The sequence below is a fragment of the Anastrepha ludens genome, chromosome 6, assembly GCF_028408465.1.
Source record: "Anastrepha ludens isolate Willacy chromosome 6, idAnaLude1.1, whole genome shotgun sequence".
In the NCBI taxonomy this organism is placed as follows: domain Eukaryota; kingdom Metazoa; phylum Arthropoda; class Insecta; order Diptera; family Tephritidae; genus Anastrepha; species Anastrepha ludens.
In genome coordinates this window covers 1,015,438-1,259,074 of record NC_071502.1, presented here as the reverse complement: position 1 = coordinate 1,259,074, position 243,637 = coordinate 1,015,438, and the positions used below count along the sequence as shown (strand labels likewise).

At 35.5% G+C, this 243,637-nt stretch overlaps 15 protein-coding genes across 32 annotated transcripts; 11 read left to right on the top strand and 4 right to left on the bottom strand.

The window, feature by feature from the left end:
• The first annotated feature begins 10,084 nt into the window (after positions 1 to 10,084).
• Positions 10,085 to 118,119, top strand: LOC128868507 (longitudinals lacking protein, isoforms F/I/K/T). Of its 9 annotated transcripts, XM_054110680.1 has the most exons (8): positions 10,085 to 10,668; positions 26,616 to 27,045; positions 27,121 to 27,532; positions 28,058 to 28,612; positions 29,697 to 29,777; positions 72,589 to 72,894; positions 73,313 to 73,980; positions 74,032 to 75,363. In XM_054110680.1, exons 2-8 carry the CDS (start codon positions 26,872 to 26,874, stop codon positions 74,452 to 74,454), a joined length of 2,619 nt encoding a protein of 872 aa, XP_053966655.1. In that variant the 5' UTR covers positions 10,085 to 10,668; positions 26,616 to 26,871; the 3' UTR covers positions 74,455 to 75,363. The 9 variants fall into 9 exon arrangements, with proteins under 9 accessions (XP_053966655.1, XP_053966653.1, XP_053966654.1 ...); XM_054110678.1 differs by lacking the exons at positions 72,589 to 72,894; positions 73,313 to 73,980; positions 74,032 to 75,363 and adding exons at positions 82,325 to 82,519; positions 84,277 to 86,939; XM_054110679.1 differs by having other exon boundaries at positions 73,313 to 75,363.
• Positions 29,786 to 50,619, top strand: LOC128868508 (uncharacterized). The gene is made up of 2 exons (XM_054110682.1): positions 29,786 to 33,899; positions 49,311 to 50,619. Exons 1-2 carry the CDS (start codon positions 33,794 to 33,796, stop codon positions 50,336 to 50,338), a joined length of 1,134 nt encoding a protein of 377 aa, XP_053966657.1. The 5' UTR covers positions 29,786 to 33,793; the 3' UTR covers positions 50,339 to 50,619.
• LOC128868509 (protein glass-like) lies at positions 87,290 to 97,014 on the top strand. Its single transcript, XM_054110683.1, has 2 exons — positions 87,290 to 88,480; positions 88,898 to 97,014. Exon 2 carries the CDS (start codon positions 88,924 to 88,926, stop codon positions 89,914 to 89,916), a length of 993 nt encoding a protein of 330 aa, XP_053966658.1. The 5' UTR covers positions 87,290 to 88,480; positions 88,898 to 88,923; the 3' UTR covers positions 89,917 to 97,014.
• On the top strand, positions 97,678 to 101,578 carry LOC128868510 (uncharacterized). Its single transcript, XM_054110684.1, has 2 exons — positions 97,678 to 98,487; positions 98,793 to 101,578. Exons 1-2 carry the CDS (start codon positions 98,448 to 98,450, stop codon positions 99,449 to 99,451), a joined length of 699 nt encoding a protein of 232 aa, XP_053966659.1. The 5' UTR covers positions 97,678 to 98,447; the 3' UTR covers positions 99,452 to 101,578.
• Positions 118,120 to 121,918: 3,799 nt separating the features above from the next.
• On the bottom strand, positions 121,919 to 123,428 carry LOC128868506 (peflin). The gene is made up of 4 exons (XM_054110672.1): positions 123,284 to 123,428; positions 123,012 to 123,219; positions 122,456 to 122,599; positions 121,919 to 122,390 (listed from the first exon to the last, which is right to left on the bottom strand). Exons 1-4 carry the CDS (start codon positions 123,293 to 123,295, stop codon positions 122,164 to 122,166), a joined length of 591 nt encoding a protein of 196 aa, XP_053966647.1. The 5' UTR covers positions 123,296 to 123,428; the 3' UTR covers positions 121,919 to 122,163.
• A 2,208-nt stretch (positions 123,429 to 125,636) lies between these two features.
• LOC128868505 (translin) lies at positions 125,637 to 133,841 on the top strand. Its single transcript, XM_054110670.1, has 5 exons — positions 125,637 to 125,816; positions 131,177 to 131,264; positions 131,322 to 131,418; positions 132,895 to 133,010; positions 133,071 to 133,841. Exons 1-5 carry the CDS (start codon positions 125,742 to 125,744, stop codon positions 133,394 to 133,396), a joined length of 702 nt encoding a protein of 233 aa, XP_053966645.1. The 5' UTR covers positions 125,637 to 125,741; the 3' UTR covers positions 133,397 to 133,841.
• A 10,119-nt stretch (positions 133,842 to 143,960) lies between these two features.
• Positions 143,961 to 159,199, top strand: LOC128868503 (carnitine O-palmitoyltransferase 1, liver isoform). Of its 3 annotated transcripts, XM_054110667.1 has the most exons (10): positions 143,961 to 144,135; positions 151,031 to 151,210; positions 151,271 to 152,008; positions 152,087 to 152,625; positions 152,714 to 152,779; positions 153,651 to 153,710; positions 157,347 to 157,479; positions 157,845 to 158,093; positions 158,378 to 158,737; positions 158,799 to 159,199. In XM_054110667.1, the coding sequence occupies exons 2-10, from the start codon at positions 151,070 to 151,072 to the stop codon at positions 158,952 to 158,954; spliced, it is 2,442 nt and encodes an 813-aa protein (XP_053966642.1). In that variant the 5' UTR covers positions 143,961 to 144,135; positions 151,031 to 151,069; the 3' UTR covers positions 158,955 to 159,199. The 3 variants fall into 3 exon arrangements, with proteins under 3 accessions (XP_053966642.1, XP_053966644.1, XP_053966643.1); XM_054110669.1 differs by lacking the exon at positions 152,714 to 152,779; XM_054110668.1 differs by lacking the exon at positions 153,651 to 153,710.
• An 8,192-nt stretch (positions 159,200 to 167,391) lies between these two features.
• Positions 167,392 to 168,548, bottom strand: LOC128866206 (pre-mRNA-splicing factor 38). The gene is made up of 2 exons (XM_054106751.1): positions 168,143 to 168,548; positions 167,392 to 168,085 (listed from the first exon to the last, which is right to left on the bottom strand). The coding sequence occupies exons 1-2, from the start codon at positions 168,463 to 168,465 to the stop codon at positions 167,452 to 167,454; spliced, it is 957 nt and encodes a 318-aa protein (XP_053962726.1). The 5' UTR covers positions 168,466 to 168,548; the 3' UTR covers positions 167,392 to 167,451.
• Positions 168,549 to 169,713: 1,165 nt separating this feature from the next.
• On the top strand, positions 169,714 to 171,752 carry LOC128865920 (charged multivesicular body protein 4b). The gene is made up of 5 exons (XM_054106330.1): positions 169,714 to 170,028; positions 170,624 to 170,801; positions 170,877 to 170,974; positions 171,032 to 171,223; positions 171,295 to 171,752. Exons 1-5 carry the CDS (start codon positions 169,851 to 169,853, stop codon positions 171,336 to 171,338), a joined length of 690 nt encoding a protein of 229 aa, XP_053962305.1. The 5' UTR covers positions 169,714 to 169,850; the 3' UTR covers positions 171,339 to 171,752.
• Positions 171,753 to 175,778: 4,026 nt separating this feature from the next.
• LOC128867583 (exosome complex component RRP42) lies at positions 175,779 to 177,252 on the top strand. The gene is made up of 5 exons (XM_054108949.1): positions 175,779 to 175,941; positions 175,994 to 176,190; positions 176,242 to 176,407; positions 176,465 to 176,753; positions 176,977 to 177,252. The coding sequence occupies exons 1-5, from the start codon at positions 175,885 to 175,887 to the stop codon at positions 177,156 to 177,158; spliced, it is 891 nt and encodes a 296-aa protein (XP_053964924.1). The 5' UTR covers positions 175,779 to 175,884; the 3' UTR covers positions 177,159 to 177,252.
• LOC128867584 (ER membrane protein complex subunit 7 homolog) lies at positions 177,169 to 178,184 on the bottom strand. The gene is made up of 3 exons (XM_054108950.1): positions 177,618 to 178,184; positions 177,422 to 177,550; positions 177,169 to 177,365 (listed from the first exon to the last, which is right to left on the bottom strand). The coding sequence occupies exons 1-3, from the start codon at positions 178,056 to 178,058 to the stop codon at positions 177,249 to 177,251; spliced, it is 687 nt and encodes a 228-aa protein (XP_053964925.1). The 5' UTR covers positions 178,059 to 178,184; the 3' UTR covers positions 177,169 to 177,248.
• A 3,462-nt stretch (positions 178,185 to 181,646) lies between these two features.
• LOC128866845 (putative ferric-chelate reductase 1 homolog) lies at positions 181,647 to 193,427 on the top strand. 4 transcript variants are annotated; one of them, XM_054107854.1, is made up of 11 exons: positions 181,647 to 181,787; positions 187,465 to 187,810; positions 188,172 to 188,329; positions 188,520 to 188,845; positions 189,992 to 190,143; positions 190,214 to 190,370; positions 190,615 to 190,841; positions 192,136 to 192,379; positions 192,453 to 192,565; positions 192,667 to 192,804; positions 192,871 to 193,426. In XM_054107854.1, exons 2-11 carry the CDS (start codon positions 187,505 to 187,507, stop codon positions 192,997 to 192,999), a joined length of 1,950 nt encoding a protein of 649 aa, XP_053963829.1. In that variant the 5' UTR covers positions 181,647 to 181,787; positions 187,465 to 187,504; the 3' UTR covers positions 193,000 to 193,426. The 4 variants fall into 4 exon arrangements, with proteins under 4 accessions (XP_053963829.1, XP_053963833.1, XP_053963832.1 ...); XM_054107858.1 differs by having other exon boundaries at positions 181,649 to 181,787; positions 192,685 to 192,804; positions 192,871 to 193,422; XM_054107857.1 differs by lacking the exon at positions 181,647 to 181,787 and adding an exon at positions 181,798 to 181,893 and having other exon boundaries at positions 192,871 to 193,427.
• Positions 193,428 to 194,842: 1,415 nt separating this feature from the next.
• On the bottom strand, positions 194,843 to 200,296 carry LOC128867480 (FAS-associated factor 1). The gene is made up of 14 exons (XM_054108709.1): positions 200,009 to 200,296; positions 199,514 to 199,582; positions 199,273 to 199,459; positions 198,364 to 198,513; positions 197,443 to 197,632; positions 197,185 to 197,389; positions 196,959 to 197,056; positions 196,800 to 196,900; positions 196,545 to 196,690; positions 196,322 to 196,476; positions 196,097 to 196,245; positions 195,762 to 196,036; positions 195,557 to 195,676; positions 194,843 to 195,489 (listed from the first exon to the last, which is right to left on the bottom strand). The coding sequence occupies exons 1-14, from the start codon at positions 200,045 to 200,047 to the stop codon at positions 195,325 to 195,327; spliced, it is 2,049 nt and encodes a 682-aa protein (XP_053964684.1). The 5' UTR covers positions 200,048 to 200,296; the 3' UTR covers positions 194,843 to 195,324.
• A 7,855-nt stretch (positions 200,297 to 208,151) lies between these two features.
• On the top strand, positions 208,152 to 209,919 carry LOC128867509 (uncharacterized). The gene is made up of 5 exons (XM_054108774.1): positions 208,152 to 208,415; positions 208,509 to 208,766; positions 208,894 to 209,005; positions 209,066 to 209,232; positions 209,340 to 209,919. The coding sequence occupies exons 1-5, from the start codon at positions 208,208 to 208,210 to the stop codon at positions 209,549 to 209,551; spliced, it is 957 nt and encodes a 318-aa protein (XP_053964749.1). The 5' UTR covers positions 208,152 to 208,207; the 3' UTR covers positions 209,552 to 209,919.
• Positions 209,920 to 215,374: 5,455 nt separating this feature from the next.
• On the top strand, positions 215,375 to 242,079 carry LOC128866455 (uncharacterized). 5 transcript variants are annotated; one of them, XM_054107217.1, is made up of 20 exons: positions 215,375 to 215,560; positions 221,342 to 221,429; positions 221,487 to 221,551; positions 221,610 to 221,749; positions 222,497 to 222,613; positions 223,941 to 224,856; positions 224,915 to 225,024; positions 225,091 to 225,173; positions 225,348 to 225,466; positions 225,540 to 225,684; positions 230,100 to 230,289; positions 230,364 to 230,500; positions 230,558 to 230,635; positions 230,711 to 230,850; positions 236,302 to 236,377; positions 236,457 to 236,609; positions 236,680 to 238,298; positions 238,928 to 239,029; positions 241,387 to 241,490; positions 241,596 to 242,079. In XM_054107217.1, the coding sequence occupies exons 4-20, from the start codon at positions 221,638 to 221,640 to the stop codon at positions 241,748 to 241,750; spliced, it is 4,356 nt and encodes a 1,451-aa protein (XP_053963192.1). In that variant the 5' UTR covers positions 215,375 to 215,560; positions 221,342 to 221,429; positions 221,487 to 221,551; positions 221,610 to 221,637; the 3' UTR covers positions 241,751 to 242,079. The 5 variants fall into 5 exon arrangements, with proteins under 5 accessions (XP_053963192.1, XP_053963194.1, XP_053963195.1 ...); XM_054107219.1 differs by lacking the exon at positions 215,375 to 215,560 and adding an exon at positions 217,451 to 217,905; XM_054107220.1 differs by lacking the exon at positions 215,375 to 215,560 and adding an exon at positions 217,451 to 218,051 and having other exon boundaries at positions 221,487 to 221,519.
• The last annotated feature ends 1,558 nt before the right edge of the window (positions 242,080 to 243,637 follow it).

The following is a 243,637-nucleotide window of genomic DNA, read 5'->3' as shown; positions in this document are numbered from 1 at the left end:
GCCATCTCGCCTGAGAAAAATTAAAGTTGAACGCAAGAGACATTTTTAAGCAGGTGCAGACCGCCAGTATTCTCAATTTGTAGAAAATACCATCTCCTTAACACATTACCCACCGTGTGCACATTTTTGTGCCTTTTGTTGAACTTAACGAAACTCCCGTGTGCATACATTTGAGTGTACCGATAACCGTTAATTTTAATTTCGAATCAAATAAAACTAGATTCCTTTGTTTCAGCTAAAATTTTACAGGATTGGATTTTTTAGTTATTTAGCGGTTAGCACTTATTTCAGTACGTGTTTTCGCTTTGAGTATATTAAATCATAAATAAATCAATATATTTTGGTACTAAACAATCAAATGCAATTTTAGACAGGTCAATTCTCAAATTTCATGTTTGTTGTTGGCAATCCAGCTTCGGGCGTTACAAATTATGATTCCAAAGCAAAAATATTCGTTTTCCTTTTGCAAACCAGAAATTGTGTTATAAAACTGCTTTAGTAGCAGCATTCAAAGAGTTTCATACCAAAATATCACGTTTTTAGTGGTTTAGTAAGTTTGAAAATTTTTTTATGAAATATAAAAAAAAATTCGGAGATTTCAACCTACCTAACCCGTTCAGTTACGGCGGTTATAATAGAAGGCATAAAAATGGCGATACCCACAAAAGAACTGCATATATTTTTAACAAACGCGTATCGGGGAAAAACCCCCTTCTGGCGTCCAAGAATCATTCACGCAAAGCCCTATGAAACAAACGGGCAGGCCCTGAAATACGACCAAACAAGTTGTGGATAGACTTAAAACTGCTGCAAACTCAAATCTATCACTTCAGCTCCGAAAATTCGAGTCCGATTGGAGGTTGAAGGACATGAACCCCTTACATCACAAACTACGGAAGGTTGTATGAAGAAGTCAAGCATGGACGGGTGCAAGGTCACCTTAGCAAACTCAATATGAAAAAAAGAATAGAGTCTTAGCAAGATCATGTTTTGGAGCCACAAGATTTGTGGAACAAAATACTTTGAACGGATGAATATATGCTCCGGTTGAAATATTCCTTTGGGAGGGACTACGTGTAGAGAAAAAAAAAACACTTTTAAGGTTGCTGAATTTGGTATCATAGTTTGTGAATGCATTCGACCAAGTGGACCAGAGTAGTAATGCCAATATTTACTTAGAAGTCCTTAAAAAGGTTGCAATACCTGGAGGAAGAATGCTGATTGGTAGCAATTTTGTGCTATAACAGGATAGTGCTCCGACCAACACCGCAAAAAAGTAAGGAAATATTTAGGGAACAAAATGTAGACATTTCGAAATGACCACCGGAAAGGTCAGACCTATCCCCTATTGAAAACATTTGGACAATATTAAAACTGCGCATTGGAGATTAAGGGCGAAAAATAAGCAAAGTTTACAATAAAAGTAATTTTAAACTTTAAAATATCAGGTTCTGTGCAAAATAACTTCTGAAATGTAGCAGCCGATTAGATCTGTACTTGTGATTTTCCAGTAAAAATTGTTCAATAAAAAACCAGTAAAGAACAGGGACCAAAAATAACACTTATTCCGAATTTACAAATTGAAAGCGTTGCACGAACTCTTTGTTGGGTATTTGGTGGTTGTTGTAGCAGCATAAACATTCCCCATACTTACATATTACCGTCACGGTCCTTGGCCGGATATAAATCCGGGTCGTTTCGGTAACGTAGAACCGACTGTCGTGGAAACGTTGGGTATTTGGCCGCTATTTGTGGTGTGAATTTTGGTGTTTTTCCACAAAATGGGTTTTAATGATAAAATGTTTCATGGGAGAAATATAGCCGTTGAAAAATACTTAAGAACGGTGCGATGGCAACCACATATGGGCAGCCTTTATCGACTACGGTGCCGTAGCGGTACTTTTTTGCGCTTGAATATACAGACGCAGGGAAGAAGCCTTTGGTAACAGCATCTCAACGCCAACGACGAATAGAATTTGCTCGATATCACGCACACATCTTGGCGTTGTATTTTATTCAGCGATGAAACGAAAATAAATTGAGTTGGTCCAGTTAGTTGGAAGCACGTGCGTGGCCAAAATGTGTACCATTCGACCCCAAGTTCGTCTGACCAATCATTAAGCACGGAGCAGGCTCAATAATAGAGTGGGGCTGTTTTTCCTGGAACGGTGTCGGGCCAATTCATCGTATTGAAGGTAATATGAATGCGGTCAAGTACGTTCAGATACTTCAAAATGTAATGCTTCTTATATGGAAGAAAATTTAACGGTGATTTGAAAATTTCAACAAGACAATGATCCAAAGCACACTTCTCGTGCTGCAAAAAAGTTTTTCGAAGACTGTTCTGAATTGGGCTTTTTCGAGTGCCGACTTAAATGCAATAGAACGACTTTTGACGTTGGAACGACTTGTACTCAGTACGCAGAATATGACAAGTTTGGATCAGTTATTTGAAAAGGTCAAGGCAGCATGGGAATCCATTCCTGATGATGTAGATTATTAATAATGCCAATGTAAAGGCGCTGTGCAGCAGTAATAAAGCAAAACGGACGTACACGTTCCCACGACAGTCGGCTCTACGTAACCGGAACGACCCGGATTTATATCCGAGCAAGGACTGTCACTTCAGAAGCATTCGTCAAATATGCACGGGGAATGTTTATGATGCTGCAACAACAACCTAACGGATTTTCAACAAAATATTAATTTATACTCTTCCCTTTCGCCTGCGTTTTTTATGATTTGACAATTATTTTGCTGAAGTAAAAAATGTATGTGTTTCTTAGATAAAAATACATAGATTGAAAACATTTAAATTTATAAAATAAACCCAATATGCAAAGCATTTAAGTTATTTTATTGAAGAAGTCTCAAAGTATTTTTAAAGGCAGTTTGGTTTGCCATTACCTCCGAGGAGTGACCGCTATTATAAAAAACGTTAGTGTTTCGTGCCCGGAGTTTCGAACCCGGGAACTACCAAATGGCTGATACGCACTGATTGGCTTCCAAATCGAAGAACTATACTACATACAATTTTCGGAAGGTTCTTGACGTACTGAATACGAATATGAACAACCCCAGCAAGTCACGTTTTTGAGATATGATACTCGTCCTTAACAGAATCTCAAAGAAAAACTCTTACCTTTTTAAACCCATACTTTATGTTTTCATGCTTGAAAAATCTTTAGCTGTCTCTGAGGTATCTTCTGTTGAATTTACAGTGCTTACCACTTCACTGTCACTTGAAACGAACTTAATACTGTAGTCTGGTGCTTAGCTAAACATTTGTGTCGGCCTGGGTAGTAAATAGAACGATCCCGACCCTTAAGGCGAATATCGTTCAAGTCACTCGTCAAATATAGTTAGAAACTGTCGAAAAGATCTTGGTAAATTTGATAACTGAATGCATAAATATTGAGAATGCTTGTTTATTCTCGTATATATTACTCGTACTCGGAGAACCTTCTACCATTTTGTACTTTGGTAACAAAAATGCAAAACACATATGCATCAGTCACCGGTCCAGCAAAAATAAATATGTAGAAGAAATTTAAATTTTTGACTTTTAGAAGTTATTTTTCAAAAGCGTGTTTATGGGACTGCACTATAGTGCCCTTCGCTGAGAGTAATTTTTTTGCCTAAATAGCATTGGTTGCGAACCAGAAACTCATCGCAGTTACTAGCTGAGGATCGCTCTTTGTTTAGGTGTTGTTGTTCTCATCGATTTAAATATTGAATCACGGCAAATTAAAAAAAATAATAATAATAAATAGTGCTAGCTCGTATATACGTACACATATAAGAAAGTAAGTACATATGTATGTATATGCATAGGTATATATGTAAATTTTGAGAACTGAATCCCCTGAAAAGGCTTATCTGCGATCATCATGAAATTTGTTGCTCTATAGAATTCGACGAGTTGAAAAATAGCACACCGGCACGACCAGTTCGACAAGCTCAGCGCTCAAAATGATGTGGGTATAACTGGATTCTAGTAGACTTACAATTCCTAAAGCTTTTTTTAAACTTTCTAAATTTAAAAGATATATATATGTATGTATATGTTTTTACTTTTACGCCAAGCTTGAGCAGTCATCCCAAGAGAGCGGCATGCGCGTCACTTATATTATGTATTTTACAAACACATTCTCATGTGCACAAATATTTGCATATATGTATGATCACAGCACCGAACTTATTGGTAAAAGCGCTATCCCACATTGGCCCAAGTCGAGATGCCAATGCTAACCAGGCAATAAGTGTTGTTGGGAATTTCCAATTTTTCTCTTTCAGGTTTTCGTTATTGCCTCCGTTCGCAGCGTTTCGTTTTAACTCAACATGTACATACATACATCTCTATGTATGTATGCATATAAACAAACTCGCGAATCGTAGCAACGTAGCAATTTCCAATTCGTGGTTCAGTCAGGTTTAGCTCGACTGCTATGGCTTTAAACCTTAAATGATAATTTCATATTTTGATCTAATTCTATGTATACATACTGTATGTATAAAACATATGCATACTTTACGTCTATTGCCATTAAAAAGCTCCTCTTAAAAATCCAACCATTTGTCGAACAGCGCCAAGACGCCTACCTCCGCACCTACATACCTGCATGCATATCTGCTGAAGTTGTCTTAAGTGCATTAAAGGAAAATATCAAACAAACAAATTGCTGAAGAAGGTATTGAGAGGAGGCGCCCGGTTTGATTGTGCGTAGCCTAGTGTTTAATCTTATGTATGCATTGTATATATGTACGTCATCCATATACATATATATATTTATACATACATACATTTGTATTCATGAGTGACAATTATTTCCTAGACCCTTCCCTACCGAAAAAGTGGGTACTAAATCAGACGAATTTAATGAGAAAATCAGTTATGCTTAAGGATTTGAGCACTTGAGATTATACATATATTCTATATTCTGTACTCCACTCTACACTACATGCCCTACGTGTAGCTATGGGATTCTGTAATGCATACATTTCATATCTAAGTAATCGTGTTACATACATAACCGTAGCTTCAAAGCATACATCAAGGCGTATCAACCAAACTTACGTGCATCCCATTTGGGTACATAAATTTATCTACGTAAGTATACATATAACAATTGTATGTATTCATAATGCGGATCTTACCTTCAACTTATGTATTCAACCCCCAACGAGTTTCCAATCATCCACCCTTTCCTTCATCGTCGGTCATGAAGCAGAAACATACAATACATATTTAATATTTGGATATTCATGCATACAAACATACAAATGTATATGTGCTCGCCACCCTCATATCCAAAAGGTGCGTGATGTGATCTAAGCAGTAGAAAAGTTCGAGGTTTTAACAGACCCCTCATGCTCTAACCGAATAGTTCATCGTCATCATCATCAGTTATTTTTTGTTGGCAATATGTATTAATGCCACTGCAGGCGCTATTCGCTTTTCGCCCCTAATAGCCAAGGGTATTTTTCGAGCATGCTTGTATTCATTGGGGTTTATTCGTTTGCAGCTGTCATTGTCAAGCAAAACGTGTACAGGCAACATAACGCATGCGTTGGGTTACAAGTCTACAGCAAGGCGCTTTAGTGAGGGGATCTCGCCACAAACTCAAAACTCGATTGCGTTCCCCTTCCAATCGTTTTCCATTACTGTGCTATAACGTTCAATTTTAAAGCTAACACAGTCGGTGGTGGCTTTTGTTGAAATATGCATTCGGGCGAAACGACTGACGTTGTTCACAATACGAAAACACATACACTCGAAAATTTTCAACCCCCTCACTAAGCAGATCCGAATGCCTGCTCCCATTATTGCTTCTGCTCTGTGTTTGGCTATTGCATAAGGTAAACCAGACCGCTTCTCATTTGCCCTTTATTATCGTTTAATTTTTCCCTTTTTTTGTGGAAAATCAATAATAGGGGCGGATCACGGTCTTGGTTATTGCATATAAAAAAATTAGCAAATGTTGTCCTGGTTAGCTCCCTTAGAATAACTGTACCAAAATATTTGTGAAAATGTGATCTTAGTATTGCTTTAGCCGCATATACGAGTATGCATGTATGATAACTTATGTTCCCTTATGTAGATACATACATACATATGTGTATATGAACACTTGAACTGCTTTAGTAACTTTGCCTAAGTTTAGAAACTACCTATGCCATTTTTTTCAGTGGCTGCTATTGTTTTTGCATCTATACAGAGTTAGATCGGTGAGCTAATCAAATGTTGTCAATGGATGGTGTTCTGCGAGCCCTTTTCTTATGTATGACATGCATAAAATGCTAAAAACCTTTCTGTCGGGGTAAATAACTCATCTTGTGCACCACCAGGTCTACTTACTTATATGCATATATAATATGTATGTACATACATATATATAAATGATATAACAAACGCTGATGACTTCAACGTATCTGCAATTTTATTACATTAAGGGGCTTTCTCTCCACTTGATCTGCATACGTATGTTCATGTGTTGTTAATTTCATTTGACGTGTATACACGAGAACGTAGGTTCGAATCTCGGTGAAACACCAAAATGAAGAAAAAGTTTTTTCTAATAGCGGTCGCCCCTCGGCAGGCAATGGCAAATCTCCGAGTGTATTTCTGCCGTTCGGAGTCGGCTTGAAAGTGTAGGTCTCTTCGTTTGTGGAACAACATCAAGACGCACGCCACAAACAGGAGGAGGAGCTCGGCCAAACACCCAAAAAGGGTGTACGTGCCAATTATGTATGTATGGATGTATGCACGCACATGCATATGTATGTACAATATGTTTATAATGTTTCATTTGTATTTGCCTTAACATAATGTGAAATAAGGAGGGCTAAATGCAGATCTCGATTGCAGGGTTACTATTGTACATGTATGTACTAAATCAGCGGGTGTTTGATCCATTCGTCAGTTTTCATTCTAATACGAGGGGTGCCTTTTATATTTCGGGATTTGGCAACCCTGGTGTTCCAATCTGGCAACTGACAGCTGTATCGCAAAGTTTGGCGTGTTTTGGCTTTTACGTACTCAGAACGTTTTGAAATACCAGCGCTATTTGTGTTGTTTACAGTAACTTAAAAGATTCGCCTCGGTCCAAAAATGGAATTAAATCGTGAACATTTTCGTGCGATTATTTTTTACAACTTTCGACGTGGATTAACTCAGCAACATTGCATGGATGAACTTAATTCATTTTTTGGCGATGAAGCTACATCAAGGACCAGTGTTTATCGATGGTATGGTGAATTCAATCGTGGTCGTAGTTCACTCCAAGACGAATTTCGTGAAGGTCGTCCAAAATCAGTTGTTGTTCCGAAAACCATTGATGCTGTGCGCGAACTGATATTGCAAGATCGTCATGTGACCTATCGTGAGATTGAGACAATCTTAGGCATTAGTGGTACCAGCATACATACAATATTGCATAAACATTTGACTGTCAAAAAAATTTGTTCGCGTTGGATCCCACACAATTTGTCAATCGCTCAAAAAAGGCTCGTCTCGATTGGTCGAAGGAAATGCTCAAAAAATACGATCGCGGGGCTTCGAAACACGTCTATGACATCGTGACAGGTGATTAATCATGGATTTACGCGTATGAGCCCGAAAGTAAACAGCAGTCGACTGTATGGGTGTTGCAAGATGAGCCAAATCCAACAAAAGTTGTTCGCGCACGAAGCAGTTCCAAGCAAATGGTCGCCTGTTTTTTCGGAAAAACTGGACATGTCGCAACCGTACCACTAGAACAACGCAGAACAGTAAATTCTGAGTGATACACAACCATTTGCTTGCCAGTTGTCTTCCAAGAAATTAGGAAAACCAATCGCCAAAGACGGATCACGCTTCACCAGGACAATGCAAGCTCTCACACATCGGCTCAAACAACTGCATTTTTGAGCACTCAAAACATCGAATTAATGGGTCATCTGCCGTATAGTCCTGACTTGGCACCGAATGACTTCTTTTTATTCCCGTACGTAAAAAACAAACTGAGAGGTCAACGTTTTTCGACACCTGAAGAAGCGGTTGCGGCATTCAGAATGCATGTTTTGGAGGTACCTCATTCAGAGTGGCAAAAGTGCTTCGCCAATTGGTTCAAACGCATGCAAAAGTGTATAGATCTTCATGGAGAATATTTTGAAAAACAATAAAGTGATTTTCGATGATTAAAATTTGTTTTTGTTCTCTAATCCCGACATATAAAAGGCACCCCTCGTACACATATATTTTATTCGACTACAGTTCAATTATTACTTCTCATGTTATTATCGTAACCAGTCATCTTAAATGAGTGATAAATTGAATTTGTTGACGCACTTACATATATCAGTCATATGGACACATTTACATATCGCACCCTAAATACAAAAGGGTCACAACTCAAAATTTTCCACACTCGAGCTTGACTTGATTACAGTAGCACAGAAAACAAACTATGTGACATATCACGCTGAAATTTGCCATCCTACCAAAAAACAAAAAATTTATTTTTGCCATATGTCATCCGCGGACCGTTTTATTGATAACGTCTCTTTCATATTTGAGCAGAAGGAACATTTTGAGTTGTGACCCTTTTGTATTTAGGGTGCGATATGTTTTTTCCTGTAGACTCTTTCTAGAGGCTGAGCCACTTCCCAGGCGAGTCAGGAGACATCTCTTTGACTATACTGACGAGATCCAGGATCAAACACGACTACAACTACTGGGTCAGACAGTTTACAGACAGACATTAAACGACATTCATCCGAAGTCTCTTATCATCTTCCTAAACTCCCGAATGCCGTCACCGCAGTCCAATCACTACCCATCGCAGACGAAGAGCTTCAACTCGTGTAAACACAAATATCACGCCAACCGAAAGCTGTCTCCTTCGCTGCTTGGGACATTGCAACCGTTTAATATCATTCGGTGTTTAATGTTTCGGTTCGGTGTTTCGAAACCGAGCAGTACCGAATAGTAATCACGCACCAACTAATTATTGTTGTTATTATAGCAGCATAAGCATCGCCCAAGACTGTTGGGAAACTGGCTACTGGAGTGGCAGTCCTTGGCCGAATATAAATCCGTGTTGTACAGGTAACGCTGAACGGATGTATGTAGAAGCCGACAATTGTCAAAAATTTTAATAAATGCATTTCGTAAACATTTTCTTAATTAAACATACATATGTATGTATGTATATATAATACAAAAAACAGTTTGATTCACCAGTGGTGAAGCGCAAGCATAAGACTGTCTTTCAAAAAGTCAGGATGTGTTAGTTGTGCATACAAGCATATTCACTTGTCTAATCGACTTCCCACATACATAAGACCAATACGAATGTACATGCATACATACACATTCATATATTAAAGGCGTCTTTTTACTGAAGTTTTTAAACTATCGAAAATTCAAATAAAATTGAGGAAAACCTAAAGCAGCCGACGTTATTCACATGTGCATAATATACACGCATACATACATATAATTCATATACTTGAATATGAGTCGATCGAAAAGGGTAAATTTATCCTGCATTCTCGAGTGCTTTCAGAAAAAGCTATGACAACCTATACATACATACATATGTACATATGTAAAGTACGCGTATATGTATGTTTTTTCACCTTAATGCGGGTGCGAGATTTCTATTAAAATCTAAATGAGGTTTCGTACCGTTTAGATGACGATCAATATTTTTGATATGTATGTAAGTATGTAGATATATGTATGCTTACATGTACATACATTTATATACATCCATAGTTAAGGGGATAGTATGCACACACACTCGTATATAAGCAACATGATGTAAATAAGAAAAGAGAATAGGTTCGGTTGGAGTTCACTGCCGAGAGAATCTTAACAAAAGGCGAAATATGTGACGTTAGTGGGAAGGCGAGAATTGCGGTGGTTTGAAAATACATACATTCAACTGATGAAACGATGTTGTTGTTGCTGGTATATATCAACTTCGTGCTTTGATGCTTTCATGCTTTCATGCTTTCATGTAAAGCTGTTGGCTCTTGAAATGAGAGGTTTGATGTTTGGACGGTTCGATGGTTCGACAATATTACGCTCAGCAATGGGCATTAGTAACAATAGAAGCTCTCAGGTATACGTTTGGTCCAGCGGGTGGACGATAGTTGCTTTAATTTTTACAAAGCAACTAAGCAACACCAATATTGTTACTTGAGTACATTCACACACACACCATAAAATACAAAAAAAAAATTCACACACATCTGCATACAGACGAAAAAAGCAAATTGCACGTTCGTTAACAAATAAACATATTTATATATGTATACGTACGTATGTTTCAATACGCGTTCGCCCAAAATTTATTTGTGTGTAATATCGTACCCAAATCTACAGCTAAAGAAAAACTAAGGAAAATTAATAAATAATCTGACGAAATTCCTAACCACTTGTTCGGCAAAAAGTTTTTTAGAAAGTGTGAAATCGGGCAGACTTTTTTAATATGATTAAAAGGAAAAGTTAAATTAATGATAATATTAAAAATAACTGGAGATAATGTCGCACAGTGTGAAAGGCAAAAAATTACAAAACAATATGAGAAGAGTGAAATGTTTATCAAGTTTGTCAGCTTAAGGCCAACTATACAAGAACAACATTGCTTGGTCATTATCTTTGAAAATTAGTGAGAAAAAGTAAGTTTGACATTATTTTATATGTTTAATAAACAGTTATATACATATTTATAGTAGTCTCGTACATATTTACAAACATATGCATATAAACTATTTAACTCAATAGTGGTTTCTCTTGGTTCGAAACATACGCTATGTTACGTAATTGCAATCAAATAATTTTGCGACGGGTTTTTCAAGTAGTTATAGAAAAGTTTATATAAATACTGGAAAAATCAGAAGTTCGATCGTTGGACATCTTCGACGACGCCTATGCTTAAGAGCACATAGAGCCTATCTAAAAATATTGGGATTTTCAGCCGAACGGCTGAACAATAATAATAAAAGCTTGGACGTGGTTTCTTACTACGTGAAATATATGTAGCTTATCATCTTCATTAACAAAGTGCATACACATATATACTATATTCACATGACTAGTAAAATCGGTAAATATATTTTAATATAACTTGGATACCCATCCTGCTTGGTCAAAACACTACGCCAATATAAAATTGAACAAAATTTTAATTATTTCGTAATTTTTAACTTCGATCCTGACTCTTGGAAATTGGACAACATTTGCCCAATGACTACTACAAAAAACAGAATCAGTGAAATGTTTCATTAAAAATTTATACCTATGCATATACATACATTATTACTATTATATCCATATATCGAACAAATATAAGACATGTATCCATCTTCGTTTCAAAGATAACGGTCCTGTGAATTTAATTAAGGAACAATAAAATACTTCCCTTACAAAAAGTGTAAATGATTTGTCAAATTTAACTAAGCAGTGATTACACTAAAAACAATAAATTACATTGATTCGGCTAGCTGTCACAAACACATTTCTCATTTTTTGTATTATATTGGAGAGGCTTTCTTATAGTGAAATATATACATATAATTGGCGCCCGCACGTTGTTCCACAAATAGAAGGACCTACAGTTTTAAGTCGCTTCCGAACGACAGATGGTTTTTTTTGAGGAGTTTTTTTCATGGCAGAAATACACTCGGAGGTTTGGCATTGCCTGCCGAGGGGCGACCGCTATTAGAAAACCTTTCTACCATTTAATTTTCCATTCCCGGAAATTCAAACCTGAGCACGTCCGAATGATAGTCACGCACCAACGCATTCGGCTGTGGCAGCCGCTAGTTACGGTGCTATTATAAGAGCCCGACTAATTCGCATAACAGTTTTTTATTTTATTGGGTATTTTTATGGCTCACACCCGTGCATATTTATGAAAAAAATGCACAAATTACTGTCATTCTTAGGGGATTGAGACTCAGTTTACCTGTTTGCTTTTTTTGTGACGAATATTTAGCCGGTTTACTGTGTATGGAAAAGATATCAGTCGCAGGACGGACTTTTTATACATCGGGAGTAAAGTAACGTCAACAGGTGGAACCATTGAGGACATCTCACAACGTATGAACAAAGCTCGTGCAGCGTTTTCCCAATTGTACCACATATGGTTTTCAAATTCCGTATCAGTCAAAACTAATCTACGATGCGAATCCTGGTGGCTTACATCCGTGCTTATCCGAAGGCTCCAAAAATTCACGCCTACCTGCGCAAAATTTTGAAAATCTGGTGGCCTCGTGTTATTTCAAATCAGGAGTTCCTTAATTCGACAAACGAACTCCCAATCGAGCTCATCATCAAACGCAGACGATTTTGGATAGGCCACACTTTGCCCAAAGATACCTGCGAAGTATGCAGGTCTGCTCTGTGGTGGAATCCGCAGAGTTTTAGGAACCGTGAAAGACCAAAAACCTCCTGGCGACTCATGGTGGATTCGGACAACCTCGAATTCTTTCAAACAACTTGCTTACACTCGAAATGACTTTAATACTTTTGTTCTGGCCCTACGCTCCAACCGGACTTAAAGGAAGTTGTACATACATATGTATATATAATATATAATACAAATATATGTATATTCTGCTATCGGAAACTAATCAAACTACATAAAATAACTAATTGAGCTTTAAAAAATATCGATCGGATACTACACGGGGTCATTCTACTAGGGTCTTCTCTAGACATTGCCTCGTCATTGTCGAAGTAACGCTTGCCCATTTATAAAAGAAAGAATTTGAATATTAGTATGTATTATGACTACCATAACTAACAAGTTCAAAAAAATATGTAGTTAAAGTTTACTCGTATTAATGTTGTCTTCAATCAATAAACAAATTGTATCTAAATTTTATATTCATGTTTGAGTGCGAACAGCATATCAAATCCAGAAATTGAATTTTTCTAATTCGAAAAAGGTGTAGAGAATGCAGCATGCATCGATGTATGTGCATATGCATATTTACTTATATATGTATGTACGTATGTGTGGGCATATGTCATCAAGCTTCATGCATCCACATGTGCGTTTATAGGTGCATGTATGCATGCGGTAGCAACAATAACAGAAATAATTATTTTGTCGCCTATCACCTTTGCGCCCGCCCGCACACGCGCACTTTTTGTAAACTTTACATACATACAAACTACTTTCAAGAAGTATTAGTGAGAGCGCGGACAAGTGTACATATGGACAATTTGTTATATGTATGTAAATATGGATGTAAAATCTCGCTCATTCTTGTGACTGTGTGCGTATTGTATTTTTCGAAGATGGAATCGAATTTGAAGTCGAAGCTCGTGCTGGCGTAGCAAACTTTTACAGTTGAAGCAACGTCGTGCATGATTAAAAGCGTTAGGAGTCTTAGCTCCGCAACGGGCGTTGGAAAATTTTTAGTGTTTGGATTCCTAAGAGCTAAAAAGTAAATTAGCTTATAAAGTTTTGTGCTGCTTTTACATACTACATACATATATGCACATATTTACATATGAATACATGTGTTAATATTCACAATGGCTAATATTATTCACCATAGTTAATTTGTTTTTTTATGATATTAAGAGAATTGTGTGTGCTGGCATTAATAAGGCCTGTGGTAGTTTAAAGTAGAAATTCTTAAAAGCTTTACAATGTTCATTAGCAAATGTTTGAAGCAAAAGTTGAAGCTTATGACGCACACGTGTATGTATACACATGCAAACATACATATGTATATATATGTCTGAATAACCGTACGAATAGGGAATTCAAATTTTGCAATGATAAATTTACAGCATACATCTGTATGTATGTATATGTACAGAATGTACATACAAATGTGTATTAATATGAAATTCCAGTCAGAAATAAAGTATATGATCACTTAAAATTAAATTATTAGGTGTGCCAATTTGTACACATACATATGTAAGTGATGACCTATGGTGATTTTATGTATATGACTTTACGTGATAGTGTATGTGTATTTGAAGCGGGGAGCTCTACTTTTTCTCTAATTGGCATATTTACATATGTATATATGTATGCACATAAGTTTACATCGCCTATATGATGAGCCTCAATATGTGCAGTAGGCTAAATGAATGTGTATGTATGTGGGTGGAATGTAAATTTATGCATGTGTGTGAAATAATTAAAAATAAAATAAATGCATTATGCATAAATATTTACACATGCACACACATCCATGTTTTTGGGTATGTATAGCTGCATGTGTGGAAGTTAATGGTTTAGAAAGCAATAAAAACTGCCACTCTCTTAGCGAACATGGATAACGAAGGAAGCTCATCTCACGTTCATTTACTGAAGCAAACAATATTTTTGATGCATAAAAGAACGCATATGCATACAAATATCCATATGCATATACATACATATAAGTATGTTTATATACATATATATGTATATTCCTAAGCGTTTATATTGTACAAACAGCGATCTGATGAGAAATTTCACAAGGTTGTTTGTGCATTACTTTTGGCAAAATGTGGATGATACAGCAAATTCAGTTAACTTTAATATGGGTATAATGGTTTAAAACTTTTGTAATTGTGCACATATTGTGCTGTCCGAAACAATTTTCAAATACGTACATACATATGTATGTATGTATGTACATGCATACGTACAATGTTACATAAGTGCACCCTTTGACGGATGCACTTGTAAAGAGTGTGCTCATATGAGCACACATATGTACATACATGCATGTGTATAATAATTTTGCTCAACAAAAGCAAAGAGGAAACTTCATAAAGTCTCACTTCGGCAACGTGATCTTAAAATAGAAGTTAATAAGAGATATGAGCATAACAGGGAAATGAGCGAGAGACCTTCACTCTTTAAATTTGAGCAATGGCTGAGACAAACAATTAAACGGCAGCCATTTGTAAATTGTCGGCCACCGGTACGACGGCAGCCATTTTGATTTTTCCGCGTACATTTTCATCATTGCGAGCCCATAATATATGTGTGTACATACATACATACGTGGCGCTGTACATATACTTACATATGTATGTATGTATGTATGTAAGTAATGTATGCCGTCATTGTCAAGTATCGCACAAAGCAAAATACATACATATGCTCATACATACTTATGTTGACGGCTCTGTTTTTATTAGCACGCATACACATTTATACACACATCCATACATATTTGGAAACATACTTTTTCCAAGTCAAAACAACAAGTTCCATATACATAAAAGTTCATAAAAAGAAGAGTTGGCCAAACGTCAAACATAGCCACAATTATGATCCTCTCTTGAAGAAAATTCTATTGAATGAAGTAAGGAGAGCTTGTAAGTTCATTTTCGGTATGTTCGTTGTATATCACGATTGGAATGGTTGAGAATGAAACCAGTAAATGTCAAAACAACTAGTATACGAATTCAAGCTTTGGTTTGTAGGTATGTATGTACATATATATGTATGTACATACATATGATTGTTGTCTGAACATAAACTTGTCATATGCCATACTGCCTATGGGAAGATAGAAATGTTTATCGCGATTTCTGTTTTGTTTTCAATGTGTACGTGCTTACGTATATATGTACATATGAGTGAAATTGCATATGCACTTCCATGTATTTACATACATACATATTATATCCAGTGGTTGGGAGCTCTCTTGAAAGTTCGAAAAATTATCTTCATTCGCTTTCGCAATTCGCAGGCGTAAGTTTTCCGAAATGTTTGGAGTAAATTGCAAAAAACGTTCTTTTTGAATATCTTAGATATGTAGATAAACCACAAATGCAAAAAAACAATAGCTCAGTTTATTATCCGGAACTAAAGCATTATACATACATACACATAATATATATGTATGTACATACATACTGTGAGCGTCAAAATAAATTGTGCATTTTGTTATAATATGGATTTATTTAAGTCTTTCATAACAACACAATATATTTTAATTTCATGTTTTTTAAATTAGTATTTGATTCTCTAGTTAATACTAGAAAACAACAACAAAAGTTTTAAAACACAAACAAAATTTAGTGCATATTTTACGCATCAAAATAAAGTGTACAGATACATATGTATGTATATATATTTTACAAAAATTATATCGATTTAGTTTTTTATTGATTTCCCTTTTGCTTTGATAACGGAAGACAGTCTTCGGGGCATCGCCTCAACTAGTTTTTTTGTCACGTCAGATGAAATTTTATCCCACTCTTCCTTTGTAACGAGTTTATGTATGCGAGACGACCATGTGTCCTATTTGCGTGCAACGCTCGACGTATTGTGCTGGCACTTACGCTATTATCTGATACAGTTGAAACTTCTTGTGATATTTTGACCGTATTTTTAAAGTGATTTTTCTTAACATCACACACTATAGACCTTACTCCAGCCTCATTTAAAACTTTTGGACGGCCTGCACCTGGGCGATTTTCTACTTTGCCGAACTTTTTGTATTTGTCAACTATTTTTTTCACAGTAATATGGCTTCTGTTGACAATAGAGCCAATTTCACGAAAGGTTTTTCCTTCATTGCGAAGCTTTAGTACCAGTTCTCTAACATCAGTCGAAGTTTGTTTACTCATAATTGAAAAAAAATAAATAATAGAATTTAATGTATTGTAGACAAAAACTTTTCACTCTGCCGATCGCAACCAATTAAAATACAAGATGAAAAAAGTTTCAATGCCACGAAAAAGGAAGTAAACAACCAAAAATAACGGTATTTTTTACGGTACAACATCGCTAAAATTCTACTGATGGACGTTGTACACTTTATTTTAACGCGTAAAATATGCACTAAATTTAGTTTTTGTTTTAAAACTTTTGCTGTTTTAATTTTTTTTTTGTTCTTTTCTAGTATTAAGTAGAGAATCAAAGACTAATTTAAAGAACCTAAAATAAAATATATTGTGTTGTTAAAAAAAATTAAATAAATCCATATTATAACAAAATGCTTTGTACACTTTACATATTTTGACGCTCACAGTACATATGTATGTGTTTATAAATATGCATACACATTTTTTTTGCCGTTAAAGAAAAATTTTTAAATTACAATTATCTGGTTAAATACCAAATAAATAGGAATTAATAAATATGAGTTGAATTTGAGGTGGATGTTCTTGGCCAGAAACCTTTTGTCTGTCAATTTGTCCTTTTGTTAAGCTTCACATTTTTCCGGTGAAATAAAACAACTTTAACGAGGTCGAAGGCTAATTTATTTATCAAAAGCAGCGGTATTGCATTCGAAACAAAAGATATCACGCTAAACAGTTGGTTCACGCATGCTCACTTTTACTCACTATAGTACTTATGCATATGTATATGTATGTTTATGTTAACATACATATTTAAGCCTAGAAATCGAGTGTTCATTGCTTTGAAGTTTGTACCAAGCCAAATAAAATTAGCTTTTTTAAAGTGAAGTGCACAACAAATTTATGTATTTGCAAATCGCTTCAGCGATTTTGACCGAGTTCAACAAAGCACGCGAATTAAAAGTACTTTCTTCATTTGCCACTGCCAACAACGATTGGGGTATTAAGATCTTAATGTTTTTTCAATTTCAACTTCTGCTTTTCAGAAGTTGAAGTCTGGAAGTACGATTTCAATATCGTGGAGTCGCTGCGTGCATAGATGCAAAGCTCATCAACTGGAATGTATGAAAATATTTAGAGCGAAGGCTCTTTGTTCTCACACACCAAGTAGGTTCTCCTTTACATGATAGTTGTGGTATCATATCTGATGGAAGTGGTATCATATGACAAGCATGCCCTCAAAACATAGTTTTTGAAATATGCCATTTTATTGGACTCTTTGTTTGTACGTGGCTCGTACCAAGCTACATAAATGCACACTATCTTGGGGTGTTTCACTTCAGGAAACGTTTATATGGTAAACACCTTACTTCAACACATATGCCCGCGACTAATAGTTGAATTTCACTGCAGATCCTAATGAGCCTTCAAGCGAATACATCAGAGGTTTCTAACTTTAGTCTATTCCCAACGGGGGTTTGATTGCTACTCTGGATATACTTGACCGAAGTCAGAAACTGTAACCTGCTTGAACAGCCACACCCAAAAATGGTGTTGTTTAAGTAAGTTGCGCTAATTTCTTTCTCGTATGTATGTAAGTATGTATCAAGTTGAGCTGTTTGTTTTCATTTGCCGATCGTATCGGCAAAGGCTTGTGATAGGTAGATTGAAAGCATGCACGAAGTGTACGTCCATGCCTTACATCAGAATGAGTAACTCTCTGCGAATGTGATTCGAGCAGTAACGCTCCATACATATATTTTATAATATATTTATATTTATATTTTATTAGCTGCACAACACTACCGGCTTCCCCCACTCTCCCTAAGCCAATCAGGAATAATTCTTTGTCCTTTAAAAAACAGTTTTAAATAGGTTTAAAACGGATATTACTTTAACGCGTATAAATTTACACTTTTTATTGATTTTGGCGGTATCAATTTCCACATTTTGCGTGGTTGTGACAGAATAATTTTCCGTGATGTTGTTTTGTATACAAAATTTAAATATAGTTGTTGTTATAGCAGCATAAACATTATCCATATACGTACGGGGAATGCTGCTGGAGTGATAGTCCTTGGTTTGTTGTTGTTGGTGCTGTTATACCGACTGTAATGGGAACGATTTCAATATATTATACTTGTTGTTAGTGTTGTAACAGTTCGCCAGGTCTTGCCAGTGCGATGTACTCACCGATCGACAACGTCGTAACTCATCTAAGGTCACCCTTAGATACCGTTTCGACATATTGGCACAGACCGTGATTGAGCAAAGTTACTTGGGCCCCACGAGGCAGCTGAAACATTTCATCTGCAATGGGTGATGGATTTGATGTTATATACCGACAATTTCGAAGCTGGCGCATGCACAAATAATTTGGCTACAGCCGCCGTAATAGGTAAATTTGACAAAAATTTGTACTAAACAAAGTTTGGTCTTTCTGTGTTCTCCATGTACTTATGCAGGGTGTTAACAGATTACGTTAGATTTGTCAGGAGGCAATATTATCGACCAAAAGTAGCAAAAAAGTCTTAATAAACATGGCTCTGCAAACTACCGATTTTGAAAAAAATGCAAGTTATTAAGTTTATTTATTATGAACAAATAAAGCAAAAGCATAAAGCAAAGTTACAGAAGTTCAATATTCCTTTCATTTCCAAGCAGGCACGTCATCTTTGTATGAAGGATATTCGCAATATTTCTAAACACTGCAGCTCTTCAAAGCAATTAATAGGATTATCATAGACTTTTATTTTCATATATCTCCTAAAAAGTGATCTACTGCATTCAAATCAGGCAATCGTGGACGCTATAATACAAGTTTTCGCTCCTTCCTACCCATCTATGTGGAAAAGTTTTGCAGCATGCAGGAGCTTGTGGTCCAACGGATCAAACCATTGTACTTATATTCTCCACTAAGCTTCTTGTTAAGTTATGCTTAAGCTTTCTCCGGATTATAAAATTTTCTTAATTTTAGGATCGTAAATTGTTGCCAATGTTGACTTTTCCTTACCATTACTTTGGGCTTGAATAGCGACAATTGGCTGCATTCTAAATACATATAAAAAATAATAGCGCTGACAACCATTGACTTATTTGGGTATAACCTTGCTTGCCTAAAGGGATGTAAATTATCTAAGGTAATTTGTACTGTCCTTGCTGCATTTTTCCCCCATTAGCTAAACAAATGTCTTTGGAAAATCGGGATATTCTTCGAAATATTTGAAAAGATCTCTTGTAGAAAGCATTTCTGGTATACACACACGTGCAAATATATACATACAAACATATGGAAATAAATATGTATGCATAAGTGGTAGATAAATATTTTGCAGGTATGTGCGGTCAATTTACATATAAAAAATAATAGCGCTGACAACCATTGACTTATTTGGGTATAACCTTGCTTGCCTAAAGGGATGTAAATTATCTAAGGTAATTTGTACTGTCCTTGCTGCATTTTTCCCCCATTAGCTAAACAAATGTCTTTGGAAAATCGGGATATTCTTCGAAATATTTGAAAAGATCTCTTGTAGAAAGCATTTCTGGTATACACACACGTGCAAATATATACATACAAACATATGGAAATAAATATGTATGCATAAGTGGTAGATAAATATTTTGCAGGTATGTGCGGTCAATTTAAAGAAAATCTCCATGCACGTATGTATGAATGTGTATACTTATGCACACTGATGTGCATACACAGGTACTGGTAGCCTAATGTTAGACTAACACGATTATGGACACTATTTTGCGTTTAATCTCCAAAAATGTATTTTATGGTAACTTACTAAGATCTTTCAGGTCGCAGTACTAAATCCCGTCATGATAATAACCTAAAGCGCCCGGCAGTTCTGAAGTACATAATTTTATATACATATGTATATACATACATATTTACTGCTAGTTTTGAGTTAACTACACAAACAGTAAACCTCGGCGGAACACAAACGTCGCCCATTTACTGCAAGAATGCCATGATCCAAAAAAATGTATTGTTCTGCAAAAAATTCATAGCAATATCTAATTTATTATTAGTACCTCATTAGATGAAATTGAAAACTTTGAAGGCATTTGGCTTTTTTGGTTTTTTCATTCGATATATGTATGTATGTATGTGTATTAGCATACTTCTGTAGCTTTAAATTTGTTCTAGATCCTGAAGTATATGATCCATATGTATGTACATACATATAATAATTAGTCTTTTTTTTTTGTAAAGTTTGGCTTCTTATTTTTTATAATTTGAAACCACTTTACATATTCGTAAATCAGTTCAGAATAATAGATAATTTGCTATAAATTTGAATGTTGACAAAAAATATTTAAATCGCTACCTAACGTTGTTGTTGTTTTTGTAGCAGCATAAACATTCCTCGTGCATATACGAGGAATGCTGCTGAAGTGACAGTCCTTGGCCGGATATAATTCCGGGTCGTTCCGGTTGCGTAGAACCGACTGTCGTAGGAACGACGCTACCTAACGTCTTTGTGTTTAGTGCATACGTATCCATCTCTCTTTCTAATCAAAATGCTGAGTAAACTAACATCATAGAGTTTTCGCAACTCGGGTACATAAATTTAATTCTTCATCAAAACATTTAAAATGTTTAAGATGCACTCTTAAATAATGTTAAATTTATAAATAGGATCCATTTCGTCTGGATACCGATAATCAGTTCTTAGTTATTTTTCATCTTATGTCACCCTAGTGCATGTTAATGAAGACATACATACATATATGCATATGTACATAATTTTTTTTTTTTGTTTAATTAAAAGAAGTTTCATCCAAAATTAAATGTGCAGCAGCACACACCATTCAAACCATTCATCTTTAAGAAGTTGTTATTAAACTGAACTGTTGACCTGATCATACCGTGAATTGTCCATAGTTGCAATGTAAAGTAGAAAATTTGAAACTGAGAACTGCAACGTCCCCCTCGGCCGCCACAATTTTATCAGATATTGAAGAGTTACTTATGACTGAAGAAGTGAAAACGTACGAAAATGAACAAACAAAAAACAGCAAAAGAATTTGTTTAGTGTGAAATTTCACCTTGACAACGAGCATAAACTTTAAATTGTTTGATCGATATTATCGGAGATACACTACAGCCATCTACCGAGAAAAAATGGATTTTTTTCCTCCCCCTCCAACCTAATATGTATATACATACGTATATATATGTACATGTATATAAAGTCGCTCCAACTTCTTCAACTCGAAGAACTCTATGCGCTCGGTTAGTTTAGTTTCGACGGCGTTCATCTATCATCTATTTACAAAGTTGTAAATAGTATATGTGCATATGTATGTATCAATGTATGTATATCTATTTTTGTGTATTTAAAACCACCCTTACAAGTTTTTTCATTTTGCAAATTCTCGTGAAACTTCAGGGTGAATTCTCCCTTTAAAGATCCCCCAAGTGTGTATACACAAAATTTTGGGACTTTTATATTGATCGACGTTTCATATGAAAGTATAATACATATGCATGCACATATTAATGTAGTATGTGGACACTTAAACTGTAAATGACTGCAAGGGTGTTTGCATATGAATCCCTGAATGTATGGAGGTAGAAACAAAAACATGGGGAGAGATTTCGGAGGTCAGTATATTGAAAGGGGAAAATATAAGAAAGTATGGGGTAAACAAGAGAGAAACTAGCCTAGCAGTATGTATCTATACGAAGTACGCAAGTATAAACATACACAGATGTACATATGTCATGTGCTTATACATATTTCCATTTGTAGTATGACTGTAAACTGTTTAGTGGGTTGATATTTTAGTATATTTGGAGAATGAAGAGTGGGAAATGGCTAATTGAGAGAACAAACATATGTATATACAGGGTGTCCATGGAATCTTCCCTAATAAAGTGACACCCAGATCGCCCGATTTTACCCCTTTGAAATTTTTTCTATGAGGATACTTTAAAAGTAAATTCCGTGAAACAAATTCAGATTCCAAGAGGGAATAATAAAAAATAAAATAAAATCGGTACTTGTCTTCGAAAATAACAACTCAATTAGTGCAGACTTAACTTAAGAAATTGGCAACGAATACTCAACACGTCAATGTTTTCTTTTTGTATTTTCTATTACATGTGTTTAACAGTTCGCCTCTGATAATTCTGCACTAAATACATGATTTAAAAAAATAATTCCGACATACATATGTACATACATTTTTAAGAATTATAAAATCGAAGATATGGCAAGGCCGATTCTCTCACCACTCTCAATTCATGTAAGGTCAAGATCAAACTCTAAGTCTGAAATTTACAGGTTCTTAATTAAGTTGAGCTTTGAAAACCACTAACACAGTTTTTTAAATATTAAATTTTAATTTAAGTTACGTAAAGTCTGGACTATTTGAGCTTTAAGTCGCTCTTTTCTGCCATTTTTTTCTATTGGGTTCACATTATATTCTGTTTCGGATAAAGTGGCCAGAAAGAATGTGACAAATGGAGGAAAACATATCTGCTTTATCTGTGTGTTCGTCATGCCATTTTATCAGTCTTAAACAAAGTCTTAACTTAATTGTTGTTGCCGATATAATATAGATCATTAACATTTCATTCGAATCATTAAGACCCTTCTCGAACCAGCAATCAAACAATGTAAGGTGCTAATTATGAACTTATTTTTTATGCATGGGTTGCTAACTTATCGCTTCACACCGATTTCGTGCCCCCTTATATTAATTTTGACGTATTTCATATTACCTCATTTACTTTTCGGTTTATTTGGACCAAAGCGCACTTAATAGAACAGGTGGTACTACCTTTTTTTCAGGCTCTGAAATGTCACACTCTGTAAACAAAGATTGACACTATAGAGTAATTTATACAAATAAATAGAAAAAAATCAGATTAACAGCCCTACTGATACTACCAGTTCAATGTTACAATTGAATGAATTGTTGAAGTTGCAATTTTTTTGTGTCTAACTAATGTGTATGATCACATATTTTAATTAATTCTAAATTTTCTATTAGAATGGTAAAGGTTTTCTGCCAAGAATTGTCTTCCTAAATGATCAAATAATGAATGGTTGGAGGAAATATCTCCCTCCTACCGTCAGGAGAGTTATGGGTGTAGGCAACACTGATATTTTATAAATAATTAAAATCGAAACATGCGAAGAGAATACCTTGATTGTAAATTAGCCTAAGAATTGAAATATTTAAGAATTACGTGATTTCTGGTAACGCCAGGGGAAGTTCCCATTTTTTCTTCTTTCTCTGCGTGTTCACTTTTGTTTCGATTCCACCGCGTACTAAATAAATACATATATGTGTGTATGCTGCTTTTACATGAAATAAAGGCAAAGTTGTGCAGCAGTTGGCAACCGGAGGGCGAATATATATTTATATACATACATTAAATTTTACATGTAGATAAAGTAGTTAGTACATAATTGTATACCTGCATACATACATATGCAAGTGTAGAGAACGAAAATGCCCCTTACTTCATTTCCTCCCTCGTTTGCGATCGTGTTCCTATTACGTACCTGAGTATGTTTTTCATTTGGGGAGAGAATCTATGATTTCCCTTAACATGTTTCGCACGTAGAGCTGAGAAATTGAGGGGCGACGGCGAGGGCAAACTCGTTATTAATGGCGTCGGCTACTGCTGGCCTGTTTACCTCTCGTTTGTCGGCCGTCGCTCGTGATGCGCCAGTTGAGTTTAGACTGTTGGAGGTTTTGTTTGTGTCCGTTTAATTTTTCGCGGTTGTTTTGTGGAAAAAGAAAGTTGAAGTCTGGAAAATGTGAGTTTTTTGTATAACATTTATATGTTATAAATAAATGAATAAATGTGTGCTGTGTGAGTTTTTGATAAGGAAATATATGTGCTGATAAAAGCATTTATAGTAACGAAAAATAATAAATTCATATCTGTGTATAAGCATAAGTATGTACATATGTAACGAATATACATAATGTCGAAAAGTACAACGTGGAGTATAGAGATGGAAGGAAATGAAGTGAAATTATGCCAACTAATTGATACATTGGCCTATATGCACGTATACGTATACGTACGCAAGCACAACAGTTTTTCTGCTTCATTTGGGATATTGAAGGACGTGATTTTGTTATTTTTTGATTATTTACATACCTACAAAATACGCATTTACATATGCACAAATCCTTAAAAAACGTTTATAATTTTGCTAAAGTTCTAAATGCAAGATATTCATGTACTTATATAGACTTGAATAATACACGAAAAAAAGTTTAGAAAATTTCCTTGAGGAAAGTGCAGAACAGGCGTCACTGGCAAAAGTGAAGCGAAAAACTGCTTAATGATGAGAATAAAAGTTGCAACGGCAACACTGCTGGGGAGGAAAAGTAACGAGCGCAAACTGTACGCTAAGATTTTATACGTCGGGCGGGAAGCCGAAGAATAATTTTGCGCGGTGGTGACAGCAGACGAAGTCGAGTCATGTTGGTTGTTTAATCTATGCTGACTGTTGTTGTGTTGGTCGCATTTGAGTTGTTAACGGTGGTAGTAGTAATTTATCCTCACATTCATATTAACGGCGCTTCCATTTTGTTCGAATTTTTCACCTACTGTTCTAACATGTTATTGTAGTATACACACAAGCAGCTAACCATAAATTTGTCCTTTTGGAGATGGAATATTGTGAGAGTAGCTTCTATTTTTGACATTTTCGCATATTTTTTCTACTATTCGTAGAGAAAGTGCAGTTCAATAAAATCGCCCTGAAATTAAACCTGCTTGTTGATGTTCGACGAAAAAAAACACATGTGTGTGTGTGTGCGTATTTTTGTATCAAGAATTTAAAAGGTCTGTATTTGCAAACACTTGAGAATTAATGTATAGTATGCCGTAAGTGGGGGGACGTAATTTTATTTGGCCAAGCATAATCCATAGACATATGAGTGCATATGAATGTATCATTGTATTGAAAATATCCGGTGAAATGGGGCAAAATATTTAAACAAAAAATCATTTAAGAGCTTCACAGAAGATATTAAGCGCATTTTTTTGAATTCATACTGAGTTCAGTTCAGACTAGAAATATGCTTTGTCCCAGTTTCAACCGAAAAAACTAAACTCTAGAAATTTTAGATTTGAATTTTGTAAAAAAAGAATTAAATATTCCTACAGACACATAATTTTTTGTATTTAAGCTGAAAGATCGTATGTATGTAAGATATTGCTTCGGAAAACAACTGACATTCAAAACTTGGTGGAGATGTTAGGGAGGGTTTCCTGAACAACCGCTATAACTCGGAATATTGCGGAAATAATAGTTACAAAATCATTTGACTTGAAAATGCCTCATAAAATTCTCTATAGCTTAGCAATTATTCCATATTTTCTTTAAAACTTCACTTTAATTGATAAAATATGCAGTCACACACGTGCTTCACTCGTTTTTATATTTGTATTCAATATACATATTTCAATGAAAACTTAATTAAATGTGATTCCATTTATCAATTTCATCACTTTCCAAGTTTAAACGAGAATAACAATTTTTTGGTACTGACAATTGTGTTACCGGACGCCTTTAAATGAAAATAAAAATACGAACAAAAATGAAGTATTTCAATTCAGTCTTGATGGGGATATGGGTTAGCGTGCTGGCACATACACACATGCATATGACGTTTTAATTTAAGAGGGCTAATTTTTTTGTTTTGCATCTCGGCCGAAAGCGGCCTACGCGGCAAAGTTTTAGATAAAAATACTATGGATTTACAAACACCCAATAAACTTCAAAGGACCCGTGAACGACTTTCGTTCTTCTCAGGCGACTGACGGTACTAACTTTTCGCTAAATTACCCAACTCTAACCACAAATTCCTAAAATTTTCAGTTTTAGGATGGAGATCAGGATTTGTTTTTAACTTTGTGTGCATAAGCTTCGACTTTATATCGCCATACTAAGAATGCTTAATAAGATATCAATGCATATGTTTGTTTGTACAAAATTGAGCAGAATTTCTCTTGAGGCTTATTTTCCATTCGTGGAATGCACTAAAATATTTTATTTTGTTTTTCTCTTTCCAGATACATACCATTGCTATTTTAAGATTGTGGAAAACAGGAAATATAATATTAGGGACTAATTTATCTACTCCAATTAATTCTAAATATTCAGAACCAAGTAAACATTGGAAGGTGGAAGTTGACATCTGTGGGGCGATACTGCTCACCCGATATTATATTCTACCCGATACCCTGAATAGCCCGGCATAAATTAACATTGCTATAACATTGGCGTCATAATTTTCTCCACGTGGCACCATCGCTGTCAGTGGGAACCATGGAGGATGATCAGCAGTTTTGTCTCCGATGGAATAACCACCAGAGTACGCTGATTAGTGTGTTTGACACATTATTAGAGAACCAAACTCTCGTCGACTGTACATTAGCTGCGGAAGGGCAATTCCTAAAAGCTCATAAAGTGGTACTGTCTGCATGCAGTCCATTTTTTGCTGTAAGTAAACATTGTAAATTAGTTGGAACACAATAACAAATAACATTTACTACTTTGTTTTTTGTACATATTCAGGATTTGCTTCAACAGCAGTATGATAAACATCCGATATTCATATTGAAAGATGTGAAATACCAAGAATTGCGTGCCATGATGGACTACATGTACCGTGGAGAAGTGAATATTTCACAGGATCAATTGGCTGCATTGTTAAAAACGGCGGAGTCGCTGCAAATAAAAGGCCTGTCAGACAATCGCAGTGGTAGCACGCCGAAAACAGAACAACATCGTGGTTTAAATGTACATGGAAGTGGCAGTGGCGGTAAACTGAGCGTATATACACTCGAGCAGACGCAACCTAAACGTCCTCGCGTTGGGCCGTCTCCTATGGAGACTACAGATATATCAGGCTCTCGGGAGGGTTCTTCTAGTCCATCTAGACGTCGAAAGAAAGCTAGACGCAAGAGTGCCGAAAATGCTATGTCTGGTAAGTAATTGGGTTCTTCTATATTCTATATATCGGGTGTTTTTTTAGCTGCATGAGAACTCTTGATATCGACAGCTGAGAATGCCAAACTGTTTTGTCATTTCTGTTCAGTAAGGTTTAGTAAGCCTACGTTGTCGTTCTCTACTTTTTGGCCTTTGTCCTTGGACTATGTGGAAAGTTTAACATAAGAATCGCATTTTTGCTGATTGGGCTAATTTAGATTGATTATTCAGATTTATTTGGAAAAGTAGATAAAAGTTGGTTTGATCGATTGGACTATGGAACTCTTATCCGCGGCGGATATATGTCGGATATAATTTAAAAAAATAAATTTCATGAAATTAGCTACCAGATTATAATAAAAAGAAATAATTTCTGTTATGTATTATCTTATTAAGTTCTCAAGCTCTTAAGAAAACACCCGAAATTTAAGGCGTACATTTATACTATAGAATATATTATATTTTATCAGCAGTTGTATTATCATCGTTAATTTAATTGATATTTTTTTTTTTTGATTTACAGCAGACGTTCATGACAATTCCAACTCATCTCAAATTAACCAATCGTCACTTCAGCCACATCAACAACAACCACAAGCCAATGCAAGTCTAACTGGGGTTGGAGCCATAACGGCAGCCACGTCTTCACTTCCAGTCTCAGCATCCGCATTATCGACCGGTACAAGTGGTGTTTTAGCAGCAACTGGTTCAATAGTTAGCACACAAGGAACTACTCAGCAAATGACCACAAACATTACCAAAAAGACTGAAAGCGTTAAAGGAGCAAGCGATGCCATGCATACAGAAAATATACAGGCTGTGGGTGTGGTTGGTACCGGGGACGAACAAAACGTAGAGCATGTTAAGGGTGAAAAATCTAATCATAAACAAAAGCCGTCGACAGCCGGAGTTACTGGTAAAGAAACTGCCGATTTGGTAATCGAACCGAAAAGTGAATATGAAGAAGAAGGCAATGAGGAAACTGTTGAAGATCTGACTCTAGACGACGAGGAAATGGGTATAGAGGATTTAGATCATAATGCCGGTACAAGCCAAGCCGGCGAAGGATCTAGTCAAGGTAAGACAACGTTCGAGTGTTGCATTTTTCTAATAATAATTCTATTGTTTTATGAGACATATATGTATGTATATGTACATATCTCTGTATATAAGAGACGTTTCACGTCGACCGGCCCAGAGCTGTCCAAAATTTTGAGCAAAACATAAAATACCTCAGAATACTAGCAAACTAATACACTTTTTTTCACAATTACGAAGTGGCAGAATTAAAAGTGGCGCCAATTTTTGTAATGTAACGTTCAAGGCTTTGAAAGTATTCGATGCGGTACCAGCTGGTGGTAGTAGAGGGATAGGAAGGCCTCCTTTGCGTTGGAAAGATCAGGTGGAGAAGGGCTTGGCTTCACTTGGTGTGTCCAATTGGCGCCGGTTAGCACGAGAAAGAAACGACTGGCGCGCTTTGTTAAACTCGGCAAAAATCGCGTAAGCGGTTATAGCGCTAATTAAGAAGAGAACGTGTAAGGCACATTCATTAAAGGTTGTGGCACTAGACCAACAACAATATTTTGTACGTTTGATTGTCAAAGCAAAGTATTGGCAAAGTAGAAAACAAAGAACGAATTCGCCTTGTTTCCTTCTGGTCTGACAGCCACGTGGACACGGCGAAAGAAAAAAATATATCAGCTGATTTACCGATGCCGCTATTGGTAGATTCGCCTTGTTAACGTGGCAATGCTATTTTCAAAATACAAGATGGCGGATTCAACACTCGTGTAACAATTTCAAGCGAATTGAAGGAATTGTGTAAAATAAGTGCGCTATATTGGGTTCGCCATTTTGCATTTTGGAAATCGAACTGCCACTTCGCAATTGACAAATATTTTCTTCATTTATTTGTTCGATATACAGACTAAAATTCTTCACAGACTAATAAGAAAGTTTAGCTTAGTTACTAAGTAATAAAATTTGGGGCTAGAAAATGGAATCTAATGAATTAAAAAGAAAAAAAATATCAAAAACGCGTACTAGAATGACGCATTACAAGTTAATTTTAGTTGCTTAGAGTTTTGGCCGCTCGACTTGAAGCGTCCCATATGCTTTTTCACAAGCGTGCACTTTTATTTAATTATATGTCTTATTTAAAGGGTATGCACCGTGGCAACATGACAGATCTCAGGACGAGTTATTATTGGCGCCACAAGAGACACAGCAACGGGATCCACAAGGTGAGCTAGAGTAATATTCTATTCAAACCATATTAAAAAGCAAAGAAAGCTAAAAAGAGCACGACAGATAAATGCCAAAGATTGAATGCAATATTTTAAATATCATCAGTTAAAAAGTTTGTGAAATGACATATTTGAATAATAATTCACAGAAAACAGTAGAATATAGTGCGAAACAAAGAATTGGGCATATAGTGAAAACTTAAAAGCTCCTTTCAGAAAAGGGTTTTTTCTTTTGGTTTTATTTAGTTTTTTTTATTTTTATTTAAATACATATTGTATATGTGCAGACGTATATACATATATTTGATTTAATTTTGTAGTTATTTCTCTAGACTCATTGATTTTACTTTTTACTCGATTTATTCTGTCCATAAATAAATAATCGTAATTGATAATTATCTTGAATCACTTAAACAAAATTAGGAACGGTAAACTTACTTTATTAGTCGTGCTCAAAGAAGCTGCTATTGCTGTATGTATAACAGTAAACTCTAAAATAATGAGTAGACATAACAAAATATAAGAAACGTTGCGTTAGAAAAGAGAATTAAAAACAAGCAAATTAATTTTGATTATAATTTAATGGAGCAGCATGCAAGATGCGAAGAAAGGAAGAGGGTGTTGTTTGAAAAGCTGCACTGATTAAAAAATGTCTTGCAATACATATACATATTTATATTTTTATTTACATATATCTTTGTTTGGAAAAATTTGGCAAGAACAGCAAAAATGTGCATTGCAGCCCACTTCCACTTTCTCTTTCTTTCTTTATTAGTTAGTTTTGTTAAAATTTAATCATTTTGCAAGTTAAAAATATCTTACTTGTTGTTCTTTAACCCCACCACTGTAATTACTACCACATGTTACTACTATTTTAATATTCATTTGTACTTCTGATTTCATTTTGTTTGACAAATAGTATGATTTTTCTAATTTGTGTTTATTACTAATTTTGTTTATAACAATATTTCATTTTATTTGGTGTTTATGTAGAAATCGATTGTTTTTATGATTAAGAACTCTTTGTTAAGCTATTTTATTTACGGTATTAATTTCATATTTGTTTATACTCATCTACTAAATACGTACATTTGACGATGATCGAAAGAATTTAGACAATATTAGTTTTAATTTTTTTTTAGTTTACCTCAAATATTATTTCCCATTTTTCATTTACGAAATGTTAAAATCTACATATGCATATATATATGCTTAAATAATGAATAAGGATTTTCCATCCATGTAGCAGTTTGTTGTCCGTCTGCTAAATTTTTATTACAAGGGATATATGTTGTACAAAAAGAAACGCAATACATATACATTTTGTGCACACCTCCACCATCCTTTTAATCCGCTTCAATTCATCGCGCTTCTCATACATCATTTATAGTACTATTAACATGAAATTAGTAGTTGGCAACTAAGATAATGTTACATTTTTGTTTGAATGGAAGCACTCGAGTTTTGTTTTCAAGGACACATTTATAGGATGTAAAATTTATGACAGGAAATGTTTCCATACAATCCGAAATAAATTACTTTGTTTTAATTTATTATTTATTATGTGCTTATGATAGTGAAATGTTTGACATATTCGACATGGTGTACGATTTCCGTGTGTAAATTTGAATTTTGTTTCAACATTTTTTATTTTATGGCGATAATAGTAAACGGGAAAACGCATGCAATCTGTTCCTGAATATATGTATAATATTCCTGGCAAAAGCCTTTAAACAATTTCAAACTGTAGTTATTTTCGGTTTTAGTTGTATAGTTTTTTATTAAGTTATTTTTATTTTCGTTGGTTGACGGGTCTGAATTTTTTATTACTTAAGTAAGTGCCAGTTTTAGAAATATGGTAGTCAGATATAAGGGATGAGCTATCGGGGAGTGTTGCGATCGCACTACGTGCGAAGCAATGCTTCAAGTTTAATTATTCTTCGCGTTCATCGTTCTTTTGACCGCGCTCTCGAAAATGTGCGACTTTCCTTCCAAGAAAGTATTAATTTGTCTACCGGTGTTTCAAGTGTAAAAATTTTAAGTGATTAGTGAGTGTCAAGAAATCAACATGAATGGAAGCCGTGAAAGGAGTAGTTGACTTGGTTGCAGAGTGGATTGGCTGGAACATGTAGTTGCCATCACTAAAACAGGGATGGCAGCGAGGTACTGCGCGTTTCATGCCATTGGAATCAGTCGTAATTAGCAGTTTATGTAAGCTGTCGCTATGCAGGTGAGTATCCCTTGTGCAACGGTATCGGTTGGACGAGGTGTATATTTAAATGGAATATTAAATAATAATTTCATTTTCGCTATTGCATCACCTTCGCCAAAATTTTTTATAAACTTATTTTCAAATACCTTATCCTCCTTCCTTTTCCCTATTGACATATGTCATCTGAATGTTATACGGTTTCTTAAAAGCCTTATGAATATTTAAAGTAAATATATGTATAGATTTTGTCAAGATTATTGGCAACATTAAATCTGTAAGTTTGGTTAAACATTTCTCGAATTATTGCCAGTGGATATAAACATACATACATACGTACATCCGAAAATGATTATTCATTATTCATATAAAGGACGAACGGGAAAGCGTACTTTTCAGACATAAGGGGAAAACAAAAATTCAAATTTCATTTCTTATTTCACATAGATAATTTGAAAATAAATTTGTTAACAATTCCGTTGATTACAAATGAAAATGGCTCTTTCTGTAAAAATGTAGCAGCACAAATATATCCGTTAATAAATTTTGGGGAATGCTGCAGTGACTGCCCAAATCCGGTAACGTAGATGCGACTGACGGGGAGTAATATTTCATATAAACCTCATTAAAGAGGTACTGTTAGTCACTAACTTGAAACTTCCTACAACAGTCGGTTCTTCGCTGCCGGAATGTATGGATAATGTTTTAGGCTGTTGCAAAAAGAATAATAATCTTATTTTCGCGTTTTCGAGCTCGATTAAACATATATGTGCTTGTTGCATGTCGCTCATTTGTTGCAAGAATGTCAAATAATCGTAAAATACTAAATAAACCAAATTGTCGAGAAAAACGGCTAAAAAATTTTCGATTTACTATGCCTCACTAAGTAAAAGTAAAGACACTTTTTCATCTAATAAAATTCTGTTCATGGCCGTGAATTTTTACACAGCATAAAAGAAGAGTTGTGGTCTTTTCTACGTAAATTTAATTATCTAATAAATATATTTTTTGGGGCTATATTCCATTTTCCAGCAAATGAGCGATATTTGTTTTCATACAGACAAATCATAGTACAAATCTGGTGCCTTGGATAAATTTGACCTGTGTAGTTGAAAATCAAATGCATATCAAGAATACCATTTACTTGAATCTTTCGAAACTGTCGCTACATAATACGTGCCTAGTGCATGAGTGTGCACAGGATAAGGAAGTTTTAATATGCATGTATATATCGCAGTCTTCGACAAAACTGAAGGACACAGTGAAAAAATATACAATATATTCCAGACTAATTTTTTTATATATAATTGCCAATTAATTATGAAGCATCGGAATACATAAATTAAATCAAACTTTGTTCTAAAGAGAGTTTTTGTTATAATAGTAAATTTCCATTACGCTTATATCACACACCAGTACAAACACCACACGTCGGATTAAGGTTCTCTTGCTTGTTTTGAATTTGAGCCTTCATCATCTTGATATCGCACTGGCATGAAAACAAAGTTCAAATTCAACTCGTCTCTTATCGAGTAATTTTATCATAGCTGAAATGCTCATTAATCGTATTTTGCAAATTGTTTACTTAAAACTTTTATTCGTGCCAGCGACTAGCTTTTAGGGTGCTGTGAATTCTTCGTCCTTTTTAATTATTTAAAATTTATAAAGTTAAATTAAAAAATTCAATGGAAAATACTACTAAATTTAGACAAGTTAGAAAAAAGAGATGTTTGATATTACTGTTGTGCCTGAGTTCTGTGGAACACTGGGTCTAAATTAGATAAGTTTCAAAGGTTGTTCTTCGATGAAGTTAAAACAAATTGAAAGGAGCACAATTGTGAATATTCTAACTGGCAAAACTACTGGCTCGATGGTTGCGGCAAAAAATCGTTTACTGTTCAACGCAAAGTGTAAGTAGTTTTTATTTTAGTATCATTAGTTGTAGACAGATTATTTTTAAGCGATAACAAAAAATGTTTATGTAAAACTATAAGAGGAGGGGGAGGAACTCTATTCGACTTAGAGACCTTTGATTTTATATATTCCTCGTGATTTTACATACATACATATGTGGCGCATACATACATAAGTATTTGGAGAAATTGAATGCCGAAGTTAATACTGCATTGGGATAACTGGTTAGACCAGTGTATTCATAGTCAGAAATAACCTGCCGAAATTCAGATGAATTTGAATGGTCCGCCAGCTACCAGCGTCTTGTATGGTTTTGTCCAAATTGAATTTAATAATTTCTATGGCTTCATAGAGCCATCGCTTCGTACAATATTATTAGAGTACTGTTTTTTAATCGAACCTGTATTTGTTTTTAAATCTGTCTTTTTTTGTGTGTGTGTGTGGGTGTGTGTGTGTGAACATGTTGTGTTAGGCACGTTTAAATTTGGCCAAGTTCAAGGTCATGGTTGGTGAAAAAATGTTTTAAGCGCTGTGCGCTCACAACAACGTATCAGATGATTTAACTAAAACTTTGAGCTATTTCTAGTTCTCTCTCAATACTTAATTTCTATGTACGATGAGAATGCGAACACATACAAACACCACAAACACACGCACGCACACATTTAGTTATATAAACAATTTGCTTATTGGCATATCTATGAACATAACTTTCTAATCGAACTAAAAAGAAAGAGCTTTGCCTATGATCAATCTCCTGGCGCCCACGTTGCTGATTGGGTACTCTTTTCAAAGTTATCTATTTTCTTTTTTATGTGGATTGTTTACATAAATGAGAATAAAAAATATAATATTCGGGTATGTGTTGAGTCCTTGCTTGATATTACTGTAAGTTTTTTTAATTGTTTCTCTTTTCAAGAAAACGATACATTTTTGTTTATTACGGTGGAAGTGTGCAGCAATTCGCTATATGTATGAATGTATATGTAGATTTAATTCCAATTTGAGGTACAAGTTAGGCGCAACAGAGTGGCAGCGGTGGGGCGTAGGTTTACTAATTGAATTGTAATTTGAAATTGTGTTATATTTTTTGTTCTGGTTTCTTAGTTAATTTAAAGGTGACTGGGCTTCTTTGCCCGGCGATCTCTCTTTATGCGGAGATCTTTAGCTATTTTCTTTCAAAGTAAATAAATTTCCCTTCCCTTTTAATTTCGTTTCGGGGAAGGAGCAGGAATTGAAAATGAATATGACCAACATCTGCGCTCTTTCTCTTCTTTCTTCTGCAGAATTGCGAGCGTCAAAACTTAAACGCACGAAGTCAAGAAGAGCTAAAAGATCTGATAAAGGGGAAAGCGGTGGTTTCCGTCCGGATTTAGGGACCTCCATTAGAGCGCAGAGGTAAATTAAGTCCCTTTTTATTTAATGCACATATCTCCTCCGAATAATGCGCCTTTTTCTTTCACTTGTTTACCTACTATGTCCAAATCAGGAATGCATCTTCTGCTGGTACTTCTAGTTCCACGGCTACTTGCTCAAGTTTGTTGAAATCACCGTATACATGCGTAAATTGTGGCCGAGTTTATCAGAGGTTTTTCACATTGAAACGTCATTTGACAAGCGAATGCAACCAACCAAAAAAGTTTGTTTGTGTTATTTGCGGGCGAGGCTTTCATCACAATTTCAAGCTGACGGAGCACTACATGCGCCTACATAGATCCCTCCCACCGAGCTGATTAGTTTAAATTTTGTATTTCTATTTATGTATTTCTCTTATACATACATATGTGAGCTTGTTTGTTGGAGCATAAATACATATTATATATTTACGTACCATCAAATATCTCTGACTTCATAAATTTTATTTTAATGTGTTAAATTTAATAGCTTCATCAGATCATAAAGACAATTATCAACTATCAACTTCAATCATGTAGTTCTGAGGTTATACTTGTACTAACGAGTATAAAGGCCTAAACTCGATTTTTGGAAAGGGCGTAGTGAGGCTCATTTTGGCCTTGTATATTTTTTAAAAACCGATTAAGGAATAATAAATGTTTTTTGAGCAAGTTTGTCGTGGTAAAAACATCCTCTTTTGTCAAAAATGCATCGGGCATTGGCCAATAAAACACAAGCTAGTTATTATAAACTTAAATTTATTGTATCTCCTTCAAAGTACAATACCTTTGGTATGTACTATCTACGCCAACAGATAAAATCATCGAAACATTTTATACGCATTTTCCGGAGTCAACTTTAACTCTCGCCGCTGCTTTTCTTTTATGTTTTCCATCGACTGAGAACCATTGTCTCATCGAGGTGAGGTGGTAATTTGAGTTTTGGAAAAAAGTTAGTCGGAGTGAAAGTCAGGTGAAAACAGTCGTTTGCCGATGATGTGGCTGTTTTCGATGGAAATACTTTCTCAAACGCCGCACATCGACTGAATTTTCACAATTATTTTAAGCGGGGCTTTTAAATAATCGGTCGTGAGACTTTTTTTTCTTCTTAATTGGCGCGATAACTGCTTGTGCGATTTTTGACCGAATTTAACAAAGCGGGCCAGTCGTTCTTGTGCTAACCGGCGTCAGTTGGACACGACAGGTGAAGCCAAGTCCTTTTCCACCTGATCATTCCAACGCAGAGGCTACTACACGCTGGACGATATTATGACCCAGCCAAGCTAGCCGCTGTGTCTTTATTCGCTGAACTATGTCTGCGTCGTCGTAAAGCTCATACAGCTCCGTCGTTCCATGGCCTGCGATATTGGGCGTTGCCAACGTGCAAATGTTCAAAAATCTTCCGCAGAACCTTTCTCAAATACGTTAGGACGGGCATGATGTGAGCCTTGTAGAGTGTTAGTTTTGTTCGTCGCTTGTTGGCAAGAGAGATTCACTGTTGGATTTCCAGGCTGACATTGTTAATGCTGGTTAATAAATAAACGAAATCTTTTACAATCTCGAAATTATAACTGTCAACAGTGACGTGGGTGCCGATACGCGAGTGCGCCGACTGTTTGATGACAGGAGGTACTTCGTTTTGTCCTCGTTCACTACCAGACCCATTCGCTTTGCCTCTTTATCTAGTTTGGAGAAGGCAGTACTAACAACGCGGTTGTTAAGGCCAATGATGTCAATATCATCGGCACCCGCCAACAACTGTACGCTCTTATACAAAATTGTGCCTGAGCGGTAAGCTCGCCGAGCGGCTCGCACGATCTTCTCTAACATCAAGTTGAAGAAGCCACACGTCAATGCGTCACCCTGTCTGAAACGTCGTTTGGTACCAAAGGGCTTGGAGAAGTACTTCTTAATTGTGATGGCGCTGCTGGTATTGAGCAACGTCATCTTGCATAGCCGTACTCAATATTGCGACAGTGAAGGGCTGAAAGAAGCGTGACCTGGAAACTATTTGACCAATTCGATTCTAACAAGCTGCTTTGTATGGGGTTACAATAGCACATTTATTGTACGCAATATATTCAACAAAATGTGTAGTCTCCACCACCACTAGCTAAAATGGTTGCACATCCTGGAGTCATACTTTGTGTTAATTTCTGGGCAAGTTGGGGAGGTAATTGGGCTCAAAGCTGCAGAATTTGCCTTGATAGCTGTTTGACCGTCTATATTTGTTTTCCTTTGAGTTTTTGCTTAACTCTTGCCCAAACATTTGCAATAGGGTTGGCATCAGGCGACGGCGAAGGCCAATCCGATTATTTCCACTCTACACACCTTCGACTTCGATGCTTGGGATTGTTCTCTTCTGGTGAAATCCCAAGTTGGCTAGTTCTTCCAAGCATCTTCGCTGCTGACGGAAATTATGCTTTTTGGTAAATTTTATTCATCAAAACTGCGTTCAACAGTTCGATGAAGTTGCCGACGATAAGCAGTACACCAGGACCGGACCGACTTATAAAACAAAGCGAAAGACTCATCCGTTTGTTCAATTCCGTTCTGCATTTGCTTAGCCCATGCATTTATTTTTTAATGCAAGAAAATGAGAACAGCGGTTTTTTCAATGAGTTCCGGAATTTGAGGTCTTCTGTACGTAAACGTCCTCAAATCGTGTCTTATGATACATTGATGACACCACTTCTCCTTAAAACTGTTTCAGCTTCACGCAACTATAAGCTCGGCTTTGTGATCTTGTTTTCTTGCTTGGGAGAGATATTTTTTTTGGGCCTCGGCTTCTTTAACTATTTGTGTTGCAGATACACGTGACATTCTTAGACCTTAGGGCGTGTACATAGGAATTCTGCTTCAAATCGTTCTTCTCATACGCGGAACTCATTTTGAAAAAAAAAAAAAAAATGCACGCTTTCTAAATTTCTTACAAAATTAATAAATTGTGCAACGCATAATACAAAAAAGATTCGCTAAGTTACAGCATTTAAATTTTTTTATAACGAAACTCTTAAGCTCGAATTTTATTGGTCGCGCTCCCATTAAGGGAGTTGTACATACATACGCATCCATCTCACAGAAGTCTTTTTTTGTTTAACAATTGTCCTGCGAGGACGTACAAGTTTTAAAATTGAAAGAAGGAATACTTAAATCACGTTGAAAGCCTAGTCCAGCGCCCTCATCTTTTATAGGCGACCGAATTTGGTTAGCGGTGCGTGGTTCCAATGACGGCTAAGAGTCCGCATAATACTTTTAAAGTTTTGTTTGGTTTATGTTATGGTTAGTTTGGTAAAAAAATAGTTTTTTAATAAGTCAGTGATATTTCATTTGATTTCATTGCATTCAATTTTAACGGAAATTCCCTAAATACATGTTTGAAATGGCTTCTACGCAAATTATTCTTAGGTGAAAATATTTTTCTTTTAACAAGCTATGTAGCTATGATAGATTGGAGGTGCGAGAACTATTTGCTCTAATTTGTAGAGACTTGTTGATTATTTTCGTACTTTATCGTAATAGACTTTCAGTAGTCACTAAATAACACTTGGGGAAATAGTTGACTAAACGGCTATGTTTGCTGTCTCTTTGATATCAAAATCACATTGTGTATTGTTACACATTTACACATGTACATGAACTCTAACCTAAATGCTCCTGGTGAACTAAATCATTGCAAAAAAGTTGATATTTCCATTTCCTGTTGCCTGTCGCCCATCGGTCGCGTTCCCAGGTGGTGGATAGGGGAACGCTCGCAGATATGCAGGGTAGGTGGGAAATAAAATACACAGAGTCGCATTTGTCCTATACTTATGCCTTTTTTAGTTCTACTACCAAAGTTCTAAAAAAATATGCAATCGAAAAAATGAAATATGTAGCAGCGTAAACATTCTCCATATATGTATGTATGGGGAATGTTGCGGGTGTAACAGCCCTTGACCGGCTATAAGTCCGGGTCGTTCCGGTAATGTAGAACCGACTTTAATTTGCTTGTTGTTGTAGCAGCATAAACATTCCTCATATACATATATACGGGGAACGCTGCTGACGTGACAGTCTTTGACCGGATATAAATCCGGGCTTTCCGGTCATGTAGCACCGACTGTCATTGGAACGATATTTAACTTTAATTTAGAGATTGTGTGGCATTGCGTTTGACCAGTGGCATACTCTCGTCCTTACCCCACCAAGAAAAATTTACTTTTGGAAGATTTTTTAGATGAGAGTTAATGGAATACGTATGATTTTCGTCAAATAGAAAGCCATTTTAAATGTAAGTGTCCATACACTAAACAGATTGTGAGCATTAAAAATTAGTAGTTTGTTAGAATTAAACCACCTGCGCCTTTAGAAAACGATATGTACAAAGAAAGTGTGACTCAAATCATATAAAAAAAATATGGTCAGCAAATGAAACCCTTGAAAAAACCACAACAAAAACAATGTGTTTGCTTAAAGTAAAATATTTATTATTGTACATCAAAATTTATTTCGAGTTTTTATTGCACTAGTTTTTTAAAGTCTGTTAAAAATGGCCGTTTGAAATAATATGAAAAAGATATATATGGGATAGTTTTCTGAGAAATGAGAAGAGTCACCAGAACCTTTGGTTCAATTCATTATCTCACGTTAGATTTAAATAGTCTTCAAATACTAAATTTTGTGATTAACGTGATTTTAACGGTACATCAACTTCTGTTTTGTATGTGGTTTAGATTTGTAGATAACGAGCAGGCAGTAACAATAGTACGTATTACCAACTCTAAATATTTTTCTCCAATTATTAGTTAACCTTGGACATAGAGAACATTATAATATGTATATATTTTGTTTTGTACTCCGTTTTGAGTGGAGGAGTATAGCATGTTTTTTTGTACTTGTACTTTTCGCTGTTAAAAAATTAATTTCGATCTTTGGTTACGAAAAAACTGCTCTTTCTGGTTTTCCTTGCTATTATAGAAATGCAGACATATAGAAATGCAATAATTTAAACAATGGTCTTAAACATAACAAAACGCCCTGTATGATCCACAGATTTGCTTCATCCCGCGTTCGATGTTGCATGCAGCTTGAATAGTTTCCTTGATGTCACTGCTACCAAATCTAGGTAAAAACGTTTAAGAATCTACTACACACATATGAATAACTGTTGAAAACAATTTCAGTACCTTTATTGGTAGCGACGCTTTGCCGACTTGTCCCCACTGCGGAAAAGTCTACTCACACGTTTCCACCATGCAACGTCATTTGAAAAGTGGTTGTGCCTCTGGCAAAGTGAAGCAGTTTTTGTGTAGGATGTGTAGCAATAAATATGCCCGCAGTGACACTTTGTCGCGCCACATCCGCACTGTGCATGCCAAAGACTCGGAAAAGGGTCACCTTCGCGCCTAAGATGGACTGCAATTCGCGCCGATATACATCTATACATAATGTCAATCGATCGATTTGTACATACATACATACTTGTGTAAACTCTTACTACAGGGTGATTTAATTTGTATTGAATAAGTAATAAGATTCGATTATTGATTCCTTTAGTACTATTTTCAAGGTGAAATGTAATGAAACTTGTCAAAAAATACTATTGCATTTGGCAATGGGCCATGTCTGATCATAGTCTATCGTCATCACAACGATAATGGTCAGAAAAATCGCGAGCATAAAGCCACTGGCGCCCAAGTGCAATTTAATACATCTCCTGCATTGGTAATATGAGTGTTTTTTGTGTTTTTAATACCCTTTTTTGAATAGAGCGCATACCGGAGTACATTTTTTCGGAGTACGGTTTTTCTAATTTCTCGAACCTCTAAAAAACTCACTTGATCTTTGGTGTAGGGAAGTCTGCTCTTTCTGGGTTTCCATTCTATTCACACCTACTTATACATAACTATAGAATTAACTCTATTGTCTTAAACATAATCAAATATAGATTTGCTTCACTCTTCGCTCAAAGTTCCATGCAGTTTCAGTAGTTCCCTTGGTGCAACTGGTGACAAATTGAGGTAATGAACTATTACAAATATATTCATACGTTGCATACCTAACATAGAAAACAATTTCAGCCCTCTCACGGGTATCCGAACTTTGCCTGCTTGTCCTCACTGCGGAAAAGTTTACTCCCGCATGTCTACCATGAACCGACACTTGAAAAGCGCCTGTGGTGCAGGCCAACTGAAACGATTTTCCTGTAGGATATGTTCTAATAGATATGCGCGCAGGGATATCTTGTCCCGACATTTGCGTACTGTTCATGCCAGAAATAAGGATAATGACCAACTTTGGGCTTAATGTGAATTAATGAAGTATGCATCTGAAATGCTGAAGTGCCAAATAATCGTAAATGAATTGTGAAATACGGAAATTTTCATGTATTTGAATAAATAGTAGGCGGCATACAAATATCCATACTTACATATATCGCATTGGGTTAAAAATGGAACGCATTTATAATTAAACAATGAAGTATTTACTCGTACTTGCTGCATGCATTTGCAGTGAGGACCATTAAATTGAACTCTATAAGTTGGAACTGTTGTCTTTGGTAAAAAAGGATGATAATAAAATATTTTCGCTATGTTCAACTTTGTTTCTAACAGCGATTAATGAACTCGTAATGTATACTTGTTAAAAACAATAACAAGAAGTTTCTCCAATTCCAATTTACCAGTATACAGAGATTGATTTGAAAGGCGCTATGCGGAAGAGGATATCTTCTAAAATGCCATTTGTAAAATATAAAGAAAACTGCGAGAGAAGAAGAGAACTTATAACCAGAGAGTGAATTTCAATCAAATATTGTGTGAATACGACAATAGGTGTTCTGTTTTTCACTTCCACTCTTTCATTTCCACCTTTTTTCTAAAGGCCACTTCTTTTCGCCAAATGTTAGCAAGTGGCGAATAGATGAAGCAACTGGCATAAATAAACATATCTTGGCAGCACTGAAATATAGCCGCCTAAAATTACATTTGTTTGTAAAATAGTGAGTTACACCAGTCTAATGAGGTATCACCATACTCGCTAACAGCGAATTTTACTCGACAACTTTCTTGTTGTTTTCACATGCAAATTTTTCCTTAAGTGAGCCGAGGCGAGAAGTGACATCCCTAAAACTTGGATGGCGACGTCTCCCGAGAATTCGTTTACTTTTGAATTTTATTTCGTATTGCCTCTTAAGTTATTCAAACAACTATGGACATGTTCTCGAGGCTCTTAATAAAAGCGGTAGTGTTGCAGTATTTATAAACTGGTGTAACCCTGTTGAAAATACTAAGCTGATACTTCTCTGTCGTTCTGCAATTATTTTGCATAGATAGGTGAAAGTGGATATTGAAAATGATAAAGAAAAGAATGTAGGAATCGTGCAAACCAAATTTTTATGCTGCCTCTTCAAACGGCTACATGGATATTTGACTCTTGGTACGGCCAAAGTTGGTAGAATTTCACACCGAAAACGATAAATATATTAAAAACCCTGTAATACAGCGGTTGCGATTCCCACTCTAACTAGCTCTGTACGAGTAAATAAATGTAAAGTAAATGTATGCTCTCAGACTATTAAATGCCAGCTTTTGAAGCTCTAAAATTTCAAAAGGGCAGTGAAAGCGTGGAATGCGTAATCTGTTTTATTTGGCGTTCGGCTACTGCTTGGCGATTGGGTACTCACAAAACTTGCAAAGAAAGGGTGGGGGGGGGGGGGGGGGGAAATGAGTGGGCTGCATTCCCTTTCAAGGGAAAGTGGAAAAATTTTGCTAGACAAGTTTTTACCAGATGTTCCTCTTAGCTAATTGTAATATACACAAATAAGAAAATTTCCTATTAGAAGTAAATAAATATTTTTTCCATGTATCTATCTTTATAAAATATTACCAATATTCTAATGTTTTCTCTTTGAACACAAAATCTGGAAATCTGGCAACTTTTATGGACGGTCATGGGCATGGGCATGAAGTCAAAAGTTTAATAACTTCTTAATTTTGCTGCTGGATATTTAGTACAGGAAAAGTACACAAACATACAAATTTTTGAAATCAATTTCTAAATTTAAAATTCTAAAATATACAATACAGATCAACATCGTGAGAGTATTTTTTAGAAACAACAAAAAAATGTACAAGTGTACACGGCTCGTCCATTTTAAACACTTCCATGCTTGAAATTAATCCGGAACATATGACGTTCCCACGACAGTCGGTTCTACGTAACCGGAACAACCCAGATTTATAGCCGGCCAAGGACTGTCACTTCCGCAGCAATAACAACAACTACAAAAATTCTACCCTCCATTCTTCAAAACCTCTAGATTATTCGTCTACAGGAGTCTCAAAGCATTTTTTAAAAACCGTCATTCATTGCTTGTTCATTACATACGTATGTGCATATGTAACGGAATATATTTAATCCCAATATGTTTTCGCGTTTTCTTTTTAACATTCGTTTTTCTTTTCCTACTGATATCGGTGCTATGTTCCACAATACATCCGACTGGATGACGCTATCCATAGTTAACAGCTCATGCCGCAAGATCACAATAGGCTGCTAAAACATACTTTCCAACAAATTTAGCATTTTTTTATTTGACCACAAAAACAATTTAGAAACTATATTTTCAAGAACAATTGCGGCATATGTAAGTATTTAATAAAATAAGTAGGGCTAAATATTATAACATAATATAACAGTAAAACGGCTTCTCGCTGCGATAACAAAAATGATAGTAAATTCAACTGCTTGGCATTTTAAGGCAAGTAAAAATACAGCTTTATAAATTCATGACTGAAAATAAACATTTGTTCAAAAGGGACTTAACGATGCTAACTGCTGATTTGTTGGAATACTTTTTCGATTATCTGACTGTCCTAGTGAATTCTTTAAGTGTGACACTTCGTACACAATGCAATGTTTTGACGATGCCGGACTTTTTATGTATATATACAATATATAATTGGCGCGTACACCCTTTTTGGGTGTTTGGCCGAGCTCCTCCCCCTATTTGTGGTGTGCGTCTTGATGTTGTTCCACAAATGGAGGGACCTACATTTTCAAGCCGACTCCGAACGGCAGACATGTTTATGAGGAGCATTTTCATGGCAGAAATACACTCGGAGATTCGCCATTGCTTGCCGAGGGACGACCGCTATTAGAAAAATGTTTTTCTTAATCTTGGTGTTTCACCGAGATTCGAACCAACCAGCCGGACTTTTTAATTTGTTTAAAATGCAACATGCAGGCAAATTTTAAAAATTCTTGCTTGCAATAAAGTTGTTTGAAATAGTTTTTTAAGTTTTTTCATGTTAAGTGAATTTAGATACGCTTTGTGCGACTTTTTATGTGTGGATAGGTACCCAAGTAAAATCGGCCATTAACAAAAGCAGCAAAACCTGCATCGAAATTTAAATTATAAATAAATCAAGTTAAGACCAAATGAGTAAAATTTTTAATTATGGATCAGGAAAACACACTTTTTGAGACAGATATATGCCTACATACTTACACACATCGTGCAGTAATTGCTCCATTAATGTATAAACGTTCATAAAAGTCCAGTTAGTATGGACTTGTTCCGATGTTTTGCACGATTTTTAAAGCATCCCTTTCAAGTCGAACATTTATAGAAAACTTCTTATTCACCTTCCCCCATCTATGCAAAATAAGTGCCGAATATCGGAAAAGTATCAGCTTGGCATTTGGAACTGGGTTGTTGTTGTTGAAGCAGCATAAACATTCCCCAAACATATACGGGGAATGCTGCTGAAGTGACAATCCTTGCCGGATATGAATCCGGGCTGAGTTGCTAATGTCGCTTTTATTACGTATCTCGAACAAGCCTTATGTATATTAAAATTAAAATGAAAAAATGTGACATCCCAAATCAGTTGAGAGATAACAGTAAGCCCATTTTAGGTGCGTTGAGATTCAGGAAAGTCTTCGAGAGAGTAGTCCAGGATTTTCTTGTAGGGGACGCGTTTCGCAGTACATTTCACTACACTTCAAAACTTCGTTCTTACTACATATGTACAGACAGGACCATCGGTTTAACAAAAGTAGTTATTTAACACAGTACTTTATTAACCAAAACTAAAACGAAAAATAAAATAAAAATAAATAAATAACTATTAACCCTGGAGATTTGCAACCCAGAATGTGCATTGTGATTGTAAAATTGTATCTTCAGCCATTGCGATCTTTATTCGTACAGATCAGAAAAGCGCGCTGGCTTTCTAATACATATTGGCATGCCTAATATACTCACTAAAGCAAAATACAACATATATATTATTCTACATAAATATGTATATGTCAAAAGAATACACACACGCACGCAGCTACACGAGAAACATAAAAATTACATATTTCGTACAGTTTCGTTGCTCTAATTTAATTCAAAAGTTTAACTGTTTCGTATTTATTTTATGAGTTTTTCAATAACAGAAAAAAGCATTAAAATATAATCTTTTCCCACCGAAAATTTGAAGAAAAAAAATTCAATTAAAAACTAAACACCAAATTTCAGGATATTTCCCCTCCTTCGCACATTCAACTAATAGCACTATCATCGCCACCAACTCCAATTCAAATACTCGTCCATCCGGCGCTACATTTACGAGACCACCACTATCACCACCACAACAACAATCGTTAACAGCGAATATACTTATAGATAACAAAAATAGTAACGCATTTCAAAATAATCCTCAAGAAAGCCATGACATCACAATTGAAAGCACTGAATCGATATTCTCAGGCAGCATTGCTATAAGTTCACGTTACCAGATTCTCGATAATTCCGAAGAGAACTATGAGTGTCCACAATGCTATAGAACCTATAGGCGCCATGGCACCCTGCGTCGTCATCTGCGTCAAGAGTGTGGTAAGGGTAAAAGCATGGTGTGCTCGGTGTGTGGGCACAGGACAAAACGTGCCGATCATTTACGCCAACATGTGCGGAAAAAGCATCCTGAAATGGCGATGCGCTCTTTGTTTCGGCGGCCAACAAGTGCCGCTGGTAGTAGTAATCATGGCATCCGAACACATGGGTTTGGACATCGCCTACCGCCCCAACAACGCATGCAACAACTCTTGCAGCGATCATTATCACCGCCAATCTTGCCGTATTCTGAAATACACGGCCAGCAGTTGCAAGAGTCGTTAGTTGCAACAAAAGCGCTTCCATTCAATACGACTTCTACGTCAGATGCAGCCAGTTTTATGGGTGTTGATGTGGTCGATTTGGACGCGGAAGGTGATAATAATGGCGACGACAATAAGAAAAGTGATTCCGACAAGTTAGATTTAGAGCACGACAAAGTCAAACAACAGTCGCGTGCGGATTTATTAGGAGTTACAAACGTGCACAGGGGGAAAGTAGGTATGATAGGCAATAACACCTACCACCAACAGGTGCATCCCCAGGCATTATACCAGTTACGACAACAGTATCAGCAACAGCGGCAACAAAGGGTAGATGCGTTCCAGGTTGAAAATGCGGAATAAGCGCTTAAGTGTTATTTTTTTGGAGCAATAATACTTTGAAAAGATCGATAGTTTTGTAGTGTGGTAAAATTTGTGTGCAATATTTATGCAGATAATTTTGACATAACCTGACCAAAGAGTTTAACTTAGTGACCAAAACAAAACAAAAGCTAATCTATATCAATTCTAAAGGCTCAAAAGAAGTTTGTGCTTTATAATACTCAGGGTCTCTTCGGAAATGCATCAAGATTAGACCGATGATGCAGCTAATATAAACGTTGAAATTTTACTTTTATTTTGGTATATTTAAGACTGCGTTCTTTGTGCGACCTACTGGCAATAAAAGTGTTATTGAATTCAATAGTGACTGTATATGCGAAACAAGAAATTATAATTTTTTGTTGGATGTAAGGGCGGAAAAAAAATTTAAGAACATGCTTTGTTTTTAAAAATCCCTAATAACAACACTTTTGAGACTGTAAAATCATATCACGGTGATATATTCTCTTCTCATTTCCGAATGAACAGAACCGAACCGACCCGCCTTTCATGCAAGGTGTGACATAGCTTTAGCATAACTTTAAAACCAGTTTTACAACCATTGTTATCCTTTTTTCTTGTCTTATATGTTATTAGAAGGTTGGACCTGTTTATTTTTTCACTTCCCTACAACTTACGCCTTTTTTCTTCCGTCCAGTATCGAACTCTTTCTCTATATTTATTCTAACTGTGATGAGTCAGGAATTCGCTTAAAAACATTAAAATATAAATTTAGATTATTTGAAATTTGGGCTTTAAGGAATTGTTCTGCAAAAATCAAAACCAAGAAACCATTTTTCAAGCGTCAAAAGCGCGGAGTAAATTTCTTTGATTCAAGGGATGAGTGACGCTTGGTACAAAAACGACAGTTTAGAATATCGTAAGGTTATTATTCTGAATATTCTGCTTGCTTGCGTATTTTGATGCCTTTCCGAAGAGACCTTCATTACACATTCATACATTGATGCTCAAAAATTGACTGGGTATGTTAAGGAAAAAATACTTGTAAAGTTAGGAGTTGCAAAACTCAGTTTTAATGTTAATTTTTCTAAAACTTTATATTTCATGTTTAATTGCCTAGATAATAAATTTGTTGGTAAGTTATTCAGAACCACGAGACTGGACCAAATAATTAGAAATCCATCTGAATGCTTTTGAGTGGCATGGAACGTGCTTTTGATTTTATAATTAGTTCTAAGGCTTATAACTTTCATAAACACAAAAAACTTGGGTTTACGAGAAGTTTTGTATAAATTAAAAGTATGTCTGTACATGTTGTATCAGTATATGTATGTATATGCAAAAGAAACGAGTAAAATATAAAACAAAAACATTAACAATGAGAGAATTTGTTAAGTGAGTTTTTATCCGAATAAATGTAAATTTTGTGCATCTATATAAAATAGAGTTTTTAATTTGAAGATCGCGTATTGTATGAAGGCCAAGACACGTGTCTGATGTTTTTAAAATCCAAATTCTGCATTCTAGCAAACCACGTTTTACGTTATCAATTAGGTTTTTTTTTTTAAAGATATGAGCCGCTTTCGATTCACCACTTCTCTGCTCTCTGCAAGTGCTTCCAAGCATAAGTAGAAATATTTTTTTGTTTTCATTATATTTTGCTTTGAAAATGAAGGGGAATTACATAACATTTTGAGCGGGAATAAACAGTTTTGCGTGATTTCAGGCGGGACGCTTCGAAAAGCCAGCTCTTACGTAACAGTTTGTCAACATGAAAATAGGGCAGTGCTGCCAAATCATATTCAACGTTGGATTCAAAAGGAATTTTTTGCTTTATTCACTCACTATTTGCTAGGTAGTTGGTGAATCGAAGGCAGCTTACTTTTCCTGTAAATACTATGTAATGGCTTAAGTCTATATTGTATATCCGCGTTATAATTTCAAGTAAATTACAAGATCTACTTCAACAAATGTATGTATTTACTACATATGTGCATACGCCTATATATATGTATGTATGTATGTTCGTACATAACCAATTATTAATAAATGCGAAGTGTAAAACCAGTATACGATTGTTACAATTGGTGGTAAATAACACGTTTAACCGAAATGTTTCTACATATGCTGGGTATACATATATACACATAAATTACATTTTAAGTTTATGAATTGAAGGCTGCCTAGACCCCTTTGAATATATTCTAATCTCGTATCATTAATCTTGAATGTGCTATTAATTGGAGCCTAATATGGGTGTAGAGTGATCTTCAGCTGGGTTGCTGCGCTCATGTGGGTTCTACTGGAGCTCATTTTCACAACACATGTGACAGTACATTTCCAGTATATGCATATGTATGTATGTATGTACGTTACATGTACATTATTTGCTTTTCCATTATCGCAGTCTTTAAATATAGATATGTATGTGTGTATAATAAATAATATTGATGGAGTGAAAAAGAGGGGGGGAGGGGAAAATAGCCAGCAAGACATTAACACCTTAAAACCATTTCCAATGCGAAATCATCAATTTTTCAGATTTACGGACATTGTACAATATTGCTACAGCAGCGGCAGTCGTCGTCGCAGCAGCTTCTGCAACGAATGCGGTCAACATTCACAACAATAACAACAGCCAAACAGTGGTGGTTCATAACAAGCAGCGGCACAATATTGGTGTAGATCGAAATGATGGCAATCAAAATCATCACAGTCCAAGTGAAATTGTTGCCAATAATTCCCAGCACAATCTAAAGATGGCTGGTATAGGATTGGAGGCTGGTCCTTCTGCAGTTCTTTCTTCTTACACGGCTGCTGGTACATTGTCAGATACATCAACTCCTACGCAAACTCCAGTGCCTCCATCTATGCCACTGTCAACTGCCACGAATTTGTTGTGCGAGGTTCTTGAACCGGAAGTGTCCATTCGCACAATGTACAAATGTTGTAGAAGCCATTTTTTTCAGCAGTCTCAGCGCCAAGCGCAACACCAACATCAGCATTTACAAGTTATACCGCCGCATAATATGACAAATACGTCAACAACAACAGCACCATCACCATCACCACCAGCATCAATCGCCGATCATGTGTCGACTTGCATACCAGCCTCATCCACACCCGCAGCACATCATGGCAAGTGTAGTGGTTGTCAAATATCAACTGCTGCTTCAATCCAATTAGCAAATTTAATCGGTACCTCAATGCTCATGCCACAAACAGCAGTGACTGCCGCAACAGTGCAAGATGTCGCATCCAAAGTAAGCGGCACAACGATAAATGTTACAACAGACCACAGTGTTGGAAAAAAATTAGCCGCTACCAGTGTAGACAAGGTGATATGTAGAGGGGCAAACAATGTAGCCGAAAGTGCTAGCAGCGGTGGCATGGCCAATACACGCAACCCGAACAGCTCCTCGAACAAATCGTCGCCTCATTTAGCGTCTGCGACAAAGAAAGCTACCGTTCAGTTTCAGTGCGAGTTTTGTGCGTTTTCTTGTTCTTGGAAATATGATTTGAAGTTACATTTGCGGCAGAAGCACGGAATTCACAACAAGAAAATGTGAATGCGAACTGCGGCCGACAACTGTCAATGAATAATGTGCCAATTACAATCGCCGCATACATCTTATTCTTTCAATTTGGAAATATTGCCCCATCTACCATGTTTTTGCAATGTTTTCCTTTGATCTTCAAATTGTATTTTTGTAGTCTAGCACTAAGCGCGGTTAACTTCAATATTTATTATCGTGTATAGCATTAGCATAAGTTGTATATAAAAAGGAAACTATAGTTTGTATTGCAAAAACCTATGGAAATGACATAATAAAGAGCCTGTGTGATTGAATATATGTATAATTCATAGTATGTGTACAAACAATTTTTACAGATCAAACATATGTACACATTTAAAGGTGTCTGAAAATACCGATACAATGGCATAGACATACATACGGGTTAGTGGATTCAGATTGCCAAGTATTCTGAGCAACATGGTACAAGGCTCATCAAAATATATGTGTGTGCCGATATGGACTCGGGTTTTTGCCGAAAGAATTTAATAAAATAATATACAAAAGAATAATCGGTCGTTTTCTCAACAAAAAAAAAACGCTCTGATGAAATTTTGATGTACGAGTTTTTTTCTACGGTTTGATGCCGTATTGGTAATATTAGACTAGAAAGTATATTTACTATATATTTGCAGTAAATAACGTACTGTAGTTTGTTTGTTAATATTCGAAATACTAGTAGTTGAATCTAGAGCTGTCCTTGCAATTCGAAATATATATGTAAGCACTTGTAGGCGTACAGCAGTATTTTATTTCTAAATCTTAACGTATTGATTTTAAACAGTGCTTGATGCTGATTACCGATCAAGCACGTTTTCGTTGCGTACATAAGTAGTACTCGTACCGTTCCGTCGTATGGACTTTGGATGCAGTAATTTACCTTTTGTCGTAGACATCGGTGAGTTGTGAGTAAACTTTGTGCTTTTTTGCTTAATTTTGTCTAAAAAAGAAATTCAACAATTTAAAATGATATTCGATTAAATAAAGTAAAACAGTGTTTTATAACTGTAAGCGTTTGCCGAATGTGGTTAATTACTTTATATAAATTTTTATTTCCTTTTTGTTTTCATTTCATATAACATAAAAACTCATTACACATCAACTACGCATTTAACCCCCTGTTAAATCGCACACATCCTCCTCGAATTGATATCGTTATTTGCTATGAAATACGATTTGGACTAAACACAGGCCTCAAATACAAATTTAAAACGTCAAAGCAAATTGGCAGAGAAAATTTTGTTAAGAATTCGCATTCACGTTTTTTTTGTACAGTTTGTGGAAAAAGCTATTTGCGCAAGCGTCACTTGCAGCGTCACACGCGCGATGAATGTGTTGGCATCCCACCACGCTTTAACTGTGACCTCTGCCCTTCACGTTTCCGACGTAAGTACCACATGGTACGACATTTGACTTCGAAACACGGCATTCTTCCGGATATAGCTCAGCAGACGACAAGCAGTAGTGGAAACCGCACCAGTAATGAAAATAACTATTCCGGCTTCAATACCACCAATGATTGTATTGGTCCATTGCCTGAAAATTTGTCACTGAAAAAAAGTCACTATACGGTAGACAATGTATCACTTAATCGCCATGGAGAAGTTGGTGCCGCTTATGCTCTAAATGTGGGTAAAGCAATGACGATGGATGTTAAGCCAGCATTTGATATAGTTGGAGCTATCGCAACTGTCCCAGCATCAACGACTATAGGCAACAACATCGGCAACAGCAAAACGACAAATTCAATGAAACGCGAAATCGCTCACTCGTTGCCTGGTAGCGTTGATAATAATAAAACTTCCGAACAAATGGCGACGGACGAAGCTTTGAATACATTGGAAGAAGATTGGAAAATGAAACTAGGCATACAGCTTATATCAAATTCATTACTAAAAGAGCGTCTCTTAAATAGCATGCCATATACTTACAACAGTAATTAAGTATTTTCAAACATTCACGAGAAAACTATTATAATATCGTATTAACGATAAATATTTATTATAGTTTAATGACATATATATATACATATATATTCCCATAGTTCCTACGTGGAGCAGAGGGCATCATAACACATAATACTCATTTATTTATTATTCACTGAGTTATTGTACTTTTTACTTTATTTATTCTAATACCAATTTTGAAGTGCGAAAGTGCATAACATAGTCATATTAATTTCGACATCAAAGAATTTGATTTAATGCATGAAATTAGGAATATAAGAAAAGTTGTGTTCGATAACAAAATTAGACATCACTCCAAATGAAGAACGTAAGCGAAAACTCTCCAAAAGAGTGTGGGAAAAACAGAAAGTTAACGAGTACAAAATTGTCCATCACTTTCTGGGATTGTTTCAAAAAATGTTGCGTTCTAGTTTTTTGTAGCTAAATTTTCCATTTTTTAGTGAGATACGACAAAGTAAACTGCAATTTCAAACTGTGTCAAGGGCAGCAGTTCACTAAATACCAAATTCTACAGAAAATAAATTTAGTTTGTTTACAAGTTCAGTAATTTTATAATTTTGGCTGACCAAAAAGAACGTCTCTCTTGCATCGCACTCACTTTGCTGTCTCAATTTTTGAGTGATGATAATTTTTTGGGTGTGGACGAACGCATACTGGCAAAACTTAGGAATAAGTATTACTAATGTTTGTGCTATCGAACACGACTGATATGAAACTTTACCAAAAAGTATTATCATTTGTCAACTTTTAGTTCATCGTATTTTCATTTTACTCATTTACAGTAATTATGTATTTATTATTATCTTAAATGTAGTACGTGCATGTATGTACGTACGATTATAAAAAATGAAACAATTGGTTCGCGATTTTAGTATTTAAAATATATATATATATATATATTATAATTTTTTTTTTCATTTTATAAGGAAACAAAAAGCCAAATAAATGCTTTTTAGCCAATATTTATATTAACGTATTAACGGTTAACAAGATCTCCAAGGATCAACAGTACTGCGCCTGTGCAGTTGGTCCTACTTAGATTGTAAATTATTTATGACCAAAGGTATAAGGAGCGGGTTAATGCACATTACTTTCCGCGGGTCCGCCTACCTCACAGCCTATACTAAAAATAAATTTCATATTTGAACTACGTGAATGGCTAAAGAAAATCATCTAATCGGAAATGACATTGGATTTCTAGTCTGGAGCTTTTACACATATATTCATACGAGTATAAACGAAGTTCAGCGGTTCGTGCGTGCAGTTACCGTAGTTCGTTAATTAACTTTTAGAAATATTACACAGTTATTTTGTGCTGATAAATTTATTGTATATACAGGTACATATATTGTGGATTTGAGTAACTATTTTTGGTATGCCAAAACAATAAAATAGATGTATATGTGTATGTAAACCAAAAGATCACGAATTTTTCTACCTTGTTAGCTATGTAAGCAAATGAATTTGTGTTGTGACCATTCTAATAGTCTTTTTTAATTAATTTATTCGTATAAAAGATGTAAAAGAGAACTGCGCCAATATTTATTTGGTAAAATCATATACTCGTTATATGTACATATGTATGTATGTATGTATGTATGTGTATAATTGAAGTGTACTCAATGTTTCTAAAATTATCATAATAATAAAATAATTACAATGAAAATATAATTTAAATTTGATGATATGCTTTCAGTTTGATGATATTATAAAAATAAATATTTAAATGCAATATCTGTATTCTTCTTTCAGACATTTCAAATGGTTTGTTTTTCTCCGTTTGTTTTTACTATAATGGTTTTTGGTCCAGTGGTTTGGTTTCAGCTCTTGTTTTTATTTAAAAATGTGTGTATTTCGGTTTTGCCTACCTTAACTAATCAATTTTAAACTAAATCTCTTTTAGATCTGTACCATTCGCCTATAACATCTCCACACCTACTGCTACTACTACCAATACTACTCATACTACGATTTAGTATATTTCGATGCGAACGATGGGGTGGATGTAAATATACACACATGCACATATGTGTCATTAACACTCTACTTCAACTATCGCACGTGCAAGTTCCATTTTTGTTTTGGTAGGAAAACTCCAAACAGCTTTTCCCACTGCTAAACTCACCATACATTTTTCAAGTTTTCTACTGTGTTTCCATCAGTGCCTTGTGTCGCATTGCCTCTTGGTGTTTTGTGCTATCGTCATTTGTTTGGTTGTATATTTTAAACATAAAATGCATATTTTTAAAATACTTAAAACGGAAATTGTAATTTTTATTCAAATACAAATACAAACATGCAGCTTATATTGAAAGCAAAAAATGGCTGATCATTTACTTATTTTATGTTTTAATGTTTTTCTTTTTGGATTACGGAATTTATAATGCGAAGCACTTATGACCATATATAAATATATTAATATATTAAATGAATTTGCGGGTGGGGTTCGTTTTGAGTTTTTATACAAGTACTTGTTTTCAGTTTTGGGCTCGTCAATTTCGTTTTGCATTTTTATGATTTTCTTTTTACATGTGCAGTTTGATTGTATTAGATGTGTATGTAGATAGGTAACTGTATGCAAATACATATATACATAAAGTACTTATACCTATTATAATGTTTTGCTTCTTGTAAAGTGGAAAAGATTTGATAACTTTTATACATTTTTTTATTTTATAGAAACGTTTGGACGAAAATATGATTTTGAATTGTTTTGTAGAATTTAGATTCAATGCATTTCTGATAATATAGAAATCCTTTCATCGATGAAAGACAATCGTTTAGTTTTGAATATGCATATCTATGTGCATACTCTTATGTACGAGTATATGAAATCATACGGAAATTATCATGTTTTATTTTTGTAAAAGGAAATTTGTCAACCATTTATTTTTTTAACAATTTGTGTTTTTTTTTTTTTGTTTTTTCTAAGTAAGCATAGGTCCATTCTGTAGAGATTTTTTGATTTTGTATGCCATATGTATATGTAAGTTTCACTCTTGCTCATAAATCCATCATCGCTCATTTGTTGACTTTGAATTGATTTGAATTAATTGAAAAACAAAATGAGAATCTGTAGAAGGTATATAAAATTGTATCATATTGTCTTCTTCTTCTACTTCTTGTTTTAAAAACTCCACTCAATTCACCTCACTTTACACCACATCAATCACGTCACATCCGTCACTAATACATACACATCCACCGGGCTTTCATCGAATCATTGCTGCATCGCCGACTATTATTGTTTCGAATACAAATGTGTTGCACGGAATCGGTTTGAATATTCAGATTTTCTTTTGACCTGGTATCAGCACTCTTGCGACCAATGTGGTAAATCATATAAAACGCGGAAAAGTTTGAGTCGCCATCGGCGCTTCGAATGTCGATTTACAACAGAGCGGCCCATATTCCAATGCCCTTCGTGCAATTATGCGGCTAAACGTAGTGATAATCTCACCAAACACATTAAGACGCATTTCGCCAAGATGCAAAAGGAATTTCTGCCTTTGGCGGTGAAGATGCAAAACGCTATACAGAGCCAATTAGAGACGGCATAGACAATATTAACTCATATAATTGTTCGACGGCGCATGGATATCGGAACGGATTTGGATTATTGAAGTCAAAGCAATGAAAATGTGACGACGTCCAGGAAATATCTTATTTTATTAGCAACACCAGTTTATTCGGGCAATTTAAAAACACACAATTTTGGCACATTTAAATTGCGGCGAAACTAGATCGCAGTACTCGCCTTTTGAGGCCATTAGATGATAAGTCAGAATTAGGATAGAAAAGCAACTCTTTTGCCAGACGCTTCTGTATAACAAGGGATTTCTGATCAATAGTTACCATAGCATAATAAAATAAAATGCAATTACCTCAATGAACATTTTCCGTTGCAAGCACAAAAAGTCATACATACTAGTTCAAATACTTCTATTTGTATATATTAGAAAGAGGAGTATGCAAAAATACTCAACCGCTTGTCATGTGATTAGGAGTACAGTTTTTCAGTGTCTGGCATTTTAATGGAAGCTACTTTGTATCTAAACACTAAAATAGTTTTATGAGTATTTTTTATTAATTAACAAAAAAAGTGGTTTTCAATGCTACATATTTTTTTAATATAAGTATTTTCATTAATAACATTTCTAACGTTTTTATAAGTCCAATAACAGGAATCAGCTTTTATTAGATTTAGTTCAGAGGTGAAATGTATGTTTTTTAATGTAAAGCTAGAACTTAACATATGAATGGAGGAACGCTTCTTTGTATTATTAAGCTTTTTATAGGGGTAAGCTGGTCTCATATACATTCCTAGTTAGGTATAAAAACGAATTATTCATTCCACAGTTCAGTTCATAAAAATTAGGTAACGTATATTACTACAGTACGGTGTGTAACTCACAGGTGGGGAATTGTCAAAAAAACAAAAAAATGAGATTGTGAGCTTTAGAAGCATCTCAAATAAAGAGTTCAAGAGTTTTAAGCTGAGATCTTTTAGTTATTAATTAATGCGTATAGCTCGGACTAATCTAGTCATGTACTTCAAGTGTCGCGTTCTAACTTACATACTTACAATACTTTAGTAGGCTAGCATTCAAGACTTTATGAGATTATTTCATATTTTCAGGAGTTGCTCGCTATTTGAAACTGTATTTTCTGAATAGCCAACTAGCTGCTTATACATACATTTGAAGGTATATTCTCCGATTTAATATACACTGTTGTTCTTGCAGTTACTAAGTGTAAATATGCGAATGGGGGTGTATTTTTATTAAGCAAATATTTGGAAAAAACTATTCGTCACACAAATGTAGAACTCCCCAGACCAAACTTTCACGGTTTTTTGGCTTTCACCGCTTTATTCAGCTATAAAATTTGCCAACATTCGGCGAGAAGTTCTGTGGCATCATTTCAATGTATTCAAAATAAATCTGAAAATCATACTATATGTAATATACATACAGATACGTAAAGATCAAGTATTAAAAACCAAAGAAGTTATGCGCAAATGAGTAGAACATTTGTATTTAGCACGAAAGTATTCGAATAACGAATTCGTCGCTTAGTTCACAATATTTCTGTTGATTCGAAAGTATATAAATGCATATGGTATGTAATTGTTGGAAAACTGTACACGATTTCCGACAGTGTGCTGCTCGACAGGCAAGGGTAAACGCCCTATCGGCTGAACGGCTGTCAAAAAGCTTTTCATAAAGACCATCTGCGCTCGGAGGCTGTATGAATCTGTAGATGTTTTCCTTATAGAAGCACATAAAGCAAGACTACAAATTGGAGGAAAAGCTTGGGCAAACATCTAACAAAGGATGTGCCCGCTATTTATATAGGAAATAAAACTTGTCTGTTTTTAATTTATTTTTTTTTTTTTTTTTTCAATAAAACCAACTGGATCCTGTGCAATTGAAATCATCTGGTTCCAATGGAATATTACTACATCCTCTTTTTTACTTTCTATTTATAGTCACTATGACATGGTTAGTTCCATTGATACAGATATGAGCATAATGTGCTCTGGAAAATGGTTGAAGACTTTCAATTGTTGGCTAAAGAAAAGAAATAGAAGTCTTAAATATGTTATCTTGCTTGATTTGAGGTTTTCTGAAAAAAAATCTTTCGGCATAGAAGTTCACGCTTTCCAAAACACAACTGTAAATGAAAAAAATGTTTAAAGATTGTATCAACATAACAACGGAACGGAAGCGTGCCGATATTTGCGATATTTTATTGGACAAGTTACTTTACTTTACTACTACAAGTCAATTTACCCTTGGCGGCCGTCGTAGCCGAAGCGTTTGTGCGCTACTACCATTCGGAAGTGTTTAGGTTCAACTCTCCAAAATGATAGAAAAGGGGTTTTCTAATAGCGACGAAAAAGCTTCTCATAAAAAATATCTGCCACAAATAGGAAGTGGAGCTCGACCAAACGCCCACAGAGGGGGCAAGCGCCAATTATAATAAATACCTTTCCAATGATACCTCAGAAGAAAAATCGGTTGAGATTTGGCTAATTTGTTCAAATTTTTCTTAAGTCTATCTTCTACAAAAGTCAAAAATAGCATACCAAATCTCCGCTTATAAAATTTGTAAACATTCTTAAGCAGATCTGTATGTAAAATTATTCTTCTATCATCTGAGCTAATTTTTTGGGAAAAACTAAATTTATTTCTATAAAATGAGGTTTTTGGTAATATTTTCAAATCGGTCCAGTTCACGTTAAGCTCACGAAAGTCTTAAAATATGAAACACTTAGTACCGATTTATTCACTTGAGAGTGAAGTATCTCAATATATATAAATTTAGTAAAGGAATTTTTAAAGCGACTTTCTTTACCAATTTGCGAGTTCCTGGTATTGTTCCACAAATGTAGACCATTTCAGTTATATGCCACTTAAAAAGGCAGATAGTTTTTATCAGAAGGTTTTTCATGGCTTGAGTCGGTCGACCACCAGTAGAAATAACTATTAAATTTTCCGATAAGTTGGGGTAGGTTAATATAAATTCTTCAATTCCATTACAATAGAAGTTACAGCATAAATAAGAGTCAAATTTAATTAGTAATCTGATTAGGCTTGTTACTGTGTTAAATACTTAGTAATTGAGCGATTAGTTGTTAGATTATCTGGCACATAAGAAACCAGCCAAAATTAGTTCCTGTCGAAAAAAAAAACAAAGTGGACTGGCTTGTCCAAACACTTTGCCCATATCCTTCCGATAGTAACGTAGTAATAGGAATGCGATTATCTCAGGCGTATAAAATATCCTATAATTTTTGTCTACGCTTGTGCTAACAAATTATAAATATTTAAAAATAGGTAAAATTGATAACCTCGGATCCTTTATGAATTATCAAAAAATTCAAATATTATGACAAAAGTACAATGAAAGCAACAAAACAAACTATTATACAAACAGAAATACCTACAAACAACATACATACAGACATAGCATGTAGAACATAAGTTTTTTTCACTAACCTATTTTTAATGGAACGTGAAACGTATGCTAAGACCTAAGACCACACTAATACCAAAAATTAGTTACAACGCAGAATTAAGAATTAAAATATTACATATGTACATACAACAGAGATGTAAGTATGGAGATGTACAATAGGCTATAGTTGATTCCAACTAACGAGTAACGTACTTAGGTATTTACAAATGTTTTATCTTAAAAAAATCACGTGAAGCTAAAATGGCTACTATATCCGTATATGTAAGGCAAGGTACATACTACATACATATACCCTACACCATGTATATTATTTAATATTCGCCAAGCCTACATTCATGCATATATATGTACATATGTACATGCTAACATATAATTTAACAAATAATATCCGTATTTATACTTGCCAACTTATTTATATATACCCTATACATATACAAACTTATTCGGATGATAAATACTATTTTTATACGATAAACTATATTTTTATACTTGAATAAAAAAATGAATGTCCTAACAAAAAGTTGTACTTTTGCTTTTCGACCTGCTCAGTGTTCACACACACATACTCGTACTTAGTATACAAACGAAGAACCAAACTATTGTAGAATTATTCATTTTAATACAATTAACAAATCTTGAAAGCTTCTTTTTGAAGAGACTTTTGCAGGTTATGAAAATCGTTGTGAAAGGGAAATCAGAGGGTGAGAAAAAGAGAGGCAGAGAGAAAGAGAGAGAGAATAGTACAGTGAATGGGCAAGCAGGAAGCCAGAGGCAGTCAGGACTGAAAACATACATACATATATTGAATGCAAATCATCTGTTACGCATAATCGCAAATTCATCATCACAAAGAATTGTTCCTAACATGCATATGTATGTACATACATATATGTATGCGTATGCTATGAAAGAGAATCTCATCATTTGTCACAACCACCATTACTACCACTACCACCATCATCAGTACTACCAACAAGAACAACAATAACACCAGAATTCAATCCACCAACACAGCCATTTTCACAACGCCATCATCTAATGCTAGTTCGAACGGATATCCTTTCGCACTCAACACCGAAGCTAGACAGACACCAACCAGCCTGTATGTCACGTTTGCTCACACACACATCCAACTGTCTAGGCTGTTTAGACTCCTAAAAACGTAATTGTAAATATTTCATTATTTCTTAATCGATATACTTACATGTTTATATCCATACATACATACATTCACACACATGTAAACATAGAATCGAAAAACTATAATTTAATATGTTAATATATTAATGAAAATTACTCGTTCGTTTCGTTTGTTGGTGCATATTTTTTGTTTGACATTTCGTAACAATGCAATGCTTGAACTTGCTTTTTCGCTAATCAAAAAATCAAGAAACAAACTAACGTTTAAAAGAAGTCGGTAACTTGCTTAAGGATTGTTTCTTAAATACAAACAAGTAACATATATACGTTCGAATACAATGGAAAATAAATACAATATTCAAAGACTCCACTTGCCGTGCCATACATAATATTTATAGAATACTTACATACGTAGATATTACGTTTTTGCAACGCTTTAACACAATAAACCATTTTTCTTGTTATTTATAAAGGCTGCACGACCAGTTCGTCAACGGCATCTAGCCAAACACCGCCACCTCCCCAACAGGCTCTAATACGTGACTACTGGTATGAGTTAAAATTTTCGGACTTATTTAAATTTATTAATCCGGATGGACGTTATCAATGCCCAAGATTTAATTGTCTTAAGAGCTACAAGGATGCAAGTTCACTTCAAAGACATATCAGGTGAGCAGACGATTCAAATTTTTTGCTTGTCCAATTATAAATCCCACGAGTTGTGAAATATTCCTGCAGTTATAAAAAAATGTTCAATATTGATTCTACATAAGTAACAGTAAGTAGCACGCAAATCACAAACCCTTTGCTCAAAATGTTCGAAACGGCAATGAATATTTGTTTAGCTAGTGCGGTTTTCTCAGGCTTTAAACTCGTTTAAATTTGAACAGATCATTTAAATATATTACCTAGGAGGTCCTGGCGTTCCCATGCCAGTCGGTTCTACGTAACTGGAAGGACCCGGATTTATATCGGGCAAAGAACAATCACTTCAGCGAATCTGTTCACTTGGTCGAATCCATTGTATTAAATCAAATCGACTTACTTTTTTGGAATATATTACCTTATTTTAATTAAAATCGGCTTGGTATTCATGTTAGCAAATTGCTACTTTGTAGACAAATAAAGGACCAGAAAATTCTTACAGCCTTAGAAGACAAACGGAAGACGTTTATCAAAGGCATTGAAAGTACTCTCAATGCTGGAACCTCTAGATTTCTAATTGTTCTCATTGCTCCAGCCAAAGCGGGACAATCCTGAATGAAGTTACCGCCTCCGTCCTTAAATATTTTTCGAGTTGCTGCCTTACTGTTCTCTGCTCCATTACAAGTCCACTTTATTTATTTGTTTATTGAAATGAAATAAAATTATAAATATTTATGCTACAAGTGAAGTTTATGGCAGCAGCTACAAATCCCGCGGCTGGCAGTCCACGCTTAGCTATACCATATGTCAATGTTAGCGATGAGGCGATGGGGCCATCCACCTTTCGATTATTCGATTATTATCCCAACTGGCCTGTCTCTGGGCTATTCTGCATTGTGTGAACTGCTGCTTCGGCATAGTCGGGGAACCAGAGACGATGGCCCGTTAAGACTTCAAGATACTTCACATAAGATTTGGGTTATACAATAATTTCGGCCTTCTTGCTAATAAGCAGGGTTTCTGTCGCTTTAGTTGTCAGTATGTCTTGCAGCTGTTACTGATTTTCTTTGCCATTTTTCAAAGCCAACAAATTTAGTCTTACATTATTTGTCATAGTAAGGCTTCCTGCAAAGATCTCAGGTTCTTAAACTGTGGTCGATAGTTTCAATATCGCTGTTGTAAATGGATAGCCTTCTTCATAATTTGCTGAATTATGCAGACAAGACAATAGACAATACCTATTGGGAGAGGGAGGGCTTGAAGTTCTTGGAATAAGGATCAATTTATAAAATTCTCTGATCAAATGCCCCTTACGCAGATACATATGACGCAATGACGCTTTTCAACACATATTCCTTAGTTATTACCGGGGTGTTGGTAGCAAATTGGTTGGTTGGACCCCTAGGAGGCGAGGTTACAATTTGTGCTAGCAGACTTTCTATGTGTTGGCGCACACCTTAAGCTGATGAATGTGCGCTGGTATGCTAAATTATTAATAAGAAGTATAAAGGAATACATTTTCACTCAAATCATTAGACTAAGAATAAGATAGCATCAATCGCATACAAAATACAATATTAACTTTCCGAATATGCTTTCTTTCGATAAAATTCCGATGATTGTTTTTATGTTATGTTGTTCCAGATATGAATGTGGTGGACAGAAAAAATTTCGCTGCCTCATGTGCGGTAAAGCATTTTCACAAAGCTCCCACCTAAAGCGACACCTGGAATCCGGTGTTTGTGTCAAGTACTACTTATGAGATAATGTTTTCTTTAAAATCAAATAGAGCTAGTGCATCTATTACGACAACATGTGTAACACCAACAACAAAGTATAGTTGAAATGTGTATTCGAAATATGTAAGCCCAACACAACACACACACTTATGTATACAATGCGAAAGGTTTACCTACACACATTAGGTACTCGTAGGATTTTAGCCTCAACCTCATCATCAATGCAATTGATAAGGAAAAAAGTATGTGAATCGTAAGAATGCTTACATATTTGAAGTATGCAATACTAAAAGTAACAACAAACAAAAAAAACGTAGCAAACAATATGATTGTAGGGTAGATGGGGACACGATAGTACCCATGTTTTTAAACAATTTGATACAAAGGGGAATAAAAACAAAAACCAACAACAAAACGAATTTATTGGATGCCACATCATTTATTTAGATAAAATATTTGATGATATTAAAGTAATTTAGAACAAATATTCAAATTAAGTTGATTCTATATAATTATGTACACGTACATATGTATGCATGTATTTACTTATATAAAAAATACTTATTGTATTGCATGAAGAAGTGTTGAAACAAGTATCAGATTTATATACATACATATACAAATACATATGTGTGTACATATAAGTATAATTAGGTGAAATTGTATTTAATGCGCAAAAGAGGTGTTGTTGCATTAATACAATAATAGTAGAAATAATATTAAATTGGGAATGCAAGTACACATAATAATAATAAAAGAGAAACTTAGGGTTCAAACAACAAAAGTAACAAATTTAGTCAAACTAACCAAACAACACGTAACTTAAATAAGAGTATAAAAGCAAAATGCGCTAAAAACGAAATGAAACCCTTTTAGGTAAATGTTTTTATTGGAATTAAGAAAAGTCAAGCAAAAAAATGTTTAAATGAGAAGTGTAATGAGTTGAGAAACTTGCTGTGTTTATTTGTTGCCAAATATGTACATACCTACATATGCATATATATATGTATATGCATACGGATACATATATATATATATATGTATATATAAATATCTAAATATGCGATACATAAATGCATATGTATACATGTATACATGCGTTTATTGCAAATCTATTGTTATTTTATATATATACACACACACATATATATACAACTTTATATGAAACACAAATATCAGAAGAAAATCAGAATCTTTAAAGACGAACACGATTACATGCGAGTATATAGATAAGTTTTAGACGAGTTATGTATATAATACTATATACATACATATATTGATGGGTCGGCGAGTGAGCAAAACAAAACTATCAATTATTGTTACATAGATATGCATGTATGTAAATTGGTATTCCCGTTGCCACTTTTATCCCCGATTTTGAAACGATGGCCAATTACTCGAACACCAGAAGCTACGTATTAACGTGAATGATTTGAACTGTATGCAGTGAACAAATGTTTCCGAAAAATCGCAGGAACAGATACTCTTTTAAATAAATATTAACTACTCAAACAACGTCTTGAGACTTTGACTACTCCTGCCATCCTATATACTCCACAAACTTCTTATTGAAATATGGATGTAAAATTAACGAATTAACCAAAAAGATACCAAGAAGATTACATGTAATTACCAATCCTGAAAAAGTAAATATTCGCGCTTAATTGCGTAGAAAACAAATGTAAACGAGCCCCCGTCTCTTATCCGCATGACTCCAATCTGTTTTCTGTTACATACAAATATATATAAGTACATATATGCAAACTATACATATTACGGGACAAATTATCATCCACTTTTCATTTGCCAAAAAAGATTAAGAATACGAATGTTATAGTTTTCTAAAAAGTTTTCAAAAAACGGGCAGTGGGCCATGTTTTTTTCCTTTTAATCCCATTCAGGGATGTTCCACCCAGCTCACACACTAAACATTTGGCATTACAGCAACAAAGAAACTTACAAAGAACTCCCTTAAAATACCTGCACACCACACCCCCGTGTATTTTAAAAAAGCATGTTTGTGTAAATTTGTTACTTTCTATGATAATCTTGACATGTTTCTTGAATCTCATTCTTCATTTCGCAAAAGTAACTAAAACGAACACCACCACAACCGCCAAAGTGCTTAGATGTGGCATTTATGTACCATAGCCTTCATTCAACATCGGACTCAATAAAGGTATGATTGTGTATGCCAATGTGGACACATACTCGTGCATTAGCTACATTTTATTTATATTAGGTCCAGTAAGAACGCAAATATTTACTCACCTTATGTGAAAATATTGCCCTGCAATGCTGAATTCAAAATAGTTTTTGTTTGGCAAAAAATACCGGGACAATTCACCACCTTTTACACTTTCATTATTATGTTCTAGCTACTTTTCCATCTGTTACAAGTTTGTTAAACACATCAAACCAATTTGACACTCGGAACAGAATCGAAAAGTAAATGTTATTGTTCTTCCTCCCGTTAACTTTCGTTGAGTTTGTGCGTATTATATGCAGGCATAACCAAGCAGAAATATATTGGACTTACATTAATACACAAATAAATAAAACGAGTAATTAACGAATAAATAAACACTAATATGAAATAGGAAACTTAACTGCTGCTAGTGCCATTATAGCCAACCCATAGGATTAAAAATTAATTACCCATGAACTAATTTGTACATTAGAAGTTATTGATGTGTTTAAAACAATGTTTTTTCTATAATGTAATTTCCGAGCGCTAAACGGACTGAGATCCACAGAACGACTCTATATTTTAATATAACCTCAATTCTTATTAATTAAGTTCATCCCTTCCAATACATTTGGACTTTATTTTAGGACTCGAAAATGCTCAGCCATGCATATAAACATACTAAATATTATATATACATATATGCGTATGTATGTATTAATAACTCAGTATGTTCGTCTGGTTGCCAAGTTATGCGATGGGGATTTTGTTCCCATTATACTAGGAAACCTACGAGTAAGAATCATCTTGGCTATCCCACTGAGTCTTAAAGAATCGCGGAGAACAAGGAAATTGAGTGTTGTGGTGGCATGGATTAGGTTTACTAAACATATTCAAAATTGTAACTTTATAGAAGATTTATTTTAATATATAAATATTCATACGTACACACATACTTATAAAGGAGGCTTCATTCGGTACCTTGTTGATTGAACTTTTTTTAATATATTTTGTTAAACACCTGTAACCTGTAACTGAAAAAGAATTAGTTCTGAATTGTGTAAGGAATTTTCATTTTAGTAGGTGGGACACGCTGCATTCAGTTATTTGAATAGGTTGAAGTCGGGGAGTTTAATATAGAGCAATAGGAATATAGAAAAAGTGATGCCAAAATTAATTACAGTAAGATGGAAAGATAAAAAAACTTCTGCCATAAGAATCAATGGCTAAACTCTAGTTCCCCCGATTTGACGGAATGAAATATTTCCAGGGGCATACCACGTTCTGGATGGAATGAGGTATACATCTGAACCTGACAATGTTGTATGTGCCATAGTACCGTCATCGCCGTACTACCATTGATAATATAACATAAGTAGTCTACAATGATAATATAACATAAGAAGTCTACAAAATGTTAATAATTGTTCATTTTCTAATATTTAATACTCTTAAATAAAGAAAAAATTAAGTAATTTAAGTAATGCATAAATGTAATCAACAGGCACCAGCAACTAATTATGCTTGAGTTTATTTTCAAAGAAACATCCTGAAATTATGTAATGCATGTATGTGTGCGATGATTGCACCCATACATACATATCTATTGAATATATAGAGTGAATGTACCTTTAAGTGCCAAGAAAATAGCCTAATTTTATTTAAAAAAGTTTAATTTCGGCAGGTCCCATCACCTCTATTTTTATAGCAAAATTTACAGTTATTGTTGATGCAAAGCAATCTATATTCTATGCTAATCGAAAAGTCTACATTAATTTAATTTAATTTTTTCTAAAATTGTACCTTTGTGTGTACGGGTCTGTACATTAGTCCGAAAACAAGGAAACGTAACGTCTTGACGTTAAGGCGTGACTTATTCTAATATCTAGTCAATGTATTAGCAAAATACACTTTTAGTGTAAGAGAATCGACTATAGAGTAAAAACAAAAAAGATTATATAAATTGTTGAAATCGTTATACGGGAACCTGCTGCTATTCTCTTTTATCCATAAATACTTATAAGTATACCTAGAAAAATTACTACATATTTTAGCAATGACATAAAAAACAACAAAGAAACAAATACTGGTATACATGCATACTTGCGTATGGATAGCGGAGCTAATGAAAAAAGTTGTTAAAGTGTATGGTAGGGAATTTCATGCCTAATACATTTGAGGAAATGTGTTGAGTGTTGAATTTCACTGTTTAATAAAAGGGATAACACTGGTTAGATTTGAAAAAAATAAAAAAATAAAAATACAATGTGATCGAATAAAATCAAAGCTTGAATGACTATGAGTAGTGAAGCGACGGACAAGAGGCAGAATAAGTTAATGAGTAGAAAAAGTGCATAAAGGTGCATTATTATTTTTATTTTGATTATCTTTTGATTATCACGAAGAGATTAAACATACAAATTTTGCAGTGTAGAACTTTACGCTACTAGACATTAAAATTTACACAATATACCCACAGGTAACATAACATATGTATACTGCATACGGATTTAGTTATGTTTGTATGTATGTACAATACATATTGTACATTAATTTTGAAAGCTATTTGCACTTTTTTGACGCTATTTAGTTTATATCTTATTCAATTTTTTGTTGAAAATATTATATTATTGTATAAAACTATACTTATCTAGTTTAGGTTTATACGTATTGTATGTTATTTAATTTTATTTTTCTTTTTGCACCTTTTTTTATTTTTCTGTTACAAAGTGATTTTTTTTATTCTACATAGATATATTTGCCTCGTTAAGCTGTTTGTTTTAATACTGGGGGTGTGAAATTGAAACCGAATTGTTGTTGTTGTTATTTTTTAGCATAATGATGAGCGATTCGTCAACTAAGTTAGAAATCTTGTTGGAACAGTTGAAACTATATACAAATAAATGAACAAAATATACTCCAAAGAAAGCAACCAAATACATAGGTATACACATATTTAGTGCATACATATACATAGATATATGTACAAGATGTATATAAATTTATATGCTTATATATATGTATGCATATATTCACATTGTGTAAATTTATATATACATACATATATATAAATACATGTATACAAGTAAGCTAGGAAAAAAAGAAAAAAATATATATACACATATATATATATATACATACATACATATGTGTGCATATACATGCATATATATAAGAGAAAACTTGTTAATGAAGTTTGGCCATCGCAAGGCAGAAGAGAAATATATAAATAAATCTTGTTATACATATAAAGTTATTTGTGAGCTTGAAAAAGCGAACATTTTTGCCATATTACCACATTAGACCATATTAAAATAATTGAACATAATGTACTAAGAAAATGAAATGAAACGAACGTGTTTTTTTTGTAGGAAATATTAGAAACAATGTAAAATCTACAAGAGGATTTAAAATGAAAACACATACATACATCTATTAACAATGATGCATACATACATACATATACAATACAAGAGATAGGTATATTTATTATAGCAATAGTTGCCCGTCTGTTAAGCGGAATTTAAAATAGAACTTTAACTGTTATTTCGTTTAAGAAAAACGTGGCGTAGCCAAAAATAACCGCAAGAGCAACATGATATTTATATATACATACATACACTAAACGTTTATGATGATATTTGTTAGTACCTAAAAATATTAATACTGTAATAATACTGCGACTATATTTAACTACAAGGACCCCGTATTTATAGTTTTCTCCAGATCGAATTGTAATATTTTACATATACATATATAAAGAACAACTAAGATGTTACGCATAGGCTGAAAATTAAGTTACAATTCCATATTGAGATTCTAATGCCAATTAAAAAAAATTATTTGTTATTTGTTATTTTTGTTAAAAGTTGTAAGCAGTTGTTGTTTTTTGTTTGTTTTGTGAACAAGTTACTCTTTTATGTTTACAAATTTAAAAATTACGTTTGGAATTAATCCATTGCAATAGCCGAAAAATAAGAATAGAAAAATATACATAAATACATAAGCCGAAAACTATGAATATTAAAGCGTTTATATATAGCATAATTTGTTTAATGAGTGAAGATGCCGTTAATATTGAATAAAATATTTAAAATGGTAAGAACGTAATGAACGAAAACTCAAAAAGATGTGTTTTATTTCGAAACCGAAAGACAAAGATTGGATGCTGCCACACAACCAATTGTGTATGTCTCCAAACATATTACTTTAAATCACTAACCAATTACTACTGGCTAACATGACGATGTACGATACATACATATTTTAAACCACTTCAAATGTATTTCTTCTTTTAGATGAGCTGTTACAGAGAAGGGAGCGGAAGCTTGCGGTAGTGATTGTGGTCAATGTAGCTGATTTCTCGTCCGATGTCCACTATCTGGGTTCCATTACAGGTTCGCACTTCGAAACAGAACCTCTAAGAACCGTGTATATCTTTTGTGCGCAAACTGTGGAGAATATCAATATGATTGAATATAATAAAATTCCCACAAGACAGTACGAACCGGCCGCTGATGTCCCTTCGCACATTGCGAAGTGTCTTGAACCTGTTAGTGTCGTGGGAAGTGTTTGTGATATAGTAGATAAAAAGGGGAAACATAATAGGCAATCTTTATCATTGGCAACCTGAACCACGCTGGTTGCCAAACTGATTTAAAGCACAAACACTTATCTCCTTTGGCAACATCAGTTTCTGCGATGAATTTCGTTGCTATTGAACAAACTGATAAGCGCGAAGTTGTCTCCTATCAGCGTTTCGGACGTCAAAACTGCAATGATCCACTACAGAACAAATTTAAATGTCACTTGTGTGGCTTTGGATGTGGCATGAAAGAAACACTTCTTAAGCACTTCAGACGAGATCATCCGACTTAAAAACATTTCAGTAAAAGATTGTTTCTTAATAAAATGTTCAAATATATCAAATCAAATGTGTTTTTATTGATGGGTCCTAGCCCCAATCCAGAGTCAGGTCATTTATTGGATTGCAGGTGCAATATTTTGCCATTCCAATAATTGCTATCGTAAACAAACAGTAGACGGTACTACCTGCGACTGTTACTTTTATCATTTCCCTAAATCAGTTTGTCAACTTCAACTCCAATGCCCAATGGGTATTCCCTTCACGTTTTGTTCTGTTAACACATCTAAGCCCTGATCACCTAATAGAAATGGTAAGAATCTATTAAACAAAGGTTTTCTCATATTCTCATATACAGTGAAATTCCTTATAACCGGACACTCACCGTCGCAGTGTTTTTGTCCGGCTATGGGAGATGTCCGCTTATAAGGGATGAAGTCACAAAATATATACCACACATATAAATTGTATTGTACATAGTTTATTTAAGAAATTTTTGGAAGTAAAGAATATTTGCATACTTTAGTATTACATATAAATATCTACATATATGTATGTACATATAGCGATTAAGTACATTGTACAAGTCTTTACATTTCAATACTAGTTTCATTGAAAAATTAGGTAATGCTTGATTGCATTAATTTAAAATGTTCATTTTCAAAGTGACTCTCGATATTTTTAATGTGCTGAAAAGCTACATAGTCATTTTTTGCATATTGTTTCAAGCCCGCAACAAGTTTTAAAGCCTCATCATATGATGTTATAGGCTCACTTATTTCTTCTGAAAATTCATCTTCTGAATCACTTATGTCCATAGTATCATCTTGTTGGTCAAATTCAACTTCTATATTGTTGTCCTCAGTGAAAACATTTTGATCCATTTGGAGAAAACCTTTGAACGCAACCATTCGCATGCAACTGACTTAACAAACTGAATGGAAAACTACTCTCAATTTAAAACACAGGACTTGAATGAGTGCATACCTGTTAAAAGGGGAATCACCTATTTCATTTTTATAATGAACAACAAAGCTTGCTTGTGATATTTTTGAATTTTGTCCGTTTATGAGAAATTTTTTTATGAAAATGGTTTGAAATACTTTGTCCGCGTCCGCTTATTAGAGTGTCCGTTTATTAGGATGATATTTGTATGAAAAAATGAATGAAAAACCTGTGTGCCCAAAATTTGTCCGGTTATTGGAGCTGTCCGGTTATAAGGACTGTCCGTAATGGGGAATTTCACTGTATAATGCTTTTTGTCCGTTAACTTTATTTGGGTTCGCCGCGATCATTTTTTTTTTCAATACATTTTCGCCACATTTACATACATACATATACATATGCACATATCTATATATGTGTATACAAATATATTAATGAGTAAGAGCATCGACATATAACGTGGATTTACAATCTTTTTACAGTATGTATTACTCATCTAATCATGATATTTACCTACTTACATGAAATATAATTGGTTTGGTATAGTTTACTTTTCGAGATAAATAAAAGTGTTGTGTGGCAAAGTGATGCCTTGAAAAAAAAATAATGTGAATTTCATGAAAAAAGTATGCAACATAAATATAATTTTTTACAACGAATTTTATATATATATTTTTTTATTGATTACTTTTTATTGTTAGTGACACATTTTAAGACGATCAGAAGCACATTTACCGTTACTTACCTATTTGTATCTCATTTCTTTTTACAGATAATTATTGGGCAATTTCCATAAAATCCGTGACATCATTGAATAACATTGCTTGGAAAGAGAAACGTCACAGGCATTCAAATGAATCTACAGGCTATATTACGCCTATCAAAGCTCCAAATAGAGACGGTTGTACTGGAGAAACAGACGATTTAATCCATGATGCGGCGTCGTTTACACTTTCTACAATTTCTGATCCGCATATATGTCCACGGTGCGAAAAGATGTACGCATATAAAAAGAATTTGTCGCGTCATCTCAGGTTCGAATGCGGAAAGAAGCCATCGGAACGGTGCCCGCATTGCCCTTACGTAACTCGGTACAGGCACAGCCTGAATACGCACATGAAAACACAGCATCCGGAAGACGGTCATTCGTCAACAAACGCAGAGCATTGCGTAATCTAACCAAACGAACGTGAAATAATTACAATATATGTGGTCTGCCTTTTTCCTGAATAATTTATATGCACGCTCGCGTGCATCCGAATAAAAACATAGTGCCAAGAATGCACTTAATTATACGTATGTCCTGATCTTCCAACGACGTGATTGTTGTACATTATTTCTTATTTTCAGCTGACGAAAATGGAAAACTGTAATTTTTGATAGGAGAAATTATGTCGTGATATTATAGCGTTTGGAAATAAATAATTACAAAAATATCGAAATGTGTCATTTAATGCCATTGGCCTAAAACAGTTCAAAACCAAATGGACCAGCCGTATAAATTTGATGTTAGTTGTTTTTGTAAACATATCATTTACATACATACATAGACCTCTTAAGATTGGACATACTTATTTACTATTCATACGTTTGTTATCGCTAAGTGTATTAAAAATTGAAAACGATTTACTCATATACATACATACATACATAATTGTTTTGATTGCGAACGATTTGCTTGTTTTCGATTTTATTCTTCTAATGCTACAGTTATAGTTTTTATAAAAGATTATGTTAAAAAAATAACGACTTTTGTTGCATTGAATTGATAGTGAAACATGACAAATCGGAACAAACGGATATCACCCCGGAAGAGTTTGAACTCGATGATTGTCTGCTGGAAAGCAACGATATTGTCATTACTCAGAACAAGGATGGATTCGTGTTGCATGTGAAGAAGTTAGGCAATATTACGACCGCGAAGATTGCCCCAACAGATGAAGATCCAGCAGTCGCAACCAATGTTGCTGATCTTAACGCCCACGCCCACATAACCGATGTGCAACATATTACCGATGTCAAACCTACTCTGACCACTTTGACCACCAGTCAGATAAAGCTACCTTCCTCCGAATGTGGTGAGTTATTTAAAATGTACCAATAAACTCTATACAACTAAAACAGTTATTAATGCACAAAGTAATTAACTATAAAAATATATTTAATGTGGCAGCTGTATTAACCGAGTGTCTTCGCGCCTGGTATATTTTGTTTTTCGAAAAACCTCGGTCTGATCTCTACCCAAATTATAGAAAAGGACAATGAAAAAATTCTTGACGGCATTTCTGCTGTAGTTAAAAATTGTAGATGTACGCTACAAATTAGGGAAGAATTTCGACTTAAATTTTGAAAGTTGCACGCCACACTATTATTATTTCAATTAGGAAAATGTTCTTCATCACATTATATGTATATACAAATACTGTGTTTTTTCTACATTCAATTGGCGCTTATTTTAATCCATTTCTAATGTCATTCACCCCCACTTTCCTATAGAGCTAATCAATTTAAAGAAGATTATACCTGCGACAACAACGATTGCTTCTCATCAGCCTGCAGCGACGATTATTCAACCGCATCAATTTAGTCAGCAACCGCATCCATCGCAACATCATCAACAACATGGTCATGGGTTGGACCAACAGCAGCACCAACAACAGCATCAAATACAACAACTGCAATCACATCCTCAAGTACAAAGCATCGTAACGACACATCCCCCACACACCCAGACAATCAACTTGATGGGTCTGCGGAATGTACAAATAGCTGACCAAAAACCAGTTACATCCCGAATTAAGTATTCACGTGGAAAAATTATAACTCCACAGAGTACAACCGCCGCCAGTGTACAGATCGCGGAGACACATGAGGTGGAGCCGCAACACCATCAACAATTGACCGAAGGTACTAAATATGAGATAAGCGAAATCGATCTAAACAATCCATCAGCTTCTGCGGCCATCATCAGTGATTTGGTAAAATATGCCGAGATTGACGATATTGAATTGCCAGACGGTACAAAAATTGGCATAGGGTTTGCACCAACCGAAATTACGGAGCATATACAATCTACAGCCCCGCCTACTACCCAAGTTGGAAGTGTCGATGAAGACTCGCAGCAAGGTGTCCACCATCATCATCACCACGTCCAGCATTTGCAAGTAACTCAATTACATCAAATGCATCCGCAGACACATCATACTCAATTACAGTTACAGGAGCAGGATGATGCCACTACGAGCGTTGAAGCTACTATCCTTCCCGATGGCATTACGCTTCATGAACAACCGACCATCACAAAGAGTTACACTATACTAACTACACGGCCCATTAAACAAGAAGGATCGGCAAGCGTCGATGGCACCACAACAACCACATATGAACTATCCCTAAGCGATTCATCAATGCATCCTGACGATGGTGAGTCCAAGTATGTGTGCCGTCATTGCGGCAAGAAATACCGTTGGAAATCTACTTTGCGACGACACGAAAACGTCGAATGTGGCGGCAAAGAACCCTGCCACCCTTGCCCGCACTGCTCGTACAAAGCAAAGCAACGTGGAAATTTAGGAGTACATGTGCGAAAGCATCATCCCGATAAACCGGCGTTAGAAAGTAAGCGCGGTCGCAAATAAACAACGATTCCAATGTAAAGAACTTCGGGTTGCTGGAAAAAACGCTGCTAGTACAATTACCGTTTCGGAAAAACTTGGTTTACTTTTTTCTGTACATAATTCTATGAAATAATATCCTATAATGTATGCACATAAATACATATACTTATGTATGTACGTATGTATATGCATACCTGAAATCTGAAATGTGCTATCTGTGTATGTATTGTATTTGATCTTTAATTGGCGAAAATCTGATGATAATTCATTTAATTTTTTATTTATATTTGAATTGTTGAGCACAGTAAAGTTGCAGAATGTTATTATGATGATTTCAGTTTCACTTATTATTTAGAAATCGGTCCGATTTCGGTTTTACGGATTCGTTTAAAATCAATTCGAAACACGCTTTATGTATTGATTTGAAATCAATACGCTTACATATGTAAGCATTAAAAAATGAATGTTTTTGTGGCAATAGGACAGCTTTAATTTGGTGCGTCCAATTTAATATTAATTGTATTATAAGCATAATAACAAAACGAAAATGAATCTGCTCTAATTTGCATCCATCGATTTGTACGTCTTATTATTATTTTCGTTGTTTGGTTGACCTCACTTTTTAAACACCTAAAAGTATTCGTTAGGTGCAGATAATGCAAACTTTCTCCCCCGTTAGGTAACATTTGGTTGGTTTTTTTTTCTTTTTCTTGACTATAACAATTGTGAAACTTTCGTATACTTATCATTGTTAACATACGAGAATGAGTATGTATGTAATTTGGACAAACGTCACTTTGAAAATAATTAACGCGGACAACCAAGAGCACCGGATCCTTGAAGGATTGTGATGTTGTGTAATCATTAAACTTGTTCCACTTTTATTTAAATTTTTTACAAATTTTACATACATGTATTCTTATATACATAATATACAAAAATAAAGTACCACGAAATATTTAAATGCATTATAAGGAATAAGCAGTTGTAATTAATCTGAAGTATGAATTTTTATTTTCAATTAAAATAATAATATATGTACCGAAATCAAAAATTTGCATACACAGATTTGTATGTACACCATAGATAAATACATAGGTAGTTTCTTAATTAGTTCTTTCTTAGGATATAAGCTTGATTACGTATCATATTTACGTGTACATGTGTAAATTGTATGTGTACTTTTAAATATTGTATTAGTATTAGTTCAATACTGAAATAAAGTTTTATTAAGAGAAAATAAAGTTTAAAATGTGGGTGGCAACGTACGAGTATGATTTTTACGGGTTCTAAACTAAAGCGCTGAACTGGATATCGTTTTTGTGTGACTTTCTCCATCCCCACTCCCACTCCCACTTCTCATCCTACATTCTTTCCATATTCTTATACATCATCAATTATCTCCACTTTCAACAACGCCTACCCATTCGAAATTGGGAAATTATTTTTCTAATATATTTTTCTATATTTTCAGGTGAACCTCATGTCATTTGAAGCTTAAGACGGAGACAATGTGTTTAGTCCAACATTAACCGTATATGTAGAAGTAAATGGTTTCCCATGTAGTTTCGCGTGACTGATATAAAGAGTCAAGCTCTTTTTTTAAAACTCTCGTATTGTGCATTAATACTTGGTTTTTTACAGAACTAATATATTTCTCTTTTCTTAAGGTTTGTAAAGACGGAGTTTTGGAGTCGCTTCATCACTTAAAATGCTACACACTAATTTAAAGTCCTGCTGACATAAAAAATACTAAAAAGCTCTTTGTGGATCTGAGAAGGGACTGCATAGGATATCAGCTCTTCTTAAAATATTAATGGTTTTGTTGAAATCTGTAACTTTATATACAAATTGTAAATCACTTACCTAAAATCTGCATATAAAGTCTTAAGCATAAGGAAATAATCGAAGAGAAGGTGTGTTCTTCCAACCAAAGTACCAACTGCTCGTCTTGAGTACTCTGGGTGTATATATGTATGTGTGCGAGTATGTTTCAGTTAGAGTTAATGGCACACAGTGTTCAACTTCACTTTTAAAAAGCCAACCTTGTATTTTATGGGTATCACAGTTTTTAAGCGCACGCATACATGTGTATGTACATGCCCATGTAAATGTGTGTGTATGTAAGTACTAAGGTCCTTGCATGCATACGAATATATGTACAAATATACATGAATTCTCACGCCATGGACAAACGCTATAAGAAAATTGAGTTATTCTAGAATTTATATCAAACTGAGCGATAACATACAATAAATATAGATGTATATTTATTTGTTTTAATATTTCCTCTAGCTGTACGTTAAATTTTTGTCGCAATTATTAAATTTGTATTTTTAAATCTTGAAATAATCTTAATTTTATCTTAGCGCTTCCATTATTTCATACCAAATGCAAGCGTGGCTTGTAAACTTTTTACATATGTATGTATGTAGTTGAAACCAAACAGTAATTACGCTTTAACATTTCAATTTCACTAGAAATGCCTTTTAAACATTATGCGATTCTTTATCGTTTGTAGGGGATCCTTTCGAAATGAAAATATCTTAAATTAAATGTATGTATTTTAAAATATTTTCATACTGCTTTTGCATTTTGTATTTTACCATCTTCACCTTAATTCATCATAAGTTTGAATTCGATACACATATGTACATATGTGTATGTGTATTTGTTTGTATTTTTATCATTGGATGTGGTACTCATACTCATTCTCGTATTGCTTCATTGGCATTGGCATTTTTTAATTTATAGAAAAAATTATTTACAGTCTCTTTCCTCCTTCCTTTTTCTTATACGAATAGTCGCTTGACGTGTACATGCTTCACTTGGACTAGGTATTGCAGTTAGGTTATATTCTTTTTTTTTAAACACTACTTTGTGAACTTTTATTTGTGCCAGTCCAATCTTAACGTTATTTTTTCTTTCCTTTTTTCTTTTTTTTATTTTCTCCTTTTTTATTTTCATATGTTTTGACAACAAAAACACGTTAACTTTCACTACTTTGATCACCACTGCAAATGTAACACACTCACCATCAAACTACCAAACCACCAAAACAATTTTCAACTGTAAAACACTACAAATCAATTGGCGGAAATTAATATAATCTCGAAATATATTAAACAACAACAATATGCTCCACGCCATGTGCAGATTTAAGTATTACACGTATAGCTGGCCTAACATGGAACGAGTGGAACGCACGTTTGGCTATGCCGCTGGTGACACAATTGCGTGAAGGTGCAAACCCGCTAGTTTTCCCCACTGATCTTTCCATTAACACCATTGACAAAGGCAGTTGTTCTATTGGGACGACAACATTGGATTGCAAATCTCCGGCTCCGGACACGTCGAGTGAATTGAGCAGCATTGCAGGTGGTATTGCTACTAATGAAGCGAGTGCACTGCATGTGCCCTTGAATTGTAGTTCAGGGCCCGTTACAAGTTCGGGTGCTGTAGAGAAATCGTGCCCTGTGGGTGCTGCCCCAACTAGTGGGAAAATGAAAAAATTAACTGAAGAAGAAGCCGCCATATTGATGTTGAGAGCAACAGTGGAAAAGTCAACGGCAAACAACAGTGGCAACCTCAGTGATAACAGCTTCAGTGAGGATAATGTAAATGCCAGCAGCAGTGTGATCAGTACAAGTGGCGATTACCACTCAGCACTAAGTGGAGCAGCTGCATTTGCGGATGTTGGGAGCCCCGGCGGGCTTTGCAATATCAATATATTAAGCAATATCAGCGCACTAAACAGTCTAATCGGTGCTGGCGGGAATGGAATTGGTGGAACTGCGGCTAGTAGTCCTGTTAGTGGAATAAGTGGCGGTGGTAGTGGTCATCCGTGTCCAGAGTGTGGCCGTGTTTATAAACTTAAGTCATCCCTCCGGAACCACCAAAAGTGGGAATGCGGAAAGGAGCCGCAGTTCCAATGCCCATTCTGTGTCTATCGTGCCAAACAGAAAATGCATATCGGTCGCCACATGGAACGAATGCATAAAGAAAAGTTTATAAAACTAGAAGATTTAAAGAGCTTTACAGGAGGCAGTGCCGACGACAGTGGCAGTGCCCCTACTGCTGCTGCCTTGGCGTCCACAGCATCCAGTGAGCTGCGTCAGAACTTTTCTTAGCTTGGAGGAGGCAGTAGTTGTGTAGAAAAAGACAATGCAGAGCCATAAGAAACAACCAATCATAACAATACGCAGGGCTTTACGAATATACCGATTTGTACAACTCTAAATACCCAATTCGTATTTGAGTTGTATATATGTACATATGTACACACATACGTACGTTAAAGTAAACATGTAATCAGAGTGCCAAATTTTTTATTTATTTACTTTTTTATAGTTTTAATTAACGCCTTTTTATGATAATTTAACGATTGAGAGTCGTTAATTTAGTGAAAGCTGTGACCCTGAATTAGATTTCGAACTAAAAAAATTGAATCCTTTGGAATTTAAATTTGCCATTAAAAAATGATATCTTATGTATTATACATACATACATCCTTATTAACGGAAAAATCTTCCATAAAACTTTGCCTGTTAAAATATTCTTTTATTTTGCACGTTGTTGACAAAAACAATTTTTTTAAATGTATTATTATAAAGTGACAAATTAAGGCTCAACGTAAATGTTAAAGTTGAAATGGTCTACTTTTGAGGTTTTAAAAGAAATGTGTATTAGCATTTGGGGTTGTTGTTATTGCCGTCACATATACATATATGTAGATATGTATACGCGCACACACATCCATATGTAAATGCATAAAATCTACGAAAGTGTTTTTTTCCCAATGAGTTTTCAGAAAAATGCTCAGGTGTACTCAGGTGCTATAGTCACTGTGATAGTACAAATTGAATTGAATATCAGGTTTATTTACACGTTTCTTCACATGGGGAATCTAGCATTTTTGGTATTATTTTCATATCGAAATTTTTAAAGAATTAAAATTAAATTGTTTACAATCAAAGTTTAAAGTCAATACAGAAACCGATTAAAGCGGGACTAATGCTACAATAGATATAAGTGAGATATATATATGTATATATATAGCATTTGCATACATATATACAGAGTTGAAACATTCCCTAATACTTGTTTAAAAGACAACCTAACTTGTACATACCAACACATACCCAACATTTATAGGTAGTATCATTTGAGACGCATAGGCGCAGGAAATACATATATGTAATTAGATTTAATATATACATACATACACATATACAGCAACAAACTCAGTGAAAACAGCTTCATATTTAAAACTTGATTATTTAAAGAAAGAATTACGAGAAGAAAAAGAAAACTTTGCCACTCCAGTTTTCGCATAGAAAGTCAATTTGCTTGTGATATGGTCGATAACTTTCCATCGAAAAAAATGCTGTGTGTAAAAAATGAAGTGGGTAGACAAAAGACAATCGACCAGTGAGTACCAGATTGACTTGCTATAACTTAAGCTCCAATGCATTAAGTTTTATGTAGGGATATATACATACATACATGCATCCATACATACAAACGTATAGGTATAGTTTTAGTGTTAAAACATTTTACCTCAGTTATATCCAGAAGTATATAACCAAAAGGCTATATGCGAGAGTAAAATTATTATTATAATTTTTATTTTATTTTGTTTTTAATTGTGCTCAACTTTTTTTATCCAATTTTTTACTTATGTGTCTGTACAGCTTGAAGTTATTTAAGATGTCGTTCGAAATATTGAACACAATTTAAAAAACAAGAAACTAAGCTTGTTTGGTCTTTCGAAATGGATATGGATCGATTTCGCTTGCGATTTCTCGCTCTTCCAATGTTAAATAAAACTAAGTTATATGGGAAGAATATTCATTTTAAAAACATATTATAAAAGCAAGAATTATATAGGTTGGCCAATGTTATATAGTCATAATTTTTTAATTCAGTCATAAATAATAACAAATAAGCATTTAGGTATACATACATATATATTTGATTTGAACATTCCTGTTATAAATATATGTTAGACACATATGTATAGGTAATTGCAAAGCAAACAGAAAAGAAATTATTTTAGAAGTAATGTTAGAGGATAGAGATGATAAGTTAGAACAGAGATGACAACGAATATATAACTCAGGTACTTAGTTGAAGCGATTTTGAAATTAATTACTTTAAATAACTATTTGGTTTGATGTAGACAGTGTACGATTATTTATACATATGATATATACATACATACTTTGTGCCAGTGAGAGAAATTGTTTTATTGTAGATGCGATATTTCTAATACTGACCGTTGTCTACGTTCCCAATGTTTTTTTTTCGTGGTGTTGTATTGGGAAAGGTCACAGATTTAAGTCATTGCCATTTTGGCAATTTTGGTAGATAGTGATTTCAAGCAGAGCTTGACACTGCCATTAGGCTAATGGCAAAATTTGATGTTGATTGAACACAAAAATGTTACAAATATGGTCACAAAAAATACATTCCGCATTTTAATTTGTATATGCAAATATGTATCACTTGTACTCTTATATACAAACCTAATATAAAAGGGCGATATTTTTTACTTTAATAACTTCGAGTTTAATCAAAACGCAAAAAAAAAAAAAATATTAATATAATATAATATAAATTGTCGATAATTAATTTAACGATAAACGCAAAATTTAACAAATACCTCAGAAAATGACATACACCATATGCACATATGTATGTATGCATATGTAAATAACTCGGAAATATGAGGAAGTGTGTTTTTTACGTTTAAGTCGGCGTGCTAATTATATTGTATCAATCAAGGACAAAACTAGGTTTTTTATTCAGCGGGACAAAGGATCGCTCTAAACAAAATTGAGAAAAAAAGCAAAAAAGTAAATAATGAGTATATCCAACTCAAACAATTATATTATATATACAGACACGTTGATTTGCTACAAATGCTCGTGGAAATTTTTTAACAAAAATATTGTGGATATTTTATTGGAATTAAATAGTGATTGGCTCTTTAAGATAAATTGGTGTTGGGATAGTTGTGAATGAAGTAATGAAAGAATATAAGAAAAAATAACAAAAGAACTTTAATATGTTAAAAAAATTTAATTATTGTGGAAAAAATGAAAAACAAAAATTTTCCTTAAATTATGCTAATTATTTACTTCTTGTTTTTTTTTTATTATTTTATACATTATAGTTTTGCAAAGCAAATCTTCAAAAATAACATACAAAATAATACACTTAGCCAAAATGGAAAGGACGAAATGATTTTAGGCAGAATAATGAAACTATGAAAAATACTCATAATGTTATACAATTAAATAATTTGCAATGCAAATTGAAATTCAGTAAGACGAAAGAAATTTTTTATCGTTGCTCCATATTTTAAGTAAAATTGGCGGTTAGGTTTAAGACAAACGCCACTCAATTGAGAGTACTGAATTTTAATTTGTTTTAGTTTATCTTATAGAATAAAGTTTATTGTATAAATAAGTCCTTTAAACAAATAAATCAGAATGCAAATAAATATTGTATTTCGTAAAAACCAAGATTGAATGAGTTTAAGTATTTCTTTCACAACGATGAAATGTGGCACTTGTCCCTTTTTGTTTTGTTTTTAATTACGTCTTATCGTTTATGTCTGATTATTTAAGTTCATTTTGCAGAATTTTTAGCATAGACTTGTTGACATGTACGTATTTTGTTGTAGCTTATATTTTGAAAGTAAGTACATAAAAACATTTTATTATTTTATTTTGTTTTTCGATAACGTTTATTTGCTCAATTTGACTTAAGCTTGAGTTTATTTGAGAACTTGATTTAACGTACCATAAAAATACCAAAATTATTTGAATATTAAAAACTGCTTTATTCATTATTCTAATACAATTAGCTGTTGTTTTACTTGCAGACGGAGTGTTGAAGGTGGCTTCCAAATGTGCAACCATTTCATCATGCCCGCCTGGTACTTCTTTCACCGCTGCTCCTACTATCTACAACTCCGAAGCCCAGACTCAGTCACAATGCGAATCTCGTATCCGTGTCCGCGACTGGCTTATGCTCGCCGATCAGTCTGTACTCCAGAAAGCGATAGATCCCCATTCAGGTATTTATACTATGCTGAACTAATTTGCCTAAGTACTTGTTCATTTACGTTCGTTATCAGATACGCATCTTCAGGTGCGTTAGTAGTACATACTACGTCCGTATCGCACACCGACTTCAAATGAGACACTGCTCAAAATTTTTTCTTTGACAGAAAACTAAAACAGGAATTTCTAATAACTGTCGCGTTCTACATATACGTACATATACTATACGTATGTGTTGATTAGGTTAAGATGGCGGCGAAAAACTCAACGCCCAAGTTGTGCTAAGTGTCGTTTTGAGACCGAAGCCCTCGGATGAGTGTGCTAGAACCAATCAATGCAGTTGATACGATTGAAGAAATTGTAGAGGGCAAGATTGGACAAATCCTGCTCTAAAGCTTGGCCTCTACATAGGAGATGTTCGACTGTCGTACATTTTCAGCTCTGCAGCTGTTCTTTTAAGCCAATAAGTCAGAAATTTCGAGTGGTGTCACATTTGAGGTATAGGTGCGTTATATACGTATACATATTTACATACCATGGAGGAATAATAAAGGTGAAGTAATAAGTCTTTCTCTGTTTGTGTTTCGGCATTCGGCTGCCTTAGTTCTGTAATGTTGCTTTTATTCGCTTGACGTGGTGCGTTGCTTCTATGGAAGCATTTATATATATTTGGGGGACAATTTGGATTTTATCTTCAAAATATAATTTGCAATGTTAAATCTTCCATTTGAATTTTTATGAAAAAAATACGTGAAATCTGGGAAATGTAATTTACTTGTGGATATAAAATTAAAATTGACTAATTCGAGCCGTGCGATTTGCACAAAGACGTGAGCTGATGAAGGCGTAGGCTTGCCACATGATATTTTAATGGGTTTACTGCAAAGTAATTTCTGGAAGTACCAACTTACACAAAAAATTATTATGCCACAGCCATGAAGTAGGCCTTCCAATAAATGTAAAAAATTACATGATGCATATCCGCATAACGTCTTCAACACATTACTTTAATAGTGTGGTATTCTATACCTAAGTTTTAACAATTTATTTTTTATAACTCTTTTTAAAAGTAAAGTTTTTCAAACCCTTTTGTTATTGTTAGATTTTAAGATTAGTTAAAAACAAGGGTAATCCACACAATTGGTTGGCCCTTATCTTTTGAATTAAAAAAATAGCTTCATATGCGTCAAATTAATTAATTTATATTAGTTGACTATTATTCATAGTGAGGAATATCCCCAAAAGAAATTTTTACTCTTCTCTACAAAGAAATTCAAGTAGTTGCCCCATTAATTGTCAAAAAGAATAAATTTTTTTTCGATTTCTGTCCTTTATCCTTTTTAGAAAATCCAAAGGCACTCACTTTCAATAAGGCAGTATCAAATCTTTTATACTGCTCTTATTACTTCGCCTGTATAACTCCACCATGCATACACATACATACATTTATCGATTTCATGAAACTTTTGTTATTAGTTTTTATCTTTGATTTTTTATTCTCTTTACAGTTTTTATTTCGTTTGCTACAACGATCCTCATTATTTTCTTTTTTTCGATTTCTGATCAGATCTTTTTTATTGGTCGCAGTGATCGCTTATATGTGGTCCGTACCCCCTTAGCTATCCTATCGACACTTATTCATGTAACAAGACGACAAAATAATATTACATTCGTACTAACCAAACTTATCTCTCCCCTTCTTTTTCACGCGGCATTTCGAATTTGATTTCAAAACACAATAAATTACATTTTCACTCAAACTAACCGTCAGATAAATCACTAACCACAACTACTAATGCGGCCACTAACACCGTAACATCTGTTGGAATGAGATGTGAAGACACCAGTACGCAAAGCCCATTGGCAGTGTCTGCGGCGATAGTGCCATTAACAGCAACCACCACTGTTGTAGCATCATCAACATCGGCACTCACATCGGCATCTAAGCAACCGACCTTAATGCGAATAGGTAGCATTGGTCGCACCACCATCGCATGCGTTGCACCCGCTGTTAGAGGTGAGGATGGAGAGATGAACTTGCTAAATAATGGCAGTATGGGTGTGATATCAGCTGCTGCTTTGGCTGCTGCAGGCGTAGAATTAGAATCAGTGGATGAGAGTATGACCGAGGTGCTGGTGAAAATAGAGAACTCCTCCTCTTCGACTCAAGAAGAAGATGAAGACATCGAAGCAGAGGCGGATGCTGAGGGCGAAGAGGAAGGCGATGGTGATGATGACGGCGAAGGAGAGCAGCAAGACAGCTCTGATGGAAAAGAACCAGATTTCAACTATGATCTCAAATTGTCCAGCCCAATGTCTTGGGCTTTTGATACAGTGAAAATTGAAAATGAGGAAGAATTCGAAGACATACTCTCTGGCGGACATGATACAACCAACACCGAGGACGAGGACGATTTGCTAACTACTGCAGCTGCAACAACAAAACAAGCCGCAGTCGGCTCGCCCAATCAGGTCCCATCAACGTCTTCGGAGCCCTCTGAACAGCCTGTCACACAGAGTCGCTGCGGTAGCGTACTTCTTAAGTCTAGCCAAAGAGGTGCCACCAAGCGAAGGACATTGGCCGACAAAAGGGAGTCGATTGTGCCATCAAAACAGCAACAACAGCAGCTTTTGGAACAACAACAGCACTTGCAACATCTGCAATTGCGACCGACTCAACAGACTTTGCAATTCAAATTAGCTTCTATTCCCGCCACAATCACCTCATTTACAGCAACAACGACAACATCATCAGAAACCAAGCGTAGCAGCAATGGTGGTAACGACCAGACCTGTACTGATAACACAATCGGTAGCGGTGGGAGTGTCGAAGGAGGCGTCGCTAGTGGTGGAACTGAGTCAAATGCAAAACTCAACTCGAATTCAAGCAGTACCACCAAAAACTCTGATTTTAAATCGTCCGTTTCCGATGACAAACGATATCGCATCCTTGTACAGAATCAACGCATGAGAAAGGAATCGCTTGAGCACTCTGAAGATATGATTTATAATGCCGATATTGAAAAGCCATGGGTATGTCGCAACTGCAACCGTAACTATAAATGGAAAAATAGTCTTAAATGTCATTTGAAAAATGAATGCGGCCAGCCACCACGCTACTTCTGCAGCAAGCTCTGCGGATATGCCACAAATGTTCACAGCAATCTAAAACGTCACTTAAACACCAAATGTCGTGATCGCATGGACGAAGATCAAAAGACCAATACCAGCACTTACACTCTCGTGTTTCAACAAAACGAATAAGTGAAGGCGGGCGTTTGTGAAAAAAGGAGGAAAATGTATATTTACGAAGGCCTACAACCATAGCTGCTCATATGAATGCTCGCTTTTACTTCTGGGCTATTTGCGATTTGCGGCTAGAAGGGTTTCACCCATAGTCGCCAAAGTTTATAACTATTCTTGCGTATAAAACTTTTAACTACAAACGTATAGTGCATATATATTAACTTCTCTTAAATTCATTTTATTTATAGTTGTATATGTATGAGTACTTGTGTTTAAATTGAACATTTAAAACTTTAGAATATAGTTTTATATTCAGGTTGCCGCTAGTCAAAGTGAACGGGACATATAAAATATGATTTTATCAACGTTCATATGTAAAAACGTAAATATACCAAGATGTATGTATGTATAAGTGCGTTCATTGCAAATATGTACACGTTTAAATATTCATTTTAGTACGCAAATTTTCGTATGCATACATGTAAAAGTACTTTTTTTTTGTTTTTGTTTTTTGTTTAAACATAGCATGTATATTTTCGGTTATGAGAAAATGTTTCTTATAGTCCTGTGTGGTAAAAGTGAAGTGCAAAAGCAAAAGTCATTTATGAAACCTTTTCTAGTCAAATGATGATTCATAGTATTTTAGAAAATTTAATTACATATAGATATTTATTATAGCATACGGAGTTAGTATTGCAATTTATTGGTTGCTGCCATTTTAGTTTAATATTTATTTAATATAAAAAAAATAGTTTTCGAAAACTTACGTGCTAATTTTTTTAGTGTAAAAGAATTCATATTTATAAATATATTATTTTATTTTTATGTATGTCAATGCAAGTTCTTTGAAATATCGCTGACTTCACAGCACATATAAATTATATAATTAAGCTTCTTTAAATAAAACTATTAAAGTTGCAATATTGTAAAAAAAAAAAACACTTTGTAAATGCAATAACTCAATATTACAGAAGCACATACACACATACACACGCGAATACCTAAATAAACTGGCGGAAAAGTAATGTTATACTCAATTCATCGCCATTAAAGTCACTTACATAAATATTTATTTGTAATTTAACTTTAAATGGCTAAAAAAATGGAGCTAAAAATAATAATATTTGAATCTGTACGCCCGAGAATAAAATGACTAATAAAACACATTTGAACCAATTTAAGACGGAATGTAATAAAAGTTGAAATTTTATTGAATATCATCCTTTACAGCGAGTTCCCAAGCAGATGTCTCATGATTCATTACAATTGAACCAAAATATGTTTCCCATATTTACCATAGCACCCGAAGAAAACTCATTTCCAGTATCATTACAAAAATATTTTTTTATCTGCAATACTGCTATGAAATTTTCACTAACCAGTTTTCTCTTTTAGGTACATTTTGGCCTTGCACAATGGCATCGAGGTTCTTCAGTAACACAGCACATGCATACACATATGAAGATATATAAGTTCCTACGTATGAAAGAAAAACATATTCAACTCTATATTTTATAAATATTCTTCTAATATAGGAGGCTAGACTGATCCTGATCTTATCTTTATCACCATCCTCTTGGTTTGGAAATGGACAAGCAAAATGGACGGCACGATATTTTGTATAATATGATCTAATGTTGTTTTGTAGTCTATACGATACTATACTTTTATTTGGTAAAAATATTGATTTGTAAATTTCTTTTCAGTATACATACATATTTATGCATTTTTTGTTTGAGAAGCATTCCCATTTCTTTAAATAGATTTGCTTGTGAATTTTGCTCTCAACCAAAGGATCCTTTTATTTATGTTTTAAGTAGTATGTATTTAAAAACTTTCCGTTTACCACATATATGTATCTGTACATATATGTTTCTAATGTAAAATATAATAAATTGAAATTAATTAGTTTAAAAAACATACCCGAAAATCATAAACTACTTTTAAAGGCATGCGTGCGTATTCGTACTATATTTATATCAACCGCTATTACGTAATCAAATATATATTCCTATGTAGAATATTATAGTGTACTCGTATGCTTTCCGACGTATTTGAAAGGGCAGATTGCAGATCGCATAAGTTTAGGCCCTGGTCTAAGATAAAGACAGTATTTCCATTTCTGTGTTTAAGATGTGGATTTCTGTAAAGAAATATCAATGCAATTATGTCAAATACACTCACTGTATTCAACAAATACAAGGAGAAACTACTCTGTGTTACGTTCTCTGTTTTTATTGTTTATATGCTGCACATTGTCACTAACTCTTTATATTACGATCGCATTGCACACATGTATATGTATGTTTGTATGTATGCGCATTTAATAACTAAAACATAAAATTTTTACAAAGCCAACAAGTGTAGGCACAAATTTTCATAAACAACCTGAGCATTAATTTATTCTAGACAACGTCTCTATTTACGAGTACAATTTAAAATTGAGAACATTTGTGCTACATTCACATACATATACATTGTTTTATAAAGCGAGTAGTTTTCTGTAATCTCCAGCCCTAAACCTACACAGATCACATACCGCAAATACTCATATATGTACATCCGGACGCACTCATTCAAAAATCTTTCACCAACTGATTTGGATACAATTTAATAAAAGCAAGTGCCAAAATTCAAAAGAAGTCCATCATCATCTTGCCTAAGCGCGTATGCATATCATCAACACCTTGTCAACACCACCACCACCACCATATTCGCCAAATATATATGTATGTATGTATGTACTCATATTAGCAATTCGCCCATATGTTAATAGAAAATACCAAGCTCAAGCTCGTGTGGTAAAGCTTTTTTATCCGTCCGTCAGTCATTTATTATACAATACATTGCTCAAATACAGATTTTGTGTAATATTTTAATCATTTATCCCTTGACCTGACCATACATAACCCAAATATTAGTATAAAGCAGAAAAAAAGAAAAAAAAACGGATATTAGTAACTAATGTGACTGCAATTCTTTCGAGATTAGCTATTGTTAATGAAATAGACTTTTTTTGAAAACGAAAAAAAAATTAACAAAAAAACTAATTTTCTTATTTCTTTTTATTACTTCTCTTTTTGAATTGTGACATGACTACCCGTACCTTGATCACGTTCGATTTTAATCACTTCATCTACTACCAGATAAAGCTGTCGTGTCGAGTAGATTCATGGGCAGCGGCTCACATCTTCGTCGTAACTTGCGTGTGAAAACCAGTCCCCCGAGTAGTCCTGTTTGCACTCCAGTTATAAAGTACGAACCGGCGCCATCTGCCGATGACAACGAGAGCGACTTGGCTGGCGTGGCTAGTCTTGGAATGGGGTCACAGACAGGTACGATTTCAGTTGGTATTGCCAGCGACAACAGCGCTATTTTAGCAAGCGAAGGTGCAGATGATGACCAACCGTGTGATCTTCGCTTGAGTTCTTTTCGGATGAATCTTGTCTCAATGGCGCTGCAACAGGCGGCAGCAGCTGTAATTAGTGGAGGTTCTGTTACGAGCCCTGCGGGAATGCAACAGGCTGCGCTACAGTCGATAGCTGCCACGCCTTCAACTCACCTTTCGTCCTTGATTAACTTTCCTCATTCGCACACACCCACACATCCACAGTTACCAACGCAAACATCAGCGCAACCGCGCTCAATTACTCCAACTCGTCGTTACAGCACCAGCACAACTACAGGCGCCACTGCAGTTGGGGTTGGAACCGTAGTAGTGCCTTCAAATAGAGTCGCATCACCACTTAGTGGAAATATGAACACGGGGTCACTTGCGACTACATCTAGTTCTTCTGCTACCTCAGGACCATCTACCTCGGCGGCAGCGGCAGCAGCTGCAGCGGCGGCGAACTCTGCACTTATGCCAGGTGGCAGTGGTAGCGACGAAATTTTAGCAAGCAGTGGGGTTGGGGTGATTAGCAATAGTGGAAGTGCCATTGGCAGTAGTCATATTGCTTCCGTTACAACTGGATCAGGTGGTACTTTTGGCGGCGCTTATACGTGTGAACGCTGTGGCAATTCTTATGCTCGCCCGCATAGCTTAAATCGGCATATGCGTTTCGAATGTGGTGTTGAGCCGAAATTTGAGTGCCCGATTTGCCACAAGAAGTCCAAACACAAACACAATCTCGTATTGCATATGCGCACACACCAACATCGATGATACAATCAACCCCGATATTCGCAATGACCACCGATACTCCGCCAACAACTACATACTTGGAAAGATATGAAAAAAGAGCATCCAAATTTTAAACATCTGTATTGCAGGCCATATAGATACAGATGTCATCACCTCGTGAGGCACCATTGTTGTCGTAAGCTTCGCCATATTCAGACCAACGCTTTCCTATGCTGATCGCAGTTTCTTCGCGGATTGCGCAGAGCACATTCCAAAGCATTCGAATCTATTATTTACGAAGGCGCAGAACAGTGGTAAACAGTAATCAATAGTTGAGTGAAATAGGATGAGTTAAGATGAAGAAGGCACCAATGTGCGTAATGCGTGAAACAATGAAACATACTTATATATGCAGGTATGTAGGGGGCATATGAGTGGGAGTTCTCCAAGCAGCACATTAACTAATTAGCACGAATGTGATTTAATTCTTTGAAACAGAAAGAAGTCTTGTAATTTTCCAAATGATCTTGAGAACTTAGTCGTTTTTTTTACATTCATTTATTTTTACAATTTTACTATAGCTTAAAGTAATTTTATACGAACATATATACATACTTATGTAAATATGGTATTCTCTACAGCGACATGTACAGTATGTCTGTACTTTCTGAGAATATTGATCAATTAATATTGTAGTTTTTTAAAAAGTCAGCATAGATTCTTGTTGCGTTTATTTTAGCAGTTAGGGTCATCTTTGATGCTAACCAACTGAAGAAGAAGAAGGAAGAGGAGGCACATGAAGTGATATTTGAAGCACAAAGTGATATGGAAAGTGTATGGAGTATATCGATAGAGTTGCGATGGTATTAGGGGATTTCATTTAAATTAGCTTGGACCCGAGCGGAATTTATAAGTTGATTATATATTAAAAAACAAGAAAAAAATTAGAAAACATACAAAAGTAATAGTAATAATAATGATCTCAGTTATATAAAATTACAAAAGAAAACTAAGACGCATTTCAAAAATACGACGAAAACGACATTCACATTGTTGCATAAGTATTTATACAAAATTTTGTACTAATTTTTGAGAAATGTTATAAAACAAAAGAAAACACACAAAACGAGTAAATACATAAATATGATTATCATCAAACTTTTCGGCCAAGCCAATTAAAACAAAATTTGGTCATGCCGGCAAAACAGTGAAAATAAGTTTTGATGTAGTAAATTATGCAAATTCAATTCAGATGCAGTTTGCCAGTTTCCTTTTTTCTTTTTTGGATTTTTTTTTGCACTGTCAAGCTCGTAATAATAGAGTGAGGTTACCCAGAACACTGGGATGCATGTATGTGATCATAGTTTGGTTTTGTTTTTATATACTGCAGTGCCACATATTCGTATGAACGCATTCTACTGGTGTTGTTGCGCTTTTTGTCCATAAAATTCGCGCGACATGCACTCCCAGAGATTCTCCACCGGATTGAAATTGGGACTGCATGCAGGCCACTTCATGAGCGGTATGTGTGCTCTTCAAAACATTAAACCATTTCAACGATTCTTTGCCAGCGTGAATGGCAGCATTATCTTGTTGAAAAAGGCTGTATTCATCCAAAAATGAGATGAGAGCATCGTCCGACAATTCCGTGTATATTTTAGAATTCATTTTCTTCTTTTTTTGACACAAAGCAAATATTTGCTTTTCGTCCTAATGAAAATGCCGCCCTCACCATGAAGCTGCCACCACCAAAGTTTTCCCACTGCATGTGCTTTTGAGCGAAGCCTAAGCGCGCTTGTCTGTGAAGCGGTCGAATTGAAAAAAAAACTTTTCGTGGCTTCCTTTTTAATTTGGTTTATTTGGCGGCTAGTCAGTTTTATTGCCTTTCGTGGGCTTTCAACGCCATAATTTTTGCCTTTTTTTAAAGAGTGCCACACTGTCTCTGATCTTCCGATTATTCGTCCAAACTCTCGATTTAAAGACCCCTCTTATGGTACAGTTTGATTTGGACCCTTTCAGATTCATTCAGATATTTTCCCTTTGGTGTTTTGAGAAAAATCTTAAAAAACATATTAAAATAATTTTAGACTTGAATAGTTAAAAAAACTTACTAGTTATTTTTTATTCACTTCAATGTTTTCGGCTTCCTTATTCAGGGGAGCTTAAACGAATATGTTCTTATTTTTAGTATGATATTTAAAAAGCAACGATTTAAGTATTTGGATTTTGCAATCTAAATTTCCGTTAGTTAGACAAACAATTTGAGTCGCATTGAGAAAAGAGAGAGAAGGTAGTAAAACTAAAATTAAGAGTGTTTTTTTACGAATATGCGGTACTGTATGCCGGTTTTTGACAAGTGCGAAAATTCAAATTCATAATTTAAATGTTCAATTTTACTTCTTATATTGCTGCAGTGAAATACATACGTATGTACGTACATGCGTACAATTCCAAATAAAATTTCGTATCATAAAGTGATTCTAATTCAGAACAGTAGATGCACATACATATGTATGTACATATGACACGATAATCTATAAGTCGGAATTTCCTTTCTTTAAATTTTTTCTTTTTTTATGGTTTTGTAGAGTAGGTTTCAATAAAAATATGTATGTATGTATAGAGAAATATAATGTGCAATAAATACAATAGTTAATCGAGTTTATTTATATAATTAATATGGCACTTATTAGTCATATGTATGCAAAAGCTTGGAATTAGTACGAAAATGCACAGACAATGAGAAGTTAAAATAATGATCTGCGTTTGAAAAACGATTATATTAACAAATAAAAATAAACCTTATTAAATTTAGTTATACACTTATTAAAATACCTTTCTTAGATAAATAATATAACAATGATTAATAATGAATTCGAAAACATGATAAATCTTATGTGATACTTATTAATATAAAAAACACTCATAATAATTGAAGTGGTCCCGTCTGCCCAATGTGAGTTATTATACCATTAAGATTGGAGAGGCAAGTAAGTAACTTTTAAATGGTTAAACAAAATGTAATAAATATTGGAGTTCAACTGCTAACTGCTCCCACAGCAGTACAGCAGTAGCAGTACGAAAGACCTCATTTCGACCATTTTTAATTGAATTCGAAAATTAATGTCTCAATTTGAAAATGTAAAAAATGAATAAAACCAAAAACTAGTCATTGGTGATGAGCAATGAGCAATGAGTTAGTGTCGATTGAAAAAGAACAATTTGTGCTTATGCTTTTTGTGTTATAAATTATGTGTTTGTATAGTTTTTTTATTTGTAAGTCGATAGGTAGATGCATATATACTAGGTGCATTAGACACCTTTGCATTAAATATTTTGTTTTTTTTTATTTTAATAAATAACTTGGAACGCAAACATGCATACATTACAAGTGAAAAAGCACTATGCCATGCGTTGTTGCAAATGAAGTAAATTGCAAAAAATTAAAAACAAAGATAAATGAATAACCATACATACATACCCAAAGTGATCTGAAATGCTGTCATCATCGGGATGCACTCGTAACCTCTTCAGTCCCAAGCAATACCTGCAAGACTTTTACATAACCGAACTACTTGTCGTTAAATGCCTTAACATTCGCTATCAAACTTAGATATTCTACCTACATACATTCTGTCCAAGCAAGGGGTTAAACTAGCTTTTGGAAAGTTCCAATAGTAATGGCGTATTCCACTGACATTTAGATGTAAAAATGATGCATTACATCTATGCAGGACCCATCTAATTCCGAGTTACTCATTTCGCTGTTACTTGCAAATGTAACCAAACAGGCCAGGGGATTTTAGTTAATAGTCGTATATAGCTCAGATTCTCTAATTTGTGGTGTGCGTCTGGACTTTATGCAAAACACCCAGAGATCTACCTAGCCCGAAAAGCAAAGCTTTCATATGAGATGTTACTGTCATAAAAAGGCCATCGTATTTATTGTTGCCCATCACATAGCGACCACTATTATAAACAAAGTTTTATCATTGTGATATTTGCCTTTCGAGAGGGTAAAATGAATAAATTTCAAATTCGTTTAATATGTAGAAGTTAATGGGTGTTGTGGAAACAGTTCGGAATGAAAGCAAAGTGTAGCAATCGTCACGATATGATTATTAATTTATTGTAAAATTTCACAAATGAAAACATTTTTTGGCCTAACGTCTTGCGAGAATGAAATAGTCCGAATTACGGCACTGACTGAATCGAGAGAGGTCACCTGAAAATAAGTGGAACGATTTTACGAAATGTCTTTTATCTTGTGGGAATAAAAGTTCGACTATCCAAATTCTAGAATTTATGTAGATACTAAATACGAGTACTTTTGCAGAAGCAAATGTATAGTAGTTGAAAAGTCGAAGTAAAACTACATACATACATATGATTCATGTGCGAATGTATATGTGTTGCATAGATAAATACATTTGGTGAATTATGTAATCGGAAGATATGCGATTGAATTTGAATGTGATATACAAATGATAGTCTATGAATTAAATATATATTTATTGTAAAATTAATACGAATATATGTATGTATATGTATAGTCTTTCAATGTTAAACATATATTTTTTAAAATTTACTGATGATGATTTTATCACAATCAAATAAGTGTCCACTTGATTGATAATTCGGTATTTTTACATTTGACTGATGTACCTCTTGTCCCTCGTCCTTTAATTCCATTAGAATGGAATTTAGTATGTGTGTATGTATGTATGCGAGTACATAGTTACGTTTATTTTTATGTTTAAAAGTATATACAAGTACGTATATGCTTTACGACATACGTATATACAAACAGACATACGTAAGCGGGTACTCGTATAATTGATTGTGATACCAAACGTATGCATAAACAAACTTTCCAGCTTTCATTTGCCGATGGGACCAATAAAATTGTTTATTCGAAATTACCTGAAGAGGAAAAAAGTTCAAGAGTGGAAATTGTATAAAATAAGAAATGTTTTTATTTTGTCTTTTTACTAAATTTACTTAACACATAAAGAAAGATATCTGAAAAAGAATTTGGTCAGTATTTGAATTAAGATGTTTTTTTTTTTAGTTTATTTTATCTAACAATTAAAAATTTTTATGAGAACTATTGATAAAGGCGATTCAATGTGGCACCTTTTAAATTTGCTTAATGCGTTTTATTGATCAATCATAAATTTTTATTATAATAGTTTTGAAAATAACTAGTCAAATATATGAATGCATTGGTAGTAACAACTCATCTCATACTGTACATCCCACTTACCCCTAACTATTCCATATCATATAATCAAATCATTCTTGATAATTAGAAAAAAGTAGTTTTATTATTTTTATCAATTTTCACATTAATTTAAATCAAAATACTTTTACTTATAAGTTCTAATTCAATCATTGCTCTTTAAGGTTGTGGTTTCTTTTTTTTATTTAAGAGTTTTACTGTCTAATTATATTCAAATTATATTATATAAGCATTTGTCCGTTGCCGCATTTTTGTGTATTTTGACGTTTTGTTAAATACTGGATTTGTTGTTAATAATTTGTATTGCATTTCGTGCAATTCTTAAATCAGTTGAATATTATTCGATCATCACATAGCTTTGGAAGAGATGAGTTGCAGAGTAGTTCCATAAGCCTGCGGTCAAAAAATAAAAATTAAGTAATGCTAAGTTCAATATGTGCAATATCGCGAATATCTGTGTGATAAAAATAAACTACTGTATGTGTGTTAAAGTGTGATTTGTATTTTTTCGAAAACGTCAAAAATGTCATTTCATAACCTCTGTTGATTTGTAATATACATACAAACATAGGTAAAGATTTTCAACTTAAAACTGAACTTTCGAAAAGTCTTTTATTTATATATATAATGCATATAAATATAGCAACGTTGTTAAAGTTTTTCAAAGCAAAAAACCAATGGCACAAATTTAAAGTTTAACAAACCACTAAAATATTAGGATATTAAAAAAAAAACGCTTTTGTATTAAACACAAGCCAGCTAAAGTGATTTAATAAGAGTAGTTTTACTTACCAAACATTCGCCTACACCTAACACATACATGCTCATACACATATACACATGTATGTTTGTATATTGAATATTGTTTAAGCAAAAATAAAAATAGAAATGTAATTGGATTGGATGACAAAGTTTTCTATAAATGTCACTATTAAACTTTAAGGAAACACTCGTAAAAAGCAAAGATATCCGAAGAGTCAGGCAAAAAGATCAGTATGTGGTAGGAGAAAGCATTATATTTTATAAATAACACATTAATTGTACGTTGTTATGAATTCTGCAGTACATATGCACATATACATACATATGTTTGCATAGGGCGTTAAAATTTTTGTTTTGTAATAACATATTTAACCAAATGAGCTGTGAATTAAACATAGTGAAATAAGGAAACGAATTAAAATATTAGCTATAAAAAGTCGTATGTGATTACACATTTGTGATGGTATTGGAACTAGAAATTTTCGCGCGAATTGAAGTAATCAAGATACGTCTGTAAATCTGTTTTGGAAATATGAATTTAACATACACACACACACATCACGATTGCTCATGAGCATCTACTAGATTTGCGTAAAATGAGAAAAAAGCTTACATACCTACATGCATACATACATAGATACGTATGTATGTATGCACATGCCACTCGTAAAAATTGGCAATGGAGTTAAACAGTGTATTTTTATAAATAAATTTAAGGGATCTCGCAAATGCATAAAAATGTGTGTGTTTACTTCTTTATCGATAAATACAAGCCTTTAAAGCGCCTCACGGTTACACTAACAATTATGAAAAAATGAAAACCTTCGCGATATACTTCTAAATTCACATACATGCACACATAGGCAGATACGTGCACACACTTGTCTATTTTTTTGGATGCATTTGTGTGTTCACACAAGCAACATTTATTAAGTTAAGTTTTTAGACAGCGTATGAGTGGCGCATGAACGGAATAAAAAAGTAAATGTCCATTTGCAAAGTTGTAATGTCCCACCCTTAATAAAAAATGCCTTTCGAAAACTGTGAAATTGCTAATATGCAAAACTTTATATTAACAAGAAAAAAAAGAAAAAAAAAACAAACACGCATTCATACATATATTCCACATAAACGAATTGTTACTTGTCATCTGTATGTATGTACATAGATGTTATTAATTATATTAAATGAAACCGAACAGAAAAAAATCAAATAACAGTTAAATGTGCATGGTGCGATATAATATATTTTACATTTGTATGGAAATAAAAATCACAACACAGCAACAGAAAAGAAACCGTTCCAAAGTTTCTTATATTAACGATGAATTAAGTAGTTTATTGAAAAATTGAAAGTAGACAAATTATAGAGATATATTATATGGGAAATTTGCAGAAAGTAAAACAAAAAACTTCACTGTAATCCAAAACTATTGAAATAAAATATGTATATTAAAATTTATATTTTATTGTTAGTAGCCGCTGAAACGAAAGTAACTATCTAAAAAGTATGCATACTTAAAAAACGAATAAATATAGAGAAATACAAAATGTAGAACGAGTTTTATTTTCAAAAAATGTGCGTGCATGGATAAGAGAAATCAGGAGTTCATATGTGCTCATATATGTATATGATGATATTCGCGTGAGGACAACAAAACCGTAAGAACACATTTTGTAAAAACTAACGAATTTATTTTTCTTTTCCAGCTAATTTATATATTTTGATATGTATTCACCAAAATGTGAACTTTGTAGCATTTAATCTAATTGTGGTTTCTTTTCTTTTAGGTCTAATGGATACCATCTTACGAAAAGTGGTCTTTTATAATCCACTGACGTTCTGATGTCGCACCTAATGTCAAAGCCATAGATATATACATATTTATATAATAAGAGTGCATGGATTAGGGGGAGCTACTCCAGGCAAGAAGTTGTTGTTCTTATCTTTATTGTTGCCCGAAGAGCCTTTAGAGTACTAATGAAATACCTACTATTATTATGAATTGTTAATTTAAGCTAATAAATTATTGAATTAAAACAACAAATTAACAAAATATCCATTCAATAAAAACACCCGATTCAGGCAATATATATTATTATTTCAAGTACTGAAAAAATTTACTCTACACTATACATTTTTTTAAGGTATTATATAACAGAAATATTTGATATTTGCCTAACAGTATGTACTACGTATACCTGCTTTTTCTCTAATACATATGCATTTGTATGAATACTTGATTCGGTGCAATATACCGATAAAGCATACTGAAATAAAACGTCCTTAATCCAATTGTTTAGTTGCGCACATGTGATTATTTCCAGACACAATATGTTCTCATCCACAATTTAACCAAACATCATCAATTTCATCACTTGTCAAAGGGTTCACCATAAATGGAATATTTTGTACCTTTAGATGGGTTCATCAGAGCCTAATATATATATGTATGTATATATATATATATATGTAAATACAATAAACATGCATACGAGCAAATGTGTGTGTGTAGAAACTCATACGCTTCATACTCATCGTCAGCACACACGTACTTTGGTACATACATATGATAGCCGCTATCACAACAGTTTCGCATACATTTATGGGTAATTAGCTTGAATTTAATTATGTTTTGTTTTTGTTTTGGTTGATTATCTTAATTTATCATATTCGTCCTGCAAAACATACATACATTTACTTTCTTCTATACATCGAATCTTCAAAATTTATATTCCTCTTTTCTTCAATAGCAAATTATTATATAAAGATTGCTGTACTAAGAAATTAAGTTACGTTTATTTATTTATTTGTTTATTTCTTTCCAATACGTATGTACACTTTTTAATTTAAATTATTATTTTTTGTTTGTTTTGTCTTCATTTTCTTATATATTTGCATACGAAAACTGCAGACATATACCCAATACTTGGTAGCTTGTTGGGCGTTGATACGAATGTTACTGCGTCTGGCGCTGCGTTCCCGGGCACATCAGCTGCTGGTGGTCGTATCGCCTCCACTTCGGGCAGGAACGAACCGCCGAATGATTTGTATTCGTATCTGAATAATAATAGCAGCGGAGCAGCAGCTTTGCTTCAGCGCGAAAGCTTCATGCAGTGCAGGCACTGCAACCGTTATTATAAATCTCATCAAAAACTGCAAGAGCACGTACGCAAATATTGTCTCAAAGAGAAAAAGTACAAGTGCATATCATGCGAGTACCGATCGCGTCGGAAGGATCATGTTCTGCGTCATGCCAAACGCAAGCACTGCGAGCTGTACGAGGCATCACGCGACAACGAAGAAAGCCTTTATGAGATACGCAATGAGGACGAAGGGGACGAACAGTCTAGATATGACGATCATATGGTCGACTATGATGGTATATATAGTGGTGATGCTGACGGTGATGTCGAGGGTGATGATGTTAATGCCAACCCCGTTAATACATTGGTTGATGTTGGGCACTTTAATTTCGGCCTAAGGAGTAGGGATCTAACAATTACAGCTGTACCTATTCTACATGACAGTGAAGATGATGACGATGATAACTACGATGACGATGACGAATAAAATCGTCAGAATATAGGGGCAATATACTTAAATATTATGAAAGTGGAATTCAAGAGTTTTAAATGTGAATACTACGATATGAAAATGGAGGCATAACTGAACCACAAGAAACTTTTGTACGTGTATATGTATGTATGTATATACCTACATACGTAAGTAAATGGAAAACTCACGCGCATTCCAATTAAGAGAATACATACATACGCACAATTTCAAAATATATGTTCAAAAGTATGTACAGAAATAATTTATATAAAGGGTATTTCAAAAGTGTCTGTAAATGGTACTTATTTTTATGTCATCTTTGACATTTGTCAAGTAAACTGAGGTACAATTTTACACGATAGAACAACGCGTCAAAATTATTGATACGTACTATGAAAATGATCTATCTTTAAGAACGACATCTCGCAAAATTCGTGATTTTTTTGGTGGAAATAATAGTCCGAATGAGTGGACAATTCAATGATTGGCGACAAAATTTCAAGAAACTGGTTCGGTTGAGAATGAAAAACTGACTGGTAGACCAAAAACTGGACGTTCTGTGGAGAATGTTGCAGCCGTAGCGCAAAGTGTTGCTGAACAACCTTCAACATCGATATCTCGATACTCTAAACAATTAGGCATTTATAAATCGACCGTTTGGCAGATTTTACCGGTACAAGTGCTTATGATGGGCATTTAAATGATGCCATTTTTTACATATAATTGTTGAAAGCCGTATTTAGAATACAAGTAGGGAAACCTGAAAGAATCAAAAAATGTGCATGTTTTATTTTAAAACAACATCTAGGCGCGTCTTTTGAAATACCCTTTATTTTTGGGAAATAGAATTAGAAATGTACAATCTACGCTTGCGAATTTCAAGGCTTAAATTGTAAGAATATTTATATGTTTAGAAAAGGTTATGGATAATATTTTTTCTTGAGTAACTTAGCGAATGAGATGTATTACCGTTTCCCAATTTCGATTTGGTTTTTAGGAGTCAGGGATATGTTTTATTTTCCACGTAATATATGTTTCAAATCTAGGAAACACACACACGTTTATACATAGGTACATGCATAGGTTAGCGCTGTAGATTAACTTTGGTTGGTGGAACATATTTTACCAACTCATATATTACCTCAGGAATTCTAGAACTATAACTTGCTTTGTTAGCTGATATCAATCACGTAAATATCAAGTTCTGAAATTTACCAGATTTATCAAGTCTAAGCGTATTTTACAGGCGACCAAAAACGCACAATTCAACGCATTAATACGAACATCTGCCCACTTAATGCATCAGAATCGTATCTCAACAAATCTTGCCATTTTTTGCTAAATATTTGTTTAATATATACTTATACAATACATATATGTACATATAAGTACATAACAAAATATTATATAAAATTTTGTGATAAAACGATTGTACTAAAGTGCACTTAAGGGACGGGGGGTTCTTAAAATGTAGCGTGATTCAACAACAGAACCATCTTTTTTACACGAGTTCCTTCACGTTCCAAATTGTGGTACCCGCTTTAGATATACCATATACATACTTACATATATATATATTTGTTTATGTATGTATATATTTTTATTAAAATATATTGAAAACAAATTTTAGTGACTCGCTCGCTTTTATGCTCGGTAAATTAATGAAAAGTGAGTTAAAATCAAAAATAAAAAAAAGAAGCTTCAAATGTGCGCCCCTCAAACTGGCTGTCACACTTCTCATTATTATACTATACTGTTAAAGACGAATTTATAGGTAAATTATATTAACTCCCGCCTTATTTATAAAACAACCACGTCGATTTTCAACAAAGATTATTTTTTTCTTACTACAGAATATTGGAGCTTTAAAAAATATCGAACAGTTCTCTCTTTGAAAAGTCACTAAAGCATTTATGTAAACATGTATGTATGAATGTATGTATTAGTATATATTTTTTTAAGCAGGTATGGGAAAGTTAATAAAAAAAATATTTACATATATATGTATTTATCATTAAGCTTTTTATTCCAATGCAACCAGACCCATTCATTTGTACGGATATTTTTAAAACTTATATGTAATTGGAAACTGTTGAAATAAAGTTGGCAAATAATAAAACAAACCCAAAATGTCTTGAAATTGCGAAACCTAATAAAAAATATAAATATAATAAGATTTAATAAAAAATTTTAAAACTAATCTGAGCATTTTTTAAACACTTTCTTATGTTAAACCAACCATTATGAACTGCTGAAATTGAATAGATTGGAAATTAATATTAATTAAGTTTGTTGTTTTTTGTGGCATTTTTAGGAACATCTGATGGTTATTGGACAATATTGGAGACGGTTCCTTATTCGTTACAAAACACAGCTACAAATGTGGCAGGAACTATTTCTAGTGTCGCAAATACACAACTGACGGGCCACCCACATCAATCTATACAACAGCAAGATGACGGAAATTCCACCGAAACTAATTTGATAGCATCAGCCACAATGGTGGTGGAAATCCCATCTGAGTCAATGAGAAATGCCATTAAATACACCATTCCAGACACGAAACATCAACTCATCCGCGCAGCGGAAAGCTCTATTGGTACTGGTGGCTCTAAGCAAAGGATACACATTGTAAAGGACGTGAGATTGAATCACACTGTAACTGTCGCTCAACAACCCAATATAGCGCCATCCAATGGAGAACAGCCAAACCGACAACATTCGTCACAGACTAATTTGCAGCAACATTTTACGCTTAATGATTGTTTGAGTACTGGTGTGGTGGTTCAGCAGCATCAGCAACACCATCCACAAAGATCAGCAGCACAATCCGATCAGCAGCAAACAGAATTTATTAAAATCGAGTCAATTCCGGAGAAAATGATTTTACGGAATGTTATACAATATGATTCTGTAGCAGTTACTTCACCACCCGTGAGTGTAATACCATCGGACACATCACAGGTCATCAACACGATGATGGAGAACGACAAGCAGCAGAGACGCCTACATCTACAAACCCGACAACAGGAAGTGTTACACAATTCGCGGCAACTTGAATTGCTCGATAAAGCAGCCATTGAAGTAGTAAGTAACGCTTTCCAACAACAGGATCATGAGCGAGAGGAGGAACAAAAGTCACAAAACCATGAACAACAAGAAAAGCTCGTGCCGCTTATGCGATGCCCAACAAAAATCCTGACGTCCACTTCATCGGAAGCTGGTCTTCAACTGCAGTATGTCTGTCATTTGTGTGGCAAGTCATATAAAATAAAAGGTTCATTAAAACGTCACAAGCGTTATGAATGTGGAGTAGCGCCGACAGTGGCATGCATTTTTTGCCCACACAAATGCAAATATAAATCTGACCTGCGTAAACATGTCTCTCAGAAACATGCAGGGCAAAGTAGTGAGGAACTTTTTATAGACAATTGAGATTGAAAAAGTTTTCGGTCACATCGATCGTATACCTAAATACGTGTAAAAAATAATAATGTGATTTCACTTTTTTTTCAGTAGTATGCTGACATGAATAAACATATTTGTTCTTTCGGCGAAAAAGTTCAAGTGATTACACCCACAAATTGTTATGGTAAAAATACAATACAATCAAATTCGTTTTTATTGATGTTTGAACTTTTGGAACTATTATAAAATGTATAAAAATCATTAAGGCTACGCCGACTGCGAGACTACGATACCAAGATTCCATGGTTTGGCCTCTACGATGGGCTCCTTTTAAATACCAGTCTAATAGTTAAAACGAAAGGGAATAGTTGTCAATATATTAAGATTTTGCATTGGACTGAAAGAACAAGAACATACATACATTAAGGTGCCCCCAAAAATCGAGACTTTTTATAAAAGAAACAATTTTTTAAAAATGTTTTCCAAAATATCGACTGATAGAAGAACCATAAAAAAATATTTGTCATTCGGGGGCGGCTTAAAACTGTAGGACCCTCCATTTATAGAACAACAACAAGACGCGCACCACAAATAGGAAGAGGCCAATTATTTATTTTTTAGAAGAGTTTAAGCTTAAAATGTCTGAATAAAAATATTTAAATTTTTTTTAGCGGAATTAAAATATTGAGATTTTTGGTACTATTTTTGACTTTTTTTTTTGGTAATTGGTTGAAGGAACATCTAAGGGGGCGTCCATAAATTACGTGAGGTGTTTTTTTCAATTTTCTGAGCCTCCCTCCCCCCCTGGTGAGATGTCGTGAGATTTTATTCAACCCCCTCCCCCATCCCCAAATCTCACGTGAGATTTTTCAAAATGTGGGTTTCTTATGTAAACGCGTTGGATTGTTATTGTAAAAAGAAAAAAAATTTGCTTCGTGCTTTTATTTACGACTAGTTAAGACTAGTAATCAATATTGCTGAGAGTTATATGTGTAATAAAAATTTAACAATAGAAGACTTAAATCGTAACTACTGCGATTAAAAAAAGAATATCTACTCTAATTCAATCCATGGAGAATCATGCGCGGTTTCAAGAGAGACTATTGGGACCAACATGTCCATATGATTTTCAGTAAAAGCATGTGCTCCTTCAACTTCGTTCTAATCTAGCCACTCTAAGCCGTTGACGCTTGCGCACAGTAACTCATTAGCTCGTCTTGTGACAATCCGTGAGGGTCGCACTTTGCGGAACATACGCGCTTGCTTAGCTGGTGCAATGTGAGCTGCTCTCCTGTGCTCTGCAGCTCTTGTGATAGATGCGAAGTAAATACCGCATGTACTGCAGCATATTTTCTCTAAATCATCACGTATACTTGGGCAATAGAGATCAATAGGCGTGCTGATGAAGGCATTCAGCGGTTGAATCGGTACGCGTATTAGAAATGGAGCAAATGATTTTCCGTCATGTTCTTTAAAGTCCGGAATTGTCAAACGTCAACCTGAGTGATAGGGCGTTCGGCTCATAGTGGCGCGAAAACAACCGACGGGCTACACTGTACCGCAAATTCAGATTAAATTGAGCTATTTGGTATAAAACAAATACGGTGGTTTGACAGTAGTAATGTATAACGTCGAAGTATGAATGAAATTATTTTCTTTCGAACGAATTAGCGAATGATCTTAATCATACTACGATTACGCTTGAGAATAAATCTTAAGCATGTACAATTTTTTTGTTTCAGTCAGAAAAAAAATTGCGTGATATTTGCCGAGACCCCCCCTCTCTCCAACGTAAGATTAGATGAGATTTGACTCGACCCCCTCCCCCCCTTAAACATCTTACGTAATTCATGGACGCCCCCTAACCTCTAACATATCATTGGTAAGGTTTTTTCTCATGCCTTCCCTTTTTTGAAAGTTAATCCATTGAATGTCAAATTATCAGTTGATGTTTTGGAACAATTTTTTAAAAACTAATGTTATCTTTAGTTTTTTTTTTTTTCATCCAGGCAAAGGTCTAGATATGTTTCATCTGTGGCAATTCCGAACGTTCAACTATGTATTGAAAATTGCAATATGTAGATTGAACTAAAAAATACTGAATGCGCAAACTATATGTACATCTATATTGTACTATGTGTATGTATTCCCAGTAAAAAATGTCAAGACACTAATCACCTGTTGGTTAGTCTCAATGCGGTAATTTCGTGCTTAGACGATAAATGTAAATAATGTAATGTAACAAATTGATTACTGATAAAAATAAAAATTATAATAAGTGAATATAATAGAGATTATAAGTATATCGGTATATAGGTAGGTATACCATCTCAAAATATGCGAAAAGTAAGTGGAGTGTACTGATGTAATACTTTAAAATTCATGAAGCATATCACATGATAACCCTAAAGCGATACAACTCAATGCCAAAAATGTTCCAAAGAGGTATATTTATATTAAAAGTATTGTAGTAAATAAAAATAGCAAAACGCAAATAGTTCTCAAAATTTAGTATGAACTAAAAAGAATTATGTAGAGATGTGTTGCTTTAGCAGTTAACGTGCGGTGTGTGAATGACCATTAGCCCCAAAGCTTAAAGATAAATCCATTTAGATGTTGTCGCGCATATGTTCTCGGATAATAAAAATTAAATGATTTTATGTTATTAGGTAAGGATGATAGTTTAAGAAAAATATAATAAAATAAATATATAAATTAAAAGATATTTTCAATTGAAGAAGATTAATCGTGTTCTTGAATATAGTTAACCATTGTATGTATAGATAAAAAGAAATTCGTGATACAAAATCTAACATTTATCTCTCTTTCAGGTTCCAACACCAAGCGTGCTAACAACAAAGCGTCGTGTTGCAAACGAAAATCCTAAATAGGAAATGATGCCTGTACTTATCTGCATGATTATTTTTGACTTCACAAGAGATGCCTCAAATGAATATATTACTAAATGTGACTTATCTTATAAAGCATTTATAAATAAATTTTTCAAAAATTTAAACCTGCAGGACTTTTCAAAGTGAGTTAGTATGAGGTTACTCTCTCTAGCGGCCGAAATTTCCTCGATTTACCGATTAAGAAATAAGGAGGGGTTATTTGAAGGGCTAATGATGTAGTTCAGATAGGTAACATTTTTCTTTTATAGCATTTTTTAGGTAGCTCTCTAGTAAATAGTAGTTACTTGTTTCACATAACTGATGTATGCAGATAAAATCGACAGCAAGATCATAAAGTTAAAATCAACTCCACTCCACCATTCTATAGTAACTGTGTTCCCCAAATTTGTGTGGTTAGATTCCAGGTAATTTTTATGCTCTCTAACTACGTGTAGCTTGAAGTATAAAATTTAAGTCCGATTAATTTAGATTTAGCGGACCCGACATAAGGATGATAATGACAAACATATTTTGCTTAGCGAAATATCGATTTTAAAAATTTTATCTTACAAAGCAAACTATAATAAAATTAAAATAAAAAAAATTCGTATCAGACTTCAAAGTAAATTAATTAATTAAAGTAAAGGAAGACATTCGAAATCCCGAGTTGTTTTGCAAAGCAATTCAAAACTTAGCTGAACTCAGTTATAACCTCACCCTGGGTTCACTAAACCAGATTGAAATCAAATTTTATTTTACCGCTTTGAATAGTAAGAGAAAGAAAAATATCCAGAAACCAAAATGGAAAGCCGTCGCATAATTGGATATCTACCCTCAATGTATAATTTTTTCTGGGTTAAAAGCTTAGGGGCTCGCCATGTTAATTGTATTGAAACAAAAGCTCAAACTAAATTTGATTTTTAATCAACATTTTGCCATTACCTCAATATACACAGTAACTAAATATTTACATGCATATGTATAGCATACATTGAAAGTGGAATATTTCTTATATAAATATAACTTAATGCTAATACTTTCAAAAAAATTACGAAATGTATGCATCTATAAGCAAGATGTTTTGCACGTTCGTAAAATTATGTGAAATGTTGAAGAAGTAACTTCGGAAGATCTTTGTGGGAAAAATATATGTATATGTATAGATGTATGTATGTACATCTATATATATGTATATCTAATTAAAATATGTTTAAGAAAAACACCTTCATGTACATATAACAAAAGCCACATAAATCCAAGATTCAAATTTTGTGCAAAATTGTTAAGCAATCACAATTTTCCAATTAACACTTTATTGTACTAAAATTTAATAATCTATAAAACTGCATGCCAAAAATTCCTCTAGAAACTCTGATTCAAAAAATAGTTATTATTCAGAAAAACAAAAACAAAATAGTTAAAACTGGTTAAAGTAGTGCTATAGTTCTGTCGCGGGCTTTATAATTATGTAAGTATGTATGCCGTCACTTAACTCTACATAAAGTTGCACTCGTTCTTTTTTATCCTAAATAAATAGCGATTTATGGACGCTTTCCTATTGCCAACTCAGTTTTTCATTGAACTTTTTACATTTCACATACATTACATATTTATGTATATATTTATTATTATATTTGATAATTTTTCATTTTGTTGGTGTTTTGATTTGTTTATGTTTTGGACTAAAACATCATTTCTAATTTGGCTGTGTATTTTATGTTTTTCAGATGTCGTATCCTCAGACAATGCTGCAATTACATCGAGTAAATATAATTTACGTCGTCAGACACGACAGGATTCAGCCAATGTTTCGTGCAAGGGGAAAATGGTAGCGCCAGAGCTCCAAAGCCAACCATGCTCAAAACCCGACATCAGCTGCTCCATAGTTGGTTCTCAACAAAGCATTGGGAAAGCAGATTTGCTAGTGACCGATTTGAGTTCTTCTTCTGCGTCTCTATCCTGTGCCAGCGAGGAAAACCCGCCACAAATAATTGCAAATAATCCTACTGCTCTGATAGCGCTTCAGCAATTGGCCTCTATTTCTTCGGTTCAGTCCTTGGAGCGCATAATGCCAACACTTCGGAAAAACCTGCTGGTGAATACAGATAGTTTGTATGCAAATCGGTCGGGCAAGTTGCCAAGACAAAGCTCGAAGCGTTTGTCGCAATTCGAAACGAATCGATGCCCGCTCTGCTCGCGTGTTTACCGTTCTCAAGCTTTTCTTAACGAGCACATGCGCAAGGAGCACTCGGTTTTGATATAAGAATCTACTCTGCCAGAGTATGACAACAGCTTTAAAGAACCTCAAAAAAAAAAAAAAATTAAGATAAGAATTTGCATTTTGGTGTTCGAACGAGATTGATTTTGGATCGTTCTATTAATCGCTTCTAGCAAACATACCCACATATTTGAAGGAGGAAGCCCCGAAGTTGAACAGCTTAAGATAAACGTTGTTATGCATGCATACATCAATGTGTATGTAAATAAATACATAAATATGTACACACATATGTTACTATATATGTATATAATATATAAGTAGAAAAGAACAGAGTCCGGCATAAAAATAAAAATAAAGTTTTACTTAGCAATATTTAATTGCACTTTTATAACTTAACTAAATTTATTATAATTGTGACTCAAAATTGTTAAATTCCTAACGTTAGTAATAAAACCTGAAAATGTACATTTGATAAAAAAATTCATTGATGTCACTGCTATTATTTTGGTTTGCCTGGAAATATCATTGTTAGGCGCTACGCTTATAAAAAGTAAAAACTAAAAAGCAAAAGGATAATTTTCCTAAAGCTAGAAAACAAATTACCATTTTATGCAAGAAGAATTTTAGATTAATATTTAAAACAAAAGCATAAATAAATTATATTTTGAATAATTAAAGTCTTATTAATGTTGATATTATTGATTCGTTTGCATTATTGTAAAGTATTTTCATTAAATTTAGTTTGAAAAAAAAGATGCTATTTAGTAGTGTAAACATTTTCAATATAAAATCAGATTTGGATATACTTATTTTATTTTTATTTATTTATTACTTGATTCTCTCTATATTCTTGAATATTCCATTAGAGTAAAACTAGGTTACAAGATTTTATTTAAAGAGATATACATTACAATTTTTAGTTTGTCGATTTGAACCGAAAGTAAACAAAAAGGTTCAAAGTGGGGAATTTTCGGAAAAGTAGGCTCAAATGGTCTGGCCGTAGAAAAGGTGCAAAACTGCTATTAAAGAGAGTCCTCGTGGTCATCTGAGGTATGTTTTGAACAATCCAGATTAAAACTATTTATATTCATTATTATATTTTTAAACTTCTTACAGAGAAAAACATACCGACAAACTACAGTTTAACTGGTTCAGAAGTTTCGTATAAACGTGCATACATACATACTTGCAATGCATATACTAGAGAACGGCAAATTTTGAGGCCGGAACCGAATTTCAGCTAATTTCGGCCAAAGTGCCAGAGTGCCAAATTAAATGAGCGATGACATTAAAAATCCAGTATTTTTATAAGTAAAAACCAAACGAAAAAGGTTGTTGTTGTTGCAGCATAAACATTCCCCATACTTAATTACATACGGGGAATGCTGCTGGAGTGGCAATCCTTGGCCGAATATAAATCCGGGCCGTTTCGGTAACGTAGAACCGACTGTCGTGGAAACTAATGAAAAAGGTATTTATGTATGCTCATTAAAATAAAAAATGTTGTTTTTGCAAGTGTACATTTGGTAGTTATTTATTTTTATAGTTGAATAATTTTATATTGTAATGTAAAAACAAGAGCTTATCGGCATTTTTACCTTGCTAGCGGCGCCATTTATCGGTATAGAGCTGCCCCGCAACTCGCTTTTACTCACTACCTGCACTCCATGTAGAAGCAGGTACAGAAACATACATACCCCCATACATACGTATTTATATCAAAGCAAATTTTTTGCAACAGAAAATGTGGGCTTACGTACCTGATACCAAAAATATTCCAAAAACTAAAATTCTGTAACAAAACAAAATGTAAGAAATGTTCGGCAAAAGTTCGTTTTTTTACCAGAACCGACAAAAGTCGAAGTCGTATTTCGATTGTCCTCTAGTACTTATATACATACATATGTATGTATATATTTGCAGTAGCAGTACAGTTGAGAACTTACCATTGGCACTGCCATTTACATTACAATTAAGAAACCCAAAAGCATTTACAGAGAAAATCGAAAAATCGTGAACAATGCTTGTATCTTTGTATGTATGTATTTTGAATCTAGTCGGAATTCCAAAGATTGGCATCAGAGTGCCTTTTCCGCAAGCCACAATGTAAAGATTGGGGATGAAAACAGTTCACCATCTTTCCACCGCTCAGGACTCAGAATTCAAGTCCTAACAACTTCAAAAATCGGTTTGAATAATGAATTCTTCGCCAAAGGAAACTGAATATTACAAAGTCAAAGCAAAAGTGCCAGGCATATGTATACGAGCATACACTTGTGTACACCTAATTAAGTCACTTTAATTTATTTATTTAATTTACAAAATTCTCAATGTTTTTTATACCAAAATTCAATCAATATTTTCAACTTGTGAAGTGCTCAAAAATGGCATTGATGTTTGACAATTTTTTTTTTTATAAAATGTTGAACATTTTCTCCCATATAAATCTGACATTTGAGCGTCTTCTTCAATCCAATTTGTAAGCAACTTCAAAAATTTAAATTTGCCATGCAATAAACTGTGTTTTTATAAAAACGTAAAGAAAAAACTTTGGCACGAAAAATATACGAATTTTGTAAAAAGATAAAGCTACTTAATTATGTGAGCACAAGTGTATGTATGTATGTATGCATTATGAATAAGCAATTGAGATTTCAAATCCTTAACTTTTAGTTGCTCAGGTTATTTTCAAAGACTTGCAGAGTACATCTAAACTGCAGTCGACACACAAAGATACACATTTTCCAGAACAGATTAAATTGTTTTTGTGTCGAAATTCGTATAGCCATATACATATGTATATACGTGGGTGTGTGCTTGAAAACAACAAAAGTATACTCGGGGAAAAGCGATATTTACATGCACATCTGTACAGAAAGAGGCATTGGATTTTCATTCAAGGTTTTATGTATTGGTTTGCCTATGCAGCATGCAAGTATTTACATATGTATCGAGCGGAGACGAGTAAGCGCGTTGAATTTTTGAAATATTTCTGTATTGCACTGATCCTGTAGCTCAAACACTTGCACAATTTGGCTGTATGTATATGTACATTAGGAATAAGCAACTGAATTTTCTTTTCCTTAACTTTCAGCTGTTCAGGTAATTTTAAAAGACTTACAGAATGCATGGAAACTGCAGTCGAAACGCCAAGGTACAAATTCTTCAGAATAGAAGAAATTGTTGTTGTGTCTAAATTCGTATAGACATATACATCCATATGTATATACGTGGGTGTGTGTGTGTGTGTGGCATGTGCTTGACAACGACAACGCTATACTCGGAAAAAGCGATGTATATCTGTATACAAAAAAGGCATTGGATTTTCATTCAAAGTCTATGTATTAGTTTGCCTAAGCAGCATGCAAGTATTTATGTATCGAGCGCAGATGAGTAAGCGCATTGAATTTTTGTAATATTTCTGTATTGTACTGATCCTGTAGATCCTACACTTGCAACGTTTCGCCAAAGCGTTTTTTGGGCTGGCGTGTGTGTATATGCGTTATGGGATGTATGAGTATTAGTGAGTATGTACTTGTGTTTCATCGACAAAGCGGATGTTTAAACTTTCTCTCTTTCTCTCGTGTTGGCACCAAGGATAACTTCAGTAATGTATGGATGTATGTATTAGCGTAATGTACAGTGACAACAACAACATTGCAGCAGATGTTTGCATCAATGCAACAGTGCACAGATACTGTCTGGGTGTAAACTGCACACAGTTAGGTGTGTGTGTGTGTAAATACGTGCCTGGGTCTATTTTATGTGTATCCCTAGGCAGGATTGAGAATAGCTTCTATTTCACGCATTGCTATTTTGCTGACCTCTAACATGGTATGCACACACCGACATACATGTGCATAAATGCATTAGATGCCTGTGATTCGATGAAAATCGAAGTAACGCTTAGAAATTTAAGTTAGCTAAGCGCAGTGCTGAAACACGAGTTGAGCTGTTGCGACGTGTAGCTGTGTGTCTAAATCAATATAAAATATAATATTTATATATTAGATGTGGAAGATTATAAGAAAATAAAGCTTTAAAGCTTCCAAGTGCTTTGATTCCTTATGTGGCTCTTTAAAGTGTCGTTAGAAACATTTTTTTTATCTGTGGTGATTTTAGTTCATTGATTAAGCCCAGATGTGTTTATGTTATTACTAAAATTGTGCAACTAATAAAATTCAAAACATTCTACTTACTATTACAACAAGAACGCGATTAGTTAGTTGTTTTCTTTTGTAAATACAAATACAAGACGTTAAATACAACTTTTGGTATTACTATTAACAAATTTAATAAAGAATAAAGAAATGGTTTTTAAACAAAAACGCTGCACACTCGTCGTTAAACAGAGCTCCCGTGTTCCAGCACTGCCTAAGAAATATACATGCATAGATCCATACATCTACATTCACACATAAAATCGTGCTAATCTATTCCTTTTTTATTTCTCTGTTTTTAGGTCGAGATTTGTGTTTCCTGCCAACGAAAGTGACATCAATAAAAACCGGTTTTTTAAGCGAGACTAACCTATTTTCTCCTTTGTTTGTTCACAGAAAATTCAAGGATGAAATGTGCTCAAGCTCTACAAAAAGTAAATGATCAGATGTACCTGCCTATAATTGTAGATATACCTGTATGTGAGTAAGTGATTAAGCATCCGACAACAGCTAATTATTTTTGAAACATCTGATCATTCAAGTTGCACATATCTACTCTCTTATCATTTATACACTAAGTTATTAAATATATGTACATACACGCGTTAGTAAAGCCTCCACCAGCATTCGCAAACAGTCCAGTTGATATATCCATACATAGTACATACATACATGCATACATACACATATAAATATGCACATACATACTTACCAAGATCTCATCATACAAAGTTATTAATACATAATATTCCTCCGATTAAGCGTCCTGAAGGTTCTTTTTATCATACGCTGATTAAAATAGCCAATGTTATGAGAAAATTTTGGTGCGAGTACTTTCAAATTTTATGTAGACAGTCATACATATATGGGCTTTAACTTTGTTGGTCCTGCCGCAGTCCGATTCAGTGGAGGAAATTGACACAAGTATGCAGGTCTAAAAATAAATTGCATGTGTACTGGTGTAGATTTCTAAATTCGTTTCCGGAGGCTTTGCAAAGAATATCGAACTGTTGATACGAGGTTAGGCATTCTGGGCTAAGCTTAGTTGCGGCCATATACATACATACGCATATACACGTATGGATACGTATGGATACGTACATATGTGTATATGTTAATTTTTCTTAAAAACTCACTAGTTTATAACACAGCTCCAATGCAATTCAACAAGTTACATATACGCATACAAATATATTATACATAATTTTTGTAATAAGATAATTTTAAGAATGATTTAGTTTACTCGCAGCGCTTTTTCGATAAATTTAAAGCGTCAAGGCTTTCACTTATTTTTTAAATAGATTTTTTTTACTAAGTTCAATTAATTATTAAATTTTGGTACTGACTATTTTTATTTTTAGACTTGTATTTGCAACACATGTTTCCCATAATAACGGATTTATACATTAATGTGGCTGCTGTATCCGAATGTCAGGACATAAAATATAAGCACTATAGCAAAAGTTATTTCTGTAATAATAGCAATCGGGACAATATAACTGTGCCTTCATCTGTCCGGTAGCATAAATACACAACCAACATTCCAGTAGAAACTCGAACTAGACAACCGAATTTAAGCTCTAAAATATTATTATTTATAGCGGATTCCCCTGCAGTATTTTCTCTTAGATACTTTGTGTTAAGTTATTTGAATGCATTCACGTTCCCACTACAGTCGTTTCTACGTGACCGGAACAACCCGGATTTACAACCGGCTGCGGACTGTCACTTCAGCTGCATTTCCCGTATGTAAGTATGGGGGATGTTTATGCTGCTACAACAACAACAACTCTGATATACTTATATGTTTAGGAAAAGGGATCCATTGCCATCTGTTGGGAGCACTCCAAAAATTTCAGAGGGGCAAACCTTTTCTGGACCTCATACAGTTCGGAATGGAGTAATTTACTAATTTAAATACAACTGATGTCATTGTGTTGTAAACATATGCATACATACATATATACATATTTACATATTTATACATACTTGATCGGATTGCGCACAACAAATTAAAAATAATTTTTGTGCAAAAAACGAATTCGTATCATCTTATATTTGAAAAATATAAAATTGAAACATCACGTCATGGCTTTTTATTTTAGTTTTTTAATTATTGAAGTTTTACTTTTACTAAAAAATATGTAGTAGTTATAGTGTATTCAAAGCAAGTGCATGTGCCTCGAATATTTTCTTTGTTAAGTTTTTAAGTACTTGAAAGTATGTAAAACTCACTTTCTATCTCTTTAGTTAGTAACTTTTGTCCGTTGCGTCTTCTGTGCACTCAACCCTATTTTCCGTATTCATTTAACACACTGTTGATTTTCCATACAAATTAAGAGCTTTCCTCATACATATGCATATAATTACAAACAATTATTTAATAATATTGAAAAAAAAAAATTAATTTTACAGATTTGAGCCGAAAACTGTCCCAGTTGCACAAGGAAAACACCTCGCCACAGGGAGTTATAATACAAAAGACATGCCAGCGATCTATTCTCAATACACACGCCGTCAAGCGGCTGAACACTCGCAACGCTTCAACGCCAATAACAGCACCACCAGAATCTTCGTCTGTGTTGGCGTCAGTTCTGGTGCCACATCCGCGCACCGACCTAACCTCAAAGCGGAGTGTAAATCGCAAAAACATGTCCATGTCGGATGTTTCCGATATGCTTATTCAGTTACGTAAAGCTAATGTAGCAAATGCACCAAAGAATCAACAGGCAGTTGCCAGTAAGAATAGACAAACTTCTCCGTCTCCTGCTGAGAGTTATGAGTCAAGCATCGCGGCCATTGCTACCAAATGCGTCGCTACAGTTACTGAGTCAAAAAACTTGCGAAGTGATGAAATGGTGGCAATCCCAATAGAACAGGAAAGGCCGACTATTGCACCTAAGTCAATTGGCGAGGGTGCAACTGCCGCCGAAAATGCATCATTTCATCAACCCACTGAATATACAAGCGTAAATAAAAGTACTGACGCGGGCAAGAGTTTGATGGACAATATCAAAGCATTACCAACACTTAGGTCGATCCCTACACCTGTAGTGGTTGCACCAAACTCCTCACAAATTGACGTTAAACCACTTATACATCCCTCAACTGGTTTAGTAATTCCTACAAGGCCCAGCCCAGATATCAGTATAGGTTCTTCAGTAATTAAGGAGGTTGCTAAGATTGTCAATGCCCCTGTTCCGTCTTTAATATCATTGAGTACGGCTATTGACAATACAAAGCTTATTCCTGGCCAAAATAATATCGCTACTGCAGGTGTAATTTCATCCAATGTCGATGTCTTGCCGCACGCGGCAGCCATTGCCGCGGCCTTCTTACGCGATGGATACAATAATTTTCAACAACAACTACGCACACAAGAATTATTAAAGGTAAAGGAACATTCAGACAACGATAGCGTCAATGCAAGCGACATCAATACGGCAGCAAACACTTATTCGTCAAAACTACTGGAAAACTTTTTGCGGCAACGACGCTTTAAATCCGAAAGTGCACTAGATAATACCGCTGATGTGGATGCAACCGATGGTGATGACGAAGATAACGGTTTCGATGATATACATTTAGTTGAAAACTCAAAAGCCAATTACAATTGTTCCGCATCAAACATTTTTAATCCCAATGGCGCATCTTCCTCCTCGCCGAGAATGATTGCATCGAATACGGATTACATGTCCGACGACTCGCAAAAATTCTTATTTGCAGCACAAGCACAAGCTTTACGCAATTTAGAGTATTCACTTAGTGACGCAAGTCACAACTCTTTTGGGATGCTAGCCAATGATACCAATAGTCCAAGTAATGCCAATGAAGGCCCAGAGGCTATTTACGAGTGCCGCCATTGCAGTAAAAAATACCGCTGGAAGTCTACACTTCGTCGCCATGAGAATGTCGAGTGTGGCGGCAAGGAACCCTCACATCAATGCCCATATTGCCCTTATAAGTCGAAACAGCGTGGCAATTTGGGTGTACACGTTCGAAAGCATCATTCAGACATGCCGCAATTGGCTAGTAAACGACGCTCGAAATACTCAAATAAAATAGATTGTAGCAATAACAGTGCAAATGCTTCCGATGACTCTTCCAGTAAATTAGTAATTGATTGCTCCAAATAATTGACACAACTGGCTTATCAGTCTAGTTCGAAATTACTTACAAACGAGATTAAATACATACTTGCAAACGCGTTTTCGTAGCAATTTGTTTAAATTTTACTTCTGAATACGTATAATGCATTTTTAATCAAGTATATTTTTTTTCTATATAATTATAACCCTTTACATTTAAATCGACTGAACTGATATTATATACATACTTACACACATATATATTGTATTTATAATTACATTATCATATGCAATGAGAACCAATTCGACTCTAAATGAGGTTTATGTCTTTAGACGTTATCCTTTTTATGTTGCTGCGAACTTAGTGGAAGGGTTTTAGTTTGGCCGTAATTATATGCCGATAATAACTCTGTGCCTTTACTTTAAGTTTTCTTTACGTCCATATCAAAATAATATTCACATTGCCAACATAATAGATATTAAGAAAAATTACCGTTAAGAAAAGATCACAAAAAATTGAATTTGCATTTGAAAAGTCATAATGGGTATAGAATCCATCAAATGATTTATGAGATGATTACTGAATAGGCTGAAGCGTTATTCTCGGTTGAAAATAATATATGTAGTAGCATAATTAATTAATTTTAAGGACATAACGTCAAGATATTGTGTAAAGACTGGTTAATTTACTGTTGTAGTTTTTTATTACCAAGTGGGAAAAATTTAATTGAGTTGATTATTATCTTGTTTATGTTAAAGCCCACGGCACAGAGTAGTCACTGTGCTTTAAAAAACAATCACACAGAGAGTGAACACACAAATGGCTCACTGTAGCTGGAAAACCAAAACAAAGTTAAATTTACTTAAATAATTACAATTCAATATGAATAAAGAAAATACTTTTCCGGTCGACTCTATATTTGGATCTGGCTTCTGAATGCCAAATTTACGTTACTAATAGAGGAAATTATTATTTTTTTATCAAAGTTTACTTTTAGAAACCAGAGAAATTTTTTTGGTTTCAGACTGTACTTGTAAAATAGAACACACAAATTTATATATTTGTATTAAAGTGTAACCAAAATGTATTTCACAAAGTGTGATAGAATTTGACAGTGCTCTCATAAGAAATATACTATAATGTCAAATTAAAAAAAAAAATGTTAATCCCTATCAAGAGAGCCGCACTGATTTGTCAATTATATTTTGGATATAACAGGCAACAAACGAACACCATGCAGGTTTTATGCTACATACGAAGAGTGAAGTAAATTTATTTAAAATATTTAATATAGTAGTAACCAAAGCCGAACACTTCCAATGATCGGGAAAGCAATCTCAATCAAAAATAAAGATAAGAAAAACTGTGTATCATAAGTGTAATTTTTGAAATTTTTTCTAAAGAAAGGCTGAGTGAGAGCACGTATTAGACAATATTTGTATTTGATGTTTATTTTATATAAATTTGAAGATTGCCGATTTAGGCTTCAGCGACGATAAATTTAAGATTTAAATTCCAAATTATATGTATTAGAAATATATGTACATATGTGCTTATGCACTATGGACGTATGCAATACAATCATTTAATCATGAGTGATCTCTAAGAAAAATTTTGACTGAGTTTATTATTTGTAATCAACAAAGACTGAAAGAGCCTCTATACGGCACAAAAAATCGTACATTTAAATATGAATATAAACACATACACACAAACATATATTTTATTGTATCCACGAAAAGTTTAACATATACATTTATGTAAGCGCTATGTATTATGTGAGAAAAATCATCACATAAGTTTTTTAAAAAAAATATGATCAAAAATGTAACCAAATATGTAAAGGTCGTTTAGTTAATATACCGCAAATAAATATATGCATGCTTAAACCACAAACGCATTCTTATGTAGATACTTCAGAGTGTTTAAGTGTTCTTGAAAGACAGCATTAAGGTGGATGTGCTTGTTATAGCAGCGGAATATAAAAATAGTTATAGCAGTTAAGACAGTGCTAGAGTGTGACGAACCTGCTGCGGACAATTAGGCGCAAAAAAAAAATATAAAACATGCAATAAAGAGTTGTAAACAGGTATAAACTATGTTGTCAAAATGGAATTGGCAAATTTGAATGCACGAAAATTTCGTGGATTTAAATTAAATATAATGCGCGTTTATCTTTAATTGCGAGTTAATTTTTAATTGTTGTATTTTGTATTAATTAGCATATGAATTGTAATAAATTTTTCCTAACTTTTGAATACTATTGCAATCAAGACAAATTCACACTAGGTGATAGCAGTAGTCTATATCAGAATGTTAAAAAAACAACAAGGGTTTGTTCGAGGCGCGTAATGAAAGCGGCAGCATTGAAGCACTATAAACGTTAGCATCCCTGTTGCAAATTCTAAGCTAATACTTTGATGATATGCGGTACTTATTTTACGTATGTAGATACATAGCCGACACCGTATAAGTGTTTTGCTTATAGTTGAGTTTCTCGCTAAACTACACAAAAAACACAAAATAAGGCGTTATGTATATATCGTAAATTGAATATATTTTACAAATTTGAAAAATAACTATTTTGCCCACCTTTCGTGTTCCATTCCATTGCACTAGAGTCCGACCGATGCCGATTTATTAAAAAAACTACCTGAATGAATTCATTCATGAACAAATGTTTTTAATGATCAAAAGATAAACATTCTGTGCATAAAACATTATGTGTATACTTAAATATGTTCTCACAAATTGCATCACTTAAACATTGCATTACAATATTTTGTTCCATAGTATTTTTCATATTCAACATAAAATAAATGGTTCATTCGAAATTGCATCTCCTAGTTGTACTCGTAGCAATAAAAATATGTATCCTCTGCTGACTATTCGAGAATTAGTATATTTTTAATGCAATCATTAATAAACAGTAACTGTAAATTTCAAAATAGTGATGCTAAGTATTTTTGTAATGTAAACAAAAAATCGGTTGAGATCGTCGAACTCATAAATTATAGTAATATTGCGGCACTGTTACTGTTTTGATATATGTTACAATATTTTTGAAGTTATTTCGCGCCAAACGTGATTTAAAATATGAAAACTTGGACCAATGGATTCGTTTCATTTAAATTTAATTTTACGCTAAAACCAATAAATAAACGATATTAAACTTCAAAGTGGTATTTATTAAATAAAAACTTACTTTTCCTCTTCCATTTCAACTCCGCAGTGAAATCTTTTACAATGCGCCTAATTAGCTGGTGCAATCAGATTTTTATAACATTTTATTGATACAAAGCGTGACGTTGGCGTTGTTGCAGAAATTTTGTCACAAAACGTGAAGCTGTATCGTAAAAAATAACTGCCGCAATTCTTCCCGCTCGAGCGCATTCATCAGTTTGATTAATTTGGCTATACGACATGATGTCCAAAACTTAGCTATTCAGGAAAGTTTTTAAAAACTAGTATGTCTTTTTAGCTATCCAAAAAAGTATAATATTCGAAGAATAATGTACGAAAAAATTACAAGGAATCGGTCAAAAACGACTCGATAGATCGACCGCTATATTTTTGCCAAAGTTTTGCCACATCGCTAATTGCAAGAAACGAAAAATTCAGGTTTTCTACTGCTGTCACCTTTTATGATTGCAATCATAATCATTTTGTAATAGTAGGCCTCTTCTATTCGCAATTTCCCCTCTCGCTATCTCTATGCTCAATTAACTTAACGAAAAATTTGCATGCGAAAGCAACATCAAAGTTATCGAGCAACATTCGCCGCTAGCGAGTTTGGCTATAGCTCATTAGACTGGAATAATTTACATCTTACAAACACATGTAATTTAAGGCAGCTCTATTTCCGCCTTGCCAAGAATAGAGGTTTAGCATTTAGAGAAAGAAGAGGCTTAGCGTTTAAAATTTCCTTTATTCTCAAAAAAAAAAAAAATAATAATATAATAATAATAAAAAAACACCGAGAAGGCTTATTTGAAATCAGAGCTGGGTCATAATGATTTCTTTCGGAGTGAAATTACTCTCAATTAAAAACTAATTATAAGGAATGGTAATAAATAATCGATTCCATCAGTCCACAGCAAAGGGTTGATTATTTCTTGAATTCCTTGGAAGTAATTTCAAAAGTTTTTTTTTCGATTCCAATACAAGGAATTATGATTTGTTGATTTGAAATGATTTGGTACTTTGAAAGGAATTGAGAATGTAATTACATATGCAATTTAAAAATATATGTTTTGCTTCTATTCCATTTACGATTCCTCAAAGTAATTTAAAAAATAATCGAAAAAATTTATTAAATAATTTGTTTACTGATAAATTGAAATCTCTTTCTTCAGTGCAATCAAATGTCGAGCTGCCAGCGGAGACGAGGGCCTGGCTCAGCTAAAAATAGTCTAAACAAATTGAAGGAATATTCGTTGCTAGAAACATCATTTACAAAGACGAATACACCGTTTACCTCATCAGCGCCGATTGAGAGGTTCTTTTTATTTATTAGCATTTACGTCATGCTTTCTCCGACGACCACTTCAAAATGCTGACTTCAATGAAACCCAACGCACATTTCCCGAAGTTATATTGAAAAACCTGTTTTCTTTTTATTTGTAACTTATCATTTGTTACAAACAAATACTTCCTTGCAACTTGCATTTAATTTACTTTGCTGGAAATAAGGTACAAAAATTTCCCATTTCACATACGGAAATGAGTTTTCAGTTTCTCAATGCTTTCGAAATTACACGAGGTAATTCGTCTGAACACAATTTTCTGTCACAAATTCATCATCAATAAATTAATTTGTAACTGTCACAGTTTATACACATATATGTATTGGGAGTGCTTCTGGATTGACAGTACTTGACCGGATATAAATCCGATCGTTCTTGTAACCTAGAACCGACCGCCGTGGGAAGGAGCGTTGTATACTCATTAGCACTGCATCAAATCTTGCTCTACATAATATTTTTTTTAATTTGTCTACTTTTGCTCTCAAAAATAAAAAGAAGCATCAGAACGTAACGTCCGCAACGCCAGGATATTGCCATATCGCAATTTTCTTGATTATATCGGGTGTTTTTTTTAGCTGCGTGAGGACCATGATTCAAATATACTATAATTGAATCATGAATGAGGACTATCGTTATAGATCTGTTGACATTTCTGTTCAGTAAGGTTTGACAAGTCATCACGAATCGTTTAACGACAGAACAACGCCTCCAAAATGTGGAAATTTACTTTGAAAATAAAGAAAGTGTTTGCGAAGTTCATAGAGCACTGACGGCAACATTAAGGAGTTCCTGTTACGGTTAATGGCGTCCGCTATCGAGCCATGCTGACTGAAACAATCAGCTAAACATCAACGTAATTTGGTTCCAAAAGAACTTTTCACGCAGTGCCCGTCAACAATCGATTTATTGCAATATTCAAGCCACCATTGACGCCGTACGAGCAGATTTATTGGGAGTAGTCAGAAAATGGACGACCATTAGCTGGGAAATTATGATAATAACACTTATACTTAACGATCTTCACTAAGAGATAGTTAATATGGGCAAGGCTCACCAGATCTATATCACATGGGCCTACAATAACCATTTACATCGAACACAACACCATACCAAGGATTGGTTCAATTCCAGTACATCAGTATTATAAACTTTTAACAACAAAATTCATACATCCATACAAAGAGCAATTATTGCGTTACGGTAATGATTTATTTATTTAAAGTAAGTCAATCATCATTAACAATAAAAGATAACTGCTTTAAAAAAGTGATTTGCGGTTCATATAGTAGCAATTTTGTACATTAGCATATTCTATTTCTGTTTTATTAGAGAATCTAGGAATGACATAAATATTCTTCTGGATACGTGCATATATATGTATATTGAGATGAACTTGTTGCAATTTTTGTACAAGCTCAATTTTTTACGATCATTAGTATGAGCATCCAATGGCAATACTTAGAAAATCCTCAAATCCTATTGTAATAGTGCCATTTTGCTGCGAGTCCCGTTGCCGAAATGCCTCAGTAAAACGTTGAATTTGCACACAAAGAACGATAAATTGATCAACGGAAATTTCTTTATGCTCCCTGGGATCACTCTTTTTGACCAAAAAGTTTATAAATTCCGGCGTGAATCTGAAGCCCATTTGAGTAAACGCTTTTATGAAAAATAAGACAGCAATTGTTTAAATTGGGAATAACTTTCTCAAGTAAATTTCTTACCTTGCGCCAGCTCATTTTCGTCAATATGGCCGCTCCCATCTCGATCATAGGTTTTAAATACCATTAACCACTGATTTATATATTCATAAAGCTTTTCGAATTCATAGACATCAATAGTGCCACTAGCATCCTTGTCGAACATGCCTAATAAACAATAATTACAAAAATATGATTCAAAAGCAAGGAAAACCAATTGTAGAATACTATAAAATGTGATCAAGAGATCCAATTTCTGTTAAGGCCAAACTTGCCATTTTCCATTTCCAAATTTATATTAAAGACTGGTTTTTCTGTGCTAGTTTAACAGAGGAGAATTTTTTAAACTGACTTTAAGACTGCGAAATTGTGCGTTTAAACTTAATTTAACTGGAAAGCACTGAAAAACTGACCCTAAGAAAGCATTTCGTATGTTTAGGTACAATTTTTCAGCGTTAATTTAACTGCTTTTAGTTTAACTTATAAACTAAATTGAACCCTGTTTAAATAGAAAATACAGTTAAATGTGCACTGAAAAACTGACTCTTAATGCTTGAAAATACGCATGGCATCCACTTACTAATCATTAGTTTGCAAGCATTGTCCGAAAAGTTTTCTCCTCGCCCATTCACCAAAGCTGCCTTCAACTCAGTGGAACATATCTTGCCGGAACGATCGCGATCGACCATATTGAACCACTGTTGCGCCTGTGGAGAAACTTGAGCATTTTGTGGTGAAAAGGCACCCGGAGGGGCGGCATATGGATTGTAGCCCCCAGGATGTCCGCCCTATTCAGTAATATTTATTAGACACGCTGCTTCAATTATTTGGAATTTAACAATATATACTTACACCATATGACATATTGACCAATAAACAAATTATTCAAAAATTAAGAAGTAAATTAAGACAATTATTAATACTACTTTTCCAGCAATGTAATTTAATTGTTTATGCTAAGCAAATACCAGTACAGGGTTGCACGCCAGCGAAATAAATTTTTGTAATTAGTCACCCAAAGCGAATCTATACAAGGTGATATCACGGTATAAAGAATACAGAAGATAGCGCTTCCGGAAACCCCTACTTTATTTTTCGCGCTATTGACAACCGGGTGAAAGATGTCCAAACAAAATGGAGAGATGTTACTTATTTATAAATTCAGTGAATGGGTTAAGATTTGTTTCCTTTTCTCGTATATCTGCACCACTGACATTACAAAATGTGCAATCTTGCATTCTATCATTCTTGAGGATATATCGATTCTACAGAAGAATACAAGATTGCTCCTTCCCAACTCGCCGTGACGTCAATGCTGCGAATAAATAGAAATAGACGAAAAGTAAATTAAAGCAATGGGAACTACCAATGACAAGAAATTATGTTCAACCACACCACAGAACGTTGATTTCATTCAAGGATGTTATAATACAAGGTTGCGACCTTGCAGGAATACGCGATTTGGCGTATGCAAGGGTAACAGCAAATTTCGTGGAAAAGATGAGGTGCCAACCATTCATAAGAGGTATACAAGATCCAGACACGAAAGGGCAGCATACTCTACACCGAAGGAGAAGTTTGCTGAGACAGTGTACTTTGCACTAGCAGAGGAAACAGCAGTTCTCTTGAGCAAGCCAGAGCCGAAAGTCCATCGGGTTGAAATGGGAACGCTTACCTCGGTAGAAATCTTGAGGAGAGTAATTATCAATTTACACGACCCAGAAGCTCTGATTTAAAGTTTTACAACTGCCGACATAAGGCTCGCAGTTACAGCCAATCAAAGATGAGCTCAGGTTGGAGGAAACGAAATGCTAAGACTGACAATGACGCTCTCGAAATACAAAAACGGTTAAACTAAAACGAACTAGTTATAAGAGGTGAGAACTGGTTCCCACAACTGTTCCCCACAGCGATCATCCGAAAAACTTGGCAGAAATCCTTCAGCGCATTGCCACCGCGGGTTTACGATTTAATCCGGAAAAGTGCGCCTTGTTTAAAACAAAAGTCGTGTATCTTGGACATAAGGTTCCAACCGAAGGCGGTAAAGCAGACGATAAGAAATATAAAGGGGTAAGAGGGGTCAACAATTACGGTCAACGATTGTGGTTAGGAATAGACCATGCAGCATACGGAGGAAAAATATTGTCGGTGGATCGAAAGGCCCCAAAATTATGACTTCGATATCGAGTATCGAAAAATGTAACAACATGGAAATGCTGACGCACTATCTCAGCGATCTTGTGCCATAGATTGTAGGCATTGCCCCAAAGTATAGAGATTTGAAGGGATAGTTGATATCAGATTATTGCAGTTGCTACCCGATAATGAGTGGGAATATAAACGATACGAAGAAAGTATGCTAGTCTGGAAAAGATCATGGAAGTGAAAGACGCTCAGAGAGACCATCTAAAAATTGCGCGCAGTTTACGGTAGCAAAATATTCAAAAGAGAGAAGTGGAAAAGGACGCATTTTGAGGTGGTGTTATAATTCGGGCTTTCACAGTTGCCTTCGCAGCACTTAATTTTTATTAATATACTTAATTTAAAAATCCCAAATTATCAAGCCATTCACTGAATTTATAAAATAATTTACTTCTCTTCATTTTGTTTGTTCATCTGACGTAACACTAGAACATTTTTCGGAAGCCGTTACCTTCTGTATTCTGTATACCGTGATATCAAAGCGAATTGAATATCTAAGGTGGCACAATTAAAAAACAGTTACTTCATTTTTTGCGATTTTGAGAAGTCTGACGTCAGCTCCCTCCGCAATACAAAACAAACAAAAGTAGGAGAAATAACATGTTTGTGAAAATTCAGTGAATTGCTTGGTAGTGAGTTATGATATTTAAATTAATCAAATTAATGAAAACGATGTTCCGCGTGTTGAATTGTGAAGCATAAATTAATATAAATCCTCCAAATGCAGTTTGCTTGCGTTTTTATGCGGAAGATGCCGTGTCAAGAAAGTATGTGTGTGTGCATATAATTTCTTGTGTTTGGTTGTTTCCTTTCGCCTACTCTTCTTCTTCACAGACAAGTAATTCCTCTTCCTTTTGCTTGTTTATTCAAGGGCTCATACGACACGGGGAATTCGGAAGGCGCAATCGGTTATTTTATGATTCTTGTTCTTGCTGTGACATGAACCTCTCAAGAAAACGTTTCTAAATATGTAATGTGTAAACGCACAGTAACTCTAAGTATCGGAATCAATTGTACATCCATAACGAAAAGCCGCACAGAAGCGTAAATAAGAAAAGGGCTTGCGAGGGAAAGTAATTTCGTGTTTAAAGTTGTTATTGTTTAAAGCATGGCTAATTTTGTCGATCTAGAAATTTTTGCCAAATACCAGAAGTATATGGAAAATGAACAGGAAATTCGTGAGGTGATTAGTTATTTAAAGAAAACATTGACTATCCATTAAAGGTTTTGTACCAGCCATACCACAGGTTTCTCCGTTGAATTGTGTATTATTATTATTATTATTATTATTATTACATTTATACTTTACAAATTAATTTGTAAAATATATTTTGGAGGCTCGGTTACTGGACCATTTTGCCTCGCAAGCGTGTTCAAATTTCGTGCAGCAGATTGTGTTTTTTGAAGGCGTCGTTTAGTATCTTAATTGTAACTTCCTTGCTGCAGTCTAGAGTTGTTGTTAGATTGCTGCTGTAGCTCGAGATGGGGCAGTCCTTTAGAATGTGTTCTATGCTAAGGAGTGTATTACACCGCCTGCATTCTCGTGGGGTTACGCGGCTGTAGTAGCGTTCAGATATAAATTTCGTTACACCTACTCTTGTTCTGGCTATTGTGATGCATTTTTCGCGTGAGAGATCTTTGTGGTAATTTGGTCGTTCGCATTTGAGATTGTGGGCCCTTAAGAAACAGGTTGACGATTCCCACAAGCTATCTCTTAGTGTTCTGAGATAGAATTTATGGAAGTTTGTCATTACTGTGGTTAAGCAAGGAGTCTCCGCTACGAGTGGGATGTTAAACGTTTGTTTCGCAGATTTGTCCGCTAGCTCGTTGCCTGTTATTCCCATATGACCTGGTATCCATATTAGTTTAATTTCGTTCTGTGTATTTGTTCTTCCCATTACATATCGGTGCGCTTCACTGTTTCTATTTGTTAGCGATTTTAGCACACTCAAGCTGTCCGAGAATATGACGGTCCGTTTGTTGTTTTTGGCAGCGTGGTGGACGGCGAAACTAATTGCTGCTAGTTCGGCATTGAAAATACCAGCATTTGGTGGAAGAAGAGCTTGATGGATTGTTTGGAAGGTTCCGTCCTTCCGTTGTTCTACAACAGCATAAGATGGTGATTCTTCGAGTAAAGAGCCATCAGTATAATAAAAAATATCAGCTTTACAGTTTGCTTTATATGTTAAGAATATCTTTTTGTAAGCTTCTTGTGAGGTGTTATTTTTGTGGAAGGTGTTTAGTGAAATATCTATTGAAATGTTTTTGTTTGTCTTAAATGTGTCTGGTGGTTTAGGTGGTATTGGCGTATGCGTATCCAGTAGGTATTTAGATATAGCCGTAATGCTGCAGGTGCTTCTATAGCTCTGACTAACCGGGTTTCGGCTGGTTATGCGTTTCCAAAAGTCGTTATGTAGGGGATGCGACACGGTTGTGATAGATTTTGCCGCCAGCTTTGCGGATCGACTTCGGAGTAGCCATTGAAAGTCGTTGTAGCGCGCTTCGACTCTTACAGCTTCTGTTGGTGTTGCCATTAGTAATCCAGCTGCTGTTCTAAAACAGTGATTAAACGCTGTATTTATTTTGTTTTTATTATTTTCAGAGGTGTATCCGTAGAGGGTGATACAGTGTTGTGTTACTCCTTCAGTTAGTGACCGGCAAATGTCAAGTGCTGTTTCGATATGAGGACCCTTTTTCCTTGAACATATAACTTTGAGTAAGTTCTGTACTTTACTAAGTTTTGTTGTGATTGTTTTTATGTGCTCATTCCATAGAAGATTCCTTGTGAAGGTTATACCCAAGATTCTCATTTTGCTTTTCAATTCGACGCGTTTGTTTCTCAGTGTGATAGATGTTGCGTTACAGTTTCTCTTTCGGCAAAGGTGTAAAGCTTCAGTTTTGTCGGCTGGATTTACTGCTCCCGTTTTTTTCGACCATTCGTGTATTCTTTTGTCAATGGCGTTGAGGCTTTGTGATACGTTCTCTTGAGTACCTGAAGACAATGCGAAGATGTTATCTGCATAGATGCCAATGAAGTCAATTCCACTTATCCCTTTTAATGTTTTTGACAGTGTATTTGTGTAAGCATTAAAGAGAAATACTGAGAATGGGGAGCCTTGCGGAATTCCATTATCTAGTATGTAATTCTGAGATAGGTAACCATCTACTTTCACGGAGATTCTTCTGTGAGAGAGAAAGGATGATGCTAATTTCAAAACTACTTTGGGTATGCCCCAATCGTGTAGCTCCTTTATTACAACTGTTGATACTACCCTGTCGAATGCTTTTTCGAGGTCTTCAGACACGATTAAGCAGTGTTTTTGATGGTTTAGGTTGTTTTTTGTTTTTGTTTCTAATAGGTGACAAAGTGTGTGTGCTCCGTGGTTTGCCATGTATGCATGTTGAATTTTGAGTATTTTTTCATCACATGCTTCCCATAATCTTCTTGTCACTATTTTGTCAAAAATTTTCGACAGTACAGGGAGTAAGGAAATGGGTCGGTATCCTTCGGTTGAATTCTGGTTCTTACCCGTCTTCGGAATGGGCGCTAGTACTGCTTGCTTCCAGTCATGTGGATAAATACCTGTTTTAAGAATATTGCTGTAAAGTTGGCACAATCTTGTTTTGAGGACACTTGACGAATTTTTTATCATGGTATAAGTAATTTTGTCCTTGCCAGGCGATGTTCCTTTTGCGTTTTGGAGTGCAAAATGCAATTCTGAGAGTGTTACTGTGTCTATAATGAAGTTTAGGTTGTTTCCAGGGCATTCCAAGCTGTCAATGTTCATATTTAATTTTTCTTGTATGAGGCTTCTATCGAATTTGGCTTTTGCCCCTACTGAGCTCCATGCTCTTGCTAGGTGAGTCGCTTTTTGTTCTGGGTGTGAGATGACGGTGTTTTCTGTAAAGGTTGGTGGAAAACTGGATATGGTATTGGATTTAATCTTTCTTACTTTGCTCCATAATGTTTTAGCATCTATCGTTGGGCTTAAGGAATTTACGAAGCATTTCCACGTTTCTTGTTTTGCCTTTTTACAGGCTCTTCTAACCTGCGCACACAATCTTTTGAAGTTAAGAATCCTTGTTGGAGTTTCTCTGTCCCTAACTTTTTTCCAAGCTTTCTTTTTTTCGTGTATAAGGGTGTTAATTTCTGCGTTGAACCATACTGGGGAGTTTTTCTGTTTCGGACATCGGCTGGTTGGCATGGATTCATTTGCTGATTTTCTAATTATCTTTTTAAGTAAGGCAGCTTCTTGGTTGACATTATTTGATTTAAGAAATTGATTGTCAAAAAGTTCTGTTTTATTTCGGAAAAGTTCCCAGTTTGCTTTGTTTTCCTTGAATCTCCCTATAAATTTTTTCTCGATCTTGGTGCTTCCATTCTGTATAAAAATTGGGAAGTGGTCGCCTGCGATAGGTTGGGATGGACAGCTCCAGGACAAGCAACCTGCCAAATCACTTGAAGCCATAGATACATCTACTGAAGTAAGTGTGTTCCTTGTGTTCAGGAGTGTTGGTGCACCATTATTTAAAAATACTCCCACATATTTCCGCTTCTTGAGTTGTATTGAGATCCCCAAAGTGTATTTTGAGCGTTTAGGTCCCCTGCGACTATATGATGTCCTGAGTTTATTTGTGGTAAGTCTTGCAGCAGCTGTTGTGTTAAGTTTATGTCCGTTTCTTTGTAGATATTTGTAATATGTAAGCCTTTTAGTCCGTGTATTGTTATGGTTTGATGCAAAAGTTGGTTAGTGGATGTTTTATGATTTGAAGCGTTTATTGTATTTTTAACTAATATTGCTATTCCTGATTTTGCATACGTTAAATGTTTGTTGTGGTGAAATATTTGATAGTTTGGTAGGTGAAGTAATTGTTGGTTTTTGTTTATGATATGAGTTTCCTGTAATAATATGATATCTGGATTATGTGTGGAAGTTAGGTATTCCAGTCCAAATTTATTATTAATAAATCCCTGAATATTCCATTGTATTATTGGGAGGTTTAGGCCGAAATCCGTTTACGGAATTAAAATAATGAATCAGTTTTTTCTGTATATTTCGGCGGTGTCTTTTTGTGTGTATTAGGTGTGATGTCGTTTAGCTCAGGTAGTAGTAGTTCCCTACTTGGGGATGTTTCCATATTATTATCTTCTGCGGATATGTTATTGTGTCTGGTGATCGTGTTGTTTTTTTGTGTATTCTGTTTGGTTGGATTTTCTGTTTGTGTGTATCTGATAGTGTCTGCATTTGTTACCTTAGTTTCTTTGTTTACATCAATATTCTTTTGTGTGCTGTTAATTGTTTGTGAACTATTGTTTGGTAGGTTGTTTTGGTTAGTTTTTGTGTTTGTTGTTTCGTTTTGTTTTTCTGGGTTTTTTGTTATATTAGGTTTGGTGTTTATAACTATTTGTGCCATTGTTGGTTTTGTTGTTCGCTTTGTGAAAGGCTCGATTTGGTAGGCGGAAGGGTTACTGTTATATATCTTCCATGCTTCTCGCACGGTGCAGCGACGTTCGATTTTTATTTTGTTGACTGCTTTGTGTTTTAGGAAGCTGAGGCAGGCCGAATCATAGGATGAGTGTGTGGTGCTGTCACAGTTTATACAATATTTTCCGGTGCATTTTTCATGTGAAGGGGGCGTTGCGCACTCTTTGCAAAGTTCCATGTTCCGGCATCTATTTTTGGTGTGTCCAAGTCTCTGGCAGTTTCTACATCTCATTGGATTTGGGATATATTCTTGTACGCGAACTCTTTCCCATCCAAGCTTGATTGTGTCCGGCCTACGAACCAGATCGAAAGTAACTACTGCTGCTCCGGTTGGTATTAGTTTATCTCCATACTTCTTCATGATTTTCTTAACCTCAATCACTTTTTGGCTAGCTAGACCTTGAACTAATTCTTCTTCTAGGAGGTTGATGATATTCCTGGAGAAGATTCTTCCTTGTGAGGTATTAAGTCCTTTATGTGAAGCAATCTTTACCGGAATTATTCCTATAAAAGTTGCTTTCTGAAACTTTTGAGCTGCCTTTAAGTTTAGGGTTTTGATGAGCAGATCTCCGGATCTTAGTGCAGACACTTCGGTGTAGTCGACGCATATGTGTTTAAGCCCTTTGTCGATCTGGAATACATTGTATGACGAAAGAGGGCGAATTTCTTCACCAACTTTTGGTCCCACAGCGGTCGCTACGAGATATCGCGGAATGTGATCATCGTTCTGTTTGTGTTGAGGGAGAGGTACGAAATCGTCAGATCTCGTGCGTTTGCCAGGTTGGTCAATGTCCGGGTCAAGTAGCCGAAACCTGTTTGAAGAGGGGGGGTCAGCCCCATTCATTTTCACACTGCACTGGTTTTCAACTGTTTGTGCTACTATAAATTTTAACCGAAAAGAAAGAATGTGGTAGATTTGTAATTGAATAGCTAACACTAAGCACTAAAGGAAATCACTAGTTTTGTTTAATCACAACGGAAGAGCGAAAATAACACGTCTTTGCGCGGCGATTGCCTGAACTAGACTGAATTGTGTATTATATTTCTAATTTCACAGAATATCAAAATAAAAGTGCGAGAAATTGAGCAATTGGCAAAGGAATCAACAATTCAACTTCAAGTCATTCATTCTGACTTATCAAATAGTAAGGACATAAATATACATTAATTACATGATGGTTCTTATATTATTTCCTTTTCAGTTGACAATGCATGTAAGGAAGCCCGTAAACAGATATCTGCTTGTTCTAACATCTATAAGCAATTAGCTGAACTAGTTCCCATGGGACAGTATTATAGGTAATTCATTATTATTATAAGCTAGCTTCAATGATCGTGTACCGCGAATGAACCGAAAAGATGTATCAAGTTTGGTCAATTTACCCGCGGCAAGCTATCTACAAAGTTTTACTCGTACTGATCGGCGTGACTCCAGCACCATTCCCGTACCTGTATGCGACTATCTATCGTCAAAGTACGAGTTGTCCATATTTCGAGCGATGAAGAGGAATTTATGTTATTATATTTATTACCTTTTACAGATATAAAAGAAAACGAGGCATTGGTACATCGGTACATTAGGAATAACTCAAACAGCAGATTATTCATTGCCAGGAGGGAGTTACAATTTCAAACATTTTACAGGATCTCTAAAAATACTTTTATTTGAGGAAAGTTCATAAAATACATTTTTAATTGCAGTCAAAAACTTTTTAAACTTTTTAAATAGGATCATTCCAAGAAAAAAAACATTTCTTTTGAATAATGAAATACATGAAAATCCAAAATAAACCACAATCGTACCATGATATTTGACGACTCTGCTCTACGATAAGCATCATTCTGCATGCTTTCTGTGACGAGTATGAGTCTCGGGTACATTTTGTCGCATACGCTACGATGACGATACGAGCCGTGTGCGAATGGATTTGCTCCCTCCAAAAATGTTGTAAATGTACTCAACGACATTTTGGATAGTGTGGAAGGCTAAAATTATGCTTATCTGGAACTGACCCAGACATACTCATGACCACCCATTTGCATCCCCAATCCCAAGATGGCCTAAATCTATCGTTACGTCTTCCAAGATAGTTGGGACATAAGAACCAGTTTTTTGGAATGTATTTTTCAACCTTTGGATTGTCACCTCATTCGGGCGAATATTTCCACCAAAAAATTCACGAGTTTCGTTCTTAACGATCGACGATTTTCATAAAAAGATTCAACAATTTTAACGCGTTGTATCATGTAAAATTTTATCTCAGTTTACTTAACAAATGTCAATGATGGCATAAAAAAGGTACCGTCTAGGAATTATTCACTACTAACATCTAGCTTCGCTTTTGAAAGACCCTTTATTAAATATGTACATATATGTATGTAATTATTTGGAAGGGCTTAATTTTTCTCGTTCTTTTTCATATGAAATATGTAATATTTTCTCAGGGTGTATGGCAGCATTTTCATAATTTTGCCATATAATGAGGAGAAATAGTTTTTGTTTTTCAAGAAAAGAAAAAAGATGCTACATAAACAAAATCTAAAATTCCTAACAAACCGAATTCATGCGTGGTGGTAATAATAGAGCAGCTGCTTGCTTTTTCTTTTTGCGATTTGGTATTTTGAATGTCAGAGTGACCCGCTTCTTTGTTTTTGATTTGTTTACATTTTGGTTTACAAAAAACAAAATACTTGTAAATGTATAGATTCGCTTTGATTTCTAACTCTTGATTTTAATAGCTAATGATTTTATGTAAAATTCCTCAATACTTTCAGATACTCGGATCATTGGACATTTATAACACAACGTCTAGTTTTTCTGATTGCAATGGTTGTTTATTTAGAAGCTGGTTTTTTAGTAAATCGTGAAACTGTAGCGGAAATGTTGGGCTGTAAGTGTAAATTTCGATATTAGAAGTTTATAATTTCAGTAATCCAATTCTTTATCATAGTGAAAACTAATCAGGCGCATGGCTTTCACCTGGATATAGAGGATTATTTAATGGGAATTTTACAAATGGCATCTGAACTATCTCGTTTCGCAACCAACTCGGTAACTATGGGTGACTATGACCGGCCTCTTAACATTTCTCACTTCATGGCGAATTTAAATTCTGGCTTTCGTCTACTTAATTTAAAAAATGATGGTTTGCGAAAGAGATTTGATGCCTTGAAATACGATGTGAAAAAAATTGAAGAAGTGGTTTATGATATTACCATACGCGGACTGCGCAACAATGCAACACAAGATGGGGGAGAAGAGTCAAGCTCAAAGTAAGTGCGCAGCGGGGAAGTATCAAATAATTAAGAAAATTATGTTATGCTTCATGTCTTGTAAAAATTAAAATTTAGCAAGCAGTTCAGTATAGAATATGTAACTTAATGTAATAATGTTTTAGTCATTATATATAATTAACGAGTATCTCTATCTCATGTTCTCGGAAATATTGCAAAATTAAAATCGGAATCAAACGCTGATATGGTAAATTTGTGACGAAAAGATGATTTCAAATTCCACATATTAACCTTTTACAATACATTATTAATAATATTTGTGTTTACGACTAATTTAACTTAAATATGAATAATTTTAAACTCGGAAAATGAGAGGGTAATAATAATAATTCATATTTACGAAGCATTTAACAGAAAATGTAATTCCAAATCTTTAACAAACTGCAAACATTTTCATATGAGCTTTTAATAAAATGATTTATACAGAATTTATTAACGTATTTACATTATTATCAAGTGAAATTTTTTCCTTGACCGATAAGCTTGGTGTTAGAAAAGTACAATTTTATCACAACGGCTAAATGCTCCACACATATGTATGTACGTATGTTTAAAAAAGCCAGACAACAATGGCCAGTGCCGATGCGCGGATATGAGCACATGATAGGTCTCTGGTCAACGGTTTTTAAATCAAAGCATTGCGTATTTGGATTCATCAGGCGCTTAAAACTCAGTAAAAGAAAATATCACACCTTTGTTAGAAAAGCTAAATTAAAACAAAATCGAAAAAATGGGTTTAAAGTATTCTCTCTTTACTACCGCACCCTAAGTAAATAGTTATTTACGACTAGTAGCAAAGGCTATCGGCTTTTGTTTTAAGGCGAATTATAATTCACATTTAGAAGCTATTGAATAATGCACCACATTCAGCCCTATCATGAACTTCATCGTAGATTGTTTTCGTAGAAACTAAGAAATTTTAATCATACAATTCGAATAGCTCCGAACGGCATTCGAAATTCGTAGAGTAGCATTCACTGCGTACATTCGTAACGTCAAATCTTAGAGTTTTGTGCAATTTTTCTACGACGACATTAGACTAACGGACAAAAATTAGAACGTGTAATAAAAAGAGCATTTACCATTTATTTAAGTCCTATAACAACTAAACTGTAAATAAAAAGAATTTTTTTAAGTACATATACTTTTATGTGACTTCCACAGGTGTAAAGTTGTAACAACACGGCACCAACAAAGTGGCATATTGTTGGAGCTAATAAAGGAGAGATCAATCACGTGGCATTGATTCTGTAGTAGCCCTTCCCGTTGTAGTAGAGGAATTTTTCTTAAGGTGGGGAAATAATTTTTATGTGCGTCCCATCCACACTCAAAATGATGCCAGGAAATCTATATTTTTGATAGAATTCCATCTTGCTTTGCCGTTTTCCATTGACACTCATGTCGAGATTTACCCACGGAGGACACTCTCGTGTAGTCACGCCAATGTGTATTTTTTAAGTACATAGCTAAATGTCGAGTGCTCCATTGGTATGACGAAATCTTTGCTAACTCTGTACTGATAGACTCCCTCCGCAAGAAACCGTAAAGCAGAGGATAGTCTGAGGACTGGAGTCATGGGCTAAATATTTTTCGCTCAATTCTGAGACCACGACAGTCGGTTCTACGTTACCGAAACGACCCGGATTAATATCCGGCCAAGGGCTGTCACTCCAGCAGCATTCCCCGTATGTAGGTAGGGGGAATGTTAATGCTGCTACAACAACAACAACAACTCTGTTTGCTTCTCTCACTTTCCTCCTCCATTAACACGAATACATTCTAATTTGAAATTCAGATAACTTGACAAAAAACTTAAAGATTAATTGTTGCTTGAAGTGAGCAGTTGTCGAAATATCAGAATTTGCCATTTGAGTTTGGCAGCACGTTTTTCGTGTTCACATGGAACCACGATTACAATTTTTTCGTATTCATAGTAGACATTCGTATTCGAAGGTTTTCTACGACGGATTCTATGATAGGGCTGATTAGTTATGTTCATGTAAAAATTATCCACTAAATTAATTTGCTAGAATTTGTTCTCAAAGAGAGAAATATCAAAAAAGTGCATGAGCTCAAAACTAGTAACAATTTGCAAGTTTTATGAACAGCTGATTGAATTGTTGGCGGGAAAAATTACAAAAATGAAAAAAAAAATTCGGTTGAGCTACCTCGTATTGAATTGAAAAAAATTAAAGGAAATAATAGACAAAATAACGAGCTTAGCATCACATGATTTTATTTTGTCCACAATAATTTCTTCCATTTCATCATCGTTGTTAGATGAAGTACATTACATTAGCAATTGTATTGTTGTGGCAATCATAGCCTTCTTCATACTTTCCTTGCTTATTCTTCTTCTTGTTATGCATGTACATATGTATGTATGCCAAATTAGTTAATAATCAAGAAGTGAAAGCCTAAAACACAAAATATACTTCAATGATACACTGCACTTATTAGCCTTTTGCCCTGGACTAGATAGACAAAGACCTCAGCATTTTGACGGGCATGATGCATTATTACTACTAATTAACCCCTCCGATCCGAACATTTCCTAAATCTATAAATTTCCGAAGGATTCCGGTCTTCCACGACGTACTTATATGTACATATAAACCTGCAATACTTCACCAGCTGAAAGCCTCCGTTGCTAGTGCTGCGTTTCCTTTTTCTTTATTTAACAATTTTATTTTTATTTCAACTTTTAAAAATAAAATACCTTCAAACCTTTCGATTTGTATTTAAGAACCTGAGCAACAGAGATTGGCCGATTCCTATTTCATATGTGACTTCAAATAAACTTTATAAATTTTATCTAAAAAATATTTACTTGCATTTTATATTTTGATCACCATTTTTATTTTAATTTGGAAGTTTGGCTCAATTCGCAAATTTTAATTCGTTTTTATTTTTACTTTCCGATCAGCTATTTTCTCACTTGCAAATTCTTACAAGTACAAATTTATCCAGTAAATATTTGCAAGTTCTCCTCGAAATGAATGTCATTTTGCTCTCTCACTTTCCCCTACTTTGCAAGTTTTTTGGATACATGAACACTAAAACTGGATAATTTGTAACAATTGTCTGAATTCGTTCAACTCTATCCAAAGGAATGTAGAACAGAAAATAATGCATAACCAAACTATTAATTTAGGCCATTCACAGTCAATATTTTCAAATATAATAAATAAAAATAATAATTTGTGTAGTTTTAACTTTCATGTTCGGGAGTTTAGAAATAGTGGTATTAAAATTTTGCGCAAAACTGTATTCAATGGTTATACTTATTAAAATAGGGTGGAGAGCATGTGCACACATACATAAGTATACGTAAGAGAATGTGTCAATATGTATTTATGTATGTATGTATATGCTATGATTATGAATATTTATTCGATGCCTGGCTTCAGTATTTTTGCATACTGAGTTGTTTATTTACTTTTTGCCAACGCAAAAACAAACTTTTCAGAGTTCAAAGTCCTACTCTTGTATATGTGCGCGTACATACATTGTTGTATGGACGTTTATTTCTCCCGCAACAAGTGCGCGGCAGATCTAATCAGCTCATGCTCCCAAAATCCGATTCCAAATGGTCACCTCGTCAGACGTGTTTCAAAATATTGTGTTTTGCCTGTATGAAATCTTCTATACATATACTTATACATACAGACGCTCTTAGCCAAAATGATGCAGGCGCATTTTTAAATCCAGTAATGAGATCAACGGCAAATAAATACATATGTATGTATATAGGATAATTCATTTTGAATATTTACGATATACTGTATAGTGCAAAAAACAAAACCCAAGCTAAAAAGGCAACAGTTGTGAAAAACACTGCTTATGACTATTATAGTAATAAAAACTTTAATTTGTAGTAAATTAATGTTTAGTAGGGTATCCCCTTTTGTCAATAACAGCTAGGCGCCTCCATAAAACCGACTCTACCAACTTCTTGCGAACAGTTTCACCATCAACATCTCGACACTCATTTATTTATTCAAAATGCAAAATAAAAATGCCAAATTTGATTTAATGGGATGCCAATACTTTAAGTGGGGACATTGCCATGTTATGTTATAGTCAATTTGAAAATGCCAGTACTCAGTATGAAAAATAAGTCAGCACTTTGTGAACGAGCTCTTGATTGTTTGAAAGTATTTTTTAATGTATATGAGGAAAAGGAAAGAATGATGAATTCTTTTTGCAAAGAAGGGAAATGCATAGTTGCAGTCGCACAATGCAAATTATCAAAGATGCTGGCAAAGTGTCACAAAAAAATACTAGTTGGCTGTCAAACATGAAAAATAATAGTTGGCAATATATGACTTAAAACTTTTCATGAGATGAAGTGCGAAATTCTATCAATTTGTTGTCTCCATTGGCAATTCAATTGAAATTGACCATTGAAAGCAATCAAAAATTTAGGTTTAGATGCCTAATTATTTTGCACACGATTTTCGCGGACACAACGTTCAATAACAGGCCTCTTCTATTCGCCACTTCTTTGCTCGGCTCACTTCACGAAAAATTTTCATGCGAAAACAACAACAAACAGTTACTTTATTATTTGACAAGTCTGGCGTCAGCCCCCTTTCCAATACAAAACAAACAAACAAAAGGAGGAGAAAGTACTTATTTGTGGAAATTCAGTGAATGGCTTGATAGTGTTGTGATTTGTGAAATTTAATTAAACCAACTAGTGAACACGAAGTGCAGCGTGTGAAATTGTGAAAGCACAAATGAATATAAAGTCTCCAATTGCAGTTATTTTGCGATTATATGCGGAAGACGTTGTGGCAAGAAAGGGTACGTGTGCTTGTATGCTAATATTCCCACTCTTGAAGTCTGAATACCTGCCCACCAAGGAGAGCGTTATCATCCAATAACCCTCCTTTCCCTAATAGTGAAGACACATGAGCCTTTCTCGCTTTTTCACTAAGAGGAATTTCCAGCTTTTCCCCACCATATCCAAGATGACCCTCTTTACTACCTGGACGAAAGAGGTCAAACTACATCTAAAAGTGAAAGTTGATGACACACCAATACCGACTGTTAACAACCTCAAATTTTTGGGTGTCACCTTCGACAGTTTGCTCTCCTCAGCGTATACACCCGCAATTGCGCTAAGGTCCTCAAACCGCTAGCCGGTAGCACTTGAGGCAAAGACAATGAAATTTTTCAGGTGACATTTAAAGTGATTGACCGGTTGATTCTGAATTACGCAGCGCCCGTCTGGTCGCCTGGTACTAGTGATTCGAGGTGGGCAAAGCTCCATACCTGTCAAAATACTGCTGTCAGGACAGCCTTGGGATGCCTCTTGATGTCCCGCTGCAACACCTTACATTTGCTACAGCCTGAGCTACTTCCCAGGCGAGCCAGGGACATCTCTTAGACACCGACGAGACCCAGGACAAAACAATTGCAACTACTGGACCTGATAGTATATAGACAGACGCTAAACGACATTCAACGGGACATTCTCACCATCTTCCTAAACTCCCTACCCAACCACCTATTGCAGAAGAAGACAGCACGTTTCCTGGGCCTACCGTTAGATACGTTAGACTACAACAACACGTGTCTGGAAAAGCATTTAAAAGTTAGAGGCCTTGAGTGTTTCTTTAATATTACGTCTACCTTTTTTTCTGTACATATGTATGTAGATTAAAAAGTACCTGGTGCTTAGTTCTCTGTGTATGTTAAAGATACAGTATTTTCCTTCTGCGTAAAAAACGTTGAAACGTCTGAGTACGTTTTTTATGAATTTCCAGTCAGGAGAAGGCCTTCAAGCATGTTTGGCTATCTATGTATGTATAAATCTACTTTCAAAAGTAGCTTCTTCTTCTTCTTAATTGGCGCTATAACCGCTTACGCGATTTTGGCCAAGTGAAGCCAAGTCCTTCTCCACCTGATCTTTCCAACGCAGCGGAGGCCGCCCTCTTCCTCTGCTACCACCAGCTGGTACCGCATCGAATACTTTCAAAGCCGGAGCGTTTGTATCCATTCGGACGACATGACCCAGCCAACGTAGCCGCTGGATCTTTATTCGCTGCGCTATGTCTATGTCGTCGTAAAGCTCATACAGCTCATCGTTCCATCGTCTGCGATATTCGCCGTTGCCAACGTGCAAAGGTCTAAAAATCTTACGCAGAATCTTTCTCTCGAACACTCCAAGCGTCGCTTCATCGGATGTTGTCATCGTCCAAGCTTCTGCGCCATACGTTAGGACGGGCATGATGAGAGTCTTGTAGAGTGTTAGTTTTGTTCGTCGAGAGAGGACTTTACTGCTCAGTTGCCTACTTAGTCCAAAGTAGCACTTGTTGGCAAGAGAGATTCTACGTTGGATTTCAAGGCTGACATTGTTATCGGTGTTAATGCTGGTTCCTAAATAGACGAAGTCTTTTACAACCTCGAAATTATAACTGTCTACAGTGACGTGGGTGCCGATACGCGAGTGCGCCGACTGTTTGTTTGAAGACAGGAGGTACTTCGTTTTGTCCTCGTTCACCACCAGACCCATTCGCTTTGCCTCTTTATCCAGTTTGGAAAAGGCAGAACTAACAGCGCGGTTGTTAAGGCCGATGATGTCAATATCATCGGCATACGCCAGCAATTGCACGCTCTTATAAAAAAATGTGCCTGAGCGATTAAGTTCTGCGGCTCGTACGATGCTCTCCAACATCAAGTTAAAGAAGTCACACGACAGCGAGTCACCCTGTCTGAAACCTCGTTTGGTATCAAACGGCTCGGAGAGGTCCTTCCCAATTCTGACGGCGCTGCTGGTGTTGAGCAACGTCATCTTACATAGCCGTATTAGTTTTGCGGGGATACCAAATTCAGACATCGCGGCATACAGGTAACTCCTTTCCGTACTGTCGAATGCAGCTTTGAAGTCGACGAAAAGATGGTGTGTGTCGATTCTCCTTTCATGGGTCTTTTCCAAGATTTGGCGTATTGTGAATATTTGGTCGATGGTAGACTTTCCAGGTCTGAAGCCACACTGATAAGGTCCAATCAGTTGGTTGACGGTGGGCTTCAGCCTTTCACACAATACGCTCGCTAGAACCTTATAGGCGATATTTAGAAGACTAATCCCGCGGTAATTGGCACAAATTGCAGGATCGCCCTTCTTATGGATTGGGCAGAGCACACTTAAATTCCAATCGGCACGCATGCTTTCATCCGACCATATTTTGCATAGAAGCTGATGCATGCACCTTACCAGCTCCCTGCCGCCATGTTTGAATAGCTCAGCCGGCAGTCCGTCGGCGCCCGCGGCTTTATTGTTCTTTAGCCGCGTTATCGCTATTCTCACCTCGTCATGATCGGGTAGCGGAACGACAATTCCGTCGTCAACGATTGGGGTATCGGGATCTTCACTTTCTCGGTGACATGCGCAGCTGTCACTGTTTAATAGGTTCGAGAAGTGTTCCCTCCATAATTTAAGATTGCTCTGTACGTCAGTCACCAGTTCGCCGTTTTTGTTCTTACAGGAAAACGCCCCGGTCTTAAAACCTTCTGTAAGCCGCCGAACTTTCTGGTAGAATTTTCGGGCGTTGTTCCTATTGGCCAGCATCTCAAGCTCTTCGCACTCACGTATTTCGGCCTCTCGTTTCTTCTTTCGGATAATACGTCTCTCTTCCTTTTTCAGCTCTCTGTAGCGATCCCACATGGCTCGCGTTGCGCCCGATCGCAGCGTGGCTCTATAGGCGGCATCTTTTCTTTCGGCGGCAGCATGACATTCCTCGTCGTACCAATTGTTTTTTCGGGCTCGCCGGAATCCGATTTCTTCTTCGGCGGCGGTACGTACGGAACGAGAAATGTTGCTCCATTGCTCGCGCATGCCGGTTTGTTGGGCAGTGCTCTCCGAGAGCAGGAGTGAGAGTCGAGTGGCGAATCTTCTGGCTGTCTGTTGTGATTGCAGCTTTTCGATGTTGAACATTCTTTGCGTAGGTAGATGTACGTTTTTTGCTGCACAGAGGCGGGTGCGCAGTTTGGCTGCAACAAGGTAATGATCCGAGTCGATGTTGGGTCCTCGGATCGTACGTACATCTAATACACTAGAAGCGTGTCTTCCATCTATCACAACATGATCGATCTGGTTTCGTGTTTTTCGATCAGGAGACAGCCAGGTGGCTTGGTGAATCTTCTTATGCTGGAATCTGGTGCTGCAGACTACCATGTTTCGGGCCCCGGCGAAGTCGATCAGCCTCTGTCCGTTAACGGATGTTTCGTTGTGCAGGCTGAATTTTCCGACTGTGGGACCAAAAATTCCCTCCTTGCCCACCCTGGCGTTGAAGTCGCCAAGCACGATTTTTATGTCGTGGCGGGGGCAGCGCTCATAGGAACGTTCCAGGCGCTCATAGAAGGAATCTTTGGTCGCATCGTCCTTCTCTTCCGTCGGGGCGTGGGCGCAAATTAGCGATATGTTGAAAAAACGGGCTTTGATGCGGATTGTTGCGAGACGCTCGTCCACCGGAGTGAACGACAGTACTTGGCGACGAAGTCTCTCTCCCACAACAAATCCGACACCGAATTTGCGCTCCTTTACATGGCAGCTGTAGTAGACGTCGCAAGGTCCTATGGTTTTCTTTCCTTGCCCCGTCCATCGCATCTCTTGGATGGCAGTGATGTCAGCCTTTACTCTCACGAGGACATCAACCAGCCGGGCAGAGGCACCTTCCCCATTAAGGGACCGGACATTCCAGGTGCATGCCCTCAAATCATAATCCTTAGTTCGTTTGCAGGGGTCGTCATCAGTATAGGGAGGTCTCATCCGAGGCTTTTTAAAACTTTTCATTGGGGGCGATTTTTAAGTGGCGGGTCCCAAACCCAACGCACAACCAGCTATCCTGGAATGTTTCGCCTTCTCACGTTAGCTCACTCCCGAACGGATGTTCGGAAGCTACCCAGAGGATACGTGGGCTAATCCCGGCCGTTGTGAGCTGCTTGAACCATATGCAGAAGAATCGTCCTGGCCATTCCCAAGTGAATGGCGATCAGTAACTTTCCCCACTTGCGTGGACTTCTACACATGGAACCATCCTCAAAAGTAGCTAGTTTCGGGTAATTTTTTTATGAAAACTGTGTTATATCAAAGGCGAAATGCTATTTGCCAACACTGTTACACACCTCTTTTTGCGCTTGCATCTAAAATTGATTATATACATACCTACATACATACATTAATACTACGTAGTTGATGGTGGCCGCTAGAAGCCACTGTAAGATATTTACGCACGTATGTATGTATGTGTGTATGTATATACATCTCTATGTGCGTTATCTAAAATATGTATGTATAATATTTATGAACATACATATTTGCCTCCATAAAAGTGTGGTATACATACATATGTATGTATACGAGTATATGCATCGAAGGTATTGGCCCAATGTTAGCCCAGCCAACAAAATTGTACTATTTCTGAATTGAACAAGAACAGGCCTTTTTACCTGCCTGTCTTCAATGGAACATTATAGCGATTTATGGTCACATCTACATTGTAGTCACATACATATACATATGGATGTATGTACATGCACTCCCCACACACGTTCATACGTACATGCATATGTAGCCAAGCAAGAGTCTCTCTATAAATATTGATATAATTTTGAACAAAAAAATCGTGTTTTGTTTGTTTTGACTTTTCAGCCCATGTGTTAAACATACATACATACAGAGCTGGGTCGTAATAATGATGATTTGGAAATGAAATTAGTTTCAATTATAAATTACAATGTAAGTAAACAATTCATTCAGTCCACAGCAAAGGAATTGCTTAATTTTCCAATACCATAGAAGTAATTTCGAAAATAATTATTTTTTGGTATTTTCTAATTGGAATTAATTGTGTGATTAACGTAATTTTTTTCTTCAAATACTGATAGCCCGTTACTGAGGAATGTATTTGTGTTGCAACGTAATCTAATGTATTGTAATTTAATACATTTACCCAGCTCTTTATACATATCTACATATAACTGCACTTGTGCAATACAGCATCAAGGTCGTGGTAGATTTATAAACGTGGGCTGAAAAGTCCCGGGCTTAACAAAGGAAGAACGTGTTTTTGTTCAAAATTAGCTTTAGTCATTAACGTAATTTCCAACAAGAACAACGTGAAATTTTAACAGCTCTCATTTTAAGGTGAGTACCAACTGGAAAAGAGGTGAATGCAATAAAACTAGTACCATTTATGTGTTAGGCCCGAGACTTTTTAGCCTATGTGTTAATGTGTTCCTCTGTCTAATTTATCGTAGGTGAAGAGCCGACTCAAAGCTATTACAGTCTGCACCATCCGTTCTGTAGCTACTATATTTGAAGCCACTGTACCATTAGTAGTACACATCCATTCACTTTGAGCACATAGCCATTTTTGCTGCTGGGTGTATGTATATAGAGAGCAATGTAGCCGCTCGCACTAACACAATCGCATCGACACATACTTACATATATGTGAATGTGTGTATCTATGTGCACACATATACATACATATATATTCCACTAAGATCTAGAGACAATTTTCAGAGTTTTCACTAATGGGTAGTAAGACTTTAGCAGCCAAACGATCAAGTTTGATTTTAGAGTAGAGTCGAGTCGAGTCGAAAAAGAGAAACTCAAGTAAATTAAAGCTAATTAAAGCAAAGCCGTTGTTTTATTCAAAGCGTAAAAAATCAGAAAAAGACATATTATAAATAAGTAAATAAGAAATCGTAAGTGTAAAATATATAAAAACAAAATTAGTGTTCAGTTAAAGATGAGAAATAAGAAGCAAAACAAACAACGACCTTCTAAGAGTCAAGCAGTGAATGTGAATGAAGCAAAAGTTTTCAATTCCATACAATTCGAGTAAACATATGTATGCAGCATTTAAGTATACTTGACCGAGTTTTGAACCAACAACAAAGTGGTTGGATTCGTTTTCTGAGTCTAGCATGCAGCATATACATATGTACTTACATATTTACATGAATGTGTATATGTACATAATCATACGCATGTTGATATGTGCACATGTGTGAGTGTTTAAAGCATATCTAACTTAACGACAGGTTAACTTAATAATTCGAAAACTTATATGTAAACATCCATACACATATTGTTTTAATTTTAATGTAAACTAAATTGCGTAATATACATATGTATACATTTAAACGTACAAACGTTAATTTGTACATATGCGCAATAACATTATCAGACAAATATTTTGATCCGAGTACTTGTGCGATAGTTTATTTTGTTTATTAAAGGACCGGTTTATTACGTAGCTGTAGTTGTTTGGATTTGTTTATTATATCGTCAGGAGAGAACTAAAAATATGCGGCAATTGTCCCTCAAAGCCTGTGTGTGTGCCTCCAATATTCCAAACCAAATTGTCCACATCGCGATGCTGCACTTTGCCTACAAATATGTGCAGATTTATGTGCATATATGTATGTATGTATCTATGGATGTATGTATGGATATATGTATGTATGTACGTAAGCGTTTACACCTACACCACGCAGCAAAACGGCCTGGCTCAGGATATGTGAAGCGAATGATAGGTAGCACCTGATACCATTGCAAAATCCTACAGGTGTGAAAAAATCAGCTGATAATCAAGTTTGGTCAAAACCGAGATTACAGGATTATTCGAGCTACGCAATAATTACCGCATTACTGCACCTGCTGTTTGCTTGGCACTCTGGCTGATAGCCTGCTGCAATATTGCGGGGGTTTCTTGTTTTGCTTAGAACCAACAAACATAATAAATCCAGCTCGTTTGTTTAGCGAGTAATAATGCTTCGTATTTCATATTAATAGCACAATAGAACACTTCCACAAATTATAAAAATTTTATATAAATAAATATCTGCAAATAATAAAAAATGGAGTGATATAATGAAATAGAACAACGAGTTACTTCCATTTTTTAACAATTACATTTTTCGTCGAATTGTTTTTCTCAACTTATGTACACAGATCAACAAAACCCAGATGCACAACGGGTTACCATACATACCATACATTTGCCTGTCCAGAGTGTAACAGCTTGGGAGCCTTGTCGCGGGGTGGAATGAATTCGACATTATTGTGAGAAAAAAAACACTAGAAAGAGTGAGCTTAATACTAAGATTTTCATCTAGGGTTTGGCATTTTTCTTCTTATTTTTCAACGGATTTTCATCGTATACGAGTATGTAATACATACTTCCATAATTCTATGCAGATACTTGCGCATCTACATATGTTTGTTTTTCATTCAAACAATACATTGGCAATACCATCTGAAAATTGCAAACAGTTAAAGTATCAGCTATTTACTTTTACATAAACTATGTGCAGGTATTTGCCGTATTGTATTAGCCTAGGCGAGAAAGTATTAGGACAACAGCCAGTCATGGAACCACTCTTCATTTGAGAATAACATATTTCTTGCTGCTAGGTATGCAAGAAAACTCAAACGTGTATGTATATCCATGCATACATATGTAATCATGCATGCACATATACACAAAGTTAAATAAAGAAACAAATTCTCTAACAACGCCACCTCGCTAGCAATGATGAAAACAAAAAACATCATTTTGGACTTTGAACGTTTGCGGCCAGAGAATTAAGTCTGGTAACTGTAAAATAATATGTAGATGAGTATAAACATATGTAAGTGTATAGGTGTGTACATACTCATTCATGTGTCAGATTGTACATTTCAACATTTGTATTGATTTAACTAAAAAAATAATATACGAATAGTACGAGTACACCTACATATGCACACACACATACGTATGTATGTATGTAGATAAGTTAAAGTGTACATATGTATGTACGTTCATTCGCACTATAAAATGTACTGGAATAGAAGAGCACGCGGCTCACTTGGGCATACGAAGTATGTGCATACGTACTTAATATTTTTCTGAAATAATGTCTTTTATTTTAATAATACTCGTAAACGGTCATCGAACGTGTTATCAATCAGAAGTTAAAGCACCGACAACTTCAAACTATACAAAGTTGTCACAAATATTTTGATATGCATAACATCATATTTGTACGTACATACATACATATGAATGAATAACAAGTGCATACACAAGCCTACATACCTACATTTGTTTGTGTTTATGAAATTTATGAATTTCTTACCTCTCTGGTTCAACCATTTGCGTATTTAATCGTTGATGCTGTAGTGGACTTTATCTGCTTTCAATTGATCTAAATGATCATTTGCCGCAAAATAAAACCGACTTCGAAATCAAGCTACATACAGCTATGGACAATAATGAACCAGTAAAAAAGTTATATTTGCACAAATGTTTTATTTTCTTTTAATATTATCAATAATTGTAAGAAGTTCAAAAAACCGGATTTTACACATTTTGAATTGAACACTGAAATAGCGCACTTTCATCGATCTGCAAGAAAAACGGAATTTAGTTATTTCAAATTGGTAAAATTTGTTTATTAATTACCTACTTGATAAATATTTTGTTGGGTATAAATTATTTTTTCAACCTTCTTCACATTTGCGAGGTACACTTTGCTATAGTTCAGTGGCATTTAAAATTCTTTTTTGCCCAACCTTAACCTCAAACTCGTTCCACAGATTTTCAATGGGGTTAAAATTGGGGTTTTGTGCTGGCCAATCCAGAAGTTCAATTTTTTCTTTAGAAAGCCAATTTTTCACCACTTTTGCTGAATGCTTGGGGTCATTATCAGCCATGAATAATCAGTTTAGTGGCATGGGCTCGAAGATATAAGGCTCCATTTTTGAGAATATCAAGATAGGCAAATGTATCGATATTATTATTTATTCTCACTATTGGTCCAACTCCATTCAAAGAAAATTATTCCAAAACTTTCAAGTTATCTCTATCGTGCTTAACGGTCTGTCTTGTATGCCGGGAATTGAGCTGTTGGTTTTTTTTCATGCACAAATGTTTTCCCATCAGGACCAATCACATTAATTTTAGTTTCGTCCATAAAACGTATTCTCTTTTAGAATTGTACAGTTTTGTGTCTATGGGCAATGGCGAAAGACAAACGTTTTTTCGACCGTAACAGTTCACAATTTACTTTCATTAACGCGTCTTCCCACAAGTCTGCTTGATATACTATATTCAGGCTATATGCCCCATTAATTTTGAGCTTTATCCCTTTGGAGGCCTTAAAAGGGGGGTCACACTTATTTTTCTTAGCGATGGCCTTGTTCTGCTGCATTTTGATGACATTATTTCGGGAATTTTTGTTTGTTTTCATAAAGGGCAAGTGAGCAGAGCCCTTGGCACATATATACTATATATTATCCCGAAATAGTAAAAAACCAGATGCATGTGTACAGTGGCGTGCACAACTAGAGTGCATTGAAAAAAGTATCTAAATATAAATATAAAAAATTATCTTTACATAAAATTGATTTCGAACATACATGTGTACATACATACATATGTATGTTCTTTTCAACAGAATAAAAAGAATAAAAAAAGAAAATGATCTGTTCAATGAATGTTCAAGCCATTTCCCAAAGAATACTACCCATTCTTTATGTACGTACATACATAAATAAATTTCAAGCTATGTAAGTACACAGGAGGGAAGATGTGAGCAAAGAATCTGGCGGTATTGGAATATATGTAACTGCCCATGAACTCTATTCAAATAATCCACTAGCTTTATTCGGAAGTGATAGGGTTCTTCATTTGGGTCCATTTATTTCGGACACTTCGGACTAAAATGTAATAATTATTATCATGTTTTTTATTCGAATTTCACACCCTTTTACGGCATAGAGCTAAATTTTTTAAAAATTATTTTTGATAGTTAATTTAGTTGAATGAAAAAACAAAACTGAAACAAGCAATGGAAATGAGAGCGTGAGTCTAAATCGTTTGCAAACGTCAAAAATGCAAAACTGAAATGTTTCTCGAGTTAAATATTGGTTGGTATTTTTTTTTAATTGACTAACAGGTCAACTCGGAACTTGGATTTGACGTCGCCGTGGCCCAATGGGAATTCAGAGAGAGAACGTCGGTTCCAATCTCGGTGAAAGATCAAAAAATTAAGAAAAAGTTTTTTCTAATAGCGGTCGCCCCTCGGCAGGCAATGGCAAACCTCTGAGTGTATTTCTGCCATGCAAATATCTGCCGTTTGGAGTCGGCTTGAAACTGTAGGTCCCTCCATTTGTGGAACAACATCAAGATGTACACCACAAATAGGAGGAGGAGCTCTGCCAAACACCCAAAAAGGTGTACACGCCAATTATATATACATTTATAACTTTTTTGAGGTGCCGTGAAGGTTTAATGCTATGCGAACAAGTCATTAACGATTAAGTCTCTTAAGGTGAATATAGAGGATTTCTTGATATTGGCCCAGAAATCGTCCCAATATCTTAGAAAATCGGGTTAACGGGATATCTTATGAGAATGTTTACGGTTTCAAATAAACCCTTCCGCTAATTAATTATTTTTGCTATACTTCGCCCCAAGATCTTAGAAACATGTTAACCCAGTTAATGTTAATGTGATTACAGATTAGTCATGACAGCTCGGCCTCCCCTGATAGAAACTCGACCAGAGTTAACCAGCTTCATGACCATCATCATCAATTTCAGGGAATAAGGCACACCATGGCTTCATCTTGTCAGCTGTTGCAATTGTACTGTACTTTCTTTGCGAGCGTTGCATACCTTCAAATTCTTCGATGACATATCGCTCGAATCGTAGGGCTTCCTTGACAATGTATGAGCCATTGTACTTTGGCTGGAGTTTTCACGATTCGCCTGTACTTGGTGGTGGAGCTTCTATGAGGACCAAAGACCCTTCCTTATATGGCACTGGTTTCCTATGTCTAGCACCAATTTTGGCTTTCCATATAACTCTAGCTGTTTCGATGGTACGAAATGCTTCACTACGTCCGTGAACAGTACTGCTAATATTTTATTTCCACTCAGATCGCGAAGCGGAAAATCGTAAATCGGAAGAACCCAGTCAACCCCAAGAACCGTCGAACTTCTAACTGCCTCTATGGCCACAGTTTTCAAAAACCCAGGCTTAATGCCATTTACATCAACCCAGTGCCCTAAGAAACTAACCTCGTTCCTCAAAAACGAACACTTCGATAGCCTTAATGTTAGCCCCTCTTGTTGAATGATTTTCAGAAATTCTTCTAAATAAAATAAGTTTTCTTCTTCAGTATCAGTTGCTATAATCATTTCGTCCACATTGCTAATGACAGATTTCTTTAAAGGCTCAATTAATTCTGACATCCTTCTCTGGAAAGCACATGGAGCATTCCGTAAGCCAAATGGCATTCTATTATACTCAACATCCCCACCAGGCGTTACGAATGCAGTGAACGTTTTGGAATCTTCTTCTTCTTCAATCTGGTAATGTCCAGACATAAGATCTAACGTAATGAAAAATTTCTTTCTAGACAATGTTGCCAAAACCCCATCTACTGTAGGCATTAACCAGGTCTGCATTTCAGTAATTGCGTTCAGCCCTCGAAAATCTACACAGAGCCTCTCAACATCATCAAATCTAATACGCGCTGATGTTTTCCCGTGGCAAACAACCTCACCACCAGCGAGACCAGTTAACTTTTCACGGTACTCTATGACATATAAACCACACTTTTTTGCAATCGACCGCTTCACGAAAGATTTGCTGCTGCCCAAATCAATGAGCGCTTTACACTTCAACTCTGGTACACCTACGATTGTAATTTCTTTACACAATTCCACGCACTTATTTTTATCAGCAATTTTATTTACTAATGCCACACTTTCAACACATTCCTCACTTGCTATCTGATGTACGCGTTCTCCCTGTGTTACCTTAACTTTTCTTTTGGACTTCCCACAATTTCTAGCAATGCGCCCTCTTTCCCTGCAATTGTAGCAAATTGGCCCACTTTCACTTTTATAAGCATAAGTTTTATTCACGTCACCTAAAACATGCGATGACTTCTGAGTTGTGGTTCTTTGACTCGGCGTTGAAATATACGAGACACCTGTGCCTGTTTCTGGAGCATCCGTTCCCGCTGGACGATGCAATCTGCTGATCAATTCTGCTTTCGTGCCACTCGTCTTAAATTGCAGTTTTTGCAACACGTCCTTTAACTCTGCTACTGTTAAGTGGTTTAGGTCCACCCCACTTCTGAGTTCTGTCACCACTGACAGATTCAGAATAAAGAACTTTATTGAGATCACTCAAACGACTGTACATTTTAACTTAATACATATATTTTCCCGTGGCTCCTAGAATGAGCATAGGGCCTCGAAACTATTAGAAAACATTATTCAAGAACTTGCTTCCTGACGAATGACTAGCATGTTTTAAAAATATTTGGTTTCCCTCCAATAAAAGACATCAACAATCGGAAAGAACAGTATCAACTTTTCACTTATATGAGAATTTACATACATAAGTAAACTCTTTGGAGCATCCTGAATAAAAATGGACCCTAAGGGGAACTGAATATTTAAAAAACTTAATTCAAAATAGGGATTATATAAAAAGTATATTTAATACTTACATCTATTAATGAAAGTAGCTATAAATATGTTTGGGGTGCACGCAATTAAATACATTTTAACGGTTTGATATTCTTTTATCAGATCCAAGTTAATTTTTGTGCGACTTAAGTTGCCTCTAAAATGGCTGAAGCCCATTCTGCCGTGGCATTCTCCTTCGCCATCACCCATGAAGGATTCGATATTAATTATGACCAAGAGGTTTTAAACCTTGTCTGGAACTCCGGAGTGCGATCGTGGAAAAAGCGTTTGGCCCGTGCCCGGGTAAGTTTTCGAGTTAATTTTTACATATTTTTGTTATTGAAGACTTGGTTTTATTTTCAGAACGGTATTCGTAATGGTGTCTATCCGGCGCATATACAGAGTCTTTGGCTCATCACGGCCATTGCCATGGGGCTACATTTTTCTGGATTTGCAGTTCCATTCAATCTTGTTCATCATATTCTGGTGCATCTACCCGCTAATACAGTAAATTGGCAAGTGACCGCTTGTTTTTTTGCAGCACTGATTGTCTGGCTTTCTATATGTTTTACCATGCGTTATACGCTCAAATTACTGCTTATGTACAAAGGTTGGATGTATGAGTCCAGAGCGCCGGGCAGCAAGGTGACTTTAAAAACGAAAATATGGGCTGCAGTCGTTAAAATACTCTCCAGCTGGAACACGCCTGGTCTGTATAGCTTTCAGGGCTCTCTACCCAGGCTGCCTGTACCAGCGTTGCATGACACAATGCAGCGTTATTTACGTTCTGTACGTCCTTTGTTGGATGATGAAAATTACGTTCGTATGGAGCGTTTAGCGATTGAATTTGAGAATACAATCGGCAAAAAATTACAATGGTACTTAAAATTGAAAAGTTGGTGGGCTACCAACTACGTTTCGGATTGGTGGGAAGAATACGTTTATCTCCGCGGACGTAGTCCTTTGATGATCAACAGCAACTTTTATGGCACAGATGCTATTTTCATGAATTTGACTAGTAATCAAGCAGCTCGTGCGGCGAATGTTGTATACTTGTTGTTGGGGTTCCGGCGTCTCATCGAACGCCAAGAATTGCAGCCGGTATGAAATAAAAACATACCAATTAATATATTGAACTGTTATGTTACTTTAATAGTGTTTCGCATGTTTTATATGTAGATAATGGTGCAAGGTATGATACCGCTTTGTTCATGGCAATATGAGCGCACTTTTAATACTGTACGGGTGCCCGGTCTAGAAACTGATCGCATTGTTCATTATCGCGATTCAAATCATATCGTTGTGCTCCATAAAGGGCGTTACTTTAAGGTGATTATCTATTTCAAAGGACGTATACTAAGGCCATGTGAAATTCAAATTCAAATTGAAGAGATACTGAACTCTAAAGCCACACCATTGCCGGGCGAGGAACATTTGGCAGCATTAACATCCATGAATCGTTCGAAGTGGGCTGAGATACGTAACGCAAACTTCTCGCGGGGCGTAAACCGCGTTTCTCTCAACGTCATAGAATCGTCCGCTTTTGTATTGTCATTAGACGATGAGCCTTTTGAATTTGATTTGGCACAACCTGAATTGCTTGATAAATTTGGCAAGACATTATTGCATGGAAATGGATATAATAGATGGTTTGATAAGAGCTTTACTGTGTGCGTCGGTACAAATGGACGCGTGGGCTTTAATGCTGAGCATACTTGGTAAGTACCATTTACAAGTAAAATGAGTTGGTGTTCCCGCTGCAATATTGGTTTTTGCCGTTTTGTTGACCGTTTAATACTTTAAAAGGGCCGATGCTGCTGTTATGGCTCACTTATGGGAGAATCTTGTTATGGACGATGCGGCCACAAATGGGTAAACGAGATTCCATATTTTCATAATGCACAGGGAGGCGTTCTAGTTAACATACGTTATACATATGTACATTTGTACTTAAATCAGTTATAATTGAAGTATCTTAAATGGTGGAGGCCGCTTTTTCTTGTATTTTATACCGCTTCTTGCGAACAAAATGATTTATTTTTTATTTTTATTATTTTTATGAGGGGGTTTAGCACTGTGACGTGAAAGATCCCCTACATGGATTCAGAGTATTTCTCTGATCCCAACTTTCCCAATAAATTTTCGCATTTGTCCTATTTTCTATTTATATAAGCATACTTTTGACTTACGGAAATGTCACTTTTATTTATTTTTTATTAACATACAATACATACATATGTACACACAATATATTTATGGGCAATATTTTGACTATGGCATTTAAAGGTATTTTGTGCTTTGTTTCAGTTTTTTGCTTTGTTTTAAGGGTTTTTTCACCAATATTTATTCAAAAAACGCTCTTGGAAGCAGAATGTTCAAGAAAACGACTCTAATTGTTGTCGTACTTTGGAATCACACTCCAAACCTCTATTCTTAATGTACAATCCTCATTAGGACGAGAGATATGATTTCTAACGTCATCGTAATAATTTGCGTGAACAAATTTCTAATTCGATTACAAATACGATTTTTATTTAGGATTATTTAACGGCTTTTACTCTTTCGATGCCACAGCTTCTCGCTTAGCAGTGACTTTTACTGAAATGTACCGAGCACTTAATAAATTTTTGTCCATATTGATAGCTGTATATACATGTGTATGTATGTATTTGTAAAATTTTGTGTAGTTTGCACTACCTGTGTTTTTTAATGCAGTTTTAAGTAATCCTTTCAAAAATTTTAGGGCTGATGCACCGGTTATGGGTCATCTTTGGGAATATATGTTCGGTGATGATTTATATGGGTAATTCATACTTACACATGTATATACCTTATAATTAATATACATTTCATACCGATTTTTTATTGCGACGTCATCACTAGTCTTAAGACTGGCTTCATTTGTATGTTCACGTAGTCGTAGATAACCAAGACAGCAGCAAAACTAACATCTATACGCAATTTGGACGTTATATACTCGCACGTATTGTTACAAAAAAGCTAAAAACTTTGCCTTTATATAAAATGTATTCACTGATTACTAAGTAAACAGGAGTGCTAGTCAATTATGTAATGAGTATTCCCATATACTCTGATATTAAAATGGAATGACTATGATTTTAGTGGAAGAGGCAATATAAGAAAAGAGGTGATCGTATACAAAAAATGTAAACGAAATCTAAAATTACGACAGTCCATCAATTGGTTCTGTTAAATTCATTGACCGCGCTACGTGATACGCGCGGAAAACTCTTATAACCACCACAACCTCCTTCAGTATTCTCTCAACCGTCCTCTTGTCGGGCTGACGAATTGTTAGGTTTTACCGAGTGAGCATTTATAAGTCATTTTGAGAGCTTAATATTATACTCAAGACATGCTCGGGACCGTCCAGAGAACACTCGGAACCGAGACAAAAATATCGCGACCTCTATACAAAATTGATATTCGATTTGAAGGATGTGTAAAAGTTCACCGTACACCCCTGAATGTAAAGAAGGCCGTTAAATGTTTATTATTCTAATAAATTCACAATATTTCATAAAAATCTCAATTCTCGGGTATTTCGTTTCTCATAACTTCCGTATTTTTTATCCAATCTGTATCTTCGATAACGGTATGTATGATATTATCCTACGAATGCGGGCCTTACACTTGTATGCCGTCTTAGATTACTCAACTATAGATAAAATAGGCAAATAATAATTAGATCGACTGACTGGACTATCTAGGAGATGTTTGTATTCTAACATGTTGCTTAATATGTACGAGGGCGGTTCAATAAGTACTCGTGTGCTGCCATCTATCAAACGACGGCAAAACAAATTTCAAACTGATGAATAGATTAGTTTGGATTTGGCAACTATGCGATTAAGACGTGTTTCCTGATTTTCGCCAAGTTGGAAAAAGAGCAGTAACGTTTGGTAATTCGCTTTTTGTTTTTGGATGGAAAAAATGCGAGGAGATAAAAGCAAAGTTGGATGCTGCCTATGGGGACGTTTCGCCATCTATGACCACAGTTAGATATTGGTTCAAAGAATTTAAACGTGGGTCCGGCAAACGTGGTTACCGCGGAAATCATTCAAAAAGTCCACGATCTGATTCTCGCTTATCGACGAACGAAAGTGCGCGAAGTAACAGAAGCCATAGGTGTGTCGACCGGAACGGCAAATTTGGAAAAATGGTGTCTTTATTTCTAACACGGGTACTTATTGAACCCCCTTCGTAAATATATATCGAGCCTATTATGTTTCTATTTTATATGCTTTTATTATTATTTATGAATATGCTTATATATACTATATTAATATTATATATATATACATGTATATACGTATGTATTTACGTCCTTCCATTGTATACCTTTTAATATTTCATTTATATTCATTATTATAAAATCTTTACATATCTGTATGTGTATGTATGAATGCTAATTTTGCGTATGACTTTTAACGTTTTTTTTATGAGCTTTTCACAAATATAAGACCCATAAAACTGCTTCAGTGGTCGAAAAGCATTTCCGTATGACATGAGGGTCATGAAATAAGCCAACTTCATATTGGCCAATGACAATGACGACAGCGTTTCGTAAACATTGATGGGGAAATGTTTTTATTAATATTATACTATTCCATGACAAGAGTAGCGAAATATGATGATGTCAATAGCATTATAAATATATAACATAAATAATATGATATTAATACCTTCAAGTGGCCATTTACTGTTAAAACTCTTATTGAAAAATATGGTTGGTTGAAATTAAATGGAAAATCTTTGAGAAATTGGTTATACATATATTTCGATGAAACATCTTTTTGGCCTACATATACTCGTATCCTAAGATTACGCCTTAACTTGCAGTGGTACGCAAAATGTGTTCATACATACAACCAGATATAACCCACTCTTTTTTTACGTGGTAGATACGTTCCTTGAGAAACTGTGCAAAAAAATCATAATCACAAATTGCAAAACAAAAAAATTGAATTTGTGTAAATCTAAAATTCCATCGATAAATACATTGAGCATATAAAAGTTTAATTTGAGATTAGGAATAAAAATAAGTCACGCAACTATTCATGGCTACTTGATGGCAAGCATGGCTACGGGAATAAAAGAGCTATCATCACTAGATATGTAAAAGCCCTGTTTCCGATATGTCCAGCCCATCTATCGGGTTTGATTCAAATTATTAACGACTTCAGTTAATTTTTTCGTTTTTATAAAGTCTGATATTCGCGACGATCGTTTTGGTTTCTCAAGTTGCTTATACAGGGTACCCGATGGCAGAATTAGGCTTTAGATTTAAATTGTCGCCCTAACCGCTGAGCGTATGAGTGTGGGGGTTTTTTAGTCATGATGTGGCAGTGGACGGGGGAATAACGTACATTCGAAATCGAAGCGTATTTCAAAGCCCATGGATGATTTCGTGTGCAACTGCTCGTCGCAGATTTTGTTCGCGGTGCAATATTCCACTTTTACGTTTTGCCCAAGTTAAGATTTGATTCGTTCAAACAGCCTATGGTCGCGCCCAGCCGAACATCGAGAACAAATGAAAATATTGAACTCTTCGCTACAAGCTGTAGGCGGGCGGTTATATATATAAATATATAAATGAGCAAAATTTCCGTTATTTTAAACCTAAATGACAGAACCCTACTCACATGGTTTCAGTAAAATGGCACCACACACACGGCCAGAGGGACCATGGCGATACGGTCTGATTTATTCCCAAACAAACTGATAAGTCGTTTTGCTGACATATCCTGACGATCAAGGTCACCCGATCTTACACTTCTGGGCTTTTTTCTATGAGGGTACCGCAAAGTAAAGTCTATGAAACAAACCCAGCGACCTAAAACACTAAAAGAAAATATCGCAAACGAGATTAATGGCATCCCGACACCACTTCTTCAGCGAGTGACACGGACTACGGAGGCCAGATTCCAAGATTGTATCTGGCGTAATGGTCCAGATTTGGTGGAATACTTTTTAAAAAAATAAAATCCACACTTGTCTTCTTTGTAATAGTTATTAAAAAACCTCTTATCCTTAGAATTTTTTTTAATTTACCTTTTAATCCCTAATCCTGCTATGTTGAAATCTGACTGATCAGATGGCGACATGGTTAATTCTAAAATGTACTTATTGCATCGTTTTAAATAATGTACATAAGTATGTATGCATATATTACAAGAAAAACTTTTTCTTTATAAATAATTTTTTTAGAAATTATGTTTGTAGTTTAAAAAAAGGTTTTTTTTTGTTTTTTGAGATTCGTGCAAGAACGAAATTTTTTTATGAAAATATTTATTGGTGAACCGTGTTAAATCAAAACCGTGTAAAAAAAGAGTTTGGTATATTTAAGTATACAAATACATGGACATGGAACTCACACATAGGAATTTCAAAAATCACCCATTATATATTAATCTAGATATGACGAGGCCGGAAATGCAAAGGGCATTCCTGAATTTCAGCCACCATCTCCTACGCGATTAAATTGGGAACTAACTGCTTTGCAACCACAGATTGAAGAGGCGACATTGGATGCTACCAAGCTAATAAACGTAAGTCAGTCTATAAATATCTAGCAACATTTGCTTGACGGTTTTACATATCGCTACCTTAATACGAATATGTATAGAAAGGCCTGGATATTTTTACCAAATAGAGTTTTTAACGGATTTTTGTGTATAACCTCTAAAACCTTCACTGAAAAGATTATTGCATGACTATGAACCCTGTTCTGGTTAAATTTGCACTTCTTTTTCTTTAAAGTAAAAAAATATATATTAAGGAGATATGCTAAAAAAAATATGTTCAAAAATACAATATATTGTATTAACGTAACGATGTGTAGATACACAGGAATATGCATACAATACTCATATCTGGTTTACAAATACAATAAAGTTATGTAATATTTGCTTAGGACGTGGACTTACGCATTCTTGTTCACAACGAGTATGGAAAGGGTTTCATGAAGAAGTGTCGATTGTCACCCGACGCGTATATCCAAATGGCTCTCCAGCTGGCCTACTATCGTGACGCTGGTCGATTCTCGTTAACATACGAAGCATCTATGACTCGTTTATTCCGCGAAGGTCGAACAGAAACTGTGCGGCCATGCACGATTGAATCAGCGGCTTGGGTGAAAGCAATGGAGGATAAAAATTCAACAGTAAGCTTATTAATTTATGTACATACACTTTTTATATTATCGCAAACTAACCCACAGGGGGTCTCAACTCCACAAATATTTGTAGGGTTTATATTTTTGTAATGTTATATGTGATAATGATACTGTGAGCAAGTTTAGCTATTACTTAACTAGATAATGGCTAGATAATTTTAGTTGCACGATTTTTGATTATGTGATTTGTGATATATGGCTATAAAATATATGTAATATAAATTTTATAATTTATATAATTTAATTATAATTATTATAATTTCTTTTTTTAGAATGAGGAGAGGATAAAGTTATTGCAAAAGGCATGTAAGCGACATCAACTTGGCTATCAGGATGCTATGTGTGGAAAAGGTATCGATCGTCATCTATTTTGTCTTTACGTCGTTTCTAAATATTTGGAGGTGGACTCGCCATTCCTCAATGAGGTATTGAGCGAGCCGTGGCGCTTGTCAACAAGTCAAACACCTCACGGCCAAACCCCGAAAATGGATTTAAAGAAGCATCCAAACTGCATAAGTTCAGGCGGAGGTTTTGGGCCAGTTGCCGACGACGGCTATGGTGTATCATACATCATAGCAGGCGAAAACTTAATCTTCTTCCACATATCAGCTAAATTAAACTGCAAACAGACGGTAAGTAGCGACCTATACAATTTTTGAAATCAAACTGAAAAAATATCCGTATGCATTTTAGGATGTTCATCGATTTGCAGAAAATATTTGTAAGGCTTTATCCGATATTCGTGAAATATTCGAGAAACACTTTAAAAAGCAAATGTGCCAAGAAGAAAATAATACCAACAACGGTACTGCCTCAACAAAGCCACATAAGGCGAAAGTAGTAAAATAAATTTATATAATGAAATTAATATTAGAATTTGAAATATAATATAGTAATTGTTAAAATATGATAGATGATTTGTATCATAATATTTTTTTGTATAGCATAAGACGGAGCGATTGAGTCAAATTACTAATTTTCTCAAACCGTAAGCAATTTTAAGCTTATTTGTAAGCCTATTTTTAAGAAAGTGAATAAAAAATCCAATTATGCAGCCTAATTTATATCTGCTTCATGGTACATTGCATAACTAATCGAAAGTAATTTAGTTGAGGAGGTAAAAACTTGATGTTTCACAGGTACGTCATGTCTTATTTTGGGCGACCACCATCTTCTCCAGCTCCTCCTCCTGCTTGCGGTGTGCGTCTTGATGTTGTTCCACTGTTTACTTGGGTTACTTAATTATCAATACAAATGCCAATCTCCCTAATGTTTCTGACTTAAAAATTAAATCGCCTACCCTATATAGCCACTTAACTTAAAATGATTAAGTGAAAAGAGCAGTTGCCATAAATCTGACCAATTTATTCTTAAAGTATTTATATAAGTTTATAACATGCCAAAACGATTGTCAAAAATTGAGTTGGCTATAAAACCGAATACCCGGAAGTTTTCCAATCGAAGCAAAAAAAGTTTTACAGTCACATGCGAAACTCACAAGACTTTTAAGTAATCATCGATACACTTTTCTTATACAGAGTAGCAAAACAATCATTTGGGATGAGTGTACGATGTCACACAAACGAGCACTGGAAGCACTCGAACGTTGGAGGCTTTGCGAAATAATCAGGAGCTACTTGAAGGTACAATGATACTGCTGGCCGGTCATTTCCCCCAAACGCTGCCTGTCATTCCAACACCAACAGCCTCTAATGAAATGAAAGCTTGCTTGAAGTCGTCGAATTTGTGGGAGTTAATTCATTCAACATACTATAAGGAGTAAATATAAACTATTCGATATCTTTAAAGACTTTAAGTGTTATCACATGCAAATGAAAAGTAAATTTGCTTTCGTTTGTTATCCCGCCATCTAAATAAAAATAAAAAAAAACAATTGATTGTTGATTTCACTAACTTCATTTTGTTTCCACCTGTTTTTGCCAATTTAACGACATCGGAAAAGGAATTGACAACGAAAATGTTCCCCAATATTAGTGCATCCCCACAAATCTTACATTAGTTGATTTTTTTTTTTTTTTTTTTTTTTTTAATTTAAGAAGTGTTTGGCGTGAATTTACACCCACAAAAAGCCAGGGTGTTCAACGTTTAGTATTGAGATGAAATAAAAGACTTGAAGACTTCATTGTTTTTAAATATGGAAACAAGGTCCGTGAATGAATCAAAAAAGCTGTATTTTGTTCTGATGTGTTCAAGGGGTGGGCAGTTCAAGATTCTGTGAACGTAGGAGTTAATTTCACCACACATACAAAGATCAGTGGTATTGGTGTTGTTTTTGCAATAGCATCGGTTTTTCATTTATTCGAATACGAACATGTCCAGCTGACCAAATCACCCGAACACTATGAAAACCATTCATCTACCTTTAGTTTAAAAAGAGTGACACAACAGTTGTTGGAGCTTGCTTTCTTGAGCAGCAGACATGAATTCAGATTATCAGTAAAAATACATATCTTATTTTCTGCATCTTTCGCAATATCTAAGACCTTAAGCAAAGCCCACAACTCACCAAAAGTGGAGAAGGTCCTCCAGACGCATCAGTTGAAGATCAGAAGATCAACATCACCGCGTTTAAGTTTATCCATTTTTTCAGCAAAAATAGCTTTAATTTCTTGATTAGAAACTTTGCTTTTAGCTCTAGAGGAGTCATTTATCACCACCAAATTTTAAGTGAGTTTACATTGGTATTCACAAGCATATCTTTAAACGTTTTGAAAACAAAGCTATAACTGGATTTAACCTCCGCAGATTTTTCAATCATTTTGTAAATGCTAGGATTAGTTTGCTTTAATTTCAAAACTTCTTTAGCAGTAAGCCAAAGAGATCTTTCAGCAGGTGGTACCTCAGAGGCAACATGTCACCGCACACAGTGGACCTGGCATTGAAATCACCACAAATGCACAACTTTCTAAAACCGTTTAGAAACTGAAACAACCTTTTGACTTCTGTCGCAAAATCATTTAAGTGCAGACTTGGAGGGAAGTAGAACGCACCAACTACAATATTTGAGTTTAAATTAACCATTTTTGCAACAATTATATCAAGATTAGAAGAGAACGTAATGCTCTTGAATTGAATTTGTTTTTTCAGGGCTATGGCTACACACCCATAGCCATCTGATCTATTTTTTTATCAAAGTTAATAAATTTCCTACATTTATTTTCATTTCAGGCTTCACAGAAGACTGTTTGGCAATTGTACCACTCTTGACAAGTGAGCTGTATTTCTTTTGGGTCAAGGACTTCATTAGAGTCGATCATGTTGTCATTCTCAACCAGTACCGAGAATCCCGTATCTTCTTCCATCGAAGTGGTTCTTCTTTACGAGATAACGTTTTGACTGTTTTCAGTTTGTTTATCTCATTCTTGTTGTTGTTTTAACAGCATAGTTAGCCCTGTCAGTGTAAGTATATCATCGGTCGTCTTCGTCTAGCTCATCTAAGGGTAGGCCCAGGAAACATGCTGTTTCGACAGGTTGGGTCCAGAGGGAGAGGGGGGTTAGATGAGTCGGTTTGAAGGGGCATGTGAAGAGGTGGTTAGTGTCGTGCGGGGTACCTTCGCATGCCGGACATGTGTTTGGTATGTCGGGGTCAATTCTGGATAAGTAGGAGTTTAACCTGCTACAATATTCAAAACGTAATTGTGCCAATGTTACACGAGTCTCACGGGGAAGCTGGAGCTCTTCATCTGCGATAGGTGGTGGTTGGACTCCGATTACGGCATTCACAGGACGGGAGTTCATGAAGGTGGTAACGGTCTCCCGGTGAATGTCGTTTATTGACTGTCTAAATACTGTCCGGTCCAGTAGGTTTCGGTCAGTTTTGTCCTGGCGTTCGTCAGCGTAGTCAAGGAGGTGTCTCCTGACGTGCCTGGGAGGCGGCTCAGGCTCAAGCAGGTGTCTGCAGGGGTGAAACCTGCGGTAACACCCCAGCAGGAACTGCTTGCTGAGCAATTTGTTGTGCTCCGCAACTGGGAGCATTTGTGCCTCGTTGTGTAGATGTTGGATGGGTGACATCAGGAGGCACCCGGCCGCTGTCCGAATGGCGGTATTTTGACATGTCTGAAGCTTTGTCCACTGCGAATCACTAGTTCCAGGCGACCAGACAGGCGCAGCATAGTTTAGAACCGGCCGGCCAATTGCCTTAAATGTCGAAAGCAACAGTTCTTTGTCTTTGCCCCAAGTGCTGCCGGCCAGCGATTTGAGGACCTTGTTGCGATTTTGGACTTTAGTGGCAATTGCGGTTGTATGCGCAGAGAAGGAGAGCAAGCTGTCAAAGGCTACACCCAAAATTTTGGGGTTATTTACAGTCGGAATTGGTGTGTCGTCGACTTTTACCTTAAGGGACAGCTTGACCTCCTTTGTCCAGGTGGTGAAAAGGGTCGCCGTGGACTTGGTGGGGGAAAGTTGGAGATTCCTCACAGTGAAAAAGCGAGAAAGGTCGGTGAGGTAGTTGTTCACTTGGGAACACAGGCCATCGATGTCATTGCCCGACGCCATTATCGTGCAATCGTCAGCGTATGAGATCAGGGAAACTCCCGCTGGTGGTTGGGGGAGTTTCGAGATGTAGAAGTTAAAAAGCAAGGGTGAAAGGACACCACCCTGCGGTACGCCTTGCTTAATCTTCCTCTGCTTTGATATTTGATCTCGAAAAATCACTGACGAGTGCCGACCGCTCAGGTAGTTCGCGGACCACCTCTTCAGCCCTGGCGGGAGTGTCGACTGATAAATATCATCTATTAGCGTGGAATGGCTGACTGTATCGAAAGCCTTCTTTAGGTCCAACGCTACTAGGACAGTCCTCTCGCAGGGGCGGTTTTGGTTAAGCCCGCGATTTATCTGGGCGTTTATGGCGGTGAGTGCAGTGGTGGTGCTGTGCACTCGTCGGAATCCGTGCTGATGTGGGGCTGGGGCCAGGTGTGTCGCGTAGAGAGGGAGTAGGAGGGCTTCAAGTGTCTTCACTACTGGGGAAAGGAGAGTTATCGGCCGATAAGACTCCCCTTGGTTGGCGGGTTTCCCAGGTTTCAGTAGTGGGACCACTCTCCCTGCTTTCCACTTGTCAGGGATGATGAGAGTGGCCAGGGACAAATTGAAGACCCTTGTGAGGTATCCTACTCCCAGGGGTCCCAGATGCTTCAGCATCAGCGCGTTTATCCGTCAGGGCCAATGGCTTTCGATGATTTCGACTTGTTGATGGCCCCCTGAACCTCATCACCGGAGAAAGTAAGTGGCGCACTGTCGTTCGTCAGTTTGTGCAGCCTTCTGGTAACACGACGTTTGGTTCTGTCGCCCGAAGGATGCAGTATGAACAGCCGGCTAAAATAGCTGGCGCATCTCTTCGGGTCCGACGAAGTACAACCGTTGAAGGTGATAGCCACCTTGTCGTTGTGTTTCGTCGGGTTCGACAGGGACCTAACGGTGGACCAGAGCTTACTCACACCGGAGGTGAGGTTACAAGTCTTCAGGTGCTCAACCCATTTGGTCCGCTTATGTTGATTTACCAGTTGCCGGATCTCCAAATTGAGATCCCTTATGCGGGGATCCCCGGGATCGGCCTGGCGTAGGTGGTCACGCTCGTTCGCTAAACTGGCTGCTTCTGCTGGGAAATGAGGACGGATGTCCTTATAACTTCCAGCTGGGATGAAGCGAGCCGCAGCAGCTGTGAGCACCTTGCGGAATGCGCGTTCGCCCACGCGCACATCAGTGGGGATGGGAAGAGCGGCGAAGGTGTCCTCGGTGAATTCCGTGAAGCCGGCCCAATTAGCTTTTTTAAAGTTAAAATAGGACCGGTGATTCGCGGAAACGAAGTCGGCAGGTCTCTCAATCGAGACGATAATGGGCAAGTGGTCTGATGCAAGCGATAGCATAGGTCGCCACGTTATGCTATTTATCAGACCCGCGCTAGCTATTGTTAGGTCAGGCGAGCTGCTACAATTGCCCAATACCCTGGTGGGGGCGTCGTCGTTCACAGTGCTGAATGTCGAGTCGTCTATCTGCTCTGCCAATTGCTGTCCCCTACGATCATTTGGCAGGTTTGAATGCCAAAGATCGTGATGCGCATTAAAGTCACCTACAACCAATCGGTTTTCACCTCTGATGAGCGCACCTATATCAGGGTGATATCCTGCCGGGCAGCAGGTGACAGGGGGTATATACACGTTAAATATTTCGAGCTCGGAATCGCCTGACCGGACAGCTATGCCTTGACATTCTAAGGTGCTGTCCCTGCGGTCGATTCCTTCATCGATGAGACGATACTGCACTGTGTGGTGGACTATAAACGCTAGGCCACCACCATTGTCTCGCTCGCGATCGCGTCTGTGCACGTTGTAGCCATCCCTGGTGATCAGAGATGACCTGGCGTGCAACTTTGTTTCTTGGACCGCAGCTATTTTAATACTGTGCCGGCTCATAAAGTCAACTATCTCGTCGACCTTACTCGTAAGTCCGTTACAGTTAAACTGGAGAAGCTTGAAGCCTCTCGGTGAGGTCTGTGTAATCCGGGTGGTGAGGGGCGCGTGGGGTTGTCTACGTTGGACCTGCTGCGCAATCCACTGTGGTTGTTGCGGCCTGATGGTGGTGGGCGGCCGCGCCTCCGGGGGCGGTAGTGGGTGCAGAGCTCTGCAGCAGGGGGCAACGTAGGCAGTTGTCCACTCACGGGTGGTGCGCAGGCCGGAACACCTCCGAAAATGGCACCAGCCACTGCAGGAATTGCATTGGACTGATACCAGATTCCGAGGTATTACGGTCTGACACACGGAACAGACGGTACGGGGGACCAGGAGTTGCTGGTTTGTCCCCGCACTGGGGTTGGAGCAGGAAGGGATGGGAGGGGTTGAAGGGGAGTTGTGTTGCTCCGATAGGCTCCTCACCGTGGAGGTATGGGTTGTGGTGGCGGTTGGTAGTGCCGGCCTATCAGGAGGTGTAGTAGCCGTGGAGGCATCAGACGCCTGTTGGCGGGAGCAACACGTAGCCACATACCGTGTGGGCCACTCCTTGTGCGACTTAAGGCCTGAACAGGTCTTAAGGTGGCTCCACCCGTTGCACTTATTGCACCTAACCGAAGTGGAGTTCGGGTGAAGCCGTTTATGGCAGACGCAGCAGTAGAATACTTCTGGCCGAGGGTTGGATTCGACTCCAGCCCTGAGGAGAAGTATTTGGAGCAGGATTGCTGCGAGAGTTTGCTCCTATGACGTAAGGGGTGGGGTGATATACGATACACTAGACAGGGCTAGTGTACTGGGGCGGCAGCCCTTGGTCGGGAAGAAAAACCCGAGTCATTCCGGTAACGTAGAACCGGCTGCCATGGGAATGGCATTCTCTTTCCTCCCGGTTTGACATTTATTTTTAGTCTTTCAGAGATTTCCTCAAAATCGTCTGCTGAGCTCGATGCCGAAGGCGTTGAGAACGTCATCGCATCACCTTTTTTGCGGCTTACCTCAGGCACTTTTGCGGTAAGAAAACTCTCTACGTTCACTTTTCAGGGAAAAATTCCAGGAAGTAAAAACCACGTGGTTTTCACAAACAAAATTATTACCGGATTCTGCCAAAAAATTTGACAATCTATTGGATCTTTTAGTTTCACGATGCCTTTATTTTTGCCATTTTTGCTCTGGTTTAGCACTAACAAAAACACGCCGATCACTGTTATGTATGTATCATATGTATAGTATGTATGTCACGATTGCGACTGCGTAGTTGATATTTTAATGATTTTCTTTTTTGCGATAAAGGACTAACATACACACATGAGCATGTACATATATAAAGAGAAGGATCAAAAACAGTTTCAATATATGAATTAAAAGTCAATCATGTGAGAATATTCGGAAATTAATTCTTACGTTAAATGTTGGAATTTGCCTGAGTTGGCTGGCGCCAGTTAAAAATACATAAACCTATTCTCGACGAGTTTCATTAGACGAACTTCGTCGTCGTCTTAGTTATGTGCAGTCTGATAGACTGCAAAGTGTTCTCATTTTGATAGCGGTCTTTCCTCCGACGAAGTTCGCTCAATGATTTGTCTCTGTTTAGAATTTTACGCAAATGTGGTAAAGCGTCCTCGTTAGTTATATCTAACAGAGAGTAAATCCTAGGTGTAACGGCGATTTCTCGGATAATTACAATAACTGGAATGCTTCCGAAGGGCTTTTTTACCATCTCTATATTTTTTTTGAACTCTCTTTGAGAAATAGGAGGAGCGCGCACCAAGCAAAATACAAAACGTCCCTGTCAGCCTCACTCCACAAACACGCTTTTCGCAGTACGCTCAGGCCCCAGTTAAGAAGCATGACTCAAAGTTTAAAATTGATGAGGTGGTAAACTTTGTCACCAAAATATGTAACTCCACTCTTAAAACATCTGGTGCTAAAGGCAAGAGAAAATCACCCTGGTGGAATCCGGAGATTACCGCCTTGAGGAAGGATACCAGGAAATTTTTTAATCTACCTAAAATAACCGGTTCTTGGCAAGCCTATATGGTCATATCATAAGTCACACAAAGGTAGAATGGGTGATTAGGTCTTTCCATCCGTACAATTCTCCAGGCTAGTACTAGATGGCATATTTTCTGCTTCTAAGTCCCCTTTTTACAAATATCTATAAGGCTTCCTGTGGTGAGAGTGGTTTTCGCTCCAAAATGTGGCTGAAAAGCATATGAAGCCAAAGGAATATAAACCAATAAGCCTCACCTCAATATCCATCACAAAAAAAAAAAAATTCTACCGAAATTGCATCTCACCGAAATTATATACAACATAAAACGTGATGTGATTTTAAAGAATTTTCGCTAGGTCTCTTTCCCGGTATAGAAGAAGCTTTCAACAACATCTACCCTGATGCTGCAGTCAGGATTCTGCCTCAGGCGGGTCTGGATTGGTCACTGGTAAAATGAGTGCTGCTTATTATTGAGGAATGAACCATTGCCCCACTTCGTTGGGTGGGATCCTCTCCCTGCTTGTTTAAAATGTCACTGTAAGTACTCTACTCTTAAATTTTCAAAATACTGGCGTTTACGCTTATGCTATTGCATTACCAGCGTCAAGAAAGCATCTCGAAGCTCTCTACATGGTGGTTAACTACTCCATAGGAGTGAACTGAATATCAACTCTACAAAAACCGAAATGGTTAAAAGAAATATAAAACAAACTTGCTATCCAACTTTCAACCCTTTACCAACAAAAACGTTTCCATTTTATAGCCTAACCATCTGATGATTATAAAACATACCACATATATGTAAGTAATACGAATGTAAGGAAAATTAATAAAATTTATATGAAGCAATAAAAGTTTATTTTTGTTTTTTAATTTTGTTAGATTTTCTGTATAGTTAATGTCGCCTTCTTTCCCGCTCATTGCGTGAGTCACGATTATCATAACGTCGATCTCTGTAATCTTCTCGTCTATAGTCTTCTCTATAATCATCGCGTATACCACGATAACTAGAGCTTCCGCCACCACTACGGTCTTCCCAGTGGCGATTACTACTTGAAGTCGAACTAACACCGTGGCGATCCCTTTCACGATCACGTTCACGTTGACGATTATAGTCCTCCAACTCAGTATCATAATCGCGAATACGTCCGCCTCTTTGTTCCCGCGGAACAGATGGACTACGTGAACGTGAATGATCTTTGCGAGATCTTTTCTTGGATAGAAACGATTTATTTTTATCATCGTCACGTTCGCCACCACCATCATCATCGCTGCCCACATCATCATCTAAGTCCTCATCAAGAACAGATAATTTAGGTTCAAGTTCATTATTTTCCTCAAGTACAGCACGTTTTTGTATTCGCGGAAGAATAATGTCACAAACGCGGTCACTTCGGAGCAACTCATCTATAAAATCATCCATGTGAACTATTTCGTACTGTCCAGCCCTATTCTGACGTCGAAGTTTACGATTGTCATTATACAAAGGTTCCAAATACTTATAACAATCTAGAGCGCTCCCCGTGAGACTGTTAGAAAAGAAGAAATTAAGACACCTTCTACGAAATAAATTCAATTTAAATTACCGTAAATAAAAAGCGCCTAGGGCCCTTACGTATTTGAATTCTTCATTTTTGATAAATTCTACAACAATATCTTTTTCAGGTTGAATCTGAAGCATTTTAAGCGTAAGGCAAAGGAATTGAGTCGGTTTTATATTCCCGCCGTAAACACCACCGATGAATCGCAGCTCCATAGCTTTATCAACCAACAGCTCGGCAGTGAGTGCAAAACATTGCTCTTTCCAATACTTAGAATCGTATATGCGGGAACGTATAATTTTTTCAACAAGATATTGCGGATTTGTTCCATGAATATTTTTCGCCTCTTTTACTGTACGATTGGCCATACTTCTTAATTAAACTATTCAAATACTTCCTTAAAAGCTAATCTGGTTTTGTGTTAGTTTTGTTTTGGTTAAACGTAATTCTGTGCAGAAATCATCGATAACGCGGCCGATATTTCTATATTCATTAATGGTCTTATCCAATACTCGATAACTTTTCATTTCAATACAATCATAAAGCTAAAAGTGCATATTATAAATTTTCGTTCCCATAAACGGATCTACGTTATCGGAACGACCCGAAATTATATCCAGCCAAGGACTGTCATTCCAGCAGCATTCCCCGTACATGTATGCTTCAACAACAACAACAACCACCGTTGTTGCCGCCCCAAATTCTCCATTTTTTAAAGTGATAATTCATGTAATTGGCATATCTTCGCTATCGCTAAATTTTTTTTTTCTATTTTCACTGCTATCAGCTGCCAGTTATTGTTTTAGTTAGAGGCTAACCGGCAGTTTATTACCGATAAACTTTATTAGAAGTTATCTGACGGATATTCACTAACGAGGCTTTGAAGATTCAAACATTGAGAAATCGTCCATTTTTTCATTACTAATTATTTATCTCAATACCATAGCGGCATAGTTCTACATTCATAAAGAGTATTTCATGAAGCAATAAAATCGATTATATCCATTTCTTAAAATAAAAAAATCGATTAGCTAATTTCCTTTGGTATATACGTATTTAATTTACTAGGCAGATTTAAAACTTTTCAATTTTCCTTATTGTTAAATTTATTTAATTTGAAATATACGCACTGAAATCATTGCTTAAATACATACAATATGTGTTAACCATTTCTCATACTCGTATACAGTTTGACGTTTATAATTTTGAATACTTTTATTGATTTTTAATACTGCATACTTATGTAATAGATAGGCTACATTACTTATAAGACTCTTTGTTATAAAATTAAATATATAGTTTAGGAATGGAATAGAAAAATTGTCTGTGAGTTCTTAACGACAAAAATTAGTTTTGATATTACTCATATCTGCCTATTCAAGAGTTTCATATCACTTCATCTTTGCTGTCAATACTGTGTCGTCCCTATTACAAGCCCGTAAAAGAAAAAGTGATAATGCTTCAATTTTTCATCTGCTTATTCGAAAGTTGCAAACCTTTTTTTATTTATAATAAATTATTTGGTGTTCAAAAATCGGAGAAATTTTCGTTAAGTTGAAAATGTCAAAGAGTACGAAGTAAAAATATTTATATGGAAGTTCATTCGGCAACGCCGAACGATGACGCACGCAACGTCAAAACGAAAAGCAATTTTTCTAATAAGAAAGAAAACACGGAAAGTGTGATTAAGTAAAATAACGTCTGATATTAATAATTTTATTTTAACGCGTATAAAAAATAAAGTTGTGGTAAAATGAGTTTCTTTGGAAAAATGTTTGGTGGGAAGAAAGATGTAGCGCCTACCACTGGGGAAGCTATACAGAAACTTCGTGAGACAGAAAATATGCTTATTAAGAAGCAGGAGTTTCTCGAATCTAAGATAGAAGAAGAGCTTAATATTGCCAGGAAAAATGCATCGAAAAACAAAAGAGGTGAGCATCATTTTTGTATTTTAATTGAAAAGGAGATTCTTTTATTGGTATAAAAGAGCGTTTCATTAGTATTTATGTAAATTCCGTCTCCTTTCACGAGTTGTCAACTGGGAGAAAATGACTCATTGTTGACTATTAAATATCTTTCTTTTTGTCTTCTTCCTTTCATTTTCTTTAAATAATGCTACAACTGCCCGTACAAATCTTCAATTCCGGGACTCGTCCATTTCTACCAATCATTAGAGCGTAATGTTGATAACCAATAAAAATATATATTGAGTGTTATAAAAAAGTGTTGGTTGTGCGTGCATATTAACAATAAAATGATCAAGACAACATATCGAATTGACATGAGCGAATTATACCATTCAACCATGTCTAATACACGGTGCACAGAAACTATCATTCTTGTGTTTTATAGATATTCACTTTTCGCTGTATATGGACAGTTATGTGAACATATAAACGTAGAGATACTCAAAAAATTCTTGTTTATGTCGATGGGGAATTGAGTCAATGTTACTGATAATTGTAATAATTTATATGTGCAAGTGTATCTATGTGATTTATATTGCGTATTTTCTTATATTTTTAGTTGCATTGCAAGCGCTTAAGAAAAAGAAGCGCCTGGAGAAGCAGCTACAGCAAATTGATGGAACCTTGTCTACGATTGAAATGCAGCGCGAAGCGTTGGAAAGCGCTAATACGAATACAGCAGTCTTGACAACAATGAAAAATGCTGCTGATGCACTCAAGGCAGCACACAAAAATATGTTAGTTTATACAGTATTTTAAATTTTTTATGTAAAGTCTTCATTCACTCGTTGTGTTTATTATCTTTATTCCAGGGATGTGGATAATGTGCACGATATGATGGATGATATTGCTGAGCAACAAGATGTTGCGCGTGAAATTTCTGATGCTATTTCCAACCCAGTTGCGTTTGGTTTGTATTATAATGAATTATTTGCTCACTTATATTATAATTTAATTTAATATACAGGCGCTGATTTGGATGATGAAGACCTTGAGCGCGAATTAGATGAATTGGAACAAGAAGAGTTTGATAAAAAAGTTATCGGTATACCAGAACCAAATGTCACATTACCCGAGGTACCGGCCGATGAAGTGCCAGTGAAAATCCCTGAGAAAAAGAAAGAAACGGCATCTGCTACAACTTCAGCAGAAGATTACGGTAAAATAAGCATTTGTCTATAACGCTAAAGTGTTTTTACTTATTTATTGCGCGTTTATTTTGTTTTTTAGAAAATGATCCTGATATGAAACAGTTGCTTTCTTGGGCTAATTGAAGTGTTTAGTAATCTCAACAGTACATATTGGGGAAAATGTGATTGAATTTTGCGAAAAGCAACATGAATTTACTGAGCAGTTTTTATGGTTGTTTTGCAATATTATCGTAGAAAGTATAAGCCCATATTGGAAACAATCGAAAATTAGAGTAATATTTTCTTTATTAAACTATTTTTTCTGCTTGCTTACCAATGGAAAACAATTAAATTTTAATTTTGAAATACACACAACTCATTTATGTAATAATAATTGACTTGTTCTAATACGGAGGATAAACTGATATTTTGAGCAATTGACATTGAAATCATTATCCAAAAATCGCGCATTAACGAGTGATTTTAAGTGTACAGAATTTTGGATAGGGTTATTCGTAAAAAGATCTAACTAAATAAATACACCTTTTTGAATTTCTATTCAGTGCATTCTGGCAAATTATATTGTTAAGAGGTACAACTGAGTAAAATGTCTACTGGTTGCTAGAAGTTCATCTTTAGGTTATGAGGAGTAAATGTGTGAATAAACAAAATGGTCACATTTAGAGCGAATCTGGACAACAGGTGACACACCAACTGACGATGCACTATTTGGTCGTCCAGACCATGCAATTGGTTTGTTTTGGGCGATTAACCACATGCCCGGAGTTTATATAAACACTAAAATTCGTAAAATTTGCGAGCCAATAAAGTAAAAGTATTGGCAATTTCCTAAATTGTTGTTGTTTTATTAAGAAATAAAAGGTTCATACATTTTTGTTTTGTTCTTAGTTTAAAACAGTTTTGGATAATTTAAATCTGTTTTCGCAAGGAAGGATTGCGGATAATTTTTTTAATATTATCCAGTACATTTTATGCATTAAAACTTCTATTTCGTCCAAAAAAGCATACATCAATTTCTCTAATGAGGTTTCGTTATTAAATACTTAAACCGTTTTCTCGTTATTATGTTGCCTTTTTTCTGTTCTCCGCCAGGGTATTCAAGTTTTCCTGTTTTTTTCTCAGCATGTAGCGTTATTCGATGTTTTTTCGTGTAGAGACTTCAATGCGCGTCACGATCTTTGGCATTCAAGCCCTCCAAACGATCGTAGAGGACATCAATTGGCAGAGCAGATAGACGATTCGACATTCAGTACTGCGAACGACGACGTCCCTACCAGGGTAGGGGGCAATTGCAACAACTCGCCTAACATAACAATAGCTAGCGCTGGTCTGATAAATAGCATAACGTGGCGACCTATGCTATCGCTTGCATCAGACCACTTGCCCATTATCGTCTCGATTGAGAGACCTGCCGACTTTATTTCCGCGAACCACCGGTCCTATTTTAACTTTAAAAAAGCTAATTGGGCCGGCTTCACGGAACTTACCGAGACACCTTCGCCGCTCTTCCCATTGCCACTGATGTACACGTAGGCGAACGCACATTCCGCAAGGTGCTCACAGCTGCTGCGGCTCGCTTCATCCCTCCTGGAAGGATCAGGGACATTCATCCTAATTTTCCAACTGAAGAAGTCGTTTTACCAAATGAGCGTGACCACTTACGCCAGGTTGGTCCCGGGGATCCCCACATAAGGGATCTCAGTTTGGAAATTCTGCAACTGGTAGATCAATATAAGCGGACCAAATGGGTTGAGTATCTTAAGACCTGCAATTTCACCACTGCAATGAGTTAAACGAAGACGACCGGTGACTTACACTACACTGGCAGGGTTTCGTATTGCTGCTGCAACAACAACTAGATGTTTTTTCTCAAAATGTTGCACTCTCACAATAGTGCAAAAGTTCAACATTTCCTGCCGTATGGAAAAAATGGGGGTGAGCCTTTCCTTGCTGAATTTTTAGTAAAATTTAATTTGGGCTGGTTGTTAATTTGTGGTGGGAACTAAAGATTCATACCAATAAATACTCTAACGAACATGAAAAAATGTTATATCGCGGTAAAAAAAAAAACAGCCCAGCAGAGTCCGACCAATTCAACGGCAGGTATCGGCATCGGCTTTGGTCGATTCCTTGCACTTTTTTAGCACATTATGCCTCTGCACCAATTTGTGGAATGCGGCTTGATGCTTTCCCACGAGCGGGAAATATTGTAATATAGTTTTATATGAGAAGCTTTTTTCATGACAGAAAAGTAATAATTAAATTGTAATTTCGAACAAAGTGTGTTATTTATGTATTGTGTTTAAGCCGATAGCCCTGGTAGCTAGAGCTTTTATCTTAGATTAATCTATAATTTTAATTATATTTTAATAAATAATAATAATAATAATATGTATTGTGTTAGCGTCGGCCATTGTTATTTAGTTAATTCTTTATTTTTTGGTATCATAAATATTTGTGCATGAACAATTCATATTTATTGCAAATCGGTAGGATTCTGTATATTGAATCTAATAAAATACTCATAAAACGTATTCGCGTGAAACTAAATTAATCAATGTATGTATGTATATATTATATATACATATTTGACTTGCTTGCGAAAATGTTCCAATATTTACATTAAAAGCTTCTAAATAAGAGTGTTAGTAAAAAATTGCAAAAGCAAACATTTTTTCGCTGAATAAATCAAAAGCGAAAAACATAGTTACATTAGATTTTTTACCCAGATATACTTAGTCTGACCATAAATTCTGACAGAAAAAGAAGTGGCCGTCTTCACGTGGTTCGAACCACTGCGGCCATAAAAGCAGTTCGAGAAAGAATTCGCAGAAAATCATGTTCAGGAAAATTAATGTATCGACTAGATCCCTGAGAAGACTAATTAGAGGTGATGTCCACATGAAAGCAATCCGTCACTCAGCTGGTCATCATTTCACAACGCGCTTGAAGAAAATTGGACTCGACAGAGGCAAGCAAGCAGCTTTTTCAGTGGTACCCGGTCAACGGCACAGATGAGAGAATTTTCACTGTTGAAGAAGTTTAAATAAGCAAAACGGCAAAATTATCCTACAACTTCTAAAGGCGCAATAAATGTTGTTCCAAGGGTTCAGCTTGGCCACCATCCAGCTTCCGTAATGGTTTGGTGGCGAGTGGCTTGCTTCATTTTTGCGAAAAGGGGTTAAGACCCGGACAGAAGTGTACCAGGGAAAGGCGTGGTGAAACATTTGAGCAGAACTTTTTCAATGGAGAGCTTTAGATCTTCCAACAAGATTCCGCTTCAACCCATGAATCAAAAACCATCTAGCAGTGGCTAAAAAACAATATTCCGGGGCTCATAGAAGCAGAAGATTGACCGTCTGGAAGTCCGGATCTGAATCCATTGGGCTAAAGTTTATGGTTAGAATTGGAAAATATGGCCTGTCAAAGACCTCACAGAAATTTGGAGAGTCTCAAACAATATTTATTTCGAGCAGCGTCGTCAATGTCCATGGAAACCGTGCGAGATGCAATAGCTGAACGGCCTAATCCTTTGAAAGCTTGTGTATTATATGTATAATATTTCGAATGAAAATTAAAATGGCTTTTTTATATTCACATGATTCAACTTCATTCAAAAATGTATTATAATTTCATATTTATAACGGACTTATCTTGTAACAAAACTTATGGTAGGACAAAGTACAAACGTAACAGAAAAAACGAAAAAATTATCCAATACATATATTATAACATATTGTTTTATATAAAAAAGCTCTGCGTTTATTAAATATAAGATGATATTACCTTTCACTTAGTATATAATTTGCTACAAGAAATTCCACAACACAAACGAATACCACTGTCTAATATCATTAATGCTTATTGGGTTTCTGCTTGTTCTCTTTTATCTTTTTTGCTCTCCACCATTTAATTTGCACTTGCTATCAAAAGCGGAATAGTGATTTTCACACTGATGTTCTAACTAACTTAAATATTTACCTTATTCATTTTTATTTTTCTCTCTTATTTGAATTTTAATTGCTGCAAAGTATGGTATGTATGTATATCGCGCCATTATCGTAAAAGCGAACAGTTTTCGGCAGTTATTTTTGGCGCCGTATTTCTGGAGCTCCGGCACTTCGATATCAGCTGTTCATCAGTCCAGTGATCGGCTATGCTGTCAAGTACTCAAGCAAGCTCCTGGGTGGGCTCTCACATAAAATGAGAGAATTTTTCATCTAGTCATCTATACTCGCTGCTCTGATTTTTTTGTACATATACATATAACTAACACAATCTTAAAATACTTTCACTTTTGCGTGTTTAACTCTCAATCCATAATTAAAAAGTTTAAACGTTTGTCCTCTTATTACTTATTATAAAATGTTATCCAAAATATTCCACCAAAGAAATTTCTATGATGAAAAACCTTTCAAAGCAGTATTGACAGCTGTTTGTCAATTTTGCCGGGTGTGAACGGGTTGATCAATTTTGTGGATTTATTGCTAATTACTGCATATGTGAACGTACTTAAAGACGAAGACAATGAAAGACGAAAGTCAAATATAGAGTACCGAATAGCAAGTATTGGGTATTGAAATTTGAAATATTGCAGCTGAAAACTTGACACAACACTGTTTAATTAATAATTACTAATTCGTCGTGGTTAACAACTTTAAGCGTAAATATGGCTCACATTTCTTTAAGTGAAGCGGAGAAAACTTTTATATTACACGGCGTGGAGGTAAAGTTGTCGAACAGAATTATAAGAGTAATTTTATTCTGCGGGCTTCTAGGAAGATTTTCGGTGCGATGGACGCTCGCGACGTGATTATCGGCCCATGGAACTGGAAACTGATTTGGTGAGCAATGCCAGCGGTTCAGCCAGGTTGCGTCTAGCAAATACCGATGTGTTGGTTGGTATTAAGACGGAAATTGATAAGCCAAATTACTTAACTCCGGACCAGGGAAAAATTGAGTTTTTTGTTGATTGGTAAGGCACTAAAACATGCTATTTGTGAATTGAAATGATTTTTATTTTAAGTTCAGCAAATGCGGCTCCGGAGTTTGAAGGACGCGGAGGGGAGGAATTAGCTTTAGAATTGACAGATACTTTAACAAATGCGTACGAGTCCCCAAAGGCTTTCGATTTGAAATTTCTTTGTATTCTACCTGGCCAACAATGCTGGAAGCTTTTTGTAGACATTTTGGTATATTGGAGTGCAATAGTTTACACGAAAAGAGCCAAATGATTTTTATTATTCTAGATCTTAGAGTGCGGGGGGAATTTATTTGATGCAGTGTCCTTGGCGGCAAAGGCAGCTTTGTTTAACACGAAGATACCACGTGTCACGGCAGCGCTTATGGATGCCGGTGAAGCTGACTTAATAATATCAGATGATCCTTATGATTGTACTCGAATTCAAATTGAAAATTTGCCTATTTTGGTGACAGTGTGCAAAATTGGAGATTCCTGTGTAGTAGACCCTTCGGCAGAAGAGGAAGAATGCAGTATTGCCAGTGTTGTAGTCGGTGTTTCAAAAAGAAATGGCAAAAGTGAGGAAGTGGAAATATTGGGTGACTTCCTAAACGTCAGCTACTCTGCATAAGTTTAAAGTCAAATGCTCCTAAACAAAAAAATCTGATGCAAACCCAAATTGCTTATCACAGAATTTATCATGCAAAGTATCATATTGGTACTAAAAAATTGTAAAGTGGGGTTTTGGAAGTCAGCCATTTCATATACGTGATTGTAGTTATTTACAATGCAATATTGTAGGTTATTTGTCGAATGTCCATACAATAGGGGAAGGATCATTACATAAGGACACCATGCATAATTGCGTACTTCTGGGTTTATCTGCGGCTGATGACTTGAACAACGAATTGGTGAAAGCATTAAATGTTGAAGAGCAGCGGGTGGGATCCAAACGTCGTAATACTATAGGATTTCTCAAATAAAAAATTAAACTAATTTTTACTAACTCCTTTATTTAGATCAGTAATAAAACCAGTTCTTATACGAGTATAAGCACTAAAAGATATTTCGTATTAATTACGTTTTTTGTTTTGTTTTGATGAAATTGGTTTCTTTTCTTTTTCTGGTGGCTTACCACCTGAGAAAAATGATGTAATCATTTCGCTGATTTCTGGCATCTCGTTGCTCACCTATGTGAATAGATATTTTGTATATGTTAATAAATATCAAAAAATATTTCACTTACTTTCGGGAATTGAATATTCTCAATTTCCTTCTTTGTTTCGGGATCATTGATCATCTTTGGTAGAACAAGCATTACCAAAAGGGGTAACACCATCATCAAAACCATTGGGCTGAATAAGAAATCCGTTATCTGTTAAAAAAAAACAATATATAATTAATAATCATGAATCCAGTTTAAGTAATTTTAGGTTTTTCACCTTCCATTGCTCACGTGTCTGGAAGTATTTAAAGCGGGTTAATGCTTTCATTTTCAATGGGTATGGCACTTGTATGATCTGCGAAGGTTGTACATAATTTACCTTCCTAGCACGGAATTTACCTTTCGGGTTAATTTCTACACGAATAGGCTCATAATAGTAGTCCGGATTGTGTACTTCTAAAACATAACTTCCAGACGGTACACTGCTTACGATAAATGTGCCATCATCCCTCAAAAACCCTTTGTATTCTCCGCCATTGATGGATAACGAAGTTTCGGATTGCCCTTTGTTTTGCGTCTCTGGTGAAAATATTTTCCCTTCTATCGTGAAAAGACCCGCAAGCTCCTCGATGAGATCGTCCTGGCCAATAACCAATTCCCCATAGGCGGTACTAGACGCAAGTGCCAAAAATACACACATTATTCTATGCCAGAACATAGTTACTTATTATTTAGGATATTTTTGTGTATTCAAGTCAAAAATGCAATTATGAAGTAAATATTTGGTCAAGTGCAGCAATGTCGTGATCTTTATAAATTTTTACAGAGACACACAAATATGACATTTAGCCTAGCATTGCCAACGAAAAGAAACACCTAAAATCTATTACATTTTTAACAGGTGGGGTCACAGGTTCGTCCCGGTCGCATTGATTACCAATAAATCCACAAAATGAATCTACCTGTTCACATATGGCAGATTACCTGCAAAACTGGCAATCAGCTGTAAATATTTTTGTGAAAGGTTTTTCTTCATAGAAATTATTTTGGTGGAGTATTTCGGTGTTTTTGGTATCTTTACAATTGTAAAAATAATGATCTATTACACAAAAATACAGGGTTGTATGGCAAAGAGTATGGTTATTATTTAGGATTATTTAATAATCTCAGATTTTGGGAGAGAAATTTTGTATGGGAAACCTTGCTTTTTCATTACGGATTGGGAGTTAAACACGAAAAACTAGATAATCTACGTATATGTGAACGTATTATAATCTAAATTATAACTCCTTTTATGTATTCCCATCTTCTGGAAACGGAAGCTGCATTTGTAGATTAAATATCTTCGAAATTATAGCCCAATCGAGTCGTTTAGTTTGCGTCAAAATAGGAAGTGATTGGAAAATAAATACCATCGCTTCCCCCTGAAGGCATAAAACTTATTCTTGGCAACTACATAGCTTTCACTAATAGCGTTTTCTTGTTTCGTAACAATGCTTCAATTTATTTTTCCCTTCGTCAGGCTGTCAAATTTTCATGGACCTTCCTCAGCATATTCATAGGCTTGTGTTCTTTTCTCAAAATGTTGTATACTGGTAAAAAAACAAGCATCATTTTGTGCGCTCTTGAAAAGTGGCAGCGTGCGAGCAAAAGTGATTAATACTCGTATTTATTAAGCAATACACACGCTCTGGATCTCTGAGAGCCACAGACTGAACTCGATCTTACTGTCGAGCTCATTTCTTCTTGTGTCGAACCACTCCATCAGCTTTAGCTTAGTTAGAATGGTAGATTGGTATGCTGACCAGTGACTTGTCAGGAGGAACTTCATATACAGCGGGGAGGCTGAAGCTTTAGCTGTCCAGATAGTTGAAATCGTTGGATAGAATAGTTTTCGGTTTTGTTTCTTTCTTACCGGCAGCTTTTAGTCTCGGAGCCTTCTGGTGACAAAGCTGAAGCGGTGGCGGATTTAACGGGTGGCGAAAGAGACATTGTCGACTGGGCACCTCCCAAAAAGTAGGAGTCAGGGCTTCCAGGAACTAGACCTTTTTCTAAAGATCTGGTTGCTTTCATTGACGTGTATTTGGAGTTTGTACCTGTAAAGAGAATTATGAGCAGCTTTCCTGAGGGCTGCAGTGTATTTTGGGTTTAACTTTCTCTATTGGTTCAGCTAGTGTTGGGTGAGTAATGAGTTCTTTAACTGAAGGCATATTCAATAATTTTAGTATTCTTTACATTAAAAAATCAGTATCATCGTCGCTCAATTACGAATCGGCAATGGGATTATATTCTGAACAAAAAATAGGACGATGACTCAATGTTACTTTATTTGTTATGTCTGTATTTATGATTAAAAAATACAGAAATAGCTACGACTCAATTCATTTAACTATCAAATCGGGCCTGTTTTGATAAAATGCCGACCGCGCCTTTTCCCTTAAGTCCGCCACTGGCCTGAAGCCAAACCTATCCTGTTGATCCCTAGGCCCTGCTAAAAGAGGTGCCAAGTTGTCACGTTGTCTTTTGGAGCTGGGTGTTTGCGGTGTTCTCTTACTCTTGACCACGTTGGAGTCATTGCCCTCCTAGTAAGAGAGCTACCTCAGGAGTTTTGTCCTCCATTTGAACCCACTCAGCCCAGCCCTTCTAGAATCATCCAAGCCGGCGCAATGTCCATGTATCATCAAAGTTGGAGGTTTGCCTTATCTCCAACTACCCTTTGCCGTTTTGGAGTCGGAAGATTCCTCGGATCAGAGTGCCTTCTCAGGCGTGAATTGTACCTGTCTGATCGGTGACTTCTAGCTGCAAGCCAATGCGCACACTGACGCATGACATCTTGGACTATGAGGTGCTAATTCTTGGTCTGTTTGCGAACAGTACTGCTTAGAACAGCACCAGATATCGGGCTGAAGCACCACTTATTGAGCGATAGTCTCTCTCGGTGTTTGAATCCGTTTTGAAATTCGAGTAAGCCAGGACGAGTTGCCTGCCCCAAAAGTGGTATTACTGTATACAAATATGCTTTCCTGCAAAGTAGACCCAAACGTAAAAGCGTTACGTAAAGCACATCCGATTATCGCGAGTTATATACTCGTAATAGTCGCGTTCTTTCGCAACTGACCTGCGGAAGAACGTTGGAATTCCCCTATAATTTACATATAAATACATAGTTACCTCACAACACTGGCGTCATTGTAGTTCTTCCTGAATTCCTAATCCCTGAATTTTCTCAAGTACTTTCCTGCGGCCATTCACAGAAGTGTCGTTTGTTTAGCACTATTGAGCAGGTCACGCTTTATTCAAACCGCTTATGTCAACTTGACTGGCTTATTTGTGTGTTTGGTTTCCACGTAATTCGCTAAAATATCTTTTGTAGGTCGGTTGTAAAATAATACAGGTACCAATGCATTTGAATAGTCGAGCAATTTTCAATATTTGTTGATTTTCATGAAAGGATGCCAGCGTTTATCGGTTAATCGGTTAAGTACGTCATCTGATATAAACAGGTTAAACGTATTGATGAGTTTATTAACGGTAAGGATATATAAAAATATTTTTACCAAGAAATTTGTTGTTTTTTCTAAAAAAAAAGTTTGGTCCTTTAGGCCATTGCTCTCTTGCAGTTTGTCCTTAAGGTCTTTTGTGCTGCATATACAGCTACTCTTATCTAAAAACTTTGCAAGCAATTATTCAACTCGTTATTCAGTATTTAAAAGGAAATACATTTGTACTACAAAGAGTGGACACATTCGGGGTGCACCATCTTTTATGTTGGTATGTAAGTGCTGAATAACTTTGTCATTTACCAACCGATCGACGCAGGAAAAAGATCGTAGTTTGTAATTGCTAATAAAGGTGGCCATTTGATTGATAGTTTTAATAAATTGTAAATAACCAAACCAAATAAAAATACCTCACCTATACAGATCAGTTTTTTTTCCAAGCTATTCAATATTTTCATACCAACATAAAAGATGGCACACCCTGTACTATAAAATGTTTTTCAAAAACATAAATGCAAAAAAAGAAAAATATTAAATATATATTATATAAATATAAAAATAACAATTTATGTATGAGCTGATGCATAAGCTGCTGGTGATAGCAAAAAAGAGTCAGCATTTCTTTTAGATATTCTGAAATTAAAATATGAGTATGTAGGTCTAATTAAATATTTTTTGTAATTTGTTTTTATGTACGTATTTATTACTCGTGCATAATTTTCGTTAGTAAGAACACGCTAAAACACGTTAACATTAACACGACAACGACATTCATACAGTCGGATTCACAAGCAAGTTAGATTTGCGGTTAATTTTTCAGTCTAAGCGGGTCGGGCAACTTGGAGTTGTCTTCAGTTTGAGGCGGTTTCTCGTCGCGAGTGGATGAGCCAGTTAAAAAGCACAGAACTTGAAAACTGACAAACATATATTCAATAAAGCACTTGAAGGTGCGTAACGTAAATAAATATTTCGTCGTTTTATGATTAACATATGCACATTTTTCCATACATCGATATGTTTAAATTCGCGTTCAATTATCAGTTATTTGGAGAGGTGGACTACTTTCTATAAGAAATGTTTTGTGTTTAATTTAAAATATGCTCCATATACACTAAAAACAAATATAAAGTGAATTTGATGTACATGTAAACATACATCATTGTGTATGTATAAATTCAGCTAAACTTAAAACTAACATTTTCAGAGTTTTTGTACACAATGAAGTTTTACCACGCCCGAGCGTTTAAGCGTGCAGAGTGTGTAAGAGGGGTATTTGCAAGTATATTTGGATTCGAGTTGCATTGCCACATGTACATATACCTATATACAATGTACGTACATCGGGGCTTTTGGTGCAAACGGTCGGTATTGTTCCCTACGGTAATGCCAGAATAGCTGTTCTTGTTTAAAAAGGATTAGTCATGAGAAAAATCCAATGAGTGTTACTTTTTAAGAAAAAATGATTAAGCAAGTATTTACATACCTACATATGCACGCATGTGAAAAGTTCACATATAAACTTTTCAATAAACTGGTTTTGAACTTTTTCTCACTTCTCCAAGTCTGCTATAACTGCGATAGTTGTCACAGCGTTGGTCGATCTCGGCTTGCCCGAGAGTTTTCTGCTCTCGCTAGCTTTACATATGTATATGTATACACATTTAAACAAACATATATATGTGTTTGGGTACATTCTCCGGTGTATTCCGTGGTACATATTGACGTGCTGTATGGGCTAATTCAGTTTGGCGGCATTGACAAAGAAAAATAGCACAAAATACATTTAACACCTGTTCAAAATGACGCCATGCAAATAAACTACATACCACTAGCCCACCCATGCTTACGTACGTACATATATGCTTATGTACGAGTATATTTGTTTATTGTATTTTATTTCTGAAATCATGGGAATGTAATTATTTGATCTCGTATTGTGTCTTAAGTTTGGCTGTATTTTTCGAGAGCAAAATCTTGTGCTCATATAGACGTACGACGTGTAAAGGAATAAAACGCTAATACACGTAATAGTAAAAAAATACTGTTATACTTAACAATCTTGACAGATCATGGTAACTTGCGCCTAGTTCTATTTATGTACTTGTATTTTTCTTGCAAAATGAGGGACTTGCTGAAACATATTCTCAGCAGAAATCTCTGAAGGCAGTTTGGTGTTAAAAAACGCTAGGAAACATTTTTAATTTAGCCTTACCTAAGTATGCACGCACGCTCATATAAATGTTTTATTGTATTTATATTGAGCTAAAAAAAACACTTTTTGTGGGGGAAAAGTATATATTTTTTAAATTAATCTTTTATACCTCAATAAAGAAAACAACTCTTAATCTTTTTACGAGTGCCTTAACGTTTTAACCAAATGCGTGCTAATACACGTATACAAATGGACACACTTTAAAGCTACCATGGGCACATACCCACATATATTTATAAGTATGTATGCATGTTGCCCATTTGCATAAGTTTACCTTATACAAATGCGGTCAAAGAATTCATAATTGAAGCAATCACGCAACCTTTTTCACAGAACTACAAATCGATAAAATTAGTAAAGTACACAAATATTCTATAGGTATGTGTGGATGTATGCATACATTCATCTACTTTCGAACGATCACATTTTTTGACAAAATCGAAACCAAGATTTGACCACTTTTTCAGGTGAAACACTGAAAGTCCCGATTGCTATGGAAGTTATAAAAGCTGTAACCAATTTTTAATTTTTGAATAACTCTTATTTTTATACAAAAAAAAATAATTCATTTTGGTAATTTGTACAGTAAATTATTAAAAAGACATGTTATGACTTTCACACAAAAATGGTTAAATTATTTTTATATTGTTAAAAAATAACACAATTTTACAAAAAATAAGCAATAAATGCATTGGAAAAATGTTATTATTGGATACTCCATACAAACTCCATACAAATAATTGGCCATACACTTTTGTTAGGTGTTTTGCCGAGCTGCTGCTCGTGTTTGTATTGTGCATCTTGTTTTTCCACAAATGGAGGGACAGTTTAAGCCGAATCTAAACCGCAGATATTTTTTATGAGAAGCTTTTTTAAACCCAATAAAGAGTGTAAGCGCCAGTTATAAGTATGCACATATATTTATCATTCCTATTATATATGTATGTGTACATTATTATTTGTTATTATTATTATGAGGGGATTTAGCACTACGATCTGAAAGATCTATTGTGCCCCATTCACGGATCCAGATTACTTCTCTGAGCCCAACTTCCTCAATAAATTTTAGTATTTGCCCTATTTTATTGAGTATTTTCTCCACTGGTAAAATAAGTTTGTCCTGGTGTTTGCGCAGCTTATGTATCAGTGCAGGCACGATGACAGCACATATTTAGCCGTTTTATCTTCCTCCCTACAGAATCTGCATGTTCCGTTGGAGTATATTCCCAGGTTAGTAAGACGATAATTCATTCTACAATACCCTGTCAGGATTTCTGTGATGCTTCTAAAACAATTCCTATTTAATTTCATACAGTCTTTAGAGAGAGGAGAAATTACCCTTTCCTATGCCAGAAAATGTTTATGAGCCGATACATGGGTAGGCCGCCACTTTCTTCGCTAATTTATTTGCCATTTTGTTCCTAGCGCTAGAGCTAACAGGATACGTACCTAGTTTGTCTGGCCTAAGACGTCAAGACATTCCGGCATCAATTTTGATGTAAGCTTGATTGCTGTCTGGATATCAGTAACGATAGCTATGTTATGCGTACATACGCAAACCTTTGCAATTTTGTTAATGTGTTTATTACTATTTGCCTCGTCGGGAAATTCTCTCAGTCTACTGCCCCGTAGGAAATCATAGGTTTGACTATAGCCATGCAGATGTACCGCAGTAATTTTGGTGTACATCCTCAACTTTTCCCTACATTGAATAATCAAATAGCCTTTCTAGCCATCGCTTCCATGTGTGTCTTCCATAGCGACTTTTGGTCAAGAATTTTACTTCCCTTTGAATTTTTATCACAATTCCATCTAAGTAAATTAGTTTAAGATTTTTAAGTCTATATTTTACTGGGAATGTTACGATGGTCGTGTTTACTGGATTTATGTTCAGCCCCACCTTATCACACCACCATTTAGTCAGCTTTAACTCTAACTGAATTCTATCATATTATAAAGACTCTTTTCGTAAATCGATCTAGAATAGAAGTTGTGCCAAACTAGCTGCTTAGAGGCGGTATTGAATCTTTCTCTATTCCAATCGAAATGCTTTCAACCATCTACGCATTTTCACGTGACAAGGCTTTATGAGATGACACTAGTCTGAAGAACGTTGGAACACGTTCTCCACATTAAATTCTACAGGGAAGCAAAAGAGAAATCTTACTTACTCTTATGTCTCAGTTTCAATAAAGAAAATATGAACATGACATTTAAATTTATTATTGTTGTTTTGTTTTCACAAATTTCATTTCTGTTTTTACTATACATATATGACTTAAAAATTTATTAAATGCACATCCATTCCACTACTTATCCGCCACGATGACTCAAACTAACTAATAACATAGTGCGAGGAGAAACAAACTACTGTCAAAAGAGAGAGAGACGTTGTGTGAGAGAAACGTAATCTGTTTACCTCACTTTTCAACTTGATAAACATAATATAATTAGAAGATTCAGCAGCGCTGCTAGGGCAAACTCGATCCTCAACTCTTCCAATCTGTAGTCGTTTCGCTCTAGTTCAGAGATACTATGGAGTATGTAGAACTGGCCCAATATTTTTCTGCAGGGTACATATAAGTTGAAGTGGCCAACTTTACTCGTAATTGCGCTAATGAATATTTTGTTGTTGCTTGTGCTTGTATACAATTTTTACTACGACCAATCGACATACAACCATACTATGTACTTTCGAATTTATAAAATATGTAGAAATGAGTAAATGCTTTTTAATTCATTAACATTTCAATTCATTGGACGCTAAAGTGATTGGAAGTATGCGAAATTGTATACTATTTGATCTTGAATAAACTTCAATACCTCAGCAAAAAAATTTTCAAGGCAATCGCGATTAGATCACGATCTTATGGGATTAAATTATGTAGCGATTTATAGGGTAAATATGTATGCGTATATGGTGAGTAATTGTAAGTCGGAGCTTTTGAGCACTGAAAAAATGTCAACTATTGTAAAAAATGGTATTTGGAGACTTCGTTTGTGACTACTTTTGCACATAAAATATACCTTTGACCAAATATAAGATATGTATATGTACATGTATGTATGGGTATTAATTTAAATTCTGGCGACCGACTTGACTGATCTTTTAGACTGCTTTAGTCCTATATATGTAGGTACAATAATATACATACATACTTCCAGGTTCAACAACATATACGAGGTTTATCCAAAAAAGGTGGCTATGTTAATTCCATTTTCGAGTTTTTTGTTTTGTTATGTTGGTGCACAAGCCCCAAAATATATTGACGGCTTTTTGAAACTTTAGTTTGGTTTTGCCAGATATAAAAGTTAGGTTACACCTATTTACGACTGAAGCTACCCCATCAGCGTCAGAAGCTGTCAAATGACGTCAATTTTGATAAAAATTTGCTCGAAAGGATTATAACTGATGGCGAAACTAAAACCCTGGCAGTGCAGTGGAAGTGGTCAGCAGAATCAATTCCAATAAAAGGACGCCAAGTTCGGCGAAATGTGAAGATTTTGTTCACTGTGGCGCTTAGTGAGTAGATATTTGCCAGAAGGTTGTAGTGTCAATAGAGAATATTACCTTGAAGTGCCCGGAATTGTTGAATAACTAGTAATGGATTTCACATCATGATAATGCCAGCTCATACACACTTGTTGGAATTTTTTGTTAAAAAACACTGTAATCAAGTCTAAAGCTGCAATTTGTGGTGTCATAACCGTAACAATAGCAATCCAACAAAACATATGGGCATCACTGTAAACGATTATACATAGGTGCCGCCGTATGTATCTATTGAATTTTGATTTTTCGTCGTAACCGTAAGCAGCTGTGAAATACTTTACATTTGTTTTGATATTTGCGATAAAAATTTGTATATTAGATTTGGCTTAGTGGAAAATCATCCGTGTTTTTATGAAAAAATACAAATGTTGTCATTAATCCTATTTCAATATCAGCTGTCTATGGTTACGACATGGCTAATCGACAAATGCTGTAATATTGCGGCCATACCGTTACGGATACGGCACCACTTATTGCGCTTAAGTCACAAAGTTGAAAAGAGTCATAGAAGGCCAGAGATTTGCCATGATTGAATAATGCATCATTGGGCTAGAAGTGCTTTGAGGATCAGAAGAAATGCTTGAAGAAGTCTAAGAAGATATTGATGCACAATAAATAATTTAAAAAAAAGCCACGTATTAACAAACCTCGTATATTTGCCCATATATGTATGGTATATTTTCTACATACATATGTACAGATATATACTGCAAAAATGTTTATTTCAAACTCAGTGAATGAATTTATGTAAATATTTTCTTGCATACATATATACATATGTATATACACATGCATGTACGAGTGCATATTTATGTACGTTTGTGATTACTGATATATGTATGTATGTTTTTTCTTGCAGATTTTAAGACACAGTCCTTTAGTAATAGGCTAACTAGAAGATGTTCAGTAATAGCAGGCAAACAATGGCGCTTAGTGTGGTACTAATCGCTATACAAATGATATCATGGACACCAATAATGAGTTTACCTCAAGGTGCACCGGAAACGGTGTGCGACACAATGTTGCCATTTCACGGTGGAGGCATTCCGCCTTCTAGTTCTTTACCGCCATTTCGAATAGAAACGTCTTCGTCAGCAATTGGTCAGGGCCAAACGATGCGTGTGGACATTGTAGGCGTTCCACCTGGCTTAAGTTTCGGGGGATTCATGATACAGGCACGCAACCGAAACGCACCTCATCAAATTGTAAGTCATTCACATTCATACACACATATTTAAATACTATGTGCATACATACATATATTAGCAAGTACACTTCATATGATACTATGTGAAATACCATAAGTTTGTATGTACGCATTTGTGCTATTAACTTTGGTTTATTAATGGGTTTATTGACATGCCATATATGCAGGTAATTAATTAGGTAAACATTTACGTTACTTATAAATGCACTGTATCAAAATGTTAAATGTAGTTATAAAGTATTTAATTCGCTTTTCAAAATTCAAAATTGACATTTAGTAAAAATTTTACCTCGTCTGATTTGTAATAGTTAAACGCGGTAATTAAGTAATCAAGTAGTGATTTTGTATTCTGCTTCTAGGTTGGACAATTTAATCCTCCATCAGACGGTCGGGCCAAACTAATGAACTGTGAGAACTCAGTTGGAAATTCAGCAACTCACACCAATGCGGGACCAAAGCAGTCCGTTAGCTTAGAGTGGCAGTCTCCAGTTGACTTTCTAGGAGAAGTTGTCTTCAAGTGCGTTTTTTATTGTTTCCAACTTTTTAATTATAATATTTGACCAATCCACATGATAAATGTTAAAATTTAACCACCTGTCACTTCTAAAATTCACTTTAAAACTTAATGTCATACGTAGCTTTTTAATATTTATGATTACATTTACGAGTACACACATACATATATAGTAGTATATGTCTACTTTTAGCGCAACTGTAGCTCAAGCCTACGATTCATTTTGGGTCGGAATACCATCCAGTCCTGTGCAGGTTGTGCGGCGAGAGGATGCCGCCACTTATCCTCAGACCACCCGACAACCTTATGCTACACCTCCTCCACGTGGTATTTACACACCACAAACAGAAACACCGACGGCAACAGCACCGCCAGAAGACCCATTTTATTCCGAATGTGGCCGTAGTAAAACTTGTTTTGGTCTTCCGAATGGCTGCATCGAAGACAAGTCCTGTAAATCCTTATCTGCGATAACGGTGCGCGGTGATGTGTATGAATTTGAAATGAAATCGGGAAGTAGTGAGTATTTACTCCTTATTAAGAAATGATATCACTATTTACAATTTCCATAATAACTTGGGAACTGATTGCTGAAAAATACTGAAATTTGGTCAGAGCAATCATTAACTTAATATTTACACTATATTCTAAATGAAAGTACCAAAACCATCCATTTGTGTGAGGTAGGTTGCTATCGGCATATCGCCTAGATTTGATGATCTTCCCGGTCACTCAAGTGAAACTTGAAAAAGCTCCTTAGTGCTCCACGAAGCATGCACTGCTTCGCCAGCGGTGCCTTTTCATGGGCAGGAAAAGCTCCTCAGATCATTATAATATATTAATTATATTAATAAGCTATAAAACTGCATACTAAAATTTTTTTAGCAATCCATTTAAAAACCGTGTAATTGTGATCAAAAGATTCGATGGATTTTGTTAGACAATTAGTTGTACTTTTATAAAAAAGTAATTTACATTCAAAAAAAAAAAAAAAAATGATCAAAATATTATGCGCTATCGTTTATCGCGGGTTGTATGTGCTATTTGAATTTATTTTCAGTTTTGACAATTTACTTTTTTTTTTTTTTATGGGGCATCAACGAAATTGAAGCTTTATTATAGTTATTATGAAGCTTTACTTAATTACAATTAAATCTTTTTCTAAAATCAAGAGTGTTTCTTGAATTCATTTATCTTTCCAAAGAGCGAATCGAATTCCGAGATTGGGGTTTTAGATTTCTTAACAGACTTATTTTTAAATGGTGAAATATAAGCCAGTTAAATTATAAAACAAAATACGAAATTTCCTCAAGAACGTTAGGTGGTTCTTCTGCTCTCTAATGTGTGCTGTGCGACTTGACGTTGTCCTACGAAACCTCCGAAAAACATGACGGTAATGCTCTTGAAAGACTGCTGAGGTACGACCGCTATTAGAAAAAAGTTTCATACGTTTTTGAATCGTAGTCACGTACAAACTCGCATTTCTATTAAGCATGACATAACCTATTATGTAAAGACGCCATTCGTTGTCCGTTTTGCATTAGGAGAGAGATTGCGTTGCCAAATTTTGTTTATGTTTGTCATTGAAAGTCTATGCCACGGCCCAAGCTTACTTATATAACCTAGCCTTTTAATTACAACCTAACCATTTCCATTCGTTTATAGATGGGGCCGCCTATATTGCTTTGGGACTTTCGGAGGATGCTAAAATGGGTGAAGATTTGGTGACTGAGTGTGTACCACAGAACGGCCGAGTGAATTTATATTCCTCCTATACATCAGGTTCACCTAATTATGGTGCCAGCAGAAGCAACGTGGTAAGCATGTACATGTATTATAAAGTAATTTACTGCCTAATAACTCGATAATTTTATTTGCATCTTTAAGCCTCAAAATAACGCGCGCTTGCTTCAATCATCCGTTATTGATGGGGTTATATATTGCAAAGTGCGTAGAGAGGTTATTACTCAGGTGCAAGGCAAAACATTTGATTTGCTAAATAACAAATATTACCTCTTGCTAGCAACGGGCACAGGACTTAAAGGTTCGATACTTGTACTGATTTTCACAATGGCATTTTTTGAGGACTTAATTTTAATGCACTGGGACTTAATGCATGCTGCCATTTTTACATTTTGCTGTGGTTCAAATTGAAATGACCCGAAATGATACGTGTTTTCATTAGATATGACTCTCTTTGTCATAAAAATGTCCTAGTGGAAATCAGTCATTATTTTAAGTTTTTCTAAGAATATACAATTTGGCGAATTGTGTTTTATATTCTACAGAAAATAGTGTTGGATATCACGATATTGGACGTTTGCCCTCTGCTGGCCCGATAAACTTGGCTGTGGTTCAGGATTTATCTGGATCGTCTACACTATTGCTACGGTTACATGGTGCTTTCATGGTGGTGGCCTGGATCGGCACAACGTCGTTGGGAATTCTATTAGCGCGTTATTTCAAACAAACTTGGGTTGGCAAACAGACATGTGGAAAGGATCAATGGTTTGTTGTAAGTATTACAAAATATACACATATATGTAAATCTCACACTGATCTGCCAAGCGTCTCAGCTCAAATCTTTAAAAAATCGGCTTGATGCCATAAAGCAGCTCTTCTTTATTCGTTTTTGAAAACTACATTTATACTATCAACATACAAATTTATATTATTACTATTACTAATATATTATTTATTAGAGCAATGTGAAATATTAAATTAATCAAGTAAGTCTTTTCGGACTTGACAATTATGAGTTTTCGTTCGCCAGACTTTTCCGAAAAACGAAATTTATACGAGTATGAAATATTAGATGAAGTAAAAAATATACACGGCGATTTAAAGTTGATGAAGAAGAAAATTAACATTCGGATCAAAATGAAAAATTGGAGCAGCCGGCCAAAAAAAATGTGCTGCTTATGGACCCAGTGCAGTATCGAATGGATGGATGTATCTGCAAAGTGGTGACTTTCAATTCATTTGTTCTGGTAATATGGACGTTGAAGATGAGGCACACTCTGTTAAACCAATCGTTGAAAATATATGCAAAATTATAGAAATCGTGGAAATCGGATAGTCACGTCTGCCCTGTTGCATTGCACAGGAAATTAAGATTAACGAAAGACTTTGATCTAAATAAGTGAAAGAAAGTTTAGAACTTTTGACTTTACTTCATATAAAATCTTAATAGTAAATTAAATAAGTGTCAATTTTTTTTATAAAAATTGTGTTATTGTATTGCTCTTTTTGAATAAGTGAAAAACTTATTTTAATCATAAAAATTATTTTGAGGTCTAGTCAAAAGATAAAAGGCGTATTATCAGGCCCTAGGATTGACTAACCTCATCGTCGACGTTGTGATCCGTAACTGCAAGCAACTGCATATATGTTTGCGTTTCTTTTTGAATTAATAGATGCATTACACATTTGTATGTCGTTAAAAAACACGTTTTCCAACTTAATAATGAAATACTTCTTCGGAAAAAGACAAAACTCACAAAAAGTCACAAGTATTTGCAAACGTTTTTTAAATTACCGGAACAATTTAAGAATTATTGTTAAGAAGAGCATAAAAATATTGTTAACCACTTTTTTGAAGTTAGAATATCCAAGCTACCAAGTTTTTGCAAACTGCAAGTTTATAATTTTGATATCATTTTCTCAGGCACATCTCAAAATATACTTTTATTTTGTATGAAGAAAAACATTATTTAGCAAAAATAATTATTATGTTATTGTATGACCTCCTTCTTGACATTGTGAATATTTGTATGTACGTAATGTATGCATATGTATATGTATTTTAGTGGCATCGTGCTTGTATGGTCACTACCTGGTCACTGACAATTGCCGCTTTTATTATTATATTTGTTGAAATTGGAGACTGGTCATCAGAACGCAATCCGCACGCTATTCTTGGCACTATAACGACCATAATTTGCTTCATTCAACCAATTGGCGCTCTCTTCCGCCCATCACCAAATTCCAAAAACCGTCCTCTTTTCAACTGGACCCATTGGCTAGGAGGAAATCTGGCCCACATTTTATCGAGTAATACTTCAAATGTTTTGCTTACGAGCGCATAGTTACATTTATTTGTATTTTATAAAATTATTATTTATAGTTGTAACAATTTTCTTCGCTGTTAAGTTAACCAAGGCAGAGTTGCCTGAATGGATGGACTGGATTCTTGTAGGATTCGTGGTGGTACATGTAATCGTTCATTTAATTTACTCAGTAAGTTGACAAGCAATTATGCAAAGATTTTTTAGTGAATTTCAATGATAGTTGTGTCTTAGCGTTCCTCCTGCATCGGGGAACATTGATTTAATTTTAAGATATTTTTGTGTATGCAGATTGCCGGATGCTCCTCAGATCGCCAACATACGCAGCAAGTCAATGCTTTTCAAATGAGTGACATGGGCCACCATGGTATGCGCAATGGTCATAGGATGGACCACAAAATGGACGCACCGGTAGACTACTAAATTCTGTAAATTTGCATTAATTCAAATCACTAACATTGATTTGCCTTGTTTCAGTATGCCGCTTTTCGCAAGGGACTTCTAGCAGCCTACACTGTAGTTCTGATACTTTTCGTTCTTGTATTGGTGGTAATTGTAGTGCTCGCACCTATCGAAGAAACGTTCAATAAACTCACCAACAACTGAACAATAATTTGATCCATATAAGGATCGTTCAACCTAACTCAAAATGCAAACATTAAATACCTACAGATTCGCTCAAGTCTACAAGACGTTGTACACATGTATAAGTGCTATGTTCGATCTAATTCGAATTATTTGTTTATGTAGTAATTATTTGTGCATGTACCTCAAAGCATTTCTAGTATAAGATATTACCATTTTTACGTACATACATACATATATCGAAGTTGTATTATTTCAGTTGTTTTACCACGAGATTTCTTTTATATTGAGATAATTTATTTCAAATAAAAATATTTTGTACGAAGAAATTACCTGATTGGTTTTAGGTTTGAAAGGCCCAGTGGAATCGAAATGTTTAAAGTAACAATAGGAATTATTAGAGACAGTGTATGGATTGTTGCATGATAAAATTATATTAAGATAGAACCACGTTTAGCATTTTTGATGCGTGCAAGCCATTTGGCCTCATTACCATTTTTTGTTTTTTAGTTTTGTTTGGTCATTTAAATAAATTGTAAATCAGAAATGAAATATTGGAAAGTAAACATTTAGTTCTGCTGTGTAGTAAAATCGTGTGAAATTCCGAAGAAACCGTTTTAAATTTTAGTTCCGTGTAACCGGGTATGTAAATTGAGCAAGAAATTGAAAATTGAGTCCATGTGCTGCCGAATTCTTTGCAACATCTGTACTCCAAAGAACGGATGCTCTAATTTTCACTCCTACAAGGAAGCTAACTAGCTCCGCATAAGACCAGTGAATTATTTTAGTAGAGTTCCTCTGCGCTTATATTCCTGCCAAATTCTTTGGTCGCTCCTGAGAACTTATTCTAAAATGTACACAAATAATGTTAATTATCCTTTGGGAAATAAAACAAATGGCTTGAATATTTCATGCGATGATTTTCTTCTCTTTAGATGACATCAGCAGAAAATCTGATTAATTAGTAGTTTCGGCTTGGACCTTATAATGCTGACAAACTTAAACCACGAATTCAGAGAACGGGTATAGGCGAATTTAATTTGGGCTGGTTATTCATTTTTAACATTAAACAAACTCATCGAAAATGAGCGTTATAGCATCCGAGTTAAACGTAGTTATTTTCGAATTTTCAATTCTAAATCAGTCGGAAAAATTGTCTATTTTACATTTGTATAGCTAGCTATGATTTCGAGATTGTAAGAGACGTCGTTTATTTAGGTACCAGCATTAACACCGATAACAATGTCAGCCTTGAACTCTCCAACGGAGGATCTTTCTTGCCAACAATTGTTACTTTGAACTAAGAAGACAATTGAGTAGTAAAGACCTCTCTCGACGAGCAAAACTAACACTCTACAAGGCTCTCATCAAGCCATGTTAGATGATATTTTTAGACCTTTGCACGTTAGTAATGGCGAATATCACAGGCGATGGAACGATGAGCTGTATGAGCTTTACAACGGCATAGACATAGCGCAGCGAATAAAAGGCTCTGAAAGTATTCGATGCGGTACCAGCGGGTGGTAGCAGAGGAAGAGGAAGGCCTCCTCTGCGTTAGAAAGATCAGGTGGAGAAGGACTTGTCTTTACTGTGTCCAACTGGCGCTGGTTAGCACGAGAAAGAAACGACTGGCGGGCTTTGTTAAACTCAGCCAAAATCACGTAAGCGGTTATCGCGCCAATTAAGAAGAAGAAAATAGCTAAGGATTATTATTCCTGTATGCATAATTTAATTTTTTTAATTTTTTCAAAAAAATGAGCAGTTAACTGTTATATTTTGACCAATATTTTTTCAATCAGTTAAATTTTAACTTTAATTTTTCCGCCCATATTTTATCTTTTTTTGTGACTGAAAAAGTATCGGGTCAAAAAATAATACATTATTTATTGACTCTTGAAAAAAGGCATAACAGTTACAGTCCCTGATAGTAATTGAATATGGGTAAGCATTGCAACAAATTTAACTCTTCATATAAATAAAATATATGAATATATAAATAATTAATAAAATAAAAATAAATAAACGATAGAAAAGAACTTTACCATATTTGTTTAATGATTTTCAGAGAGTTACACCAGAAGCAAAATCCTAAGAGCGACATAGCCAAGAACGTGTTTATATGTACATGCATATATGCATGCATACGTTCATTATTTATTTCTTTATGATTATTTTTTAATTTTCATGTACGTGAAAAGCCTTAATCTATATATGTTTTTTGAGGATTTGAAATCAATATTGGTTTTTTATCGCTGGTCCGTCCGTCAATGAACCACAGATATTTATTACAAATCTATTGTTACATTGTTTGATGTGTAAATTGGCGTTTTCCAGCCACTAGTAAAATCATCGCTCTTCAAGCACGGCTTTCGCTTGTGGAAACAGTTTAAGCTCTTCAAGTGTTTTGTTAGGGTCAATGGCCGTTAAGTCGCTACGTGGCCAGCCAGATATTAGGATTAATTTATTTTCTTCGATGAGATAATTATTTGCAGCTACAAAATTCAAGATATCCTGAAACATAATATGCCAATATGAAACCGCTATGTATTGATTGATATTAATTTGTTTAAAATTTTACCTGTAGTGTATTGTGTTTATAGAATCTTCGTTCTAAGAACTCGCCAGAGGGTTTCTGAATACGTATTGTAGAAACATTCGTTTCAGAGTCCGAAGGTTCTGTCGGTAGTGATTGTAGGGCCTTAAGCAAAAATTAGGTATAATTGAGTACAACGATTCTAAGTGTTCTATATACATAAATAAGCACCGTACAAAAACTAACTTACCACTAGTCGTATCGACTCTCGTTTCGCTTCCTCTTCAGCCTTTTCCGACTCCAATCGTTTGCGCTCCGCTGCGATCGCTGCTTCTTTTTGCCGCTTGGCGGCTTCCTTCGCCATATCAGCCTCCAACGTTTCACGATAGGCCAAATCCTGCTCAGCCTTGACTTGATCACGTTCAGCTCGTTCATCTTCCTCGCGTATTTCGTCTTTCAACTGTAGTTTGTACATTTCTACTGCATCCATAAGGCGCGATAAAAATGTATTTAAATCAGAATTCCCTACCAAAGACAAATATATTAATTACAAAATGCCATTGGGTACATCTTAAAGTCAATTACCATCTACGACAGAAAGCACTTCGCACGAAGATCTTCCAGAGAGCCGACTTTTACCAATAATTAATATCGAAGGCAGCTTATCTACTGGTTTTGTACTAATCGTTATGGATGCTGTATTGCTTACACAGGCAGTGACCGAAGATAAAAACCTGAAACACAATTAGATCCGATATATCAAACATTTTCCAACTCAAGCTATCAACTTTGGAATTGATTCTCACTAACATATTTCTGTTGGTTTCAAATGTTAAGTCCCATCCGTAGAGTATAAAGTTTTGTGCAAATGCTTCTATGATTCTCTCGTTTTTCATTACCTGATCACAGAATACATTTGTGAGAATGCTATCACCGTGATGCAAATAAATTGCAAGTAGTTTTCGCTATTTTATCAAGGAAATGAGGCTTTTAGTTTAATAGTATTTATGAATGTTAATATGTCTCTTATTACTTCACGCGCCGGCTTGTGGCAAGCTTCTCTAATCGCATCTTCCAAACTGCCAACATAAAATACGGGGTGCGGGTCACCGAAACGTTCACGGTAGTTGTCGAAAAACTCTATTGAACCAGCGCATTCATTTCCAATATTATTGGGAACTGTTGATAAAGGTCAAGTTAGTATATCTGATTTCTAACTGACATGGTTGACTTCCAAAAAGATATGCCTATTGAAAGTTCACTTATTGTTTATTCTAAAGTTACGTACTTAAGTGCCTGCTACGTGGTGGAACAGGCTGTTCGTCTTGTAGTGGATCATAGGCGTCCTCGTCATCTAAGCTGTTGTCGTCGTCAGTCTCGTTGGTATTACTGGAAAGGAAAAGTGGGTTAATGATACTGTTGTCGTACTTTCCAATCTCCGACTTACTTGCTGGCATTTATGTTATTACATAATCCAACGATATCCATATTTCTTTCATTTGCATTACGAAGTGTGAAATTGTGAGACAAACCAATGCCAGATTGCTAAAATAAATGCGTTAAGAATTAAAAAAAACTCAAATGTTCTTAGAAATAAAGCTTGACAATTCTTAATAATTTTCATTAATTAATTTGAGTGAATATGATTAGTGACTGTGGAGTCTGTAACTTACGGCTAAAGTTAAGTTGTCACTACAGTTAGAGGGCCAGCCTTCCCACTCCTGATCACGCACATTTATGTTATTGACATAATACACCTTTGTCTTCACCTCCAAAATGGTGGTGCTGCCAAGAAACGGTAACGTTATTGTTTTTCCGCTGGGTTGCTCAACTATGGTCAGATTAAACATGTCACGTAGCCGCTGTGCAATTTCCTCACTATTAATAGATTTGATAGTCATTACACTAATGAGTTAATAAGCACGTCTTACTTTTCTGTATCTACGTAGCCTTCTTCGCTTAAATTGTGTAAAATGAGGTCGTTTTCTGGACCCAAATCTAAATTACATAACTGCGCAGTTATTTTTCGAGCTTCTTGCAGTTTCGCCGGGGGCCAACCTCGAATAGCTTGCCGGCAAATCGGTACGTTTGTTTCTTCCGCTATTTTCAATTTAAGTTGTTCTAAAAGCAAAATTTAAAACGTGTATAGTCTTACTTTTGCATTTTCTGAGGGAAAGCGTTGGAAAATTGTTTATGCGACATGCAAATATATGCAAACATAAAATCAGAAAATTTTCATCAAAATTTAAAAATCTCTACTCAGAATACTGAGATAAAACCTAGGTATGCAGTTTTTTATCTGATTGAATTTGGGCAAAATGCAAGTTTCAACAAGGCCAAAAATTGCATTGATTTTTGAGAATTTTCGTTTTCGGGCGGTCTTGTGCATTTTCTCCATTTAACGCATGCTTTACCTTTTTTTGATATGGAAGAAAACACCCAACACCGTCCAACAAAAAAAAATTAAAAAAAAAAAAATTAAAAAAAAAAAAAATAAAAATAAAAAATAAAACATTATTTCAATCACCTGAAACCTGTATACCCGGATTTTATTTAAAATTTCTGAGTAAAAAGTTAGAAATTTTGATGCAAATTTGCAAATTTTATGCAAAGTATGAAACATATTTTTGTAAAAAAAAAAAAAAATTGAAATAAAAAAGAACAGTAATAAATAAATAAATAGTCAAAACTTGACAATATGTATCGTAAACTTTCTTTTGACGCTAGCACTATATATGTAGGTATGTTTAATTTTTTATTTTCTAAGTACCGGATTTTACAGGTCGCAATAATTTCTTTATTTATGGTACATCCAAATAAACAGTTAATCAGTATCAATTTACGTAACATACCTATTGTGGCAATTGATGGCAGACGAATTGTATATACTGATTCGTTGTAGTGTATGTTCAGCACCAAAGTTTTCACATCATTATGTCTTGCAGGGTCCAAGTCCATGTCGGACGTGAGATCAATTATTTCCGCGTCTGCAGAAGTGGAAGCTAAAATATACCAAATCATAATATTTATTGTGAAAAAATTAATGCCAATAGCAATAAATGTAAATAATATCAAGTAGACAATTTTTGCTAGAACTTTCTACGTTTTTGTAACGATAGCCATGTAAGAAAGGTCGTCGTTCAATGTTAAATACTGCGGCCCCCGCGTTCGGCAACGTTCGACATCTGGCTTTCTCCTACTTGAGTGAGCATATATATGTATGTATATGCGCATATGTATATAAATTCACATATTTGTAATTGCATATGCCTCCTTCCCGTGTGCATGGTAATGAAGCATTTCTCTGTTGAGAATAGGACGATCATAGGAAAAGTAGTAGTAGTTTCGAGTGTAATGTGTCTTGAAAAAGTCAAATCGATGATGGTTCCTCTTACTGTTGTTGACTTATTAACATCTGATGCACAATCGAAATTGAACATATTTTTCATGAATTTGATGTTTCGTAATTTTTCACGTTTGTGTAAATGTAACTTGATCAATTCCATTGCGATTCCATTTACCTCCTTCTCTATATCCATACAAAATATCTATCAAACAAATAAAATTAAAATTTTCTTTTGAAAAATGCAACCGTTCCATCAGTATTTTTTATGACGTTGACCCGTTAAACTATCGTCAGTAAACCGACCTTACAGACAACCTCTTTTCTTACCAAATGCTTTATTTTCAAATAATTTTTGGCAGTACACATCACGTGACAATAATACATCAAAAGAAGTAAAGGTATATTGTAGACATACCTGCTAAACCAATATTGGAAGCACTATTAGCGTTCCACTGGCGACAATTAGAAGACCCCGCGTTTGTGGACAAATCGTTAAGCGCTGTTGTTGTTGAGAAACCCGATATGTCTGCTCCAAACGCTGAAGTGGAGTTTCTTCCATGTGACGGTGCATCATCCTGGGGTATGACTCTTTGTAAAGCGGTCTAAAATTATGATGGTTAAAAGTAAGGTGATATTAATAAAATGCTTCATCTTACCATGAGGTCCCAGTTGGTTTGCTCCAAATGTGAAAATGCTTCTCCAACATCGTCTATTCCAGTAATGCTCTACAATCAAAAATTATTGTTTGAAATTTAAAATCAAATATTTATTTTTAAAGACATTGCATATGATATATTCAATAATGTGAACTCCTGCACGTTTTTTCATATATTTGATATTTATTTAACTCCTTGCTTATAGTGGGTTAAAGTACGCTTCTAACTTAACAGAAAATTCGTCGAGCCTTTTCAGAATGTTCCATTCATGACATATTTTCAACTGAGCGCACAGCCAGTCATTTAAATAATAAGCAGGCGGTAGGATAGTAATATCCGTCTGATCGCTAAAGCCACAAAAATATTTTATGTATATACTCGTGCACTCGTATATTTCTATATATTAAAATGTTGAAGTACTTCACCACTTTTTAATTAACTATATAGTTTGACATCAAGTTTCTTTATTATCAAATCGAAAATGTTTTTGGCTACCTGAAAAGTCGCCAAAGTCTCGTCTTTGTTCTCCGACATTTGTATTTTTTTTGATTTAGCCTGTATGTTTGTGCTCCTTTATATGGCTTTTATAAACACCGATTTCTCCTTGTCCTGAAATCACCGTGCAAATTATAATAATTTTAATCGCGTATAGTCACACAGAAAATTAATTCGGTTTTTAGTTTAAGTTAGAAAACTTATTTTTCTTTGTGTTATAACAAAACGCATTGAAAAACTTCAATTCACATGAACTGGAAAAAAATTCGCTCGTCTCAATTGCAGTGTTGCCAATATGGGGTTTCGTCGCAAAGTGTTGATCAAAAATTCCTCAAAAAATATTAAATGTCAGCATGAAGTGTAGCTTATATGGTTCAATATTTGCGGCAACATGTTAAATTTTATATTTTTGCTGAGTGCCATATAAATCACCTAAAAGTAAATTTATTAAACTGACAGCTAGTTTTTTCATGCGATGCCAATTAAATTAACCGGTTCACCAATTTCAATAATATTAGCTTTGCATTTTGTTTGACTGCACATTAAATATATCTCATATATGTACATAATAGTAAATATCTGTTGTATAAGAGGCAAATGGATGCATTCGCTGAGTGTTCTTAGTAAGAACAGATATTTCGAATTAGGTCTGTTTCATTCATAGGTCAGGCACAATGAACACGTTCCGTTCGGTGGCAGCGAAATAGATTGAATGGTTGGAAGAGATTAGGTTACGAAAAATTTCATGATGAAATAAGGAACGAACCAACAGTCAGAAATAGGAGGGGGTGCTCTGCCAAACACCCAAAAAGGGTGTACGCGCCAATTATATATATATACAAACTGCTTTTAGACCTTGATTTTTGATTTCATTTAAAATTGATTCTTGATGACATGAGTGATGAAGGTTTTTACTATTACTTTTATTGCTCCTGTTTTTTTCTTCGCAGTTGGATCAAGGAATATTTTGGTTAGTTAGCAATTTTGTAACAGAGCGATATTCAAGAGCATCAAGGGTAGTTACTCTATATGAACCACTATTTGCAATCTTTACAAATAACTTGTTTTTATAGTTGAGAAAAGTTTGGCATGCAATTTTTGAAGTGAAACTTTTTAGGCGTCGATGGACGAGCGAGAATGGAGAGAAAATTTCAAGGCCATGTAACGTTTTGAGCATTTTTGTTCCGCGAAAAAAAGATACAACGTAGTGGAAAAGAAGAGAGAGAGCTATATCTTATATATATTTTAGATACACTTTAGGCTATTTTTCCTGAGTTTTTCCTTGTGGTTGCTAATTTCGAGTGAGAAATAACACTGCCTATTTTTTGGCGCTTGTTTGTTGGTGTAAACTTGTAGGAAATATATTTTTGGTGTCTACTTTTTGGCGTTATATTTCCTTGGTGCCCACTGTTTGGAGCGTTTTTTGGTCCCAAATTTTTTGGGGTTTTTTTTTGTGGTGCCTACTTTTTGGCGCTTATTTCCGTTTCCTGGCTAGTGCTTGTGCGTACTATAAAGTGCTATCCATTCCGGCGCCGGATTTATTGGTATTGCCTTGCGGTAATTTGTGCCGTTGCTGCGGTCCTGGAATCGCTGCGTTTGTGCGGGTGATAAACGCTCGGAGTAGTGCACGTTGTTGCCTTGGTTTGTGTCCGGCGTTTACCTACACCGGTCGACCCTTCTTCGTTTTTTGTAAATTTTGTCTATTTGTATTCTCTGCAAATGTTGTGAATTTATTTAGATATATTATATATTCTTTCTCCCTCTCTCTCTCTCTCTCTCATTTTCTCTCGGGTCTCTCCCTCTTTCTTTGTCTGCCTTGAAAGTTTCACTTCTGTTATATGTACCACGCTACACGCATTTTTTTAAAATCACTTGCACCATTGATAACACTGCCCTGCATCGGTTTTGCGAATAAGATGCGACCTAGTGATCCCGAAGGGAATTTTCACGCTAAGCACGAATCCGAGTTCAAAAATTTTTCATCACGTCAGGTTTTCGAGAAAAAGGGGGTTCAAACCCCTAAAAATAGCGTATTTGGCCATTTTTCAAAAATTGTGGAGCGGAACCCTAACGTGCTACGATCTTCGTTATTGTCAGTAATTGAAGGTTGATCTTTGCTCTTTGAAATAAGCCCAAACCCAAATTGTTCGCATGCACCCTTAGAGTAGGGGGTGTACTTATGTCTACGGGGGTAGAGAAAAAAATGAACATAGGAACTTACTTAATAGCAATAGTTTTTTCTTTCACATTGGGATCCGAGGATCTGATTTTATTAGTCACTTCTGACGAGGAATCGGTCTTTCGGTTTTTACTTGGTTTCTTTTTTTTGAGTATCCAGTCGGTTTCTCTGGCAAGTTCGTCCTCATAGGTTTCATAAATGTATTCAATATGTTCTGTAGATTTTGTGGATTACTTTAATTTTTCGTTTTCACTTTACAGCGCAGTTATCTTGTTTTCTAAATTTTTTATTTTATTTGTTAATTAAATGATTACATATTAATTATTAAATTTAAAAATGAATAAACTAAAATTAAATTGCTAATTAAATTAAATTAAATTAAATTAATAAATAATTAATTAATGACTTAAATTGTTGCTCCTCGTTAAATTAATTGATGGAATTTAAATTGATTGATAGGAGAGGAAATTGAATGTGCGTCCCACTATTGAAGTTAAGGTCGCACCCACCGCCTACGACTACCATACATTTTATTAAGACCCTCTTTCACTTCAGTAAGCATTAATTTAAAATATACTTCACAACCAACAAAACTCTGTTTATACACACCGAATTGTAATAATTGCTTTCACGACAAGAACATCTGTTTGTTTTGCTTATATGCGGCAATACTTTCACCACGGCACCACGATACTTTTACATGTTACGCCAGTCAAATGCGTTGCCGCATGGACGCAACGGACCCATTGTGGCAGCCCTAAAATATTAGCAGACGATAATTTGTTAGGTTATGTCCAGGAAAACCGTATGAACCCTTTGCACCGGGCTTCAAGAATAAGATCACAAAATCAAAATTCGAAATACGAAATAAAAAAAATAATAAAATACGAAATATTAATATTATTATTATCATTATTTTCGTTATCTTCAAAACACCAACACTATTCTCAACAGTTTAAAATTGTTTTGCGCTAAAATATTTTATGTGCCAGCTGAAATCCGGATGATAATATATCATCTCATATCGAGCATGTCTCTACGTGTGTATATATATATGAATGTATGTATATATATATGTATGAGTAAATTTGATGTCTGCAGATAATCATTTATTTTTAATGCAAATTGTGATGAAATATTTGTAACTACACTATCAAATAAACCCCAAATACAAGAAAATTACTAAGTAGCAATAAAACCTTAATTTGAAAAGTTCGCGGACAGATGAAACGGCCCGTATCTACTTTTAAATCACTACTTTATGTATTTTTTTTCTTCCCACGTGACTCAATTCAGATGATTTTAATAAATTGCTTTAACAAGAAAAATTTAATTAATCAATTGCCTTGCCTTAAAACCCGTTTTCGATTCTTTGCATATTTTTCCTATAAAGTATATTTTTTATTGTATCATTTAAAGAAATACTCAAATGTTTTTGAACAACAGCACAGCCTGAATGGTCGTACTCACATTTAATAGTTCATAAGTGTGCACTGGCTTGGAATGATTACGACAAGAGTTTTAAAAGGTATTAATAATTAGCTTCATCTGATTCTAATTAATTTCCGTAAGACCCTATAGAAATTTTAATCGAAACGGTTCGCTCCCTCCAATTGGGAATAGTGCCCAGGAGTCCCGCTACTACGATGATCCTTAATTTAGCTGAAAGCTGAAATTGTGAATAACCTTTTAAATGATATTGCAAGAGGCGGTGATTGCAGTGGAAGCATCAGCGCGGCCTTGGCGTTTACTGAATTTTTAGTAAATCGTATTTAATTAATAAAACATTAATTTAGCGCAAAAATTGGAAATATTTATATACATATATACACGGCCGCCGTAGCCGAATGGGTTGGTACGCGACTACCTTTCGGAAGTGCACAGGTTCGGAAACCCGACCACGAAACACCAATTGATGGAACAGCTTTTTCTAATTTTCTAAGTTATTTCTAATTTTCCTAGATGTTCTTACATTTATTATACATATAATCGTCTATGTAAGATTTTTGAAAATATCTGTAGTAGTGGCTCATTAAACTTACGTGTCAGTAGTCTTTATACTGCTCTGTGTTTGCTTTCTTCCGTAGCGCCAAGAAAGTCACACAAGAGCTCCGTCAAGCCAAAAAGCTTATAAGACCTTTTACCTACAATAGGGAACTGCAAAATAGTAGGTTTTCTAACAGGTCACTATTACTTAAATTACTATATCTCCAAAATTTACACTGGGAATGAAAGAGAGTCTAGACTTTGTGTTCCAAGCAGAGGTGGCCGCAATTAAAAATAAGGTAAATATTTACTCCGCTAGCCAAGCGGCAGTTAGGGCCCTCGGCTCTATTATGGTGCATTCGAAATTGGTCAGGGAATGCCGATTGCATCAGAATTCTTCGATATAGAGATAATTTGGGTACCTGGACACAGTCACATTGCTGGAAACTGCGAAGCCGACGAGCTGGCCAGACAAGGATCTGTAAGGTGTGTGCCTGCGAAAGGAGAGGATCGGGATCCCCTTGACAACCTGCGCTCTACTCCTGGAAGGATGGGCTTTGCACGAACTCAGCGAGCGCTGGGCAAGTAGGTACACGAACGTGTAAGGCCGCGAAGTCCTTCTGGCCACGTTTGGGGAGGAGGCGTTCGAGGGATATTCTGAGGATGACAAAATCTCATCTCTCAAATTTCGTGTTCATCCTCACGGGGAACTACCCGCGCATGCCGTGAGACTCGGAATTACTTCGAGTCCTTTTTGCGTCAGCTGTATGAGGATGAGGTGGAATCATCTCAGCACCTGCTCTTTAGCTGCCCAGCTCTCGCGGGACTAAGATTCAAGCATCTTGGTTCTGCGCCTGCTGATATAGCAAGTCTTGATAACAAAACCCTGATGAACTTCATCAGCAGCATAAGTAGGCTAACACAACCGCAGACAAGTCACCGTTCATAGTCCACAAACACTTAACCCTCCGTTCCTCTTTCGTCCTATCGTCCTTTTTACTTCACCTCTTTTTCCCCTCTTGCAATGGTATCACAAAGGATGGACCAAACTTCTTTCGTCCAAGTGAGCCCACTCTCTGGGCAACAATTAGTACCTAACCTAGGAAATAATCGTTTTAAATAATTTAAATATTAGTCACAAAATTTCAGTTGCTCACTCCCCACCATTCGCGATTTTGTTTACAGGTTCGGGGTCTTTCTCAAATATGCGGGCCCCTTCTCCAGAGACAAATCCGCAGATCAATTTTCGCTCATTTTCACTTATTTTCAAGTCAGCCTAAAAAAAAATAGTTTTGAAAGACGCGCATAAAATACAGACCAAACGTGTTAACCAAATTTTAATGCAAATACACATAAATACTATATGTATGGGCAATAAGTTTCGAAAAATTTTTTTTTATCATTTTCATTGAATTTAAAATTATGTTACGCATGTTCGTGCACACAAAAAAAAAGTTCTAAAAAAAGACCCATATGAAGGAGTAGCTTAAGAGCTTTGAAAGAAAATAGCTTTTGGGTAATAACAGTGCATTACTTTATACATTAACCCTTTACCGCATATGACCCCATATACGGTATTGCAGTTTTGATTAAATTTTTTTTCCAAACTAAGTATTATAAAGTAATTCAAACTATTTTAAATAATATAATAAAACGCAAAAAAAGCGTCTATGATTTTATGACATTTCGAACGTAATACTTTTTTACAAACAAAAACATATTTTCACGTATCGACTCTATGACGACTTCTCGACGAATAATAATTTTTCCGCTTTTCAACTGTTTTCTATGCTTAACAACTAGTTTTTATGTATGGCTCCGTAAAAAAAACACAAAATATGAAACTTTTTCATTATTTTTCTTTTAATACTCGTACGTATTGATAGTTAAATAAAGTTATTTCCACCGTGAAACAATTTTTTTGTCAACGTTTTATTAATTCATGCAGGGAAGGGTTAACATCGTGGGCTAAAGGATCTCGCCATATTCCTTTCGTGAAGTGAACCCTAAGACCATGTACCAGATTATTACTTCTCCCTAAGGTCTATAAAAGGTATTGATCAAAAATCTATACATACAGTGAGATACCCAAATCTACAATCTGCTGAAAGCTCTATCCCACGTAGTGATGAGTTGCCTCTTCCTGAACAAATGGAGTCCAAAGAAAGAGATGCACCTGATGCCAACTGTTCTCGAGAACCCTAAATAAAACGAAAAGATTTTTTATTTGTCTTCATTAAATACTGTTTTCAAGTGTATTTCGTAAAAGTTTATTTTATAATAATGTGGATTGTTGTACATAAAAATAACTCCTTCAATTTCATTCAGCTTTTATAAGGTTATTTTGTGCATCAGAGTATTTTGAATAAATAATAAGAAATATACGGAAAAGGTTTCATTTCTTGTTTTTCTTAATATACATACATATGTGTGTAGGTATGTTCATATCAATAAATATGTATGTAAGTATGTTTATATTAAACGTTTAATTTTTTACCTACTGTGTATATATGTGTGCTTTTAATAGAGCCGCATAAGTATCCACTGAAGCTGTTTTCGTCTTCTATTGGATTTTTTAATCCAAGAGTACATATGGACAAATCCATCTGTTGGCTTTTCTGAAAAGTATATGTAATCAATTTATTTATATTAAGAAAAATGAAGTACCTTTGTACGGATTTGCGCGCTACACTGGAAAAACTTGATGGTTGTTTCTCTTTTCGCCATTCAATTCTAGACTATATTGATTTTTTAATATCTAGGGTAGGGATGGGTAGTATGAACCACTCGGTTGTTTTGAAATAAAATTGTTGAATCTTTCATTATTCACGTTTAATTTCTCCGAATCAATACAAATTTAAACGCTACCTAATTAGTGCACAAAGATAAGAATTAAATTTTTGCATTTTTCTTCTTCTTCTTCTTCTTTTGATAATAAATTAGAAATAAGCAAACAGAAATAAAAGCGTAAAAAAGTCAGAAAGTATATGACCAAAATATTCAGCCAAAAAATAGCGTCCTTGTACAAAAATTAAAAAAAGATCTCTCACATTGGGTGTTTCATTAAACTACATCAATTATTTTCCATTCGCTTAGGTATTTCCCCTTGAATCTTCATCAAGGTATAATTGTCGCTTACACCCATTATTGGGTTTTTGGCCGAGCTGCTTCTCCTATTCGTAGTGTGCGTCTTGATATTTTTCCCCAAATGGAGGAACGTGTGGTTTTATGCCAGCTTTGAACGGTAGATGGTTTTTTATGAGGAGTTTTTTTGCACTAATATAGCTGATCCATATGTAGCTTGGTATATTACATATTTATGTTGTTGTCTCATTGTTTTTTTATTATAGTTATTTGGATATGTATTTAATTATGACGGCCGCCGTAACCGAGTGGGAACGTAGGTTCGAATCTCGGTGAAAGATCAAAATAAAGAAAAAGTTTTTTCTAATAGCGGTCGCCCCTCGGCAGGCAATGGCAAACCTCCGAGTGTACTTCTGCCTTGAAAAAGCTCCTCATAAAAATCTCTGCCGTTCGGAGTCGGCTTGAAACTGTAGGTCCTTCCATTTGTGGAACAACATCAAGACGCACACTACAAATAGGAGGAGGAGCTCGGCCAAACACCCAAAATGGGTGTATACGCATATTATATGTATACTATGTACATATGGAAGTGCAATAAAGATAATTAATATGCAAAAGCCTATAGCTTCATGCCGCCTTCGAATGGCAGATATTTTTTTATAATTTACATTTTCTAAGAGAAAGCAAAAGTGTTTGTTGTTGCTTGTTATTCATCTATAATTCTATAATATATACACTGGTGTTACATTCTTGACTGCACATATTTCTTACAGTGTGTGCCTGTTATACAGAATAAACAGTGACAAATGATATATATGTATGACTGCACAGTCGGGGTAATGCGCAATGATTGTACTATACCATAGTTTGTTGGAAATGATGTGGCCTGGCGAATGTAATTTCTCCAAACAGTTGAGTCGATTCAAAACAATTGTAAAAGCCGTGCAAAAATGTTGTGTTCGGAGAGAAAGACTGTTATTATATTTTGTGCGATGGTATTGGCTATTTCAGTTACACAGGCTGAGACGAATTATTTGAATAAGAATAAGTTGAATTTAGGCAATATCGTAAGGAATTTATTAATAAATATGGAACGGAGTAAAGTTTGGGATGAAAATTTGCATTTTGCGCTCATTTTCTCTGAGTTTATAATTAAGCGTAAGTGTATTATATTAGTTTTAAAATGATTTCGAGCTATCTAAACTGCAAAAAGATTTGTTTAATACTTTGCGTCTTTTGTTTTTTGTTTAGAAAATATGCGTTTTTATGAACCTACTCGCTTCGAAAGTCAATTGTATGACCAGATTTTGAAGAAAATCGTAGCTTTCAGAGGCAAAATAATACGCAAGAACGGAATGGGAAGATTATCTTATATTTTGCAGAAGAACGTAATGCTCATAAAGCCTAAACTTGTAGAGAATCAGATCAATACGGAGTTGGAGTATAGATCTCTGGAGCGAAATTATGAAAGCCTGCAAAATATTGGATTCCCGAATTCCACATTCTCAGGTGAGCTTTAATAACAATTGTAGATTAAAGTTGCAAGTGAGCATTAATTATTATTAACCTTTTTTTCTAAATCAAGCATGTGATCAAGTTTAAACTCATTGTTACTTTAATTAAATCCGTTTTGAAGATTTCTGCCTTCTCCATATTAGTACCTTGGATAACTGTAATGACCTTGACGCGGGGTGTCTCTGGGTGATAAGCTCTAATACACCAACATATGGCTACCGTAGAATGCACCAGTAAGGCAACTTCAACTTAAAAAATCCAAGATATTTATAACCCATTAAAATCTCCCACAGAATTCTAATTCTTTATGTGATAATGCATCATAGCTGTGCCTCGCATTTTGGTTCGCCGCTTGTTTATGAAATTCTCTCAACGCAGTACTGCTCGCAAGTTTATCGTGAACATAAAATGTTAGCTATGTCGCACTCCCAAGCTCGCCGAGAGTTGTATATAGAGCAAAGTAAGGTTTTCAACTCTTGCAGTAGATCATAAAATACATTCATGCTTACGCGCATCCATGCACATATTCCTGCATACTCATACATATGCACGTATTTTTATTTTCAGCTGCTTTGTGTGGACTCTTCGGCTTTAGTGAGTTTCTTAATATGGGAGAGGTGCGGAAAATTGTTTCGTGGGATAAGTTTGGCATTTGTCATTGTGTCAGTGGAATAACTGTTTCTCAAGATTCGGACGAAACGGACATTTGCAAGTGTGCCGATCACTCGCACAGTGTGGCGTTATTGCTTTATGTGAATGCTATGCTGTTTTTGAATTAAGGAGACGTTCATTTCAATTATGTATGTTCCTATGTATGTAAGTACATAAATATATATATGTGCATATGTAGTATATGCAGCACCACCACTAAAGTTATCAATACATGGAGGAATTGAGAATGATTTATGTGTATCTTGCCTAAAATATAAATTTGTGTATAACTATAGCGTTAAAAATACGTTGCATAATGGAAATAAACAAAATGTTTGTATAAAATATGTAAATACATACATAACATATAAATATATATCGAAAAGTCAGTCGCCACACATCACAACTTTCGGTGTGTTCTCGCTGTAAAGGTTCCAGCAACACTGAAGTATTGCAGAAGGACTGAAGTTGAATGAAGAGTATATATGTACATACATAGCAACTAAAAAAAAAAAAGTTACAATTACAACTAACTTGTTTTATTTATTTTTATTTTAAAATTTGAAAGACCTTACAATATTTTTGAATGTTTTAAAATTGATATTCGGTATTTTCGTTATCGCTTTCATCGTCATTAGAAGCTTTCAATTTTTTGGATGGTTGAACATATTCAGATGTCAGATACAATATATAGATTTAGGGTTTCCAACGTCAATGCCTTTCATCGACAAAACGTTCGAATATTGCCTTAAACAACTCAGCATTTTCCGCGTGTCAATTATATTGAACAGTGGGCAATAAAATGGAGACCCGATGTTTGCCCTCTAAAGCGTTGATATTATGAATAATTGTTTTTGCGGCAAAGTCTTCCGAATTACTCACACAAATACCGAACCTGTTTCAATGTATGCAAACTTAATTGGTTTTTTGTAATTATATTGAATAAAATTGAATCTCTTGATTACATACTTGTTAAATTTTTAGCCTGGACAAAATCCGCTTTATCAATAACAAGACTTGGATATTTTTTCACACCTGCCAAAAAACCATTTACAATATCAAAATCAAAATCTTCACTGGCTTTATTACGTATTTGTATTGTTATTAACTTCACGGGGCTCTCCACCTTCACCTTCCAAAGAACTATCAACAGCTTTTTCAAAACTATCCCTGGTGTCTCTCTCAGCCGGTGCGTAATATTATATGTAGCAAATGTGCGACTGAAAAATAAATGCACGCATTATATATTACACCCTTTCTGGGTGTTTGGCCGAGCTCCTTCTCTGACTTGTGGTGTGCGTCTTAATGTTTTCCACAAATCGAGAGACCTACAGTTTCAAGCCGACTCCGAACGGCAGGTATTTTTTATAAGGAGCTTTTTCATGGCAGAAATACACTCGGAGGATTGCCATTACCTGCCGAGGCGCGACCGCTATTAGAAAAAACCTTTTCTTAATTTTGGTGTTTCACCGAGATTCGAACCTACGTTCTCTCTGAATTCCGAATAGTAGTCACACACACACCCATTCGGGTACGGCGGCCACCATCATTAATAGCCTTTCGTTATTTTCTGTTAAATTTCCCAAAATTTTCCTAATTACATAGTTTTGAATTATTGTGCATGAATGACCTTTCTTAAATACGAGTACAGAAGTTTTTTAACTGTTTCTGGTAATTAGTAATGTAAAATGGGCTGTCAAATAACTGGAAACACAAATAATTAGTTCTGCACTGTATCTATTCTTTTTTTTTTGACAAAATAGCAAAATATTGATTATTAAAGATTTTTATCAATCATCGAGACTTTTGTTATTCTGTGCAAATACTGATAAATCTAAAAGCTTTCTTGACACCTATTCGGACTATTATTTCCACCAAAAAAGAATAAATATTGCGATATGTCGTTCTTAAAGATCGACCAGTTTCATAAAATATAACCATTATTATTATTTATTATAAATATTATTTGGTATCTAGACAATGTATGAAGAATCTTGATAAATATGCAAGATGTTGTATTCGGCAAGAGCAAAGGTATGTTAACTTTTTTAATTTTATTGGGTATGGGAATAAGTTTCCGCCCTCGAAAAAGAGGTGTCGCTGCTGATACTATTTTTGTGTTCGCTCTAGTAATATACTGGAGATTTGAAGGTGTATATGTGAGGCCTCGATCGCAGTAGTTGACATTCGTTTGAAGCGTAAAGATCCTTTTTTATCTGACGTCAAAAATGTCTACGTTCGTTCCGAAAAACAGCATTGGCGCGAAATCTTGCTTCATTATTACCTTTTAAAGAAAAGTGCACCTGAAATGTGTCGTATGATATATTGATCACTATTTATGGTAATCACGCTCCATCAAATACAATTTGTAAAGAGTGGTTTCGATGCTTCCAAAGTGACAATTTCGATGTGGATGTTGACAGATCAACCGTCGGTACACTTTGCACACGATGGGGATCGTCCAGAAAGCAAGTAACTGGGTGCCACATCAATTGAAAGAGATGCTTCTTGAACGGCAGAAAAGAAAAGGTTTTCTGCATCGCATCGTCCCTGGGGATGAAAAATGAATCTATTATAATAATTATGATAAGCGTCGAAAATGTTGGAGTCTGCCAGGTGAACCAAGTCCATCGACAGCGAAAAAAAAATATTCATGCTTCAAAGTTTCAATGTTGTGCATCTGGTGGGATCAGAACGGTGTCATCCATTATGAACACCTTAAACCATCAGAAACCATCACTGGCGATCGTTACCGACTGTAGCTAATGCGTTTGAATGGAGCTCTCAAAAAAAGCGGCCGGAATGGGACGGTAGACATGAAAAATTGATTTTGCTGCATGACAACGCCAGGCCACAATTTGCTAAATAGTTTCAGAAATATTTAGAAGGACTGAATTTGGAAATCTTACCCCATCCGTCGTATTTCTCAGATATTGCACCTTCGGATTACCATCTGTTCCGATCAATGCAGTCAGTCGTTGGGGAGCGGATCACTTCTTACGACAGCATCGCAAACTGGCTCAGTGAATGGATCAAGTCAAAAGAACTCGAACTTTTCGTCAGTGACGAATCCGTATGCTGCCTTGTAGCTTCCAATGGCACAGACTTTACATAATAATAATAATAATACATGATTATTTAATTGTTTAAATAATTCGTGGCTGTGGCTAAGAAAGGACGGAAACTTATCCATACCCAATTATTATAAACAAGAGTTAACATAAGTATATTTCAATAAATAAGTATAAGTAGACAGAACACAAACACCAGTTCATTTCATAATATAGAAACTCGATTTTTGCACCTAATGAAAACCGGGCTCGGTACAAGTTTCGAGGTTGTCGCCAGTACCTTCTTTTTTTCATACAAATTAAAAAAACGTTTTTAACTGATTTCAATATAAGTTTATTTGTTGGTTTGTTTTTAACACACCCCCTTGTTCACTCAAATAAATCTAAGGTCATCCAAGCACTTTTATTTCCTTTGTAGACAACAGACACATCAGTAAACAATTTTAATGAACGCGGATTCCCCGATTTCCCAAACTCTTATTTTGACTTTATGATTCCAGGCAGCATTTGTACAAGCAAGAAACGTAATTCTTTACAGGTAGAGATTCGAAAATAATTTTACAGGTAAGAGCTTCGAAAATAAGGTAGACTCATCGGGATTCTATGTCTGCTGTACGGAATGCATAATCTATAATTGTTTGGTTGAATTTTTCCAAAAATGGTTTGCTGGAGTCACTCTTACCATGCGTTTTTTTTTTTATTTGCAACCCAAGCATTGCTAGTGTGTAAACCTCCAATCTTTTCCTGAATTTTGACATGTCATAACTTGGCTTTCTCGTTTAGCACATTACTTATAATTGGTAAGTTTTTGGCCTTTTGAACCGCAAACCAATTGAACAACGCCTTTCGATTTTCCCAAACTCAGAAATCTTCAAACTTTTCCTTTTATTTGGAACAGATCGTGTAACAAACTTCTTAATGGACTGTACATTTTTTTAATACGAGTTATTGTTGCTGTATGCACGTGAAAGTTTTTAGCTAATGCATGAATGCATATTCCCGCATTTAATTTGTTCGAATGTCAGCTTTTTCTTTTATTATAAGCAGCGTAAATTTTCTCTATGTCATAATGACACCACACCATCCAAAAGTTAACTCAAAATTGTAATTTCGTCAGCAAATAAATTAGATGGTACTTGCCCCAAATTCATTCAGCTGATGCAATTAAAAAATGTCATAACTAGAATGACATCAACGGTACTTCCCCGTGCTTTATTCTCAAAAATACAACGTAAAAAGAGAAAGACAAAAAAAAGAAAATGTTACAACTATCGGATAAAAATTGTTTAACGTCGCAAGTACTGAGAACGCCATGAAAAAAAAAATGGGTCGCAAGTATCGAGGTGGGCAAGAAACGAGCTTATACTGTAGTTATTACAGAGGTATTACTTTCTTTTGCTCCTTTTGGGACCGTATTGAAAAATAATGAATATGCTAATTTTTTCGTATTAAGGAGGGAACTGACTTGAACTTAATTTAATATAATAAATTTAATAGAGTGCTTTTTTTCTGGGGTTTGTATTATTTTTCTTGGTAATAAAGAAGACATACTTGGATTTTTTTGCAGTCGAGTGCGCGAAATACGTGCCCCTATAAAGTTAAAAAAAGGAAAATTTAAAATTGTATCAACTGTCAAAAGTTGATTGGATATGATTTACCTGAAAGGAAGTATATATATTTTGTGCAGTTTTATTAGTTTAAATGGAGAATATTTAGTGAATGATAACAACAAGAACAGCATGAACAAAAATCACTTAAAAACTATTTCCCTTTGCTTTCTAAACTAATTTATTTCTGAACCATAAGTGACATTAAAACGTTTTCAGTTCTCAAAAATAGTTGAGTTTTTAATAAAAGTGGTTCTCAAAAAACCTCATCAGGCGAACTTTCTCAGTACTCTCTGTTTTGTCAAGTTTTTTGTTTTGCTCAAATTGACGCATGCGCAACTAATTTGTTTTTTTCGTTATAGCCTGAGTGGAAAGTTAATAAATAGACAAAGTTTTCTCTTAATTTCGTATAGCTACATACGTAAAGCTGTTACAAATGAAGCTGATGAATAAATTCACCTTAGAAGTTGCCCTTGTGAGTAACTATTTGGTGATATGAATAGGGTTGTAGGTAGTAGTAGGTGGTTATATGAATATTTTCACCAAATAAAATATAACGTATTTTACATATGTATATACTAAATACATATGCATGTATGTATATTTCATTTGTATTGCACATACGTAAAACCATTTTCAATGTGTAAAGAAACTAGATTCTTCGATCAAAGGTGTGTAACTTTATAAGCAAAAAAGTTTTGAGCCTAAACAGGTTGCTTTGCGAACTGTAAATGTGAGCATCTGATAGACACAACAATAACATACACCTGCGTTTACGGCACGGAAATGAAAAGCACAACTTAACCAAAGCCAGAGTTGTTACTTTTAAAATTGATACTCAACCAAAGGTTTCAGAAGATTAGCAAAAAAGATAAACGCAGTTCCTTTACGCCCCTTTTTATAATTTGAATATTCGATGATTATGAATGAATATGTTATACATGATAAAGTCGTTATCCAGTTATATTATTGTGTGGCCCTAGTAGCGAGTGTGCTAATTAAGTATAACCCAGACTTGTATATATCCCCTATAAATAATAATAATAATTATTGTGTGATTGAGAAGAAACCGAAAAAAAATCCAGTGGCAGCCCTGATGGAAATTCTGTTTTGAAAAAAAGGATTTTCTCTCTCGCAGCGAAAGTGAGTAGTTACGTGAGTCGTCCAGTTAAGGGAGCAGCGAACATGGTGTAATGCAAACGGTAAAAAGGTAAATGAGAATTCAGCTATCTCAGCGTTTGCTTGTTCAATCGGTTTAGATTCGATAGCCTCCCGTCAATTAGAGTAAACGTAACGGTCGCCAGTCCGCTGTTTCGCAACACAAGGAATGACTATATAGGATACCACCAAATAAAACAAATACACGAATATACATATATTTTCACTTTGCAAAAACGGTCCCATCTTGTCGGTGTTGATAAAAAACTACAAATGCCCGAGTAATCCTTGAAAGTATGAGGTAAATGAAGAAGCAGTGATTTAGTATTATTAATCACATAGCGTGCGGGTTTAAATTGCAAAAGACCAACAAATAGAACATGAAAGACTTGATGCAAAATTAGTATAAGTATCTAAAAGTGGGGAGCTTCAAAATGTACATTTGCACAAGTATGTGTATATATGAGGAATTGCATGCAGGCAAATTTTTCATAAATTTTAGTGCACGATTCAGATTCAGAAAAACTGCCGCATAAAAGTCATAAGTTTCGAGAAAAAATATACGAAATTCGTGAGTAAGTGTGTGTGTTGAATGCCATGAAAACGTAGTCTGTTGTAGCGCATTTAAAGGACTTCAAATTATACACGCTAATAAGTAAGTAATCTTGAGGGAGGGTATGTACATATGTATGTGCATATGTAAGTACGTGCATTCGTGCAGATATTTCACTCATACGTGCATACATCTAATACACTAAAGAATGAAGGTATGAAAGCCGCCAATGCAGTGAAGGACGTTGATATTATATTAAGGAAAATTGTTGAACGCCAAACTTCAGGAACCAGCTCTAGTTGCTTGCGTAGCCACAAAAGGGCGATGCGTCACCTCGAGTATCCTTCGCCCTATTCATACATAGCCTCTGTTTGTGCTATATGCTTTTGTTTGTTATTATTGTTTTTGTTTGGAAAAATATTGCTTCAGCCACAGCTCGGGCTAGTGGTGGATTATTTGTTTTTGTGTAACTTAGTATTGGTTTTTGTTCAGTGAAATAAGCATGAGAACGTGCGAATGGGAGCCGAAGAAAAAGTTCATTAGTGACATGTCTTTGGTACTTCTATGATATATTGCGATAAAGCGATACGGGTACTCTTAGTGCACGAATATGTAATTCTTTAATTCATAAATTCACAATGAACCATAAAAAATAAGTCGAGGCAAACAAAGATACGTATAGTGAAGTATACGACACGGTGGGCAGCTGGTAAGTCAACAAGAAGGAGGGGGCTGAACGTTTTATTCAAAAAGCAAAATGCTTGACTCTTTTATATCAAAACACTGTTAGCGCTTTTATCTTTCTTTTAATTTACGAGCGTCGCGTACGCCGATCGATTAAATTGTATTAGGGATGAGAGCACACCTAAAAAATATGTAACGCCAAGCATTGCACGCAATGGTCGAAGATTAAGAAAATATGTATGCATGAATATATTTCCTCAGTCGATCGGGTCCAGAATTGTATATAACTGTGCAGGTCGTAAAGCAGTACGGCACAAACATTGGCATGGCATACAATTCAAAGTAAATTCATGCATGGTTACGAACATTTTAACAAATGACACAGACACATGTAATTGGCGCGCACATCCTTCGTGGGGTGTTTGGTCGAGCTGCTTCTTCAATTTATGGCATGCGTTTTGATGCCGCCTTTGTGGGGCAGATGACTTTTATGAGAAGCTTTTTCATGACTGAAATACTCGGAAGCTCGCCATTGTTTATCGCTATTTTCTATCATTTGGTGTTTCATGCCCACAGCGCGTGCAACAAACTTGGGCCCGCCCGAAGGCAAAGTTTTGTGCACGGAAAAATTTTGTAAATGCTCGAATACTGAACGTAGCGATTGAAAGGAATCATTGCCCGATGCAGGTTTGTTTGTTTGCATTGTTATATCTTTATGTTACATAGCTACATTTTTTTATCAACAATTTTCGATCGACTTTATGCCTTTTTTTGGAAATTAATATTCCAAAAATGCGCAATTTTTTCAAAAACCAATCTTTAAGAACCTACACTTTGAAGAAGTTATCATTATACTTAACTGAAACCTTTTTAGTTCATTCATTTATCATTGACATTTTTGCAGTTAATGGCTCGGTCAGGTAGCTTATGCTGAAAATCCCCTAAAACAAAAACGATGGACGATTGTGGCTATTACAGCAAATGCGACTGAATTTGCGCCACAACCATGCGAAGGTATATATGAATTTCATACATATGTGTATTTACATAACTAAACATACATATGTACATATATGGCCTGCAACCGTATACCCTTTTGTTTTCCCAAGCGCGCCGTCACCGCCGAGGTTAGTAAATCAGAATATGAATGGGGCCTTAATTCACTCAATTAATACGCGGCCTAAGTCACACATCTAAGCTCTAGACAACAAACTAACCGAGGAATAAATTAGTGCTTAATTACTCGTCCACGGGGTTGTTGACTGAACCGAGTGAAACTGACAATTACAGTATTACTAGAAAAGAATAAAAAAAAAAACAAAAAACAAAATACACATGAAAAAACAAAAGCAAGGTAGCAGCGAAAACAAAATTTAAAAGAGTAAAATTCAACAAATTGGAGTTGTGGTGTAAGTGCACGGCCAGCCGCAGTTGAATCGAAGTTAGAAAAAAACCAAAGAAATCGATATTAGTGGAAATGCAAATTAATTTAAGGCACACAACGTCAGCACAAAGTAATAAAATTAATATCAAAGAGGGCAAAGAAAAAGTTCAGGTAAAGAAAGTTTTGGCAAAGAATAAAATGTTCGCTTACCTCATTTAAATACACACATAACTACACCGTTATATGTACAATACGAGCTCATAGCATTTGAAATTAGTGTGCAACATGCGTGCAAATTCGCAGTGATGGAAAGGTGGTGGATCTGAGGCCTGCATTCTACAGTTGTAAGCAAAGAAGAATTAATCAGGTGTGTGATAAAGGGTTTCGGTTTTAATGCGCTCATTTCAAAAGAAAGAGGCCAACGTTGCAATGCATATCGATAGACGAATTCGTTGTCAAAGTAACAAACATTAAAGACAACAACATTGGGACGAGCAATTTATTGTTCTGTATAAGTGTGCAGATTTGAAATTTCTGGCTGGATCTTGGCCATTGTCCTCAAAACTTGCTTACCAGGAGAAAAATATATTTTGCGAGAATGCCTTCATTATCCCTCCGTAAAGGTAAATTCAAGGTGCCTAGGTGATGAAACTTTTTTTGTTCAAAAATTAAGGCTTAAAATATTAATACGATCATATTCCTAGCAGTTTTTTTATAATTTAAAATAAATAAATTTGATTTTTATGTATATCCGCAGTTTTCAGCAGTGGAAATTTCTTTCTCACGTAGAAATATTTTCCATTTTTACCTCTGTTTTCGGGTGGGGTGGTGCTATCAGTTCACATTGTTGTGGAAGAGTCCGTTGCCAAGGCTTTATTGAATTGTTATGCCCTGTAATACAGAACTTATGTGCGTTTCGTAAAAAAGCGAACTATAACTAATCCAAATTCGTGTATTGAATTTACGTGCATACATATACTTATATATACACACAAATGTGGGGATAACTATGCAACATATTGATGGACTTCGATCAAAGCGCTGATAAGACTTTTAAAAGTTTTTATACCGACAATGACAGCCGTAATCGAATGGGAAGTTTTTTCTAATAACCGTCGCAGATAATGGCAAACCTCCAAGTTTGCCTCTGCCACGAAAAAGCTCCTCACAAAAACCATCTGCGGTTTGGAGGGGGCATACAAAACTATAGGCCTCTCCATTTTTGGAAAACACCAAGACGCATACCGCAAATACCACACCGCCAAGTATTCAAAAACAGGTGTAAGGTCAATTATATATTTTTATATACCTATATTCATTCACATTGAGAAGTACTTGTGTGTGTTCAAATTAATATACACATACATTCTAGACGCGTATATGCACATACACATACAAAAATAAGTGACATAAGAACTATAAATTGAGTTCTGCTGTGTTAACAATAAAAAAAGTAACTTTGAAAAAGGTGATGACGGAAATAATTTCCTCTGATTTGATGCCTACAGGCTTGGAATGCAAATTGGCATTCTGCAGCGAATAAATACAAGTAGATAAATACGCCAAGGTATTCCCAGAGTAATTCGAAAACGGAACCTAGTGGCTACCAGTGCGCCATCAAGGACTGAAGTTGGTATTGTTACAAACATAAATATACGAGTAGCAAATACCCGACATGCTCTGCCATTAGGACAAAGTATTTTATTCTAGCCTCTTATGATGCACTAAATTTTTTGTAAAAAAATTATGGATTTCCCACTCGAGAGTAGGTGGTATGTAGGTGGCAGGACATCCGCAAAGGAGATACCCTACAGTTTCCCTTGAACTGTGCTTCCTAGATTTCCTGCATTCCTCGCTGTCTGAGACTCGGACCTTATAAGCATGCGCTACTACTGGGCTATGTTCCGTGAGCACGCCTATCATAATTCTACAATCTCTTCGTGTTTGTGATAGTATGAATTTAGTATAATATATGTTATCGTCTCCTTTACCCATGATCTTTGCATTCCTCCAAGTGGACAGACTTGCCCACCTTGTCCTGAATGATCAAATTTTCGTCTAGTTCGTTAAATAATTTTGTATTTACTTTGGTATTTCTTTAACAAGATTCGAAGATATCTTATCTATCTTATTCCCCTCAAAGCTCTTATGGTCTAAAACCCAATAAAAAGTGCAGCTTACAATTCGCTACCATCCTTTCTACTGCCTCCCTGATCTCAAGAACTGTCTTGGAGCTTATACTAAACGATGTAATTGCTTTAATGGCTATCTATGTAAAAGGTAACTTTGGTGTTGGTCCCAGTAGTATCACAAGCTAGGTCTGCTGCCTTTCCAACTACGAAAACCTCAGTCTGGAATAGACTGCAGTAATCGGAAAGCTTATACGACTTCTTTAGGTCCAACTCTGGACAGTATATCCCAGCGTCTACTCCACTAGTTATTTTACAACCATGCGTATAAAAGTTAAATGTATTAATGTATTACGTTTGGAGCTAAAGCCCTTAGGACGGCCTTCTTTTTCGATAGTGATCTTGAACCTTCTTTCCCTTCAAAAATCTGAGCCATGTAGTATATATTGAGTCGTTCTTAGCGCTCCTGTAATGCATAAAACAGCTAGTCGCGGTACCTTTGTTATAGGCGCAATGTATGAAGATTTTCTAGTCGCGGTCCACCACACCAAAGTACTATAGAGAAATATTGGACTGATCACTGCTGTGTAAAACCTATGCATCAAAGAGGGGGATAAATCACAGGTTCCCTCAAGCATCCTTTTACATGCTTAGAAGGCGTCATTGGCCTTTTACACCCTTCCCTCCACTTTCGGTTTCACGGGAGCTGTCTAGTACTATCCCAAGGTACTTTGGGTGTTGTTTGGGAGTAAGTGTAGCGCCGTTTAGTACTGTGGACGTCCACTGTGCGATCTCATACTCTCCTGTAAACGCCCTTAGGCTCAGTTCTGCTTGATCTGCCCATTGCTGAACCGATCTGAGAGTATTTGCCATGATGTTACTAAGGCAATTTCATCCGCAGACACTGTTAGCTTGGGAGCTATCCCATCAAATTTCTTTATATAAGCCATATATAAAGGGCCATGAAAGTAAAGTTTTCTATTGAAGAAATGTTTTCCGTTAAATTTCTGACAATCTTATTTGTATTAAGCACCTAATACTAAAATTTTTATCGCGGCGATAATGGCTAAAATTCGGAGCGTAAATATTTATGCTAATATCTGGACTCCAACTCCACTTATTGGGTGTATTCTCCGCAAAAATATTATTATTTAGGTACGAAAATTCATGTCCCGAGTACGAATTTAATCGGACGATAAACATGATTTTTATGAATTTCGCTAATCACAAATATTTACTTTTGTATCTTCCTCTCGTGAAGATATATTCGAATTTAAGCCCTATGCCAATGAAAAAGTTCTTAAAAATAACCTAATTTTCCTTTATTTGCAGATGAAAAAGGCGAGAAATGTTCTGTCTCAACAATGATTTAGCAATGGGATTAACAAATTATTTTCAATAAATTGCGAAAATGTTACAGGTATGAAATACCACTGGAAAGCTATTCCTCACTAAAAGCATTGAAGTGTAATTGCAGGCATTACAGTTATCGGATTAATTTTCATTGAAGGTAGATTTAGCAGTGGAAAAGATTTGAAAAAAGTAATAATTCATATATTCACAAGTATCTCATAAAGCATAATAATGTTTCTTATCGCAGCCGAAAAAGCAGAAGCAGCAGTGAGAAAATGAGAAAGGCTAAGAACAATAAGATGCTGATGCACGGGCTAATATTGGTAACTATTTTGGCAACTGCCAGAAGCACCGAAGCAGAAATTACAATGGAAGCCGCTTTTCAAGGTAAACATATGCATGTATGTGTGTGCAGGTGTAATGATATTTAATCTACGATAGTCTGGTTTTTTTCTATGCTACGAAAGAAACATTTACTTACAAATTTATAAAATGAGCTTTATCATTCTCACACGAGGGTTGATTTTCTCCCAGAAGCCTTTGATTTGCGGTGTTCAGTAAATACCCAGTTGGGTTCCGCAGATATTTAGTATAAGCTGCAAACCACAAATTTTGGTGTCCAAAAGTATACAAGCTAATTCTTATAAACATAGTTACTTACAAGTGTACTCATAGATAAAAAACTGAATACTGAAGTACTTCCACACGGATTTGGAAGCATGACTGGCTCATACTGTGTAGAAATATTTTGATAATAGGTATTTAAAAAATAACTCTTGTTCTCTTATCACAGAATATTTTGTTTAATGTACCACTATGTTTGGCTACTTTTTATCCTCTATACCTATACATATATAGGTATCCAATGAATATAGTATATCTTCCAATTTGTGAGATTTTACTTTAAATAAAGAAATCTAAAGTTATATGTCGCTTCCGAATAGCAAATGGTTTTTATGAGAAGTTATTTTAGGGTAGAAACCTTTTCTAAAATTTTATGTTTCATATGCGAAGGTCTCGATGTCCCATTGAAGGAACAAACATCTTTGTTGTTCGTCAATCTCTCTTGATATATAATTAGTAAATTTTTCTTAAAAAAATGTGTAATTTATTTTTTAAATTTTCTGCATTCAGGTCATTGCGGTCACACGAGTCCCTGCGAACAGTTGTGCTATGAAATCCACGACGGGATGTACGAGTGCGATTGCATAGAAGGATATGAGCTGAATAAAAATGGCTACAGCTGCCAAGGTAAGTAGCGTTTTTCATTGAATAAGTAGCGTAATCGGCCAATTTGTCATGTGGAAATTCTGCACCCCTCTCTAAACTTCTGGGATCTACCACAAAATTGGCATCTACCTTGTCCTAATCTACCGATGAGAAGTCATTTATTGTCTTAATTGTCGACTCAAAGTATCCCTTTTTCAATAGTATTAGGATAGTCATAGTTGGGCCTGGCGGTGAACGGCGCATTCGCATATCGGCTGACAGTTGTAATTTTAAGATAGTAAGAGACTAATTTTAAAGTAGTATGGAAAGTAGAGAGTAAGGAAAGTAGTAGCGGCCGCCGTAGTCGGATAATTTGGTGCGTGAGTACCATTCTGAATTCAGAGAGAACGTTCGAATCTCGGTGAAAGACCAAAAGGAAGGAACAGTTTTTTCTAATAGCGGTCGCCGCTCGACAGGCAGTGGCAAACCTCGGAGTGTATTTCTGCCATGAAAAAGCTCCTATATAAAAAAAATATCTGCTATTCGGAGTTGGCTTGAAACTGTAGGATCCTTCATTTGTGGAACAACATCAAGATGTACACCAGAAGTAGGAGGAGGAGCTTGGCTAAACACCCAAAAAAGGCTGTACGCGCCAACTTCGAGATTTTTGTTCGTCGAGAGACGACTTTACTACTCGTTTGAGTACTTAGTCCAAAGTAGCACGTATTTGCAAGAGCGATTCCTCGTTGCATTTTGAGTCTAGTATTATTATCGATGTCAACGCTGGTTCCTTATTTTATATTTTATAATGGCATCATCGGATGAGGCATCCCTCGAAATATTCGAGAGAAAAATTCTACGGAAAATTTTAGGATCTTTGCACGTTGGCGGCTGCAAATATCGCAGACGATGGAACAATGAAACATAAACATAGTGCCGCGGCTCCGCTGGCTGAGTTATATCGTTCTAATAAGTACAAACGCTCCAGCTATGAAAGCATGCGATACGGTACCTCCTGGTAGTAATAGAGCAAGAGCCTTCTCTTTCTTTCCGTTGATTGAGAAAGAATTGATTTGTGCGCTTTGTGTTAATCAAGAAGAAGAGAGTTAAGATAGTGATAACTGGATCTTCTCGGGTCCTTCATTCCTTTTGATATCAACTGTGAAATAACCGGGAAATAGGGAATAAATGCATTAAGAAGTGGTCCTTTTATGACACTGACCGAATATTTGGCATAGGAATATTATACTTGAAGAAATATATGTACATACGTGCACATATGTGTGCGTATTCACGTGCTTAAATATTATTGTACATTAACATTTACTTGAATTAACAACTTTGTTTTTATAATTTGGGTTTTTATTAGTAATAAACTCCACAGCCAACACTGATGGGCACTCCAAATCTGACGAGGATGTACTTTACCAAAAGGGTGCATCGTTTAGTGCTAAATTAGCTAACGGCAGCGATCGTGATGGCGAAATATTTCTCAGCTATGCACCTTCGTCATCAGTGGCAGGTGATGAGCAATTGGTGGCAGCCTCAGCTTCAATCTCTTCAGCATCCTCCTCTTTGGAGGATGTTGAAGCTGATGACCGATACAACTTTTTTGATGATGATCCGAGACGCAACGAAGAGCGAACGAGGGTCAATTCAAACGATTATTACATATCATCTGAAGACGTCTATTTCAGTAATGGGGACGATCAAGAGTTAACTAATACTAGCCAAGATGTACCTGAGTTAAAACCTAAATTGGTAGAGCAGACAACTCCACGGGACGTGATCAGCTCTCAGCGTGTTATAGTAACTGCCACAACTGACGACTCTTTAGCAGTGCCGCCTAATAAAAAATCAATAAAAATTCATTTAAAATCTGAAATTAAACCTACTAAAAATATAATTGTGTCTAATGGAAGTAAAATAAAATCGGCGTCTCAAAACATAAAAAGTATTTCGGCGTCTACAGAATCAATGAATAGTCAAAATGAGATGACGAACTTCTACCCTAACGACATAAACATGGGCATGCCAATATTTGAAGGTGTCTTTGGGAATAAAGCCAATCGGGTAAAGTCAAGTGAAAATACATATCAGGATCAGTATGCGGCGAACGCTGTCGATCTGTCAAAACAAATGTCAATAACGAATAAAGATAATCATAGCAAGAATACACAGTATTCAGCAGGGTATACTACTTACGGTGTGCAAGAAAGTGGACCATTTAAGGTAATAACAGATACGTTAAACATATCGAGAGGGGACAGCTTTAGTGTTAAAACGTAAGATTAAATGAAACATTTATGAAATGAGTTTCACTCACCTCCATGAATTTCTCAGTGGACACATTTGTGACTTGGATTGTGGAGCTGAAGGAGTGTGCGAACGCGTTGATGACTCTAATAGTTGTTTATGCCCCTTTGGCAAAAGTGGCGACAGTTGTTTGGAGGGTCAGCAGATAATGAAATTCATATATAGAACTTATTTGTGCTCATCGAATTCTTGTCTTTTTTTAGAAATCAAAATTCGAACTCCTAAATTTTCAAAGCATTCATGGTTAGCGTTTCCGGCACTCAGAGGTGCATATAAACACGTACAGGTAATATAGAAGCATTAAATAGTATTTTGAACTTTTGCGTGTTTAGTATAAATTAAGTATGGATTTTCGTGGTCAGTGCAGATTGAAGTCAATGGATTTCTCTAGCATTCTTTCAATTCTATTTGTTTTTTTTTACTAGATATCAGTTAATGTCATACATTTTTTCTTTGTCAGATACGAGTTGAATTCAGACCAGAGTCTTTTGATGGTATTCTTTTGTTGAGCGGAGAGAGAGATGATCTGACTGGAGATTTTATGGCGCTTCTTTTGAACAAGGGTTTTGTAGAGTTTTGGTAAATTCAGTTTATCACAAGATCACTGATGTACGGTGCATACTTATATGTATATATAATTATTTTCAAATAGGTTCGACTGCGGCTCTGGAGTTGGTAGCGTACGATCTCGGGAAACAATATTGCTGAATGAGTGGAACTCCGTGATAATCTACCGTCACCGGTGGGATGCCTGGTTGGTGCTGAACCACGGAACCAAAGTACAAGGTCGCTCGAATGTGAGTAGAATTTACCAATCATATTTAATAAGCATTTCAAGCGAATCATTCACTTTGATGCGATAAAACTACATACAAGTAGTCACTTAAGTAAGTATACTCCAAGCTCTGTCTTTGGAAAAGATCCAATATGTATGTAATCACAAATTTTTACACATAGCGTACGCTTTCAAAATTTCTTTGTTTTTATTATTATGGACTCTTATACAGTTTTTTAGAAATACTGTACAATTGCACCTATAAAAGGAACTAAAAGCAATTTCCATTTGTGCCTTCACATGTACACAAATTTAGCTGTAAATTTTAGATCCCGTTAGGCACGCCTCGCTTGTTCTTTGATGCGAGCGAAATTGATGCCACAGAAGTTAGTATCAGTTGACGCTTTTTTGATGAACATAACTTGATTTTTTCGTTTTGGTTTAGAAAAAAAAATCCAAGCAATTTCAACAAAAAATTCAAAGTGTCATGGTGAAAAGACTTTTACAGCCGTGCTATTTAGCAGACGGTTATTCGAACCGAATCAGCTGGTGGCCTGACGTCACTTGGGGTGTGTTTACAAAAAAACTGAGATTTTGGTGGTGATATACGAAAAAGTTCAACCAATGACACTTCGTTGCTGTCTGAACAACGACTGATTGGACGGGTGTGTGAATATGTGCGAAATGATCGTTCACCGTTCGGCTGCCGAATCCCCAAGTTACGTGGCAGCCAAAGTTCCCTTCACAATTTTCTTTTTCACCTTAGTTAAAGAGCAAACCTGTTAGGAAAGGAGCTTTCTGATGATTTAAAAAAATTGATAATAAAATACCATAAAAAGAATAAATCATTACGCGAAATCGGTCGTTTAGTAGATAAAAGTTATTCTACAATACAATTCCAAAAATGGTAGAAAGAGCGGAAAAAACTCTAAGAAGACGCGCTCCAGATGCCCACGGGTCATTAGAGGCAGGGAAAGTAGCGTAATCGTACCAAATCCCATGAAAAGTGCTCATAAGTTGAAATTTGAAGTGGAAAATGAGATTGGAAAGTAATCTAGTACCAAAGCTATCTGCCGAGTATTGTTTTATGTTGGTTATCATAGACACGTGGTCGCCGTTTCAACGCTTAGACTTAATAGTATCGCTTCTATATTACATACCATGAGTAGTTATAGCCAAGAAATCGAATATTCTTCCCCTAAACCCACCTTTGTTAGGCTCTTCAAGACTAACATCTCCTCAAGAAGAGAGTGGCAAACTCAAAGACCATGGAGAAATCAATTTCTACACGGATAGAATAAAACAGAAACTTTTCGCCACTAAATCTTCACGACACACACCATATAATAACATGTATATTACAACAAAAGACGAAAAAAGCCATTTGGGCACAGAAAGAGCTACACGGCAGACATTTACACATAATGCGGGACCAAAATATTGACCAGAAGAACAGCTACACCTGGCTACAAAAAGGAGAACTTTAGCCTGAAACTGAAGGATTTGCGAACGCCATTCAGGTTCAAGTTATCCTCACAAAAAATTATCAACAATACATTTTGAAAGATCCCAACGTCTCAGATGATAAATGCCGCAGATGCCAAATACACGCAGAAGCGATAGGCCACATAATCACAGGATGTCCTGTACAGAAAGACATAATATAGTCGCAAAAAATCTACACCAAGAAATAGCAAACAAACTACAACTGTTGAAAAACGAGGTACTGTTTTATAAATACACTTGCGTGTATAATAGAATATGAAATATACATACTACACCGGGACTTAGCAATACATAGTACATACATACATACCTATAAAACCATAATTAACAATATACCAGATATAACACTTATTAACAAAACCAAATAATCCTTCTTCATTGAAATTAGCACCCCAAGTGATACAAACATACATAGGAAATATACAGAAAAAATAGAGAAGTACTTGGCGGCCGCCGTAGCCGAATGGGTTGGTGCGTGACTGCCATTCCCAATTCAGAGAGAGAACGTAGGTTCGAATCTCGGTGAAACACCAAAATTAAGAAAAACATTTTTCTAATAGCGGTCGCCCCTCGGCAGGCAATGGCAAACCTCCGAGTGTATTTCTGCCATGAAAAAGCTCCTCATAAAAAATATCTGCCGTTCGGAGTCGGCTTGGAACTGTAGGTCCCTCCATTTGTGGAACAACATCAAGACGCTCACCAAAAATAGCAGGAGGAGCTTGGCCAAACACCCAAAAAGGGTGTACGCGCCATTTATATATATATATATATATAATGAACTTACATAAGAAATAAACATAACATTAAACAAAAAAAAATTAGAAATATACCCTAATATTCATCACAGAATCCAAAAATCGGTAATTCTTAAAACGTGCAATATACCAAGAAAATTCCTAAATCTTTAACGAAAGTAAGTAACAGTAAGTAATAATTAAGAAAAGTGGGATATCCAAAAAATTCAATAGTAATATTTTTTAATTCTATATAAAATATAACAATAAAATAAAACACTAAATACAAAAGTGCCAACACGACTTGCAGCCCCAAGCTGCCGCCGTGCTTGGTGAAAATGGATTGTTCATAAAATTGGTTATAATAATGGGATTTAAGTCAAATATGCGCCGTTTTGTTCGATGACGAGTTCCCAACGAGATGCCAACTTCATAATGCCTTTCTTATAGAAGCTCGCTTCCCTATTGTCAAAAAACTCGGAGAGCCAATTTTCACAGGACTCTCTTGTGGACAACTTCCGACTACCAAGTTCGTTCGCCATGGACAGAAATAGGTGGTAATCGCTTGCTGCGAGATCCGGACTATACGGTGGATGCAAAAGAACCTCCCATCCGAGCTCCCGGAGCTTCTGGCGCGTCACCAAAGATGTGTGTGGCCTGGCATTGTCCTGATGGAAGACAATTCTACCTCTGTTGATCAAAGATGGCCTCTTCTGCATGAGTGCTGCATTCAAGCGGTCCAGTTGTTGGCAGTACAGGTCCGAATTGAGCGTTTGGCCCTAGGGGAGCAGCTCATAGTGGATGATTCCCTGCCAATCCCACCAAACACACAGAAGAACCTTCCTGGCCGTCAATCCAGGCTTGGCCACCGTCTGGGCAGCTTCACCGCTTTTCGACCACGACCGTTTGCGCTTCACGTTGTCGTAAGTGACCCACTTTTTTGTTGCGATTCAGAAGCGATTCGCATGCATCCAAAAATGTTTTTTTGCGTTAAGTCGTGTGGCACCCATACATCGAGCTTCTTTTTGAATCCAAGCTTCTTCAAATGGCTTATAACGGTTTGATGACTCATGCCCAGCTCTTGGCCGATGCTACGGCTGCTACTATGCCGGTCTCTTTCGATCAATTCAGCGATTTTATTACAATTTTCGACGACAGGCCTTCCGGACCGTGGCGCATCTTCGATCACCTCTGCACCAGAACGAAAACGTTGAAACCATCGTTGTGCGCTGGAAATGGAAACTGTATCGGGTCCATAAACTGCACAAATTTTATTGGCAGCATGAGATGCATTTTTGCCTTTATCGTAGTAGTACTGTAAAATATGCCGTATTTTCTCTTTATTTTGATCCATGTTTGCGACGCTATAACTCACGAACGACTAAAAACAAACAACAATTAATCAAACACGTGTTAGCACGTGAAAAGAGCTTTCCAAAAAGCTCTAGCGTGAACCGATGCGACGAATTCAACTAGAACTACGCGCTTGCAAAGACAAGCTTGCGGAAATACCGCAAGATTTTTTTGACAACCTATAATTCTCCAGGAAGCCAATAAGTCATGTAAATAGATAAAGATCAGGAAAATTGGTCAACCTCTCAAAAGAGAATATTGCGAAGCTCGTGGCTTGTGTCATTGCGCTAAGTAGTCACTCTTCTAAGTAGTCACTCTGTTAGTAAAATACTCTTTTGACTCTCTTACGGAACTATCCGGTGTTGGGATAAAACCTATTCCACGCTTCATAAGAGCATATAAATGGTTCCATGATGAATAAAAACTCAGGTTCCCATGTTACGCAGTGGTACCATGATGTACCTACTTGGCCTAAGTGAGATACTTACTTTTGTGATACTATAATTTTGTTATTTTTTTCAAATTTTGTAAATATTCTGTAATGAAGTTGAGTTTTATGTTCCTTTCATTATAATTTGTGTTATTTCAAAGAATCAATAGCGGAGGTGTATACTTACTTAAGTGACTAGATGTGTACACCATGTACCTTCTGGACTGCAAAATTTTTTTAACTTTTATATAAAAAAAAACAAATACAAAAGAACTTTGCCGTGTGTGACGAAATTACAGACAAAGTCCAGATTTGGGGCCCTTAAAATATCTTCTGATATTCCTATGCACTTACATATGTACATACATATGTATATTACACACTCCGTTATGAAATTGAATATATTTCACGCAGGGCCTCTTTTCTCGAATCACTTTCCGTGAACCTGTTTTCCTGGGTGGCACTGGCAATATCACTGGATTGGCAAAGCGTTTACCAGTCGTCGGTGGATTTATTGGCTGCATAAGACGATTCGTGGCAAATGAACATGAGTATAAATTTGAGGAGCATCCCTTGGGAGATGTTACGAAAGGTTTTGACATACGTAAGTACAATCCAATTTTTTTATATAAAATTCCAGAAAGTAAATGCCTAATATTTTACTAATTTATTTTACAGAGGACTGTGCAACTGACAAATGCTTCAAATACCCCTGTCAGCATGGCGGCAAATGTTTGCCCTCCGATCAGGGTGCCGTTTGTCTATGTCCCATAGGATTTGTGGGTGATATTTGTGAAATACGTATGGATCTCCAGGTATGTTAAGGAATAGTTATAAACCTCTTGATATTAACTCAACTTCTATACATGTAGGTGCCAGCTTTTAACGGCTCATCTTACCTTCACTATGCGCCCCTCGGCGATAGTGCACTTATTTGGTTGGAGTTGAAGGTGAATAATCAGTATTATGTATTATGCAAATATGTAAATAAAATAATTTGTGTTGCCTTCCGTTCTATGTTATAGGTAATACTGAAGGCTGAACATCCCGATAGTTTGATTCTCTACTCAGGATCCCAGAAGCATGGTGATTTTATCGCTTTATCGTTAAGTGGAGGTTTCGTTGAGTTTATCTTTGATCTAGGCAGTGGTCCCGCTATAGTAAGGTATGTTTTTTTTACTACATGTGCCTTCATACAAGTGTATGAAGCAATAATCCAGCAATGAAATCAGAAAATTATCTTGTTCATGAACTGGTCTTTGATGCAAGAAGTTGTACCTGGTCCAGAGTGAGTAAAGCTGAATGAGTTGCAAAATAACTAATTAAAGGTGTAGGCAAAATTAAATATTCTTCTGTTACCATAAATAAGAACGTCTCAAACATTAAGGATATGCGAAATGAAGATTAGGTGAATATAAATGTTGATGTTGTATATTTTATGCATACCGCATTTATGTACATATACACATAGTAGAAAAAGTCTGCGTTCACCTATGCAAATATTCTTTGGATTAGAAAAAGTTCAAAACAATAAATATTTCAGAAATTTTTTTTAATGAGTTTTATTTAGTTCACTTAAACGTAACTATCACACATATTTCGCTACCAATAACAAAATCAAATTTAAAATGAGATCACATAAAATTAAAAAGGCCATTCAAACTAAACGGAAAAAGTTTAATAATAATAAAATAAAAGGCTTAAGATCATAGAAATGTTTTAAAATTAATAGCTAGTTGGATATCCACGCCTTTTTATGACTTCTAGAAGGCGTCTTTTCATTGATCTAACTAGTTTGGCTGTTATTTCTGGACTTATGGCTTCCCATTCCTCTTTAAGCGCGTTCTTAAGCATTTCCTTGCTAGTTATTGTACGCTCTCGTATTTTTTTTTCTAATATAGAACGCCCCATAAGAGCTCAATGGGGTTAAGGTCAGGTGATTGTGGGGGTGTGCGAAGTTGTTTTGGAACATTATACAACAACCACAACCTAACAATCTCTGCTGTGTGTTTCGGGTCGTTGTCCTGTTGGAAAACAAATATTTCACCGAGTCCCAGTTTGATTGCACTTTCTCTCAAACTCGTTTTTAAAATATCGAGATAATCATGTCTGTTCATTATCGACTCAATAAACTGTATATTTCCAACGCCCGAACTAGCCATACACCCCCATATCATGCCACCTCCTCCCCCATGCTTTACCGTAGGTACCAGATTTTGCTTTCCAAGTGCCGTTCCGTTTTTCCTCCAAATAATTTTACGACATTTTATCCCGAAAATGCAAAACTTGCTCTCATCTGAAAAAATCACACTATTCCATTTCTATTGTTTACGTATTCCTTGGCGAAAGCCATCCGCTTACGTCGATTTACTCGCGATATGAAGGGGTTTTTTCGGGCCACTCTGCCGTGAAATCCGATTCTTTTTAGAATTTTTCTTACTGTATCTGGATGTGCTTTCTTTTGGTATCTTACTTCTATGTCTTTTGAAATTTGGCTTGCTGTTAGTCGTGGATTAGAATTCACAAGAATAGTTATGTTGCGTTCTTCTCTTTCCGTCAGTTTTTTTGGACGCCCAGAACGAGGCTTAGACTCCAAACAATTCGTTTGCTTGAAGTTGTTTATCACTCTTTGGACCGAGGAGTATTGCCTCCCAACAATTTTCGCGATTTCCCGGTAGCTCTTACTATTTTGCCACAAACTTACAATGATTTTCCTTTCACCAATATCTATTTCTTTTCGCCTTTGGTCCATAGTAACAAAAAATGTATTTCTAATATCAATTTTTCCCTCTTTAGATTTGTTCTTAACCGCGTCAACTACATGAATGATTTAAAATTCAATTTAACGTAATTGCCATGCAAATAATCGTCACTATTCGAAATGAACGCACACTTTTTCTGCTCAGCCTATTTAAGTAACTGTACTACAATCCCGTTATCTGAACACGACGCAGTTCAAACTCCAAAAAATTGTGTTCATACCCTCTACGAATAATTTTCTTTGAAATAAGTGAAAAGGAATAACTGAGAGTTTTAAGATAAACACGTTAAATTATTTTAATACTTTATAACAGTGGGTGAACGCAGACTTTTTCTACCATGTGTATATTCGCAATCGGGTCCCTAATAGCCTAGACAGTTGGCAGCGTTAATCGGGATTACCGGCGCAGTTAATTCTGATTAAAATTGTAGTGTGACAGACGTTTGCTACGCGGTTTAGTGAACCGCTGATTTGTTTAATATTTATTTCAAAAAATTTTAAATTGCAATTTTTCAAATTGCTCCACAATGTCCAAACAATTAACGACATTTCGAAGGTGTTAGTGCAAACTTGCATTGCATCCATAAGTAGAGGGTTTTCCGCCTGATGGACCCATTTTGTCTTTCACGCCTCTGTAAAAATCAGCAAGTTAGTTAATGGGTAATATGGAAAGACTTAGTTAAAAGATGCACCGGTATTTCTTCGTCAAGTTTTTATTTTTTTGCCTGACATTTCGACATCAATATCATTGTATACATTCCGCCAAAAAAGTACCGGGAATGTTCAATAAAACGCAAAATAATTGTTTAATTATAAAAATTTATTTTGTCTTCAATTTCAATTCAAAATAGGCTCCATTCGAAGCAATACACATATGCCAACGATTAGTCCAGTCATCAAAGCATCTTTTAAAGGCGTTTGAAGAGATTTTCTTCAGCTCCTTCAGTGAATTCTCCTCTATCGACTCAAAGCGGCGTCCGCGGAGTGGTAATTTAAGTTTTGGGAAATGGAAAAAGTCACAGGCGCTGAATCCGGTGAATACGGTTGTTGTTCGATGATATTTGTCGAGTTTTTGCTCAAGTGTTGCTGTCGAGTGTTCACAAGTGGAGCCTTGTGAGACGGTGCGTTATCATGGTGCAAGATCCACGAGTTTTCATTCCACAAATTGGGCCGTTTCCTAGGCACATTCTCTCTCAAACGTCGCATAAATTCCAAATAATATTCTTTATTTACGAGTATCATGACTTTCACCTTTGACCGACTTTGACGTGATTTTTTGGGATAGCGCCATTCAGCCTGTTATGATGCGCAGGATAAAAGTTGGTTCCGAATTCAAGCATGTCTTCAGCCACCTTCTTCCGATGAATTTTTTGAATGAAATATAATATAACTTTCTTGGAACGATGGTGTAAAACATTGTGAATTGATTCGTGAGACACGCTAAGGTCACGAGCTACCTTCCTCAAACTTAAATGATGGTTTTCCAGCACCATTTCCTTGACTTTGTCCACGTTTTCATCCGTTGAAGACGTTGATGGGAGACCAGTTCGGGGCAAACCTTCCACGACTTCTCGGTCCTCTGCAAGGCCATAGGCTTTCTGCAACATTTTCAACGATTCGACACACGAAATTCCGTTGAAAACACAAAGTTTAAGGCAAATTATTTGTTCGATATTTTTATCCACTGTACCAGCATTCCCGCAAAAAAAAAATTTAGACATACATATGTGTAACGCGCGCTTGACAGAATGTATGTGGGCATTCCTTTTTGCCCTACGCAAATCATTTGCGCGTTCTCCCCATTTGGTTATGAGTGCCTGCTCGTCCCTCTCTGTCCAGGGACGGGACTTTCTGCTTGCCATTTGAATTGAACTTAAAAAAAAAATACCAGTTTAACGGTTAGACGCGATAGAAGTGAAACCTTCCGTAAAACAAACTGAGAGAGAATGAGACGAACGTGACGTCACGTTTGCTGAGTTGTGCAGTATTGCCAACCATTTGCTCTTCGCAATAAATTTAGTGCTTTTTTATACCGAAAATGCGAAAATTTTGAAGTTTCGTGTTTGTTTCTTTTTTTTTTAATTTAAAGCTACCGAAACTTTAGGTTAAAAAAAAAACTGTATTATTATACAAAAGAAGGTTAAAAAAGGCCACTCTGAGAAGATTTTAGTGCTGAATTTAATTTTTATATCCTTTTAAGGTTATGGAAGAATATTAAATGTCCCTCTCTCAACTCTTCGTAAGATTGAAAACTTCTTACACATTTTAAAAGGCGTTTGAATTTACTGAATGCGAATTAAAACCATAGAGCTGTAATCGTTTCTTTCTGCCATCAATCCTTAGTGGGGCATAGGGCATCAAGAGGCGTATTGATTATAAAAATAAGCAACAAAATACCAGAAAATACTAAAGAAACTATACTGACATTTTTACAAAAAGAGTACCTTATCTAGTTACATAACCTCAAATATAGCAAATAAGTCGTTCCCTTAACAAAAAAGTCTCGCTCGACAAAAATAACTTATAAATTAAATTGTACATAAGCATAACACATTTATTAAAAAAAAAACGCACATTCTAAAGACAATTTGTCACGCATGCACAATTCTTTAAATGATTCAATAAAAATTTGTTGTGTTATTTTCCTTGAATGGGAATTTTAGTGCGTTTATATATCCAAAGGTAGGCAATACTGCAGTAGCGAGAGAGAGATTTGACTGCCGAAAGCAGAAGAACACCAACAACACCTGCAATCGCGGGCAATGCCACCAGATGTTAAAAAAAGTAAAGCTAAATAAAACTAAGTGAATTATTGAACTAATTTAAAAAAAATGTTTATTTTACAAAATTATAAACATTACTTTTAATTAGAACAGGCTAGAAAAATGTCATGAAGAAAGAACTAAAACTCTCAGACTAAATAACAAAAAAAAAAATGCTAAATCAAGTTACGAAAATGGTAATCTGGCAATACTGGAGCTAAAATCACGTAACTCGTTGTCAAATTCGCTGAGAGAAAAGTAACGGGACCGCGATCGGCGCCATCTCATTATTCTTTCCATCATGATATATATACATATATCTTTTTTCTTCTTCTTTTTGGTGTCGCTTTTTCGTTTCACTTTTTCTCAAATCACTCCCAACGATTCTAAAGAAGTTTTCACTTCAAAAAAAACGAAAAAGTTATAAAATACTTTCTCCTGTTGTGCTCATCATATTGTTCCAGAATTATAATGCTGGAATGACTGTTTTCAATCTTTCCTTGTTCCTAATTTGTTAAAATTTAATTAGAATTATGTGTGTTGAAAATTTGGAGATCCAGCACTCTTTGCATCTTAAACTATAATTCATGAGTAAGAAATTGTGTATGTTTGGTGGTTCCTGAGTTCGATTCCTATTGTAAACATTAAATATAAATAATTTTATTTCTAAAAACAATCCCTGCTCGCTACTCAATTGAACTCTTGTTAGTGTATTTCTGTCAAGAAAAAGTTGTTATGTATAAAGCCATCTGCCATATGCATGCAGCATAAAATTGTAGGCCCTCCGTTTGGGCCATAATACAAGACGCCCACCCAAATTGGAGAAAAAGCTTACTCTAAATGCAAATGACCAATTTGTAGTGGGCACTTTGAATGCTGGGGTCTAAAGTTGTATACACTCTTCGACCGACAAGTGGTTTTTTTGAGCGGTTGTTCATGACAGAAATGCATATGGACGTTTTCCTCTCATTATACGAATTATATTTGTACATTATGTCTCCATTGGGCATCGAACTGGGGAGCGAATGAATGTTGGTCCCATACATATTATTTGTTGTTTATATAAGTAATAAATCAAATTTATCTCCAACAGGAGCGAGTTTCCTTTGACGATTGGACAATGGCACACTGTGAAAGTATCTCGTACAGCTCGATTAGCGGTGCTTAAGGTATTTAATAATTTAAGTTGCTTAAACATAAATTTTTATATTATATTGCGCCAAATTTGCATTTATCCCATTGTGCCAGATCGATACGTTTCCGGAAGTGATGACAATCTCATCAAATGGCTTCTGGCATCTATCTTTGCCTGAAAACATATTTTTAGGAGGCGTGAGCCACGTAGATAAATTACCATTGGATCTAAAGTCCAAACCGTTTTTTGTTGGTTGCATTCAGAAGGTAAAAGCTATTGAAAGCTCAAATACATTACTTAAGTTTATTGTATTTGCTTTTGATCTTGGTTACATAGATTGACATCAATGGCCATTCCTTGTCTATTATATCGGAAGCTTTGGGTGGGACCAATATTGGAAATTGTCCACATGCGTGTGTTGCAAGGCCTTGTGGTCCTCTTGCCGAGTGCATACCGCAAATGGAGAGTTATGAATGTCGTTGCAACGCTTTTCACAGCCAGTGCAATAGGGCACCCGAGGTGGCAATGGAGAAGTCACAAATAAATAGAGCTAAGAAAAAAGATAAAGACACAATTGGAAGCGGGAAACATCATTCATTGCCCAAAAAGACAAAGCCAAGCGGTCGCTCAAAACTCTACTTAGCTAAAGTGCATTCTAAAATTTCAAAACTACCTACGTCGCCCCAGACTGTAAGTAACACCTTAGCAGTGCGCACAATATCTAAAAAACAAGCCCAATATGGTCACGACAGTAAACAAATTCAGGCCCGACAGCCTCTCAGCGTGGAAGATGATGTTGTCGACAAAGAAGACGATATTATATACCGCGATGCTCATCGTTTAGACAGTCAATATGACGACCATGAGCAACCACTTGGCAGGAAACATAGCTCTAAAATCCCCTACTATAAACAAAAAAGTTCGGGCCAAAAGCTGAAGCAAGATAAGGAGACGGACTTGCTGGTTAAGCATCGAGACAATTCAAATGATCGAGACCAGAAAGAGCACTACCATAAAGACCGATTTAATTTTAAGCTGAGTAGACTGCCAACGCACTATGAAAGCTTCCAGACGAACCCGGAAGTTGACATCTTGACATTCGACGATAATGTTGAAGTGGAAATTGGTGTAAACCAAGCCCCGGATCATGAAAATGTGCAAAATAGCGAGAACGAAAATGATAGCAGCAATAATGATAATATCGTGCAAGATTTTTCTAAGAAAAATATAAGGAGCATGCACTCCGATTGGAAACATAATGAATATGGAAGCGATCGTAGGCACGCTCACGATGCAATGAATGAAGAAACGAAATCTGAACCATTCTTTATGGATGAAGCACTGTTTGACGCAAAAGGCAGCTCTGAAGATTATCACCGTAAAGAACTGGTTCAAGATATGCGACGTATACTTGCAAATGGTCCGGAAGATCTTGCTAATAAAAAAGAATTGAACCTTGTCGTGAATGAGTACGATTACGAAAAAGAGGATAGCAGCCAAGAAGACGTAATGAAATTTACCCCAAATTATAAAATAAGTGATGGACAGAACTTAAGCAATTCGGAAGAATTTGGTTTAGATTTTGGAGAAACTAATGACGATCTCATGGAACCGGTGCAAATGATCGCTAAACAGGTCACAGTAGTCGAACCAATCAAACCGTCAACCACGCCCGATACTCAAACAGATTGGAGTCTGCTGAAAAAGTTGCAGTTGCCGGCAGATCATCAAAGCCAGTTTGCTGGAGTGCGAAAGAATTTCGGTGCATGTTTTGCCGGAGAAGACAGCTATTTCCACTACAACGATGCCGAGACCATGAGCCAGATCATTAGTTACAATGTAGATTTCAACTTACGCATCAAGACTCATTCCCAGAATGGGGTGATACTATGGACAGGTCGACAAGGTACCACCGAAGATAGCTCCGACTTTTTGTCTTTGGGGATTGAAAATGGGTATGTAACGGTATTGTGCATTCTGCATTATAACCACCCCTCGAGAAAGGGTCTTGACTCGCATATACATTATATTATGCATGAATCTTAATACAGATGTACAATTTTTTGTTTTTATTCAAAAACATATTTTTTCAAGCAAGCAATTGATAGTAGCACGACAAAATAGGAAATATATGTACATAATTATTGTAGAAAAAATGAAATATTTGAAAATATGTTTCCTTTCTTAAATCAAAATATATTTTTATACTTAAAAATCTCAAATATATTGTACATTCACACCTACGCACACGCTCAAATTTCGAATATATTATCCTTTGCTTACACTGGAATGCCTTTCTTAAGTCAAATCATTTTCATTTACCTTTTTGAATTTGAAAAAGCTATACAAATTGGCACAGTTTCACAAACCAATTATGTAGTCAAACCTAAGGGCAAGTAGAAAAATTATATAAAGTAAAGCAATTGTCACTGCTTGACATACATATATCAACCACAGACTAACCCCAAAATGGTTCAGTTCTGAGCTGGTTGTGAAACTGTACAATTTACTGCAGCGTATAAAAGCTTGCGTATGTGTGTATATTGTAAAATCATATTTATATATAAACGTTGTTCAATTGTAGTTATTTACATTTTCGCTACGATTTGGGCTCCGGAGACGTGGACATTAGATACAATACGAGCCGAGTTAGCGATGGCCTTTGGCATCGGGTTCGGGCAATCAGGTAAGCTACAAGCAATGCAAAATGTATCTAATCGATTATCGACTATCATATAAAACTGTTCTTAAAATGTGGAATATGTTTAACTAAACATAAGGTTCCAGTTTAACAAAAATATCTCCTAATTTGCGTTTAGTTGAAGTTTGCAATAGCTTTGCAACAAAGAAATCTTCCTCTCAGTTGGGGAACTTTTTGTAAATAAAAGCAACTAATGGCACCATCATTTCGGAAATGTTCGAATTCAAAATGATAGTCCAGGGTTATACATAGTTATTTTATCAGCTGTTTCCAAAGCATTTGATCATGATTATTTATTCCATAAACAAGCAACGAGCCGAGGCGAATCTATTCAAGGAGAACATTAGAGCAACAACAACATTTTTCAAATTAGAATTGTCAACGGAAAGAGAATAGAAGAATGAAATGAATGGCAAATAGGTAAAATTTGTTTGTCGCGTATTCACCAACAAACAACCACTTTCCGTCATTCCTTTCCGTTTTACTGACATTTCTAAAATAAAGGCTGATGGAAGAAGAGGAACTTCTATAATCACACCACATTCTTTAGATACACCTTGCAATGACCGATGCAACTAGATGCGAAACTTTAAAATGCGCATTTTTTATAAATTTCATCAGTGATGCCACGCCGGAAGAATTATTAGTTGGGTATTTTTCGAACAAAATTTGCAAATTTCTACTTCACCATTGAGATATGCAAGCGGTACCAGTAGGCCTTTATCACTCATATCCACATATGATACATATGTATATATATATATGTATATACAATAAAAATAAGCACAATCAGGAAATATACATAAAAAAGCAAAAAACTCAAAAATTACAATTTAAATAAGATTTTCACACATTGAAACACAAAAATAATAGAGACTAAAGACAAATTATTGAGAAATATTTGTGATTTTCGAATATAACATAAAAAGAGGATAACAAAAAAAATGTGTAAGAAAAGAAACAGAATAAGTTAAAACCACATAAAAATAAAATTAATATATTAGTTTGGGGAAAATGAAATCCATTATCCTTGCGTAGCAGTTTCGCGCAAATGGCTTAAAACAATTTTATGGTAGATCTGTAGCTCAACTATGATTATTTTCACGATTTTATCGACATTATCGACGTCTTCTTTAACATCAAAAAATGCCTGAACGGAATCGACGCAACCAAAATAGCACTAATTAGCTTCTATTTGTTGACTTCCCTTATTAACACCCTGTAACTCTCAACTGAATGGATCAAAGGAAGATACTTTCCTCAAACTAATGTATTCATATATACAAAAATAAATACCCAGTCTGCATCTGAATTATTTAAGTAGACATACATAAGAATGTATGTAAATCGAGACAATTCGTTAATTCACATGAACGCGATCCCACATAAAAAAGGAGAGTTTCGCATCTAGTTGTCCATGCAAGTAGTAAATGTCCCTAATATCAAAAAATTGGTACGATAATGCACCATCACACCCCGCTCAAGGCTGATGAAATACCGGGTTTCGCCACGATGTACAAAATGCAAGAATGTGTCAAACATTAAGCCGTTATTCGGCTTACAGCGAATTTGCTGATATACCTACTGACGCAATAAGGGTTCGCTTACGACAGAAGTCGACAAAAACTGAGATTAGAGTGGTGATATACGAAAAAATCGATGCATCCACTGTTCTCGTGCTTCCTGGTATTGTTACCTTCGAAATTATATTTGGCGATGAAAGAAAACCATTAAGAATGTATTGAAGCCATCAAAAAAAAAAAAAACAAAAAACCATATCCTAGACACGGATATTTTTAAAAATATGTAATTTGTTCTTTAAGAACAATTTTACTCTATTAGTTTTCCAAACATTGCACTGGCCTTAGTTCTTGTACCATTATCAGCACCAATTGTGCCATTAGTACTTGCGCACTCAGTATTATTCGGTTGCCCTCCATTCGGTTAGGCACGGATTCGAAGCCAATTGTGATTAAGGTCATGTTAGAACTAAAAGTACGTTCACATATGCAGTGATTAGCAATTAATCCCCAAAAAACTATCCACTCGCTCACATATGGCAGATGACCTGCGAAAATGTAAATAATCTAATTATATGTGAACCTATTATAAGCCAATTCCAACCAAATGTTCTTGCACAACTAAGATTAAGACCTCGATGCTATAAGTGTAATAGCAATTAGCTTATAAGATTTATTTTATAAACGATTTCAAAATTCCGTTCTATGGGATGCCTACAAAAATAGGTATTCATTCGAATATAAATGCTAAAAAATGTTTATTTATGGTATTTGCATCCATTTGATTTTTATTCTGTTCTTTATTTAAATTTTCTTCAACAGGCACACTCAAGAAGGTTATTTGGAAGTAGACGGCAGAAAAACAATAACTCAGTACTCGCCCGGCAAATTAAAACAATTGAACACGGACACGGGACTCTATGTTGGTAAGCGGAATGAAATAACTAAACATTATTGTTTATTTTAATGCACAGAATAATGTGTGTGAGTTCGCCAGCATTTCCTATCATATTACAAAAATTTAATCCCAGGTGGCATGCCCGATGCACTTTATTTTACACGTCGGAAATATTCAAATGGCTTTGTAGGCTGTATCTCGGAAATTGTGCTGGCCGGGGAACTGAAATTGAACTTTGACCCGAACACGCTGGGGACTGCACACAATGTTGAGACGGGATTGCTTTGAAAAACCGTCATAAATACCTACCAACAACGGTCAATACTCCTGACATTAGTTTAATGTTCTGTTTCATTTAGAACATTTAGAGTTCAGTTTGTACAAAGAGATGATTTTACATTGAAAAAAATCTAAATTAGTTCAACCTAGATTGTAGCTAACTATATACATACATATACTGTAATGCACACAACCAAACAAACACATACATACATATGTACATGAAAAAACACGTACCACATAGTATATTTTAAAGAATGCTTCACCTAAGCCTGTGACTGTCAATATTTAAATTACAAAAAAAAAAAAAAAAAAAAAAAAAAATACAAAAAAATATATGCGAATACCACACAAAATATAATATTATATAAATAAAAGCAAGTCAACAAAGCAAAACAAAGAACAATTATAAAAAGGCTAATTTGCATCGCATTTTTCTACAAAAAAAAAAACAACAACTAAAAACAAAATATAAAATAAAGGTAATAGGAGTAGTGGTACTGAATGTTTAACGTGATTTTCTAAAGAAAGGGGACGCATTTAAGTAAATCTTTGGAAATTGAATTGAAGGCCATAGACACAGACATGCATACATATACATATATATGTAAGTGCATGGCAATGTATAATTATATGTGTAAGTAGAAATTGATGTAATCACACACACATACATATGAACGTCTGCTACAGAACAACCGGCAATTTATTTAATGTTGTAGTGGTAGCTGTAAGATAGCTTAAAATGGAGAACTATGTATGAAATAGAACTTGGAGATAAGATATCATATACGAGTAAGAGATGGAATATATAACAAAAATATATTAAAAAGAAAATAACTAAGCGAAATGCAAACCACTTTTTATAGCGAAATTTTGAAAATTTTTAAATTGTATTAACACAAAAAGTATAACACTAAATATGCATAAGAATATTTAACAACAATTAGTGCGGCAACTTACACGCTTTACATAAATATTGTATATGTGTATGTACTATTTAGGCAAGTCTCACATAAGCTACATATTACAAGACACTCGCTGCATGCTGCAAGCCTAATGTAACACGCGATATTACTACCACAAAAACAATACATTCATACACACATTGCCCCTCACTTTTGTTTACTTTCAAGCAAGTCAATTGATGTGACTATACAAAAATAGCAATTTCTCCACACTAAATTAACATATATATATATATATATATATATACATATATACCGTATATATACCTATATACCGCAGTGTACATAATTATTTGAACCTTTTTATATACCCCTGGTTATATGTATGCGCGTCATTGTTATTAACGAACAACGCAAAAATACAATGAATTCAAATAAATTTAGTTGCGAATACGTTCGTAGTATTATATCCTGATATCGGGTGTCAAGTCATAACAGTACAACATGCAGAAATTAATACAAGTTTGAATAAATGGAAAGCGGGAGTGGGTGCCTGGCTCGATCCCCAATACGGACAACATTGCATGAGTTAGCCCAGCACATTTAATTTTCTAATTAAATCATTGCCACCTTTCACTGCATTTTTTTATAAGGACTTGGTAAGCAAATATAAAAATGCGTTTAAAATTCTGTATTTGAAATTAAAATTCTGAGGCGGTGGTCGCAACATAAAGTCCCCTTACGCCAAAATTACAAAATTGGAAAATCCAAAATTGGCAGTTTGATCACTGAAAACTCAAAAGCCTTCATAATTGTAAAGGTTCGATTATGCACACTTCGCACAACTTCGCATAACATACAACTTAAAGCTGATTATGCTTCGCATATGTACAATCATATCTAGCATTTTCTGTCAGTATTTCTTAAAAACAAAAATCATACTTACATTTTAATATATTAATTAGTTCGGCAGGCAATGGCAAACCTCCGA

Bases quoted from the DNA above. Each gene is read 5' to 3' on its own strand.
- LOC128867584 (XM_054108950.1), bottom strand. From the start codon at position 178,058: ATGTTCTGGCATAGAATAATGTGTGTATTTTTGGCACTTGCGTCTAGT. The intron at 177,551-177,617 runs GTGAAAAACCTA...TTTTTTTAACAG, and splicing joins AGACACGTGAGCAATGGAAG to ATAACGGATTTCTTATTCAG. The intron at 177,366-177,421 runs GTAAGTGAAATA...CTATTCACATAG, and splicing joins AGAATATTCAATTCCCGAAA to GTGAGCAACGAGATGCCAGA.
- LOC128868510 (XM_054110684.1), top strand. From the start codon at position 98,448: ATGATAGCCGCTATCACAACAGTTTCGCATACATTTATGG. The intron at 98,488-98,792 runs GTAATTAGCTTG...CGAAAACTGCAG, and splicing joins AGTTTCGCATACATTTATGG to ACATATACCCAATACTTGGT.
- LOC128865920 (XM_054106330.1), top strand. From the start codon at position 169,851: ATGAGTTTCTTTGGAAAAATGTTTGGTGGGAAGAAAGATGTAGCGCCT. The intron at 170,975-171,031 runs GTTTGTATTATA...TTTAATATACAG, and splicing joins TTCCAACCCAGTTGCGTTTG to GCGCTGATTTGGATGATGAA. The intron at 171,224-171,294 runs GTAAAATAAGCA...TTTGTTTTTTAG, and splicing joins AACTTCAGCAGAAGATTACG to AAAATGATCCTGATATGAAA.
- LOC128868509 (XM_054110683.1), top strand. From the start codon at position 88,924: ATGGGCAGCGGCTCACATCTTCGTCGTAACTTGCGTGTGAAAACCAGT.
- LOC128868508 (XM_054110682.1), top strand. From the start codon at position 33,794: ATGAAGTTAAAACAAATTGAAAGGAGCACAATTGTGAATATTCTAACT. The intron at 33,900-49,310 runs GTAAGTAGTTTT...TCAATTTTTCAG, and splicing joins TTTACTGTTCAACGCAAAGT to ATTTACGGACATTGTACAAT.
- LOC128867509 (XM_054108774.1), top strand. From the start codon at position 208,208: ATGTTGTGTTCGGAGAGAAAGACTGTTATTATATTTTGTGCGATGGTA. The intron at 208,767-208,893 runs GTGAGCTTTAAT...TCCGTTTTGAAG, and splicing joins CCCGAATTCCACATTCTCAG to ATTTCTGCCTTCTCCATATT. The intron at 209,006-209,065 runs GTAAGGCAACTT...AATCTCCCACAG, and splicing joins GGCTACCGTAGAATGCACCA to AATTCTAATTCTTTATGTGA.
- LOC128866455 (XM_054107217.1), top strand. From the start codon at position 221,638: ATGAGAAAGGCTAAGAACAATAAGATGCTGATGCACGGGCTAATATTG. The intron at 230,290-230,363 runs GTAAGTACAATC...TTTATTTTACAG, and splicing joins TACGAAAGGTTTTGACATAC to AGGACTGTGCAACTGACAAA. The intron at 236,378-236,456 runs GTATTTAATAAT...CCATTGTGCCAG, and splicing joins CTCGATTAGCGGTGCTTAAG to ATCGATACGTTTCCGGAAGT.
- LOC128867480 (XM_054108709.1), bottom strand. From the start codon at position 200,047: ATGTCGGAGAACAAAGACGAGACTTTGGCGACTTTTCAG. The intron at 199,460-199,513 runs GTAAGATGAAGC...TCATAATTTTAG, and splicing joins AAACCAACTGGGACCTCATG to ACCGCTTTACAAAGAGTCAT. The intron at 196,477-196,544 runs GTAATAAGAGAC...TTGATAAAATAG, and splicing joins GCCACAAGCCGGCGCGTGAA to CGAAAACTACTTGCAATTTA.
- LOC128866206 (XM_054106751.1), bottom strand. From the start codon at position 168,465: ATGGCCAATCGTACAGTAAAAGAGGCGAAAAATATTCATGGAACAAAT. The intron at 168,086-168,142 runs GTAATTTAAATT...CTTTTCTAACAG, and splicing joins CTAGGCGCTTTTTATTTACG to TCTCACGGGGAGCGCTCTAG.
- LOC128866845 (XM_054107857.1), top strand. From the start codon at position 187,505: ATGTTCAGTAATAGCAGGCAAACAATGGCGCTTAGTGTGGTACTAATC. The intron at 188,846-189,991 runs GTGAGTATTTAC...ATTCGTTTATAG, and splicing joins TGAAATGAAATCGGGAAGTA to ATGGGGCCGCCTATATTGCT. The intron at 192,380-192,452 runs GTAATACTTCAA...TATTATTTATAG, and splicing joins TCTGGCCCACATTTTATCGA to TTGTAACAATTTTCTTCGCT.
- LOC128868506 (XM_054110672.1), bottom strand. The intron at 122,600-123,011 runs GTAAGTGGATGC...ATTGTTTATTAG, and splicing joins TGCTTGCAAACTAATGATTA to GCATGTTCGACAAGGATGCT. The intron at 122,391-122,455 runs GTAAGAAATTTA...TTTTCATAAAAG, and splicing joins CGAAAATGAGCTGGCGCAAG to CGTTTACTCAAATGGGCTTC.
- LOC128867583 (XM_054108949.1), top strand. From the start codon at position 175,885: ATGGCTCACATTTCTTTAAGTGAAGCGGAGAAAACTTTTATATTACAC. The intron at 176,191-176,241 runs GTAAGGCACTAA...TTTTATTTTAAG, and splicing joins ATTGAGTTTTTTGTTGATTG to TTCAGCAAATGCGGCTCCGG. The intron at 176,754-176,976 runs GTGAGGAAGTGG...GCAATATTGTAG, and splicing joins TTCAAAAAGAAATGGCAAAA to GTTATTTGTCGAATGTCCAT.
- LOC128868507 (XM_054110673.1), top strand. From the start codon at position 26,872: ATGGAGGATGATCAGCAGTTTTGTCTCCGATGGAATAACCACCAGAGT. The intron at 27,046-27,120 runs GTAAGTAAACAT...GTACATATTCAG, and splicing joins CATGCAGTCCATTTTTTGCT to GATTTGCTTCAACAGCAGTA. The intron at 29,778-114,531 runs GTGAGCTAGAGT...TTAATTTTACAG, and splicing joins ACAGCAACGGGATCCACAAG to ATTTGAGCCGAAAACTGTCC.
- LOC128868505 (XM_054110670.1), top strand. From the start codon at position 125,742: ATGGCTAATTTTGTCGATCTAGAAATTTTTGCCAAATACCAGAAGTAT. The intron at 131,265-131,321 runs GTAAGGACATAA...TTTCCTTTTCAG, and splicing joins TCATTCTGACTTATCAAATA to TTGACAATGCATGTAAGGAA. The intron at 131,419-132,894 runs GTAATTCATTAT...CAATACTTTCAG, and splicing joins CCCATGGGACAGTATTATAG to ATACTCGGATCATTGGACAT.
- LOC128868503 (XM_054110667.1), top strand. From the start codon at position 151,070: ATGGCTGAAGCCCATTCTGCCGTGGCATTCTCCTTCGCCATCACCCAT. The intron at 152,626-152,713 runs GTAAGTACCATT...ATACTTTAAAAG, and splicing joins TTTAATGCTGAGCATACTTG to GGCCGATGCTGCTGTTATGG. The intron at 158,094-158,377 runs GTAAGCTTATTA...TTCTTTTTTTAG, and splicing joins TGGAGGATAAAAATTCAACA to AATGAGGAGAGGATAAAGTT.